Source organism: Enoplosus armatus, chromosome 6 (assembly GCF_043641665.1).
Source record: "Enoplosus armatus isolate fEnoArm2 chromosome 6, fEnoArm2.hap1, whole genome shotgun sequence".
NCBI lineage: Eukaryota > Metazoa > Chordata > Actinopteri > Centrarchiformes > Enoplosidae > Enoplosus > Enoplosus armatus.
Genome location: NC_092185.1, coordinates 26,561,695 through 26,850,052, shown reverse-complemented (window position 1 = coordinate 26,850,052; position 288,358 = coordinate 26,561,695). Strand labels below are relative to the sequence as shown.

At 40.8% G+C, this 288,358-nt stretch overlaps 1 protein-coding gene and 1 pseudogene across 1 annotated transcript; both read right to left on the bottom strand.

The window, feature by feature from the left end:
* Positions 1–33,327: 33,327 nt before the first annotated feature.
* LOC139286361 (E3 ubiquitin-protein ligase RNF115-like) lies at positions 33,328–36,994 on the bottom strand (annotated as a pseudogene).
* A 19,771-nt stretch (positions 36,995–56,765) lies between these two features.
* Positions 56,766–276,243, bottom strand: LOC139286188 (NT-3 growth factor receptor-like). Its single transcript, XM_070906923.1, has 18 exons — positions 275,957–276,243; positions 231,310–231,384; positions 223,716–223,787; positions 191,230–191,301; positions 160,436–160,590; positions 159,242–159,384; positions 156,735–156,879; positions 148,829–148,941; positions 148,268–148,451; positions 144,982–145,005; positions 143,649–143,695; positions 141,597–141,699; positions 88,655–88,843; positions 80,917–81,047; positions 77,336–77,508; positions 70,336–70,579; positions 60,012–60,170; positions 56,766–56,951 (listed from the first exon to the last, which is right to left on the bottom strand). Exons 1-18 carry the CDS (start codon positions 276,241–276,243, stop codon positions 56,766–56,768), a joined length of 2,502 nt encoding a protein of 833 aa, XP_070763024.1.
* Positions 276,244–288,358: the final 12,115 nt, after the last annotated feature.

Below are 288,358 nucleotides of genomic sequence, written 5' to 3'. Positions count from 1 at the left end.
TGAGTGCTCCTGAAACAGGCTAATCACTAATTCCAAGATCAAATACACCAGTAGAAACAATTTTATTACTCGTATTGGGTAGGATTAAATCAATTAGCGTTGAGTTCTGAGCTGATACATCTCCAGGCATTGTTCCCTCTGTTGGTGTCAAAATAGTAAGTTCAGCCGCTCTTCCATCTTCAGTTTGGCTGACCTTTCAACCGGATGTTGTGACAGAGCTGATTGGTTAATTCTTGTCACATGACCTGATGCTGGAGCAAACTTTATATTTAAATGTATAAACCCCAAACCTTTATTGGATTTGAGTATGTGCGGTGCATTTAGACTAAGCAATGCATGGTATCATAGCATTTTCTTTTTCTGGAAAAAGGGGGATCAAGTTTGTTTGACTATTGCAAGTCATCCACCAACCTCTACTGAGGATTGGTGGTATAGTGGTTAGTATAGCTGCCTTCTAAGCAGTTGACGTCATGAAGAGCAGTAGTTTTCAACAGCACACTGTTTTCCTACTTGCACAGTCGAAGAGTTAACATCAGAAGAAGCAACTAACCTTTTAAAGCTTGTCTGGGATTCGAAATCAGGACCTTATGCACCAAAAGCAGGACTCATACACCTAGCAGTATGGCCAGATTGGGCAGTTTTGAGTTGCGTTGTGTGGGGTAAAATGGGCTTGGGTGGGTGGAAAGGATTTTGTCTGTTTTACCATGGGTTGGGCTGGTTTTTAAGTACATTAAAAATATATTCATAAATTGTATTTTTGTTTGGCTTTTTGATAGCATGAGTACTTCTCTCTCTATCTACATGCTTGTGTGTGTATAACATTGGTCATGAAGTGGTTGTGTCCTGACGTGATGGTGATGTGGTTTACATGTCCAGTAATGGTCTCGTAAAAAACAGAAAATACTAAAATAATATAAAAATATTATTGCCATGAAATACTTAAATACATGTGTCTTTGTATTTTGTTACATACAACATTTGATTTGATTTATTTGGTTGTGAAGTGTCTAGTTTGATTCTATATCTTGAATGATACATTAACAGAATGGAAATGAATGACTACCTCAGGTTTTGTAGCTCTTAGCTACAAAATATTTGACTGTGCATTGTAGACATCGATGCGCCACGCTGTATAGATGAAACCTGAAAACATGTAACACAGTATTAACCACTGCCCTTGTGTCTTATTGCCTAACCACATTCTGTATTTTTATTAAGAGCCAGGCAACTTTAATAATAACTGGAATAATAACGGAAATATGACTAATAATATCAATAACAGTTTTAATAATAACAGAACTATGACTAATAATAATAGCGATGAGAGTCAAGGAGGCCCATGGCGGCAGCAGCCAGGTGTACCAGGACCCGATCCACAGGAACCTGTGAGACGAGAAAGCACAAAAAAACTCTGGGGAAGATATAAAGTTAGTGTGCATGAATGTGTAAAGATGGAGAGGGAGAGGAGGAAAGCTCAGTGCATCATGGGAAATCCCCAGCAGTCTAGGCCTATAGCTGTTACAGACACTGGAGGGACCCAAGTGCAGAACATGGACAGAGTTGTATTTGTTATTGCTGTCCCAATAAGTCCCTGAGGACTCTCCAGCTGATCCAGAATGCTGCGGCACGTGTACTGACAGGAACCAGGAAAAGAGATCATATTTCTCCTGTGTTAGCTTCGCTGCACTGACTCCCTGTAAAATCTAGAATAGAGTTTAAAATCCTTCTCCTGACTTACAAAGCTCTTACTGGTCAGGCACCATCATATCTTAAAGAGCTCCTTAAAGAGTACCTTATTACCCCACTAGAGCACTCCGCTCCCAGAATGCAGGGTTGCTTGTGGTTCCTAGAGTCTCCAAAAGCAGAACAGGAGCCAGAGCCTTCAGCTATCAAGCTCCTCTCCTGTGGAATTGGCTCCCAGTTTGGGTCCAGGAGGCAGACACACTCTCTACTTTTAAGAGTAGGCTTAAAACTTTGCTTTTTGATAACGCTGTCATAAACAGATGACCGCCCACCTAGAGTCTGGTTCTGCTTGAGGTTTCTGCCTCTTAAAAGGAAGTTTTTCCTCGCCAAAGTGCTTGCTCATGGTGGGAACTGTTGGGTCTCTGTAATAACATTATAAAGAGTCGGTCTAGACCTGCTCTATTTTGTAAAGTGTCATGAGATGACTTTTGTTTTGATTTGGCGCTATATAAATAAAATTGAATTGAATTGAATTGAATTGAATTATTTGGGTAAGGTGAGGTTTTATTATTAAAGGGAATCTGGATGCAGAGCTGACGGCAGGGGAATGAAATCCAAAGGCAACAGGGAAGAGTGAAGGTAATGTGGGACGAGGCTGGTGTGAGCGTGGAGTGAAGGGAAGCGTGGCAGATGAGGATAGCTGGGAGGCAGGGTGGTGGCAGGCAGGCAGGGAAACAATCCGGAAGATGGGCAGGCTGAAGATTGTTGTTAATTTCTTCTTCATTCCCCAGATGTAGGCGATGATTCGATGATGGAAGGAGACGCCGCTGACACTGACTTTTCACATAATATTCTTTATTTGCATCAAAGATCAGGATCAACAGGCACGCGCATCTTGACCTGTACAGCACCCGTAGCCGAATCAGTACTGCTGCCTCGAACACTGTTCAAACTCATCTTTTATACATTTAGGCATACATGGGATCCTACTATAACACATGAGTCTGTAAACTTATGTCTCCCCAGGGTCCCTCAGTACCCCAAAACCGATGATAGACAAGTTATTTGCACAGCAGCCTAGGGGTTAGGAAAAGAGACCTCCATAACTCCTACATACCAAGGAGACCTCATCCAAACAATAATGAATCTTATAAGTATGGGGCCCAAACATCTGCTTAGTTGTTCACCTGGAACATTTGCATACGTGGCAACTTTGTACTGTATATCATTTTATGAGAAGACTACTTTTATGAGTAGTGTCAAATAATACACATCAAGATGATCCTGGACACAGAGAGACAGGTATTAGTAACAACTAGTACAGAGATACTGAATAGCTGGTAGAACATCTGCGTCTGCCTTGAAAAGAAGTAAGGTTACACAACAATCAGGCGATGAGTGGCTGAAGAACTGGGGTAGATATACTGCAGAGCTGATGAGTTGATGGATGGCAGATGTGATGGCTGGGAGAGGTGACAAGCTGATGGGAGACAGGTGCGCCGGTGACCAGGGAGCCAGGAGCGTGAGGAAGGGAGCCATGCCCACGCCAACACACACACACACACACACACACACAAAACAAACAGGGGAGCAGGGAAGGGAAAAAACACAAAAGGTTGCTGGGAATGGCCGCCGTAACATAACTAGGGGCAAGTCCAGGCAGGCCTGAGTCTGCCCTAACTATAAGCGTTATCAAAAAGCAAAATTCTAAGTAGAGAGTGTGTCTGCCTCCCGGACCCAAACTGGGAGCTGGTTCCACAGGAGAGGAGCTTGATAGCTGAAGGCTCTGGCTCCTATTCTACTTTTGGAGACTCTAGGAACCACAAGCAACCCTGCATTCTGGGAGCACAGTGCTCTAGTGGGGTAATAGGGTACTATGAGCTCTTTAAGATATGATGGTGCCTGACCAGTAAGAGCTTTGTAAGTGAGGAGAAGGATTTTAAACTCTATTCTGGATTTTACAGGGAGCCAGTGCAGAGAAGCTAATACAGGAGAAATATGATCTCTTTTCCTGGTTCCTGTCAGTACACATGCCGCAGCATTCTGGATCAACTGGAGAGTCCTAAGGGACCTATTGGGACAGCCTGATAATAAGGAATTGCAATAATCCAGCCCAGAAGTAACAACAAATGCATGGACTAGTTTCTCTGCATCTGTTTGAGACAGGATCTTCCTGATGTTTCAATGTTACGTCCTTGAAGTTTGTTTTACGTAAGAGTGTCCTGATCAAAGATAACTCCTGATATTCCTCACGGTGGCGCTGGAGGCCACAGCAATGCCATCTAGTATCTATATCTTTAGATAATGTGTTTTGGAGGTGTTCAGGGCCAAGTACAATAACTTCAGTCTTGTCTGAGTTTAATTTCAGATAATTGCAGGTAATCCAGGTTTTTATGTCCTTAAGGCATGTTTGAATGCCATTATGTCAGAGCCAGGTCGACAGTAAACACCAACACTTCCCTGGCGCTCCGAGCTAACTGAGCTAACGGCAGCTACACTTAGCGGTTACTTTAAAGCTATCTGTCCATCATGAAACTCAGTAACTCAACTGCTGCTGCCAGTTTGGAAGAAACCTGCTCCAGTCTACTGCAACGTCTGTGTAAAGAACTTTGAACTAAAGCAACACCTGAAAAACGCTGTCCTCGCGTTCCCACTCACACCCAACTAAGTGGTTGTGAGAGAAGATCTCACCATCTTGCTACCTGCAGAGAGAGAGAGAGAGATAAAGGCCAAGCCCAGCTGCCCCGTGGGTCTGATCACATCCAAGAAAACCCGAGAGCTCAACAAGGATCATCACTGATCCTTCACTTCTCCTCCTCCCTCCCTTGGCCATCTGAACCACTAGGTGAAACTTTTCCTGTGCTTTGGGGTTGATGCGCCAGTGTTAGGGCAATTGGGAAATGTCAGGTTAGAAGTAAAGTCCCACAGACATTTAAAAATGGCGCCGCACTAGTGGCAGCCTGTTACAGCAGCTCTCGTTCACCATTGAGTTTTTCTCCTCTTTATTTTGTTATTTTCTCTTACTTTGTTATTTTCTTTAGTTTGTTAACTTTTTTAACTTGTCTGTACACTATGTCTCTGCTATTGCACTATCCTGTATGCTGCTGTAACAATGCAAATTTCCCCACTGAGGGATTAATAGAAGGATTATCTTATTTTATCAATATAGAAACGATTTAAATGGTTTCAAATTTCCATTTTACTTCCAAACTCCAAACCATGTTGTGGTCTCCTTTGTTCACACAACTTAAGCCATCTTGCCAAGGTATCATTCATCCCTTTGGTTTTGGTATTCATTGTTTCATTTTGTAATTGTCTGTCACTGTGTTCATTGCATTTATTCATCCACTTGTATGTTTAGAAGTCAGTTGTCTGCTATTTAGTATAAAAGATTATTTCTGATTGCCGAAGTTGAGAGTTATCCCTTTACTCGACCTATGGTACATAGTTTTGGTGCCTCCTTTATTAAGTGGTATTAACGCTACATGAGCATTATTAGTCAAGGCTGCAACTGAATCCTATCTGTCATAAATAATAATGGAAGAAAACAAGGCACATTGTATAGGCTTTATATTATATTATAGAGTGGGGAGCAGGGGCTGCTACATTTTACTCACTTTTTAATGTTGAATTGCCAAAATACATGGAGTCAGCCACAAGAACAACACATCTCTGTTTTAACTCTTTCCCTTCCTGATGTGTGAGGGAACACCATTGCACTCAAGTGCTGATATGCATGATCATATAGAGCTTGCGTGATTATATAGATCTCTTATGGACTAAGGAGATTGTTTCCTTCACACTTTCACTCATCACCACATGGATGAATTCATGCTAAAATGACACTGCTATCTGTGTTTATCCGTTCAGATCGCAAACTGCACCAGAGACCCACCCTTTCAGGCAGTCTGGGTTCAAATGAAAGCTTGAAAAACCAAAACAAAATGGAAAAACACACCATTTTGGTGTGAAAGTACCCTCTATCATTATGTGTCTGTGTCTGCCGCTGTGTCGGGGCTGTCAGAGATGATCCGCTGCCTTTCCACACAATGTGCCAATGTCCACTCGGGTCTACTATTTTGCTGCAGTAACCCAGTTTTCCCAGCAGAACCATTAAAGCTCCATCCTACCTCGTCTTGGTCGTCTTATCATGAAATGCCCAACAGGCCCCAGACCTTTCTGGCCTCCATCCCACAGCATGACAAACACTATCTTAATCTGCCAGGACAGAGAGTGTTGCTGATGACCAGTGTCTGTTCTGTGTTAAAAACCTAGATAACGACTTACCCAGTATTGTCCCAAGAAGATTACAATTCCCCAAGAATTGGCTGACCCCATGTTCTCATTACAGTGATTTATTAGTGTAATAGCCCTTTAAATCCAGCCAATACCAGGGTGCCTCTCTAACCCTCTTAAGGGCTCAGCATAGCAATATGGTAATGACCCAGTGCACACAGATTAAAATACCAGGCATGGGGGGGGGGGGGGTACACAAATGTTCAACTAAATGAGCATATCTCTCTCTCTATGTGCATGTTTGCTACTTACTGTCATTTATTGATGAGCTTGACACCTTGCATAGGACTCCATTACTCAAGATGCTTGACAAACTATGATTTGTGTGTTTTTGTTGAATTAAAGATTTTAAGGAGCACCGACAGCTATATGTTGTATGATTATCATTATTCTGCTGGTAGTAGTGCATGTATAGATTAGCTTTACGTAAAAATAATCAGTGGAACAAATCTTTTTGTATGCTTTGGCTACATTGAACCCGTATCATATGCAGAGAGGATGTGCCGCGGAATGCATCTTTTTACTGGCTGCACCTGCAGAGCACATACGGCGTAGGGTTGTGAGTCACAGGCAAAACAAGACGTGAGCTTTCGTTTTGGGATTGTGTCTACAGTGTTTGGACCCAGCACAGCGCTGTGAAACTTCAACTTTTTTCACCGAGTTTGTGTAATATGGGTAAGTTAATATCTACAGATTACAGTAGGCTATGTAAAGGATACAGTGGCTAAGCAACCACCACAAGTTTGTGCAAAACCTGATGACCCATGTCATCCCAGCATGATTTCAGAATGCTTGGCTTTCTGAGTCTTCAAGTGCCCCCATAAATAGTTGTCAGGTGACTGTGGAGGAAAGTCCATGACAGTCAGGACTCCTTGTCTTCTTTGGTCTTCAAGTAGTTCTTGCAAATCTTTGAGGTGTCTTTGGGGTCATTATCCTGCTGTAATTTGAATCCCTCTCCACAAAGATGCAAACCAGAGGATATAGCAAGTCTATGAAGAATGGAGTGGTACTTCTCCTGGGTCAGGGTGTAGTTCAGTGCAGGTGTCCAACTCCAGTGTAGGCAAAACCCCCCCAGACTTGAATATTCCCACCACCATGTTTCACTGTTGGTTTGATACACTGGGGTATCTTTCTCTCTCCTGTTCGTCTCCTTACATCCACCCTTCTGTTACTGCCATAGATCTCAAACTTGGATTCATCAGTAAATAGGTCTGCCTGATCGTGCTTTGGATACAACTGATCCTGTTTCTGCAAAGTGTTTTAGAGTTCCATGCACTGCCCCCTTAGAAACCTATAGTCTAGCCATGATTTGACTCTGAGAAAGCCCCTCTTAGCTCAGAATAACAATTTGACTTCTGTCACTTTCACTAAGTTTGGGTGCCATGTTTCCCACTATCACAATGCTACTTATTAAGCAATGATCTGCTGGAAACTTGAGGTGCAGCCAACACTGGCTGCAAGCTGAGTCTCCGAGCCTCCGATGAGTAGATCAAATCCACCTTCAGTGTCATCGAAACGCATTTGATGGAAGGGATACAACTCAAAGACATCTGACCTTTTATATAAAGGAGTTAAGTTAAATTTGCTTAAATTTGATTGTTGACCTAAAAATAGTGTAGAATCAAAATATTTCTTCTTCATTTACATGTCATAACTTCTTGTGTTTTTAAATGTTTCTGAATCCTCAAACTTTGGGATTATTTCCAGGTTTACGTGAAAATATTTTCAATGTGGTCTCAGGCTTTTGGACCCCACTGTATTTTTTTTTCTCCATGCAATATGAGCCTGCATGTGTTTGCATGAAAAATGAACATTTTGTATGTGAGTGTGTAAATGTCTTCATATGAGTATACAAAAGCATGTGTGACCATTTATTTAATTGTGTATCCACAGTATATGAGCATGTATGTGTATACATGACTTGAGAGTGTACAGTATGTTTGTTTAAACAGCATAAGTGTGTGTGTGTGTGTGTGTGTGTGTGTGTGTGTGGTATAGATATGGGTGGTGGAGTGTTCATTCCAATTCCTTTATCAGCTAAATAAGCTAGATGAAATTGCTGCAGCCTAATCATTAAGCCATATAATTACAAGGCTGGGTCCCGGTGTTTTTAATGACAGCAGCCCAGCTTGAGCTTTATCAGGAAAACAGAAAGGCTCGGGGGAGAAAAAAAGACCGGCTTGTTTTTCTGGGAATTGACTTTTAATTTGAAAGCATCTCTCTTTGTCTCTTTTTCTCTTGTTGTGTCTCTATCTGACTTCATGTGTGCTGTGCTGCATGTCTATCTGCCTGTCTGTAACTTTCTGTTATCCTCACTTACTTTACTGATACATTTGTGACAATATGTCCAAAGCATAAAACCTTTTTTTCTAAAATAATGCTAATACACTGTGTACATATTGGTTTAGTGTAGAACCTCACTTCTATACCACCTATACCACCTACACACCTAATGGTTAGTTGTTCTGATATATATTGGTATAATACCAATATATATCAGAACAACTAACCATTAGGTGTCAAAATATATATTTTACAGTAGTATATAACCACCAATAATATGTTTTACATGAGTATATAACCATCAATATCTGTAGCAGTGTAATGTGTGCGTCTTCTACACTAAACACATATTCACAAATGCTCTCTGTCGTTGTCTGCCATTGCATTTGCTTTTCATGCATTTCCCTGAAGAAAAGGCCTCCTCCACTGCTTCAGAGAAAAACAAATGTGTTAATGTGTGACTTGTGTTTGACCATAGAATACACTGGTTCATTCAGTTATAAAGCAGGAAATTCACTTTGTGAACATAAGCATGAAGGAAGCATTTTATATGGCAGTGCAAACACATTTTTGAATTTCTGTCTATTTCTGACCTATGCCAGCAAAGCTGGAGGGACATGTTTTAAAAGAGATCCTTCTGTTTATTAGAAGTTGATTAGCTTTTGCTTGTGATCCAGGTCTGGGAGTTTTGCCATGAGACCATTTTTGAATTTGAGCTGTTGCTTTTTGTGCAGATGTCATTTAGTGGTAACGATGTCCAACATTTGGGACTTCCAAGTCAGCAGCAAATCCACATTGCACTGCTTTCTTTATTATTTGTTTAGATTCCTATTAGAAAGAAGAAGAAGGCATTCTGTATTAATCCCTCTCGGGTAAATTCAATTTTTAAGCAAAATTATTGTATATGAAAAGGTAAAACCCCTTTGCATCAATATGAACAATCTGATCAGGCCAGGACAAGAAATATTCTAATAATTTGGACACATCAATAGACAAACAGAGCTGAGTGGCTTTAGAAAGAACATTCCTTCTACCTTATATCTATCAATATTAAGTTCTTCATTTTCACCTATTTAGAAATAGTTTGCAGTTCAACATGTACAGTACATTCTGTCGCAATACATACATATATATAAATGTGTATATATCTTTTATTTTTTATATCTTATATTTGTACATACTTCTCATTTCTAAATGTATGCTACTTTCTACTCTTGAATGGGAACACCTGTAACTGTGTAATTTCTGATTCTGATTCTGAAAAACTTCTGCATAGTGAAGCTGTGTCCACCCAAATGTCCATATGCATTGCTGTCAAAGGGAAAACGTTCATATTTAACATCTATTTCAGACTAGTAATGCAGCAATACTGTCGACTGCATGAGTTTATCATGAGATGAAGTTCAACAACATTATAACCCTTTCAACATGATTGACGCAATTTGCTGAGTCATAACTCTAAAAGCACACAGACATCATATGATTGACACACTACTGGAATCAGCGCAACTCACTCTTTCCAGTAAAAGATATATTATCTGATGGCCATTGTGGATAAACTATCAAAATGACGGACTTGCATTGAAGCCAACACTGGTCTGCACCTCGCTGTGTGTGCATTCTTAAAGTAAGAACCTCGTTGTGGATGAACTAGATTGGCTCTTGCCTCACAATCATCATGTTTAGTTTTCCTATGTATCAAAAGGAATCCAGTGGAATGTTGTCTGTAAATGCATGGTTACATCGCCCAAACCATGAGCGGAAAATCTCAAAATATTCACTCCATAAGGAAAATAGACTAGAAGGAGTGACAAAATCCATGAACATAAACTTTTTTTTGACATTGTTTGAGATTAATAAGGTTCAGAATATCTCGTCATCATTGTTCTTATATGCCCGGGATGTTGACACTGAAAACCTGCGGACATACTGGAGTAAACCCCAATTTAAAATAGTGTAAAACAACGTTTTTAAGCAATCGTAGAACACGTATTGTACAACTGGCACTGTACTTTGCCACTGATTGCGTTTTCTGAGTAGCCTAACTTGGAAAAATCAATATATGGCACAGCAGCAAAGACATGTAGGAACTGAAAGGGGCTAAAAACCAACCAAAAAAGGGTTTAGAAAGTTAATGGAAATAAATCACAGACTCTTTATAGTAGCTTGATTAAAAATTCTGATATAAAAAAGTTTGATATTTGAATTACTCTCTAGGAGGAAAAACTGGATCTTGTTTAGTCAATTTCATTTATTTCAAATACAGGACGGATTACTTAGATAATTTAAAGTAAAGTATAGCAGCAATTTAGAGATGGCAGACACACTGCCAAAGATTCTATAATTTTGTCTCATCTCCTGAGTCAGATCAAGTTTCTTCAGCTCCTTTATCATCTGAAAACACATCCTTCACACCCGTCAGGCCGTGGTTGTGGATGTGGATTAATTGGCGTGAGAGGACAGAATGGCAACGCCACAGCAAACTGTGTTAATCTCAGGCCCCAAGTGGATGACTGAGGACCAGACACCGTGCTAAAGATCACAAACATCTGCCCACAAAGGCCATCAGGCTTCCAGTCCTCCACAGAAGAGCAGCAAATACAAGAGGAGCTCTTCATCTGTGACAGCTGTCTCAAGACCATCTATCAGAACAAGCAGGCAGCAATGGACAATGCAAGCAGACAACACAAACTAAAAAGACATTGAAGATGACATTGATGAAAAGGAACTGGCTCTTGAAATCAGCAGCTTGCCAAGCCTACCTTCAGATAACATGACTTCACTGGAACTTCTATCCTTCATCCACAAAAAGCAGTGGAAGGAACTGTACCCCAATCTGTGGATTGCCCTGCGAATTGCCTACACTCTCCCTGTGACCATAGCCTCAGATATTTTAAAGATATTTTGGGGGTATTTTTTGCCTTTATTAGATAGTGACAGCTTGGAGACAGAGAGAGAGAGAGAGAGAAAGGGAATGACATGCAGCAAAGGTTCCAGATCGGCATCAAATCCGGGACGCTGTGGGAAGGCCTCAGCCTATTTGGTACGCACTCTACCCGGTGAGCTACCAGGGCTCCTGAGAGGAGCTTTTCAAAGCCGAAGCTCATTAAGACCTACCTGAGGTCATCTTTGGAACAGGATTGCTTCATTGGACTTGCTATAATCAGCATCAATCAGGAGATTGGCAAGCAGTTATCTTACGACAACATCAACGACTTTGCTTCTAAAAAACCAGGAGGCAGAGGTTTTGAAGACAATGCTCCATCGGGAGCAAGTTAGGGTTCAGTGTCTTGCTCAAGGACACTTCGACATGACGTGGGACCCAGGATCAAACCCCCTACCAGCTCTACCTCCCGTGCGACAGTGCTAACCACTGTGCCACCATGCCGCCCACATTTAATGCAAAATATATGTTATTGGTGTGTTATGTGTGTTTATAATTTGCTCTTTTGTATGGATGCTAGTGTCATTAGTTATGTTTATTCTGTGAAATGGCCTAAAAACATTGCACAGAATAATTTATGGGAGATGTTATAAAGCAGATTCGGTAAATCCTGTATGTTTTCAGGAGCTTCTTGATGTAGGGGATCCCCACCATAGTTTAGCAAAATAGGAACCCCCAAACAACATTTTGCATAGGGCCCTGCTCACAACCCTATACAACCAAAGGTTGTGGTTACCACAGAGACCCCATTTACAATGAATTCTTTCACGTGTCTTGGGCAGATCAGATTGCCAACTGATCTAAAAAAAAGCTCAGTATAAAAGCATCCAAGAAGCATTGTAGCCAGATGTTGAAATGGTGTGCATACATCTGTCTTTCTAAGATGGACGGCATGGTGGTGCAGTGGTTAACGCTGTCACACGGGGGGTAGGGCTGGTTAGAGAGTCATGTCGAAGTGTCCTTGAGCAAAACACTAAACTCTAAGTTGCTCCCGATGGAGACCGGCACCTTGCATGGCAGCTCAGTCGCCATTGGTGTGTGAATGTGTGAGTGAATGGGTGAATGAGACTAAAGCGCTTTGGGAACCATGAAGGTTGAAAAGTGCTAAGTGAGATCATTTACCATTTACACATACATAATCTTTACTCCTCCCATAGTGTAACTATGTCAGTGAGCACTGTCTAAATTTCTCAATATATTCATGGTCTGTTTCCTCTGTCCTTGTGATAACAGAAGCTAAAGTTACACTAAAATGACACTGCAATTAGCCATTGTTCTATGTCTCATTAAAGCAACAAGGAAAAATGGCTCCAGCCATTTCTACACATACAATCAAATACAAGGCGCACTGAGCTACTGTAGCATTCAACCACTGAAATAAATAAATGCGACTTATTCATGTGTTTGTGTTAGCTTATGGATAGTTGTTAGCTAAACTGTCATTGTAACTAAACTGCTCAAGTGCAGAGTTATTCTTCTTACTTTTGTCTCTTAACAGCTTCACGTGCATTATCACATTCTTCTAGACTGGAGGAGGGTCGACCCTGATTTACATGTAGCCGAGAAAATAAAGACGGATCTGAACAATGGAATATGTGTGGCTAAGTGTAAATGAAAGTGTTTTAAATCACATCTGGATTTTATCCAGATACGAGACACTTGAAATGACAAGTGGAAATGGGGTCAAGAAGACACTGATAAATGGGGAATGTATTTATATTCCCCAGCTCAATATCCTCTTAATATGACACATTAACAAGACCTTTCAATGGGTGATATGTTCTCAGCGATGTCTAGGTGTATGTTGTGATGTATATAGATGCATATTTTCCTGGCTCAATATGTTGAAATCACCCAACTTATAGCCTACTGACGTTATACTCCTCGAAACCTACGCCCTCAAATTTTGCAGGTAATACAATTTTCTTGACTTTAAACATTGATATCTCCACAGTTGCTGAACGGGTTGTTACCATTCTAACAGCATGTGAAATGTCTATCTCACTTCAGTCTTTTGCAATCTGAACTGCAAAGGTAGCCCTTAACTCAATCTCTTACCCTTGAGACCATAGGACCCTGGAAACATAGGGATGAGCCCGATAACTGTAGCAATACAATACAACAAATGAGGTTGAAGGTGAATAGAAAAATGTAAATTGATTACCTATCATGAACAAGAAATATAAAACACAGAAAACAAAAAGTTTAAATTACAGTGTTTGCTGTAAACTCTTGATTGTACACAGAGACAGTTTTCCATGTTTCCAGAGTTTAATTTTTATGCTCCTCAGTAGCTCCATAGTATCTGTTCTCCATCTTATCTACCTCCATGGTAACAATGTAATTTCAAGCTCTGTCTGTTAGGTCTGATTATGTGTCCACATGACATGACTCTGAAGATCACTATTACACATGACATATTACTTAGAACTAAGTTGGACAGATGGAATTGGCCAGTGGACCAACAACTCTGTGGAAGAGACTGACAAAGAGAGAAGACAGCAGCGGCTTTTTTTAGTCTTCTCTCTCCTCTTCACTCTCTCCATCCTCTATCTTTTCTCACCAGTCCCTCTTCCTCCAATTTTCTCCTTCCCTCCATCCCCTCCCATCCCTCTCACTCTCTCCCATCCTGAATCCCTCTCAGCTCCGTTGACTTTGTAACTTATAGAGAAGATAATTCAATTTCATGTTCCATTGGCTCAGCCGACAGACAGTCGGAAATAAGCTGTGGCATCCAACTGCCTTAGGAGTGATTTTCTTCCTCTGCTCTCTCTTTTCGAAGACTGCTCTTTTCGAAGACCATGTTTCTTTCTCTCATTTCTTAACGTGTTCCTTCTCTCTCTCTCTCTCTCTCTCTCTCCCAGCTTCTAGCTAGTGATCACAGTTTCTCCTCTCCATGCCTCCCTCTCCTTTTCACACCTCCACTTTCAATTTTCTTCTGTGGTCTTCACTGTCACCATCTGTCTTGCATAAACCTTTATGTCTCCAAAAAGGTTGATTTTCGGGAATTTGTTTACTCCTATGAAACATTTTACATTAATTCATCATCTATTTAATGTTTGGTTAAAAAGGTTATGAATCATTTCCCACTGTGTATGTGAAACACCAAAAGTAAGATTGTATTTACTCTCTGTGCAGTCAAAAACTATTTACATTCTGCAAGTGTCTATTGTGTTTACAGCAGTCCAGGTAGTTACTGAGGTCATATTTATGATACATTTTTCACTGGTGCCTTCACAGCGCTGTATAAACAAAATATTTTCAATATTGCTGTTAAAGCCAAGTTTACTATACTGCAAAAATACAAGAAATTGAATAAAAGAATACATGAATGATTCACTATTCCAGCTGATAGTGTTGTATTCTGGGCATCAGGGGTGTGCTACGTACATTTTGTCTTGGTATATGTAATATTGGGGGAATATTAACATATATTGTGCTACAACCAGGAATGGAAAGAGTACTAGAATGTTTTACTCAGGTAAAAGTATCATTTCTTGAGTAAAAATGTGCTCAGATAATAGTAAAAATTTTAACTGGCCTATTTTAAAAGTAGGTAAGTAGTAAGTAAGTTTCATGTTTTAAAAAGAGGGGTAAGGAAAAAAAATGATTATTATCATTATCATATAAAATATCATATATGATAGATAAAATATTTTAACGGTTAACTTTTCTATAACTTAAGTTATAGGTGCTATAAATATTCAAATATTAACTAAATTAACTAAATATTATTTTTACAATTTTTGGATTCTTAACTCCACATACTTGGTCTTTTTTGTCTCGTGGGTGCGGGAGAGTGGCAACAGTGGAAGGACCCAAGTGCAGACAGAGGCAGCAGAATTACTTTGGTTATAAGTTTGGTTATGACCAAAAATAGCTTACAGGCAGGTACAGGCAGGCAGACTGGCAGGCAAGAAGGCAGGTTCAGGTCACAGAATCGGAAGCAAAAACATGGCAACAAGGCAAGACAGGAACATAGCAACTATGCCTCAGGGGTCAATTCTTGGACCCATTTTATTTTCATTATATATGCTCCGTCAATTTGGTTGTGTTTTATCATTGCTATGCTGAAGTACTGAAGTATTGTTTTCACCCCTGATCAGGCCTCAACTACTATCCAACATCTTGGTTCATTGGCTACTAATAGAAGAGCTTTTTCCATAAACCTATGCGTCATTTTTGACTACCAGCTGCAATTCAATGAACATGTCAAGTCAATTATTCAGTCCTGCTACTTTCACCTGAGGAATATTGCTAAGATTTGCCCACTGTTATCTTTCCAACAGGTGGAAATGTTATCCATGCTTTTGCGTCCTCCTGCTTAGACTACTTTAATGCTCTTTATTCATGTGGAAGTCAAGACGCTGTTACCCGGTTACAGTCCAAAACTCTGCAGCAAGATTACTCACTAAGACCTCATATCGCTCTCACATCACCCCGGTTCTGATGTCACTACACTGGCTTCCGAAATGTAGGATTTAGAATTCAAGCTCCTCCTCATCTATAAGGCTTTGAATAATCTTGCTCCACTGCCCTATAATTCTGCCTAAAATGTGCATTCTCAGTCCTGGGTCCCAGGCTGTGAAGAACAGCCTGCCCGTGCGAGTCAGGTCAGCAAACTCTCTTGGGTGTTTTAAGTCACAGCTACCTATCTTTGTTCTGTTTTTATGCTTGAGTCATTTATACTGTTTTTGTATTTATTGTGCTATGTCTCCTGTTTTAATGTTTTTATCATTTTGTAAAGCACTTTGTAACCTAGGATTTGAAAGGTGCTGCATTTTACTTACTTACTTACTTAAACATTAAACTTTAAGATCATTTGTGATATGGAATGGAGTGAGTCATAATTCGGGGCATGTGTTGTTTAAGGATCGAGCCTGTGAACAGGATCAATCTCTATGTGTTCCAAAATGAAAGCTAGGTTCTTATTTATGAGGATAGCTGTACCTCTTATTCTGTGAATGGGAAGAGAAGTGAACTCGGCCTACCCAGTCTCTCATTATCAAATGTTCTATATAAGATATAGTCATCATAACATAGGGTTATAAGAATGAAAAAGCACTGTGTTGAAATGTGGAATCAATTTGAATACATAACAACACTCTGACCACAACACTGCTTTCCAATCACCAATTAGAGTAAACCAAATTATAACACAATGTATAGAAACCTTTGAAACATTGGAAAGAAGAAACTAAAAGCCAAAGTAGATCTGAATGTTATCTGGCCCTAGAAGGAGATTATGAAATGGCAGAATATCTCTCTACTGTCAGAGATGGAAAGCAGAGACAGATCCTAACCAAGCACAGACTCAGTGACCACAAACTGGCAATCTGCCCTAATTTGAAGTCGATCTGATTAAATCTCTAGGAGGTGTTTGTTATGGGACAGAGCCTGTAAATGGCACAGAAAATTCAAAATGGCTGACTTTCTGTTGGGTTTAGGGTATAGCTCTAACAGGCTCAGCATGATACACGTGCCTACCAAATTTTGTACATCTAGGTGAAACATACCTCGAGGGCTGCTTTGCTAAAATTTTGTAGGGGGCACTTTGCCACACCCATGCACAAGACCCATAAAACATAACATTTTTCACCACTTCTGACATGTGTGCAAGTTTTCTGTCTGTATGTTTAGTCCCTCAAAAATGCGATTAAAGTGGGGAAAAAATAATAATGCTAGCAATTCCAATTGGGTGCTTGCAGAACTTGGGCCCTAAAAAGACTAATAATAGTAATTGTAGCAGTAGGTGTTGAACAGGAAGGCAATAGGTGACTTCCATTCATAGATCCAGACTTTACAACTCCGGAGGCAGAAACACCTGCAGAAAGCAACAGAAGGAGAGAGGAGAGACGACTTATGACATTCCCATCAGCCTCAGATGTACTTTGTGTTTAGTGCATGCTAAACTGATAAAGATCTGTATGTTATCATACTGTTAACCTGTTCTCAAGGTAAAAAGTGTCTCTACACAACAGAATATCAAGCAGCAAGAGTCCTTTAGTGTTCTTCTTCAGTTGGTCTGCCCACCGTGTTGTTTCGTATAGTTTACACAGACTGTCTGAGATTAACATTGCTGCACCTGAGGCATCAAGTGGGGACCATATGGTCATGGGTCTAGTGAATATATGCTGGTGATGTGTTTGTGGGTGTGCAATGACTGTCTCAAACTTATTATATGCAACTTTATGTCACTAAATGTCACTCAAATTGAAGTGGTCCAGACTGGTTGTTCAAATAGTTCAATGTTTGCTACAAACTGTATTCCTGTCTGGGTGGAAGGGAACCTATAACAGCAGCTATAGCACCAGGAAAAAACAAAGCCATAACATTAGCAGTTCCTTAAAACAGGGCGATGCAGGTTTCATCTAGACTGTTGATTAAAATCCTCCCACAACACACTGAAATGAAGACTCTGGTCAGACAGCTAATAAAACAAAAATGGTATATGATTAAAGATCCTCCCTCACAACAGCTAAATATATTGACTAGCTGTGGTCGGGGAGGAGACTATCTCATCAGATGTGGATCACTCTGATGGGAGGTTATCCATTCAAAGATACATCAACTTAGATTTTACTGCCTCATAGCACAAAATGGCTGATAATATATCAGCGGGGGATAATGGGATTGTTGATTATTAACAAGGACTCAACGCCCACTTAATGCCGAGAAAATGTAAACTTTAATGTCAAAGACATATTTAGAACTTGTGTTGCGAGCAAGTAAATCATCCCCAGAGAGTGTTAATAGCCAAAATCAACTATAAAACGATCACAACTGGAAAAGTTTGAAACATGCAACATGGAACATACGCTTGTCACCTTTTACATTCTTCTTTTGTTAAATATTTATTCATATCATCACAATTGAACTGATGTGCATTTGATGGTGCATCCATTCAAACAAGTAGAAGAAGAAGTAGAAGAAGAAGTACTAATAGAAATCCCATGTGTGAGCTAAACAACCCTGCATGCTTGTATGGGTACTATATTAATATATTCTTTCTGTAGGGTGTCCCTCTGTGAGGGACATTGAACATTTTCCTCCCATCACTGCTGTGATTTGTGCCGTTTACTCGACAAACAAGACATTCATTATTGATCAAACCAATGATCTGAGGTTCTATAAATCTTAGTGTCAAACTGAATCATGCCACTTGGAACATAAAATGTTCTGTGATCAACGGATCATAGATTATCGCTAAACCTAATCTAATGCTTGTTGGTGCAACGCAATTGAATCTAAATTTAGTCCACATTCTTCCAAGCCAATAAGAACTGAGTATTAGTGAGACAACAACACAGTACCAGCAGTCGTTTTTGTTTTTTGAGTTCTATACTGTGTCCTTCGGTGCTGCAAAGATTCAGCTTTCCCCTCTGGATCATTAAAGTTTCATCTGATCTGATTCATGGTATTGCAGTTGTGTGTAAACCTGCTTCAGCACTTCCCACCTCCATCAGGGTACGCTGCACTGATCATGTTGATGTGAAGTGGCGTTCTCTAAAAACACAAACCCAGTAGTGTGTGTGTGGTTGGGGTTAGGGTAAGTCATTTAACTTGTGTGTGAACAGTGAGACAGTCACTCACATACATGCACTAGAAACACACATCCACAGACAACCAGACAGGCACACAAATGAACACTCATACACACACAGACACATAATGTACTGTGGTATGGGAGTGTATTCAGGGAGCCAGCTTGCCAGCCATAGACATCAATAACTTTGGACAAGCATTTTAATTATTAATGCTTGGGTTATAGATTACTTTATATTATTTATTGTGAGTGTGTGTAAGTATGCATGCACATCAGTGCGTATGTGTGCAGTGGAGTACTGGAACATATGCAGTCTCTATGTGCATGTGCATGAGTGATAGCATAGCTGTAAGCTGCATGGAGAACAATCAGCTTTAGTGGTTTCTGTGTGTGTTTGTGCGGCACTGTATCTCACTGCAGAAAACAACACATTTACCAAATGATTTTAGCTTGCATTCACACTTGTGTATCTTATGTCTTTCATTAAATATGTGAATATCTAAATAAGTGAAAAAAAGGAAGTGAATTGGCAAATAAATGAGAGGTTTACATGAAAATTTCATTTCAAAAGAAGAAAAGATTGCTTGACATGGAAAACCAGAAAAAAATGTCATTCATGTTTCCTTAAACAGTGCTTGTTTGTGCTTATACCTTGTTAGATGCACCAAATATATCTATGTATTTCCATCAAATTCCTGATTGATTACTGCATTGATGTATCCTCATTTTTTGTGATATGTTGTATTTAAAACTTGCGTTTGAATTAAGTATGCAGAGCCTTCTTTTCTAAAAGAAAAGTATTAATTTAAATACATTTATTCTGTTCTATTAATCTGTCCACTTGCTCCTGTTTTTTACCCCTCAGGGTAGTTGTATTGACTGTCCAATGTGTGTGGTTTATGCAATAGTAATCTTCCGAATATAGAATTGCATTACATTTACCAAATAAGTGAATGTGTGGAAAATATGTCTTGTCTTTGACAGCAATCATATCACATCCAAACATTATGTACTGGAAATTTTGCTTTGTGTGTTTTTTTAGTGACACCATGGTTAAACTTCCTGGACCTTCTGTATGTTGTATATACAGTGAACTGAGCTTTACAGCCAAATAGCAACTTTGCCTCCAATACTTTCAAGGTGCCCTGGCTATAATAAGGGGAGTCTTCATTCAACTTGTGGCATTAGATTAGGTTAAACATTGTGCCACAGGTGTTCCTTTAAAACCTGATTTAAATTCCCATGCCCATGTTTAATAAGTGCTCCAGAGCTGGGGGTGGGGGTATTTTCATCTTTATGCCATCCATGGGAAGCACTATCCTCTTTCTGTTTTGGTTGCAATGGTTGATGCACTTCCTTTGTGCCGTAAATCAAGCCTTCATTTTCCCGGGAGATTGTACCCGGTGGCAGACGGACCTGCACAGTGAAAGCGAGGCTTATAGGGAACCTGTAACATTTGCTGGTACTGGCAACCCAAAAGCACGACAATGAGACACACAGAGTGCAAGGAAAGTTCAGTTTACTGGTCAGATCCAGGCAGGGTGAAAACCTGGAGATCACTCAATCAGGCAAACAAATCTGAAGAGGGGCACGCAGGTTATCCAAGGTCCGAAAAACAGGCAAGCAAGGTCAGGACAGGTAGATCAGGCTAAAACAGAATGAGTAATGCTGGAGATCTTGGCGAGCACACACAAGACAATGTGGCAAGGAACAAGTGGAAGTCGACCGTTATATATGCTGAGGGACTGATGAGATAGGTGGGGAAAACCAGGAGAGGGGAATGAATAGATGCATGGCATGAGGGAATGGCAGGATCTGAAACGCCAGGAGAGTTAATGATATGGCGTGAAAACAAAACCAGATGAAAACAAACAAAAGAGTTGGTGGAATTTGTGACAGGAACCAATCTAAACGCCGCTGGTGTCATTATTCTATAGCCACTACATTGTGCAATCAACATTTACTTCATAATGATAAGTTAAAGCCAAAAAAATCGATTCTAAAAGTCTCATAAGTGTATTGCCACTTATATATGACATGGCTGTCTACACAAGGAGTGAATCACAGTGCATAATGTTGATGAGGTTATGTTGTATGATTTTTATTTAATTGTGCTATTAAAAATCAGGGGCTTACCAAAACATTAGGAATCATTCTCTAGGGACACATCACATTTCACAGATATCTGGCTAGGATTCTTACTCTGGATCATAGTGCTAGAGAAACAGACAAATGGACCAGCAGCCAACTGAGCCAGTATATCCCTGATAAATCCCTGTATGACCAGAGGTAGCAGCGGTCCAGCATTGTTTCTGCAGACGGCAGCATATGCAGTAGTGGACGAAGGCTGCGGTTGTGAACCCTGCAATCATGAAGCCAATAGAGAGAGGATACTGAACATTAGATGCTGTGTGTCTGTTTGATGAAAGACTAAAGCCTTTGACAGAGGTCATCATGCCACCATAATCGCCACACAGAGAGTGTGGAGGGTGTGGGATGAGAAAGGGTGCTGAGAAAGGCCGATGAGAGCCAAACAAATTTCATAGTGAAGCTGGAAAATGGAGACAAGATAAATGACAGAGTGTGAAAAGCGGAGATGCAACAATAGAGAGAGAAAACCTGAAAGACAGACAGGCAGATGGCAGAAAAAGCCATCATCTGATACCGCCGCAGACCCTTTGACCCTGCCAATCTGTTCTCTGATTGGTTCAATCAATTGTACAGAGACCAATCAGCTCCAGCACTGACCTTGGTATATTTCCTGCTTCCAGTGGCAAAGATGGAGGGAGAGATGTGGGAAATCATGATGGCAGCAGATGTGGCCGATAGTACAAAGGGGAAAACTTCTGTGTCGGCTCTCTCCCAAAGCTACTTTCCCATTTGTTAATGTTGTATTGGGGAAATTGTTCTGTCCCAGTTGTCTTGTGTGTATTTTTTAGCCCACTTGTGACAGCACATTTGCTTGCAGAACACCTATGTGTATTGGTTTATTTGGCAGGTCTTGTCCATGTATATATTTACACCATCAAGCAGTAGGAAATCTGCCGTAACGGGCCCATAGTTGGTCCTACTTTTATACATGGTATTGGACCTTTGAGGTGCAAAAAAATGTGTCACAATTTTGACTATTTACAGTTTTGCAGGTATATAGTCATAAACCAAAGCATTGGACAAATTAAAATTTTGACCTCATAATGGTAAATGGACTTGCCTTGTATAGCGGTCTTCAACCGTAACGGTTCCCAATGCGCTTTACAGATCTGGTCTCATTCACCCATTCACACACACGGAGACCAAGCTGCCATGCAAGGTGCTGGCCTCCATTGGGAGCAACTTCAGTGTCTTGCTCAACGACACTTCGACATGTGGAATGGGGGGAGCCGGGGATCGAACCCCCAACCTGCTCTACGCTGCTCTAGCTATGCCGCCTGGTGTGAGATGAAAAGTCAGAGGATTGAGATTCAAATTCCTTATGATTTATCCTTTGGGAATTGTGAATGTCTGTACCATTTTTTTTTGTTGCCAATCCACATAGTAGATTTAGAGATATTTCACCAAATAAGTGAAGAATTTGACCTGCTAGTGGCACTAGAGGAAATGTTAGGGAGTCAACAAAGTAATTCAGATTTGCCCTCTGGTCAATATATGTACTATAATATATCAGTACCAAATTTCATGGCAATCCAGGTTGAGGACAGACCGACATTACCATCCATAGAGCCACACAGTAAGCATGGCTAATGATATCTACATACTAACAAAAAATGATGATCAACTGTTGTCAATTACATTTCACAAAAGACATCAAAATATATCTGTATTTAATTGTTATTTCTTAGATTTCTGGGGTGTCCACAAAGCTCTTTTACTACCATAACCATCACCATCACTACCACAATTAGTTTTCTTCAGGTGTGGGAAGCTCCTCCAGCATTGCATTGTGGGAGAATAGCGTCCATCAACAGTGCACTAAAACTCAGACAGTTAGCAAACAGTTAGTTACAGTTTAAGTTCAAGTTCAGTCAGTTTCTCTGCAGAAGCTTGTTGCTTGACAAATATCGGCCCAGATGTAGTACAGTACAGGCCAGCTGGGCCAGAGAAAGCCTTCCTGTATTCCATTGTACACCCCTGAAGATGTCTCCCAAAATACACACAATCCAACTGATCCTCAGATAAGTGGTTATGAAAATCATTTAAGTTGTATTGTTAAGAATCCACTGAGCGCAACAGCACAGCACCTTTAAATATCAAGGTTATTTTTTGTTGTTGATTTTTTCATCTTCATACAGTGTTTTAACCCTTGTATCTTCTCTTAAAACACATCCCAGAGTTCCCTGCTGTCCACTTAACTGCACAGTAAACACGCCCAGAGCTGTAACATCTCTCGTTACAGTAGCAGTTAATTAAGTTGGTCAGGAGGGAGCTCTATTGATCGGCTCAGTTAATTGGTCGTTTAACTGTCCAATCCCACAGGCCCGGTCGCCAACACAGCTACTGTTTCAGTTTGTGTGTGTGTGTGAGAGAGTAAAGGTATGCACAAAAACCGCAGCAAGCCACAATGCACTTGGTGCACTGACAGCCTGATACCTTCAAGCTATAAATATACCGCTTGGCTACTGTGGGAGATATTGGAAAATCACACATTTTTCCACTGTTTACAACATCATTAAAACTAGTTTGAGAAGCCAGGAAAGGTCATTGGGTTAAAAAAGAAAACGAGGATTCTTCCTCTTCTCAGGACCATGAATATACACAGCAATCAGGGCAATCAGGCCATAAAATTCCTATTGTTGTCAAACCAAGGGATCACCTTCACCATCCTCAGGCCCTGCTGCTAAATCTCTTTAAATTCCTACGGGACTTATAACTGATCAGCAATGGTCAGAAGCTATCTACAAGCGTTGTTCTGGGATATCTATTCCTGTATTCTTTAAATTTAAAGTAACGGAAGAACTGGGAAGTATTGAATAGCTGAAATTGACTTCTTATCTGTGTTGCATTTGCCAGGCAGAGCTACTGTTAGAGTAGAATTTAACAGAAATGACTGATTGGTTAGAGAACAAGGAGTTAGAGAATTCTGATGTTGAGGCTGTTGAGGGCTCATTACTGTGGGAGAGTCCTCACGGGAAGAACAACAGCATTAGTCGTTTGTTCAAATACCCAATACCACCTTTTTTATGTTCACCTGACACCTCTCGTGGTCGTATTGATATAGAGCTTCATACTGCACATATATTGTCAATGTACAATATTTTTAGCCCTCACATGACTGATTCTTAGTTCTTAAGTCGTCTGATTAAGTACACAGAATGATTTTGAAGCTGTTATTTTAAGGTTATTTAAAGGCCTTAATGTTGCTTTAAGGCCTTTCTCATTTCAGGTGATGTGGTGTTTTAGTGTATGTCCTCGAATCTTTCACATAAATTAGCACCAACCAGTTGACACACAGTTAAGCCTGGACCTTTATGGATCAGTTGTAATCAGATCAGTTGGTTAATTCAGACTTGGCAAAGGCAATTTTGTCAATCAGTTTGGAGGACCTGTTGGACTGTGGCCAGCTTCACTCATCTCACGAGCTTATCAACAGTCTGTAAACTGGTCACTGTAAAAGACTCTGCTTGCTCAGCACTAAAGAAAATAAATTGACATGCACTTTTTGATCAGGTAAGTGAAATCAATTATATTTTGTGTTTGACTAACCAACTGCCTCACCAAAAATTAAATCATGGACGCAAACCAACTTCCTCAAACTAAACTGTGACAAAGCACATTTGATACATTTTGGTGTGATTGTACCTTGTATGATTGCATGTGACAAATAAAAAGATGATTGATTGATCATCATTGGTCCCAAAGCCCTCACCAAAAGGCACACAACTTCTCCCTCACCATCACCAAAACTGCCCTTTTCCACTTTAAAAACATAGCTTGTCTCCGCCTGTCCCTCTTCTTCTCTGCTCCTGAAACTCTGATGCATGCTTCCATTACATCCAGACTCCGGACTACTGCAATAGCGTTCTTTATGGTACATCCAAAGTCCTCATTAAACAGTTAATCCAGACCTCCCACTCACAAAGCCCTCCATAACCAGACCCCCTCCAACGTCATCCACCTTCTCCACCAACACACAATATCATTGTTTCTAAGAGTAATACATTTTTCAAATTTCACTCAGATTTACTGCTAAAATGCTCAGTCGTTAGCAAGCCAGTAAGCAGAAAACCAATTGATGACAGTTTTGATTAACTAATTTATCAAGTAAAAACACTTGAAATCATTTGCTGGCTAATGTGAGAATCGACTCCTTTGTGATTTATCGCTTCTCTGTAAACTGATTTTCAGATGTCAAAACTAGCAATTTAATTCCTTTGAGATAATTTTATAATCTAAAACATTCAAAAAAGAATCAATAGATACACTGACATTTGAAAATTATTATTATTAATAATAATCATACGGCTCTACGTTAGATATGGTGTTTGACAGTTTTGCAATGACTCAGAACTTAGACATTAAAAGTCTCTTAATTGCGGCATCATCAAAATAAACTGAACATTTGACAGTGAGTTGGAGAAAGCTCTTATTATGCAGTAAAAGTGTCCAAAGGCCAGAGAAGTATCTCACAGCATATGAAAAGATGTGTCAGGGTGGATCATTGAGTGTGGCTGGGGGGAAACAGACACAAAATCCGTAGAACAACATGCTGCACTACTTAAGGCATCACATTACCATGGCCAAAGAGTCTGCAGGGAAAGAGAGTGAGGAGGAAAGGCAGGACAAGAGAAAGACAGATAGCAGAGAGAGGGACACGGGGGCAGACATGGGGTAGGAGGCAGCTCCTCAGAGGCCCAATATCACCTATATCGGGTTTTTAACAAAACAAAATATGAAACTGGAGCATGTGGTATGAAATCTGTACTATGATTTGTGATTAGTGAATTATTTAGTAGTCTGAAAGCCCGTCTACGTACGGTAAGGCCTATTGCCAAGGGGCATAGTGAGTCATGTAAATGTAATACGGCCTAACCCCAGTGACAGAGACACTGATATGAAGGGGGTTATGAAGTCATACTTAGAATGGTTATCAAGTCCAGTCTCACTGCTTAGAAAGACACCAACATGTTCTGAATTTTATTTGATCCTTTCATCAAACGTGTCAACTATTTGTTTTAATGTGGGCAAACCAGACATTTTAAAATTCATGTGTGCCTCAGTTATGGTCAGATCCATGTATTTCAGTTGTGAACGATAAAAGTGGATCTAAAATAAGCTCTGTGCTGATTCCTATTCTTATTAATACTATAATAATAGTGAGCAGCAACTGTGGCTGATCTGCTGTCATATTGATTGGCTGAACATGCTACAACAGCAGCATGTACTGTGAACTGAAGTGAAGCAGCACTTCTCATTATAATAATAATAATAATGAGAAACAGTCTAGCTGTTTCCAGTCTTCATGCTAAGCTAAGCCATCTCCCAGCTTTATATCTAACATACAGGTGTGAGAGTGGCATCCATGTGATTAGTCATATAGTCCCTCACAAAACCCTTCAAATTATACTTTAAATTTGTCTAATTGTATGATTTTTGTGGAAAAGTGTCCTCTGCTGTAACGTAAGCAGTGTCAGTAATTATATTAGATGTTAAACTATCAGTTAAACCTGCTTGAGTCAAGAGATTAAACAATATTTCCCACAGTTCCAGTAGGAGGAGACATGCTGAAACAAATGACAGGCTCATGATTGAAACTGACTCTCAACCAACTGTCATCTCTGTAAGAGACCAGTATGTAAATAGATAGGTCTCACCTTTAGAACCACTTGTTGGTGGACTATGAATGAATGAATCAATAAGGCACATATGATTTCTTTAAAGTTTAGTTTCAGGAGGTTTAAAGCTGCAGCCAGACTGATGCACACAATAGATTACCAAACCTTTTTTCATTCATATGCTATTTTAGAGATATAGATGATAGAAGCATAATTCTGCCCGAATAACATTTTCTTTTCCCACATATCAGAATTTTCACAAAAAGAACCTTAACTTTTAAATATAAAAACATGTTTGCTATACACGTTTTTCACTTTCAAACTTTCACTTTCGTATTCAAACACAAGGAAATTAAACATTTCCTATAAACTTCAATGTGGACACGTCTGAATTCTGATTCTGATTCTGATTCTGATCTGAAATTGCACAGCCCCAGTGATCACTGGTCAATGCTGGTCAATGTCCGCAACTGTTTTTGCGCATAAATTTGACTTTATTAAGTCATCATGAGCCTGGATTTACACCTCATTAGTGACAATGTCAAAAATATTGATAAAATCAGTTCAAGAAGTATACAATAGAATACCATTACATTTACTATATTAGCTTATAATAGCTCAAAATCAGAAGACTTTCCATGACAATTTTCAGTCTTGATTAAAAATGATTAAAGTTAATTTGGTGACATCTAGCCCCACCATCAGGTCAAATGTTCAGTATGTCCTATACTTTGGTTTACGGACAAATTACTTTTCCATCAGCCTCAGCTATACTTTGTGTTTAATGATAATTAACTAATATTAGCATGCTAACACACTAAACTAAGATGATGCACATAGTAAACATTATATCTGCTAACCTTCAGCATGTTAACATTGTCATTGTGATGACATACGTACGTAAGCACAGCCTCACAAAGCTGCTAGCATGTCTGTACAATCTTATTAAACAATAACTACAAAGTCATCAGATATTCTTTGGTGTCTTTGGCTTTATTAACATTATTCTGTTCAGTAATCCCTCTGAAACTAAACTACATCAAAGAAATATCATTACTTTTGAATACTCAATTGAACACTCAATACATGTGTCAACAGAGATTTTTCTATCACCAACTTCTTGAAGGAAGCCACCTGAGAAGGTTCTGAAAATAAATGTGCATCGCTCAGTCAGGTTGAGCTAGTTACAGCTAACATAAATTACAACTTAAGTCAAGAAACAATTAAAGGGTTAATGGCAGAATTCTACATCTGATTATTTCTTTGTGCTTCTTTCATTATTATATTTATTATTATCATCAATACTTAAAACATATCCCAAATGCAAAGTTTAAACTGATACACAAAATAAAGAAATGATGAAATTCTTGCTTGCCAACATGGAGTGGGTGTTACTCAAATGATTTGGAGGTTCTCTTTAAAAACACAAACTATAAATTCTTAGCCTTTAAACATGTTGCCATGAATACATGTTTTGCTTTGCTGTTTTTCCCTCACTGTTTTACTCCATTGTTACTTGTTTCTGTCTATTTCCATTGCCATTGTGAAAAGTACACAGAAAATGCTATATGATAGAGAACATTCTGGCATCAGTTGAAAGCCTTTCTCAGGCTAACGGGGATTTGGGATTTGGCTAATAACGTAGAAAATATATCTTCCAATGCAAAACATTTACATGTCACAGCTTTGGTCTGCATGATTCACTTCAATTAGTGAGTTTGGACCTCCAAAGTAAGTTGTGTTTTCAATTGGAGAAGGAAACTGTATGTTGACAATTCAGATATTTATGTTTGTATGTGTGAAAACCAAGATTTCAAGTTGTGCAATTGTATTTAGTGCTAAAATAATATATTCAATATTCTTTTCTTTTCTATGTTGGAGCATGATAACAATACCTTTAGCTTCTCTAGTGTCTTATTTGGTCTGATTTGCAGTCTGTAGTCAGTATATGATACAAGGAAAAAGTATAGGGCCAGCTGTGTGTGTGTGTGTGTGTGGTCCAATTCATGACAGATTGTGTGTCACTGATGCAAAGAGACTCCCATGAGATGATGTGATGAAAGAGAGAGAAACTTCGAGGTTAAAAACACTGACAAGGCCGGCAGAAGCACACACACACACACACACACACACACACACACACACATCATTGTACCAGCTCATAGATTTTGAGTAGAAAGAGACCGCGAGTGGGAGATGAGAAGATTAATGTGGTAAATGGATTTAACAATCACAAAATGAGGGTGTGCGAGATAGAGTGCGAGATAAACAAAGACAAATAATTGATTAAGAGAGAGTGAAAAAATGACAGATAAATGAGAAACAATGAGAGAAAATTGAGCAGAGAAAATGTGTTATTCCTGAGCTGAGCTAGTCTGTTTCCACTCTAAACTGTTTGATAATTGGCTTAAAAAGTCTGGTCAATTAAAAACAGATCCCATCTAACAATAAGTTAAAGGAAAATTATGGAATATTTCCTGGTGTATTTCTCGTATTTGTGGCCATTGTGACTCTATTGGTTGTGTTAAAAATGCAGTCACCACTTTGTTGAAGAGATTCTGGTAAACAGGACTCGAACGAAACAACGTATGTAACATCAACACAGCAGTGTGGCTACCCAACAACCTAACCATGAAAGCACATCACAACAAAAAACCCCAGTGAAAAACCAAATCAATACATCTACATTGACAAAAGTTGAGCAGTTAAGCTCAGCTGTGCAGTCCTTGCACCAGTGTTCTGATGGTGCAGGTCGAGGGGGAAACCGGTCGCTCCATCCTTTGTTCTCCTTACAGAGTTAGCAGCTCGGCGCTAACTGCCTTAACTATGACTTCTTCCTTGTCCACTGTGACAGCTAGGACAGAAGAGGATGTGTCTGAAAAGAAGTTAAGGTGAGGGGAGGAAGTATCCACCTTTCTTGGGCGTCTATTCTCTTTTGAGTGTATTTTGGTAATGCGGTTTCAAAGTAGCCAGATCAGCTGTGGCATCCAACCGATTTCAAGTAAAGGGGTGGGTTGGTCCCATTAAAGACTTGCTCTAATTTGGGAAGCCTCCTTGCTCCTCTGAGCAGAAATAAGCATCAAAATAAGGGAGAGTAATAGATATTTTTATGTCAGTAAAATCAGTTATGTTTACCACAATAAGTGTCCACTCTGGGTGAACTGAAACTGAAACTTAAATGCACTGGGCAGACTATAGAGAGCGAGTAGAGGTGAGCAGGTAAGCCACAGACAGATGGCTGATGGATGACAGAGGTGGATTTCCATTTGATCAATAATATTGGCATTCATTCAGAATCCATTCCAATGTGCTGGAAATAAACAGAGAAGGTATATGAATATTAAGGCAATATCCTAAAGTAAAGGAAAGTGTAAAGAGATAAATCACATCTTTTGTCCTCAGATCATTATGTTTAACAAAGTTCACAAATTAGGTTAACTGTAATTCAAATAAACATTCCAAATAAGACTATAATTAAATTAATCTACTCTGAGGCATATTTGTCTATTTATTGTCCACACCAAATCTTCCACCTTCCATAAGTAAACAAAAGCATGTGGCTAATTATGCACGATGATGTCATCCAACTTTCCAGGTGCAACTGAGGAAGCTAGGCTGTCTGGACTGGTGGTCAGATATTTAATCTAATCCTTCTCCCTGTTGGAAGCCGAGTTCCATGTGGCGGTGATATTATGACGATAGTGACACTTAGTCCCCTAGCATGAACAAGCTACTCACGTTTCTTCATGGACGCACCCAGTTCCTGGTCCCCAGTCGGCCGGGCCGCTGACTGGGGACCAGGAACAGGTGTCAGCCGGGTCGCCCACTGGGGACCAGGTGAGGACAGTGCAGGTTCACAAACCTGAGCCTAATCGACTGAAGTACAGGGTGGTTGCTAGCATGATTAGCAAACTAGAGGCTAGCAGGCCGGGGTGAAGCTTGGAGGCTAGCATTCTCGAAGCTAGCTGGCTGGAAAGCAGGCTGGAGTGAAGAAGGGTCAAGGCCAGCAGACTGGGGGCTAGCAGACTGAAACCGAGCAGGCTGCAGACTGGAGGCTACCTGGTTGGAGGCCAGCTGGCTGAAAGCTAGCAGACTAGAGGCCAGCATTCTGGAAGCTAGCTGGTTGGAAAGCAGGCTGGAGTGAAGAAGGCTCAAAAATGCTAAACGAGAATCTTAGAAAAAAAATGTCACTCCTTTATTCTACCATTTAGCCCTGTTCAGCCACTTGTAGCAGTAATATCTATGACTATGTGCTGTGTGTGTACTAAAGGGAGTATACTTTGTGTCTGTTTACCAGAAAAAGTGACTGTTACAGTGAAAATGATACAGTTGAACTCAATGAAACATTAGAAACTTCCAAGCGACTGTGAGTGTTGAAAGTGATCTGGAACCTGGAGACACAGCTGAGGTCCTCGCAGCAAGAGTTAGTGGTGGTTTCCTATTGTGGAAAAATGATATCTACACAGAGGAATCTCCCCTTTTCACAGAGGCTGAGGCAGAATAAGAGCCATGTGTAACTACAGTAGCACCAGCAGTAAATTTTAATACGTTTCTATAGCTGCTTCTGTAGAAATATATATATTCGGTGAGCACAGTAGATATGTCTTTGATATTATCCTCCAAACTAGGCTCCCTTCTGTATTTTGTGGTCAGTCAATTGTCTGCTGTCTCCCTTTAAATATTAATGAAACTAAACCTGAGGACTCGTCCCTTATTGCTGCTGATCAATTCACTCCAAGACCAAGTGTCCCACCGATAGACAGGCATTTACCCTGCAACTCTATACTAAAGGGTTACAGAGAGCAGTATCTGTGTGTGTGTGTGTGTGTGTGTGTGTGTGTGTTTGTCTGTGAATGACAAACTCCTAACTCAACACAGTTAGGATCATAGGTTCAGTTAACACCCAGTGTGGATTTGTTGAGTGTGTCTTTGCGTGCGTGCGTGTGTGTGTGTGTGTGTGTGTGTGTGTGTGTGAAATTTCAGTTTCATGCTTGACAGTGTGGCAAGATTAGTTATTGAAAAATTAAGTAAAGACATGACGATTAATAAACACATATCTTTACTTGGAATCAAACCAAAGATATAAAGTTCTTTCCACATTCAGTCAGCCAATCAGAGAGGCTCACTTGCAGCGAATTATACACAGCGCCACAACATGTTCACCAGAAAGAGAGGGAGAGAAAATCCATAGGCACACAGAGTAGCTCATAAATTCATGAATTTACTATGAAATTGTGAAATAGTTACTATGAATTTAATTATGTTGTATGAAATGGTGCAAATCACAGACCTGTATGTGGAAGAAATAAAAGGGAGATTATGTATATTATAAAGAAGTTAGGGAAACATTACAAGCCAAATTACTATTGTGGTAAATTATATTCAAGCCTCCATTGAGGATGATTTTGATGTTTTTGTCAACACCGACACAAAAACACACTTTTTCACATGACATGCATGTTTTCCCTCTGTTTCTAGCTGCCTTTGGCCTCTTAAAATGTATACTTAAAATGCATAAATGTATGTCATAATTTAAGATAATTATTTCTATACAAAAGAGGTAGTGTTGACATGTCATGGTTGTGAACTTAAAAAAAGGGAAGCCATGTACATGATACGCTTTCCCACAGACATATTATAAAATAACGAATGACAGGTATATTATTTTGAACATTGCCCCATTCATAAAAAAATGGAACTGACTTTGTCTGCTTGTTCATCTAGTTTAGGTGAGTAGCGATGCTACAAGTGGCAACAACATTTCCCATTGCCGTTTGGGTAGCATTGCTATTTTCAAAATCATGTAACATTTCCAGTAGCGAGCTTTCAATTTCCACTAAGTAGCAGGGTAGCACAACAAAAAGGCTACTTTACCTAACCACTTCCAAGGAGGAGTAACTTGTAGCTTGCCCAACACTGGGTGAATGACAGCAGAATGGCAAGGTGAGGCCAGTTTATTTATATGGCACCTTTCAACAACAAGGCAATTCAAAGGGCTTTACGTTAGACATAAAAGGCCTTAACACAAGATATATAAGACACAAGGCAATATATAACAGACATATAAATAGGATTTTAAAAGATAAAAATAGAACATACTAATAAGCAGAGTAATTAAAGAGTTTTGCTGTCCTCTATTGTGTAACCTTTACATCATCTTATTACCTCCTCTCTTCTTTCCCTCTTTTGACCTCATACTCTTGAGAAAACCACAATCATAGACGTTGCTTTTCCCGGGCAACAACACAGCCACTTGCAGCTATATTTCTTTGTTACAGTGTGATGAGCACTCCCGCTGGCGTCACGTCACAGCTCTAATTCCCATGGGAGGAGGGATATCAAGATAAAACCCCTCCCTCTGGTCTGTCTCTTTCTTCTTAATTACTGACCGGGCAGATAGTGGTAGAGATCTGAATACTGATTAGGTGGATCTTTTACAGTGTTTGTGTGTGCATTTGAGAGTGTGTGTGTGTGTGTGTGTGTGTGTGTGTGTGTGTGTGTGCTCTTATGTTTGAAAATGTAGTAGAAAAAGTAAGCACCACCTGTGCATCCTTCCTCCTTGTGAAGGGGCATGACGGCTGACAAATCAACTTTAAGTTATCAACGTATTGATAACTTGTGCTTTCAAAATATGAAGTTGTAGACTGTATAAAGAAGATAACATGAAATCAAGAGGTGTTTTACTTTAGTTACTGTGATAATTGTGTTTATGCTATGCTATGTGTATTATTATCATAGTAAATAATAAACAAAAATGAATGTACTTGTATGTATGTCAGAAATCAGAAATGTAAAACAATTAACTATCAACCAAACTGCAGCAGTGAGTCATGACCAACTTTACAGGCAGCATGGAATAATATCCACTTGGATAGAGAAGAGATTTTCTCCTTCTCCACTAAAGGAGGTCCTGTGTTCTCCAACTGACCTAGTAACTGTGTTATCACAGCAGAGGTGAGCCAGCGACTCCAGAGTTGGTAAAGAGGTCGGCAAGAAACTGTGGTCTGGTCTACTGCTAGATCGGTATATCCTGTGGCTATGCAGGCGAGGGGGATGTCCTGTTTCCCCAGTGATCCCCAGCTCCTAGTAGACCCCCCATAGACCCCCGTAGGCCTGCTGGAGCTGGCCCCCCAATTAGTGCCCCTCCCAACCCCCCCAGGTCACTGAGCCCCCCCAAGCGCCCTCCTGGGAGTCGAGGTTCTGAGTCAGGTGTGTCACCGTCTGTTGTAAATGGCCGCTCAAGTAACAACAGGTGCCATAGCTCTGCAAACTGTGTGGCTGGGTCATCTAACCCGTTAGCACCTCCCTCTAGGAGACTGGAGTCTTCTGCTACTTCCTCTATGAACCCTGAATCACACCTTGGACAGATGTGTTCTGGGAGTTTGGGATTCACTTCTCCCTTACAACAGCCACAGCCTCCGCCATCTTCCCCAGACCAGCACAAATTGAACTCACTGAAGTATCAGTAGAAAATAATTGCTCATTCATTTTTGGACAGCACTAGACATGTCTTCCTGTGGATACCCTGAGACTTTCTTGATGCTGCTGGTTGCTGTGTTGTCTTCAGGCCGTCGCTTGACTGAAGCACAACACCCGTCTAGAAATACTTCATCCACACAGTAACAATTTAAGTAAGTCATTTATTAAAGATAACAACATACTGTTACGTGTGAAGTCAGCAGTCAGTAGTGAGGGGTGAGTGTTGGATGTTACGGAACTGTGAGTGCTATCCCAAAACTACCTGTAACATTAACAAAGGATAAACTAAACACAATCAAACTAAACCAAACAAAACCAAGTTGAGTGCTTGAAAGGCACTGGCCTTCCAGGTGGGAGAGAGAGGGAGGTATCTTGGAACCACCCAGTTTATATAGGCTCCAAGCAGGTGAGGCCAATCCCTCAATGAGATGGGATGGGCCAGGCAATCCAAGAGAACCTGAAAGAGAGAAGCAGAGGCAGACCAAATCAGATACGGTCCAGTATACTGTTACCTCTACAGTATACTCTCATGTAGTTATCACAGTGCTAATATCAAGGTGATTACAATATGACAAGAAGAAACCTAAATGACAGAACCTAAATTTGTAATCCCATAAAGTGACCAGTGAAGCGACCCACCCTAGGCGGTCTTGGTGATTTCTTTAATGTGCTGATCAAATGAGAGGGTAGGCTCAAACATAACACCAAGATTCTTGCCTGTTGAAATCACACAGTTGTCAAGAGTTACTGTCATTTGATTATACTGGTGTCTATGTCGAGCAGATAACCAGCCAATGACCAGCATCTCAGTTTTATCAAATTTAGGAGCAATTACGTGACATCCAGTTTTTCACAGCAGACAAGCAGGCCTCTAATTTTAATTTGGGAATGATCATCTGCCTTTACACACATACAGCTGAGTATGATCAGTGTAGCAATGGTAATTCATCCCATGACTGCGTATAATTTGGCCAAGAGGTGAAATACAAAGAGAAAAGAGGGCCAAGAACCTGAGGTATTCCATATTTCACATCAGTAAAGTTTTATGTAGTATTATTATAGAAAACATATTGTGATCTTTAAGATAGGTAAGACTTTAACTACGAGAGAGCCAGGCCAATTCATTCTCCAGTCGGTCTAGGACTATACAATGATCTATGGTATCAAAAGCTGCACTGAGCTCCGTACTTACTAGAAAAGAAGGGAAGGTTAGAGACTCCACAATAATTATTTAGAGACCCTGGATCAGATGTGGTGGTAGAGGTTGAACCACAGCAGTCTTAAAGCTAGTGGAGTTCATGCAGGTCATAAGTGATAAATTAACAATCTTCAGCATTGTAGGTCCCAGAGATCTTTAAAAAGTTTAGCAGGTAGGGGTTGAGGAGTCCAGTTGTTGGTTTAGAAGTTAACACCAGCTTAGACAAAGTTAGTTTTGGGAGAGATAGTCTCAAAATTTAAGAAACTGAGACTAACTGGGGATCAGCATAAGGATATTGTATGAGCAGTTCTGCAGAGATGGAGGTGAGGAAATCATTTTGTGTCGAATCTTATCTATTTTCCTACTGAAAAAGAAATAATGAGCCGCTAAAGGGTTAGGGTCAGCTAACAGACAGAGGCTTTTGAGTAAGTTTAGCTACAGTGTCAAGAAATCTTGGATTGTGTTCATTGTTACTGATTAAGCAAGAGACACAGGCTGTTTTGGCAGTGGACAGAGCATACTTGTAATCAATAAACTCTCATGCCATGCAAGGTAGAAAACAAACTTTTGATTTACGCTATTTGTGTTCCAGTCTCCTACAGGCCTGCTTAAGAGCAAGTGTTTCATCTGTAAACCAGGGTGTTTTGGTAGAAAGAGGAGGTGTAACTGAATCCAGAATATATATATATATATATTCAATTTTTTCAGAATATATATATATATATTCTTGATAATGATGGCCTTATTACTGCGTTTATCTCATCATTAGATTCGATTGGCTTCTGTCGGAGTGCACATAAACCCACTCACTGTTTTAATCACACCCTCGACCTTGTTCTGGCATATGACATTGAAATTCAACATCTAATAGTCTTTCCACAGAATCCTTTTTTATCGGACCATTACTTAATAACCTTTGAATTCTTATTACTGGACTACACGCCATTAGGCAAAAATGCAAAAAAGTGATTCCATCTGCATGTAATTCAAAGCCATGTCTCAATACTCCCTTTGCTATGCTACTATGCTAACTTTAGTCGCTCCCATATTGATCATCTTGTTGATAGTGCTGCAGACACTCAACTCTATTGTCCCTCTAAAAAAGAAGATAATAAAACAAAGAAAGTTAGCTCCATGGTAAAACTTTCCTTTTTGATAACGCTTATAGTTAGGGCTGGCTCAGGCCTGCCTTGCCCTAGTTATGTTGCTATAGGCCTAGACTGCCAGGGGACTTTCCTCCTCTCCCTCTCCATCTGTACCCATCTATACCAGACTATACTATGCCCACATGGGCATTGGTATAGTCTGGATAGGAGAAGCTTAATTTAATGGTTGGAAAGCATTTGGTTTCAGCTGCGTTTCACATAAGCCAATCAAATCCAGCCTAAGCCCTAGAATCAAATTATTTTTCAGTAAGGCTTTGGTAGACAGTAATCTGATATTTATAAAAATCAAATTTGAGGGTCTTGCTGGGATTGCAGTTTTCATTAGTAAACTGTTTAACTGTAGATTAATCAGAATCAGAATCAGAAATACTTTATTGATCCTCGGGGGGAAATTGTACAGTACTGATTAGACAGTATAAATAGCCAACAGAACATAGTTTGTTAGGAATGTGTAGATGCTTGTCAAACTGTTAATTTTAACGTAGAAACATGCAGCAACTAATATGTCATGTTCTATTTTGCCAAGTTGGAAGGAAAAAAAAAACATTGCTGTGCTGGCAGGAGTACTGTACTGTGTGCCCCAGGCTCAGATGTAGGGGGGGGTGCTGTACCAAAGTTCAGCACCGACATTGGTCCATCATTTCTGCTTCTATTACACATTAAAATGTATAAAAATACAATCTTTACTCTGATGAAAGTGTAACCACTGTTTCAGCTTATTATAAAATAATTGTTCGGACCATATCACTGTAACAACTAATGTGAATTTATTCCAGTTATTTTATGAATTGCTGGACTGGAGCATATATATCCTTATTATACTTATATACACAGTGTACCCTTATTCAAGATAGTCTTAGAACTTATAGGAAGGCCCTCTGTAAAGCCAGAGCAGCCTATTACTCATCACTAATAGAAGAGAACAAGAACAACCCCAGGTTTCTCTTCAGCACTGTAGCCAGGCTGACAGAGAGTCACAGCTCTATTGAGCCATGTATTCCTAAAACCCTCAGCAGTAATGACTTCATGAGCTTCTTTAATGATAAAATTCTAACTATTAGAGACAGAATTGATCACCTCCTGTCTTCAGGTGGTATCCTACCTTCAAACACAGGAATCTCAGAAATAGCTGTAAAACCTGATGTATATTTGGATTGCTTTTCTCCCATTGACCTTCACCAAATTACTAAAACTATCTCTTCATCTAAGCCATCAACTTGTCTCTTAGACCCCATCCCAACCTGGCTGCTCAAAGAGGTTTTACCTTTAGTCAGCACTTCTTTACTAGACATGATCAATCTGTCTTTATTAACAGGCTACGTACCACAGTCCTTTAAAGTTGCTGTAATTAAACCTCTTCTTAAAAAGACCACACTTGATCCAGAGGTTTTAGCCAACTATAGACCTATATCTAACCTCCCCTTTCTCTCCAAGATCCTTGAGAAAGCAGTCGCCAACCAGCTGTGTGACTTTCTACATGACAATAGGTTGCTTGAGGACTTTCAGTCAGGTTTCAGAGCTCATCATAGCACAGAGACAGCACTGGTGAAAGTTACAAATGACCTTCTCACTGCATCAGACAAAGGACTTGTCTCTATACTTGTTTTGTTAGATCTTAGTGCTGCTTTCGACACCATTGACCATCATATCCTATTACAGAGACTGGAACATTTAATTGGCATCAAAGGAACCGCACTAAGCTGGTTTAAGTCGTATTTATCAGATCGATCTCAGTTTGTACATGTTAACGATGAATCCTCCATGTACGCCAAAGTCAGTCATGGAGTTCCACAAGGTTCTGTGCTTGGACCAATACTATTCACCTTATATATGCTTCCTTTAGGGGATATTATTAGAAAACACTCCATACATTTTCATTGCTATGCAGATGATACCCAGCTATATTTATCGATCAAGCCAGAAGAACCTCATCAGTTAGCCAACCTCCAAGCATGCCTTAAGGACATAAAGACCTGGATGACCTGTAATTATCTGATGTTGAACTCAGACAAGACAGAAGTTATTGTTCTTGGCCCTGAACACCTCAGAAATACAATATCTAAGGATATTGTTACCCTAGATGGCATTGCCCTGGCCTCCAGCGCCACCGTGAGGAATCTCGGAGTTGTCTTTGATCAGGACATGTCCTTTAACTCCCACGTAAAACAAACTTCACGGACTGCCTTTTTTCACCTCCGTAATATTGCAAAAATCAGGAAGATCCTGTCTCAAACAGATGCAGAAAAATTAGTCCATGCATTTGTCACGTCTAGGCTGGATTATTGCAATTCCTTATTATCAGGCTGTCCCAATAAGTCCCTGAGGACTCTCCAGCTGATCCAGAATGCTGCAGCACGTGTACTGACAGGAACCAGGAAAAGAGATCATATTTCTCCTGTATTAGCTTCTCTGCACTGGCTCCCTGTAAAATCTAGAATAGAGTTTAAAATCCTTCTCCTCACCTACAAAGCTCTTACTGGTCAGGCACCATCATATCTTAAAGAGCTCATAGTACCTTATTACCCCACTAGAGCACTCCGCTCCCAGAATACAGGGCTGCTTGTGGTTCCTAGAGTCTCCAAAAACAGAACAGGAGCCAGAGCCTTCAGCTATCAAGCTCCTCTCCTGTGGAATCGGCTCCCAGTTTGGGTCCGGGAGGCAGACACACTCTCTACTTTTAAGAGTAGGCTTAAAACTTTGCTTTTTGATAACGCTTATAGTTAAGGGCTGGCTCAGGCCTGCCTGGACCAGCCCCCTAGTTATGCTGCTATAGGCCTAGACTGCCGGGGGACTTCCCATGATGCACTGAGCTTTCCTCCTCTCCCTCCTCATCTTTGCACATTCATCACAGTCCAATGCATGTTACTAACTTTATTTCTTCCCCGGAGTTTCTTTGTGCTTTGTCGACTCGTAGGTCGCTGTGGATCGTGGTCCTGGTACGCCTGGGTGCTGCTGCTGCCATGGGCCTGCCTGACTCCCATCACTACCGTTATTATGTTTAGTCGTAGTTCTGTCACTATTAAAGCTCCTATTATTAATCTCAGCTAATATTACAGCTATTTCTACTGTTAGTGCTGCCATACATCTTTGCCTACCTATCTGTCTGTCTGTCTGTCTGTCTATCTGTGTCTCTATGTCTATCTCTCTGTCTCTGTCTGTCTCTCTCTCTCTCTCTCTCTCTCTCTCCCTAAAACCCAACTGGTCAAAGCAGATGACCGCCCACCTAGAGTCTGGTTCTGCTCAAGGTTTCTGCCTCTTAAAAGGAAGTTTTTCCTTGCCACTGTCGCCAAAGTGCTTGCTCATGGTGGGAACTGTTGGGTCTCTGTAATAACATTATAAAGAGTCGGTCTAGACCTGCTCTATTTTGTAAAGTGTCATGAGATGACTTTGTTGTGATTTGGCGCTATATAAATAAAATTGAATTGAATTGAATTGAAATTCTACTTGCTTACTTACCCTATGGACATGAAATTAAGGGACATACACGTCTATTAGAATAAATTATTGAAATGGATAGATCAGTATTTCCTTTACATAAAAGAAACTAAATTTAAAGGAAGAAAATATAACTTAATATAATATAATATAATAATTGGCTTAATGTTATATCAGTTCATATACGGGTTGAAACGTACTTTAGCTGTGAGCTCCGCTCCAGTTGCCACAGGGCAAAAGCAGCGGCCCCCCCTCTTTAGTAGTCCACTTTAAAGCCAGCAGGAGAATATGCACATGGGAGAAGTTTGCTAGATCTTTTTCTTCCAGAAAGCCTAACCAAGTAGTTTTGGTGCCGGAACCTAACCAAACAGCAACCATTTCACAACTTTAACCACATGTTAAAAAGCCTTTAGGTTTAGGAAAAGGTCATGGTTCAGGTAAAAATAATAAGCAAACATTGACTTTTACTCCATTTTTTAACCCATATATCCACCCCAACTTGCTCCCTATGCAGACTTTGTCACTCTTTATACTATGTCACCTGACTTCCCTAAAGCCTCTCTGCCGGAGATGCACAAAGGCAAACTTCTCCCATGTGATTCGAGGTTAGCGAGTCATTTTTGTCTTTTCAAGTTTATTATTACAGGGAGTTTTCAGTTTTTGAATCTCATGATATTTGCAGTGGTGGCATCACTATACGCATGGAAGAGTATCCATACACTGAACACAACCTCCCTAATTGTTCAAGTAAATGACAACAAAATGTGCAAACAAAAAGTAAGTTAATGTGTCAGTTGCCTTATTGGACAGATTAACCCAATCATTGCACAGACAAAATTTCAGTGTTTTGTAAATCAGAAATTCAACTAATAAACCCTTCATTGTTTGCCATTGACAGCCTATTTGAGGTGTTGTATTATTGTGTTTTGGGACTTTGGTACTTATTGGAAGTGAACTTCCCCATGACAGAGACCTTGGCTAATCTCCTCATGGCCCATTTAAAGGGTCAGTTCTGACAGCCTATTGACCATAACACGCTAAACCTGGTGTCATTGTCGTTGTCTGAACAGTACGTCACACTATCTGCGATAAACTCCAAGCTGTGAAAGCCGACTGACAACTGATCCAGCTGTGATCCAGTTGTGCCATCGTCGTCAAAGACTGACTGACTGACAATTTAGGGAACTGACATGTACCCATTGACCGTTGACAGGAAACAAACAGTGGTCTCCCATTGTCTGTAGGTACAATCACATTACATTTCGATTCAACAAACGCACTCAGTCCCCCAAAAAAAGGATGTTTCTGATGTGGGATCTGCTTGGTCACAATTGTCCAATGGTGAACTCTGACCTGCGAATGCGCTGGAGCCATCGTACAGGCTTCAATAGAAGGGAATGGGAAATATAGCGAATATTTGTAGGACGGACATACGTGTAGTAGGACCATACCTTAAGTTGACCCATCCCACCCAGCCCTACTCCCTTTGTGGCACTAATAATTACATCATGCTACCTCTGCCTTTTTTTTCTGACAGACAAGAATTATAATTCACACAACCACAAGAGGTCACTCTTCAAGAGCTAATTTTTCTTGTAAGTACACTCTCAGATTTAAACTTGATGAAGCGTTGAAGTATTGATTCAGCCTAGATATCCTGCCACACACTCACTGCCGATGTGCAATAACTGGCTGCATTTTTTAGGAGGGGGTGAATGTTTTAAGGAATAAAAGATAGACACTCCCCTCCTCCTCCTCTTCGCCATTCTCGTCATCTTTTTTTCTCATCTCGCCTAAGCCCAGCTCAGAATGCTGACACCTCCTCTCCTCTTTTCTCCTCTCAGAGCCTGGGTCAGACTGACAGCTTCCTCTCTTCTTTTCTCCTCTCTTTCATTTCCTCTATCCTATTCTCTTTCCTCATCCCTTCCACTGCGTTCTTTTACTGTTCATCCCTTTTTCTCCCTCATACACAGACACACACGCACAGTTCTTTCCTGAGCAAATTGGCCAACCTGCCCTGACAGAGGCTCATTTCCCAGAGGTCACCTCTTCTCTCTCTGTTGTCTAGCTAACAGCACACACGCACACACACGCACACACATACAGAGAAAGCTGGCATCGCCCTACAAATCTCATTTTCTGAGGCTGAATCCTCCTATGCACTTGTCCAAACAACTACAGCCTGTTCTGCAGGTAGGAAGAGAGACAGAGAGAAGAGAAGGGGAAGTGGAGAGGAGAGGATAGGAGAAAAGAAGAGAAGAGACAAAGACAGAAATAAATGAACAGAAGAGAATGACAGGGAGAGAGGAAAATGGCAGTCAGTGAGTGAAAGTGCTCCACGTGAGCTCAAAGCAACTGCAGGAAACAGGAAAATGCTGCAAAGTCAAAAACATGTAATCCACCAAAACAACTACAATGCAATAGTGCTGCATATTCAGTGAATAAAGGTCACTTCCTGTTACTGTCAAAAAGTAACAGAGGGGAAAGAAATTTGGTGTCGTTTTCAATCATTTTCATTCACAATGAGGCCAGTTGTCTCCTAAAAAATCATTTCATTTAGGTCTTATTTTTGTAATTTTGACATCCTCTCTCTCTGTGATAACATTGTCCTTGAGATCTGGGAGACATTGCTATGATGATGAAGTCCAACAGGTCAAAAAAAAAAAGAAGAAAACAGATTCTATGTAAACCCCTTTATTTGGATGTCACACTGAAAGTGGCGCACACCTGAAATGTAAATTTCACTAGGAGACGTGGGTGAAGAAAGAGCACAGGGACAGCTTCTTCTGTGTAACTTTGTCTACTTTAATGGTCGCTCCCACCATAGGACAACCGAACATGATACATCATTTCAGTTTTGAAAGAACAGCATACAAGATATGTGGTTATTATTATATGATGCCAATATCTCATTAAACCTGAGAATCATTAAACCAAAATAAAATCTTCACACAAAACTAAATCTCATCTTCCCTCTCTTCAGATGAAATGTCTTCATTTCAAAGGTTTTGAAAACTAAATCTTATCTCAAAACTGAAATACAGAAGAGGAATTAATTAGTACTCTATAACTGTGGATAAATAGAGAAATAGGAGAACATCATAATAGGCACGAGTGAAAATAACTATTGAGCTTATTATGCCTGAAAAACTGTACCATATTTAATAAAATCCTCCAACACTACAACTGTAAACCAGTGAAATACCTGAATAGTGAAGCTACAAAACACATGTAACATATAATGTCATTCATGAAAACTCAATAACATACAGTTCACTAACAAAGCCCTCGCCATTACTGAAGTATAAAAGGTCATTTATTCGGATAGATTCTGGTAGTAGTCAGGAAGTATAGGATGAGGGTTGAGTACGGTAGGATGATTAGGGGTCGAGGAGAGGGATGAAGGGGGTCGAGGAGAGGGATGAAGGGGGTCGAGGGGAGGGATGAAGGGGGTCGAGGAGAATCGTGATGTGGCTGGAGGAGCTAGGAACCCGGGGGTCGAGACTGAGGGTGGGGGCACATCCCAAACACACATGTCTTGATGACGGGAGGAAACCAGAGCACCCGGTGGAAACCCACACGAACACGGGGAGTACATGCAAACTCCACACAGAAAGGACCTGGGACGGTTCAACCCAGGACCTTCTTTCTGTGAGGCCACAGTGCCGACCACTGAGAAGGGAGAGAGAAGAAGAATGGGGTTGGGAGGGGGGAGGTCGTGAGAACTGAGACAAACGGGAGAGAAAGGCGTTAAACACACTTATATATGTATGCACGGTTGATTGGATTAGAGAGGTACAGGGGGGTGAATTTACGCGGTACAGGTGATTGGATTGGTGACCGTGAAAGGCGTGGTCTTGTTCCCTAACCTTAGTTATAATAACTTCATTATTAGTACCTGAAAATGTTAAATGCGAAACCTGAATAAATCTTCACACAAAACTAAATCTCATTTTACAATAGTATTTCATTATTCGCATTTTAACATTTAAAAGGTGCTGTAATGTGTTTTCCATTTAAACATTTCGCACATTTCACAACTGATTAAACATCCTCAAAACTATTAATTTCATACTTGTTACGAATTTACAGTTTTTGTGCCTCGTTTGGATGTTTTTTTTTTTAGAAATACTAATGCAAGTTTTGAGAATTGGTGAAACGAACAGCAAAACAGTTGGCAAAATATTAATATAATATCATCAGGACATAGATTGTTCCATCCACATCACACCTACAGCAAATTGTCTGGCTAACTAGACACCTTGGATGGAAAAGGGTTGTTAAAATCTAACCTCGGCATAAATGAAGTGAGGTCATCACAGGTGATGTCCATGACCTTGAGTGAGAGTGAACATGAAATTTGTAAAGCTTCCGTTGGCCTCGCTGGAAAAGAAATCTGCACTTCCCTTCAGGAATAATGAGTACAGTGGAGGACAATCAATTGATATTTTTGTGAGAGCTTTGTGCCTCTCAATCTAACAGAACTTTGTCCAACATGATACTGTAACAAGGCTAAATAGATTTGACCTCACAGTCACTACACCCCTAGGTCTCATAGCTGCATTACTCTCTCTGCAGTAATACAGTAGCTGACCAGCCTGGCGTGTCTCTCTGTCTGTGGCTTCTTACTGCTTGGCCATTTAAAAGCTTAGTCCCTCTTTAGTTGTAGAGACTGTGCATGGGCCACCACAGATTTTAATTAGGGAAAAAAATCTACATCCAGTTTAATGCCCTCATGTCAAATGCTCAGCAAACTTATGTTTTAACGTCATAACGGGATGAAAAGTAGTAGAACCACAAGAACAGAACAATAAACCATGAAGAGTCACATTAGCAAGAATATTTGAGACATGGATGTGGGCTTCTAATGTTAACGTAGCCTAATGTATCTGCCAACATGTCCATGTCCTCATTTGTCATTTCTAGTGTCTCACCACCCCCCTGTTATCACATGACTCAAGTTTACATTTAGGCAATGTGATAACACTTGAACCAGCTTCATTCGCTGAAAGGCCACGGGAAGCAAGGTAGATGACGCATAACAATTTTATTGTGATGAATAATGTATGGTAGAGATGCTATCAAGTAATGCCTATGACTCTCGCAAGTATATTGTGATGAAACTAATTCCAATGAGATGTTAATGTTCAATAATCTTTTATTTTTTTAGTTTGATTTTTGTTTTTTAGTTATTATAAATGCATTGTATGAAAATGGAGAGAGCGGTATGTGTTGTATCTCAGGCCAAGTATTTACAATAAATTAATTTACTTCCCTTAAAGAACTCCTTGACATTGCAAGCCAAACTTCTGTTCCAGTTCTCTTGTATTTCAGTTATTTTACTGTATACTTAGAAACAAACTATCAAAGAGGTTACAACTACAAGGACTATGTAAGTACTATCTGCATAAATATGTGCAAAAGCAATGAGTTGAAACGGTAATCCAGCTTCTCCAGCAATACCTTGCTGGTGGACCAGCATCATTTATACATATATATATATATATATATTTGTTTATTTGTTTATTATGTACATAGCTCCACCACCAGTTAGGATTTCCTTTTGTGTTTTATTGTTTATAGTCATGTAGTACTGGCTGTATGTTCATTACTGCTTGAAGATAATCAGTCTTGTTCTATTGTAACAAGCCATGCTCCTGGTTGTTTTTGCCTAATGCTGCATTCACATGGATTCCAACAGACAGTAGACAGCAAACCAGATTAGGTGAGGCCAGCAAAAAATACCGGTGACGATAACGGTAGACGGCATTGGCGTCCAAAGTTAGAATATTTTAACTTTTATTTAATTTTATTAAATAATTTTAGATATTTTATTCCGTTATTTCAAAACAATACTACATCACCATCGCAACACATCATCATGTGTTTCATTTTGCCGTCCTGCCAATCCGTTAGACTGTTTGTTTTTCCCGTGCTGTCCAGAAGGTGTTGTCCATCTTCTGTCTGCCATCTGCCTGAATCCATGTGAATGCAACATTAATGTTGTGTTGAAGCCAGCCTCTGCCGCCTCAAGAACTCCCAAATTACCTTCATACAGTTGTTTTATTGGTGTTATAAGCGAAACTGTAATCAGATTACTATTGGATTTATACAAAAATAATTAAAAGAACTTTCCCATTTTATTTTGATTACTGTAATTAATGATTAAAATACCATTTTAAACTATTAATAAGACAAGATCAGTTCATTTGCTATCGTTTTCTCTTTGGTAAAAGGGTGGTGTCCCAAGGAATTTTATTAATTAAAGTTACTCCAAAAATGGTCATTTGTCCGTGGGAATCTAAGTGGACACTTTGTAATCTGCTGATATAATTCATCCTGTCACTTTAGATTATATATATATGTCAAAAACCAGGGAACATTGTTTATTTACTGGGATGCTTTACCTTCTTAAAGAGGTCACGCTACTATTTTTGTCTTGGAGCGGGCCAGTTTCCAGCATCAGAGGGACAGACACCAAAGGCAGCAAATCTCTTAAGGCGAGACATCCTTTCATCGTCCCCCATGGCTTTGTGACTTTTGGAAGTCAACTTCCACTACAAGCACAAGCATGGGTATACAAATTCAAATAACATTACAGTCACCCCAACCTGAAGGAAACACAGTTCCTACTGTAGAAAGATCCAAATAAGTCAACCTCATTTTCACAATTTAATAGCGATTCAAAGTTTTAAACAATCGACTATTACCACCTACAAATAACGGTCATATTTTTTACAGTATTGATACTAAACATTATGTTTGTAAACAGCTAAGTTACAAAATCCAGTGCTATCTATTAACATTAATGTTACACTAAAGTTAGCTAACGAATGGTAATGGTAAATCACTTATACAGCGCTTTTCATCCGTCATGGCTCCCAAAGCGCTTTACAGATCAGGTCTTATTCACCCATTCACACACACCGATGGCGAGCGAGCTGCCATGCAAGGTGCTGGCCTCCATCAGGAGCAACTTAAGCCATGTTTATGCTTGCGTGAGCAGGCCGCCGTAGATGTCGCGTGAGTTTTGAGATTGCACAGGGGCCGTAAAGTAAAAAACGAGTGGAATATTGTCATAAACAAACATGCACTCTGCACTAGAGCTTGTTATTGCTCAGGAAGAATGTATCTGGCGCGATGATGCCATTTTGGGCACACGGACCCTTGCGCCAGAGACACTACAGCGGCCATAAATCCAGCTTTAGGGTTCAGTGTATTGCTCAAGGAAACTTCAACATGACCCCAACCTGCTCCACCTCCCATGCAATGGTGCTAATCACTGTGCCATGTTGCTGCCCTGTTGCCCGCCTGAGCTGAGGTGGTGACCGGTAAACTTACAGTTACATTAAAGTCTTCACACAGAAGAAGATGACTTCTGTAGATAGCATAATAAGTATATAATATAAGATATATATAATGAACTGTTTTTTAAAAACCAAGTTAGCTTAGACAGCGTGCAAACCCATTCAGTGGCTTCACGGCTAATCTTAACCTGACATATTTGTGAACAAAAAACAAACGTCAGCATATTTCGTTTGTTCATAAACTTTTATTCCATATTGGCTAAACCAACAAAGGGAATTGGTGTATGACAAGCTGCTGTGGTACCACTGGTTGACAAACTCCCCCACCTCCATCAGTGGTTGCTGTGATTTGCTAATGTCCATTTTCTGTCCATTTTACTTGCGACTGTAAAAATGGATGACGTGAAATGGAAAGCCGCCATTTGATTTCTTGCAATGGAATCCTGGATGCTAATTGGTCAGCAAAACTACACTCGTGTTCCAATGGCCCCATTTCCACTTGTCATGTAAATCAGGGTCAACCCTCCTCCAGTCCAGAAGGTGATAATGCACCTGAAGCTGTTTGGGAAGAGACAAAAAGGAAGGAAAAATAACTTCTGCACTTCAGCAGTTTAGTTACAACAATAACAGTTTTGCTAGCGTTAGCTAACAACTATCCACAAGCAAACACAAACACGTGAATAAATTGCATTTATGAACCACGACCAGGACAAGGGTTTTATTGTCTTCACAGCTCGAACTCAAGCTGCTCCCCCTCACACACAGATCAATGCTCTCTCAACCACACAGATCATTCAGTGGTTGAACTGATCAGGGATCAGACAAATGCTACAGCAGCTCAATGTGCCTTGTATTTGATTGTATGTGTAGAAATGGCTGGAGCCGTTTTTTCCTTGTTACTTTAATGAAACAGAACAACGGCTAATTTCAGTGTCATTTTAGTGTAACTTTAACTTCTGTTATCACAAGGACAGAGGAGACAGGCCATGGATGTATTAAGAAATTCAATTCAAGAAGTACTGCTTACTGACATAGTTACACTATGGGAGGAGTAAAAGGAATAAACGCATTGGAGAACCAGGACGAATGTATCTACAATTAGTTTCTGTTACAGACAGAAACTATTTTTTGTTGTGATCAACAACTCACATGTGTGTTCTATTAATACCAGGTGCTTTTTTGTACCAAAGTGGAATGACTTTGGTATAATTTGACTTTGAATGGAAATTGTGCATTGTTACTTTTGACCCCGTCAATGGGGACGAAAGTAACACATGGATGGGTCAAAAGTAACACAATGATATAAACTTGAATTGTTAATATTATTTTTGTTTCTATTAAAAATGTTCTTGTAAATATAATAATAACTCATTTTTTTATAGAGAGCTTTTCATGGTACTTAAAGACACTTTACATAAGTTCAAATAACTAAAAGTAATAAAAAAGTAACATACAATGTAATATGCAAACATAGTATGCCCTTTACTGTATCTTTATAAAAACATTATTCAATTTCATTTTCAATGTCATCAAATGTTTTACAAGAGTATGAACAGCATAGCTGTTTTCATAGTGTAACAGCGTAAAAATAATCTCAAACCTCCTCCAGAGGTGGTTTGAACCATCAGATTTCAATCTGTCCTGTATGATTCTTGGATGCATTTGCACTTAGTTTTTTTGAGATCAGATAGCTGTCTGATCCACCCAAGACAACTGAACTGACAAAGTTTAATGACAATCCATCTAAGAGTTGTTGAGATATTTCATTCTGCGCTTGGCTGTAAAGATAGCTCTATGAACTAATTTCAAATGTGAAAAGAAACAATACTCGGAACTCATTTTTTTTTTTTACGTTGACATAGCAAATGAATGGTTTCACATTTTAACAGACACATGAACCCTTTCAGCTTTCACACATTCTCTGCAGGACAGCAGTATGATAGAATGTGTACATTGTGTTCTGATAGAATTGTAGTTATTTGAAGTGGAATTGACAAACTGACACAATTGTGACTTAAAACTACTATTAAATAGCACTGTGATCAAGTGCTAATTACTGACAAATATGATTAAGGAGTAATTAAGCTTGTTAGATGCTAGAATCTACTAGTGTAAAAGTGAGAAATTGAATGCATGTTTGTGTAAGCATGCATCAATAATCGTTAGATCAAATTAAAAGTTGAAGCGGGGCGTCTGTATTCAGTAAGGAATACATTCTCTATATAACTCCTTCAACTTTTGGTTGAACAAAACACAGAGAACAAGAAAAAGGACACAACTATTCAAAGATGAAGCAACTTTTAATGAGTCAGAATCATACACAGAGCCACCTTAAAAGTTCACCACATCTCAGCTTTTTAAAAAGACATTATATAATTTGTCAAATTATTCTAATACATAGGTATAAATTATAGTATGGAGACAGATATACAACACGTTACCCAGAAAGAGTGAGAGAGAGACAGAGAGGGACAGCCAGAGAGAGCAGAAGAGAAAGACACTGACTTATTATTGAGTAATGATGGTTTTAACAGCTTAAATACGTTGTATAGGAAACATGATGCAGGAAAACGTTTGAAGGGGAGGGGGGTGATGAAAGAGTACATGGGCAAGTCAGATTGAATAAATAGCATGGAAAAAGAGAGAGAGAGAACAATGATGCTAAAAGAAATAAAAGGAAATAAATATGTCATGAGCCAACAGAGACAAAAAACAACCATTTCCTCTAATGCCATTAGAAGTACTAAAGACTCACTCAGTGGAAGCTTAAGGCTGTGATCATACAGGACACATTTAGCAGCGTGACGAGTCTGTTTTGAATATTTGAGCGTTTGAGGTGTTTTGTGCGCTGATTTTGTCCTCCAGGAAGCTTGCATGTACTAGCGCAGCATGCTTATAGTGCTTTTAGAAAGAATGTGTCCTGCACACGTTAGAAAGTGTCCTGAGCAGCCAAAAAAAAAAGTGTCAGGTCTGAAGGTCTCAATCAGAAAACTGGTTTTTGGTGGTTGTTTCTGGCCTGGCTGCCTCATTTAAAGTCCTTCAGAGTCCTGAAGGCTAGTTGGCTAAACCTCCCCAGACAATATGGTCTACAGAGGATTCACCTTAGGGTCAACATCAGTTCCCACCTCTGGTCTCACAGAGATCAAACCATAACAACTTACTGGTGCATTATAGATTTTGGTACTCTATCCGCCATATTTGGCCAAAAGAAAGTCCAATTCATCAGCAGACTTTTAACCCTACCTACTTTCAATACCAACATTTTGCAACTTTCAGTGCCAATATATTTTTTTTATTACATGGCAACTTTGATGTGGTTAAGGTTAGGGAAAAGTTCATGGTTATAGTTGAGGTTAGGCAATCAATACACCTGCTTTGGTTAACATTAGCAAAATATCTTGGATACGGTTAAAACAAACAAACATTAATAACAGGTGACGGGATACAAATTCTGCATGCTACACATCGATCTACCACCCGTCTCTCCACACCATGACTTTCCGCCTCACTACAAGGATGGACGCACTAAGGGCACCCTACTTCTTGCACTGGCCCTGAATGTTGGCACTGGATGTAAATCTTGACCTGGAGAATCAACCAGTATGATGCTGTGCATTTTAGGGGGACTTCAGACTGGGACACCACTGTCGACCCACTGATGACCCACTGATATGTACTCAGCCTCCTAATCATCAGCTATGCTAGCTAACTGACTGACTAAAAAGATGCTTCCAGCACTTTGGTATGTTATGGCTTCTCAAAATGAAAGCAGAGCAGTGTGACGGGCCTTTCTAAGTCTGTCCTGTGAGAGTAGGCCCACACTTCTTAAGCATTGTGAAAAGCTGCACAGGGCCACTTTAGCACTCAGAAATTCTGTCAGGTGAGGTCACTGACCAGCATCTAGCAAGTCTTGTTTACCAACCCTGAGGCTCAATAGGTTTTTACAATACCAAAGGATATCACAGGAATGACAGACCCTGATATTGGTGATTTTGAAGAGTGGAGTTTCTCAGATTAGATTTTGCTCTTAACTTCTAATTTGTCACTTCTTGTCTACAGAGAAGATATTCTGCCCCAAACAGTATTGACAGTAAACGTGAATTTGACAAAGGAAAGGGTTCTAACTGATTGAGGACGAGACACTCCTCTCTGTTGCAGCCTCACTTTGTGACTGATAACACAGCTGGGATTTTACATTGCAGTCTTGCTTAATGCAGCTTTAATGTGAAACACTTGGAGTCTTGGAGAACTAAAATGAGAATTTCCATGGTAACCACTCTAGGATATTCTGCAAATGTATCTCTGCTACGTTATTGCATTGACACAGGAAAGATCACCATGGGGTACTGTGTCAAAGTTTTGTCTTTTTGGCATTGGACATAAGTCCAGTGATATATTGAAGTGAGAGTCCCATGGAGAATATTTTAAGTACATATCAAGGCTGTCGCAAAAGAAACGTGAAAAGGTTTCAGACTTCAGAAAATCCTTGTTACATACTCCCTCCAGCAGCCATATGTGTACATTAGGATGAATTCACATTGTGATGCTAATCACAAGGTATTCTGCAAATATACAGCAGATGACACAATACAATGAACACCTGTGTTCAATAGTTATACATTTAACTCACAATAAATTGTAATTCTTGTGATGCTCATGGATCAGCGCTTCACACACAGTTTCAACAGAAAATAAGACTGAATGGCTACTGCCTTGAATTTGGCCTTATAGGCATTAATGTTAATGTGTCCACTGTTTGTTGGTGCTCAATTCTTTGTTGTATGGAGTGAGAACACGATGCAGCAGGGTTAACTTAGCAACAAGGTGGATTATACAGATGGTATGAGCGTCAGTGGATAAAACTGTTATTAATACTAAGACATTTGCGCTATAGGTTATTAAGTGCTCAGGTGAATATTAGTGCATTGTAGAACACACTGTTGGCAGATTGAAGCATACGCCATTGGACTGGTTGCACTGATCTAACAAATAGTCTAACTTCAGAAAGAAGTCTTAGTTCATCAGGGGCATTAAGCTGGCCAGTTATTGACAATAAGATGTACGACTATGTAATATGTATAAGTACAGTAACTATATATTCTGACTAAATTGGGACTTTTTTGTGAAACTACAATGTTTCAAACCCACCAAATTCAGAAAAAATCAAAAATTCAATCATAACCCAAGGCTAGCTAGCCTACAGTTAATGTCTGTACAGTCAGTACTGTTTGGGGTAAATAAATATGAACTGCAAAAACACTCCAGCAGTCAAATTACATATGTCAACATACAATATGTCTGACAAATCTTTGTGCAGCCAACCCCAAGGGTGTGAGCACACACTGAACTACCATTATGCAAGGTCCTTAGAGCTCTGTAACACAAACAGTGCATCCACTTAGCCATGTCCATGGAGAGTACTGCACGCATAAACACGCAGAGCAAGGTTCTAATAAAGTTGGCCCCCCCGAGCACAGAGTAGACCTTATTGGTAAAACATGACTTCCTGGAGGACATTCAGAAAAAAACATTCACAGTGAGAGAAAGATGCAATAGTCTGTATATGCCACAAAGTACTGATCCACCAGATGTGTTTTTACATTCTCGTCGACTTTATCAGCAGTGTGACATGACATGAAGCCGTGAGTTGCACATAAAAGAGCTACTGTAGCTTACAGGAGTTTCCTGTGCCTGCTAAAACTCCATCCTCATAAATATTCATACTTGTGGAATATAACAGTTTAATGTGTTTACAGTTAAATCAGAAGACAGCCAATTATGATTACACTAGTAATGGTATCATACAGTAGTTCTGGAAAGGGCTTAGAAAGAAAGAGGCTGGAAAAGTTCACACTGGGCCAAGTTTCACACAAGCACCTCTGTAAGACAACTTTGGCCGCATTTATCCTGGCATTGTGGTCGTAATTTATACATGGCCATATAATTTAGTAAAAACCCAGGGCCACACACAGGTGTTAGCAGAATTTAGAAAAGCACTGGAATCAGATTTATCCATACTTCCTCCCCAGGCAGCACAGGTGTTTGCATCTGTTTAATCTTGATTCATTTCCATTACAACCTTAATGCCAGGTTAAAGTTTCATTATTTTAGCGCAAAGGTGCTTTTGAGAAACTAGTTCTTAGACAACAACATCAGATACATGACAATAAAATATCAGTACACTGAATAGTATGACAGTGGCTTACATGTAGATATCTCACAGCTATCGGACCATGCTAAACCTTTCTTAGTCTTTTCACCCTGAGGGACAGAAAAACTGTGGCCCTGTCTTTACCTGTAGACAGATGACACATCAGTACAGTTATGGCTATCATTTAGGACACAAATTGAGCAAAGGTTTGTCATTTCGTTGTTAGGTTGACTCATCAACAGTTTAACATGGGTTTTGTGTGTCAAGCAAATGGACAGAGTGCTGCCTTTTGATTGTTGGTTTGCGCTGCCGAGTAAAAACAGACACAATTTTTATTGATTGTTTCATGATGCTAGCGGAAAAATCTGAGCTATGGGCTCACTGACCCAATGTTTTGCCTTTGACAGAATATCAAACCTTTAGAGCATGCCCTGATTTGTCATTCCTGGTGAGATTGGAGATTGGATTATTCTCTATCACCTGCATGAGCAAATCTAATAGTTATGCAAGGATGGAGACCGATATCTGGATGCTCAGATGGCAAACCAGGTGGCAAAACTGTGTTCAAATAAAAGATACAGAACATGTATTAATTTTGGAACAGTTCAACATATTAGGAAATTTTGTTAGCTTGTTGTAAAATCCATGCTCATTTGAGATGACAATTTCAAAAAAGTACTCGCATAGTAGTAGTCGCATTTTGAACGTTGCTTGTTGTTACAGAATTTGTTGTCAGTCTGTTTGAGCATCAAAAGTACTTTGGATTCCCTGGTCTTTCATAAAATATAAAGTATCTATTTGAAGATAAGCAATGCTACTTTTATAGAACTGGCTTATTTTAATTAATGTAATGTGGAAAATGAATGCCTACATTAAACAAATGTTCAAGAACTGCATCAGACTGCACCGAATCGTTCTGTATTAAAATGTATTGTTCCTGAATTGTATTGTAGCCCATGCATCTAGACATGAATCTGATCGTTTTTTAAGGGAGAGATGCACACCCCTAGTGGACACGCATAGATGAAACTGATATCAATTGTTTTATCTGGCAAATGACAAACAAAAGTAAATCCAAAAAATGCTGAACTGTTCCTTTAAGATTGATTAAGAAGATATGATGCTAGTAGAGTACAGTACACTGACCAGGTTACTAAAAAACTGGGCCAATAACATCTTTCCTCTACTGTCCTGACTCATACATTACCATCAAATGATCAACTAAAAGTACAATGAATAGAAATAATTTAAATGTAGATTATCTTATCAAAATGTTGAAAAGACATTATATGACTAAATAATAACAGTAACTACAACTGGAAAGAAAGTATATCAAAAGATCTATTGGCTTTCACTGAACCATATACATAAACACATCAAGAAGCTAAAAATAATCAAACTCGAGAAAAGGAAATAAGTTAACATATCTCAAGACGTAGAGATTTACAGTATATACATTATTTCTAAAAGTAACACAATTTTGTTCATTGACTGGTAGCTCCACCGTTCAGTTCCAACTTTCTGTTGACGTAAAGCTGTTGTTGCTCGATCATGTCCGGGATCTGACGTCAGAATGGATCCAGGTATATCACACTACACAAAAAGCCTTCTTTTTATGTAATCCTTAAAGGCTACCTCCCAGCCTATTGTTTGTCTTTTAATGGTGATCAGTTTTCCCTAGCCAGTGGCAGAGTATTCCAATGGCTTTGGAGCATGGCAGAGGTCCACTATTTCATTCAAAAGAAAAATAAATAAAAAATATATAGAATATGTATTTTTTTTTTAAAAAACAGAAAATGTAACTTCACCTTGGGTAGTTTGATGTTCTTGTCAAGCTGCAAAGGGTACAAAAAAAGCTCTTTTTTTGTTAATTTTTCCCCCCCAAGGGTAAATGTTTTTTTATGTATAATTTTCATCATTTTATTCCTGTTTTTGATAGGGTTTTTTTGCAATACATAGAGTGCTGAGTAGGTTTGTTTGTAAGAAAAACAAGGAAAGTTTACAGCTAGTGTACATTTTTAAGCAGGTAAACAAAATGTAAAAGTGCTCTTATTTTGAAAGACTATTTTTTGAGTTCCCAGTGTTTAGAAAGATGTAGGAGGCACTTAGATCCATCTCTATGGTGACAGACAGTCACTCAGGCGACGCTTCGAGGCTTAGGATTGGAAGGTCTGGTCAGGTTCTTGCTGAAGTGAACATCTCTGTGGGCTAACATGAGACCAGGACTAAAAGGTGTATCTATGAAAGCTTTGCAGATGAAAACAGTGAAGCGTGCTGGCTTTGAACTAGCACTCAAGAACACAGTGGCTGCTGTACATGACATGTTTGATTCATGCAAGCTGTCCTTTCTTGATGACCCACTTCCTGAATGTTTTAATGAACAGTGTCAAAAAATGAAATCTGTCCTACAGATGGTCACTTGAACAGTGCATTCCCTTAACGTTATGCCAGCCTGCCTGGTTATTTTTTTATTGATTGTTGTCTAGAATCAGGTGGTTTACTTTGTCAGCATTTTGGCCTCTGTCTCTGATCAGGAGAATTCTGGCGGCAGCCACAAGAATGCTGCTAGTTTCAGAAGTCATGTCACCAGACGTTCCACAATGAAATCATGCAGCGGTTCAGTTCCTCTTTTCATGGTTTTACTAAGATCCACCAATCAAAGATTATGATCATCACTTTGGAATGAAGAACTCTATCAGAAGCAGACAACTGTTTCACACCCAAAAAGGAGGCTATTATGAATTTTAACCCTAACAGATTTAATCAACAGACATAGTATTCAAAACTGTAGGGAGTCATAAGGATGATATTACGACGATTGTCCAGAACTTTTACCATAAACACTTATAATGGCAAGTCCAAAACATGTAAAATATAATCTAGGACAGGATATCGGAAATTTAGCCAAGCTGAGTGAGACTCCACCAAGCTAGGTCAGGCTTCATCGAGACTTGGATAGAACCAAAGCTGCACTGATTTAAGCAGGGTAAAATGAGGATGCATAGGCTAGGAAATGATGGTACCTAAATTATTAGGATAAGAAAACTAAACCATACCAGACCAGTACAATCAGGTTCATCCAGTTCAGTCCAGTTTGACACAATTCATAGTTTATACTAAAGTAATTTTAGTCATGAGTTCAATCGAAAAGGAGCAAGACTGGACCACACAAGCCCAAGCCCAACCATTTAGGTAAGGTCCAAGACATTTCCCTTGATTATAATGTGATACAATGTCATGTAATCCAGTTTATTCCAATCCAGTTAAACACGCATCACTCCACTTTAGTTCGTTCATTTCAATCCTGTTATGTCAGGCAGTTGGATGCAAGGTACTGCCATTCATAATTCCAATTCACATGGTTCCATCACAGGCATGCTGTGAGTCCAGGCCAGTCTTCTGCTCCAAGGCAATCCATTTCCTTCTGATGTAGTGAACTCATTTCTACTCCAGTGATGATCTAGTCCAACCTAAAATACATCCCATTCCTTTCCATCTGTATCCATTTCTATCCCAGTATGTCCAGATAAACCGGTGTGGCTTTCATCAGAGTAAACAGCATCTTCTGAATGTCCTTAATGTTGAGGCGCTGTTGCGGCTCCCTCTGCCAGCAGCCCAGCATCATATCGTAGACTTCCTTGGGACAGAGCCTTGGGCGCTCCAGTACCCTGCCCTGAGTAATGCACTCTATCACCTGGGAAGACAGAGAGACACACCAGTTATATGTCAGATTAGCAAAAATTGGCACATATCTCCAGATGACCAAAAATTAGTACATATCTACAAATGCCAAACAGCATGGTTGGATCACTCAGTTAATAAAAATCAAGTTAAATCACATCAAAGTAAAAAAAAATCAATGCAATGGACTTTTGAGTTGCTCCACAGAGAACATTGCATTTTTTGCTTTTGCTGAATATTTGGAAGAGCATGTTCAAGCAGCACGTCTATACCCCTTTCCTTAAGCCAGTGGCAAGGGCATGCTGAAACTTCAGCTACGAGATCTGTCCAGTGCATACATAAATATGTTTAGAAATTGATTCTCAAAGCCACTATGAGTAAATGTCATTACCTCATCTTCAAAATGGTCTGAAGGCATACATTTTTGTTTGTAAAAACAATCCTAGCTGAAATTGATGTTTTTATGTTTTCCTGTCAGTAGTATGACATGATGATTGATGATTAGTAGTATGACATTTCCAATTACTGGCCAATAAACCTCAGAATTTGATGTTAATACAAAACTCTCTTTTCTGAAAAAGGAAAGGCCTTTAAAATTATGCAAATAAAATACACACCTAATGAGGTGCAGCCTTCAGGTATACTTAATGAGCACCCACGGCCCACCTGAGGAAATTAGGCTAGCAAAATCAGTTTCGTCTTTTAAATCCTTTCTGAAAACACACTTTTATAAACAAGATTTTAGGTGAATCACTCCCATATGCACTGCCGCTCGAGAGCTTCACTGAAGGCCCTTTGTATCTCCTGCGTCTCTCCTGTATTACCCATTACTCCTACTTTTTTTGAAATAATTTTTTCGGCAACACCTGTATATATAGTTTTAAGTCAGGGGGTCCTACTACTACTCTCACCTGGAAAAATCGACATTAAAAGCTTACAACTCGACGCATGTTCTTACTATTTTTTCCTTCTGTGCTGCATTTTCTACTGTTAACATGTCTGTGCCTTTTATAGTCCACTGTTTTGAATCTCACACTACACCCTCATTCTACCGAGTCTTTGGTGGCAGGCATTGCTAGTCTTCCTCTCCCTTTACCTTTAATGACTAAACTGGTTTGTAGGGTTCGTATGGGGGGGCTCTCACTCACTATTAGAAGCCGTCTTCCTCTCCACTTTCTATCATCCACCTTAAAAGCACTGGGACGTTAGTCCTCAGCAGCTTATGAATGACATATTTGGTGACATTGGTGACATAATCTCTCCTCAAAAAAAAGGAAGAGCTCTCGCCTGCAAAGTAATCAAGCTTAATCAAACAAATAAATACACTGTTAACTGTAGCTTTGTGCTATTCATCCACTTTATTATGTTTCTATTATTTGAGTTTGGACAGCTTCTGGTAGGTGAGGGGTATATATATTTTATATATATATAGTCATGTCATACTCCGCACTTTCGAGGTTCAAGGTTCATTTATTTATCATGATACAACACAGGGTTGTGCAACAAAATGCGAGCTGTAGACCCTTTGTGCTACATACAAAGAAATTCTATGTTCAATGGAAAATATTGTATTCATTCACAAATTATTATTTCATTCACTGTGAAGCTTCTGTCAATGAAGCTCAACACTTCTGTCCTGGATGTTTCATGTTTATAGCCTTCCAGCCGCTCCAAGGGCACGATCCCTCCCTTACCCGAAACATCTGCAGGAAGTGCTCATTTTCATTGACAGTAGCTTGAGTGAATGAAAATAGTATTTCTGTCAAAAAGAGAGACAGTGGACAGAGTGGTGAGTGTCCTGACTCACCTACTTTTTACTTTCTTCTAAGTACATTTTTACATAAGTAATTTTACTTTTACTTTACTCTTTCTGTCCCTGGCCAATATCTTTACTTGTGACTGGCCTTGTCATCATTATCATTATCTAAATACTGGCTTTTATTTGAGAATTTATGGAAAGAGAAGAATCACGCTGTCTACTTTTGAAAAAATAGATCATGCGTGTCCTGTCTCATAAAAGCATTTCTTCACTCTCTGGGGTTAAAATAGGGATGAAAGCTGCTGCAATATCACACCTTTTCAGAGGGCAGTCTACAAGACATAGAAATGTACTCTTTGCTGAAATCACTGAGGTGAATCCAGGTAAAAGCTTTTATCTTCACTGATTTCCCTCATGAAATCTATACAGCTGACAAAAAGGTGGATTTAGACACATAGAGGCAGACCAATAAGAAGGGGATTCATTCTTGGGCCCACAACACAACATCAAGATGTCGGCGTTATTTTGTTGCTTTGTGCTGTTCAGTTTTTCTGTACAGGTGAGAAATGAGCATTTCTGTTTCTGTTTTTCTGCATACACACAAGCCAACCCAATTCTCAAGGTCTCTGATGCACTAGTACATCAAGATGCAAAAACAGAATCCACCGAGATCTCATTCACATTTCCAAATAATACAGCAGAAGCCAAGGTGTGCATGAATCAGAACAGAACCTATGATGTTTGCAAAGGATAGAAACCTCATAAAAATCTGATTCTACAGGAGTGTATGCCTCATGCTCTAAAGAATAAATGTTTGTCAGGCTGATCTCCGTGAGATTTCTCCATGACTCCAATTCTAAAGTTCACTTTAGCTTGAAATGACAACCTAAAATTGTTGTTTTATTTCCCTAGAGCACAGCCAGACTGTAATGAATTTGCAGAAATTTCGGCTTGTTGATCAGTACCTACTGACTCAACTATTATTACCAGGTGCTGAGTTTGTTGCTTTTCCATCCTCTGTTTTGTTAATTAAAAGGAGCTCTGAGCCAAGAAATTGTTGACTAGCCACCAACATCACCAAACTGTCAAATTTTCAGATTTACCTCTGGTTTAATCTAATTTATTTAGTTTTTTTGAATGAAAAGCAGTCACATTTGGTCTAAAAGCAACAGAATCAGCCTAAAAAAAAGGGTCAAGACCATCAAACAGGTAACTGGTATGAATGATGGCCAACCCTACAAAAAAGACCCAAGTTTTAATAAACTGGAATTTTCCTTTAATCTAGTTCCTATTGGTTGTTGTGATAAAACAAACCTCATTATTGGCAAGCTGGAACCATGGCTGTTTGCCGTAAGTGAAGATCTCCCACAGAATGACTCCGAAGCTCCACACGTCACTCTCCGTGGTGAACTTCCTGTACATGATGCTCTCTGGGGGCATCCAGCGGATAGGCAGCATGGTGTGACCTCCCACCTGAACGCACACGTACACATTGGAGAAAGACGTTTTAAAGATGAACATGAAACTGTGTATGATGAATATCTTTCAAAGGATTGCTTTTTGGAGATGATATAACCAGCGCTGAAAGTCAAAGTTACACTCGCTCATACAATGCCACTTTGCAAGTGACAACCAAATATTAAATCTTGACAATCCCAGCTTTGATTCGACTCTACGGTACACTTATTTGTATTGGCCCAAATATGACCTTGAATATAATGGTGACCTTTTGAAGATAAAAAATAATGATGAAATAATATTTTTTCTGGGTGATTTGAATCAAATACAGTAGTATTTAATCAAATTAGATTTAACCATGTAATCAAACAACTCCTGTCTTAAAGGGAAAACTGTCTTAAATGAAATCAGCATTAGATCTCTGTGCCTCAGTTAGTGTTTGTGAATGTGAACAACTCTACTCTGCAGCTAGAAAAGCAAATAAGTACGGTTCTTGTCTATCACCTTATACTTTGGAACATTAGGAGACTGTCCTCACCGGAAATCACAGCATTGTTCATTTGCTCAAACTTGTGTTTAAATTTTCCTGAAAAAGACCTCTTGTAGTCATCAAAGTAATTCCTGACCTGTCTAAGTACCAAAGGTAAAAGCAGTACAATGTTATACTGTTATACTGTCCCCAAATCTGTTTAGGAGGATGTCCAACCCTGAAGACATCCCATAGGTAGGTGATTGGGGTGCATGGTGTGTACGCAAAGTGCAGGAGTTCTACATGTGATTAGGACTCAGGACTCACTTTGGTTAGGAAAAGAAAATAATGTTGGTTAAATACGGAAAAAGTTGTGTCACATGCACCAAGTCACTGTTGACTTCTCCAACATTAAACCAGACCACCATCAACTACTATATCTAGTTCCCTTTGGAGATACGACAAATTCCTCTGACAGACGCCATATGATGTATTGGAGATCATCTGCTGCTTCTGATTATAGCACATGATGTATATCACCCACAGTGTTCATCATATCTGCTCTGACTCATTCAGGCCACGTCCAGTCAGTTATGAATGACAGTGAATATAGGTTTATGAATGGGTGGTATATGGTGTATATGAAGTGGCTACAGGTTTCATCCAATCTTGCGTAACACGACAGTAATAGCATTAACGTTTCTAACCAATGGTTTTGCTGCAGTGTCTGTTTCCTTCACCACATCAATAATTTGAAAAGTACATTCATCGAACAAGTTTTAACAATCCATCAACATCAGCAGCATCAAATCCAAGTGCACAAAGCATGTTTTTCTACATTGAGATTTATAATACAGAACCATGCATATGCACAGCTTTATTAATCTGATAAGAAGGAGTCTTAGTGAACCTCCACATTTGGCCCCTGGTTTACTCTTTAAAAATGTAAGCAAGAGCATGATCTTTCCTGATCTCAACCAAGTGCTTTGAGTTGTCTAAACATAACAATAAAATCCTTAACCATGTTTTTGCTGGAAGGAGTGGATATTGTAGTGAACACACATAAAAAATGTTGTCACTTAACATTTAGATTTGTAAAATAGAAAAATTATTTTGTTAATTTCAAAAAGTTAATCATCTACACGACTCTGTGTTTACTACTAAACATATTAGCCAATGTAAATCAGTTGTCATTTGTAAAAGGAAATCACTGTCAGGAGATCAGGAGCTTTTTGAAAGTGTCATTAGCCAACGACTGTCATGGTCAAGCTATATCATGATCAACAAAATGCCAAGTCTGTGCACTAATTACCTCACTCCACCAAGCTAACAGCTAACGTTAAAATTAACATTATCTTAAAGTGCATATAATGAAAGAATTAGCAGTTAAGCTTGAAAATCGCTGTCCCCTGGCTAGTAGCCACAAATCACATAGCACATGCATGCATTCATTATGAGTTTGTAAATATGAAACTCCATATAATAATAATGATCCAACAAAAATCTAATACTGACTTCTAACATATAGCAGGCCCAGTCACTTTCTGGGATTCTGTCATTGGGTGGAATTTATCCTTTAATCACACTGACTAATGGTGAGGATGTGAGAAGACGTACAACCCAGAATGTCTTCTCTATTATACGACAGCATGTAGATCAGACAGCGAGTGAATCATTATTCATTTACTCTCGCCTGCTCTCTGACTTCTGTGAAATCATAAAGCAGCTTGACTAATTTAGTCAAATACGTGCCTCCTAATCAAGACTCGCATAATGAATGACCTCCAGTGTGCCGCTGACAAATCATCCTCCCTGCACTCCTCCCCTCCCATCCTTCCTCTACCTCTCCTGTCTGCTTTACCCATCACCTCTTCTTCCTCCTCCTCTCTTGGAGTCACGGACTTACTCATTAGCTTGGACTCATGGTGACAATAATGGATTTCAATAGTGAGAGGTTTTCTTCTCTGACAGCATAAATTACTTCTTGCTGATGATCCATACTCTCACCATGTTCCAAACCCCATATTCTAACTATAATATAGCTCAATACACAGTTTCTCTCTCTGTTCAGGAGGGGCTCTTCCATAGACCTTTTTCATGGCACAACATAACAAGGCACGAATGGCACAGGTGAAATTGTTATCAATGATGGCTGCAACCTATTGAGGTGAGCCAGTTCTAGGGCTCTGGTATTGTGCATGCTGACTCCCTGTCATGGCTTACTGCGACACCTAACACGACTAGCTGGTTCTGGAAGTGTTTTTCACCGTTCTGTATTCCCGTTTCAAACATTCTCCTCAATGTTACTTAAAGCTGGAGTGCAGGACTTTCACATATAAATGAACGTCTGTATTTCGCAAGTTTTTAAATCTAGTGTCTGGTGACATTCCTGCGCTGGTGCCCCAGCAATGATTGCTTTGCCAGAGCTGAATGGGGGAGCAACCGCGGCCACGGAGTGGGCTACCGCCAAGGCTACAGCAGAGCCATGGAGAGACAGAGTCGCATCAAGGAAGTTCAAAATGCTTGATCATCATGTAATTCATGTAGACTTCAGATAGTTCCAGGAAGTACTTGGCGGGCAGCTAGAATGCGTAAATATAATACATCCATGGTAAACACACAGAAACAGAACTGCGATTTTTGGTAATTAGTTAGAGAACGGAGTTGACGCAACTCTCTCTCTACATGCTCTGGGCTACGGAAAAACCTGTAGGCATACAGAAAAAAGTTCTGCAGTCCAGCTTTAACATACAAAAACACAGATCTCTCCCAGTTAAATGATCCTATAGGTTTATGTTATGACCACCAGTTTGAATTATTTCAACTTTGTGTCACAGATATCCGGATTTGTCTGTCAGTTTGGAACAGCGGACCTGTCTACATACTACATTACCCATGACCTTCAGCTGCCGTTGCTATGGAGAAGAAGCCAGTCAGAGGTGTGAATCAGAGTTGTAGTAAATTTAAAACGCCTCATTTGTGAACAAAACATGTTGCCATGATAAGTAAGTTAATTTAAGGTGCAGATTGTAAAATCAGTCTCTAAACAGCGTAATCTTTAGCCCTCAGCAGCGCTGCAAGTAACAGTAACATGTTTCTTGCCAAATTGCACCTTGGGAGTCGTAGTTAACTTATCACCTTACGTTTTTATGTTTAAGACTTCTTGGACTCAGATATTTTCTAACACAGTTGTTCATCTTTCGTTCAGATGATTCAACCAGGAAAGTGAATTGATCAGAACCAGTGGTGGCCCAGCATGGCTCTTCCCACTTCGCAACTCCATAGAACTGAGGAATGCTTAATATGTTAGTTCTATGTATTACATCATAAAAGTTTGGAAATTTAAAGCTACACCAACATCCAGAAGGCTATCATAAAACATGTTTTTTATTGCTTTGCTGTTGAGAATCTGAAACCTACATAAGGGATTGCTACAAATAGTTTGGTATTGCTACAGGCCAGTCTATCTATATCAGCAGCAGGGGCCCAACCAAAACTACAAATTGCTTAATAAAAAAGCTAAATTTTCAATCAGTTTCCTCAACTTTTTTACAGGTTGTCCAGCATCAGGCTAGCCAATGAGTAAGCCAAAACAGAGGAGCTCTTCGGACCAATGGACAATAAGGAGGAGGGCGCCCGAAGGTTATTTAGATAGAAGGAAATTAAGCCATATATTGGGGGGGGGGTGGGTTAAACATACTAAACATACAGATGGACACCAGAGAAGTGGATTATGCTGCAAGACCAGTTTGAGAAGTTTCTGTGAATGTTTCTGTACTTTACACTATTGAAAATCCATTATATCTGCTGTGAATCACTGTCTACAGAAATAAGATTCAAATTCTAATGTGGCTCCCAACTTGTCCAAAGATACCAAATATGTCAAGCATTTTGGGAATGTGTATAAACTGATGCACAAGACATATCCAAGAAAAGTTCCATTTGATGGGACGGTGCAGCCATAAACAGTCCTGGGTTTCACTCAGTGTGAACATCATATGCTGTAGCTTCAATGAAGAGCTGGTACAGATTGCATGACGCTGTCAGACAGAGGGGGAGTAAGATCATTTTAGATTATTTGAACAACCTTAAACCTACCCTTGTATTGCATCATGTATGGCTTTTGGACTTTAACAGTTCATCTTACTCTGTGTTCTGTGTTAATGACTAGCTGCTTGGATCTATGCACATCAGCTAATTTCCATTTCCACAGTCATAATATGCAACCCAAAGACATGTACATTTTAATGTGACTCTGACCACCTTACTTTGGATAATTAGATATTTGACCTATGATGAGCACATTTACTCTTGATTTGTTTTGGTTTAATGTAGTTACAGTCTGATCGGTCAGGAAGCATGTTAGTGTAAATACAGCTTTCTGTAGCCTAAAGGAAACGTTCCCAGAGAATATTAGCTATTTGTGAGCCGCTTTTAATGCCAGAACTCTACCTGTCTTCCTAGAAGATGATTCCGAGACAGCACTCTTTTATAGATTTCAAAAGCTCTGCATGTTTTACAATTATTCTCAGGCTTCACATTTGAAGCCCAGGGTTACCATTTGCCTTGGGCTAAGAGCTGGCCTGAGGCTAATCAAGACCACCTTCCATAATGCAGCAGTTAGGGCTTAGCTGTGGGACAAGAACAGCTCAGCAGATGCTTGGTGAATGTATCAACACATGGTCCCGGTTTCTGCTATGCAATTGTGAGAAAACTGTTGTGGTTCTTCTGATTCAAGTCAACTTTATATTCCCAGACAGAGGCTTGAAGAAGATTTCAGCCAGTTATACACAAAAATGCCTGTTGAGTAGTCATGGGAAGAACTACTCAGCCAGTGAAATCAGTCGTATAATGTCTCTGAGGCTCTGGAGAAGCTCTGTCAAGTCAGAAAAATAACCCTGATGTTGTCATGGTGATGTCTTCAGGGTTATCTCAACAACTACACATTTTTAAAAGAAAACATTTCCCAGGCAGGGAGGGTCTAATGGGAGACACCATTATTTGACCAAAGGCATTTCTCAATCTGTGTTCTTGTCTGTAAAAGTCAGCAATCACAGCCCAAATACTGTCCCAATTCAAAGTCCATATGTGGCCAAGTACGGTCCAAGTGACCAGAGGGTTTCTAGCTCCAGCCATTTTATCAAGGATGTTTTCAGGAGCTGACTTGTCCAAAGTTGGGGTGGACGAGTATCCCAGCAGCATGCATTTTACAGCAACCAGCAGAATTTGAAATGGACTCACAACTGTTATGACTTTCATCCGGATATCATGTCACCAAACAACCAACCAAATAGATTGTTGTTGTTGAGCCATCTAAATAATTTCTACTTGTAAATTTGTGTATCTGAGCCCAGTTGAGCTGGTGACGTCAGCAAGAACTCTGTTGTCCCAAATGCAAATGGATCGTGCTGTGTCATCCCATCCTCTGGGGTTTAGACTCTCGAGTCCAACTTGCCAAGTTAAAAGTGCAGTGTGGTATTAAATCACTAGAATACCCCTTTAAATTATTAGGCGCTCAACAAATTTTGACAGCTGCCTCTTGACGTAGTCAGCAGAGACTTGGAAAATATCAAAATTCAGTTAAATGTTCAATACTAGTGCTAGAGACATAGAGTTTGCAAACTTTTAAGTCTTGAGGGTTGTAGATGCACACAGCTTTAGTTTTCTTACATGATAAAGTCTGAGAACCCTGATGGGGAACAGCTACGAGCACGCAAGACAGAGGTGGGCACCCTGTCTGACCCTGAAGTCCTGGATGACTTGGATAATTTTAAGACATACAGTTGAAGTGCAATCTGCTCAGTCTGAGCTGCAGACAGAGTTCTGTTTGACTGCAGGCGAAAGGGAGGAGAATCACTGTGGTGATATCCTCTGTCGGTTTGCTTGTCTGAGTGATGCATGTTAATTAGCCAGTCAGTCTGTCCTCTCAGACGAACTACAGCTGGGAGGATATGTGTGCCTGTGCAATGTCTGGAAAAGAAGCTTTTGGCACACCTGCCAAGAGATTAACTATGTAAAAAAAAAACATAAAAAACAGGAAAATAAGTAATGTAACCTACATTCAAGTCAACAATAGATGGGTCAAAATAACGACTTGACACGGGAGACCACTGTTTATTTCCTGCTTCCAAGTGACAGTCATTGTTTTCTTTTCATCATGACCATGGCCATTTCATAACCTCAACCAAGTGTTAAGTGTAACCATGGCAACGGAGGTCCCTCAACCCTAACAAAGTAGTTATCTTAACCCAAACCAAGATGTTTCCTTAACTTTAAAGCAGTTATAATGTATATTTTTATAATAACAATGTATCTCTGTTAGTGCTGAACCACCAGCTTAATCTGCAGCTCCCCTTGGCCTTACGGAGGCCTTTTTTCCGCTGCACACAAGTAGCAAAAAAAAAATCTCTTATTGCAGCTTTAAATAAGCACTTAATGTAACCAAAACCATGATCTTTCCCTAAACCTATCCAAGTCATTGTTTTGGGCCTAAAGCTAGCACCATAGCAGTGTTAGAAGTTCAGAAAATGGTTATATTTTTGAAACAATACTGTATGATCCTCACACTACCCCCTGCACTCAAATACTGCCTTTCACATAAATCACTAATAGAGAACATTTGCATATACACTAACCTCACATACCTAACAATCCTAGGTTTTACACTAGCCCTTTTACTTTAACAGAGTCTCTGCTCAGGCCCACATTGTGGTCATATTGTGTTTTGGAGATGTACATAATGCTCTTTCTTTGCTATCCGTGCAGTTCCTATGACACTGAGGTGATGATAGGTAAGATAAGTAAATATTTAATCCGCCAAGTCTGGCTGGATGCATTCTGTGTGTGTATGTGTGTGTGTTCGTCTTTCTTCCCCTGCCAACTTTACTTTGTGTACATTTTATCTTTCAGACTCCAAGCTGACACTGACACAGTAAATATACAACAATTTCAATCTAAACAACTCAACATCGTGCTGCATTAAGGTAGGGGTGAGTGCACATGAGCAATATAAACAAGGGAGAAATAATGTATATAGTGTATAAGTCTGAAGTGAACCACGGAACCAGTTCACTGCTGATGAGGGTTAAAATTTTTCTAAATACCAGTCAGCCTTTTCTGTTGCAGTACCAGTGGCCCTGCTGAGACGTTGGAACAGCCATTAAAAAGAAAACAGTCCGCAGAAGCTACTTAGGAGGATGGGACTCAGTGGAGTCATTGACATTTACTGCCAAATACAAATGATTTCCCACCATGCCAATTACTGTGCTGAGAGAGTCTCCTGAAAATCCCTCTGCGCCGCTGTTCACCACCATCTAACAGACAAACCTCTTCTACATAGGCAGGAAACATACAGCCGAGCTTCTTCATTTTGTCCATCTGGGACCCATATGAGAAATTCAACACCTCGTCGGGGGTCCAGGGCTCATTAAGATATTACAAATCCTTAAATAAAAACAGCTGCAGGCTAAATAACTTAGAGAAACCATACAGTGAATCATAATGTGACGGTCAATCAAGGTAGCAGTCTCCTCTCCTGCAGCTATTGTACACTAGTTGAATGCAGTTGAAGTTATCCATCCTCTGTCTGTCCACTTTTTTTGATGTATAACCAGAACCTAGCAGCTGGCTGTGTTTAATTACTACGCAGCACTTTCACACCCAGACTGTGGAGGTCAAAAGCCATACATTAATGTTACTTTTGTCATAACCAACTGTAGTGTTTTGAGACTGAACAACTTTCAGTCAGGCATGGCAGTAATGGTGACGTCGCCAGAGACATAACCCAGCTGGCGGATTAGCTTATGCTTACAGATGCATACGTAAATCCAATTAAAAGAAAGAACATACTCTCTATATTGAAGCACATGAAGATTGTTTCAGGGATGTTGCACATTTACAGTTAAAGTACATGAGTTCCTGTTCATCAGTGGTAACCACGTCCTGCAGTTTACCTGTTGATTCGTACCTTCCCCCGAGAGTGTGACTTTATATGGCGTGACACATATGGCTAGTAGGTATTGGTTTGGAAAAGCTCTTAAGTCCCGCTAGCAGCCCTTAGAGGCTGCAGTGTTTATTACCACCCACAATACTAAAGTGCTGGATGGAATGAAAAGGTAATTTCTTAACACTTTAACAGCTTTATCAGTAGTGGGGTTTGGCCTGAAGATTTGTCCCAGGGTCAGTAAAATCAAAAGGGTGTATTGTTTTGGGAGCGTACTGTCATGGTCCCGGCTGTGCCAGAGTCCCCTGTTTGTTTTCTCTTTGGCTGTATTTGAAACCGCCCACTACACTAGCAGTACGTACTGATTTGACGAAAATGTAGTATGCAGTATGCAAACAAAAGCAAAATATGCAGTATGTCAAAAACACCGTTGTGTGTCGTACTGATTCGGAAAAAAATCTTCCAGTATGCATCGGACCAGTCTACCTTGCATACTGTGTCCCACAATGCAAAGCGCTGGTAGTGGATTGCCATTAACGTTTCGTAAACTTTCACTTATTTCACCTTTGCAGTCCACCAAAATCTGTTTATGAACAAATTTGAGGTGAGAAATAAGCAACCCAATTACTGAATCTTCATTCATATTAGATCTACAAGGCCTCATTTAAAATTTGGTTCGACTTTCATAAGGCAGGGGGGCAGAATACCTGCATGATTATACTTCTGCCTTACAAAACAGAAATCTGCCTAATCCTGTGTTTCATTGTGCTCAGGTTCAACACTCTGGTGTGCCACACCAGACCATTCACCTACTCATGGATCTGTTCACACTGCCTGCCTTGTTCTGCCACTCTGCTCAGTTCACCTTGCTCATCTCCAATCATCTGGGCCCAGTTGTTCAAAAGCAAACCGATTACGGCTATCGGATCAGATCAAATCTTGAAAATGGGTTGTTCGAAAGGAAATCTGGATTCTGAAAATTGGATCGGATCACGTAATCCAATCCTGTTTTTAATCTGTATAAAACTCTCTGTTTGCGTTGTTCAAAACTTTTCAGTAGGATTGGGATCACTTTGATCCAAAAAAACAGGATTATTCGGATCCCAGCTGAGGGGTGGATTCAGGGTGGATTTCAGGAGCAAAATGTCATAAAAACTTCAAAATTGATCAAAAATACACTAGAATCATGTAGTTTAAATACATTGATCTACATTTTGCACTTGATTTGTTTAACTATTACTGTGATAAAGTAAAAATGTATTACTTTTAATTATGATTTACCACTGTAAATTATTTACAATGAATCAATTACAATGAAACAATCGTAGTTTTTAATAATCTCTCTGTCTCTTTCTGTCTGTCTGTCTGTCAGATTCGTCAAGTTGTGTTAAAAATTTGTATTTGTGGTGAATTCGTATGTTTGTTCTAATTTACTTTTTGTGGGTCAGCTGAAATGTCTGACAATTTAAAAAGGTATTAAAAATGGAAGAGCATGTTGGTACTGTAGTCAGTCTCTTCAATTTAAAACACTTGAAGTGGTCGCCTGCTGGCTGTTACCTGTTGTTACCATTCAGACCACTGGTAATCCAGATTTGGTGATCCTAAAAAAATTGAATTTTCTTTGAATGACACGTTGTGTTCCATGAAAACTGAAAATTGAACAAATGTCAATACATCTAGATCTTGTGTATATGAGACATGCATACTGTGTAATGAAAATTCATTTTTAATTTTAGTAAATAAATGGAGACATGCAGACATGTTCTTACCCTGTAATAATCTGTGCTGTAAATGTCTCTGGACATGCCAAAGTCTCCTATTTTCACCAGAAGGCCATTCCCCACCAGGCAGTTCCTGGTTGCCAGATCACGGTGCACAAAGTGTTGAGATGCCAAGTAGATCATCCCAGCTGCGATCTGACTGGCTATGTGAAGCATCTGGGACAAACCCAACTCCCCATTGGTCTGCAAAGGCTGTCCATCCACCAGGATCATGGCATCTGGCCCGTGGGCTCTGAGGAGGAAGTTACAGAGTTGGTTAGAAGCTCAGGAAATCAAAAGATATCTCATCTGAGACAGCCCTGACATCAGTCAGTGTAATGTAGCTGAGTTAAAGGGCAATATAGCTGGTTGTGCATGTTGTAGCCCATTAACTCCAAATTGTGTATATTGCACATGACTGCTGACCATTTTCAAAAGCCAGTTTTATGATGGATTTCCTTCCTTTAGGCAGCCATTGATTTCAGTTCATTTCAGTACAATGTGAAAATCTACTTGTAGACCCTTGAAACATGTAAAAACTTTATTTTTATTTTCATGTGCTAATGCACTTATGCACTTATGCATTTGCACAACTAAACTTGCTTGATTAATTCAAACCATATGTGAATTGAGAGGTGGCTGCACAGGGATTTCTCTAATGCAAAAAACACACAATCTTTTCATAATCCATATTTGTGGATCCATATCAGCTGACCGATCAGTCCTTGAATGCGTCACGAAGAGTTTAGAAAATGGTCCCTGCTTGTAACTGCGCTTGCACAGGAGCCCCATGATGCATAACTGGGTTAAAATATACAGGTGGCTTTATGTTGACTGTGATTGATTGCCCATCTCAAGTCAAGTCTCTGTAGGTTGAATTTTATTGTGCGCTGAATTTAAAGCAAAAGTTGACTTCAAAGTGGGAAATCAAGGTAAAAACTGGTGGCAAGTTTTTGACAAAAAAAAAGGTGTTTCAATCTGTTGACATAAATAAGGGCTGGAAAATTGTTTCCTCTAGGTTGCCTCACATAAAAAGAAACAAAAGCGGTACTCATAACTGAAGGATGAATTAATACCTGAAGATGGGTTAGTCGTTGGTAAAGGAGGTGTCATTTAATGTTCCTGGCTTGGCCACACCACACAGTACTTCATTTAATGTTTGTTAAAGTTACAAAAACAGCTCACAAGTGAACCTTTTAGATTAGAATATTTTCCAAAGGAACACGTGGCACAATGAATCTCTCCACGGTAAAATATTGTGTTGCTTTTGTGTTTTTTCCCCCTAATTTGTTATTGATGTTAATTTCATAAAGGCTTCCTGATTAAATGTTTTTGGTACATTTGCTGTTATGTTTTCCACTAAAAAGTCCTGCTCAGCACATATCTTGGCCTAATGGCTTGGTCAATGTGCTTACACACATTGGGCTGAAGGGCAATGGGGTCCATCAACAGTGTGCCCTTTGTTATAGGATAGCCAGACTACCTTCAGGATATTCAGTATGTTGAAGTGCTTCAGGTTGTTGATATATCAACTGCAGATATACTTCTCAATTTTGTTGCACGACAAATTGTCACTGGTCCACTGGGTCAGCATACATTCACACAATATCCACTATATGATGATTTATCAAAAAAAGTAACCCTCAGCACAATTCAGCTGTGACTCAGCGTCAATTATGTAGCAGAATGGTGACCATTATGTTCAAATAGTGTGTCAGTGTGGTTTTGGAGGAAGTGATAGGATCGAGAGACAGAGAGAAAGAAAGAGAGGAGGAAATAGTGTGAGTTGAGCTGTGATGACCTGTGTAGTTAAACACAAAGTGAACCCAGTAGTCAACCTGTGTGTGTGTGTGTGTGTGTGTGTGTGTGTGTGTGTGTGTGTGTGTGTGTGCGTGTGTGTGTCTCTTTTTTCAGCTTCACTGACTTTTAAGTCTCTAATGGAGGAAGTGATGCCAGTGAAGTGGCAGCCCGGTGTGTGTCTGTTAATGTGCGTGTGTGTGAGTGGGTGTGTGAGCATGGTGGTTTCGAGGGCAATGGGTGCTGGCTAAATTAGCAGTATGTCCTGGAAGAATTGATGCCAGCACTTTAATGGAAACACAATTACTGAGCTGGAATTAGCATCCGAGGCACAGAGAGACTCACTGAAACACTGTCCCATACAAACATGCGCACACACATACACACTCAGAGTCATACATAAGCGCTGGCAGACTTCACTTCCTGGCGGCGGACTAAGTACCAATGTTCTATTCTGCAGGGCAAAGCATCCTGGGAGCAAATAACATCTAATCACAGCAGACATAATGCAGCTCATTAGCTTACCAACCGCAATTTACAATTTAGGCATTTAGCTTGTGCTCTCATCCGGAGCAACTCGCAGTGAGCGAGCAGGTAGGGCTGCAGAGTCTGACTCAGCTTAGGACCTTCTTGTCAAGAGATAAGTAAGGTAAGGACCTCAGGTAAAAAAAGTCTCATGTAATGGCTCCCAAATTCACAGCTCATTTCTTTGTGAAGTGGTTGTATGTTCATTCATGTATTTTTTAGATTTGGGAATCACTCGTCAAGCATTGTCTCAGACCATACATTAACTAGCGGGACACTAGTAATCCATCATATATTAGATTGCAATTAAAGTCATGAAAAAAAAGAAGGCAAAGACACACACCCCTGTCTACATCAGTGGAGCTGAGGTGGAGCAAGTGAACAGTTTTAGGTTCCAAATCAGCATCTTAGAGAACCAGTCATGGACATCCCACAAAATTACTGTGCCATGTTCTGGTTAACTTTTACGGAGAAGAAATAGAAAGCATCCTGACTGTAAACATTACAAACTGGCATGTGCACGGCCCATGACAGGAGGGCTCTGCAGCTGGTGATTAAAACCGTCCAGAGCATCAGTGGTACCCATCTACCGGGCATCAGTGATATTGGATTGGTTAGGTGCCTGCACAGATCTCAAAGGGCACTAAAAGGCAGAACATTTTCTCAGTGTCGCACAACTTCAAAAATTACTCATTTGAACTGTCACAATTCCGACCATGAGAACAATTATACAGTATATAGTAAAAGCTTAGGGCCGTTCCAAGATATTTTAATGCCATTTATGTGTGTAGCAGAGGAGGTGGACCCACAGCGGGACCATGGTGGCATGCAGCGGCCTGATGTGCTGCTGCACTCTGCTTACACAGGGCTGGATCCAGGTGTTGTACCATATTGTGTGACACAAATGGGAAGTTAAGCTATACTGCCACCTCTTTTATGGCTTTCTGGCAGAAAGCCTTTAAACTCCTTGGTTAGGTACAGGCACCAAAACTACTTGGTTAGGCTTTCTGGCAGAAAATATGTGATATAGACACAGAATCCAATGGGTCTGATAGTTTGGTATAACACCAGTATGGGTGAGAGTATATGAGTTACAAGAGTATATGGCATACAATACTTTCTAGTTCCTTTTATTGTGATTTATTAAGTTAATTATTCGTTAATTAAGATTTTGGGATAGTTTTGCGAGATAAAGTTAAATTACACACGTTTTCAAAATGTAATCAGAATCAGAATCAGAATCAGAAATACTTTATTGATCCCCGGGGGGAAATTGTACAGTACCGGTGCTCCCATTCAAGAGTAGAAAGTAGCATAATTTCTTTAGTGATGTATTTAAAAGTAGTTTGCTATTTGCTCGTCATAATTTGAATTCTAATATGCTACTGTGTGGAATTTTGAATCCATCTATCGCTTTACCGCCAGTTTGTCACACTGTGTTGGTTTTCCTACTGCCCTCCCCAATTTTTTGAGCAGCACCAATAATGGGACATTTTCAGCATATGTCCTGTGTGAGCAGTTTCCACTGGATTAAATGCACTGCCATGTTGGAATTCCTCGTGTATTCTTTAAGTACATCCATAGAATCTAGCCATATAACTTTTGTACAAAGTCGCCATTGTCAGCTTGAGGGGGGTGCTAGACGAAAGTTGTGTCCAGAGAGTCCAATAGTTCATCCTCTGGTGAGCATGAATGTGCTCAATAAATGGAATGCCAATCTACTCATTAGATTGTGATATTTCTTATGCATACCTTTGATCTAACAGTGGTTCCAGAAAAAGGGTCAGGGTGTTAAATTCATATCTCTGAATATCCACAACAGATCTAAAGGAAATTTGACATCCATTAGCTTTAGGAAACTTTGTCATAAATCAAACTGTTGGTGGGAGTGACTTTTAACCCAATGGTGCCTATAGTTCTCTGAACACACACTGATTTACCCCAAGAAGGTACATCTGCATCTGTCTATTTTCTTTGTCCATCAATCACCATGTAACAGCTAAAGCAGCTCTACATTGTAAGACCCAGCACAGGTACTATTTTTACTTGAGGCTGACTACATTTTACATAATGTTCTGTGTGGAACAGTTCCTAGTGTCCATCTGTCACTCTATTAGACAGGCTCATTCATCAATCACTGTGAAACACACTTGTATGGCACATGATGCGGCTCTAACAAGTCTCTCACAGTAAGGCATATTGACTATGGTGACAATATTTGACACTGGAGAAGAGTCCATTTATATATATAACTTTCTGACAGGCAGCTCACTAAAAGCATTTTTCATAAACAGCCTGGCCGGATTCTGCAGGAGTTTCACCTTTACAGAATGAAAGTGAGGACGTAAAGGAAGACGGAACGGTGCTTAACAAGTAGGTGGTCGTAGTCTGGTGACAAGGTTAAAATTAAGGCATCCACCTGCAGTAGTTCACTGAGACAAGCCCATCCATCACTCAGTGTCTACAAGCTAACACACTGCTCTCTGTGCCACATAGAGGCCTGGCAGCTCAGGTCAACCTCTACAGACTGTCTGCTTCATGGACTAATGAGGGAAAGTTTTTGCAGTGTTTTGATCACTGGTCAGGACCAATGTAGGTCTCAGTAAAGTCAGCGAAAGTCAATGGAAGTCAAGTCAAAAAGTCAAGACAGGTGACAGATGAGTAGGACACACTAAGGAACACACTCCCACACACTAACATTCATAGCATTAGGATTCAAAATATCTAAGTATTTAGACAGTGGTGGAAAGGGTTAGGGTTAGGGTTAAAAGTGCATATGTTCAAGCACTTTGTTTAAATTAAAATGTACTTTACTTGAGTATTTCCATTTGAAGCCACATTGTACTTTCAAAGGAACATATTCTACTTTTTACAAGGATTTTGTAGCTAATACTTTTGTATTTGTACTGAAAATGTAGACATTTAAATGCAGAATTTTTACTTAAAATGACTCAAATGGCTATATTTGACTTGAGGTTTTGCTACATTGACTACATTGACAATGAGTAAAATATCGGAATACTTTTTTCCACCATAACATTCTACCAGCAGAATTTGTATTTTTACTTTTAATACTTACATACATTTTGCTGTTAATACTTATGTACTTTTAGTAAAAATGCGGCATGCAGGTCTTTTATTTCCAATGGATATTTTGATTTACAGGATAATTCCAGATTATTCAAAATTGGGTAATTTTTCATAGTTTTTTCAATTGGAAACAAACAGTTTATTCAGATTATCTAAACCACTTTATTTGGAGGTAAAACTGAAAGTGTCACTAATAATCCCTCATTGAACAGTGGGCACAACCACAGTGAGTACAGTAGGTCACTGGATGTTTACAACAGACGGCGTAGGTCATAATTTTACTGCTTGCTCTTCCAAATAAGTTTGACTAAGCTGGAGGTTTGTTTCCAACCTGTCTGATTGTCTGACTGCTCGCGTTTGTCGGATCACTTGACCAATTCTCTCAATTTCTCTTCTGCTTCAGAAAATGTTTTTACTTGGAACACCCAGGACACCCATACAGCCTTTGCATTGTTCATAAGCAGAAAATGCAGGCAGCAGTATACAGGCAGCTTCCAGAGGTTCAGCAGTGGCCGTGTGGCTTCCTCACACTGGCAAGTAGACATAAACCCATTGTTCTGGCAAAGTCCCAACATCTACAAATGACTTACAGAATAGAATATTATTTGGTCAATAAGCTATGAGCTAAGAGGGAAGATTCTGGATGTTTCTCTGACTCTGTGACTTTATTTTAAGGATATTGTAAATGAATTCTTGGCAAGCACATGGAAACTTTGTAAACACACATCGCCATCCAGTGAAAACTGCTCGTTCCAAACAATAAAATAAAATAAAAGTGTTCAAGGCAATTTGTGTCACTGCAAAACAAATGAAATGCTGAATTTCACATTGTGTAACAGCCTAATTATGTAGTCTGTGGCTGATAACTCATATGGTAACATAATGTTCTACACTGGGTCTGGGTGTAATGTAATGTGTATTTACAAAGGCATTCCATGTTTTACACCAGCAACAGCCATGTGCCACTATGTTTACAAGATTTGAACAGTGTTGTGATAAATCCAATGGGGCGATGGCACAGAGGAATGGCAGTTGTTACCTGAGCTGCTATTAACATGCAATCTGTATCTGGACACCTCTGTATCCCTGGCTCAGACTGATACAACAGTTGTTCTATAGAGAGTGCAATCGTCTTCTTGTCTGAGCTCCTCTTCATGATATTCTCTGTCTGACATTTTCTTGTGTAAGCATTACTACTTTTGTAGAGTTACATCTTTGCGTCTTATGCAGGTCTTCCGGCCCTGATCACCCGGCGAGAGCTCACATCTGAGTTTGACTGTAGCAGCTTAATGAAGCTGTCGTCAGACCTTCACTTCAGCATGTGACTTCACTTCAGCCTGGGTAAGTTGAATGAAAAGGTACGTGTGCGACTTGCATGAATTGGTTGTCAGGACAACTGGTACGGTCCTTTAAAGCTTTTTCCTTATAATATCATGAAGTATTGTAAAGTAAATACTCATAAAATACATGTGAAAATTGGCATGTGAAGGTATGTAATATCTTGACAAATACCATATATCATCCCATACTACTCCCAAAGTCCAAAGCCTGACACCGCACCTCCTCCAACACCTTGTTTTTTGTCTTCTGAACTCACCTGAGAAACTTATTGAGATCTCCGTGCTTCATGTACTCAAAGACCATGATGAGCGGGTCTCCGTCCACACACACACCGTAGAACTTCACTATGTGCTCGTGCTGGAGGTTGGTCAGCAACTCAGCCTCGCGCTGAAAATCCTTCCTGGCTGCAAGAGTGGGGTCCTTCAGCGTCTGGAGAGAGAGAGAGAGCATGTTGTAGTGGATTACATGAACAAATCAGGACCAGATCAAGGGTTACACTATGGTAGCCATGGAAACATCACTCTCTCCTTTATCTGCCCTATTGTTACATTCCAGTTCTCTCACTTGGAGCACCACTGTAGTTTGCTTTAGCAAACAACATCTGCAGGAAAAAGAAGATTCAGGTTCATTTTTGTAGCAGTAATAGCTGAAATTTAGAGTGGGCCAAAGAAAAAAGACAGAGAGTGAAGAGAAGAAAAAACAGCCTGAAGAACAGCCATTAACTGTTGATAATGATATATTATGGCACAAAAAATGTTTTGATGTTTCTATGCTCATATATGCTTTGGTAACCTTTTATCAATTGGAACAGATGTCACTTACAAAACTAAACACAACAGATCAACGTATGTAACACTTGAAACTCTTTGACATAAAGTAGATCACGGCTTTACTTCAGGGCTCCTCAAATCTGGACCAAACTGCAGATCAAACCGCCTACTATACTAGCAGTATGTACTGATTTGGCCAAAATGTAGCATGTAGTATGCAGTATGCAAACAAAAGCAAAATATGCCGTATGGCAAAAACACCCGGATGTTGTGCTGATTCAGAAAAAAATCTCCAGTATGCATCGGACCATACTGTGTCCCACAATGCAAAGCGCTGGCGGTGGATTGCCATCAACGTTACGTAAACGTTAACTTATTTCACCTCAGCAGTCCACCAAAATCTGTTTCTGAACAAATTTGAGGCAAGAAATATGCAACCCACTTACTGGATCTTCACTCATATTAGATCTACAAGGCCTCATTTAAAAGTTTGTTCTGACTTTCATAAGGCAGGGGGGCAAAATACTTGCATGATTATTACTTCTGCTTTCCAAAATGGAAACCGGCTAAGCCTGGCCAGGCATACTGCAAAATAAATCGATTTGACAGTTTCATACTGCATACTGATATGAAAAGCAGTAAGCTGTATGTACTGCATACTGCATATGTTGGTAGTATGTAGTAGGCGGTTTCCAATACATCCTCTGAGGGGTTTAAGCCTGGTGTTCACAGACAGCTGATGTTGCCTGTTTCTGGTGTTCCAGCCACAAGGAGTCAGCACTTACCACAAACCATTCAACACCTTCAGGACCAAAGACACCCAAATAAGCTAGTAAGGTGACCCTTAAGTTGAGTCACACATACTGTTCCCAAGGACAAAAATAAACTAGCATGCCTAAGTGATACTTTACATGTTTTATAAGTTTAAGTTGAGTGTTTAAATTGGAAAAACCTGCACTTTAATGGCAGTATGCAGAATATAAGTATATAGGTTTAGAATATTAGAATATAGGTTTTAAGTATTAAATTGATAGACAGTACAGGACTGACACCAGTAGAGGGAAAATTGCAGCTCTATGAAATAGTATTTGCGTATAGATCCACAAACATGTTTGCTGCTGCTGTTTTCCTTCATTTCCCCCTCTCCCTCCACTTGTGTTCTTATCTATTTGTTTTTTTCTCCTTCATTATCCTTCTCATTTCTTCTCCTTACCACTACAGTATGCTCTGCTTTCTTTCAAAACACAAAAAAAGGTTCTCAGGGGGTCAGAGCAGAGTGAGACAAATGCAATGCAGAAAAACAACATCCATTCATGACACAGACAAGGACGAACAATCTAATATGAGGACAGCGGACAACGTATTCTTCTTCTGTGAATGACAATAATGGGTTGAAACGCTCCGATTACTGTTAATAGCTTAAATAGCAGTACTGCTGCCATGGTTACCTTCCTGTTATCTCCCTCACCTATCTTCTCTTTGCCTCTCAGAGCTCTTGTTTTCCTTCATCTCAGCCCTTGTTAGAGGTCTTCTGTTGATATAGTACGATATGCATACACTTTATATTTATCTCCTTACTAACTCCTGCCTTTACAGTCTCATGGCGTAGTCACAATTCTTAGGTAAGCTTTTTGGCATCAGCTTTTTATGCATGCTTCACCATCACTAGTTTTTTCATCAGCTATTTGGCTGTGGCTACCAGCTGACTGGTAACATCCAATCATATTCTCACAGGTGTATGGCCGTTACAACCTGTCAACCAGTCTTATATAGATACAGATATGTTAACACATAAGGATATCTGAATTTCATTTAGCAGCTTCAGTTTCAGGGTCCTGGTCCGGTGCATTTCCTACTGTGACAAGCCAAAATGTCGGCTGGGATAAAAGGATTATTCTCATCAACGATTCTGTTGATACACACATACCAACTCTTAACACCCCCTGCTAGCATCACAGCACTGCATTTGTTTGTTGTTATATATTAGACAGGTTCATTCAACTTTTACTGGACTTTTCCAAACGCATGTAGAACTGAGCTACTGCTGCCGACTGCACATCCTCTAGTATTCCTTCTACATCAACAGAGAAATGATTTGAGAACAACGTACTGTCCTTCTCAATGGCAGCCACATCATGCTGGTTAAATTCTGGTTAATGTTATAGTCAGTGGGCAAAATATAATTATAATTTCCAAATAACTCACAAGCCGTACATAAATTAAAAAATTATGGTGTTGGGTCTCACGTGGCCTGTAGACCCTAGTTTGGACACCCATATGTTACAATATTCGAGCTGTAACATTGGAGTTTATTGTGCTCCGTATTTCTTTTGAATGACGGCATAGAACAAAGATGAGATGAGGTCTAACCCTGTGACATTTGATGACTGACTGCTTGTAGAATTGAAAGCTCCTCAAAAGCACCTTGGGAAGGAGGCTTTAATCTGAAATACTCACAAAAGCATCTGTACATTTCCACTAATGCCCAGCTCTAATAGAGAGTGGGCAGGCTAAAGAGCAGTTTCAAGGTGATTGACTCTGGTGTTTAAGTGCTTTTTTTATTTGTACTTTCAGGTTAGCCTGAAACTGATTTTGTGTCAGTGGGTGAGTGGAAATATTAGTTGATTTAGTAGCTAGTTTGTGCTGTAGGGAATGTTCTTTGAATGAATTTCCTTTGCTGTATATAAAAGCTAAAGTAAAGGCCGAACTGAATGACGAATCATCAAGTCAACACTTAAAACCATCACAAGGCTGATTCACTTCACAGTGTTTATGAAATAAAAAATTAAGGCATCACTACAGAATCAGTCTTTAATTGTGGAGACAAAAACATACAGCAGCTGTGTGTTTACGTGTGTGAGAGCGATCAAACAGCTTGTCAGCATCTCTCTCTCTGAGATGCAGCTGACTGTTGCTGCCGGCTGGAGCTGACTTGTTCCATCAGCTGGATGCATTTCCACACACTGCTTTTCTCTCTGCTCCTCAGAAAGGCAGCTGCTGGTGTTTTTATACACACACACACACACACACACACACACACACACACACACACACACTCCTACCTTACCTTTACAGCTACCAGCATCTTGTCCTTGGTGGGGCTCAGGTTGTAACATTCAGCGAGGAAGACCTTGCCGAAGGCTCCCTCCCCGAGCTCCCTCTTCAAAATAATGTCCCTCCGTTTTATGTGCTGAACATCTGAGAAAGACAGAGACAGAGGGACTGACTTAACACCCTTTACAGTCAGTTTTTCCAAAATGCTGCCAAATTAAATACCATGAACTGAGCACCCTAACCCTCAACACATCCCTCTGTTATCTGAAATACATAGAGACAAAAATATAGAATAACATCAAATATTGTTTCTGTGTTTCTGGGCGCAAATGAACACTACAAAAATATATTTCTGTGTTTAACCATTTCTGGCTTAAAGTGGAAGAGTTATGTGACATGTTTACTTATAATGGACTCAAATGGACTCAAACTGATCCTTTAAAGGCCCATGTTATGCTCATTTCCAGCTCTATATTTTTATTCCGGGACTCCACTAGAGTAGCTTTGCATGATTCACAGTTCAAAAAAGTTATTTATCTAACACTGGCCCTTTATGCAGCCCCCCAGTTCCCCCTCTGTGTGAAACAAACCGTTTTAGACAAACTGAACAACCTCCAAAACAAAGAGTAGTCCTGAGCAGAGTGCTCCAATAACTTAGACTGAGCGGATGGATGAACGTCCCTCTACTTGGTGGGCGTGCTGTGCCTGGAGCAGATGACCTGCTGGGAGCGGACTGAGCAAAGTGACTGTATAGTTGTGACATCACAACCTTACAGAAGTCCTGCAACTCGTTTAAAGGCACAATTTCTGAATACGGGCTGTGTGCGTTTCTCCGTGGACTGAGCGTTTTGATCCTTTCACAGTATTTATACAGCACCTAGAGCTGCTTTATAATCAAACAAGACATGGAAAACTCACTTTCTACAATGTGGGACCATTAATCGTGTTAGTTTTGCCATTTAGAAGAATCTGGGCTTAAATCATACATATTTCCAGAAGCTAGAAGAAGTCATATATTTAATTTGTGTCTATCTATCTGTGTGTGTGTGTGTACGATTATCACTGAGTGATTGTGTGTGAGCGTATCTGTGATCTGAATAATCACGGTTGCATGAATACTGTTCTGTATGTTCATGGCAGTGTGTGTGTGTGTGTGTGTGTGTGTGTGTGAGAGAGAGTGTGTGTGTGAGATTGGAGGGGAGTCCTCTGAGTATACCTGAGCCACTCTGTGTGTGTGTGTGTGTGTGTGTGTACCATGCAGGCTAATTAGTGCAGTTACAAATAGCCAAGGTTAATGTTGTCATTAACACAGAGGAAGAGGTCACCTGTCAGCACCTGTGTAACACACACAAAAATCACCACACATTGTGTACTGGTGTGCCTAATGTGTGTGTGTGTGTGTGTGTGTGTGTGTGTGTGTGTGTGTGTGTGCTAATGCTACACTGTTAGAATATGCTTAAACGCACACCATCTTGTTTATGAGAGAATTATCTTAAGTGTGTGTGCATGTGTTATGTTTCCATGCCAACCAGTCTCTCATTGGTCTATCTTATGGTTTTCTGTTTAGATTCAGCAAATAATCGACTGTGGATTTGATTTCCTCTGATCAAAAATTCTGCTGCAACATGACTTATCAACAGAGACGTTTACGAGAATGAAGAAAGAGCAAGACATCTTCCGATCATCCAGCCTGATCAGCCGGACCAAACGTCACCGCAAATGGTGCTCCAGGAAGAGAGGGAAGAGAGCCGGGATAAGAGCTAAGCTAACCCAGCTTGGACCTAAGGCTATTCCACTTTCCTGCCTACTCCTGGCTAATTTCTGGTAGCAGTGAAATAGATTACGGGAAATGAGAGACTATTGTGCCCACATCTTTACAGAGACCTGGCTTTATCACAATATCCCGGATCAAGCTATTGCACTCGATGGGCAGACCACGTTCCGCGCTGACAGAATACAAGACTCCAATAAGAAGAGGGGATGCGGGCTCTGAGTTTACATCAATGATGCTTCGTGCTTAAACGTAATCAAAGCCGATCTCAGAACTGATTTACCTAAATCTTATCAGCATGTCCACACCCCCACCAGGGGAAGCAATTCCCTAGATCATGTTTATATGAACATTTGTGGCAGCTACAAAGCCCTCGCCCGCCCCCATTTTGGTCAGACCATATTCCCTACTTCTACTGATGATTCATAACAAAAAAATATGCCTAATACCATTGGAAAGTTGTCAGACCTACTGCTGAGCGAAAGCAGAAAACAAGCCTCCAGTTGTCCAGAGAGGCCCAAACTAATCCCAAGCACTTTATATTCCATAATGAGGTTAGACTTTGCTTTGGTTGACACATATTTCTGCTACGCTCCCATATGATTAAATCACTAAAATGTATGGTGGTCTGGGTCTCAAGATGAGCAAACAACCTGTATTCAGCATGTTTCATGATCATTTGGGGCATTTGTCGCTTTTTGTAAAACAAATTCAAAAAGAAATGAACCAGTTAGCCCTTGTTGCATTTGGAGTAAGACGTCTGAGCATGTAAACATTTAAAATGATCCTGCAGAATGGAAAAGGAGGACATGGGAAAGGACAGGAGAGAGGGTTAATAACTGTACTTACCAATGCAGCTTATGCAACGGAATAATTGCCCTGGGGGGTGCTGTCACACCTGGCATTCAGGCTTCACAGCCCTCAGAACTTTATGTGAATAATTGCCGATGAAAAGGTGAATGCATAATGTTTTAATATTTATCCTCAGTGCTACTTAAACTTTAATGCTTGGTCACTGACGGGTGATGACTATTGGTCTTCTATTGGTCTAGCGAGTCTATGTTAGTGGTTAAGGCCCTGATATAACAGCACTGCCTTTTATTGTTAAGGCCTACACTTGAAAAAAAAGAGCAGCTTGCTGTGTTTTTTTTGTTGTTATTGTTGCTAGGCAACCACCAAATCACCTGTCCTTAGCTTCTCAATTCATCTGATTCGACAATGGAAAAAAAACACAAATGACATCGGGCACTTTTCTGAGCACTCTTGCAAAAACGTGAGGCACTGTCTGATCAGGGCCTTCCTGTTCCTTAACCCCCAGGGAGAAAGTGAACATGCTGGGTGCATCCCAGGTCTCTTAAATTGCATCCAGGTTTCCCTCACTTGCGTCTTTTCCTTGCGTCTTAGTCCCTCCCACCGGGGATGCACGGAGAGACGCAAGGAAACCAAGCGAAGAGAGGGGAAGTGAGGAATGTTTTTTTTAAGAGCAATGAGACATCGTTTCCTCTGAAGCGTCATGTGAAGTGACGTCTGTTTCTCATGACGCCCAGACCGGCTCTGCTGGATCTGCCAGCATCTGTCATTACTGTCATGCGGCAGCCAGGTGAATGCTCGTAATGTTATTGCAATAATAAGGGTTCCATGTCCAGCCACTGCGCCATGTGTAATAGCGCATTTAACCCCATATGCGCCCCAGTGGCACCGCACAGTAGAATACCTGACATTCTCCGTGAGGGGATGAAGGCTGGGAACCAAAAATACAGCCTACTGCTGTGAGGAAGAGGAGTGAGAAGGTTACACACTGTACGACAACAGTCCAGCGAGGAGCAAAGGAGGGAGAAAAGGCAGCTCTCCATGCGCCGACAGGCAGGAGGGAGAGCGCATAAACCAATCAACTGATATCAAAACACTCAAACAGAAGCTCTGCTGTTCAAGTTCTTACATTACCTCATTACCTCATCATCTATCGCCTCAACAAGATGGCGCTGCGGATGGCTGCCTCGGTCTGTTGGAGCACATTGTTTTGCCTTGTTTTGTTTGTAAACAGTGTTTTTTGTTTTGGTTTACAGAGCTCTTTCACCAGAGAAGAGCTGATTTGGTTCTTGTTAGATTGCGATAGGTTAGATTATGATATTGTATGTACAAAATGAGCATTTTGTCTTGGGATGGCACTAGAGGAAAGCTCATGCAGTGTCCAGAATTGAGGATTCATCCTTTTTGGAGAGCACGAACATACTCAGTACATTTAATGGCAATCTCCTGGTTAGATTCTGATATTTCTTAAGTACAACTATCAAGGCGGCACTAAGATAAAAAAAAGATTGTGAAGAGAAAAAGAAAATTCAGGAGAACTGTTGGGGGGAGTCTCACTCACTGGATGTGGGAATGTGCTCAGGCCTATCACAGCGTGCATGAAACCGAGCCTGAAACTGCTGGCAGCTCGTGCTTAAAGATTTTGTGCTGTGACCTCTAACTTTGAACACTGTGTCAAAGTCTTCCCAGCTTTAGCTTGTACTACTTGTACTGTATTCTAGCTGGCAGTGCTGTGTGCATGGCTGGATGGCTTTAGCACAGTGGGGGGCTGGACACACACACACACACACACACGCACACACAGCAAAATACACACAAAACTGCATACAAGCAGGTATATACATGGACAGCAGCAAAGACACCCACACCCACGCGAAAGGTTAGCTGAATGAGTTGACCGTTCCGCCACTGGGTTGCAATTAGCAAAGCTGTAATGAGCTCTGGGACTCCCATCATCCTGCAGCATACATATAGCTGCTATAGAGACCCTGAGGAAGGAGACGACAGCCGAGCAAACGGCAGAGAAAGGACTTTTCAATCATTTCAATGACACTTAACTTGAAGTGGTGATTTTAATGTATTATAAGCACACAATGGCAAATTGAGATTATTTTAATGAAATGGTAATAGAAGAAACATTGTACAAAAAACCTCAGATAGGAATGCTTAATAGCACAGCTATATAAATTAATGGATCAGAATCAGAACGGCTCAAAGTTGTAACAAAGATGTTGCAGGACTTTTTTTTTTAAGAACAGAATTATACCACTGCAGGATCACACTCTGCAGTAGCACCATTGTTTCACTTTCAAAATTGTTGAAAGAGAAGCATTTATTCTGGTGCAGTGCTATTGGACAGTATACAAAACATGTTGGTTCATGTTCATTGGAATTTATAGGACCATCATAACTAGGAATTGTTGTGAGACTTGTCATTTCCGCACAAGATATTTCAGTACATTAAAGCTGCAAGTAGGGAATATTATTGAATTATAATTTAGGTTAAAATAACGAATTTGGATCATTGTATTTTTATAATTCATTAATATTGTCTACTGCAGCTTTAACTTCTGCTAACATATCTTGCTAATTAGTACACTGAAACTGTGCCAATATGCACATTTGTGCACATATGTATAGCTTTGTATTCATTACTAGAATTACTTTAGTTTCATTCCGTGCACTTGGATTGCATTACTCTCTGCAAAAATGGCAAAAAATAATAATTGAAGCATATTGCAGCATTTCTGATTCATTTTTGCTGCAATGGGATCTTAGTTTATGCTAAATAAATAAACAAATAAAAGATGCTTATACAAAGACAATAGTGATGCTCATTGTAATGCTGCCTGTGTGACAAAGTGATTAACTGTTGGCAGACAAATGTTGTCAATGTTTCAGGTACATGAGTTGATCCTCAGATGCATTAGTGCATTTTGGTTGTGAGACTTGACTAAGATCCACATTGGAGATAACATTAAATTATGGAAAAAATGTTTTGACAATAATGTAATAGAATAAAAGCATAAAATGTTATTTCCAAATGTCCATGTGAGAAATACTAAACTAACCAGCAGAATCAAATCTCTGTAAAAATAAAATAAAATGGTGAATTAGAATTCTATTCTTTGTGTGTGTGTGTGTGTGTGTACTAGTGAGTTATACGTACACTCATATGATGAAGATGATGATGATGGGTTTATTATCACATGAGAGGTAGAAATGCAGTTGACACACACAAATATATAGCTGGTGATAATCACACAAGGTGACTCTTGTGATGGATCAGCATCGCCATTGGCAACGGCATCAGTAGTGTGTGTGTGTGTGTGTGTGTGTGTGTGTGTGTGTATTGTCTCCCAGGGGATTTGTTGAGATTTATGTGGCTGTAAAGGCAAGAAGCGATTTGCTCTGCTGCTGTAGCAGAATGCTATCTGTGTTCAATAGAGACACAAAGAGGGTGAAGAGACTACTGGAATAACAGAGAGAGAGAGAAACGAATGAAACAGAAGGAGCTGTAAGAGCAGGTCGCTAACCTCAGCTCTTATAGCTCCCATGAGGGTTTTACAGAACTACTATGGCTAACGCTTTGGCTACAATGAACACGTAAGGTGTGCAGAGCGGATACTGGCTGCACCTGCACACAGGCAAAACAAGACGTAAGGCACTTTGCCTTTTTCAGAGTTTGTGTAATATGGGTAAGTTAACATCTACAGACAACAGTATGTTATGCAAGGGATACAGTTACTAAGCAACCAGCAGCCAGCTGGTACCGGCAAAATAAATGCCCACGAGACCCCAAAGTGGAAGCCCTGTATGATACAAACTAAAAAATCGAAATACAAGATTAGTCTATTTTTACGTTTGTAGAGCGGATCTCCGCGGTGCATAGGCACCACTTACACGCTGCTCTCACGCCTGGTGTAGCCACTCATTGGTTATAGTGCAAGCATGGTGTTGCAGCAGCTGCTCCGCGAGTGCTATGCATACATTACGTATTCAACTCATGTGAAATGAACTTGCTGGATGGTAACAAATGAATCATTGTTATCTTTGTTACAATGACAATGTGATCTCACTTTACTGTGGACCCGTTTTGCAGATGAAAGAAAGCTTATATGAGAAAATACCTTGTCAGACAGATGCTAACATGGGAAGGGGACAGGACTATGGCTTTCTTTAGGAAAAAAGTGTGTGTACACAGGTGGGAAGGGGAATTTAACCGGTCTAAACATATCCAGAAATCCATATCAGAGTCATAGCAGAGTCGTGCTCCAGCCAATCAGTGCTCCAACTGTAAGTCACCTACAATGTAATGCAGTATGAATGCAGAAGATAAACAGTTTAGTTTTACTTAACCCCAAATAACTCCTCCCACATATCTTCAAATGGATTTACTTTGGGCTCAAATTGTGGTGCATGATGCTAGGCCTTTTAAGCTGTTACTCTGAACGAATCCACTCACTGTGACCACTCGATTCTAAACTGAATTCAGTGCAATATGTCACTGTCTTAGATGGTATGCCGAGCAGCTAAAACCAAACCACTGTACCATATAGCCACTTTGTATCTTGGTCTTCGTGACAGAGTATGAGCTATGAAATGCAGATCATGTGCCGGAGTTCTGAATAAAAAGAGGATTACCCTACTCTACAGCAAATAGACTTAGAGGACTGTAGGATCTTCATATCAAAACCTTGACTAAAGGTTTCAGGTAACATAATTAGGTTAGGCTCAACATTATTTCATTGTCATATTGTTTGAAATAACTCATTTTGACTATTGCATGTCACTAACAATATTTAACTGAATCAAACAACCAATCAGTTAGCTAGCATGTAACTAGCCAATCACAGCGACTGTACTGAAGTGGAAGGAAAGGGACACTACTGAGTGGACAAATCCAACTCAAAACCCTTTTTTTTTTTTTTGGATGACACAGATGCTGACCTATGTCCCCTTATCCTATGGAGGATGTCCTCAGTGATGCCTTGCAGCAGGAAACAACCTTTTGACCGATAGTGACATAAAATATGAGTAGAAATCTGTTGTAAAAATCTACTCCTTTCAAAAATTCTGGGAATTTTTTTAATACAAAATCCATAAAAACTGAAAATGATCCACAAATATAATGTATATTAGAACTACTGCACAGTGTGTGGGTACTTACAGGTGGTAGGTTTGTTACAGTTGTGTCCATGTCTGAAGTACTGTGGGTTCTCTATGACGGGGATCCTGGTCATTCCGATCACCACAGCGTCCGGCCCGGCATCCAGCGTACAGGGGCTGATAATGCCATGGTTCACATGATGAAGGGGGCTGGCAGAGTCTTCCTCACCACTTATCACTGCGACTGGTCCTAGAAAGACATAAAGAGAGAGAGAATATTTATTCATAATTCTTACAAATGTGTTTTCGGATGGAAGTGAGGAGGAGGAATGGGGGGGGGGGGGGGGGGGCAGAGGGAAACTGATAAGAAGAAGAGGTTGATCTTAGTTTAGACCTGACAGTCAATCAGTTGCAATATTATCAGTCAGCAAACCAGCATCCAAGCAGCTAGTTAATCAGCTGGTCAGCCAATCATATCCACAGCCAGTCACCCAGTCAGTAAATCATGCTTTCGCTAATGCAGTCAATTATTCAGTCAGTGAGTTAGCAGGGCTGCTGGGTAGTTAGTCATCCATCCCATCAATCAGCCAGTCAGCTAATCATTGTTGTTGTATTGTGTTATTAAAAAGAAGATTTTAATCTGAATCCAACACAAGATGGGAAATCCCATTATGTCAGACTAATTCATCTATAGGGTTCAAAATGATCTGTTTCACTCTTTAAACATATTAAGAGTGTAGAATAAGACACTCCATGGTAGTAAGTAGATTAATCAACACATGCAGAAGATGATGTGAAGACCTAAAGACCTACAACTGGCCCTAGATTACATTACAAGTGTGAACAGCTCTCTTGTTACTCACTTCCTCAGCACTGTAGACACATCTCCAAACTCCCAGCATCCCAGAGAAAGGAGTGTCTGTACTTAGTTCAGGAGTGTTGATTTGATGGAGATTTGTTGGTGGGCCAGAGCAGGGGTTACATAAATTTTGAAGAAGCTGAAAACAAGCTTAAAACGAAAGTATGGGGTACAGGCAGAAACAGACTTACGATCAATTTTGATCTTAAGTATGACTTAATCGGAAAACCACATATAAGTAGTTATTCATAAAACCTTACTTTGATGTGGAAATGATCTTATCTCTAAGCAAACTCTAGACTTGATGTAAGTGATTCTGTAGAGGTATTGCAGTTTGGGACACGTGCGCCCAACCCTGTGGTGAAGTTTGCATAAATTTATGAACAATGTGATGAGAATGATCAATTAAAGGTGTGATGAATTAATTGCATATGCAGATGCATATACTACTATAAATACTGAGTTGAATTAGAAAGAAGTGTGTTATTGGAAGACATTGAAAACCGTGCTTTTAGAAAGGACAGAGTTTTCAGAGACCGGACTGACTTCATTACACATGATGATCCATGGCTTATAAGTCGCTATCGTCTCCCAAGAAATGTTCTGTTAGATTTGTGCGCGGAGTTAGCCCCTCATCTGGAAAGGCAGACATGTTGTAATCATGCAATACCCGCATCTGTCCAAGTTCTGTCCATTTCGGGACATAAAGGGGAAATCGCCGAAAGGCCGATGCCGTCAATTTAATTTGAGACTTATAGATCACAGGTGTGTAAGTTGCAAATGGGCTTCTTAGAACCCACGTAAGCAAGATTTTTTTATGTTCTTTCATGAACATAAGCATACCATCGGAAATTATCTTAAATTCAAGTATAAATCTAAGAACATTTTTATAAACGAGGCCCAAGGACTAGATATACAGGAGGCCTAGAAGTTTTTGTACAATCTGGGTTTTATTTTCGGCCATCATTCAGTTAGTGTGCTGCATCCCCAGATCTCAGCAACAAAGTTATGTGAGTCAGGTGTTATCGTTTTCATAGGAGGGGATGGCTAAAACTATGAAAATCAGAAATTGCTTTTAAAAGGAGTGGAGGAAGTTTAGAGGTGGGGAGTTAGGTGTTGTGAAAGAGCTTGGATAAACTTTTGAGGTCGATTCAGAGCTTTAGTGGAGCATCAGTGGTTTGAGATGCAGAGATGGAGGTTCAGAGATAGAGGAGGTGCTTTAAAGGTAGAGGAGGTTTAAAAGCAAAGATGAGCTTCAGAAGCAGAGTCATAGTTGAGAGGACCGGGAGAGAGGAGGGAACAGATCTCTGCTGGGCTTGGTGGTTTCAAACACTTGCCACCAAATATACACACACACACACTAAATCAATGTGTGTAAAATACCACATGCCTTTGACAAAACATAGCACATTAACAAACACAAAACCACCAAATACAACAAGCTAATCTGTAACAGCACATTAACTGGCACATTGAAAGACTGGAGACAAAGTTCTATCTGCCCAGAAATACTCAGACATTTTATTCTTTGTGTGGCTTTTCTGGATTTTTATTTACACTTACAGCTGATCCTTTTTTTACATGGATGTTACAGCTATGTTAGCCTCTCATTCCGAGCAAAATTAAATGAACTGTAGTAGACGGCCTATTTGCTTTTACACTACTCTTCAAGGTCTGGGGTTCCCAGATGTAAGATCCACACTTAGACCCTCTTGGATCTTTCTAAACAGTAAAGACGAAAAATACAATGCAAAATATTGAGGCTATATTAGGTAAAATGTAACTTGATGAATGAAAATTGGAACAATGTCCAATGCAGAGAAGAGTCGATAAAACTGTTGATGAATTCATGTGTGACACCTTTTAATTATGAACGTACAGCAAAAAGCTTTGCAAGCAGCAGCGAGTCTTTTCTGAATGTTCAAAAAATGTAATCATCAGAATGATGATGATTTAGAAATCCCCTTTTTTTTCCTTCTAACCACGATCAGGTAATACGCCTTACTTTTGTACCGGTTTTTCAAAGAAAATTGGATTGGGATCACCCTGATCAAAAATCGAACTTTTTAGGATCACCAAATCCGGATTACCAGTGCTTTGAATGGTAACAACAAGGGGCCACTTCAAGTGTTTTTAATTGAAGAGACTGGCTACAATACCAACACGCTTTTCCATTTTTAAAACCTTTTTAAATTGTCAGACATTTCAGCTGACCCACAAAAAGTAAATTAGAACAAACATATGAATTCACCACAAATACACATTTTTAACACAAATGTCCATTGACCAGATGTAGAATGAGGGATCCAATTATTCAAAACTACTTTTGACTGTTTCATCTCTGACGATAATAAAATAAATAATTTACAATGGTAAAATGACAATTAAATGTAATACATTTTTACTTTACAGTAATAGTTAAACAAATCAAGTGCAAAATATAAATAAATGTATTTAAACTACATGATTCAAGTGTATTTTTGATTAATTTCGTCAAGGATATTTTGATCCTTGAATCCACCCTTCAACTGGGATCAGAATAATAAATAATTTTTGGATCAAAGTGATCCCAATCCTACTAAAAAGTTTCGAACAACACCTCCAGCAGGTCAGGAGCAGCAACTATGGAGTAGAGTCCTATAAAGCATAGCAGGGAGTCTGATTTGTAGTCCACATGGTGCAGTCTATTGGGAGCTGAACTCTCAGGAGGCCCACAGAGGCAGGTAAACAGCATGGACAGGCTGCCAGTCCATCACAGAGCACACAAACACACTCGCTTTCACACCTACAGGGAAATCAAATCCACATGAGGGGCATGTCTTTGCCCCGTAAGCCCCACGTCAAGTACTGTGGGAACATATGAATTCAATAGAAAGGAGGGGGGTGGAGACCCAACCGTAGAATTGCAAATGGATTTTTTTATGCCTTGGTTTTTGTGTGAATTAAACAAATAATGGACGGAACATATTAATTAGTGAGCTGTAGAGATGTATGTTACCTTTAGGACAGAGCCGGGCAAATTGTTTCCAGTCTGTATATCCCAAAATGTCAAACTTTTACTTAAAGGTTCAAACTTCTTGCCTTGTTTTCTGTTTCATAAAGAACCGACCCTCCCTCACCTCCTTTCTATTTAATACAATATACATAGTTAATGTCACAGTTAGGCAACAAAGGTAACATATTGTTAGACCCTTATAAAGCCAAAGCCTCGACCAGGTGGATATTATCAGTTTAGCTCATCATGGACCCCAGTATCAGCTTACTTATACGTCGGTTGATAAGTAACAAGAAATTGCAGAACTGAATGTTGGTTAGTTATTGGTGGCTGTCTACTATCAACAATTCATTATTTTATTTGAATTTATTTGATAGGCATGATAAAATTTAACATAGTTCCAATACAGAGAGTTTTTAACTATTGCTAATTTTCAACCTTTGTCCCTAGGGCTTTACAGTGTAATTAAGAATTAAAAACAGCTTTCGGCATTGTATGGAAATACAATAAAATACCACATACCACAAATTTAATGATCAGTATAGATTATTAGATTTATATAAACAGCATTTTATATTTATTTGATTGATTCTCATGTCATTTTTCCTCATATCAACTTTAACATATTAAAGTTACTTTTTAGTTGATTCCAAGACTAAATATATTACTTTGTAAATCATTATCAAAGATAATGGTAATGTTTTCTATACTAAAAGCACATAAATGAATGGATGATGCACAAAGAAACCAGACAGACAACCCTGATGAAGGCGATGGGAATAAAGCGTGCTACTGAAAAGCAGTGCGATGTGTTTTCACTTTGAATGTGTTTGACAAGTTTGTAAAAATGTCCCACTCAGTACATATCTCAGTCACTTCAATTCTTTAATAACCAACTTTAAGGGATTCCTTTACAAATGTTTGTTTATGTTATGTTATGTTAAAAATGAATGTTGTAATGAGACTTTTGGAATTCTCATATATTGGTATCAGCGTGTGCCACAGTGGTCAGGCTCTACACCCTCATAAAGCTGTAATCGAAAGACCAACAGATACATCATATATCATATATTCATTCCCGCTACTGAATTTTAATCTCCCTTGTATTCCTTGACCACAGCGGTTTTACTTTTGATTGATTTTACACGTTACACTACTCACACATGCAGTGCATCTCTGACTTTAATGCAAAAATAATCACTACAGTGACCTTTCTTTGTGTTTTCTGTTCACCTGTCCTGCTCGGCATGTGTTGGAACGTTCAGCACTGTTTTATGTAATCCTCATTATCCTCTTCTTGTTGATATATATATATATATCTTTCTATCCCCTATCCAGTTTTCTCCCTGGCTGTAATCTGTCATGGTGTTCTGCTGCAGTAATTGAATTCTCCCCATGAGAATCATTACAGTTTTATCATTGTTGGACTCTATAGACTGTGCTGTATATGTACAGGCCTCCTCCCAGGGGACCACAGAGTCTGATGTTGTGTGTCGACACACCAGCTGAGAACTACTGATGTGGAGTCGACAGTATTCTCTAGTGGAACCGAACACATCAGCCTGCTGTTAATACCACTGACACAGTCAACCTTCACAGCTGACAGAAAACAAGGAGGCATTTGGGCTGCGAGGAGGTGGCGGGGGAGGGAGGGATTTTGATGGAAACGGGGACAGGAGGACATGATGAGAGAGGAAGAAAGGAAATAAAAGACATCAACCTATGAGACCATGAATAAAAGGATAAAATTGGGAATGAGATGTGGAGGAAGGGAGGCGGCAGGATGACTAATTTTAAGGTTGGATCTCAGCAGGAATGAAACGCCTGAAAAGAGAACACCTATCAATTTATGGGCACTAATTTCAATTACAGACTTAATACCTGTGACGATATGCAGAGATATTTCCTCTCTTAACTTGGAAAATAACAGCTATAGACCATCTTAGTGCAGATGTCATGATTACGTCAAGGTGTTAGCTGGAAGCAAAACAAAGGCAAAACACTGGAGGCAAACACAAATCACCTAGTAGTAGTAGTAGTAGGCAACATAATGTCCTGAAAATATCTTCCTGCTGTGTTGTTAGGTGCCAGAATTGAATGAGTAATGGCCCCAAATTTTCATTTTATCACATACGAGCTGCCACTGCCAGTCAAACTATGGTTAAACGTGATAAGACTGAGGCAATCATCAAAAATGCTCGTTTGTAGCTCACACTTCATGTCGCGTAAGGTTAAATAAAGTGTTGTCTGTTGTAGGTATGGATAACGTTATGTGTCTAAAGGTTTGTCTTGCCCACCTCATCAGAAATTGGGGAACTCTGAGGAATAGGTGACTTCTCTCGTTACGCTAACTCTTTTAGCGCATTAGCTAACTTTGTTAGCAAGTTGTGTGGCCAGAGACAAAACTCATCTGTTAAATCTTTGCAAGTCTTGTAGGCCTACATGACCATTCAGGACATAGCTATAGGCATCTACCAGGTAGGTGTAACGCTAAATGTCTGGCCATTCCACTGGCGTTAATCCTGTCAGATCGTCCATCCACTGAGTGAGCGTGCTTGAGTTGACCAATCTGTCCCCATTAGTTAATATTAACTTTAGCCGAATGAGTGACCGAGAAACTCATATTTTCTTCAGCCGTTGTTAAAAAACAAGCCAACAAGCGTTAGCTAATGTGTTCAGGGAATTATTCTGCCTCCACCTAAACTCCTCCCACAAAAAACCCCTGTCATAATATTTACTAACAGGGGTCTACAGAAGCATCCATAACAGCAACATTTCAGACCAAAAACAACTCATGTCAGTGATTTTCTGAGCTTTTGCTTACAGTCCTTTAGCAATGAAAAGTGCATAACTTTGGGGACCCTTGGTACATGAATTGTTGACCAACTACAAACTGTCTTGACAGTGCGGACCTTTGGGGGAACAGAGAGACCCGCAGAGTCCAACATGAAGGAAGTTCTCATATTATTTTGCAGTCAATCATGATGCAGGAGTGAAAGGGTACAAATAAGTTCCCCAGTCTTATCATGTTTAGTAAGTAGTTAGCGACCAAAAGTGCAAGTTGTGACTACATTGCCATGGTCACAGAGAAATAGCTCCATCATGTTACTCCTCGTAAAATTCCATTTCTGTTTGTGTACAAATTAATCAAATAAGATACCACGTTAGTGAGCTTTAAAGGTTTGGGTAGGTGTATTTCTGAAAAGAGCCTGCTTTCAGTCTTTATGCTAAGCTAGGCTAACCACGTCCTGACTCCAATTTCTCAGACAGAAAGCAAATAAGCATATTTCCCAAAAATGTTGAACTATTCATTTCAGAATCAGAATCAGAATCAGAAACTGTTTATTGCCAAGTAACATACATTACAAGGAATTTGCTGTGGTCTGAAGGTGCTAATGTTTTGATAACAAATAAGTAGAATATAAAAGCTAAAATAAGAATAAGAATAAAAATAAAAATAAGATAAGATAAATAACAACAGTGCAGTGACCAGAATAAAGTAAAGTGTCCAGATAAAGTGTCCAGTAGGGGGTGAGTGCGTTAATGTAACGCAGTGGGGACAGGGGTGATGTACGTTAATATAACGTATAGCTTGTGTTTGTGTTCTGGGGGGGGGGGGGGGTCAGTGAGAGTTTGTCAGGTTGACTGCAGAGGGGTCATTTAAAATGTAAATGGGTTTATCCACCTAGGGAACATGCAACCAACATGCTGGCCTCAATACAACAGGTCAGCTCTGAAAATGTATTTGGTTCAAGAAGTCACTGATAACTGTGGGGAGTGACGATACGTTGGGGGAAGGTAGACTCAGAGCCTACAGGTGGATGCTGGGGTGGAGGTGGGTCTTATGAAATGTTATGTGTCCAACAGCATCATTACTTCCAGGTGAGCGGAGCCATGGCAGCTAAATGTTGCAGTGAGAGGAGTACATCATACAAAACTGACTGGTTACTGTGGGATAGAGACATCTTACCCTCCCTGCAGAGTATCACAGAGAGTTATTACAGATGCCTGGATTTGTGGCAGCTGTTTTGAAAAACAACTGGGTTAAAAATGCAAAAAGATTAAAAGTGCAATATTGTGCTATAAGTTTAATAACTGCAAAATGACTGTACAAATGCAATTGTTTCAAGAAATGACTGACTGATAAGATCCATTGGGAGTAAAGGTGTAACTGGTGTTGTTAACCACTAAAATATACAAAATCATCAAAATAAATAAGAAATAACAGCAGATTTATTTCTGCAGTCAGCACCAACATTTTGAAACATCCCTCCTGAACAAATGGTCTTACAGCTTTTACTTTACCACATTAAAATGATAATTTCTCTCTTATATTCTTATATTTCTTGTATTGGAGGTAAACTACAACTCATGCTCATTTGAAGAGGGAGGGAGAAGGGTTTTATTTGATTTTATGGTAAAAAGACCAAAGGTTTATGTCAACATAATTGGATCCAAACAGAATATGATCTAATTGGCTGGCTGGTCAGAATGTCAAGTGAAACTTCCTATAACCAGTAACACAAACAAAAAGAAGCTACCTCACACCGGATTTGGGTTTTTGCTGAAGGGCACTTGAAAAGAACTTGAGTATTGACGGACATGTCGGCTGCTGCGGGGGATCAGACCTGTGACCTTCGTCAGTTACCGGACAACCTATGCTAATATATAGGCCATGTGTCAGACAAGCTGACACAAGGCTGAACGGTCAGCTGGTAATGGATAAGCAAGGACACGGAGACAGAGTGACTGACAGAGAGACATGGGGGAATAAAGGAAAAGGCGAACAGGAGGGAAAGAGTGAAGGATAGAAAGACAAAGGAGTGTCAGAAATTGTGAGGTAGACAGTTTTCATGGAGCACAAAGGTCAGAGACAGGCTGAGGAACTGGGAATGAAGCTTACTTTGCTGTGACAGCCAGCAGACAAGTGGCTGCTGTCTTTCCAGTTTACAGTCGGAGCTGGACGTCTCACGACCTTTTAGACAGGAGAACCTGCTGTGAAGCTGACTAAATGTGGTCAGAAATATTCAATAACTAATGATTTATACATATTTTTTGTTACTTACTTACATACATTTCACCGGGGTAAATACCGTATATGTTTGTATTTGTGTAAAAAAAACGTATCTGAAAAGCTGAGCTGCTGGTGATAGAAGTCATTGTAGCATGTTGACATTGTTTAGCCTACAATGCTCTAATATGCAATTAGCCTACTTAGAGAAGTCTTCTGGGTTTAAAGTAATAATCTGAAGATTTCCATTGAAATAAATATCACCGAATGAAGTAAATGCTGTATTAACTTACTGCTAATACAAAACGAACATTTCCTACTGCTGCGGCTTCACATTAAAAGCATTTAGCACTGGCAAAACACATGTTGACTTCTATTTTGAAGGAAATGGAATGTGTTTGACCTCTATCGTTCATCTAAAATGCTACAAAACAAGACAACAGTTTTTCATTTTCATTTTTCCTTTTCTTTTTGACAGCGGATCAGTTTAAAATATTGCAGGAAGTGATGGAACAAGAAGGAGCGGCCACAGTGAGCTGTTAGATGAAGAGTGGTCTCACATAGCCAAACCAGATCTCCACACTTTGTTACAGCAATGAAGAGCTGCAGGCGACGGGCTGCACACCTGCAACTTCTCAGCGAGGTAACCAGCTCCCGTCACTGTGCCCTGCCATCCGCAGACTCATGCCATGTGCAGCATAACATCAGATCACGGTTGCTCATAGGAATGCTAATTTTGATTTTTTTTTTCTGACCGATAGCTGACCCTCTTAACCGATCATTAACCGTTAACCGTCAAAATTAAAATGTACTATTTAGAATGTATGTGACCCATTCATTTTTCACAAGGTTTATTTTTACATGTGCAACAGCAACACACATCCTAGACTGACACAAATTGAATCCTCCAGCGCTGAGACCGCTGTATAGAACATTTAGTAGGCATAACAGCCTAGATTTCCTGTGTAGAAAAAATGTTTTATAACTTAATGAAATCAAGAGGCGAGCAAACAGGAGCCAGACTTTGTAACACGCTAATTAATGATCAGAATCAGCCGACAGGTTAAGTAGTAGTGACTTGTAATCACATTTTTCAGACCTCAGATAAAATAAACAGACCAGGCCTACCTCAATCCTCACTCGCAGACAGCTTGTATACTTGTTTTTATTCAGAAATAGAAACATGTCGACATGCTGTGGAGTTAGTCTGGTGCGCGACTGTGATGGTACCGATGACTGGGGAATGCCTCGGGAAGAATGTCTGAATACTTTTCCACTAGTCAAGAGGATCCAATAAGGGGGGACTGTCTCACATCTAGGTGTCCCCCTCTGCCTCTGGGTCATTGGCTTGATGAAGGGGTGCTGTAGTCGTCTTATTGCCTGACTTCTTTATTAAAACAATAATAGCTTTAATTCTCAGTCACCTGTAGTATTAACCTGCAGTTTCAGTATCAGTTTAATAGAAAGAGGAGCGTCTGTATTTTTGACGGTATTGAAAATCATAAAACTCTAAGCCATCAGAGTTCAAACAGAGCATAAAATACACACATACACACTGCTGGTTTAATGTGCTAGAAAAATACTTTAACGCAATACATAATGATATTGAGTGCAAGCTGAATAATTTAAACCCAAAATTCATCCACAGTTACGTTCTTTCCTTAGTCATTATAATACAAACACAGGGGAGGCTTCGATGAATATGTACACCAAACCGCAATATTTATATAAAAAAAGAAACTTTTTATAATAGTGTATGATTACTGAACAATAATTGAATCCAAATACTGTAGAAACACAAACCCCCATGATCCTGCATCATTTAAAATGATACAATTGCTTGTGGATGAAAATGACACGATCTTGTCAGAGAGTGGAACCGCGCTGCAGTGATGCAGTAAGCATTAAAAATGGAACTCTTCAAGGGCATCTGTACCCAATTACTCTGCTATTTTACTGGAACACAGAGACCCTAATGGGTTATTGGAACTACCAGCGAATCCACTTGTAGAATAAAAAAATGTTCTTAGGTCATTGTGATTTATGCTGTAGTGTACAACACGACCACCCCCTCCGTTTTCCTTAGTGCCCAATTGGCGCCACAGTCTTTCAATCACACTTTATTACTAACATTAATCTAATAGGCCTCCAGTATCGATACCTGCTTCTCACTGGCTAACAGAGCAGTCAGGCACACTTTATTACCTCAATACATCACCTGATCAGCTGTTAGCATCGCTCCGCCAGCTCTGAGCACTGGAGCATGCCAGATGTTTCTCTGTAAGTCTCCTTAAACCGAACTAAATGTCCTCACATCAGCGTGCTTCACAAAGCAGGGGCTGTCCTGCTTTTTGTTAATTCTGTACAGCTTGGGTGCGTGTGCTTTACACTGTACAGTCTGACTGACAGTGCGGTCAAAGAGCAGCTGAGACAAAGCAGTGAAGAATGCCACAAAAAAAAGAGGCAGGAAACGGGGGGTGATGAACAACATTGTCAAATTGTTGCGTGAAATAACTGAAACTGAACATATTACTGTGAATGCAGAATTCACAAGAACACAAACAATTAACAATTAGTTGTTGACAGTGTTGCATATGTGACAGTTAAAAGATAATGCACACTTTTATTTGTTGTATAAACATATTAAGTTCATGGTCTGTAATGTTAAAATCTGTAATGAGGTTGAAAATGTCATACATTCATGAGTAACTGTTCATAAGGATTGACTAAAACCAAAATTGGGCAATGTAGTTAAAATCTGTCACGTTTAAAATGGTTAAAATGCTAAAAAATGTTGCTTACATTACATTGTTTGCTTTATTCTGATTATTTAATTTATGATTTGTGATCTACATGGTAGTCTTAATCTAAGATCCTGAGATCGATTGCTTCCGTCTCCACCCACATACCTGGGGAAGTCGCGGTATTTTCCTCATTAGAGTGAAGTTCTCGCTGAGGAAACAGCACTACCAGTCTCGTGATTATTTCTCCCAATTTTTCAGGTACGATCTCGGTGTTAAACAGGTGTTAAATCTCGGTGTTTACTCTCGTAAACAAGAGTTTACGAGAGTGTTTGTATGACATTCTGAGCAAATTAGTGTTGGGTTTTGCCGAGTGTAGTAAAGTGTGTGAGCGAAGTCCCCGCTTTCTAGCTAAGAGCAACTTGTAGCCGTGCCGAATGCCGCCGCCATTTGGTGTCAACTGTGGAATTCACATGTACACATATTGTTGTATATTTAGCACTGTTATCGACATAATTATGTTTCATGCACTTTAGTGACTTGTGCGAGAGTTTACCGAACTTAAGCTATTTTGTGAGAAAAGGTAATAATTTTGTCTCAGGGAATTACTGGATAGGCATGAAGGGGTATGCACTCTGTACAAAAAGAAGCATTTCCTGTGTTGTTGTTGTACTAAATTGTTATATTTTTGGAAAAGTTCTCACTGAGGAAACAACTCTCGTGATTATTTCTCCCCACTTTTCAAGGGTGTAACACACAAAGTAATAGATTGTCCTTAAAACAGCCAGACTTTTGCAAGGAGTTTCGTGCAAGGGTGTAACAGTTTACTAGAGTTGGAAACAGTTATGAGTTGTACTGTATATAGAAGGTCTAACTGATGCCTGTTTGCTGTCTTTTACGAATTTTGAACTTAAATCAATTACAAATAAATGTTTGCATCAGACATGAACCTTGTGCTTCAGTGTAGCGGACCGCGCATCATTACCTTAGGCCAGGAAAAAGGACATTTTCATCAGCACTGTTTAGTTGGAGGCCCACACAGGTTTACAGGATCAGTGCTTGTTTTGAATTTGAATATATGCATTTGTAAGATGGCAGTTGCCGGTGCTGCATTGACTCGTGCTCAACCAATCAAAGTACACTTACGTCACTCAAGATTCTTGCGGTGCGAACACAATAAAAAAGGGGCAGGGTCTGTTCTTAGAAGTACGGGAGTAAGTCCCTCTGGTCCAAGAACGCCTATTGAATTTCATACAGTATGTTTGTCTATATGTGTGAGGGAAAACCACAATATGAAAGGCAGTGATAGTAGCGCCAACACAGGCAATATGAATGATGCTTTGGTTTCAGTGCTCCGTGATTACTGTGGGATCTATCCTCCATCTCTCTCCTGTCATCCTCTCAGCCCTTCGTCATTGACTGCCCAGAACCTGTAAATCATTCTGCTGACAGACAGACACTTTGCGAGTGCGCCTTCGCACCCAGGGTGTGTGTGTGCCAAAATCACACACACATACAGCTGCAAACACACACACACACACACACACACACACACACAGAAACAATGCCACAACACCTGTGAATGTGACAGCTTATCTGCTCTCACTCTCTCCCTCCTGTTGTCTCTCTGTTTGTCTCTAATAAGCCCTGTCTTTCACTGTCTCACATGCTCTCAAAGGGTGTAAATCAGGCAGAGGACTGACAACAAACATCCATCACAGAGCAACATTATTCACCTCATTCTACCAATGTGTGTGTGTTGTCTACCCTGGTGTGAGGCATCTGGGCCATTAGCATCTATGATAAAGCATCATGTCACGCACAAACACTCATCTCTGTATTAGTATGCTTGTGATAAGCCTCCATAGTCTACATTCTCTAACCATTAGCACCATGCACCTGATCTCCACTTGACCTTAGACCAAGACCGAGCTCTGACCTTAAAGGAACAGCTGAGCTTCTTGTTAATTTATGCTTGTTGCCAATGTGAATTGAGATCAATTTCATCTCTGTACATCCAGTTCAGAGATAGAGTAGTTTGTGGATGTGTACAGCATTAGAAGACATCATTCATCATAATGTGGTCATCAGTTAAATACATTTGTGGAATTTAGTCAGTATGCAGATAATCAGTGTTGCCAACTCTCATGCATCTGGCATGTGACACGTTTCCACCTTCAGTCTCACACGCTGCCCAAACAATTCTCATGCCAAAACACAGCAACAGAGAGGAACAGGCGAACGTATCATGGTCAAGTGTTTCTGGTATAATAATGGTTAAACTGGTTAAACCAAGCTAACGTTGGTTACTTACTGTAACCCCAGAATCTATATGCTCTTAAATTATTCTCCGAATGGTGTGCGATGCTTATCTCCGTATTGATTGGACAGCTGTTCTGGCAGGAAGCCTTTGTGGCAGAAAGCCCGGTGTTTTCGGTTTAACGAGTGACCAGTCAACAGGGTCACTCGTTAAACCGAAACACCTTTGCCGGGAGCCCAGGGAAGGCGGTCAAGCAAGCCAGCCACACTCCAACTAACCCGGCATTAACCAAGGTAAGTGACAAGGACAGCTATCCAATTTAGATTCATTAATTAACAAACCCAGAGTGTAACAAACTGTATAAATGATCTGTGGTAAGTTTAAGATAGCAAACAGCTAGCTAGCTTAATATTGTGAAATTATGACTATTTCCCTGGGTGGAAGTCCTGGGGTGGCTATATCCTAGAATCTTAGAATATAAGCTGCTGCCATATTTGTAAGCTGCATACTTTTTTAAACCCCGATGGTGAATTGAATCCAAATATGTGCATGTGATGAAGTGTGCGTGATTAAGCCCATGGCATCAAAATCTCACTCCAGCCAAAAAAACATTTTTTTAACCAGGCTACACAATAAATATAGAGGGAGCAAATGGGCAACCTGTTCATTGATTTCTTCTGATTATGTTACATGTTATTTACACCCACCGAAGCTCCATGTGAATCTCGGAGTCTTGACTGATCATTGTAGGCATCAAGGTATCAAGGCTCATGTATTTGTCATTTTAAAACACAGCCGGTCACCGAGTACACTTGATCTACACTCTGCAGCAGTTGGTGGCGGTACTACGCCATAACCTTGTTTGCAACCGCCATAACCCAAGAAAAAAGTACACTTGCGTCATCAACTACGCACATTTGTTCATGTTGTCGCTCCAGTGTAGAAAAGAGTACTATGAGCACTCTGCCTACTACTATTGCTACTGTGGAGACAATGTCAGGAACGACCCGCTCGCCTTCCTTCGTAATTTATCAGCCATCAGCCAGTTCAGAGGATGAGATCGGCGCAACCTGAACGGTACAGTCGAATAGTTATGGCGTCACATTCTGAATACCAGTCTACTTCTGTGTTTTGGTAAAGTAGTTTTCACACATGATGGGAACCGTACCCAAGTGCACATGAACCGTACTCGAGACCACCTTTTCAAATGGTACACAGTGTTCACACTAATCAAACGAACTGGACTTTGGGGTCAAGTGTACCCTGATCTGGGCCAGGGTCCCTGATGTGAAAGCCCCGTAAAACAAGCTGCTGGTGTGAATAACCCTTCACCCTTACCTTCATGTTATTCAAATTTTAATCCTATCATGCCGAGCTGTTTGTTGTTGATCTTGGTTTGCTTGGTTTGTCAAATATGACTAACTATTGTGCAAGAGGACCATCTATGGGCCAACATTACCACCCGGAAACATACCCCTGTACATTGTACCAGGCCAAATGTGGTGCGTATCTCATCATCAGTCTGGCAAAACTCCGGTAACTATGACGATAGACTTCATTAGGCCATTTGGGTCTTCTGGGGCTAAGGCTCAGTGACACTGGAAGCAAAGTAAATTTGTGAGATCTCCCAATGAGATGCAAAGCCAATAGAATTGCTAAGAGGGAGCAGCTATTTCAGGAAATTCTGTGACATGCGCCACTAACAGCGGTTCAAAGATAAATATTATGCTAATGAGAAAACTAATTACAATCTGCAGCCTAAACTCTTTTTTTTTTATTCTGGGCCAATTTTGGAAGAATTCAATGATGGTGCAGTTTTTGTTGACAAATTCAATGACAAGTCATTTTGGAATTTGCTATGGCTCTGATTCACACCTGTGGCTGGTGGCTTATTGGAAGTGTAGTAGTTAGACCTGCCAACATTTCCCGAACAAGTGACTCTTCCCACTTTGTACACTATTGAGCCTTTGTCTTCGTTTCTATTTTGACCCACACAAAACAAGCCGCAACAAACAGTAGCCACAGTACGACCCGCAAGTCATCGAGCTTCCGGTAAGACCTATTGTGCAAGAAAGCGCAAAAGACAATTTCACCACTTCGTGGTGTAACTGGGCACTGAAACATCTCCAAATTAACTAGAATTACTTAACTTTAAAAAACATGTCCTCTCTGATGGTCTAAAACTTAAATTGGCTCCCTCTAAGATAGCAGCACAGGAATACACACACATACACAGGGGACAGGGGTGAGTGTGTAAATTGATAGCACGTCATTTATCCAGTGTGAAGCTCTGTACAGTGTTGCTAAATGATGGCTTATAATTAGTTTGCCTTTAACACCTCCCAGTGTCCCTGGAGCTGAGGGGCCTGAACTCCCAGCAGACTCACAGCCTCTCTTACCCTTTTTGCATCAATGCCCACTCTCTCTCTAATCCCCCTTCACTGACGCTACCTCACTCGCTCCTCTCTCCCTGTCCCTGTCTGCACTCATGCTATTTCCTTTCTTTCTCCCTTATGCTTCCCGTCTTCTCTGTGTGTCGCGCTATCTCTGTGATGCTAAACGATAGAGGCAGGCAGAGCATTCTCATCTGAGAGCCTTGAGCGCCAACCTACCCCACACCCAACCCTCCTCTCTCTCTCTCTCTCTCTCTCTCCCTTTTGTAATTGGTTTGCTGCTCTGGGCTTTTGGGGTGGGGGAGGAGGAAGGACGGAGAAGGCAGTGCAACGTTGACAGACAAGAGAAAACAACAAACAAGAAACAATTACACTGCTTGGGTGGTGCTGGTGACACAGCAGCTTGATGACTGCCTCCCTCACTGACATGCAAGGGGCTATGTTGGTGTGAGCGTGAACCTTCAGCTAAGTGTGTTCCCATCCACCTGTTTTTCTGCACAAATTCAATCGAGTGGAAATGCGGAAATTAAAAAAAAAAAAGTATTACAAAAAAGTTTTTACACTTTTCTAAGGTGGACAATAAAATGCGACAAAGTGCAATACAAACAGACTTAGTGAATAGATGCTGACGTACACAAAGCATGTGACTTAAAGTTGGAGTTAAACATCAGATCAGGAGAATGGAGCCCTTTTCATGACATCATCTCATTGTGTCCTCTTCAGCGATGGTTTCATGGCAGCGACTGGAGAATTAGCTCCAGCGGCTGTTTATCTCCATCAACCAACAAACTCATATTCACACAGCAGCAGCAGATGGAAAGAAGCATTCATTCACATTTTCTTTTGACCATTTTCTGGAAATTCTGTTAAAATTTGCACTATATTTAGATGAAAATTTAACCAAAGAGACGCCAAAACACAACACACTTGGGCGCAGATCCCGACATTCTGAAAAACATGAAGTTGACCCCCCCGCCCAATAAATTATTTCTAAATAAATTATGTAATTAAAAATATATATTGAATAGAAACCACCTCCACTTTGAAATTATTCACTCATAAACTCTTTTTGAAGGTTTTGTTTGTGTCCCCCTTATGTATCCTGCTCAGTGGTCTCAACTGGTATGCTGTGCACTAAAAACAAATGGAATAGTAAAAGTTGTCATATTGACATTTAAGGTGTGTTGATTCACGATGTCAACTTATGCATCGACTAACATGCAAGAAAACATACCACCTTAAAAGTAGCTGCCGGTGTCGCCTTTGAGTGGCACAGTGAATTAAAAACATTTCTCCTGTCTACAGCTACCTAACATTAACTAGTGACACATCAATGGTCTAGGCCTGCTCTATATGTAATGAGTCATGCAATAACATTTGTTGTGATTTGGCCCTATATAAATAAAATTTTATTGAAAATTGAATTGAATTCACTCCTCTGATGGTTTCTGTACTTGCGATGCAAAGAAACATTACAAAGCTGACCTGTTAACCCTAAAATGACCTTACCTTTAAATAGCAGTCAGTCATCCAATGCCATACATCATTTGATTCAGGTGAACCATAGGTTTCCGTCTGGTTCATTTAAAGTCCCAATTTTACATTTGCTTTGTCTGGTATGGATGAATTTACCAGAATAAAAAAAACAACAAACGCCAGTAAAATTTGTTGTTGTTTTTATTGCTAACTCAGACAGAACCACTAGAAGTTTTTTTTTTTTTTTTTGTTTTGTTTAGAAAGTTGTACTTCGATGTTTTAGACTTCCAGAATCAGAATCAGAATCAGAATCAGAAACTGTTTATTGCCAAGTAACATACATTACAAGGAATTTGCTGTGGTCTGAAGGTGCTATTGTTTTGATAACAAATAAGTAGAATATAAAAGCTAAAATAACAATAAGAATAAAAAATAAAAATAAGATAAGATAAATAACAAACAGTGCAGTGACCAGAATAAAGTAAAGTAAAGTGTCCAGATAAAGTGTCCAGTAGGGTGTGAGTGCGTTAATGTAACGCAGTGGGGACAGGGGTGATGTACGTTAATATAACGTATAGCTTGCGGTAGTGTTCGGGGGGGTGTCAGTGAGAGTTTGTCAGGTTGACTGCAGAGGGGAAGAAACTGTTTTTGTGGCGGGAGGTTTTGGTCCTGATGGACCGCAGCCTCCTGCCAGAGGGGAGGGGGTCGAACAGATGGTGTCCGGGGTGGGAGGGGTCGGCAGCGATCTTCCCTGCTCTCCTCAGGGTCCTGGAGGAGTACAGGTCCTGAAGAGATGGGAGGTTGCAGCCGATCACCCTCTCTGCAGAGCGGATGATACGCTGCAGTCTGCGTCTGTCCTTGGTGGAGGCAGCAGCGTACCAGACGGTGATGGAGGAGGTGAGGATGGACTCAATGATGGCGGTGTAGAAGTGAACCAGCATTGTTTGTGGCAGGTTAAACTTCCTCAGCTGCCTCAGGAAGTACATCCTCTGTTGGGCTTTCTTGATGAGGGAGCTGATGTTCAGCTCCCACCGGAGGTCCTGGCTGATGATGGAGCCCAGGAAACGGAAGGACTCCACAGTGTCCACTGGAGAGTCACACAGGGTGATGGGGGCGGGTGGGGCTGCGCTCTTCCTAAAGTCAACAACCATCTCCACTGTCTTTGAAGCGTTAAGCTCCAGGTTGTTGCTGTTGCACCAGGTCACCAGGTGGTCAATCTCCCACCTGTAGGCAGACTCATCCTCTCCAGAGATGAGTCCGATGAGGGTGGTGTCGTCCGCGAACTTCAGGAGTTTGACGGACTGGTGACTGGAGGTGCAGCTGTTGGTGTACAGGGAGAAGAGTAGAGGTGAAAGAACGCAGCCTTGAGGGGAGCCGGTGCTGATCGTCCGCGAGTCTGAGACGTGTTTCCCCAGCTTCACGTGCTGCTTCCTGTCAGACAGGAAATCTGTGATCCACCTGCAGGTGGGGTCAGGCACGTTGAGCTGGGAGAGCTTGTCCTGAAGAAGAGCCGGGACGATGGTGTTGAAGGCAGAGCTGAAGTCCACAAACAGGATCCTGGCATAGGATCCTGCGGAGTCCAGGTGCTGGAGGATGAAGTGTAGAGCCAGGTTGACGGCGTCGTCTACAGACCTGTTGGCTCTGTAGGCGAACTGCAGGGGGTCCAGCAGAGAGTCTGTGATGGATTTGAGGTGGGACAGGACCAGGCGTTCAAATGATTTCATGACCACAGAGGTCAGGGCGACGGGTCTGTAGTCATTTAATCCTGTGGGCCCTGGTTTTTTGGGGACGGGGATGATGGTGGAGGCCTTGAAGCAGGCTGGCACGTGGCATGTCTCCAGTGAGGTGTTGAAGATGTCCGTGAACACCGGAGACAGCTGATCGGCGCAGCGCTTCAGGCAGGATGGGGAGATGGAGTCTGGTCCAGCAGCTTTACGCGGGTTTTGTCTCTTGAAGAGCCTGTTCACATCTCTTTCAAGGACAGACAGAGGTGTCGATGCTGGAGGAGTGGGGGGCGCTGTGGGGGGCAGCTGTGGTGGTAGGAGGTGTGAGAGTTCAGCCCCAGGTGTGATGAGGGGGTTGGGGCTGTTGGGCTGGAGCTGGTGGGTGATGGTGTGGGGGATGGTGTCAGGACTGTCCCATTGTCTTTCAAAGCGACAGTAGAAGTCGTTGAGGCTGTTGGCGAGGCGTCGGTCGTTAGCAGAGTTGGGGGCTCTTGGCTTGTAGTTGGTGATCTGCCTGAGCCCCCTCCACACAGAAGCAGAGTCGTTGGAGGAGAACTGGTTTTGTAGTCTCTCTGAGTACAGTCGTTTAGCTTCCCTCACCGCCTTGCTAAACTTGTACTTGGCTTCCTTAAACTCCGCTCTGTTGCCACTCTTAAACGCCTCTTCCTTTTCCAACCTCAGCTGTCGCAGTCTTGCTGTGAACCAGGGTTTGTCGTTGTTGTAACTCACCCTGGTCCGAGTTGGTACGCAGCAGTCCTCACAGAAGCTGATATATGAAGTCACAGCCTCTGTGTACTCATCCAGACTGTTGGTAGCAGTCCTGAAAACATCCCAGTCAGTACAGTCCAAACACGCCTTCAGGTCCTCTGCAGCTTCACTGGTCCACTTCTTCGAAGTTCTCACAACAGGCTTAGAAAGTTTTAATTTCTGCCTGTATGCAGGAATCAGGTGGACCATGTCGTGGTCAGAGTGTCCCAGTGCAGCGCGGGTGACGGCGTGAAAAGCGTTACTGACTGTGGTGTAACAGTGATCCAGAGTGTTCCCCTCCCTGGTGGGGCATTTAATAAACTGTTTGTATTTGGGGAGTTCATGTCTGAGATTACCTTTGTTAAAGTCACCGAGGACAATAACTAAGGAGTCCGGGTTGGTCCGCTCCGTTTCCAGTATCTGGTCGGCGAGTGCGCGCTGTGCGTCCTGCACGTTGGCCTCCGGTGGAATGTAAACACCGACCAGAATGAATGAAGCGAACTCACGAGGGGAGTAGTAAGGTTTACAGTTTATGAAAAAAGTTTCCAGGGAAGGAGAGCAATGCCGTCGGATCACTGTCACGTCGTTACACCAGCTGCTGTTGATGTAGAAACAGATACCTCCACCCTTTGTTTTGCCGGAGAGGTGCGCGTCGCGGTCCGCTCGGAGAAGCTGGAATCCGTCCAGCTGCAGCGCCGCGTCGGGAGTTCTTTCCCCCAGCCATGTCTCCGTGAAGCACAAAACAGCAGATGAATAAAAGTCCTTGTTTCTCCTCATCAGCAGCTGGAGTTCGTCCATCTTATTCCCCAGTGAGCGCACGTTAGAGAGAAATATTCCGGGTAGCGGTGTGCGTTGTCCTCGCCGGCGAAGACGCACGAGCGCACCGGCACGTTTCCCTCTACGTCGACGTAGAGCTGCAAAGGTGAGAGCACCTTTGACCAGAATGTCCCATAAAACAGTTAAAGGTGCGAGAAATTCGGGAAACAAATCCACTGGAGATGTTCCCCTGATGTTCATGAGCTCTTCTCTGGTGAAAGAGCTCCGTGAACCAAAACAAAAAACACTGTTTACAAACAAAACAAGGCAAAACAATGCGCTCCAACAGACCGAGGCAGCCATCCGCGGCGCCATCTTGGAACAACTTCCAAATGAATTTATGTCTAAATCTAACCTTTCCTAAGCAAGTTACAGCCATTTATTATAATGTTATCCTAGGCATTTTCAGAGAACAGAGGGTTATTATATCATAACAGAGGACATTGAAGGAAAAGTGACTTTTCTTCAGAGAAATATGTTATCAATTGAACATGAACAACAGGAAAAAAACTGTCAGTGTCTGCAGAAAGCATGCTGAATGGGACAGTGGCCAGTGCATCCCCTCTCTCATCCTCTGGACTAATATACAGATATAAATGTGTCCACATTTGTTTTCATTCCCTTATTGCTTTTATTTCTCCAGTGGGTTTGTCATCCCTAATTCATATTCACACACACAACAACGGATCTGAAATGTCCAGATGAGACACTGAAAAGCTGAGTTTTTGAAGCACGTGGCTAGGATGAGCGATTCAAAAGTTATTCAACATCTTAGAACATTAACTATTTTTAGCTGCTTTAAACTTGGCCAGTTTGTGCTGCATCCACAATGACTGCAGGAAATGAAAGGTTGCTTAGCTTAGCTACGTTTTCATGGCCTAGCTTTTTGGATGAGATTGGCCACTGCATGCACTGCAGCTTTTCCAAGTCTCCTGAAACTTCTTCAATCACAAGTTAACCAGCTCCCTGATTTCCATCACAGCAGGCAAGTTGTCACCTTTGATCTTAACCGACTTTAGAAACTGTGCCTTTACTTCTGGTTGAATGGGTAAGAATTACTGCCTCAGAAGGCAGCCGCGAACAGACTACAATGGCTGCAGCGTTATCCTGCACCCGTGAAAAGTAGTCCACTAAAAGGGCTTGTTTTTTTGCCAGTGACAGGCTCAGATTGTTATTCCTGGGGGCACTCCAACACCACCTCATACCAGTCTGGGCCCAGTAACGACCAGCTTTTACAAAAATCTGCCAGCAGCCCAGCCACCCCTGGAGAACGTTGCAGCACACTCTCCAACAGCACTTCAGCACAAGTTGGATCACACTCCCCTGCTGCACACAGTCTCTCATAGAACTAAACAGCCCGCTCCCTCATTTTATTTACATTTTACTTACTTAAATTCTTCCTTCCTCTCTCTCCACACAAAACTAGTGGAAAAATGGGACAACTGTGTCCTAACCACTCTGTTGCTATGTCAACTGGAAATATAGATCCCATCCAAACGTGCTGCACCTCTCTTGCCTGGATGTTTGACCCCCCTCATATGTCCGCTGAATCATTATCTGTTACAATCCCTCCTCAGTAATCAATCCTCCTGCTGAGCCCACAGTGACGATCAAGCACAATTTGTAAAATTAAAGTCCCATCCCAGCACCAAGATATCATCCTGCATCCTCATCATTCCTGCCTCAGCACTGCGCTTTCCCTGCCTGTATTACACATTCACTGAATCCTGTCTCTCACCACCGACAATCTACCTTTACAGACTTCTTTCTGTGCAATCACACTAAACTGCAAGTTCTGATAAAAATTAAACTGCAACCCCTGCACTCCTATTGGTACCATGACATAGGATGTGGGTTCCCTCTCCAGTCCACCTCATTCGCAACATCACTGCTTGTTTTTTTGCAAATAACATTAAAATTTCTCTCTTTTACATAATCTAGTAACACTCCCCTTTTCCCCCGGGTATCAGGCGCCATTTATATGAAGTGACCCAATTCTTAAACCCTCCACCAGACAACAAGAAAACCGAGAAAACCACAAACCCAACAGGCCATAATTTATTTAAACTATCCAAACTATTAAACTTTCAGGAATCCAGAAAATAATCGGCTGACACCTCAGCCTCTCCTACATCCCCCTCAGCCAGCCGACTGGCTTCCTGTGGAACACCAGCCTGAAGCCCTCTCTGAAGCCCATCTTTTTTCTCCCGTGAAAGTAAGGCACCCCAGGCACCCCTATGCTCCTTCTTCCCCTTCACCTCAGTCCCATCCTTCACTTGAGTCTCTACCTGCTCCTCCTGATCATCCCCACACAGATTGTCCTCCATTACCAACTGCTCACTCACCTCCCTGCCTCCCATCACAGGCCCCTGACTCTCCTGATCTCCATTAGAAAACTGGCCTGCAGCATTAGTGTCTCCTCTCACCCAGACGTCTTTCTCCCTCACGCTTATTTCTCCACACTCAACACATTGCAAGCTCTCTGACGTTGCATTGCATGGCGTAAAGCACTTCCTCTATGTTTCACAAAGAAAGTGACATTAAGTGTCTGCTGTCTGGAGTTTTAAGATACATCAACACTTGTCTCCTTAGTGACAAAACAAAAATGTTTCAGATCCGGGCTCCTACACCTCAGAGAGATCTGCTAGCAAACTTCTCAAAACAAGATAGCTCCCTTACTAAAAACCTCATTCTTAATTAACGGAGGAACATTCGAATTTTCCACGTAGCCGGCCCTGCTAGGGGAGAGACAGCCAGCGGTTTCCTTAAAGACCACAATCACCGCCTTATTCATCATTGAAGCATAACTTAAGTTTTGAGAGCCTACCTGTTCACAGCAAGCAGCAACATCCACAACCGAGGCATCCGGCACACACCTTACACCGTTTCAAAGCGTTATCTCCTCACCTTCACCTTCCATCCGCCTGGCACTTGCACTAACAGTTAAACGCTTTTAGACAATACATTACAAAAAAAAAACCACTAATCACTCAAGCCCCAAGTATAGAAGGTGAGAAACAAACACGCCACGTGTTCCTCTCAGCAGAGATGGAGAGAGAATCTGAATTTGCTCATAGCATCCACACAAGCAATACAACCTCATTTTCCCACCAAAAGTTATGAAATAAAACAGAAAAATTAAATGAAATAATAAAGACCAAGACACTTTTGTTAACTCAACACAAGTCCAAAGACCAGTTTGTCTTGTTCAGCACACATTCATCGCTCTGTGATAACTGTAATCCCAATGAAAATACTTCCTGCATCAAAATCCAAAGAATGCTCCATTTTATTGCTTCTAATAACATAAATTTCCATATCCATTTTTGCTCGTGCCGAGGTAAAGTTAAACAACTGACGTTTCACTCTCCATTTTTGACATAAACATCTCCAAACATCCTGAAGGTCTTTCCTAACAGATGAAACAGGGAATGAAGTCCACAACAGTCCGGAAAACAGTGAAAAACAGTTCTCTCTGAGTGCAGAAAGAACATTTATCATATACATTTGGAACAGAAACAAAAGCACTGACAGCAACAATGCCATGTAAAACTCTTCACTATACGTCTCCAACGCTTTTAGTTAACGGTGGTTTGTAATGTGGTGGAGAGCACTGGCTTCACCCTGTATTTAAAATGGACGACATGACAGCTCCTTGAAAGAGAAGCCAAAGCATCTATCTCGATCAATGGCTGCAGTATAGGTCATAAGCCCCGCCCCCTCCATGTTAGCGGATGGGACATGGGCCAAACAAGCTAAAACCAAAAGCTTCCAACGGTTGGCAAAAATATTGATGTTCAACTTGGCCACTCTCCAGACTCCGCAGCGCAGCATGCAGCTCGTCAAGAGATCTGTGCATTAGCTTCCACGGTAACCTTGGGTAGTTACCACCACCTCAAGCCTCTCTTGTAATTTTTTTTTTTAAAAAGCTTCTCATGGAAAGCACCTGCACTCTGACGAATCTCAGCAGACTCTCGCAGCAGTTGGGGAATGGATTGGATGGATGAGCCTTCTCCGCCCATTCTTGCGTTCCATACCGAAGAAAAAAGATGAAAATGAGAACGAACCAGAGCACCCTAAGTGGAAACACCTAGCAGGTCAGATGAAGCAGACTTTTTGCTCTTGAGGACTTTAAAATGTCCTCTTTCTCCTGTGGAATCTGCTAAATTCTGCAGTTCCATCACTCCTCTCTCCAGAGCTCTCATAGACCTGGCCATGTCCCTTGTAACATTGCGAGTGTACTGTAGACACAGATGTTTTATTTGACCTTTTCCTACGTCCCACCACTGTTGCAAAGAAATGTACTCTGATTTTGTTTTCCTTTAGTTATTCCAAAAGAACTTCAAAGCATTTGGGAACCGTAAATGGCGAGTGTTATCAGACAGAAGAGTTACATTAAAATGCCATTAAGCACCGTTACAGTGCACATTCCCAAGAGAATGATGTATCCAACAACCTTTAAATACATTGACATAGAGATTGAAACAGTAAAACCTGTCCGGCCTGTCTGGCCAATGAATAAAGAATGATCTTTGTTGTGAACCCACATGCATTGTCGTTGATTTTATATATAATAAATATTTCCAAATGTTCTACAACTCATACGTATCACCAACTAACTTTATAAGACGGACTCCTAGTTCCTGATGGTTTCTGTCTAAAACATTTTCAATTAAAGTCACCACCTAAAAACAGACTCCTGTCGCAGTTATTAACAACACTACTCAACATTTGGAAGGTATACACTTTTAAATAACATTTTTTCTTTTATTTTCAATAACCAACCTCGAATAATTTCCTCAGAAACACAGGAAGCAAGCAAGAATCTCTGGAAAATAAAATTCCATATCCAACACTATTACTGCTCTAATGACTTAAGAACCCCTGACAGAGCAGGAAGACGAGTTTGTATATATTGTATATATGTATATACACACTTTGTGTGTATATATCTATATGTGTGTGTGTGTATATATATACAGTGCATCCGGAAAGTATTCACGGCGCTTCACTTTTTCCACATTTTGTTATGTTACACCCTTATTCCAAAATGGATTAAATTAATTTTTTTCCTCAAAATTCTACACACAACACCCCATAATGACAATGTGAAAAAAGTTTTTTTGAAATTTTTGCAAATTTATTAAAAATAAAAAACTAAGAAATCACATGTACATAAGTATTCACAGCCTTTGCCATGAAGCTCAAAATTGAGCTCAGGTGCATCCTGTTTCCACTGATCATCCTTGAGATGTTTCTGCAGCTTAATTGGAGTCCACCTGTGGTAAATTCAGTTGATTGGACATGATTTGGAAAGGCACACACCTGTCTATATAAGGTCCCACAGTTGACAGTGCATGTCAGAGCACAAACCAAGCATGAAGTCAAAGGAATTGTCTGTAGACCTCCGAGACAGGATTGTCTCGAGGCACAAATCTGGGGAAGGTTACAGAAAAATTTCTGCTGCTTTGAAGGTCCCAATGAGCACAGTGGCCTCCATCATCCGTAAGTGGAAGAAGTTCGGAACCACCAGGACTCTTCCTAGAGCTGGCCGGCCATCTAAACTGAGTAATCGGGGGAGAAGGGCCTTAGTCAGGGAGGTGACCAAGAACCCGATGGTCACTCTGTCAGAGCTCCAGAGTTCCTCTGTGGAGAGAGGAGAATCTTCCAGAAGGACAACCATCTCTGCAGCAATCCACCAATCAGGCCTGTATGGTAGAGTGGCCAGACGGAAGCCACTCCTTAGTAAAAGGCACATAGCAGCCCGCCTGGAGTTTGCCAAAAGGCACCTGAAGGACTCTCAGACCATGAGAAACAAAATTCTCTGGTCTGATGAGACAAAGATTGAACTCTTTGGTGTGAATGCCAAGCGTCACGTTTGGAGGAAACCAGGCACCGCTCATCACCAGGCCAATACCATCCCTACAGTGAAGCATGGTGGTGGCAGCATCATGCTGTGGGGATGTTTTTCAGCGGCAGGAACTGGGAGACTAGTCAGGATAGAGGGAAAGATGAATGCAGCAAAGTACAGAGACATCCTGGATGAAAACCTGTTCCAGAGCGCTCTTGACCTCAGACTGGGGCGACGGTTTATCTTTCAGCAGGACAACGACCCTAAGCACACAGCCAAGATATCAAAGGAGTGGCTTCAGGACAACTCTGTGAATGTCCTTGAGTGGCCCAGCCAGAGCCCAGACTTGAATCCGATTGAACATCTCTGGAGAGATCTGAAAATGGCTGTGCACCGACGCTTCCCATCCAACCTGATGGAGCTTGAGAGGTGCTGCAAAGAGGAATGGGTGAAACTGCCCAAAGATAGGTGTGCCAAGCTTGTGGCATCATATTCAAAAAGACTTGAGGCTGTAATTGCTGCCAAAGGTGCATCAACAAAGTATTGAGCAAAGGCTGTGAATACTTATGTACATGTGATTTCTCAGGTTTTTTATTTTTAATAAATTTGCAAAAATCTCAAAAAAACTTTTTTCACGTTGTCATTATGGGGTGTTGTGTGTAGAATTTTGAGGAAAAAAATGAATTTAATCCATTTTGGTATAAGGCTGCAACATAACAAAATGTGGAAAAAGTGAAGCGCTGTGAATACTTTCCGGATGCACTGTATATATATGTATTTCTAACAGCAAATTCACAATTCTTCAGTTTATGTACATTTCTTCGTTGTTTCATTTCACACTTGCTTTGACAATGTAAATCTGTTTCCCCTGCCAATAAAGCCCCTTGAATTGACTTGAATTGCAAGTGAGAGAGGGGGCTGGAGACAGACAGACAGAGAGACACACAGAGAAACAGAGAGAGACAGACAGACAGACAGACAGACAGAGAGACAGACAGATACGGACAGAGATGGAGCGAGTATGCGTTTCCATCCAAGTCTTTTTTATGAGTCATGGTGAATTGAATTGGAAAGGCAGAATGAAAATGCCAGATTTTGATTTAATCTCCTTTATATCGCCAAAAAAGTGTTTTTTCGCTTGTATGGGACGGGAACATTTTTTGTAGAATTAAAAAAAAAAACTGGATAAATAGTGACAGAAATGCATTAGTGGAATGAATAGTGGCATGATGTTTCCATCATGTATAATAATGTCTGCGTCATAGTTTCACAAACGCTTGCTCATACATTGGAACACAATGTGTTTTGTTTCTAACCAGTATTTGAAGACAATAGAATGCAGTCAGTCTTCTCAAATGGTGTGTGATCTCTGGAGGCGTGACAGATTAAAGGAGAGTGAGTGGAGGAACATACTCCAAAGGGACACTTTGAAACTTTGATGGGAATGGCCATTTGCCACCATCTTTGTCAATTGTTGGGGCCAGAAAATTGTTGAAGAGGTGGGGAGGTGAGTGAAGTTGAAGAGAAACAAGCCTGGGTGGAGGTAAGCAAGAACAAGCAAAGAAAGCCACCAGGGGTCTGATACCTGTTAATGATGCAAACGTGCCTCAATATATTCTTCCCTTAAGCCTTAACATCTCAAAGCCTTAACTCAGCCTCAAGCATTGTCAAAATAACCACCAACAGACATATAAACCCTGACATAATTTTCAAGTAAATGTCCAGAAATCAAGAGCGCAGCAAGAAACATTCACCATGAGAAATAAGCATTAACAACACAACATTCTTGAAGAAGGAAGTGAATTCAATTCAATGCATTTCAAGCAGTATCAAAACAAATAAATCCTGTAGTAATCGAATTGCAAATTGCATTTCAGTTTCTCACAGGAATATTAATTGCCATACAGGTCAAGTCTTAGTTTTTAAGGAGATTCTAATAAATAAAGCAGTATTCTCAGGTGTCAAAAGTTACAAAGTAGGTTTGTGTTTGAGTCAACTGCCATGAGGAGTTGATCCATTTAACAGTATGAAAACTCCACTGAGTCAAAACCAAACCTCCGTGTGAGAGGTTGATGACATACAGTAGGTGTGAGGAGAGTCTTGACCTCCAAAGTCTTGACCATGCCAGTTTGGTCAGCGTTTCTTAAACGTTTCTATAAAACCTTTCATTTTAGTGAATATGAGTGTTCAGGATTATACTCTCCCTCCTAATAATAAACTAGATCTAGACCAACTGCTTCGTTTCCACACACACAGTGACAACCAGCCTTGGTACAGCTAAGGAGGGACAGGCTGAGACGCCTGTCAATCAAGTAAACATGCCCCCAAACGTGCCCTTTTCAAGTTTTAATATCTTTTTAGTGACTCTATATACAGTATATATATATTTTTTTTTTTTTGGTTTGTCATCAAGACACAAATTGGGCAAACGTAAGTAGTAGTAGTTTTTCTAAGTAGGGGGTTTCCCAATCACTTCAATACAGCATATTGCAATACAGCATCGTAGTGCCCATTAGCTTGGCTTCAGACCAAAGCAAACTCAAAGCAATCAAAACTATTATCTATCTATTCTATGTCTATTGACACTTAATAGCTGCTGATGTCTTATTGTATATATGCATTATATGTATTATATATTATTTGTCTTACAGCCAATGATGACTGGTTACAAATCAAAGGTTTGTGTCTGGCAGTAGAATAAAGTTGATAAAGAGGGCTTAGTGTACATCGAAGCTCGGCATCCTCTGCCATCGTCTGTGCATTCACTCCCCATTTAGCCACTCCAGGTTCTCATAGAGTTTTTTATGATTAGAATGGCCTTTCCAAAGAAATTGTTTGACTTTTTGTTTACTTGTCATTTTTTTAGCCAGAGGCATTATGTTTTCGGGTTGTCCATCCGTCACTAAATAGGTGACAAAATGACCTTGACAAACACATTTTGTGTAGCTATGCTCTATAAGAATCCAACTTTACATAGTAATCAAGTACATGTGAACCTGTTTAGCCAAACATCTATGACAATCCTATATTAATCAGTTCAACGATGTATATTCACTGGAATCATACATATGTATCATTAATATCTCACTTATATAGCGCTTTTCAACCATTTACAGTTCCCAAAGCGTTTTACAGCTAAGTCTCATTCACCCATTCACTCACCAATGGCGACCAAGCTGCCATGCAAGGTGCTGGTCTCCATCGGGAGCAACTCAGGGTTCAGTGTCTTGCTCAAGGACACTTCAACATGACGGAAGGAGCCGGGGATCGAACCCCCAACTCGCTCTAACCAGCTCTACCTCCCATGTGACAGTGTTAACCACTGCGCCACCATGCCTAATATAGTTTTAACTTCCATTTAGCTAAGAAATACGCTTTACACCTTTTCTTCTAGTCCTTCCAGGTATTCACTACATATGAGTCTGGACAGACATGGATGTAAACTGCAACTTGACTGGTGCGCAGAGGCGGGGCGATAACTCTAGTTTGTAATATCTTGCAAATACTACTTGAGAATCACAATATAATCCAGTGTGAGAGCCAATGGTCATGGGCGTTTTTGTCAATAGCCACTAGTTTGTGCAGTTTGCTAGCTTCCTTTTTTTCTCCCTGAACTGAGTGTCAAAGGTATCCTTAGGGCTTCCCACCATGTGTGTAATTACATTTCACTTGTGGAGGTTGAGCGGTGATTGATAAAAGTTTATTTTTTTTCAAATGGAAGAATTGAAGAGTGTGTCAGTTTCCATCAATCTTGGCAGTGTTTGCAGATTCATGGAGGTTTTTTTCTCAATTAAAGCATTTCCATCAACACTTTTACCGGAGTTTAATCTGTTTTATTAATCATTTTGTTCATTTTCTCATTTTGATTTTTGCTCTCTTTGCTTCGCTAGTTAGCACTGCTTACACGTTTATCTTGACTTGTAAAACACTTTCCACATTAAATAAAGACAGTATTTACTATCCCTCCATTTCTCCCTCCCTCCCCTTCAGAGAATGTATCTGAATCTTTAGAGGAGACACTCTCAGGGAGTGCCTCAGGGCCTTTGATGTGTTGCTCAAGGACACTTGGACAGCAAACCTTGCTTCTCCTAAAATCTGCCCTGACATCCACCTGACGGCCTTGCATTTCTCATTCAATCCACACTCTCTTCTTTCCTCTCTCCGCATTGTTTCTCCCCTCCTTCATCCCCTCTCTCTCTCTCTCTCTCTCTCTCTCCATCCCGGGTCAGGCCAGTAATGGGAGAGAGGAAGTGCGGTGAATGTTTGATGAGTCAGGAGTTTTAATTTTTCAGCACAGCACGGGTAATAGTTGTGTAATCACAAGACGACAATTTGAAATATTGATCTGAAGGTCTGGAGGAGAGAGATAAGAGGAAACGGGCAGGGAAAAAAAAAGAGTCGGATACATATTCTGCTTTAAGTGGTCCTGATTTCATTAAGCCATAGAGCATAGAAAAGAGAATTGCATTGCATTATTACTTATCTGTGAATGAGGTGACACTCCAATATAGGGGCCCTGGCAACAGCTGAAGGTGGCTATTTGCATTTCTGAAAGTTCCCGGAAATGTTGCCAGTGATATGAAGGTAGTTATGAGGTTGTGCTGCCATTGGTGGGCTTTTGGTTTTGGTGGGTTATGGTTAAGCAACTAAAACATTTCAGGTAATGTCATTACTTCAGGTAATACATGACCCTACATGCCGATCCACCACCATGACCTCTACACCCTTACTTCTGCCGTTTGTTCAAAAATGATCCATGTTTACATTTAACTGACAACGACCACTAGCGGCCTTGTGAATTATAACTCTTGTCTGTCAGGAACAAAGGAGGCGTGGCCTTGCAGAGAGCAGGTTGGGTTGGTTGGAAGGATCAACAAAGCTTTAGAGTTTTTTGTTGTCCTTTCTTCCAAAAAGAAAGAGCCTAAACACACTACCCTCATTCAAAATGAATGGGAGGACTGGCCGCAATGCCGGATTTGGTCTGACTGCCACCTTATGTGTCATTTTGAGTACTAAGTAATGACTGACAACACATACATTTTAAGGACTTGATGCAATGGAAAGTGTGCATTTCTTGAACATTACAGAACATTGTGGATTGAACTCCGATAGAAATGTTGCAAAGCAGGATGGATATACACAAGAGAAACGTTTCACTATGTGTGTTTAATGGGCTAAAATGTGTTGATTCTGGGGAAAACGTGGTGGTAGTGAGTGATCCTGACTTGGACAAAAAGGGTTGATCCTGAGATGGATGCATCTTTAACTGAAGCCTTGTCTCATGCAGCTTTACTTCTAAGTATGATGGTGGTAGTTTCTAAAAGGCAGGAAGCCAATTCATGGTGTCATGCACAACATAAAACATGAAACATGAAAACATGAAACTATTAATTCTTGTCCTTGGTATCCTCATTTCTCACTTCTCTCTCTTTGATGTATGGGATTATTTTGGTTTATCTTCTGACTTAATGAATACTGTTTTCAGGTCTCCCTTGAGCATCTTGAGCATCTGGCATTTGGAATATTGAGGATTTAGACCGCAATATTCATCCACTTTAAGAAGGCAATGTGTGTACGTGCAGATGTTGGTGTTGCATTATGGATTAAAGTTATGTAGTTTCCCCTGAATACTTTCTGAAAAAAGATAAGCGGGATGTAAGAAAATCAGACATTTTTAATCATGCTTGTGTTTTTATTTCTTCCTGCTTTCTAGTCTTTCTCTCTTCTGTCTCTCACTGTAAATCCATTTTGTTTTCTTGCTTTATTGCCTTTAGGAAAGCGAAAGACACTGTAATTGACATGTCATACTTTGTGATGGTGATGGTGACGGAAACTGAATGAACAGAGAATGTTTTTGGCACCTGTCATCTCATGCTTAGAAAATTGTCCTTTTTAAGCTTTTTTAATTTCACTACCAGTTGCAAATGCTTTGATAGAGTTCTTTATTTTGAATTTGACTTACAACTAAATAGTAAAAGAGCATCTTGTAAGGCTGGTCACACTTTCCGGTCCTTGATATGACATTGTTTCAGTAAAGATACAGCAATGGTTGGGTCTCCAACATAACACAATGTGTATCAATCATGGTATGGACAAGACTAGTGATCGACCAGTCAGTGACTGCTCAAGCTCCTTGTTCCTGAGCAGGGATTTAGGGGGGTGAGAGGGCAGGAAAATAGGGCCGGCCAATTCATCTTAAAGTTACCGAAACTGACACTGTGAATCTCTAACCAGCCTATATTCAGTCACATTTCAGAAGTGGAGTCAGCATTGTTCCACCTGACAGTTTTAAGTGATGCAATTATGCTTGTCCAGTGTAACCCAGATAGACAAAACATCTCAAATGATAAAGAACTTCAGCAGGCCCAGTTTAACTCAGATAAACAAAACATCTCAAATGATAAAGAACCACAGCAGGGGGTGGGTGCAGGGGCACAGGTCAGATCGTAATGCTTATGGGACCAGTCACAGCTCCAAAGGAAGGTGTCCACGAGAAATCTCAGTTAGTCATCGAAACCATAAACGTCTATGTTTGACATGAGGGAGCAACTCCTTCTCATCAATGAAGGAATTCATGTTACTACTGGTATCCAGATACTTTGCTGGACTCTGTCAGAAGCTAATGAAAGTCCAGGTTAACAGTACATCGACAGTGCACAGTGGTCCAGTACCATTGTCCACCCACAACCCAAAAGCAGAAGAAGAAAAAGAAAGAGTCTTCGTGAATCTTAGGCCTCGTTCAGACCTGGTATTAACATGCGTTCCGGGGTGATCCAATCACAAGTGGACGGCTCCAAGCACGTCTGTGCACACTTGGCATTAACATGCGTCTCCACATGCATCTCCAGTGACCACTTGTGATCAGATCACTTCCCCGCTCTATATGCAAATAAACACGTACATCATTTCCGTTTGCAAAGAGCAAATACGTTGTCTTTAACCAGAATTTGATGAAGTTTCTGTTTATAAGACCACAAATGAGACAAGAATTAAGTTGGAAAAACTGTACTATATTGTATAACTGTATTACTGTACAAAAACACAACTGTATAACTTTATTCACTGATTTTGATGAAACCTAATTGTGTTTAATGGAGAAAATATGTTCTGGTTTCCCCTCTGATGTCCTGTGGCTACTCTGCCTCAACTCTGTGTGATTTACGGAGTTTCCCGATGGACAGATTTAAGTAACCGCTAACTGTAGCTGCCGTGAGCTAATTAGCTCAGTTAGTCATACAGCTAGCAGTCTATTAGCTGTAAAGCTTAAATAAAGCTTTATTAAACCTCCAAAGCTCCAGTGCTAGCAGCGTAAACACCCACACTCCGCTGATGCTCGGGCAGTGGAGCGCTATCTGCATGGCTAACTAACTAACTAACAGCAGCTACAGTTAGTGGTTACTTTAACAAGTAAAGCTGTCTGTCGATCAGTAAACCCCGTAATGTGAACATGACAGTGTGTTCCATGTGTTCTCCATCCACAAGAATCCACTTGCCTTGTTGTTGTGGCGTCTTCTTGTTGTTGTTTCACACTTAAAAGAGCGAGTGAGTGCATACGTCCCAATACACAGAGGATGTCAGCTGAGTGGGCGGTCCTTCAGTGTGGCCCAGGACACAGTCGCGTACACACTGCTGAAAGAATGTGGCCACATGCAGCCCAGACCATTTCTGAATCGGATTTCAATGCGTCCTCAATGCGTCTTGGGTGCATTCACACCTGGGACTGGAGCTGTCCACTTATGATTGGATCACCCAGGACAGATGTTAATACCGGGTCTGAACAGGGCCATACATATTTACTCTCTCGATGTCCTGTCAGTTCTTTCTAACACAGCCGACTAAAATTAACATTTAACATCTGAGAAATTTAATCATAGCTTGGGGGGGGGTGTAGGACCTCATGGTCCAATCCAACAGTACTTTTTTATTTGGTTTTTATTTTGTCGGAAACAGAGAGAGCAAGAGAGAGTGGGCGAGTGACAGGCAGTAAGGTTTCTTATGAGTCAGCCTCCATTCACTGTAGAGCCAAGCAAAGCAAAGCAAACCTCTTATCTCCTCTGTGTACCTCTAACAGCACAACCTGCTGACAGAGCCAGACCCTCCACCCAATTCAACGAAACACACAGCTCAGTGTCTGTGAGCCAGTTTCCATGACAATAATCTGCCATTTTAGACCTGAGCGATAAAGATGTGCGTGTTTGCATGTCAGCTGTAGACTCTGTAATCTGAATAGTGTGGAAAGATGACCTAAATTAGCCCAAAAATAACAAAAAGGCTTATGAGATCATTCTGTATAATGTGTCATATTTTGTAGTCCAGTTTTGACAGCGTTGCAACCAGTTGGGTTTCACGATGTTACTGTTGTGATCCAATTTAAAATTCTATTAACAAAAGTATGGAATATGAAATGTACTGCATTTCTACATCAAGTTGGTGGTTGATCTACAATTGACATCAAATTTATATATCTTGTCCAAAATAGAGACACACTGTAATCACATCAAAATATGTGATAAGTAAATGTGATCGTCCACTGACAGTTCTGATTTACAAAGAGTTCACACATGGTGAGAACAAATCCCTTTACATCAAAACATTTTCAGTTCTTACACCTATTGTTCACCCATTTAAGTTCTAAAAGAACAAAACCGAGTCATGCTACGACAAGCAAAGGAGGAACAGATCTATACCCCCCCTCCTCCATAAAGCACTTCTGTTTGCTTCCAGCCAACCCGCCACTGCTTCCATTTCTCTGTCAGTCTAAAAGTATGCCATCATAGAAAAATCTCAAAGCCCTCATAATTTTTCCAACAGCTTTATATTTATAATGGAGCATCTACAGCACTTGCATGTGGGCTGTGTAGAATGGATTAACTGCTGTCTCAGTTCACAAATCAAATAGATCAAACCACGACGGTTCATTTCATATAATATTAATGTCGTTAAAAGCCCTTACATGAATTTATGACTGTGATGTGTGATTATAGCTTCTTTCACGTTATTCTGAGGGCATAAGCTTTTGTATGGAGAGAAAATAATTAGAGGTGCAGTTGCTTTTAGCTAAATAAAAAAAAAACAGCTGACTTGTGGGTGATCAGGTGTCTTTCATTAAGATTTTATCTACTTTCATGGTACTGGTATTTTAGTTTGTATCCATCCATCTTTTTTTGTTTAGTTTAGTTATGTATGTCTTTCCTTTTTATGCTGCATGTCTATATTCACAAAAGGTAAAGAAAGTACTGAAGAGACACTGGCACACATTGAAAAGTGACCCTCATATTGCTTGATCCTTGACTCTGCCTAGATATTTTTATAAGAGGTCTTCCACATTATGTGACTACCCAGTGAAGTCAGATTTGCCTAACAGGCCCACTGAGTTTCTGTTTCAGACTCCTAGTGGGAATTTTCTTTGTCATAACTGTATATCCTGTTATTCTATGATTAAGGGTAATCAATTCACACATTCCAAGTCTGGTGTGGATATTAAGGTGAGGTGCAGAATTACATGGAACACCAAATATATGATTTATATGTTAAAATGTCCATGGAATTTGTATTACGTTGGGAAAACAAAATGAGAGTTAAAAACCAGGATCTGTGAACATAAAGTGTTATATTCGTAATCATGATGACAAATCATTGGTGTGTTGGCTACACTCCCTTGATACCCTGATTGCCAAGGCCATGAATGAGGAGATTTCTTTTGCTTGTTTTTTATGAAGTGAATATAATTTGCCTCTTTTTTTGGTTTGTTATTTGTTTTCCGTATTTTTATGTTTTAGTATCTTACATCATGAGACTTTGGGTCTGAAAGGTTATGGCTCCACCTATTGGGATGTACCTGTTGTGCTGGTTGCGGTCACCTATAATTAACCTCAGCTGTGTAGATATACACGCTGAAGTAGGGCGTCTCGCCCAAAACGTTTGTGTGGCAAAAATGAAAAGTCAAATCGGAGTGTTGTCCGAGTTCCACTTTTTCTATATTTACAAAAGCCCATCTATGGACGAGAGTTGCAAAGTAGGGTATACGTGGTACTGAATGCGGCACTTTAAAATTAAATATTATTTTATCTATTCTATTGAAAATATACTATTTATTGAAATTACAAAAAATTGGTCAATTTGCCAGCTTACTGGCTGGTCTGTTCATCTAGGACTTTGGTCAACTTGAAGTTGCACAGGGGCCAATTTGCTAAATTAATTCGTATTGGTATTCTTGATCCACAGAGGATCAATACCTTTTCCTTTAGCACCACCATCACCCCAAAGTTTCCATTTCGACACAAGAAAAGGTGCAAAGAGCCTCCAAATATAACAAAATTGTTCCTATCTGGAGCCATGGTTAAAAAACTAAGAGAGAAACACCATATTCCCATATTATCTGAGGATGATATTAACTGAGTACAATTACCAAAAGGAAGGTAGCCCTTCAACTATGTAAACTTTTAAGCCTTGTTAAATGGCATACATGCATACATGCGGTCTCACAGCCCATATTTCACAGAACAAAACTGTGTAATTTGTTTTGAAGCAGGCATCATTCCCAGAGGTTTCCACTGTAGATCCAAGCCAAGAAATTCTGTTTGCTGCCTTTCATTTACGCAAGTTATTAGCGAGAGGCCTATATGAAAAAGACAAATTCTCTGAGGGCTTTCTATAAGGCTCTGGCATGTGCCAGAAAGAACACAAAATGATTCCATATTTTCTCTCTCTGAACTCTGCTAATGTTCTCATGAGCCAGTCATGAGGAAAGATGATAACTCTTTATTCTAACTGTAATGAGCCAGTTCCTTTCCCCCATAGGCTTTCACAACCAAGAGCATTAACCAATGAGCACTCTGTCTGGGGAGATACTGAATGTGTGTGTGTGTGTGTGTGTGTGGTGAATAAAGGGAGCTACATTGTAACAAAGCAATATTTAAATCTACATTAGGGAAGGAAAGAAGCTAAGAGTGTAATTATGTATATGTTTGATGGTCCCATTTAAATGGTAATGAATGAGGAGCATGGAGAGTCTTCCTTAAGGGAACGAGTACAGGATAAATACCTTCATTCATCTGCTGTGACTCATGCCACAGTTCCTTGTCCTCTCCTCACTTCTACTTGATCTCTTATTGGGTTTTGATTTCACTTCCTTATTTACAATTCATATTTAACAGAAGCAGAAAGCAGCATGTACGTCCGCCAAATAGTAAAGTTAGAACAATATCTTACCTTTCCCAAAGCAGTTCTGTCTCTTCCTGCCCCTCACTTTACTTATTTCATTCTCTACAGTGAACTCTTGTTTTACTCTGTAAAGTCATTGCAAATACTTAGACAAATGTCTTATGAGCCTAATTTGTCCAAAAAAAATAAATCCTAAAAACTGTATATACTACTAATCTGCAACAGCAAATATGTTCTCAAAGAAAGGTAATGCCACCTGAATTGTGTTTTTATCACTATCAACACTTTGATGAATGAAATGACATACCATAAGATAATCCTTATCCTAAAATTCAGGCATTACAGCAGCATAAATAGGGAAGCATAAAATGAAATAGTTAAATTGTAAGTATATAAAATAAAGAATAAGAATGAAATAAAATAAAAACTACACGAGAGCAATTAAACTCAAAAACTCCAACTTACAGCCAATGGCAGTACACATACGGCACCCACAACTAGTGTTGTACATGAACTGATGAGCAGAATAAGGTCTCAAGCAAGGTGACATAGTTGTGTGATTAGTACTTGATTGATTTTGGATCAATTATAAAAGACCTATTTTGTAGTTTAGGTATGAGCGCAAGTAGTCACAAAATGATTTAGTACTGTGGGACTAAAAAGACTAAATGAAAATAAAAAATGGTCAAAATGTGTAGCAGTAGAGGCCGAGGTTTTCTGACTTTTAGTCCATAGTGTGGGTCAAGTGCCACCAACACTGGATCCTTCATTCCCCAAAGTGCAACTCATGTTCAACCCTCCCTGCCTGGTGAATGCCCACGTCTTTCAGTCTTGTTAGTAAGTTTGTAACACAGGCTGATACTCTCCATGACAAGCAAACTGAACTTGACTCTGTGCAGTGCCCCTTTCACACTACTGCTGTTAACGTCTGAAACAAGTGATTGTGACACAGATACTTGTCTTTAGTGTTTATTTACTTGTGTGTCGCTGCATTGTTCATTATCTGAAGCAATAAGCACTTAAACACCCGAACACATGCATATTTGGCTTCGGGTGTGTCTCGAAGTGCTCCCCATTTCAGTGGGTTGGAACCTACTCAGGTTACAGTTCTCAGTGCCACACAGCTCCCTAGGAAATTCCCAGAAATCCCACTATAAAAAGCAGTTTGACTTATTATTCTCATTCACTGGAGGTGATATCACTGTAGTTCTGCCTCTTTATACTTGAATCAGATGCCATTCACAGTGTCACAGCTGAGGAAACTTAAGAGGTTTCCCTATTTTTTTGTGATTAATAGATGTCTAACAGACTCTCTTACCAGGGTTGCGTTGTTAGAAGTTGAATTAAAACACAGGTTTTTAAAAGTGACTAAAGCTAAGGAAAACTGAACCATTGTGCAAATCATGAAAGGCGGACAAATAACGCAGCTGCTTATTCCCAGCTGCATGTCAAATGGAGTTCAGAACCAAGGGATCCCACATTGGCCGGGAATCCACACAGTCAAACTGTGCAGCAGCTCCCTAAAAGCAAGAGAAACTGAAGCAAACACTATGTGATGTCAAATGATATTACATAATTCTCTTATAATGAGGCGACCGTGCACTGAATGCAAATCTCTACTGAGTGGAGGCATTCGCATGATGCATAGCTTGTGGATGTGACCAGGGCTACAACTAATGATTATTTTCATTATTCTTTTCATATTTATTTTTCGATTCATTAATTAATCATCTAGTCTGGAAAACAGTTTCACAATTTCAGAGAGCCCAAGTTAATGTTTTCAAATTGCTTGTTTTGTCCAAAATCCTTACATTTGAGAAGCCGGAGCAAGTGAATACTCAAAAATCTCATTGATGCAGCTTTTAATGTGACTTTGGAAATGTTTCATTAATTACACACAACCTGTGTCTTAACTACAACTATACACTATCACATAGCATGCATTTCCAAATCCTGCATGATGTTTATCTATAACTTAACCTAGACCATACAGTAAACAGTGATGCAGAGCAGACTGCTGTCAATCATGTATCTGTGTATCTGTGTGTGTGTGTGTGTGAGAGTGTGTGTGTGTGTGTGTGTGTGTGTATGTGTGTGTGTGTGTGTGTGTGTGTGTGTGTGTGTGTATGTGTGTGTGTGTGTGTGTGTGTGTGTGTGTGTGTGTGTGTGTGCTCGTGCATTGCAAGCAACTTGCCTACAGTAGGCAATATTATTGAATTATAATTTTGGCTGAAATAACTAATCTTGACCATTGCATGTCACTAATGATAATTAATTGACGAGCTCCTTTAAAACAAAACAGTGCGTCTGTGAGCACCTACCCCTTTGTATTTAGTCTTTTAAAAAACTGGACCAGGTCTGAATCAAACAACCAATCAGGGTAATCAGGGGTTCTGTGTTTTGATTCCTCTCTTCCAACCATTCTGATTCACACCCCAATGCAGAAGGCGGAACCTTCTGTAGAAGCCCTTGTTTGTACATGTCATTGGCCAGTTACCTGCTAGCTAACCCTGATTGGTTGTTTGATTCAGACCTGGTCCAGTTTTTAAATATTAGTCTTAAATATTGCCTACTGTAACTTTAACAGTCATTGCTCAAACAAATTAAAGCGTGGCAAAATCTGAAAAAAAGACACATACCTGACTACTGAGAAGCAGTCAGGCCTACTATTTCTGGCCTGAACTTAAAGGAAATTAAACCTCCAGTTCATATATACTAAATGTGGTTATGGCTGGTGGAAGAGCCCACAGACTATCAAGGTCAAACTACACACAGAACATGAGAGGAACGAGCTTTAGAGCAATTTATGTTGTTATCAACTTCTAACAACACTATTTATGTGGTTTATTGCAATATACCATGCTATGACACCTCCTGTGAAAGAGCTACTTTTAATTGTACCGTTACAGCCACATTTGACAATTAGTATCATGTGCTGCTTTTGGAATTGTGTCACAGGTCATCAACTCATCAGTGTCTCAATGTTCACTGAATCAGAATCAGAACCATTGAATCGCCTATTACAGTCATTCACTACCAACTGAAACAGATAGCAGACACATTCTTTGTTACCAAGAAAACTAACTATCTATGTATGTGATTAATGTTAATGTTACCACCTGGCTTGTAGTCGCAACATGTTAGCTGGTCATATGAATGCACAGTGATAGCTGACTATATATTATGGTTGTCCAATAAGCTGCCATTATCTGAGCACATGATCAGTCAGATGAGTAAATGTTGAGATGCTCAGTTCACAACTAAAACCACACAAATGAACCGTGTAATTAAGTCTGTTGACATTCAGTGAGTGATGAAGAGCTGATGAGCCGATGTGCTCATCAGTGGACGAAGGCCTGTTGCATTCATTTTCTTGTCATCAGACATAGGCCAAAGCCAGTTTAAGTATTACCATTAAAGGCTGGTGTTGGTTTTATCTTTTTATTATGCTCAATAAGTCCCCATGCAGAGACTAAAACCCACAATGAATTCTATTCATCATGAATCCCGTCCCATACAAGTATCGTCTTTGCAGCCACAGCCTGATGAAAACACCCAGGCTGTACCACTGGACGATATGTCCCTTCATTCCAATCAACAAAAATCGGTTTATATATTATTAATTTACTTAGCCAAATACATTTTGAAAGATATATGATAGCTGTCTGAATTGTGTTCAGTGGCAATGGTTTTTAAATCCAGGAGGTGTGACATCCTTATACTGCACAGAAGTTGTGGGGAGGTGGTCGTACAAAGTTCAGGACTTTGATACTGGAGACCAGGATTCATACCCGGCATCCCATGAGTTGTTTGGTTTATGTTAATGAAGCACTTCGCGTGTCCTGCCTCTTGCTTCAAGCCAGCATTGACTTATTCAGTGTTTAGCCAGACCATATTTTACCAACCGCCATCTTTCCCTAACCTTTACCAAGTGAGGAGCATTAAGGGAACATCATCATGGTTACAATAAACACTTGGTTGAGGTTAAGGAATGAAACCATACTCTCCTGTGCTAAAGTCTGATTCACCCACCCGACTTCCTCTCTCCGCAGACTTTGTGGCTCTATGATAACATCACCTGACTTCCTCCTCTGCTCCTGTCATAATTCCTTCGACCACTAGAGGGTGCTGTCATTAGGACGTAAACAGATGTTATTTTGAGGCACTTGCTGAAGCGACTGACGCTGTCGTTTATCTTGGGAGGACAGTCTCTGAAGATACATTAAGTGTGAACACTTTGCATAGGCAGAAAATCAATGTGACCAATCAAACTGGTGGGAACTGTTGGGTCTCTGTAATAACATTATAAAGAGCCGGTCTAGATGTGCTCTATGTCTAAAGTATCATGAGATGACTTGTGTTGTGATTTGGCACTATATAAATAAAATTGAACTGAATAGATAAGTGATAAATAATACATACAACATACACTGTAAATGTTTCCTTGATATGTTGATGAAAATGTAATCTCGGTGGCATGTGTCCTAAAAAAGGCAGTTGACTTACATGACTGTAACATTTAAAAAGATCTGGAACCATGAATCCTACCTATAATTAACGGGAGTCAGTAGCCACAGTCGCACATAGCTTGTGCCTCCATGCTTTAGAACTCAGAAATGCAATGGGTGACATGTTCCTTCATTACAATTAACTCACTGGGTGGCGTTTCGGATGTCTGAAAGTAGCTCCGTACAACAAAGACATCATGCCTGGGAAAATTCATCTGTGTTTACACTGCTTTGCTAGTTCAATGAGTCGGAAGGAATAAGTCTCTTCATAATGAAAACTTTAAAGAACACCAGTCGGATGCTTTGAATTGTTAAAAACCATCTAGGACATGTTATGGTAAGAGTGAAATGATGTGTTATTAACTTGCCATAGAGAAATATTTTGATATTTATATACTTCAAGCAATAATATGTTGCATTACACACATCCCAGGTTCATATCTGGTAGAATGAAGCAGACGGTATGTATAAGATATGTTAAAGACACTTTGATTTTGTATTATAATATTCAATGCTTGTCATCAAGTATGTGAATCTAAAAATGAACTTACATACAGCAGAGTTACAGCTTGAGCCAGTGTTAGTGAATGTTTGTGTGTGAATAAGTAAAGCCGGCCCTGAGGAGGCTGTTTGGTTTTTAATAAAACACCAGAGCAGATGGTAGTATGATCTGGGCCAGAGAGAGAGAGAGAGAGAGAGAGAGAGAGAGAGAGAGAGAGAGAGAGAGTGTGTGTGTCAGAAATAACAAATAAGTGAAGAGTGAGGAGAGAAATACAAGAGAGACAGCCACAAGAGCATTCACCTTCTTTCAAGCTGCTTTCTCGTCTACTTTCTCTTTTCTCTTTCACCACTTATGTTGAGAAGAGTCCCCTCCTAAACTTTATACAAGTACTGGGTAGTAATGTGTTAATAACGCAATACAACATGCCTTTTACGTCATACATCAAATCCCGGCCTAACTTTTGAGCTGACGTGCATCTACGCACGGAGCCACTGTAGATACCTTAATCTCTATAAACAGATATCTGCATGTGAATGCAGAATCTGTAGGCAAGGGACAAGATTTTGGAATTGGAAGTTCTGGTTTCCGTTTGTAGTCCGAGTAGTATTGACCAATCACGTTTGAGAGGGCTTTGGTTGCATGCAGGTAAACAGAGAGCAAAAGAGGCGGGGCACATTAGCCGTTGCCCCCCAGAGGCTAAACTGTCGTCAGACGATAGCTGATGGGTTTCGAGACTGCTAATCTGACTGTAACAAATTACCAGCGTATACAAGAGGTAGTCTTGGCCCGGGCCGGAAGCCCCAAAACATTGCCCGTTGCCCCCAAAGGCTAAATTGTCGTCAGACGATAGCCGATGGGTTCCAAGATTGTAGCTACCGTAACCCCTTAACTCACAACCGTAAATTAACCTTTACTCAGGCCTGTGCATTACAAGCTTGAAACACATTTTATGTCTGAGTAGCTGCTTGTCCAAGTCTTCTTTGTGTTCCCTTTGCCTCTTATTGCATGCTTTTGTTCATAAATTGAGCATATTTAAAAAATGTCTTCGCACTGAACGACTCCGATAGGAAGTCGTTTCTTCCACTGTTGCAGCCCGGTTTCCTTGTTCAGTTGAAGTTCATTACTGCCCTGCACTAAGCAAAGAATCATTGTTGGGAAGAACTGACGTCTGCTCCTTTTAATACTTTACAGAAGCTGTTTAATCACTCTGAAGTCTTCTGACCTGGTGTTAATTAGAGACAGAGCTAATTAGAGGCTCTGGTAAAAGAATCAAGGTCTGTAAGGCTGTATGTTCCATGATTGTAGAGCTCCAGAGGGTTTTTAATGATGGACTCCTTAGTTCTACTGGTGTATTCTGAATTTTCTTCCAGTGGTATTTCACAGTTCAGCTTGCCTTTGGCTATATCCTTAGCAAGTCGGTTTGCCTCAGGCCAGCTGCTCACACAGTTGCCACAGGAAAGAAAATAGTAGTAACATTTCAACCTATCACAGCTTGGCAGTAAGAATCTAAACCTCTCCAACTCTGAAAGAAAATACCTAAATATGTAACCCAAATGTTTTTACAATTAGATAAAGATGTGATGAAAAGGACAGAGCGTATGTAATTCCAATCAAGCCATAAGAAGAAGTAAAGTCTGAAGTCATGTCCTGCAACCCTGAGGAACCCCACATTTCATTTTGTGAATTCTCCTCCTCTTTACCTTCTTCTCACTGCCTCACCTTTCCCTGCACTTCCCTCTAATGTCTCTTCTCTTTCTACCACTTCAATTCACTTCTGTCCACTCATCGCTACTCAGTTCAGTGGGTGTTTAAACAGCATAGCACTATGACTCAACTGCTGACAGAAAGGTATTGAAATGAATTACAATCAGAACAGGACAACCTCTCTTTGTCTTTTTACCTGTCTCTCTGTCTTTATTGATACGAACAAAAAACACATCATAATCATCCCATGGATGTCAAGATATTGTGACTAAGACGCCATCTATCACCTATTAAGACGCAGTTAGTCCACTAGATCCATTTCTGAAAACCTAACTGAGCGCACTGCAGCATCACAGGAATTACATCAGGGTCCAAAACACATGCTTCATGCATGGATTATACCAAAAACAACACTATATTATCAACCTGGCAAAGCAGACCCCAAAGCCCCATGTTCACTGTGTGGCAGTTGGTTTGGTAATGATTAAAGGAATAGTTCAAAACAATATGCTTATTTTCTGTCATTCTTGGAGTGAGAAGAGAAGACAGATGTCAATCTCTTGTCGGTGTGTGTTGAGTACAGAGCTGGAGTCAGGACAGTAGTTTAGCTTGTAAGGATACTAGCTTAGTTTAGCTTAGTATGAAGGCTGGCAGCAGGGGGAAACAGTTAGCCCTGGCTCTGTCCAAAGTTCAAAACTACACCTACCAGCACCTCTAAAGCTCCAGGTAAGACTGATATTGGTAAGAACATCTCACTGTTACTTAATTGAGGGAAGTTGCTGTGTCAAAATCTCGTTTTTAGACCTTCAGTATTTCAGCTGATACTGTGCTTACATGGTGCATATTCCTGAATTAATATGTGTTTCATCAAATTAGCAAACAGGAAACCTGGTGCCATTGAATATTCCAGCATGGGAATACTGTATACATTTTTCATATACTGTATATATGCTTTTCTTCAATATCTTTAACAATGACCATTTCACATTTTCACACCATTCTCCAATTTGTATGAGACCATCACTCCAAGTGCAAACTGCTAAACATGGGATGTGAGTTTGGCTGTGAGCAGCCCTCGCAACCTTTCCATTGAGATTAAAATTGATATAGATATTTCCTTTTCCAGAAAGAATCGAAATGGTCAATAAAAATCATAATTGGTGGCAGAGAAATGACCACGCAGTCATTGATTAAATCTGAAAAAAGATGGCTCAAATCCTCAGAGCCTTTTCACTGGGCTGGGCCAGATGAGTCAGAGAAGAGACTCTCAGTTGTCACAGCAACAAGCTGAATTTAATGCAGGAGTTTGATTGTTTGTGTTTTTGAATGTTCTGCAATCCAATCCATCTGCATGCAGTCAAAAACAGGAAGAGCAATTGTTACATTGCCGGCTGGGAACAAATGCTGATTATTTAAGTCAGGACATTTGTTCTGAATCCACATGGACTGAACAAATCACCTATCATGTGAAAACACGCAACACATGTAATACATTCACATATAGGTACAGGTTCTTGATGATAAATGTGTTTTTTGTGGGACAAAACTAAGATCGAGATCAAAACATCATCATAATCAGACAAAAACGGTGCAGCAATAAGTTAAACCTAAATCCCTAAAACCCTCTTGAAGCCCTCTTGATTTTAAGGGTGTAAGAATTTTATATATATACTGTATATATACACTATATTGCCAAAAGTATTGGCTCACCTGCCTTTACTCGCATATGAACTTAAGTGACATCCCATTCTTAATCCATAGGGTTTAACATGACGCTGGTCCACCCTTTGCAGCTATAACAGCTTCAACTCTTCTGGGAAGGCTTTCCACAAGGTTTAGGAGTGTGTTTATGGGAATTTTTGACCATTCTTCCAGAAGCACATTTGTGAGGTCACACACTGATGTTGGACGAGAAGGCCTGGCTCTCAGTCTCCGCTCTAATTCATCCCAAAGGTGTTCTATCGGGTTGAGGTCAGGACTCTGTGCAGGCCAGTCAACTTCATCCACACCAAACTCTCTCATCCATGTCTTTATGGACCTTGCTTTGTGCACTGGTGCACAGTCATGTTGGAACAGGAAGGGGCCATCCCCAAACTGTTCCCACAAAGTTGGGAGCATGGAATTGTCCAAAATCTCTTGGTATGCTGAAGCATTCAGAGTTACTTTCACTGGAACTAAGGGGCCAAGCCCAGCTCCTGAAAAACAACCCCACACCATAATCCCCCCTCCACCAAACTTTACACTTGGCACAATGCAGTCAGACAAGTTGCAATTGCACTTGGTGATGTATGGCTTGGATGCAGCTGCTCGGCCATGGAAACCCATTCCATGAAGTTCTCTACGCACTGTTATTGAGCTAATCTGAAGGCCACATGAAGTTTGGAGGTCTATAGCGATTGACTCTGCAGAAAGTTGGCGACCTCTGCGCACTATGCACAGCATCCGTCATTTTACGTGGCCAACACTTCGTGGCTGAGTTGCTGTCGTTCCCAATCACTTCCACTTTGTTATAATACCACTGACAATTGACTGTGGAATATTTAGGAGCGAGGAAATTTCACGACTGGACTTGTTGCACAGGTGGCATCCTATCACAGTACCACGTTGGAATTCACTGAGCTCCTGAGAGCGACCCATTCTTTCACAAATGTTTGTAGAAACAGTCTGCATGCCTTGGTGCATGATTTTATACACTTGTGGCCATGGAAGTGATTGGAACACCTGATTTCAATTATTTGGATGGGTGAGTGAATACTTTTGGCAATATAGTGTACATATATGTATATATATATATACATGCATTTAATTAATTAAGACAATTGCCATTAATTAATTAAGACAATTGCAATCACCATTTTGGTCAATTGTACAGTTAATTGTTCTGAGTTATGTCTTTTTCTGTAATGAATATATGAATGAAATATATATTGTAAATATATATTTCAAAAGAAGTAAGCTACTTTCCCCCCTTTTTTGTAATTGTATGAGGGTGGAGGCGGTGGGGGTCGTCAGTGTATATACAATGGTAAAACAGGGTCCCTCAAGAAAAAGGTTGGGAACCACTGTCCTACACCATATATCATCAAAAGAGCTGAAATAAGTACATGGTATATTGTAATATATTGTATAAATGCAAAGCATACAATATACAAGTGGCCTCGTATTTAGCATACAAGTGTTTGCTCATTCACTCTTTTGACTGTAGATATAGTGTTAGAGCCTCATGCGTTATGTACTTCCACTTCCAGCTCCAGAAGACAGATACTATCATGTAAATAAAGGCTCAAAGAGACAGAGAGACGGAGAGAGAGAGAGAGACAGACACTGGCAGACAGACAGATAGATATCTCTCAGTCCTCTCTGGACTAAAAGCAGATCATAGCGTGATAAAGACGACAATATTCCTTTTGAGGAGAAAACAGAGATGTAATTTCCTCCTTCAAGCAGAGGAAGAGAGTGTATAAAGAGGAGGGTTTATGGAGACTTAATGGAATCATCATTTTTTTGCTTGGCTCCGTCCTCTTTAAAAAGCATCCATTTTGAGTGGCTGAGACTCCATATCAACACACTTCATCTCCGTGTGTGCCGCAAGTCAAATGTCAAATGTGCTGTGTGTTGTGTGTGTGTTTGTGTGTGTCTGGGAGTGCGCACTCACCCTACAGGCAGTAATGTGGATTGGCTGCAAGGCGGCACTAAATGAACAGATGGATTTAATCAACAGATGGTTGATATGGTGTTTCTGTGTGTGCGCCCTTAAGACATGGGGTCAGTGTGTGTGTGTGTGTGTGTGTGTGTGTCCAAGTCAACATGAGCTTCCAACAGACACTTGATGTGAAAAGCTTTTAAAACAGAGGACTGCTAACAATGCTGTAAACTATAAGAGTGTGAACAAGGGCCAATATTTATTTCTTTTTCTTTTTACTTTTTTGACTTATTATAATATATATATATATATGTATATAACGTAATTCTCAAATAAAAGCTGGTATGCAAATAAATGCCAGGCTGGCACAAACAAGTAAGGCCAGTCTCACATTTATAATGCCTGTATTATAATGACAGAGCACCAAGTCAGCACCAGTAGCTTTCTAATAGGCTTGGGCAGTATCCAATTTTTCATACCTTCCTGACATTTCACCGGTATATGACGGTATTCATCATGCAATGTGTTTGACCACTTCATCTGAAATGCATCTACAAAACAAGACAACTGTCACTTTCAACATTTTTTGACAGCGGATCAGTTTGAAATATTGCAGGGAGTGATGGAACAAGAAGGAGCCGATCTCCACACCTCGTTTTAGCGATGAAGAGCTGCAGGCGACGGGCTGCACACCTCCAACTTCTCAGCGAGGTAACCAGCTCCTGTCACTGTGCCCTGCTGTCCGCTGACTCATGCCGCGTGCAGCATAACATTAGATCATGGTTGCTCACAGAATGAAATGAAAAAAGCCAATTATTGCCTGGCTTCTTTATTAAAAATGACAAATAGTTTTAATTCTGTGACCTGTAGTATTAAACAGCAGTTTTAGTATCAGTTTAATAGAAAGAGGAGCATCTGTATTTTTGATGGTCTTAAAAAATTCATACCTTGGGGATTTGGAGAAAAAACAGCAAAGTAGAACAGTGGTGAGTATTGTCATGGAGACAGTCAGTTTTATTTTTATTTTCTGCACTTGATTCAAGAGTCAGAGTCTCGGGTCCAGGCAGAGGTGGATGGATTGGGGTGATGGTGGTGGCAGATACGTACTTGGGGCTGGATATTTCAGGTTATTCAGTTTGCTACACCCATTGTAACATAAATAGCCTCAGCATATATCCTCCTGAGGTACAGATGTGCTGATGAGAGACAGGCTGCTGACCTAAATACAATGTCATCCCTAATGTCAGTCAAACTTGTCTGTGTGTATTGCACAGGACTGCTGTCGAGGGTAGGTGTCTATTCTTACATCTGCAGTCCATTGGCCATTAACGATCACGCAAACAACATCACCACACCCTTAAAATATGATGGCGACACGGTGGGATCTAATCGCCAAAGACTTTCACATTTCTATCTTTATTAAGCACATGCCAATAAATAATTGTTCTCACATTTAAGTCTCCTGATTGATTTGAACACAAGTCAAAAACCTCTTATAGTGTAGTTTGTAATGAAGCTAGCTGCTTCTGTTTAAGTGTCTCTCATCTAAAATTTATTAAAAAGTTGAGTTATTCTTCCGGATAAATGCAGCTTAAAATATTAGTCCATTTTTTTTTTTTTTTAGATTTGTGAGCAGGTATTTCTAGTTGAGATAAAGGACAATTGGCCACTTCAGCCTCTCTAAGTGCACATCCTCTGTAAAAGGGAATTAAAGTCATTTGTGCTTTTTCAAGCTAGTTAAAGCGTGGTTTCTTTCTTGGGCGCCATTTCAGTAAAAAAAAAAAAAATCACTCCTATTAAAAGGTCCTGCAACAGAAGAGAGCATCCTCGCCTCTCTAAATGAGATGCTTTGGAAATTTGGTCCATTTGTCCAAATGACATTCAGCTGTCAATCTGAACTGTAGCAGGAAATCTTTTCCACCCCAACAAACAAACAAAGTGACAAAGTGAAAACCAGGAGCTAAAAACTCCTTCCAAAGGAAAAAACTTGAGTCATCAGCACTGGATCTTTTCCCCTCTCCATCCATTTTGGATCTGCCGATGTGAGTCATCACAGAGGAGTTGGGTTGGTAAACATGAGCGTGCTGTGGGCAGTTTACCTTCACTATCTCTGGGTTTTAAAGTCTGCAAACAGTCTAGCTGCCAGCTGAGGGGAGGGGGGGGTGGGGGGTGGGGGTGGTCTAGTGCGAGCGGCTGGGTGATGCAGCTTTAATCCGCCGCTGGAGCTGCTCCTGTCAGCTGTGAATGTGTACTGGTGCACTGCTGCAGCTGCAGGTCCAGGTGCTCGGTCTACTTTATGGTTAGTGTTTTCATTGTTGTGGGCAGGGCCAGATGAGTCAGTTCATTGTGTTGTCATTTTATATTATTATTATTATTACTATTATGTCCATGGAGTAATAATTGCACTACTTATGTATACACAACATATCCTTTCAGAAAAAATCTAACATAGATGTTCATGTCACGTTTCTGTGATATCACCTCCACCTGTTTGTTTGGTAGGTTGTAAAGATAAAAACATGGATTACAGTTTCTAATCATTTGTTGCTAATCATTTCCATTACATCGACATCTTGAGAAACGTAAAACACCTGCGCAACTGCTTCAATAGACCTCAATAAACCCAGGTCCCACCAACACCAACCCCTCAAAAAGACCACCACCTTATTACTGGTCAGTAGATAATAAATTCAACTCTGATCCAAGCTGCATTGACTTCAGGTCAGCTGAAATCCTTAAAACAGCTTTTCCTCTCTTTCATATTGACAGTTTAGACAGATGTGAGGACACCTCGATGTAGAAATCACTGCTGAAAAGTCTACAGCGAAGAGAGGGAGACACGTCTAGAGAGGAAGAGGAAGGGAAAGACAGACGGTATGGAGGGAGCAAGAGGAAAGGAGGGGAAAAAAACAGACAGAAGTGAGATCCGGGGCCCGCTCAGCAGATTGGAGCATGACTCATGGGACAAACTCCCAAATGAGGCCCTCCACACATGAATCCTGTCAAAAAAAACTCGAAAAGGAAAACACTAAATAACGCCTGCCGAGCAGAACAGGGACATTTCCCCATTACTGTTAAACACAGAGAAACGGGCAACAACGTTTTGGACAAGTCCAAAAGACACGCTTTCATTCAAAGCACGAAAACACCCAAGAGTTGAACCCTGAAAACAGCTGATGCTGAAGCTAACCAACCAGGCTCCCATCAGCACTGATTCAAAACACAACACAATAAAGCTAATTATGAATCAGTCAAAATATCTATATTTACAAATGAATAGACTAAATTGTTGTTTGACTCTAAACACAGAATACAACGTATCTCTGTCAGAGACCAGATCCAGGCTCAGAGGCCACCAACTGGCAGTCCAGAGAGGAGCGTGGACCTCCTCCTGCACTGTGAGAACTTTCTCCTCACTAATTTCCACTACGGGGAAACAACAAACTTCCTGATGTTAACCCCAGACGAGAAACTGGCAGCTCTCCCAGGTCAAGGGACGGCAGCTCCTCTGGCAGCTAAACCTGTAGCTACCTGCCAGAGGCTGGGGAACTCACAACCAACACAAGATCCCAAAAATGTATATAGTATTAAGTAATTGTATAAAGTTGTAGCGTACCGTACCGTATTGTATTGTGAAGATTCAAAGAAAGGACTGTATCAGTATAATATAGAACCTGCATGCGACATCTGTGTATTTAATGTAATGTAATATAAGTGAATCTTCTGTAAACTGCTTTGGCAACAACATATTATTTTGTTCAAGCAGTCAAAACAACTCTGTGTTAGGGCCGCACAATTAATTGAATACTTATCTCCATCACGATATTGGCTTCCCACAATTGAATGAAGATGATCGACTGCGATATTGACGTTAAAAATGCACGCCACCGTAAAAAGTTTTGGTACAATTTTATTTCTAATTGGCTTCCAGGAGACGCGCTGTGAATAAGGACCAGTCTTATTTCGATGCAAAGATTTGTACATCAGCAGCACAACATGGAAGTGAAAGAGGTGCTCTGTTTATTTGAATGTGAAAGTGCAATAAAGATATCTTGTCCCTAAAATCAATAAATAATCATGGTAAATATTCTCAATATGGATCAAAATATTTGGATGGATTATCATTTTGGCCATAAACATGCAGCCCTACACTGTGTCCTCTATCTGTCCTTCCATTCTTTTTTTCCTACATTTCTTCCAACCACTGATTTTGATTCCTCTTCTCTGTTAAGCTTTCCGCGATTCTATCATCGTCCCACGTCTCTACCAACATCTTTTCCTCCCTGCACCCTTTTCTATCCTCACTCACTTGCTTCCTCCCTTCATGCTTTTCAAGCTTCTGTCTTTCCATCTCAACATTATTCCCACACTCATTCATTCTTCCATTCAGCCCACCAAACTACATACAGATGTATGAATACTACAAAGATATTGCCAAAGACGTTTGACTACGCCTTGAGTACTGATGCTGTACCTTCACAGCCCTATAGCAGTCACATCTTTTGAGATTCATTCGAGACCAACGTCACACTGTGAGCCTGATTTTAAAGACATGACAAATCTTCAGAAAGACAGAGCAAATGGGCCAGAGAGATGAACTGCCGTCTTACCTTTCATGCCAAACTTGGAGCGTCGTCCATACTTGTTGATGAGGAGAAAGAGAACCACCAGCATCACACAGGCAAACCCTGCCAGGCCCACCGCTATGGAGACCTACAGACCAAGAAAGGGAAGGAGGACGAAAGGAAAAATAATGTTAGGCAAATCATCGCAGATAGAAAGGATATTGATTTTTCTACAATAAATTTGGTGATGTTGGTTGGTCTGGACCCCCGTGGTCCAGAGTAAGATACCTCTACAACTATGCACCTGATTTCCAGGAAATTTGCTGTGAATATTCAGAAGAAACATCACTTGTACATAATATTAAAATGTATGGGCAGAACGGTATTAAAGTTGCCGAGGGGATGACTATTTTTGACTGAATTACTCCATGACCATGCATTCTTCTAGTACAACCAAACATATTTCCACATTTTCACATTTTCATCCCCCATTCCATATGACAATATCTGTACCTGTCATACTCACATACACTTCGATTTAAAGATGCATGAATGCAGGCATTTATATTACACAGAAGCTAACCTTGTACACAGAAATAACACACCAACATACACACACCTACACTAACCCACTATGCTCCTTCAAAACCTCAGCCTCGACGGTTATCTTTTTCCCAGTCAATTACAGGAAAAAGATGAACTCAATTACATTTCCAACCGACTCTCAGGCTCAGCAGCCACCAGGGGATTTCAGCAGATACAAGCAAATGGCAGAGAGTGAATGGAGCAAGAAGAAGAAAAGGCAGGATTAAAATAACACCCTCTGCTCTCAACACTTCTTGAGCAAAATATTCAGATTTCTTTCTTCTCCTTTGTTAAACCTATTTTTCTTTCTTCCTTTCACTGGTGCTCCAACATAATGGTCGGTGTCTCCCAGAGTTGACATACAGGCAGACAAACCAGTGGCTGCTGTCAACTCAATTCCCAAAATTAACGGATGTGTCACCGAGTGTCTCTTTTTACTGGCTACGCCTATGTAACCGCATGCGTTACGCGTTCAGTGTAGCCAAAGCTTGAGGCTAAAAGAAGCTCTTAACTGGTGGAATTGGGAGACACAAAATAAGGAGTGTGTCAGTCCTTGAATTGAAACATTTTAGTCCTTAAAGTCGCTCCTCAGTCTGAGAGAAATTAGACGTCCAGGGGACTCCTGAGTCACTGAAAGCTGCTCTATCTATCGAGACCAGAGACTAGAATAGACCAGTCCAACACAAGACAAGTCTGACTCGATAAAAATAAGCTGAGACTTTCTTGCAACTTTTTTCTCTTACTTCTTTGGCTGATGTGAAAACACAACAGTGGCAGGACCTCAACAACAAGCAACCTCACCACTTTATCTGATTATTTTCATGTAGAAGATACATTTGTAAATATGCTCGGCTCAAACGTAAAACAATCGAGATCACCAATGCAGTGCCACAGGGATGACGTATTTTTGTTGGCAAACCCGGAAGTTAGCATCACCCTGGTTCCCTCAACAAAAAGCCAATAGGATTTTTCCATGGGATTTTGGATTACTGCAGAAAATAAGCTCTGTGGCAAACAAAAGTTTCTGATACTTACACGTTTTGTTCAACAAGATAATCTTCATCACTAATTAACACCACTTTTATGATTTTTGAAGTGCCAATGGAATCGCCAGCAGTAAAAAAAAAAGTCATTTTAGACACGTAAAAGCTTCAAAATTCACTAATGTATTTCATTTTTCGTAGAACAAAACATGAAAACCATTCAACAAACCCATTGACTTCGAGATGAGGGAACCGGAAGTGTAAAAATGCTAACTCATTTCCGGGTTTTAGGACTCATTCCTGCAGCACTCTATACAGGCCTGGAGTTAATTTACAGAAATTAATAGCAATTTAAATCACAATCACAATGGTGGTAAGAAATATTGTATTTAGACATTTTCCCCAGCCCTAAGCAGTGATTATGAGTTTTTCAATATAGGTTTTGTTTCTCTACCCGGGTGATCCGGGCCAATGAAAGAAACACAAGCCTAAATCTCAGCCAAACATGTTTAATATTTCAGTCACTTACCCCAAAAGTATCCTCCTCCGGTTTGTGAGTCTCGGCAGTCGGGGTTACTGGTAGAAAAACACGAGAAGATACAGACAGTTTACTGCCCTGCTGCTTCCACAGGGACACAGCGGGTGGAAAGACCGTCTCCACTCACCACACATAAAACAATAAAGAAAAAAATAATAAACACAGAGCTACTCAAATCAATAATGACAACACAGTTTGAAAAAAGAGCAGCATGCACAAGAAGGTCAAAGACATATTACTTAGACTTTGTCATTTAATAGCCAGAGAGTGGACACAATATCGTCTATACAATCAAGTACAATTATTGCGACAGTCTTGCAATAACTCCTTATCTTTATAAAGATCATTAAAAACCATCTGTTGTTGAGACTAGAGCTTAACAGATATATTAGAAAACCAGTATTATCAATAAGTTTCAGGCAGATACCTGCATGTCAGCATCAATATATGTGCAAAATGAAATTGCAGATCAGCACACTGCAGCAGTAAATGCTTTACTGGTGGCATTTTATTTGGCACCTTCTCCAAATTCAAGTTTAATGTAGTTTTGATGAATGCATTACACATACTGCCTCATTGTTATTTATTCTTTAAATGTTTCAGTGCAATACATATAGTCATACACAACAGTGCAATACATACATATATATATATATATACACATACATATACATTGTTATGTATATATTTTTTTACTTTTATTTTTCACTTAAATATTGTAAATGTGTGTATTTTTATTTTCTATTTCTTATTTTTATATTTTGTACATACTTTTATTTCTAAATTTATGCTACTTTCTACTCTTGAATGGGAGCACCGGTACTGTACAATTTCCCTCCGGGGATCCATAAAGTATTTCTGATTGTTATTTATTGGTATTTTTTAGTTTACCCTTTTATCTAGGCAAGCCAGCAATTAATTGAAAGTAATTAATTGGAGGTGTCTAAACCTTGTTTCTAATTTCCAAAACAGTTCATTCAGACACATTTTCATTTTTAAATATTTATTTTATGTTTTATGTTCATTTCAAATAGAACAGCGATTATACATGCTAGACTCTGAATCATGTGTTAAAGAACAATCTCAAAGGCTGTGTGTGTTTCAGGTCAGTAACCTTCAGCACTAGTCATACTCTATGATGAATATATATTAATATAGTTATTCTATGACAATGTGCACACAAGCTGATCATAGAAAATCTAAGTCAGCGTGGACGTTTGGGGCCTTTTACATATGTAGAGGATGTCATGATGAAGAGCTAACTTGACAACCCTCAGAATCAAAAGCATAGTACTATAATGAGATTCTTGTAAAAAGCACTTACCATAATCATAATCTGTTTCTGGACCTGTGAAAGAAGAAGTGGGGAAGGTAGAAATGATACTGTAAGACATACTGTACAGACAAGTCAAAGTACATACATGTTTGGGTGTACATGAGAAAGGGATAACAAGACATGAAAACAAAAAATGGCAAGAAGCTAGAACATAGTTAAAGACGAGATTAGAAACAGAGCATGGGGGTAAGGTGTGAAAAGAGCAAAACACCAGAAATAACACTGTTAACAAGATCATCACCTCTCGTCTAAATATAGCTCTTCATTCTCCACATCTCATTTACACTTAGACCAAATATAAGCTTTATTTCACCACATCATCCAATACAAACAGTCTGAGTGCTGCTGATAAGAGGCTGACATCTGATCCCCGTGGGAACAGAGTGCTGCGAGACACCTGAGGGCTAAACCTGAGACCTGAGGGCTAAACCTGGACTGGAGGAATCCAATCGTCAGGCAGAATGTTAATACTGGTCTCCAGCACTCCAGATTACATCCAATGACACTGTTTTTTTAAACAATTTATTTCTACAATATATGTGCATGGCAGCTATGGTTAAGGTATGGTTGGGGTTAGCAACTAAAACACTTAGTTAAGGTTAGGGTTATGTAAAGACATTACACAAGGCATTGCACATCCATCTCCCACTCTAACCTTGCTACTTAAAGAGCACACTACTTCCTGTACTGGTACTGAACGTTTGCATTGAAGGCTCCAAGCAAGTTCGAGAACTCAAATGCACGACTCCGGTGAACATACTCAACGTGCGCCCTAATCTAATAATGGAGGCAACAAACCTCAGTCCTCAAATGGGCGATATAGAGTTATCAGATTGTTTCCATAAACCCAGTACAGGGCGGCATCACTAACCAATGTCGAACACAGCAGGAAACACGTGCAGTCAGATGATTAGTAATACCCAAGTTGTAATAAACTGAAATTATGCAAACAAGGGTGAAATTGTGTTATTTAAATTCCCAATGTATAACCTTCATGGGTTTAATAAAATCAAAGCAAATACATTACTTGCATAATCTCTGTGTGTTTAGTTAAATCATAAGGAAATATGAAGCACTGATGATAAGAAAGCAAGTATAGTCAAGCACACGAAGATGAAAAGAACATGCTAGAAGACTAACATAGCCTGTGTTGTTTTTGTAAGAAAAGCCAGAAAGTAGGGGATGGTTTCGGTAGACAGGTGTTCTGCTTAGCAACAGCGTAATGACACACCATCCATGCCAATAAGAAAGTTCTGTGTTTGAGTGATTGAATTATTAACCAGGAGCGTCACATCGCGTCAGGAGGAGCTTAGTATGAAAGGTTTAAAAATTGATTGCCAGGAGAATGCCGTTGTTATGCATTCTGAATCTAGACCCTTCGTATTACAGATTTTTGTTGTACATTCTGCAATCCGAGGAAGAAATGACTTTGTACTCAGGCAGCTGAGAGTTTCCTTCGTCTGTATCTCAGTGTTTGGTTCCTACGAACCTCAATGGTGGTTATTCATTTAAAGTTATTGAAGGTTGACCAAAAAGAAGAAAATCAAAGGTCGCTCTTATTGGTTGATTGATTGGTCTGTCCGTCCATCCCAATGATTTTAGTGACCCTGTGCCTTTTCGTCCAGTAACACTGTCACACTTAAATATTGCAGTTCTTGTGAATATTGCTGACTGCAGGACCAACTAGCAGAGATTTTAACTTGATACCAGAATAAATTAAGTACTGATTATAACTAATTACACAAGTATTCACCACAACATCTGAAGGAGCCACCTCTGGCATGAATGACAGCTATTCATCTCTGTAGGTTCTGCTCAATCTCCATCAAGCTGAATGTAAAGTATTTGTGAAAATCAAATGAACTAAGTCATGGCACAGAAGCTGAATTGGAGTGAGGTCTGGAACATTATACATTATTTTTTTTTAACATCTCTAAAATGTTTAGGGTAAGGTGCTTTTGCAGTATGTTCTGTGTCAATGTCCTGTTAAAAAATGAGTAGTCTCCCGAACTCTTGCAGACTGCAGCAGATTTTCCTCAAGGGTTTCTCTGCTCCATCCATTTTTCTTTTTTTGTCAGGTCCTGCAGCAGAGGAGCCTCCCCGGGAAGCCAGGAACACACTACAAAACTTAAAGCCCCATTTTAACTGTTTTCTGCCATGACAAGCGTTTTCAATCGGGTACTGGGATACTGTACTGGTTTCGGGTTTTACATTCAAAATCATCATTGTTTCCAGACTGAGCCTCAGAAAAGTCAGAGCGGTTATGTTCATATCGAACATGTTTAGCATATGTAATTGGAATCCGCTTTAAACTATCACCTCCAAAAATTATGGATCTGGATTAGTTTTAGGGTTTTCAACTGTTCACAGCTAATCATGATGATTCCACTGCCATATTTTTTTTTACCAACCAAGGAGTTGATCGTTGATTTTGGGAAAAACTAAGAATTACCCCCCCGTGGTTGTATGCCTCAGCCAACACGTCAAGCTGCAGTTTACATCCAGTGTCCGGACTCACATAATATATGTAGTGAATACTTGGAAGGACTTGTATAAAAAGTATAAAGCATATTTTTTTGGCTAAATGGAAGTTATCACCGTATGATATCATATGATTCCAGTGAGAAAACACTGTTGAACTGATTAAAAAACAGTTTTTTGCTTTAACTTTACATTATTACCTTTACATTATGAGATACATATTGATTTCACAATATAATGGCTAAGAATAATGACATCATCTGGTGTTTATATTGGTTTTCACTGTGCAGGTCTGTCTGCCACCGGGTATGATCTCCCGGGAAAATGAAGGCTCAAGTTATGGCACAAACTGCATCCACCATGGCAACCAAAACAGAAAGAGTAAAGCGCTTTTACCGTACATCTTATACATCTGTGGCTTTTACATAAGCTGTAAACTTGTTGTATAATTGTTTCAATAAAGTTCTTAAAAAAAACATGAGGGTTCCAAACCGACACAGTTGGCATTCTTTCTACTAGATAAGTAAGTAACAAAACCTGCCTACTTATTAATACTACTGTGTGTTGGGTAGCAGTAGTTACTTTTTTGCATGATGCAATATTAAAACTATGTTACTATATTACTCAACCATGACAATTTCACTGTACCTCTTCAGTGAACATGCTTCTTTCTTATCTCTTATTTCCAAAGAGGTGTTGATCGTTTCTTCACAGAAATGTGGAAACAAATGCCGTGGTAGTAGATATGACATAAACTCAACATCTCTACAATGTTAACAATGTCCCAACTTACCATCGAAGGGCTTGTCGAGGAAGTGCCCGTACACAGTAGTGGTGGCTACACCCAGGTAGTTGGTGGCCTCTAAAGTGTAGTTGCCGTTGTTGTGGTGTGTTGGGTTTTTAAAGGTTAGGCAGCCCTCTACGTAGTCCTGATAAATATCCATATCAGGACGCACATACTCAGTGTGGGTAATTTCCTGAATGGGGAGCAACAAATGAACAGTAACCTTCAAACCTGTTGAGAGTAATCACACTTCAAGATATTAATTCGTCATCAAAATATCATCAGACCAGTGGTTCCCAAACTTTTCAGTCAGTCCTCTGAAAGCCAAAGAAAATTCCAGGCCACCCCACCCCCTCCCTGATACAAAATCCAGTGACCTGTGGTGAGATGTAACTAAGTATGTTTACTCCATTAGAGTATTTCTACAGTTCCGAGATACTTGTACTTTCCTTGAGTATTTATATTTTCTGCCACTACATTTCAGAGACAAATATTACAATGGCTACTCCACTACATTTATCTGATGTGACTGGTCATTTTCTCACCCACTGCCAGATGAATCAGACACACCTTATCTTTGTAGAACCAGCGTAAGACCGGGTGGGGCGAACCTCGAACAGTGAACTCTATGCATGTGTCATGGCGGCGCTCTGGCTCGTTCAGCTTCACGATGGAGGGCGGAACTGAAGAGACAAAAGAGAACAGAAGGATGAGCACTGTTCACTTTGTAATTGAAAGAGAGGAAGACATACAAGTATTTTTTGTGTTACACTGTCACATATACCTCCACTACAGCCTCTAATTACACTTGATGTACTGTTGCAGTACATGAAAGGGCAAGAAGCAAAGAGAGAAAACAAAGATATAATGGCGACATATCTAGATTACCATTTTAATATGATGATCTCATCACAATCTGTTCCAATCGATTTGTATGAGTGTATGAGCGTGTTTTTTCGTGTGTCCATTCTCATGTTTCTCTCTGTTGACTGACAAAACTGTATCTAAATGCAAACACAATTTGCTGCTGCAACAGTGTCATTGTGTTACCACAGCAGACCGTAAGAAATTCAAACCAGCACCAGCAAGACGATCGCTGTAATTGGTTGTTCCACCACAAATGGAATATATCCTTTCAAGTGTACACACACATCCTACAGGATATATGATTAGGGTTGCTTGCATGAGTTTCAGAGGCTCCCGATGCTCAAAAATTATTTATAGTATGTGTATGTCTGACATATACAGTATCTTCGTCAGATAGTCAGATAGATGAAAACACCCTTGGATACTAGTAATTATCAAGTCTATTTAAATAGGTAACTTTTTACTCACACATTCACCATATCATTGTTGTAAGCTTCTTTCTGCTGCCCCCAAGAGGCCAAAAATCTGCTATTGCAGGTTAAAGGTGAGTTCTGATAGGACATTAAGGATAGTTTTTCCACAGATTATTTGTTTGTATTTGTCCACGTGTGTTTTTGCAGTCCACATTTAGTCTCCAACATAACTGTGCAGATGTTAGCTGTAGCTAGCACACACTCGGCGCACACCCACCATGTGTCCTCTGACTGGTCTCAAAACATACTTTCTGTTAGACCCCTCTCGTGTTCTTATTTGTGCATTCGTGAATAAGCATGATTTTATGACATGATTTTTTTTTTTTGAGTCAAAAAATCGTTTGCACCACCAAGAGTGAATGGTAGTTCTGTTTGCATCCTTTGCAAAGAAGTCACATGCATTAGCCTCTAAAATTTGAGCGCACAATATCACAAGTGGGGCAGAAATGTATTTTGTGCTAAGTGTTGCATTTGAGGAGAGGTCATGAGTTGTTATAGACTCCTTCTCTGTTAGTGAATATTACGATGTGTTTTTTGTAGGCAGAGCTTAGGTGGGGGCAGAATAATTCCCAGAACGTGTTAACTAACGCTAGCTTGCAAGTTTCGTTGGCTTGTTTTTTAAAGATGGCTGAAGAAAATACGAGTTTCTCAGAATATGTACGGCCACTCACTCGGTTAAAGTTAACATGAACCAATGGGTCCAGACCAACCTGTACATGCTCACTCAGTGGATGGACCATCTGACAGGATTACCTCCAGTGGAATGGCCAGACATTTAGCGCTACACCTACCTGATAGGGAAACCAAGCGTGTATAGTAATAAGAAACTGAGGTTGTATAAATCTTTACATGCCTTTAACTATGTCCTGAAAGGTCATGTAGGCCTACAAGACTTGAAATGCAAAAATTTAACAGATGAGTTTTGTCTCTGGCCATACAACTAGCTAAAAAAGTTAGCTAATGCGCTAAAGAGTTAGCATAACAAGAGAAATCACCTATTCCTCAAAGTTAGCCAATTTCTGATTAGGTGGGCATGACAAACCTACAATAGACAATACTTTGTTTAACCTTAAGTGATATGAATTGTGAGTTGCAAACAGAAGCAGTTTTGAGGTGATTCGCACGTGTTTTGCCTTTGTTTTGCCTCCAGCAAACACCATGACGTAATCATAACGTCTGCACTAAAAAGGTCTATATATTGAAATCAGTCAACTGTGGATACTGTTTCATGATACTTGGACAATTAGATTTTGGTCATTCTTAAGTGTGAGTGAAAATTCTGTCCCAATAGTGTTTAGGTACCTCACAGCTTCTCAATGGGGTGTAACATTTTATCAACACTGTTATCTGCGCAGAAAGACAAGCACTCCTCTTATGCACACACAGGCAACCTCTGGTCTGGCCTGTAGGTGAGACTGCAGCCCTCACATGTAGAACTTTTATATGATTGTGCATCAAAGAATAAGAACTGGCGCAGTCTATGTGGTGCTTTCAGCCCATTGTCGCAGATGGATAGCAGCATGCAGTGCTGTTTTTACATTTGCACACATGGGAGCTTTGTATTGATAATGAAAGCAACTGCTCTCACTATTTGTGAGTTAAGGCTTTTTGTGGTTGATTAAATTAAAAATTACTGTATAAACCTGCTGGCTGAGCAAGCATTTTTATGGCCATGTCATTTTGACTGCGTTGTATGTTGTTTCCAAGTTTGGTGCATTTGGTTGTGCCAAAAAACAATCACTCTGTCACTCAACTCTGTTTGCAGCATGTAATCACGTTTTAAGAAACCCTGAAAGCCTGCACTGTATTTGTCATGTTTTGAACATGAAATCAAGTCATTGCAAAGATGTCAGTAATTTGTCACAGTTTGTTTTGAACTGCATGCAGTGAGGCCTTTCCGTAAAGTAAACACGTAATTATATCCTCGAGGAAGCATTATTATGATTATTTTCCATTACTTCCAGTCAGAAAAAGTCTCTGCTGAAAGAGAACGGCTGGCTGTTCTCTGGTGAATCGATAAGCAGTACAACATTGGCTGCAAGCCCAAGACATGGATCAATGGGATGTAACGACAGCAGCTAGCCGTCTTGCTTGATGTCTGGAAAACTACAATGGCACGGCTAATGTTTGAGTAGGTTGATATAGGGCACTTTATATAGAGGTAGCGAGGATGTAGCACAGGAGCATCAAACCCCTACTGCTGTGAGGCCCATCGTGCTGTAAATACTATGAACAGCAAAGACAAGACAAAGACAACAGCAATGACAAACACAACAACAAAGAGAAAGATAAAGGCAATACCAGTGAGTGATGATCTCAAAGCAGACAGGTAACAAGAGAGGAAACTCCACAAGAACACACCAAGACAGCGTCCGTTCAACAGCAGGTACAAAGATACAACATCACCAAATCAAATGCATCAACAGCTGTGTGTTAGCTTAAAATGACAGTAGACAGTACTGACATTTTCTTTGGCTCAAATGAAATATGTAACCCCTCCTTAACCAACAGCTGACCGCACACAACACACAAATTCAGATACACAATAAGCTGGGAAATGTAGCCCACTGCATTCATTAACAGGCATTAACAGATGGTAGACAGGAAGACAAAATGAAACAAAAAAAATAAACACAGAGGATGTAATTATATAGAAAAAGACCTTGCCAATTCAATACACAAATCACACTTTTGGCACAAGCAGACCCTCACAGGGCAGCAGGAAAGAGCAGTCACTACTATACTGGCGTAAATATCACCTGCTGTGGATAGTCTATGTTTCTGAGTGTCCAACCTACTAGACACACTCAACCAGGTTGGGTTCCAGGAGGGGCTATAGATATTATTTACATTATTCAATAATCCACTGATTATTTACTCAATCACCTGATTAATCTTTGGTTTATAAAATGTCATAAAATGGCTTGTTTGTCCAACCAACAGTCAAAAATCCAAAGACAGTTGGTTAACTATTATAGAAATGAAGAAAACAAGCAAATATTCCCATTTGACAAGCTGGAAGTGTAAGTAGTAAAGTAAACAATTGTTTGCTATATTTTATCCACCTCTGTCCAGACCTCTGAGCAGGACTTGGGCCCTATAGAACCTGAAAGAATGATAGCATGGCTTCAGCATGTTAGAGAATGTGCTTGTCATGTAAAAGAGTACACCATTGGTATAACACGGAACATTATACTAACTCAGCACCCCCAGATCGTTTTCATTTTCCATTGTAGTCTTCAACCGATGCTGACTCAAGTGACATCACTTGAGGACATTTATCAGACTTCACACAGCTCTCTTCAGAGACACTAAAGGCTTTATACCACTTGTTTCACATATGCATTAGTAATCCCCAACACCTGGAAACACACAATGATGTGGAAAATTGGCATGCTTCCCCTTTAATAGTTGCTTCCTGTGTTATTTTTCTGCCTTTATCACTGAAGAACAGTACCTACGACAGAAAAACACAATCAACATCATAAAAAGGAAGCGAAGGGATTGGATTAAGTGCAGCGGATCTTGAGACGATCACTGGCCACAACATCTTCCAACAACCCAGCCAGAAACCGCCGGACTTACATTTAATTGAATAGAATTAGAATAGAATTCTTAGTTTAGCGAGTGAGAACCAGTTAATTTTTAATCAGAGGTTTACAATCTAGAGTCAGTATATTAGCCAACACCAAAACCACCAAAAAGTTCTGGGTCTTATCCTGATTTTGATCATATTTGGAAATATTGTTTACTTGGAACAAACCAGGCTATTCGTTCATATACATGATTCTAGCAGATTCTGCGTCAGTGAAGGCATGTCTTTGACTCCCCCTCTCTATCCTTTCTGTATTGACTGAACTACCTAAGCAGTTAGGAATGAACTTCGTTTGGCTGCCTGGACACTGCTATTTGCTAGTTAACTATGTAACTCAAGTTAAAGGAACAGTTCAACATTTTGGGAAATTAGATGTTCAGAGTGATACCACTCTCATGCCTGTACAACAAATATTAAGCTACATCCAGCAGCTGGTTAGCTTAACTTAGCATAAAGACCAGAAACAGGAGGAAACAGCTAGCATGGCTCTGTCCATAAATAGATAAGATAGTCCTTTTCAAGTTAGGTACAAATCTACTTCACGTTTATGATTCAGATCCATTTTATTTGCTGAAGCATCTGTTCACATATTAGTCCAGACACAGCATACTTTTCTTTGATGACTGACTATAAATACTGTAGAATGGCCCTGCGGGATCTTTACAGCCTTAAAACAAAAGGGAATGGTTGGAACTAATTTAATGGGCAATTTTTCAACCAAAGATATCAACATTGTGCTTTTCTGGCATACAGACAGTATTTAGGCTTTATTGCCCACTTCTTATTCATATGGACTGCATCTTTGTTGCATCTTTTTGTATTTCTCTTGCAGGCAATATTGCTCATGTCCATAAGCAAAATATATTGATTATGTATCCTTATCATAACAACAAACCACAGAAATACCTACTGCACCTCTCAGAATCAATAAACAATCCGACTGTGTCCACATGCATGGAGGTGTATGGGTGAAAGGTGATGAATGTATATTGTGGTCTGAGTCATCTATCCTGCCAGTCCTGCCATTAAAACCCATCCCAGCTTCAAATAGTTGTCTGTGCTTCATGACGGAGCTTACAAATGCAGTTGAAGGTAGTGACCACCATTTTGGCTCATGTTGCTAACTTGCAAAAATTAAGTTCCAGTACAGAGCCACTTAAAATAGTTTCCTCAGTGGCCCAGTGTTTTTAAATTCAAGCCTCTGGGTGCAGAGCGAGATATATGCATGACGCGCGGGTGGAGCTCGCACTGAAAGCAGATTGTGCATTCATGAGTGTCTTACATTGTCATGCACAGGTTTGCAGGGGAGTATGACAGGGATGCCATACTCTTCCAACACATTTGTGCATATTAGATTACATTGATAAATTGAATAGATTTTTGCTGTAAACAAATAAACATGTCCTCTGCTCGTGAACACTTTGCACTTATAACATCCTGCATATAGTATGACATTTGAATATTATTATATATTCCTTTGGCGTCATCTCAGTTGGCTCAGGCCATATGATGCCTAATAATCATATGGCCTGAGCCAATGAGATGTACTGCCACACAAATTACTGTCTATTTAGAATGCCTCTGCGAGTGTATTGTGAAATAATCATAGCATAATTTGTGATGAATTGATAATTCCACTGCAGCTGAGATGTATTATAGTCTATTTGAATTCATCAGCAATTTGTTACATTAGGCGGCATTCAGACCAAATCCAGCATTGCGGCAAAAACGGCACTCCTCCCATTCCCATGAATGAGGATAGTGCGTTTAGGCAGATCATAAGATGCCCACAAAAGATTGTTTACCTTTTTACTTTTCTTCTTCTCTTTTGTTGTTGCTTTTAAGTGTATTACCGCCACCTTCTGGATTGGGGGATTAAAGTTCACAAAGTAACGTCACATACATGGGCCACGTAGTGTCACTCCCACACTGCCGCAACCACCAGATTCAGTCTGAATGCAGCCTTATGGAGAAAGCTCATCTGTACGATTTGGGCATATTTTTTCTACGAGAATAAAATCCAACACAGGGCGCATGAACATTTGGCTGATGTGGAAGTGAATACTGTTGCTGCAGTAACCAAGGAGGCTGGTTCTCAGCTTGTGATCAGTTCAAAAAAGATGTGTCAATACTGTATGTTTAGAAAGCTATGAAGACATGAAATACTACAAAGTGAACAAAAGATCCCCTTACATCTAAACATTCAAGCTCTGGTGCTTAATATTCGTGTTGTTTGGACTGAATATGAAAGTAAATGGTAACTTTATTTCATCATGTTCAGGATAATACGGAGCATATTAATTACATTACTACATTAAAGGATGAGGCTGGCGATATTCTATATTTTTCTAATTCTCAACAGATCTCATGTGCAGACCCAAACCAGCAATGAATGTATCTACTAACAAGTATTACGTGTGTATCACAGCCTGATATATCTTCTTCCTCTGTGCCATAGAGCTCCATTGTTGTCCAAAAACTATAAAAACACATCAATGAGCCACACTGTTGCAGTGGGTGACATGTTCCTTCATTACCATGAAAACAGACACTGCAGTTTATTTTGACTGAATCCCACATACACCGTCCTGCAGCCCCAAAATACTCATGAGAGCACCAGATGTGGATTCATCCACAGCTGAAAATAGTCCCCAACAAATGCACTATTTCCTCCTGTTTGAGTAATGTTTGTCAAAACTACCAGTTGTGTCCAGCTGTTTAAGGAAATTACTGAGCCTTTTTAAAAATGAAACTATATATTTGTGAGCTGTTTTTTTTTTATGTCCTCAGTAGGAACCAATGGGCTCAGAGCTGAGGAAGTATTGCAAGATACACTGACGCATTGTTGGTTTGGGTCTATTCATGATATTTTTGCCAATAAGAAAAATATACAACAATGGCAATTGCTTTTCACGGAAATGCAATTAGCATGTATGATTTTAAGAAACCCTAACCCATATGAAGTTGGCAGAAAAGGGCTCTTGTATAGCCAAAATAACATCCAGTAACAACTGGCCTGATGAATTAAATTATCCATAATTGTCACATTAGAGAACTCAATTAAATTGAATTGGTCAGTTAAGAATAAATACAATGACTTAGATAATATAATAAAAAAAAAATTCATAAAGTTGAATGAATTAGCAGGTTGTCATTTTGCTTTAATGAGACTTAACGTCTCATGCGTTCAACTGCATGCATTTTCTTTCATGATGTACTATAGGTGTGATGCTGTTGTGGCCTTGTGACAGGATAATTTATGAGCCTTTTGCATATGAAAACGTTCATGCAAACAGCTCCTTTTGTAGGTCACTTGAATATAAACACACCAAACTCTAGCACACACACACACTCTGTAAGTAGATGTGTATGGGCTGTAATGATGATGGATGGGCCTGTTTAACACATTGAAAACACTAATAAGTACTTTCCTAGAGTGACCATTAATTGGAAAATGGAACAGCTGGCCAATAGGAGGAGCACTCTGCGTGTGGATGTATTTACTGTATGTGGATATGTGTGTGTGTGTGTTTGCACTTACAGTGAACAGTTAGCTGGACGGAAGCGTTGGTCATGCCCACTATGTTGGTGGCGGTGCAGGTCAGCAAGAAGTTGTTGTCGTCTCTGCTCACATTGACCAAAGTTATGTTGATAGAATGGATGGTGTTGTTGTCGTAGACTCTGGCCTGGAGGAAGAGCAGGAAAAAATAATGGCTTAAATAACGTCAGTTCTGATAGGTTGCTTGTAATTACGGTCCCACTTGTGACCTTGGCACTCTGTTCGTCAATCTGTGATTTGGTTAAATAATACTGTAACAATTAGACCCCTCCCCCACCAAGGTTTGCTAGAGGCTATGTGACCAAAGCGTGGAATGAGGTACGGAATTCTGAGGTCCTAAATGCCAGCGTGATACAACTGTTAACACGTTGACAGAATCTAAACCAGAAGCTTTACATATGTATCAATGTATAACAGTAATATAAAATATAAAATGTTCAATAGTTTGGTCATTTATAAGCACCTAGCTAGCAAGTGAACACAACATATAAAATGAATAGGAAAGATATTGAGGCTCAGTGTAACTGCTGTAACTGCAACCATGAATATTTATTATTCTATTTTTAAAGGTCCCAGGTATTATGCTCATTTCAGCTCTATATTTTTATTCAGGGACTCCACTAGAGTAGCTCTGCACGATTCACAGTTCATAAAAGTCCTTATGTATCTTCTCCTGGCCCTTTCTGCAGCCCCTCAGTCCCCCCCCCTGTCTGAAACAAGCCGTTTTAGATAAACTGAACAACCTCCAAAAACTTGAAGAGCAGTCCTGAGCAGAGCGCTCCAATAACTTAGACAGACTAAGCGGGTGGATGAACGTCCCTGTACTTGGTGGGCGTGCTGTGATTGGAGCAGAGGACCTGCTGGGGGCGTGGCTGAGGGCGGTGACGATATAGTTGTGACATCACAACCCTACTGAAGTCCTGACTGCTCGTTTAAAGGTACAGTTTCTGAATACGGGCTGTGTGAATTTCTCCGTGGACTGAGTGTTTTGATACTTCCACACCGAGACCTGCTTTATAATCAAACAAGACATGGAAATCTCACTTTCTACAATATGGGACCTTAATGTTGTTGTTTTTTTAAATATACAGATATGCTATTTAAAAGTAGTAGTGCATGAGTAGTAGTTGCACGTTACTCAGTGACTTTTTACAGCAGAGTTGCAGGGTGTGTGAAGACTTGGCTTCATTGTAAAAACGGGGCTCCAGGGCTGAGGGGGCTAAGCTAAATGTTGTTGTCTTCTATTTACACACATATTACATTTAAGAAATGTGTGTTTGATAGCTTTGGATTTGCTGAAAGACATCTATGACGAAAGGTGGGCTGAGTAAAATGTTGTAATGAGTAATGTGAGAGTCCCTCTACTGTTGAGTAATTAGTAATATAATTAATGAATGATAAGTAATCAGTTTGACATTACATTTACATTGTCCAAGTAACTTGCCTAACACTGTTCATGCCATAGACAGTATATAAAGATGGACGACGTGTCTCCACTTCCTCCCACTGTACAAAAGCGAAACTCTTCTGGATACGGCCGCTGCCATCTTGCGCTGGTGACGTCATTTGGAGCCAGAGTCTGACCCAATCACGAGCACACCACAGTCAATTTCAGCTGCCAATCATGATGTTTCAACCCGTTTTTATAGAACCAAATAATAATTAAACTAATTAAAACCAAACGTATCAGAAAAATGAACAAACCTCAGCGTGAAAAGAACTTCCCAAAATGACAGACACCATCTTTGGGAAAAATGTATTTGACGTGTAATTTGATTTTTTTAGTTTGGCCCATATCCCATCTGCTAACATGGAGTGGGCGGGGCTTATGACCTATACTGCCAGGGGGCGATTGGGATATTTTGGCTTCACTTTTGGGGAGCTGTCATGCCGTCCATCTTCATATACAATCTATGATTTATGACAGTTGCATTTGACCGGTTTATATTTAGTATGGACGCAGTCTTTGTAGCAATTAGCATATATAAAGATGTGTTTCTAATAGTTAATTGTCTATTTCTTCTGTGAGGCTTGCATTAAACTGTGAGGCACCCTCTACTTGGCAGTGGTAGCACTGTCTAGAAGTCAAGATAGTTTCATTACCAAGTGGAATTCATGACTGTAATCCGTGTATTTGTGCTTTATGAATGTCAAGCAGCCAGCTTCAATTCACATGATCCATTTGCAAAACATACTTTCAGAGATCGTGCCAGGGAAGACAAAACTAACTAATCTAATCTAACTAGCTGCAGCTAATTACTGTAATAAAACAAGACTTCAACACCTCTACTCTGGGAAAAACTCCACTGCTGTACGGCAGTTTGTTTCTGCTGGAAATCATGTCAATGATTGATGCCAACAGACACACATCAATTATTTATGAGGTAACTGCCAGCAGCTTGCTGGTATCACGTGTAAAACGCAACATTTGCAAGTCTAGCTTGTCGTGTGTTGTCCTCGATTTGTGTTAACGCATGTCCTCTCCCTACCTCCTGCGCGTTGATGGAGTGCAAGCCGTTGACAGGCCAGTCCACCTCAGGTAATGGGGATCCAGAGCCGTTACATATTGCCGTTACTCGGTCGCCCTCGATAACCGTGAGGTTGCTGTGGCTGACACTGATATCTGGCAGGTCTGGGAAAGAGAAAGAAAGAGAGAATGTAAGAGAAAATATGAGTCCTAATTTCATACTACAAAATGATTAAATACACTGCACGGTAATGTATGCTGAGCTTCACAGTATCCTTTTTTTTGCTGAAATCAACATACAGGAAATGATGCAATACATGCACCTTCCATGGTTTTAGCTATTTTGCCACCGTATGCAATTTATTTAGATGTTTTCGTAGCTTTTTAATTAGCTTCTCCATTTCCTTTGCGCGTTTCAGTGTGAGACAATTGTGTCGATCAGTAGCACACTCTTTTTTTAACAAATTTTTTAATATATATACTAAGTGTGAGTGAACTATGTACTTAAAAACGTGCTTAGAATTCACATGTACAATGGAATTGGAACCTGGCAAAAAAACTACCCAAATGGCACATGGATCTGTTTAAGAATCTTACCTGTTACTGAATATTTTAGCTTTTATGGAGATATTAGATTTAAAAAACCATCATGTTTGAAGATGCTGAAGAGTGGTTTAATATATTATCTCTGAAGTATAAGGCTGGAGATTTTCTAATAGACCAAAGCCAATGAATTTATCCTGTGCCAAACCGACAATGAAAGCACCCTACTAGTGCTGTGCATATCCAAAGCCTGATACATCATATTCCCCTGTGCCATAGAGCTCCATTGTTGTCCAAAAGCTATTAAAAACACATTAACAATTGTGTTTTGATCTGTGGCAGAAAACAATCCCTAACAAATGCAGTATTTCCTCCCGATAGAGTGACTGATCTGTTAAAAACTACAGTGACCAGCTGTTTCAGGAAATTATTGAAAAAAAAAATATATAAAATTATATATTTGGTTAGATATATAGTTTCAGTAGAAACCAATGGGCTCGGAGCTGAGAGCCACAGACAGGAAGTCAGACAGTACTGAGAGACGGACAGCTCTCTGATTTTAACAGATTTCATACAAAATTAATATCAGCAGTCAGAATTCCCAATCATTAAGGTCAAACTGTGCACGTCAGGTGTGTATGTTTGTGTGCTTATTTTCGCACTCTGAACTTACCGCAACTGCTAATGTTCATGTCCTGCAGCAGTATCTTCCTGTAGCTGTCGGCACAGTATAACTGTTGACTGCTGAGACCCGCCTCTCCTCTCTGTTGCCATAGCTGCAGCCAGCGGATCTCACAACCGCAGGAAAACGCCACGTCCTCTAAATGCCTGGAGAGAAAAAGGAAAGAGTATTGACAATATTAGCAATGTACTTAAATCTCATCAGTGATGTATTCACCTTCAAACTGCATGCCTGAGGAACAAAGCACATTTTTCTCATCAGAACTCCTAAAGAAGGTTCCAACATATAAACGCTTTTCATGACACTGAAAGGCAATTTACATAAATCAAAATGGTGATAAAAGCAACATACTAAAAACAGACACACATTAAACGTAGTTCCAAAAAGGTGAATTTTGATTAGTGTCTTGAACATGTGCCGATCGGTGCAGCCTCGGATGTGTTTGGGGAGAGTGTTCCAGAGGGAGGAGGGAAGCTATAGAGAAGGCTCTGTCGCCCCCAGGTCCGGTGCTTGGTCCTGAGAGGTGGAGACAGGAGGTTGGCCGTCAGAGGAGCGAAGGCTGCGGGATGGAGTGTGGTGGAGGAGCAAGTCGGTGAGGCAGGGTTAGGGGGCCTGGTTATGGAGGGCTTTTTGAGTGAGGAGAAGGACTTTGAATCTGATCCGTTGTTGGACAGGGAGCCAGTGGAGGTTCTGGAGGACAGGGATGATGTGGTCACGGGAGCAGGAGTGGGCGAGCAAGAGCTTATTAAGACTTTGGATGATGTGCCATAAACAATGCTATTGCAGTAGTCAATTCTGGATGTGATGAATGCATGGATCAATGTTTCGGCAATAAGGTGGGACACCTTCAGCAGGTCCAGAGGGATCACCACACTGAGTCAGCTTAGTGTTCAGTAGGTGCTGATTTGGCCTCGACTATTCCAGCCCAAAATACACACTGTAAAATTGGGTAGGTTGAGAGAATAACAGAAAAATGATATACACACATAAAAAAAGTATGGATGGAGGTAAGCTTCTTCTTCTGACGTACTGACTGCGGTAAGCGTATTGCTTCACTTACGGTTTCTGTGTCACTGGTAGTGTGCATGTTTGGCTGCTCCAAGCTCAAACAAGTTAAATTTGTTTGTGATATATTTCATTACAGCGGCTAAGCATCCGCTAACCACTTAAACGTACACTAGTTCTGCTTGACACTGATAGTTCTCTCCTACTTTTAGTGACTTTTTTGCTAATCTCACAGTTGTTTACACACTATTCTATCTGTTACATTAGCTAAGCAGCTAGCGATGGCTTCTCTCTCTCCTGGTCTGTCCTGCTCTGTCCAGCAGATGTTTAGTTATTCCCCCGCCTCCTTTAGCGATAATGGTAAAAGTAATAAATGGAGTTTATTTAGCATGCTGGAGGCAAGGCTCAGCAAGTTGGAGGCGCCAGCGACACACCCGCTGAGAATCAGATTCTGGTAATTGGCAGCTCCATAGTCAGAAACGTGAAGTTAGCGACACCAGCGACCATAGTGAAATGTATTCCTGGGGCCAGAGCGGGCAACATTGAATCAAATTTAAAACTGCTGGCTGAGGACAAGCGTAAATACAGTAAGATTGTTATTCACGTTGGCGGTAATGACTCCCGATTACGCCAATCGGAGGTCACAAAAATCTGACCGACTTAGTGAACCAAAACCGTGACAACCCAGAGTCCAGACCAGGAGGCAGAGTCGCAGTTCTACACGCTTCTCTGCGCCCCCATTAGAGCAGTTACCCACCCAAAACCCCATAACAACTGTGTCTGCCCCCGACCACTTAAATTAATAATTAAATCAATAAAAATTAAGACCACCACTGCTATAGGCCAAAACAATAGGAAAATGAAGTGTGGACTGTTAAACATCAGATCTAACTATGATTGTGATTCTGATTCTGATCTCTGTCATCTAAAGCTGTATTAGTAAACGAGCTAATATCAGATAATCATATTGATCTACTGTGTGTGACAGAAACCTGGCTGTGTCGTGAAGAATATGTCAGCCTGAATGAATCCATCTGCCCAGTCATACTAATACTGACATCCCTCGAGGCACCGGCTGAGGAGGTGGAGTTGCAGCCATCTTTGACTCAAGCCTGTTGATGAACTCTAGACCTAAACTGGATTATAACTCATTCGAAAGCCTTGTTCTTAGTCTCTCACTCAAAACACTGAAGCCAGTCTTATTCATTATAGTCTATTGCGCTCCAGGTCCGTACTCTGAATTTTTATCTGAATTCTCAGAGTTTTTCTCAGGTTTAGTCCTTAAAACAGACAAAGAAATTATTGTAGGTGATGTTAATATTCATGTGGACGTTGATAACGATAGCCTTGGTACTGCATTTTTCTCATTATTGGATTCAATCGAATTCTGTCAGAGGGTACAGAAACCCACCCACTGTTTTAATCACACCCTCGACCTGGTTCTGACATATAGACTTGAAATTGAACATCTAATTGTCTTTCCACAGAATCCTTTGTTATCGGACCATTATTTAATAACTTTTGAATTCCTATTACGGGACTACACGCCATTAGGCAAAAAAGCCTAAACCAGATATCTATCTGATAGTGCTGTAGCTAAATTTAAGGAAGTGATTCCATCGGCATTAAATTCAACGCCATGTCTCAATACAACTGAGGACTCCTATGCTAACCTTCGTCCCTCTCAAATGGATGGTCTTGTTGACAGTGACTCAATGCGATTGACACTTGACTCTATTTCCCCTATAAAAAAGAAGATAATAAAACAAAGAAAGTCAGCTCCCAAACCCGCAAATTAAAGCAAAGAGCGCAGAAACTTGAAAGGAAATGGCGCTCCACCAAACTGGAGGAATCACGTTTAATTTGGCAAGATAGTCTTAGAACTTAGAAGGAAGGCCCTCCGTAAAGCCAGAGCAGCCTATTACTCATCATTAATAGAGGAGGACAAGAACAACCCCAGGTTTCTTTTCAGCACTGTAGCCAGGCTGACAGAGAGTCACAGGTCTATTGAGCCATGTATTCCTGAACCCTCAGCAGTAATGACTTCATGAGCTTCTTTAATGATAAAATTCTAACTATTAGAGACAAAATTGATCACCTGCTGTCTTCAGGTTACCTTCAAACACAGGAATCTCAGAAACAGCTGTAAAACCTGATGTATATTTAGATTGCTTTTCTTCCATCGACCTTCACCAAATAACTAAAACCATTTCTTCATCTAAGCCATCAACTTGTCTCTTAGACCCCATCCCAACTAGGCTGCTTAAAGAGGTTTTACCTTTAGTCAGCCCTTCTTTACTATATATGATCAATCTGTCTTTATTAACAGGCTATGTACCACAGTCCTTTAAAGTAGCTGTAATTAAACCTTTTCTAAAAAAGCCCACTCTTGATCCAGAGGTTTTAGCCAACTATAGACCTATATCTAACCCTCCCTTCCTCTCCAAGATTTTTGAGAAAGCAGTCGCCAACCAGCTGTGTGATTTTCTACATGACAATAAGTTGCTTGAGGACTTTCAGTCTGGTTCCAGAGCTCATCATAGCACAGAGACAGCACTGGCGAAAGTCACAAATGACCTTCTAACTGCATCAGACAAAGGACTAGTCTCTGTACTTGTTTTGTTAGACCTTAGTGCTGCATTCCACACCACTGATCATCATATCCTATTACAGAGACTGGAACATTTAATTGGCATTACAGGAACCGCACTAAACTGGATTAAGTCGTATTTATCAGATCGATCTCAGTTTATACACATTAACGATGAATCCTCCATGTACGCCAAAGTCAGTCACGGGGTTCCACAAGGTTCTGTCCTTGGACCAATATTATTCACCTTATATATGCTTCCTTTAGGAGATATTATCAGAAAACACTCCATAAACTTTCGTTGCTATGCAGACGATACCCAGTTATACCTATCGATCAAGCCAGAAGAACCTCACCAGTTAGCTAAGCTCCAAGCATGCCTTAAGGACATAAAGACCTGGATGACCTGCAATTATCTGACGTTGAACTCGGACAAGACAGAAGTTAAATTACTCTAAATGCCATTGTCCTGGCCTCCAGCGCCACCTTGAGGAATCTCGAAGTTGTCTTTGATCAGGACATGTCCTTTAACTGTCACGTAAAACAAACTTCAAGGACTGCCTTTTTTCACCTCCGTAACATTGCCAAAATCAGGAAGATCCTGTCTCAAACAGATGCAGAAAAATTAGTCCATGCATTTGTCACATCTAGGCTGGATTATTGCAATTCCTTATCATCAGGCTGTCCTAATAAGTCCCTGAGGACTCTCCAGCTGATCCAGAATGCTGCGGCACATGTACTGACAGAAACCAGGAAAAGAGATCATATTTCTCCTGTATTAGCTTCTCTGCTCTGGCTCCCTGTAAAATCCAGAATAGAGTTTAAAATCCTTCTCCTCACACTGGTCTCACTGGTCAGGCACCATCATATTTTAAAGAGCTCATAGTACCCTGTCACCCCATTAGAGCACTGCACTCCCGGAATGCAGGGTTGCTTGTGGTTCCTAGAGTCTCCAAAAGTAGAACAGGAGCCAGAGCCGTCAGCTGTCAAGCTCCTCTCCTGTGGAACCAGCTCCCAGTTTGGTTCCGGGAGGCAGACACACTCTCTACTTTTAAGAGTAGGCTTAAAGCTTTGCTTTTTGATAACACTTATAGTTAGGGCTGGCTCAGGCCTGCCTGGACCAGCCCCTAGTTAAACTGCTATAGGCCTAGACTGCTGGGGGACTTCCCATGATGCACTGAGCTTTCCTGCTCTCCCTCTCCATCTTTATACATTCATGTCCCTCCAGTGCATGTTACTAACTTTATATCTAATCTTAAACTAATCTTTCTTTGTGCTTTCTCGTCTCGCAGGTTCCTGTGATTCATGGTCCTGGAACACCTGGCTGCTGCTGCCATGGGCCCGCTTGACTCTCGTCATTACAGTTATTATTTTTAGTCATAGTTCTGTTACCATTAAAGCTGGTACTGCTATTATTAATCATATTTTAGTTATTATTACAGCTGTAACTACTATTATCAGTCTATTTCCATTATTATTATAATTATAGCTGCTATGGCTACTGCTGGTGCTGCCATACATCTCTGCCTGTCTGTCTGTCTGTCTGTCTCTCTATGTCTCTCTCTGTCTCTCTCTGTCTCTCTCTCTCTCTCTTTGTCTGTCTCTGTCCCTCTCTATGTCTCTCTCTCTTTCTCTCTCTCTCACTCCAACCAAGCCGGTCAAAGCAGATGACCGCCCACCTAGAGTCTGGTTCTGCTCGAGGTTTCTGCCTTTTAAAAGGAAGTTTTCCCTTGCCACTGTTGCCAAAGGTCTTGCTCATGATGGGAACTGTTGGGTCTCTGTAATAACATCATAAAGAGTCGGTCTAGACCTGCTCTATTTGTGAAGTGTCATGAGATGACTTTTGTTGTGATTTGGCGCTATATAAATAAAATTGAATTGAATTGAATATATTACAGCACTTCATCACACACACACAAGTCCTGGCATCCACGGACGCTCACCGATTGACGATTATGTAACGCTGCAACTAAATGGGGATGTTTTTGTGTGAGGTGTATTTTATTCTTTGTGGTGAAAAGAGTCATTCCAGTAATCATTATAAAATACAACATTTCCATCAGTCAGCTGGCATTTCAGACAGCAGAAGGTTTCCAAAACTTCAGACGGTTATATAACAGCTGAAAGACAAAGCCCCTTGGAATTAAGCAACTATAACACGTTACTTGAATGTACAAGAGTTTAATTTGTGAGATACACATTGGTGCACAAAAGACTGGCATAAGCACACGTTTACTGTGGAATTATTAAAGAGCGAGCAATCAGTACCTACCATATGACGGACCTTAGTGCAGAAACACTGGCTAATGCTATCTGTGAGGAGCTTATGAGTCAAGGCATAGACATGCAGCTATGTGTGGGACAGTGCTATGATGGTGCTAGTGTTATGTGGGGAAGGGTGAATGGTGTACAGGCAAGAATAAAGGAGCAAGTGCCACATGCAGTTTGGTGAACTTTGACCTGCAAATTTGCTTTACTTTTGAGTGGAGGGAGAGCTGGAGAGTCCCAAATTGGGGAAGCTATTGTAGATTTTTAGCTGTGTTGCACCACTCACTTGTATTCAAACTTCTCTGTCGGAGTATAAACTGCTCCACAGCAGATAGTTAGGACACAGGAGTCGATGGTATTTATTGTTCTGTTAGCGAATGAGCTAATAGGCTAACAAGTTTGCTAACTGATCTCTGACAGCATACCTTTTCATTGAACACAAAGATGTACAAAATGCAAGGGAGTTAACAGAACTGTAGAAAGAAAATAGAGGAGAATCTCCAGGAGCTATAGAGAGCTGCAGGGATGACGTATTGTAGGACAACCCAGAAGCTAGCATCGCCCTGGTTCCCTCGACAAAAAGCCAGTTGTTCATCAAGATAAGCTTCACTAATGAACACCACTTTTATGATTTTTGAAGTGTAAATGGAATTGCCAAAAGTAAAAAGCTAACGTTAGGCTATAAACGAACTACACCGCAGTCGCATTACTTCAACGTCACCACCACTAAGCTTAACTTTTAAGAGAATATAGATCGATATAGAGTATAAACACAACAAGGCTGTAAAGGCGGACTAGTGAGTAGATGCCTTTCCGTGTTCGGCATAAAGACGTTAATGTCTGTGACGACCTCTGTAGTCTCATTTAGCCACTCGTTAGCAACCGCCTTTTTTAAGACACATAAAAGCTTCAAACTTCTTCATTGACTTTGAGACGAGGAAACCGGAAGTGTGAAAATGCGAGCTAATTTCCGGGTTTTAAGACTCATTCCTGCAACACTCTGTTATGCTAGTGCTCACCCAGCCAGCTAGTGATCACTAGCTAGTGATTCTAGGGCAAAGACATGCAGAATAATTTCCCAAGTCAAGACAGTATTGAGTAAAATGTTAACCATGACCAATAGTCATAATGGACCAAAATGTGAAAATATCACCCAGGTTGACAAATACCAGAATTTCCCTTCAACAGGATTTTATTCTTCTTATGCTGAGTTTTTGGATAGAAACATTATTGGGGAAAACATATTATGGTGTCATACTCACCTACATTTAGAAATACATCTAACTTATCAGTCTTTTCACTTTTACTTATAGCCCTTGTATTTTACTGAATTGATTTACATGCACTCCAAAGCATTCCTCTTCAGACGTCTCTGGTCTGCGGTGTCACATACATCATTTGTGGACAGCTATTTCTCCCAGAGCTCCGTGATGTCACTATTTGTGGCTGATGGGAGATTTGTGATGCAGTTGTATCTGTAAGATTCATGGAGGTGTGAAGGACAGAGGAACGAGAGAGCATCTTTCTTTTTTTTCCTGCAGTGAAGGGATTGAACCCCCAATCCGCACAAACGCTGCTCAACCTGCTCTACCATGCCGTCCAAAGTTCAGCTTCAGCTAAGTAGCTGTTAAAAGGCTAGTGCTCTCTGCACTCATGGATGCACAGCTACCAGTGTTATCGATTAGGCTAACTACACACACTGTCCTCTCAATTGCACGTTTAGCTGGCTTAGGAACATGGGAATGGCTGTTTGTGAAAAATAGGGAATGGATAAATTATAAAATGTGTGTCAAGACCCAACAAAGGAAAACTAAAGAGTTCAGTAAAAGATTAAAAAAAAATGAAATATATTAAGATTTCATTAATTTGATCAACTGAAAACTTTTCTCTTTTTACTGACTGAATGGAGGTGGGTGAAGTATGATGCTTCATATTTCCTTTTGCATTGCATTTTAATATTCCAACAGTATTATTTGTTGATGCATTCAGTTATATTTTTGACTTGTCTGGCAACCTTTTACAACATTTTGTCGGTTTCAGGGCTCCATACGTATGCGCTATACCCCCAAACACACACACAGCAGAGATGGAGTAGTTCTTTTCCACCCTGCAGGTTGCTGTGATGAATTCTAGCTATCTAGTGTGTGTGTGTGTGTGTGTGTGTGTGTTGGTGTGTTTACCAAGGGGAAGGGGCAAGAGTAATGAACATTTGTTGATCTGAACCCCGAGCTGATTGCACACACACACACACACACACACACACACAGTCCCCTGCTTATGCCCAGCCTTGAGATCAATAGGTGCATTATTACAGCCACAGCCACAGCCACAGGTCTGATAAATAGAGCAAACTGGATTTGTCTGCAGAAAAGAACTGAAATACAGCCTGAATAACACTTAATAAAAAAAACAACTGAGATAGAGCCAAATAACAAGGAAAAGGGTATCCTCAAAAACTTTAATTTCCCAATGAAGCAAGAAAATTGTTTTGCCCATATAACTTTTTGCAGAAAATATGTTTTGCAGATGAGAAGATTGAGAAAAAACTGTGTGATTGCAATCAATATCGAGATATGCCTTCTCCTCTGATAGCACCTGAGCTAGCACCATCCAGGAACTCACAAACACACACACACACACTCTTTACACTTCACAGTACAACCCTGTGGGTTGTGTGTGCTGTGAGGTGTCTCTGCCGATGAAAAAATTGAATCTCTGCCAAGACAAAAACTACAACAAAGTCTTTCCAGGATCACAGTGTTCGTGTCTGATTACTCTCAGTCTATGGGCCTGTATTCAGTAGCTCTCATAAGCATGTCTGAGGCACGGCATGGTGTGACAATACTTGATTTTACAATTCCATGCCAGCCAAAGAACTGCAGGATGATTATATGACAAAAGAAGCAAATGTTTCAGTTAGAGAGGAATCAGTGTTATCTGTGGAAGGGGGGATCAGCTCTGATGAAGCTGTCTTCATCTTTATCTTTACTTTGATAACAAATATGTTACGCATCTCTTTACCAATTATGAACAGCTAATCTATTGGCATCATCTGAATAAGACGTTGTTATCTCTGAATTCCAGTGTGTCCTGGTAGAAGAGGGGCCAGCCAATGTCCACCGCCATGGTGCAGCCAGAGCGGTGAAATGCCGAGGGAAAAAGCAGAAGTCTCATCAAACACTTTAGTCATCACCCTCTATCATTGTTACATGTTGTCATTGCACTCGCTGCAGCCAGTCACCATCCCTGATTCTTTGCTGCTTATAGATATAAATAAATAAATAATCAATACTAATTATACTCCATGAACAAGAGGGCAATCCCACCCACCTCTTACGAACTTTTGGAGAGTCAGTGGAGAAATTGGAGAGCCTTGCAAACTTGGCACAGAAGGTGTGGTCACTTTGCAAATGGAAGCCAATACCTTGGAAGCTGTCACCCCTTCTTCACTGAAATGAATGGGGAGCGAAATCCAGTCTGCCTACATCACCACAACCTCTCATCTGTGTGATTAGGGCAAGTGACTGAGGGCAGGACGGTTCCAGACACTGTATGGGACAGCACTTTGTGACATCACGTTACCTGGACAGCATGGTGGACAGTACAATGAAGGATCATTTCTGTTAGTGATTTGCTTTTTATCTGCAAAATAATTCTGTTGGACCAATCAACATATTTGAAAGTCACCATCATGCCATCATAAATCAGACAAGAATATTGCAATGAAAAACCATGCCAACCCCTTCCATATCTTGTTTCTGTTTCATCGTAGCAGACAGAAAGTGTGCATAAAGAGCTCAAACGGTCAATCAGGGAGCCCTCGAGCTGTTCATGAGTGCAATTTTACAGTAGGACAGCCATGAATCCTCAGACTTAAAGCCTTAACACACTGGGGACGTGGCGAATAAACAACACGAAAATGCAGAATACTTTCCTGCGAATATTTCGCATCAAAACTACTCATACCGGCAGCGGTGCAAATTTGAGCCCCGACACATGTTACATATAATGTGTATTCATAGGTATGCCAGCCTATTCTGGTGAACTCAGCATTGTGAATGAAGCAAGCTGTCTTACTTAGGCTACCTTTTTGTCCTTTTTCAGTGACAAGAAACAAACGTTGTGACCTGATGTCTGTTCCAGAATTAGAAATGTTTCTGATTTTTATTGATCCTCGGGGGGGAAATTAGACAAATAATTGGGTGGGGACAACCAAGGGCTGACAACTCCACTTCCCAAGTCAATAGACTGAGGTACCAGTCAATACCGAAACCCCGGATTGAACCATAGACTTTTAGATCTTCAGTCTAACGCTCTCCCAACTGAGCCAATTTGACACAAAGTGGTCAATTGATGCCTTTTAATCGTGGTGAGTGAGCTTGTAAAAATTGATCTTGCTCCGAAAAAGAATCATGTCACTTTTTCGCCGCGTAATATTCATGTTCTGTGTGAAAGTACTCATGACAAAAACAACAGTCCAAAAAAACATATTGACATGCGAATTTAACCGCACAAAAAGCATGTTGAAAACAAAACTATTTCATTGCTGTTTTTTCCCCAGGAGCTGGCATAGATTAAAAAGCTTCTGTTTGGGGGCCAGTTTTGGTCTGGCACAGTGCACTTCAGTCTGGTTTGGCCTCTTGCTGAACACTGTGGAGATTCTGGGAGCAAGCCAAGAAGGGCCACAGTGTGACTCTGCACAGGCATGTGTCCCAAAATCTATGAATGTGAATGGGCTGAATGTCATGTTTTTGTTTGATCTTCACTTTTTTGTACATTTGAGCTGAATTTCAAGGTGCAGCACAGCCTGCTGCACAGCATGTCAGTGTATGTCTGGATTGTGCCCAGCTAGTCAACAACTTGGCAGACTTTCAGATAAAATGACAACATTCACTATTGCTCATGTTAAAAGTAACCTAATACGTTATTAGCAGTACTAGTTACACTACTAATTGCTCCACTCACCCTAAAGTGTTTTATTGTCAAAATTTAATTTAACTATTAACTCGGGTAGAAACGTTACAATGAATCAACAATTAACTCTGATCTGATCTGGGGGGGTCCATAAGGAAGTACGTTTAAAGGTGTTCTCCCGAAATTTGGTAATGCACTTCTGCAAAGATGGGGGACTCACAAGAGACAGAAAAAAAAAAAACAGGACGAACAGTTTACAGTCATTGCAGATCTGTGAGGTAGTAGGCTACTTAGGCACAGCGAAGCTTTGAGTAAAATGCTATTTCAGCATGCTAACCGCATCCATGATCCATCCTAACATGCTCACAATGACATGCTAAAATGCTGATGCTAAGCAGGTGTCATAAACCAAGGTATTGAATAAATTGAAATTCTGAGAAGATGGTGCTAGATGAAAGGTCATGGGATCACCAAAGTTATATGATACATCTTCTGGAAACCATTAAAGCCTGTACCACATTTTGTGTCAATCCATTCAGTAGATTGACAAAATAAGTGAAAATATTGACCTGCTAGTGACGCTGGGGGGAAAAAACAGGGTATCACCAAAGTCGGTAGGATTCATCCTCTGGGAACCACGAATTTCTGTCCAAAATGTCATGGCAATCCATCCAATAGTTGTTGAGATATTTCAGTCTGGACCAAAGTGGTGGACAGACTGACATTGCCATCCATAGAGCCATGCAGCATGGCCAAGATATCCTGAGTCAAGCTCTGTGTCAAAATCACTGGATCCGACATTTCCCATAATGAAATTTGTGACACAGTCTTTCTGGTATAAATCTGTAGTCTCCTGATGATGTCATCAAGGTTATTTTCTCAGACACAGAGGACATTGTATTGTTTTCACAGGCTGAGCAGTGACCAATAAACTGATGTTAATGGGCAAAATTGGCGGTGTTTCCCTTTAATGGATTATTTTATAACTTTCTGTAAGTTTCAAGAGCAAGTCCACCGTCAAATTCTTCTAGGACCCTCCCTGTGAATTTAAGAAATGCTATAGAGGAGTGTGGGTATCTTTCTGTGTGAGGCAGAACATACTGTGTATAAAGCTGAATAATGCACAGTTATCCGTGGGCCCATGTGTTGTGTTTTACTGCCAGAGAAGAGAAACGAATCTCTTGTTTATGTCTCTCTCTCCTTTGGCGTCTGCGAAAACTACTTTACCTGAGGCTAAATTAGCGTAGGACCAGAGGTCTCCAAACCTAGTTCAGAGACACAGTTCTGGCAAAGAGACACCACCCAAAACTGACACAAATTAGTAGAAAACAACTATTAAAACTGTAGGCTTAGATTAACTCCCCTGATTATTGATTGGCCCCTGCCTTCACAAGTCTACTTTTATATTAGTGTACTGTTTGTTTTTTTTACTGATGACGTGTTTTAGGACAATCGCTCTCATCCTGAAACCAGCATTTCTAAATGAAATGGCTTTTTAAAATGTAAATACATCTACCAGCACATACTGTATGCGATTAAGTGTTGGCAAACCGAATAGTGTTGTTTATTTTACATGACACAAGTAATAAATACGGGTTTACTGCTTTGGTCTCCTTGCTCTTTAATTACTGTTGTGCGTCATTTATTTGGATTTTGTATGGTATTAATATCTGTTTAAGATGTGTTTATAATGTTGAGTTTGTTAGGTCTGGGGATTATAATGCATCCAATTGCTTAATGATATGAAAAAAATGAACGAAATGTTTAAATTGCCTTTTTTTTTTTTAACCATTTCTCATGTAAACTAGCACAGTGTAATTGAGCGATTACAAATTGTGCAGAAAATGAGTCATCGTATGGGGGTGGGAAACAGTTGCTGGGTAATTAAACATGACGACTCAGATCCCCACCAACATATTAATATAACTAAAATGCTGTTCTCAACACTGTCAACTGTTGATTCATCCAGCAGTACACTTGTCTTTATGTGGCACCCTGTAAGCACGACTTAATTAAAGTTTTTTCATTAGTAGCTTCTTTAAGGCCTTAAAATTATATTGTTACCCCCCAGGTTGATTCGAGTTTATCTGACGACATGCAGCAAATGCAATCTTTGCTCCTCTGACACCAACCTAATTAACTCCCTCATCTACCTGGCCAGGGGAGTGTGATGTAAATGAGTTGTTCCACTTTGTAGTGGAGATAACCCCACTCTCATTAATATAGCACAGATAACCTCTCACTTTCATTAAAAGTGTGGGGGCAGATAGGCAGAGAGACAAGGTAGATGTGGTAGGAGAGAGTGAGGACAGAGAGAGAGTAGGAAAAAAAGTGATGTTTACCTTCACAACAAATTCATGATGGGTCTGCAAATTATGTTTTTATGCCACTTTTAACCGTTCAGTATAGAAAAAGTGGGAGGAGAGATGGTATATGTAATCAGCAGGTCAAGTGACTTGTCTTGTATACATCTTTAAAACATTCTAATCATTGGATTTACTGATACATACTGGAGCTCATCTACAACATCACTGAAAGAAAACTGATGGGTCTTAAAGCTGGAGTGCGGAACTTTTGTCTACCCCTTCTGGCATATGCCTACAGATTTTTCTGCAGCCCAGAGCCATGTAGAGAGACAGTTGCGTCATCTCCGTTCTCTAATAAAAATCACAGTTCTGTCTCTCTGTATTTACCATGAATGTATTATGTTTACGCATTCTTATTGCCCGCCAAGAACTTCTTGGAACTATCTGAAGTCCATGTGAATCACTACTGGTGCACCAGCGCGGGAATGTGGCCACAGACACCAGATTTAAAAACTCAGAACACTGCGAAATACAGAGAGATTTACCTAGCGGTGAGAGGCTTGATCAGCATTGTGTGAAGTTGTTTGGCAACGGCTCGAATGTAACAGATGTTCATTTTTCTGAAAAAGTCCTGCACTCCAGCTTTAAGAGTATACAGTATATGTATTGTTTGAGATCCACAAAAAACCCGTTTTATACAATCTTAATCTGAAAACAACAATGTTTTTTTTAATTTAATTAGGATCCATCCTCAGAGGACCACGAAAATCTACAGCAGATTTGTTTGAATCCAGCCAATGGTTATTGGAATACTTTGCCGTAAAGACAGTTTGGTGAAGCAGCATTTTTTTATCCAGGTGATGATGGTAAAGGTGAGAGGTCATCAAAGTCTTTAGCAATCATCCTCTGGGGACCAGGAATATCCATACCAATACAAGAAATGCCACTATTAGGCCCCAAAACTAGCATGGCTGAAAAAAATGCTGTAACGTCCTCTCCTCTCCGTTAGTCTGTTCACGTTTCATGTTTCATGTTGCACATTTCCTGTTTTACTTACCTCTCCTCTCGTTTCAGACACTTCACTTCCTGCCCTTGTGTGTTTCCCACCTTTGTGATTACCTGCCCCGCCCTGATTAGTTTCACCGGTCCCTCATTAGTCTCTCACCTGTGTGTATTTAACCTGTGTTCTCCCATCCATCTGTGCCAGTTCGTCTTTGTCCTTTGTGCTAAGCATTCCAGCGATTCTCCTAGTGTTCCTTGTATTTTGACTACCTGGTTTTGATCTCTTTTGGTTTTTTGACTACATCTCTGCCTACTCCCTCCTGGATTATCTTCCTTGTCTGACTGCTCCACCGTGTATCGAACCCTGCTCGCTCCAAGTAAAGACTGTGTTTTTGCTTTCAACCTGTCTGAGTTGTGCTTTTGAGTCCTCTCCTCTGTGAAACGTCATTACAAATGCAGGAAAATAAAATTGCAATAATCATGACAATGATAGTAATGATTGCAAATCTGAGTAAATAAACTATGCCAAAAAGCTACAAGCTAGTAAGTGGACCTTGAGTATTTAATTCATAATTCTTGAGTTGTGGCCAAAAACTTGTTTTATGGGGTCACAGTGACCTTAACCTTTGACCACCAAATTTGAGCCAGTTCATCCTTGAGTCCCAGTGGATGTTTGGGCCAGTTTGAAGAAATTCCTTCTAGGCGTTGCAGAGGTATTGCGTTTACGAGAATGGGGCGGACAGACGGATGGACGGACAGACAACATAATGTCTCAGGCCACGACCATCGCTGACGTGAAGGCATTAAAAAGTGCTCTTCAATGTTCATATCTCCTGAGAAGTGATTCCAAGACAAAGATTTTAGCCAATTAGAGAGATTTAGATTGGAGATTAAGAGATCATATGTCAATATGTCAAGTTTCTCTGGACTGGCTCCCTGTAAAATCCTTCTCCTCACCTACAAAGCTCTTACTGGTCAGGCACCAGAGTCTCCAAAAACAGAATGGGAGCCAGAGCCTTCAGCTGTCAAGCTCCTCTCCTGTAAAACCAGCTCCCAGTTTGGTTCCGGGAGGCAGACACACTCTCTACTTTTAAGAGTAGGCTTCAAACTTTGCTTTTTGATAATGCTTATAGTTAGGGCTGGCTCAGGCCTGCCTGGACCAGCCCCTAGTTATTCTGCTATAGGCCTAGACTGCTGGGGGGCTTCCTATGATGCACTGAGCTTTCCTCCTCTCCCTCTCCATCTTTACACATCCATGTCCCTCCAATGCATGTTGCTAACTTTATATCTTCCCCCGGAGTTTCTCTGTGCTTTCTCGTCTCGCAGGTTCCTGTGGATCGTGGTTCTGGTATGCCTGGCTGCTGCCGTCATGGGCCTGTTTGACTCTTATCGCTATTATTATTAGTCATAGTTCTGTTATTATTAAAACTGTTATTGCTATTATTAGTCATATTTCAGTTATTATTACAGCTGTAACTACTATTATTTGTAATATCCCATTATCATAATGGTTGCTATGGCTATTACTGGTGCTGCTATACATCTGTACTTGTCTGTCTGTCTCTGTCTGTCTCTGTCTCCCCCTCTGTCTCCCACCCAACCAGTCAAAGCAGATGACCGCCCACCTAGTTCTGCTCAAGGTTTCTGCATCTTAAAAGGAAGTTTTTCCTTGCCACTGTCGCCAAAGTGCTTGCCCATGATGGGAACTGTGAGTCTCTGTGATAATATCATAAAGAGTATGGTCTAGACCTGGTCGATTTGTAAAGTGTCATGAGGTGATTTTTGTTGTGATTAGGTGCTATATAAATAAAATTGAATTGAATTGAATTGGATATAACTTGGCAGCAAGATGCTTTGGGCAAAGCACACTTCCATCCAGTAGCTGCATTCTGGTATCTTTGATACCAAATGAAGCAGCTAAAGACACCGTCTCTCAACTCACATTCAGTGCTAGATTGAGGCAACATGTCACAGATGTCAGACAGTGATATCTCTCCTACGACAAAAAGCCTGTTAGCATGTTATTAACAGACTGACACTAACTGTGGAATCGAATATGAAAGGGAGCATCTGACTCACTGAGGTCATGTTCAATTCCTGAGAAATCTTTGGAGCATACAATGCAATCCAATTCACTTCAAGAAGACCCCACCCCCACCAGTACATTCTTTCACCTGCAGTCATACTGTGAAGTGCAGACCTATTATGAGGCTGAATACATCCTCATCCTGGAATGACAGGTCATTTACAAAGAGAGGCTGTAGGCTGCAGCATGCGTGCATCACATAAAGTAATCACTATCTGACCTTTTTTTGTGGATTCTTTGTCATGAGGCTTTATCCTGCACAACTCACCCGGCCGGCTTGTGGACCACATCAGCACCAGGACACATTGATGCACAACATGAATCAAGCACAGTCTGACCTTAAGGATTGATGTGCCCGGCAAACATTTTGACATTTCATTGATTTGGACATGATAGCGTGCCCCGATGAAAAGCTGTGTAAATATAGAAGCAACATGAAAGCAGAGACTGACTCTGGTGGTCATCATAGCTACTGCTCGGAGGATCTTGTCTAATCTTTTCTTTACCAAACTGACACATTTCTCCAGTCCGTGGATCATTTGGTCATTCATTTATTCCACTCGAACAAATAACAAATGAATGGGTAATCTAATAAACAAGAAAAACAAAATCAAAAAACAAGTCCTATGTCAATTTTTTTGTTGTTTTTGTATTGTACTGTTTCTCTGCCGTGAGTATGTGCAGTGGTCCATGAATCCTACCTTCCAAAGCTGCGTTCAACTTGTTTGATAACAGGATGAACAAATATGCAATGCATTATTCAGTCAGGACCCGTCAGCTCTGAACTGCGTGCATGAAGATCTGAGGCTGCAGAATCAGTGAAATCTTTCAAATCACTTCAAAACACATCTTTTTAGAAAAGCGTTTTATTAATGATAGCACACTGTTTTCTTATGTCTTATCTGTTTTATTATTATTATTATTGTATTGATTTTATTCCATTTTATTTCTGTATTATTTCTAATTGTTTGATTTGCCTCATTGCCTCCTGAAATCCTGGTTCAACCATGGAAAGCACTTTGTTACTTTGTTTTGAAAAGTGCTGCATAAATAAAGTTCATTATACTATTAATATGGTATAAACAAGCATGATAGCGACATGTATGGTCAGGGTGCTGGTAGTCAGAGCTAACCAGCCCTGTCGAGCAAACTGTTTATTTTTTATCAAGTCACTGACACAAATTTTCGTGGTGGAAGCCAAATATTCAGTCAAGTATACTACTACATATACTGTAAAGCCTAATTAATCTGAGACAATGCTTGGAGACATCCCACTGTGTCATAATATCACCTTTAATGCCAATGATGACGAATTCTGCATTTTGTACAGCATGTAATGTACACTGCATTGCAGTGTCACTAGACAGTTTCCACATAACACTGGGTTTTGAACTTGCGTGTATTCAAGCCCATAAAGTGTAAGTATCATTACTTCTTTAATTTTCTTGTGCGGCAGTGTTTGTATGGGTTCACTTTGTGAATTATATGGGACACAGGTAACCAGCGAGGAAGTGTGCACAGTTTGTATGTGGGTGGTCTTTGTTCTCCAGAGGGCCCAGCATGGTGTTGAGTCAGTCATTCACAATGTGGCTGCAGGCATGTGTGAGAGCCCTGAATGGATATCCATTATCAGGAGTCGTAGCAGGACCAACAGGGGCCAATGTGGGCTGAATGGAGCAGAATACCTGCTTTACTCACAAAGAGCAGCTGAATGGCTTACAGTGATGGGCAAAAACGGAGCAATGGGAGCATTTGTCAGTTACCGGTAGAACTCCCACAGCCTCATATTTAACATTCACAGGTGGAACTGGATTTAGCTAGCTTGGCATCGCCAGACCAATTCTCAAATGCAAATTATTCTGGAACCTCTCAATTCATTTTCGATTTCCAAGGGGCGTTATCAACAGCGCAGAACAAAATGCCTCTGGATGCTACAACCAATCAGAGCAACGAAACGTGTGACCTAACGTTAGGCTGCTTGGCTCGGTAGCTAGTCCCAACATCCAGTTCATATGGCTTCTAGTTCAAGAAAATACACAGATGTTTGGCATGACATGATTTATAAGCCAACACTTACCATTTCTACGTAACATGGACTACCGTCCAGTTGGTTCAATACTGATGCGATAGTCGATTCAGAACGTTCCACATCAGCTGCAGCCATCTTGGTTGCCTCAACGGCGCTTAAGCCTGCCCCATATTAGAGAAAGGGTTGTGATTGGCCCGTCCTGAATCAGGCCAGATAGAAATTTCTCTGAACGGGCCAGATGCCTCCACCAGAGCAAATAAAACATGAGCTAGCAGATTTATCTGGTTCCCAGGCAAGAATTTACCCAAACTGGGTAAATTAAGTCTCAATTTATTAAGTGAGCTCATTCAAAAACCAACAATTGATTTCAATATTAAAGTTACTCTATACAATATTCAAAACCACAAGGTGTAGCACTAGAGCACCAGCATCTCAGACCAAATCCACCCCCCCCAGCCAGAAACAGCCATTATATCGCTCTCCTCAAAGCCACCAGACTCCATTGACAAAAATACTAATTATACCTCCTGGAGGAATAAACACCTGGAGTCACACCGGATTCTGCTCTGATCAGGAGCCGTTTACCAGCAGGAGGAGAGCTCAGAGTTCATTTTTTTTAACTTTAACTTTTGCGATTAAAAAGTGGAATTTTCCTCAGTCGCAGAGGTGCTGACCTCCATTGTCAGGTGTTTGTAATTAGTCTCTCTTCTAACGCTAGCTACCTAAAACATCAAGTAAAAGATGGTTTCAATTGAACGTGAATGCCTTCAGCTGAACGCTTTGAACTGCACTCTGCCATCTGACTTTTACAGTGCTGTGTGGGAGGTCACTTTCTTTGTCTCTAACTCACTGACATGCACTCTCTTCATTTTCTGTTCAGGATGCCATTACTCCACTATATCTTTACATAGCAAATGGCTGTTAGCTGCTATATTACTGTTCAAAATCTCATATATAGAATCTTTAAGTCTGTGCTGAGCAACGCTTTGATGTTGACCTCTTCGGGGGCGTTCGGGCGCCGCACCTCCTGCAATTCCAATTGTGAAATACATATTTTAATGAAAAATCTTTGATGACTGAAAAGTTTTTTTGTTATTGTGTGTGTGTGTATACATTTAAGTTGTTACTCTCACATAAATCATACATTATAACAGAAACATGATGACTGTCTGGACGGACAAAGTCTTATCTTATTTTTTTCAATATTGATATTATTTTCTGGCTAATAATTACGTTTTTGAACCAACCTGGCAACACTGCCCAAGCAGCAAAGAGAAGTAGTGAAACAGAGCGGAGATCGACAGACAGACAGACAGACGGAACAAGTCATTTAGTTCGGTTTCTTAGCCTGCTTCGTGGTTGTAAATAGTGTGAGTGTGTGTGTGTGTGTGTGTGTGTGTGTGTGTGTCAAACTCCGACACAGACAACAGTGGACAGAAGCAGCGCACCCGTAAATTACACCAAAACCTGGTAGAGACTCTCAGCATAGTTTTTTATTATGTGACAGTATGGCGGATAGCCTTCCAAGATTTAGTAGCCTCACTTAGTGGAAAAGTCACGCCACGCCACTGGTATTATGTGATCTGTATCTAGATACGTTATCTGGGTAATGACATCCGGTCCATGGATCTTTGCATTCACACCTGGTATTGAAATGTTTTCTTACGTTTATTGCTCGCACTGTGATCGGATCCCAAAACGCAAATGAGTTACGTCGGGCTGGCAAACAGGTCAAAGGGAAACAATGTCATAGCTACTACCTGTAGCTGTTGCCGATCTTGTTTGAATTAGCAGGAAAAGGCTTTATATATTTCTATAAGAATGTGATCACACTGTATGGATTGCATTTACACTGGCTGAGATCAGCCTGACCACCACCAAATGTGGTCTGGCTGATCCAATCGCATTCTGATCACAATTCGTTCTGCATGCATTAACGTATCCTCTTTCCATATCCAGATAACATACCCTGATGCAGATCGCGTGTTAATGCGTGTGCATGGGGTAATTAACACGTGATCGGGAAAAACATGTTTATGCAGGTGTAAATGCATACAGAATACATTGCACCCCTAAAACCTAAAATAAGTCTAAAACCCTTTGAAGGTTCAGTCCATAGTGAGGCCCATCCCTAGGTCTAAGGCCCGAAACATGGTCACAGTGTGAACGCAGACACTTCGAACTAAGACTGATTTCACACATTTGAACGCATGTAGGGGCGTATGGCATGAAACAAAAAGAGAGCGCTGAGACCTTCTGTTTGGACTCTCTTTCACTCAAAACAGCCGTGGCTGATCAGCTTGACCAAGCTCGAGATACATGCGTTGGCATATTCATGACTATGTCACCTCTTCATTCAGACAGGAATGGAACTGAAAATGTATTCCTCCACAGACGCCATGTTTGTTTATTGCTGTGGTCATGGAAATGCTCTGATTAGTTCTATATTGCCCCCTTGAGGACTGACCTCCGCCGTTGAGTATGTTCATCGGGGTTGCGCGTTCGTGCTGGCTGGGTCAGGCTAGTCATTTGGGTGGACCATGTTTGTGCCCTAAAATTCCAATTTGCCCTAAAATAGACGCACACACACATTTGAATAAAATGCATGTTTGTGCTGTGTGTGTGTGCACATTACTGTCAGAACTGCATCTTTCTATTTTGTGTATAGTAAGTATCTCTTCTCCATAGAGGATAGCATATATTCTTCGCTAAGGAGCTGCCCTGCTTCCAAAAGACTAAAATACAACCTCTGGTACGCTCCCTCTCTCTCTCTCCTATCTTGGGCCAGCTCTATAGCCTGGCTATAGAACCGCTCCTCTGCAGACTAAGTTCCAGATTTAGTGGGTTCTCCCTGGGTTGACGCAGAGCCAGCCCATTGTGGTGTCTTGTCTATGTCAACGTGTTTATCCAGGGACAGGGGGATGTCCAGGGTTTAGTTGATTGTCTGGGTATGTATGAGCCTGGTCTGCTATGGTAAACTTGCTGTACAGTTGTGGAACGTGCTGGCTGGACACAGCTCGGCGGAGCCTGAGGTGAGCCGGCTGTCTGGACTGGATAAACACTGTTCCTGCTGTGCTCACAGGTGGCAGACCTGACTGGACTCGCCCCTTTCTATTAGTCTGTTATTCAGGCCTGGCAGACCAAACTCAACTGTAAGATTTTGAATGTTAAAAGACGAATGGAGCATATGACATTTAATTTGACATTAAAATGGGAATTTGTCATTTGAACACTAACCCTGACTAGGCTTACTTTTTAAATAATGCAGAGTTCACTTAAAGCTGCTTTTTAAGAGATGGGGTTGAGGTCTCATTTTCACTGAAAAGTCTCTTGCACGTCCATGGGGGAGGAACCTAACCAATCATGCACCCGACATCACTTGTAGTCTAACAACATTCACTGATAATATCTAATGTAGAAACAGTGTGGAGCACAATGTAGAACAAAATAACACCCATAACAACGAAGGACCACCCATAACATGAGACCTATGTCCACTAAACTATTGCCCCAGAACATGCTGGGAGGGTTCACAACACACTGACCTTATGTAACTGCAATTACATGGTCAGCACTCCTATTATATGAATGCTGATCATGGCTTCAATTCTCAACTCACTATGCCTTCATTAAGAAATAAGAGTAACTGTTACTCATGATAAATTAATCCAGGATTAACAAATTCACTTCAATTCAATTTTTATTTATATAGCGCCAAATCACAACAAAAGTCATCTCATGACTCTTTACAAATAGAGCAGGTCTAGAGGGACTCTAGGTGGGTGGTCATCTGCCTTGACTGGTTGGGTTGAAATCAATCCCCAAACTGCGTTCAAAGAACGAAATTAGCCGAATGAGAATAAACAGGATTATGTTAGCCTGTTAACAACATGAAAGTCTGGATTAGTTAAACCATGTTTGAAGAACAGGGCCCAGGTCTTACGAGTCCCTGCCTGCACCACTCAGAATCGTACTTTGGCTGACCTATGAGATGATGACTGTGAGTCCCACCGGGAGTTACAGGAATAGGAGGGGCGTCCACTTTCTTCCAGGACACCTGAGCTGGGCCACTTCAGCTCTGCAGGAAAGAAACAGCTGTACTACAGTTGTATGAAAGTGTCACAGCTATACTCTCTGGCAGGGTTGAAAGAGTCATGGTGGACTGGAAGTTTTTGGTCCACACCTTTCTCCTAAAGGATGCTGGCGGTTCTTAGCGGTTCTCAAGAATTGTAGCAAATGCTACAAACAGAGACAGAGCACATCTGGACCCAAGCAGAGGGGTGGGCTGTCCGTTCTGTTTACAAGCTGAGGCCCTGGTTCATTTATGTTCACTGTCCCAGGTTAGAGGGGAGGTTTATAGTATTACAGGGCTGGTGCCAGGGTTTGGGAGAAGTTCATCTGTTCATTTTTGGTTCAATGCAGCCAGAAAGAGATCTGCTCAGGTTTTCATCAAGTTTCTTCTAGGAGCTGCTAAACTAACTATTTGGAAAACCTGCAAACAATCTTATGTTGGTGCAGCCATGGACAGATGTGGTCCTGAGCATGATGGGGATTTTGACTGCTCAGCTCAGGGTAGAACATGCATACTAGAAACTCACTGATAACCTGGAGAGGTTGACTGCTGGGGATAGGAGAGAGCTGTGCTCACTGTAGAGAGAGGGTCTGCTGGCTCTCAATTTCTTTTTGACAGCGTGCTTGTTTGTGTGTGGTTAGATGGATTTATAGGACGTGTTGCTCTGTTCGCAAGTGGTTTTTGTTTTGTACTTTTATGAAAATGGAAGACGTCAGTTTTGTTTTCCCTGTGTTTGACAACTGACTCATTAATAAAGAAATTTTTTAATTCAAATTCTCTCACTCTCTCTCTCTCATACACACACAAACGAACACACAGAGATGGTTCCCATCCAATATTTTAATGTCAATTATACAAAATGTGCCTCAATGTGAAAAATAAGAATGTCTGACTGTGGTCTAAAAGTGAAATTAAATGGTTATGAAATATTGACTGTTGGAAAATAATCTGTTGAATAAGTAATAATAATAAAATACAATGAATCCGGCCATGACCATTAACTGGCAGCCTGATAATCAGACTGAATTGCTGTTTTGTTTCACTTCATTGATGTCTGACTTTGTGTTAGACATCAATGTCGATGTTAGTAGATTTCTGTTTGGGAGGGGTGACTATTTAGCTATGTTAGGGTTAGGAAACCAATCAGGAGCAAGTTATTTCTTTGTCATGCCGACATTGTTTGCATCATTTATTTATTTTTACAAAAGCTGTGGGAGCAGTTGGTAGAACCAGGCTAATAAACTAGTACACTGTGTGGTGTTGTTTGCTTTATTTTTAAGTCTCCATCTTAATGTAATCTTCAGAGTTTGTATCACCAGTCATCAAGTATGTCTATAGTTCACTATAAATACGATCCACCAGATGAAATGAGCATGGATAATCTGTAGTCATTTCACTATGTGATGAAATAATGTTTAATTCTGGTGTATTATCTCTATCGTGAATCAGGCGTAATTAAATTCTTTGTAATTATCTCCATCCTGCGTGAAGATCCGGTGAGGTCAAAACAAGCCTGATGGAATCAAACTTTCAATATAACTTTTGCCTAATGACCAAGCCTGTCCTGTTAGTGAGCAGTTTTTCGTCTTCAAGAGCACTTTAGAGTTAGTCCCGCACAGCCAGAAGCACTAGCGTCAGAGAAAGGTCTGGCTCAACCCATTATTACTACTGCAGCTAACGTTATGTGGCAAATTCAGTCATGGGGTAGCCCAGCACTGTTATCTGTGGTCAAAACAACCATACTAAAAATAACTTTATGAGCATGTTGAACACCAATAATGTTAGCTACAGTAGCTGTGTCCACTCATCTAATGGTAAGTTAGCAAGTTAACATTACATTAGCGAATGTTACTTGTGGCTATTTCATTAGAATAAGATGACATAACATGAATAAACGTGAATAAGACTTGTAACTTCAATACATTTCCTTGTCCATGAACATGATTTCTGCCTGAGTCACGTCAGATAGATTTTCATCGGCAATGGTGGTTGTTTAACAATGAAGACAACAACTCCCATGATCCCATGCTACGTCACGACGTCATCAAACTACGGCTTTTGCTACTGTTTTGCTTGAGAGAACCCTAGTGGAAGAAACTACATACTGTGAACTTACGAAGTAGGAGAATTTTCACAGCCAACAAAGGAACACAAAAATCCTTTAGTTTATCTGAAAAAATCCAAATCACCATAAGTGATGGTTAACACACCGACAAATTGTAATGGCTTCTCAAAAAACCTGCATGTTGTATCAAAATCAATATTATACTACTGTACCATCATCATCATATCTCTAAGGAGTCACTTATATCTGAAAATGACTTCACATTTATACATTTAGCCAACACCTCCACAAAGTCTGGAAACACTGAAATCCTCTACATGCAAAATATTCTCAGAGAAAAAACAAACTATCAGAAATAGCAATCAAAGAATGAAAGAAAAACAAATTGCACATAAAGTAGAAAAGTAAAAACTTGTTGATGCCTAATAACATCTGCCTGACAATTCAGCATCATCATCCACAAATGGATAAGTCTCCTAAAGTCCTCCAGACTGAACATTTTTCTTTATCAGTTCTTGACCTAAAAATTCACAGCAACACAGCCTTACCTCAAATAATTCAATCCCAATCTTATAGGTAGAAGGTACAGGTGTTGTATGCGATATAAATGTTTGTTTAAATGTTATCTTACATTGTTAAAATACATATATTACAATACACTGTACTTCCATGATGTAATACCTATCTGTCTGTCTGTCTCTGTCTGTCTGTCTATCTGTGTCTCTATGTCTATCTCTCTGTCTCTGTCTCTCTCTCTCTCTCTCTCTCTCCCTAAAACCCAACCGGTCAAAGCAGATGACCGCCCACCTAGAGTCCGGTTCTGCTCAAGGTTTCTGCCTCTTAAAAGGAAGTTTTTCCTTGCCACTGTCGCCAAAGTGCTTGCTCATGGTGGGAACTGTTGGGTCTCTGTAATAACATTATAAAGAGTCGGTCTAGACCTGCTCTATTTTGTAAAGTGTCATGAGATGACTTTGTTGTGATTTGGCGCTATATAAATAAAATTGAATTGAATTGAATTGAATTAATTAAGTGTGTGTGTCTGTGGGGTAGCAGCAGCTTTACCACCCCAGCTACTGTGTGCAACCACTCAGGCTGCTCATTAATATTAACACATCATGCGCATACGTCCTTAAACTACACATCTATAAGTTCATAGAAAGTGTCTGGGGACTCATCTGTACTTAAAAGACTCAAACTTCCACAGAATGTTTTTCTTTTCATGACATTTGCTTCACTTATTTCCATCAGAAAGGATTGAAGCATTTTATTTTTTATGACATTTAAAAAGAATTTGACTGAATTGAGTTTGGCAGCTGGATTAAAAACATGCACTGAGACACGGAATGAGGAAATGGAGGCACAGAGCGGGGGAGGGGGGGGGGGGCGCGGTTAAATATAATATGCTGTAATTTAAATCACATATGGCTATAATAACTGTAGCTTTAGAAACATTAACTGCACATGGCCTAATGTCTATAATAGCTCTTAATCACTCGGTGTGAAAACACGAATCATGTAATTCCTGATACCTGAAATAGCTCAAACAGATTCAGAACTGAAAAACATTCACAGGAGCCAGTAAGCGAGTGTTGATCTCTAGTAACCTGTGTTTCAGTGTATGTGTGTGTGTGTGTCTCTCCCACACTGTACACTCAGCACGGCAAATAGCCCCAGCAGCCTGAACCAGCTCATAGCTTGAAATATCCCACTATTAGCATCCCAACAGCTCTGCTTTAAATATCCCAGCTAGAATAGCTAGCAGCACCTTCACAGGCTCATGTTGGCAGCACATTGTTGTAACACACATATATATATCTACGCTACCTCACAGGCAGCGAGGCTCCTGTCACATTATCCACATTTGGAGTCACAGCAAAAGCTGACAGTCCTGAAATACCACTGTTAAATTCAGTGGAACCACGGAAAACCTGAACCCAAAATTTAAACAGCATTAGACAGTTAACCCTAACCCAAAAACAATGTTACATAATTAAAGTAACTCATAAAGCAGTAGCCTGTCTTGTTGTTCAACTTAGTTATTAAATTATGAACCCAGTAGCATTCTCATCACTGGCCGTGGTGCTGGATGAGCACATGATACACTATGTTAAAGCTACAGTAGGCAATATTATTGAATTATAATTGTGGTTTAAATAACTCATTTAGACCATTGCATGCCACTAACAACATTTAATTGAAAGGCTCCTTAAACAAAATGTGTGTCTGTGAGCACCTGCCCCTTTTTGTATTTAGTCTTTTAAAAAACTGGACCAGGTCTGAATCAAACAATCCATCAGAGTTAGATAGCAGGTAACTGGCCAATCACATGGACTGTGTACAAACAAGGGCATTCTATAGAAGGTTCCACATTCTGGATTGGAGTGTGAATCAGAATGGTTGGAAGAGAGGAATCAAAACACAGAACCCCGGATTACCCTGATTGGTTGTTTGATTCAGACCTGGTCCAGCTTTTTAAAAGACTAAATACAAAGGGATGGGTGCTCACAGACACCCATTGAAGGAGCCCTTCAATTAGATATTGTTAGTGACACGCAATGGTCAAAATTAGTCATTTCAACCGAAATTATAATTCAATATCAATATTGCCTACTGTAGCTTAAAGAGATAGTGTGCCACTGTATTATGCAAACCAAGAACTTTATAAAAACAAATATACAACCATGGTTGCTAATATCTTTTCACTTTTTTCATGTTGTTTTTATAAAACTTTATGAAATGGAAAAGAGGGCTCCTGTACCTCATTGTGTTCTTTGTTAGTGTAAATTAAGTTATATATATGTATGTAACCAGTCAAGACAAGTTGTTGCAAAGTACAGACACACGTTTACGGTACGGTGCTGGCCAACTCTGGGCACATTTTATTAATTCCACATCCACTATATATAACGTACTTGGGTATCGCCACGTACTAGTAAATTAAATAGCAGATGGCTAAATACATTTTTGGCACACATAGATTAGCCACCAGGTCATCATGCATCAGTCTGTATAAAGTGTGAGCGTGCCATCTGTTTATTTCAGCATCATTATTCAGTTGATAGCAGCTCTCGTCACCGCCGCTGTAGACTGTAGACTGTTGTATTTATTTATTTTGCTGGTACTTCAAGAGCTGGGGAAAGTGACAAAAAGTCTTTGTGACCCTTATATATACTACTCGAAGTGACATATAGAGCTGCCAAAGTCATCAAGCTTCCAATTTTACTGGTAGCTGCTCTGATCAAAGTTGTTTTAGTTGCTTGACCTTATTACAGTGACACATAACATTTCATTTGTAGAGGGAGATGGTAAACGTGTAAGAGCTGCAGTTCATCGTGGCGCAGTGGTTAGCATTGTCGCGTGGGAGGTAAAGCTGGTTAGAGGGGGTTGGGAATTCGATCCCCGGCTCACCCGCTTTGGGAACTGTGAAGGTTGAAAAGTGCTATATAAGTGAGACCATTTACCATTTATTTCAGAGCTTGTTTCCACATCATTTTGTGGTGGAGAAATGCAGGTAAACTTCCCATAAGACAGACAGACAGACAGACAGACAGACACACACACACACACACACACACACAAACACAAACACAAACACACAGCTAGGGGGTGCTGGTATGCCCATTGGGAGCAGGACACTTTCACAAGTGGACACGAGAAGCTGGGGACACGCTACCTCCTGACCTCCATATGACATGAAATCGCATGACAGAATATGGCATAACATGACATGACATCATATCATACCATATAACATGACATGACACAACATATTATATCAAATGACATTGATGATATTTCCTTCTTCACCTCAAAGTTGGCTGCTGACATTGAAATAAAAAGCCATTTTGATCTATTAAAGTCCTCCAATTTAGTTGTGTCCTGATTCCAACCACAGCCTCTAATCTGTCCAGTGAAGGTGAAGCTTCCACACACTTTCTGCCTCTAATGCCCCTGATTTTTCTCTGGCATGTGGCCAGGTGACAAGGCATAAAAAAAAAACTGTCTGACTGTCTGAAGGAGCAGTAATTTAGGTCATGAATCACGCAGGGCACATAAAAAAGTCTTAATAAGCCACTGTGGTAATATTCACAGAATAAAGCATTTATGTTGTTTTAGTTTAGTCCAGATAGAACTGACACCATTTTAGATGCTGGTTTGTGAGATGGAATGTTGAAAAAGCAAAAGAGGCAGATGTGTTACTCCAGAGCTGCTTTTCTGAGCAGTTGGGACATTCTATGGAGGTAAATTGTGGTAAAACACCAGAACAGAGGATTCAGCACCTTGGACAGCTGCCATGTGTTACTGTTCAATGAAAACAGAATGAATGTGAGAGTTAGAAAAGCACATAACACCTTCATGACACCAAAAGTTTCAAACAGCAACGGCAGCATTATGTCAAAGACTCCGAAACAAGGACAGAATAATCACAAGAGGAAAAGAAAAACAAAGCATTTCCCTCCCTGGAAGCTTTGAAATGGAAATGAAGTGTAGCATGTTACCTAACTGAACATCTACTGCCACTAGAGACAAGGAAGGAAATCCTCCTTCTTTATATTTCAATCTTTGATATTAAGACTTGTAATGTAACCCTGAAGATGAGATACACAAACATGCATACACACTCGACACGGTATGTAAATGCTCAACAGGAAATATTTCTTATTTGGGAGGTCTCTAGGTTAACACAGGAATGTCGATGTTAATGTTTGGAATGGATGGATTACTTAACAGGCTCACCTGTTTGAAGGGACTGTCATTAACGCTTCTTGCTAGAAAGTCACAGAGCTCAGTTAAAAGTAAGGATGTCCTGATCCTGTTTTTGTTTGCTCCTGAAGCATTGAGTGTCTGCCAAGCAGGCCTTTTACATATCTGTACTCAGGGGCCCATTGTCTCATAATCCGTCCATGGAAATACCAACTCTGACTGTTATGTTCCCATTACAATTTTGGGTAAGTTGGGGAACAACATTCTGAAATTTCAATGAAATCAAATGTTAATGAAATATATTTTACCAATGTCTATGACAGGAATAACATCTGAAGCTCAACACTAATCTCTTTTCCAATGGTGTAGCTTCAGAACCTAAGCACAGGGCCACCGTAGCCACCTTGATAAATGAATAGCTACACTGTAGGTATCTGCTGTGGGAGTGCTGTTGTGTCAAGTATTAACCCAGCATGAGCCTCCAAAGTGAAAATAAAACATAAATATTGAGTTGATAGTTTTCATCCACGTTCACTCAAAGCGTTTCATCTTATTTTGCAGATCTGCAGTAATTGTTTTTCTATAATCACGTACGTAACGTTATGTAACTTAAAACATTAAATAACTCAACGTTGACATTTGCTTTCACTCGGCCTCCTGGGTGAAAGTCCTCTAAAGCTGAATTTATGGTCGCCGTAGTGTCCCTGGCACAAAGGTCCATGCTCCCAAAATGACATCATCGTGCCATGCCAAAGGCTCCGCAAGTTGTTGCGCCGCATGCTTGTGCACCGCTGAATTTTTGTAACAAGGGGATGTGAGATTTCAACATGGACGCCTGTGAAACTAGACTGGCTGAGCAGGTACGTTATTTCAAGCACCTCCACGACCCCTTCCATGAGAGACCACAGCCACATGATTCTGAACTCATGGAGAGAGACTGCCACCACATTTAATAAATAAAAACAGATACATTCCCCCTCAGCAACAACAAACTCTAGTGCAGAGTGCAGCCATTTATGACTATCTTCCACTTTTTATTTTACGCCCCCTGGCGTTTCGGAGACTACTACAACGGATCTCCCATTAAGCATAATCACCTCCGTACAATCTCGAAGCTCACGCAACATCTACAGAGGCCTTCTCGCAAGAGCATAAACAAGGCTTAACTGTATGTATACTGGTATATTACAGCAATATTAAGACAGATTCAGACTAAAACCTCTAATGCACCTCATGAAATTCTCTTCAAACACTGTGCTAATATGAGACGCCATAAGCTTTTCATATGCTATTCATAATGGTAATTACAAGTGGGGTTGCTGCAACCAATGAGTGTATAGTGAAGAAAAAACAAGCTGTTTCTTGAACCACCCACATTACAGGTCAACATATCCAGTAAACATGCCTGGTGTGATTTCCTGCAGCACTGCTCACTTACTCGGCACGCAGGTTTTTAAAGAAACAGGGAAGTTTTGATTGAACAAAGGCATGTTTAAATAACACCTGTTACCTTTTAAGCATGTTCAGGGCTCTTTTACAAAAAGCAGACATCATACAGACATTTGGGTTTCTGCCAGAGAGTGAACCAGCCACCGCCGGTTACTGGACTGACCCAGGCCTAGTGGAAGTATCATTTTCTTGTAGCTATATGCAGGACTTTTTACTTTGATTGCTCAAGCAACAATGACGGGAACAGAATGGGCATGGTGTGTCAGCCGTAACTAAGAGACAAGGGTCAACTTACAGTTCGTAGAGTTGCAGATGTTCAAAGATCTGCCAGGTCAATATGGTCAACATGGGATTCTTGGACAGGTTTCTGAGGGAGAGAATGAGAAAGAGACAGACAGGTGAGACACATGAAAATTCAAACTTCAGACTTCAAAACGACAACCAGAGCCCAGAGTTACGTCAGTGTTAGTCTTCAAAGATAGAGTGCTGAAGTCCTGATGTCTTTTCCTATATACCCTCCGTTTCTCTAGCTTCTGTAACTCATTCAGGGTTTCTTTAATCAGTCTTTATCGAATACCGAAACATGGTCTTTGCGTTTACTTCTTACTTCACCATTTCATGCCATTACTCAACACGGCATACTAACGAGTTAGGTCATATTGTAGGGTTTCATTTTTAGTCCAAATGCTTGTGTACTTTCTCACTTCAGGAAACAAAAGTTCTGGTTTTAATTGAGCTCTATATTGAGCACAGAATGTTAGCTTTTGGCAGCTTGAGCCCCAAAACAACCTCTAAAAATGCCTTTAAAACCCATGTAAATTTGAAAAATACACATTGAAGCTGCTCCATCTGTTAAAACTGCCACTGCCATTTAAGTGCGAATGTCCATCGAATAATCAACTACCCACAGACGGCCTCTGATATCACTGGACATCTGGGGATGTTTCATTTGCCGCCATTTAATCCGTCTTTTACACATAATTACAGTTTATGTAAAAGGTTTGTCATCCTGAGCTTCCAAATGTTGGATTGTAAGTGTGACGTTTCCATTCCAGTAATGATGTCACCATCAGGAAGATTCATAGAGACGAGATATTGAGGAGTTTTGATTACATACACATGTGCACATGCCTGTACACACACACACAGTTTGTCTAGAGAGATTTTTTACGCCGACATTGACACACACAAACCCAAGCAGCTACGGAAACACACACACACACGTTTGTTTGAACTTTACACAGTCACGACTCATTTCCCAGCGTCGACCTCTTCGGGGTCGCAATGACACACAATACAAATGCAAGTGTCAGTCTCCATGGCAACATAAAGCCAACCATGAAGAGGTGCTTGGCTGGTGTGAGTGGATGGACAAGACATCCACTGGAATCCAAATCACCTCATTATTATCAATAATGAGATTATTAAAGCCTCCTGTGTAGGGATGTCACACTGTGTGTGTGTGTGTGTGTGTGTGTGTGTGTGTGTGTGTGTGTGTGTCTCATCCCTTAGATGTGGTGTCAGTAAACACCGCTGATAAACATTATATTTCACACTAGACTTGATATTTTGATTACATTACACAGACTCCAGTTGCTATGCAGTGACCCCACATCCTCCACTGTCACACCACTGCAGAGCTCCTCATGTCACATGTGATTCTGTTGATTCAATTATCACTTTGTTTATTTTGACTCAATACACTTACCTGTCCTGCTGCCCCAGCCCCCGCTTAAATAAAAATAACAAGGTGCTGTGTGGCTGACTGGCCCACTGTGGTTGGTTATTACTTAGTTATCTGTCAGTCTCTCTCTCTCTCCCAGCCAATTACTTTCGGTCCAGTTCATTCTAACTTTATCTGGGCCCGCCCCTTTTCCATCTCTGTTAAGAGCATCGCCCTGGTTCCCTCAACAAAGAGCCAACAGGATTTTTGGATTATTGCAGAAAATAAGCTCTGTGGCAAACAAAAGTTTATGATTCTTAAACATTTTGTTCAGCAAGATAATCTTCACTAATGAACACCACTTCTATTATTTTTGAAACGTAAATGGAATCGCCAGAAATAAAAAGCTAATGTTATAATATAAAGGAACTACACCACGGTCACATTACTTCAACGTCACCACCACTAAGCTTAACTTTTAAGACAATATAGATAGATATAGATATATAGACCGAAAGGAAGGGAGGGAACCGGAAGTGTAAAAATGCTGACTCATTTCCGGGTTTTAGGACTCATTCCTGCAGCACTCTATTGCGGAGCAGAGCAAGATGGACAAACAAAAAGAAAAAAATAGGTTGGAGTCCCCTGAGGCTGATGCAGCTGAATGTTTTAAAATAACAAATGTTTCATTTGGCGCTGTTACCAGTCAATCATCACTGGCAGCAGAGAGGAGAGAGAGCAGCCAAGTGAGCCCAGTTCAACTGTCAGTCAAGGTTCTGCAGCTGAAGCGGTCCGACAGAAGAGTTTAAGATAACTCAGTGTTAATGTTTTATTAAATTGAATCCCTTAAACTAGTGGTTTGAAGGTCCATTATCTTGTTGACACAAGGTAATTTTATCATTTGTGACTTGATGTCCTGAAACAATAATATAATTAAGTCCTGATTTTGGGTCAACAGACTAGAGAATTAGCAATCATAGACACTATAATAGGCTTTTGTAAGTTTGCAATATGTTTTCCTTCTACAAGCATCGACAGTCACTAGTGTTGTCAACCTACTAGAAAAGAGAAAAAGTCCCATAGAGTAAATGCTTCACTTTACAGGTGGTGATCAATAACAACTACCTGACTGGAAAATGAAATGAAAATGATGAAATGATTTCTCATTTTACTGGTGAATAGAACTGTTGTAAAGAGTTGCCACACGACATCTGTTCATGAAAACGCGCTCGCAAGAAAACACACAAACACACACATATTCAATCAGAGCAGAAGCTGGTATATTTTCTCCTTTTAATCAGGGCTTTTGTGCGGTAACACACTTTCAGAGCAGGATACTGATTGCTGTCCTTTTCAGCTGAGAGGTTAGAGAGTGGAGCTGGACTAGAGGAAGACATGGAGGGACAGAAATAGAAAAATAGCGAGTGAAAGACCAAAAGCAGGGGGAGGAGAGGAAGACAAATGAAGAGAATGAGAAAGAGACTCGTGGGAGGATAACAAGAGAGACGTGTGGTTTCTTTCTGGGGTCACCTTCAAACTTGGTCAACAGGAGATGAGCAGATAATAAACACACACTTTGTGAGAAATTGTCTCAAACCATTAGGACATGATTGGGACGAGAGGATGAATGTCCTCTCCAAGTCTGGGGAATGATGCAGCTCTCCAAAATAATGCCTTTAATTGCATCTGACTCAAATGTTCTGCAACAGACCTAAAACACGTCTGTGTCCCAATTCCATATTATACGCACACTATAAGTAGTGCTGTAAAGTACTAAGTATATTTACTCAAGAATTTTCATTGTGTGCTACTTTATACTTCTGCTCCACGACATTTCACAGGAAATACAGTAAATTTATTTGAAAGCTATAGCTACTAGCTATTAGTTACAGATTAACATTTTACATCCCACAAACATCTGATGAGCATATGAAATACAACACATCACTCCTAATCTTTTGGCTTGTGACCCCTTACAAAAAGCAGTGTTTAGTTGGGGCCCCTTGTCACATTTCATAGGTCTATGAATTGTTCGCAGTTCCACCAAAGAGACATTTCCCCTCCTCACATGGTTTCATTGAGATAACTGTTGAAGGCCCAAAGAGGTTAAATATTCCACAAAAAAGTCAAAAGAAATTAATATAAATGTGTGTATCAGAACTTTATTGCCTCCTCCAATAATCATCTCACGACCCCTCAATTTAGTGCGCATGCGCCGACGTGCATGCAGCCTGTTACAGTCGCTCCTGTTTGTTTTCGTCTTTTTCTTACTTTTTCTCCTCTATTTCTTTATTTAACTCAGAACTTTTTTAAGTACTGACTTTTGAAGTTGTGCCCTCTCCAAACATGCTGGTGGAGAGAGTTCTGGTACTTTTTTTCACTCTGGAATTACTTTCATTCAAACAACGGACAGTCGCGCAGCAACTTCTGGGCCGCTTTGTTTACTCCGGAGATCAGCTGATCGCTCTGAAGCCGGCCGGCTTGGAGACCAGATAATCGGAGATCCCCGCTGAAATCTGGAGAAAAACACGCAGAGGATGCAGAGGGGGAACGAAGCGACGAGGGAAGAGAGGTGGGTCGAGACAGCAGAGGTTTATGGAGAAAAGGAGATATAAACCGTGTCTCCCCTCTCTCGTCATGGGCAACGTGAGATCGCTGGCAAACAAGATGGACGAGCTGACGGCGCTGGCCAGGAGTCAGAGGGAGTACCGGGAGTGTAGTTTAATGTGCTTTACGGAGACATGGCTGCACCAGGACATTCCCGACGACAACGTTTCCATCGACGGCTTTCAGACCGTCCGGGCCGACAGGGATTGCACCGGGAGCGGTAAGCGTAAAGGAGGGGGACTTGCCGTTCTCGTTAACAACCGGTGGTGCAATCCTTCCCACATCACCATCAAGGATAGTGTATGTTGCCCGGACATTGAACTGTTGGCTGTTGGACTCAGGCCGTATTATTTGCCCAGGGAATTCTCACATGCCATTGTTGTGACTGTTTACATCCCCCCCTCTGCCAACCCGAAGTCGGCGTGTGACGTCATTCACTCCGCCATAGCCCGTTTACAGACTCAACACCCGAATGCACTCATTGCTATTTCGGGTGACTTCAACCACGTCACCATGGCTAGGACACTTCCCACCTTCACACAGTATGTGAGCTGTCCCACTAGAGAGGAGAGGACCCTGGACTTGCTGTATGCTAACGTTAAGGATGCATACAGCTCCTCTCCCCTCCCCCCTCTGGGTAGGTCAGACCACAACCTAGTGCACCTCAACCCCTGTTATGTGCCTCTAGTCAAGAGCCAGCCTGCAACCACGAGGACAGTGAGGAGATGGTCAGAGGAGGCTTATGAGACACTTCAGGGATGTTTTGAGGTGACTGACTGGCAGGCACTCTGTGAGCCGCATGGAGAGGACATTGAGTGCATCACAGACTACATCAACTTCTGTGTGGACTCCACTGTACCAGCAAGGACTGTCCATTGTTATTCTAACAACAAGCCATGGGTGACAAAGGACATCAAGGCCATACTGAACAAAAAGAAGAGGGCCTTCAGAGCTGGCAACAGAGACGAGGTGAGAACGATCCAGGGGGAACTGAAGGTAAAGATCAGGGAGGCCAAGGAGAAGTACAGGAGGAAGCTGGAGTGGAAACTCCAGCAGAACAACACCAGAGAGGTCTGGAGTGGAATGAGGACCATCACGGGTTACAGGCCGAGCAACAACAGAGGAGCTGAAGGCAGTGTGGACCGGGCCAACGAACTTAATCTGTTTTTCAACAGATTTGACTCTGTGGGCCCTGCTCAACCCCCCCATGACTCTTCCGCTGTCTGCCTCCAACCTTCACCTATTCCACTCCCCCCTCCCCCTCCTGCTCCTCACAGCCCCCCACCCCCCTGTGAGAGCTTTCCTCACACCTCGTCCCCCAGTCCCCAGGCTGACGGCACTCTTCAACCTGATGACTCCACCCCTCCCCCACCGGTCACCTCTACAATGTGCTTCACTGCCGACCATGTTAGAAGACAGCTGAGGAGACTCCACTCCAGCAAGGCTGCAGGCCCCGATGGTGTCAGCCCCAGGGTGCTTAAAGCCTGTGCCCCCCAGCTATGTGGAGTACTTCACCACGTCTTCAACATGAGCCTTAGTCTTCAGAGGGTCCCCGTGCTGTGGAAGACATCCTGCCTCGTTCCTGTTCCAAAGACGCCGCGACCCAGTGGCTCCAAGGACTACAGACCCGTGGCACTGACCTCCCACATCATGAAGACCCTGGAGAGACTTGTCCTAGAGCAGCTCCGGCCCTTGGTCAAGACACACTTGGACCCCCTTCAGTTCGCCTATCAGCCCCGACTTGGAGTGGAGGATGCCATCATCTACCTGCTCAACCGCGTCTACGCCCACCTGGACAAGCCGGCGAGCACTGTGAGAGTCATGTTCTTTGACTTCTCCAGTGCGTTCAACACCATCCGTCCGGCTCTACTGGGTGAGAAGCTGACGGAGATGCAGGTGGATGCCCCCCTCGTGTCCTGGATTGTCAACTACCTGACTGGCAGACCACAGTATGTGCGCTTACAACACTGTGTGTCAGACAGAGTGGTCAGCAACACCGGGGCCCCGCAGGGGACTGTCCTCTCTCCCTTCCTCTTCACCGTCTACACCACGGACTTCAGCTACTGCACTGAGACCTGCCATCTTCAGAAGTTTTCTGACGACTCAGCAATAGTTGGATGTATCAGTAAGGGTGATGAAGAGGAGTACAGGGCTGCTGTGGACAACTTTGTCACATGGTGCGAGCAGAACCATCTACAGCTCAACGTGACAAAGACAAAGGAACTGACTGTGGATCTAAGGAGGACCAAGGCGCCGATGACCCCTGTTTCCATCCAGGGGGCCAGTGTGGACATTGTAGAGGATTACAAGTATCTGGGAGTTCACATAGACAATAAACTGGACTGGGTAAAGAACACTAATGCCCTCTACAGGAAGGGCCAGAGCCGTCTCTACTTTCTGAGGCGGCTGAGGTCCTTCAACATCTGCCGGACTATGCTGAGGATGTTTTATGAGTCTGTGGTGGTGCTATCCTCTATGCTGTTGCATGCTGGGGCAGCAGGCTGAGGGTGGCGGACTCCAACAGACTAAACGAACTGATCCGCAAGGCCAGTGACGTTGTGGGGGTGCAGCTGGACTCTCTGACGGTGGTGTCAGAGAGGAGGATGCTGTCTAAGCTGCGGGGCATCTTGGACAATGTTTCACATCCTCTCCATGACGTACTGGTCGGACACAAGAGCACCTTCAGTGGGAGACTCATTGCTCCCAAATGCACAACTGAGCGACACAGGAAATCATTCCTGCCTGTGGCCATCAGACTGTTTAACTCCTCTCTCTGAATGTCAGAAACTCAGGAAGAGACTGGAATCCGTATCTGTATCTACCTCACCTGTTCATACACCACCTCACTATTTATTCAAAATGTTTAAGTGCAATACATATATAGTCACACACTTTAGTGCAACACATACATACATATACATTGTTATTGTATACATTTTTACCTCATTTCACTTAAATACTGTAAATGTGTATATTTTGTATTTTCATTTCATCTCATTTCACTTAAATACTGTAAATGTGTATATTTTGTATTTTGTATTTCTTATTTTTATATTTTGTACAAACTTTTAGTTCTAAATTATGCTACTTTCTACTCTTGAATGGGAGCACCGGTACTGTACAATTTCCCCCCGGGGATCAATAAAGTATTTCTGATTCTGATTCTGATATTTGGTGACCCTTTGGTGGCCCCTGACCCCTGGGTTGGGCACCACTGGACTAAACTAGCTAGCTATATATGAAGTAGTTCAAACTAGCTAACTGTATATAAAGTAGTTCAAACGAGCTAACTGTATACAATGTATTTCAAACTAGCTAACTGTATATAAAGTATTTCAAACTAGCTAACTGTTTATAAAGTAGTTAAAATCTGTATAAAAATCAATACAAATCGGAATCCGGCTTTAACTTTAAAGATGCAACTACATCGATGCGCGGACCCCTGGTTCGATCTAAATGTACCATGAACCAGTCGATGGCTCTCGTAAAAGGTCAAAGATGAACGCGAGACTCTTTTGTCACGAGAGTAATGTTGCCGTAGTGTTGCTTTTGTAACCCTCTCTTCATTGATAACCTTGTTATGTGTGAGGAACTATGTGCTGATTCGACTCTGAATATCTAGGTTATCAATATCTAAATATTAGCACCTTAAGTCCAAATCCACAGTTCTGATCTTAAAGGAGTAGAAAATGTATTTATAGAAGGTTATTCATTTGCACTTCCAAAATGTACCTTAAACATAATTGTTTTTCTTTTGACAAAACATGTACAAGAACCTCAGTTCTCAATAAACCACCTTATAGTCTGTTAGTCTTTAGTCTGTTTCAGTGTCCCTTCAATAAAACTGATGGTTGGGCCCAACAAAAAACAAAAATAGATAACCTCTGAGATCTCAGGAAAAAAGATGGAAAAAATGTGATCCTTCTGAACAAGATTGCCTTGACTAGGCTGCTACCATCCCTCAGGGTGGCGCGGCTTCCAAGCGTCTCCCAAGCAGCAATGATGGTCCAACCAGCAATAAGGACAACTCCAATGGTCGACAGAAAATAGTCCCTCAAAAAAAACCAGCCTGCACACAAGTGTGCAGAACAGTCAATATATAGTCAATTTTCACAGTTTCAGAACCTATACTATTTCTTACTTTGACATAGAGCATTAACAATAACAAACATTTCAGTAACAACTCTCTTTTTCCTCCTTTGAAATAACACATTTTGGCCCATTACATCTTCCAACACACACGTTAACTTTAAACACTTTTCAAATACACACATATTGCCTACACGTTGCACTTAGTTTAGCCGCCAGGCCGCCATTAGTCAAGTGCAAGCGGCATCAACATATTTCAATTTCATCCTGACTGGTTTTGGTTTAGCTTAATTCTTTGAGTAAAATGTCACTAGCAAACTAAAATAAAATTCAAACACACCATACAGAACCAAAAATGCTAATTCATTAGCTTGTGTAGCTAACTCACCAGGATAATGAGTAATGACGACGGAGTTTTTTTCCACACCGACAACCGCTCTTCCATACAGCCATGCCGCAGCACAACAAGGGTCACCCCTGATAAACACTGCCAGCTTCACCTGTCCAGTCCCACGCCAAGTGTCTCGCTTCGCAATCTTTCTCCCCGTCTGCGAGTCTTCCTGACCCTAGCCGAGCTTTCTACACCTGCCTGAGCAACGTGCTCGGCTCCCGGTGACTGTGTGTATGCGTATGCGTGGTAAAACCGAATTTACACGCTGCGCTATTTTACGAACGGTGCCTTCAGGGGGTGCGCGTAAATCTGGCAAGTAAAAATAACCTGGGTTACACTAGCGAGGTAAAAACAAAACATGTCTGACATGGTTTACAGTGCACCATCAAATCTAAAGTTTGGAAGACATTTGTATTTTGTAAGAAGTAAGAAAAATTGGACAAAAGTCTGGCTATTTGTATGGTCTGTAGAACAGCGATTAGTAGGACGACATATCTCAACAGACGGCATGGTGAAACCTATGTAGGTGTTGCGGTTTGACGAGTGACCCTGTTAACTGGTGACTTTCAGGCTAATGTGCCTGCCTATTAAGTACTAATGAATGCCTACATTAAGCAAATGTTTGAACTGTATCAGACTGCATCGTATCGCACTGAATCGTTCTGTATTAAAATGTATTGTTCCTGAATCGTATCATAGCTCATTTATCTAGATATGTATTGGATCGTCTTGTAAGAGAGAGATGCACATCCCTAGGAGTATCCCTAAAGTGTGCATGCATTTGAAGACTAAAAGGCGACTAAAAATCTCACTGGTGTCACAGTGCTGGTCAGTTGTGAATAGGGTTTTGGATACAGCTCTCTTTATTGAAAAGCTGGTCAGCAGGCAGAGTGATGTAATTCCCTCTGCCCTCCACTGCTATAAATGTACACACTCATGGCACTGGAAGGCACTTTGGATGAAAGCCTCCACTAAATGGCACACATACTGTAGGCTGTGTATAGGAGCCAACAGTCCCAGAGCAGAGCTCACTGCCTTCCCCCTCACACTCAGTCCTCTCTACATGCAGAGGGTGTCCTTTGGAAAGGTCAACCTGACTACAATAAGGCAGAAAAGGACAGCCTCATATTTAAAACACTCCACACACACACACACACACACACACACACACACACACCAAATGTGATAAATGTGTGTGTGTTATTACAATTTAGAATGAGTAATGAGGGAAATGAGTCATGACCATGGGAAGGTCAGGGGCTGTGTATTTGTGAGCACTGTGTGTGTGTGTTTATCTTGTTTACAGAGGTGTGTATATTTGTACATGTGTAGGTGTGTGAGTGTGTACATGTGAGCACGGTGTGCATGCATGTAAATGTGTGTGTTAGAATCCTACAGCATGTGAAGGTCAATGTGGTAACACTCAATGCCAAAAAACTCTCTCTCTCTCTCTCTCTCTCTGTCACACACTCACATTACAGAATATTAATAGTATATGTAATTTAGTAAAGCTAGCCATACGTTACAAACTATTCTTTACTGTCAAGTGTGTACTGAATGGACTACTGGATGAAAGAAGTGTCAGAGAGGAGTCTCAGCAGAGGCTGAGATAAGCTGACTTTTAGTTTCTGGATCCCACATTAACCCATAAAGCAACTAAGTCGCCTCTTTCATTGCCCGGTAAAAGGCTTATCTTGTCATACATTTTTCAAATTCCATCCCTAAGTTCATAGCACAGATCTTCGGTTACAATTTGAAGACCAATCACGGTCAAGTTAGTTAGACTTTTGCGTACGCCATAGGCTCAGCCGTGGCCTACTCTGTCGCTACTGTTGTGGCTGTAAAACGGTGGATAAAATAGTTTTGAGCGTCATAACCCCCCACGGCATGACTCGTTTCACTATCTGAATTTGATCAATTCGGTCCGATAACATTCGGAAAGTCTAGAAGTTGATAGTTGAATTATGTTATCCCCATTCAAGTTAGAATAGGGCTACACCGGATGTAAATTTTTATAAAATATAATAAAAGAGGTAACAGTAACTATTTCTGGAGAGTTATTTACCTGAAATTGGCATTGCTTTTTGTGTAGGTTAGGGTTGCAATAAATGACACAGGGAGATAGGACGTGTATCCTGCTGCCTTGATGCTTGCAAGACGTGTGATCCATAGTTACACTCTTTTAATTTGACATTTTCCTTCTGCTTCTTTAGGGATAGGGGTTACCTTGGAAACAGTAGTTTGACAAAAACAAAATCATAATTCGAGGTCCCCTTACTAGCTTTTTCTGGAGTTTTCAATAACATCTCACAGTCACCCCAAAGATGTTTGCATGCTCACTCAACTGAGCAAACTCCATTTGCTGAACAAGACTGTGAGATGTGATTAAAAATGTGGCAAGTGGGCCTTGAGTTTTCTCGGGGACATTTCTTTGTTACAGATTGTAGCTTGTATTTTGTGCAAAAGTTGTTTTCAAAAGTGTATAATGAATGAAAAATGAATGAATATCTAACATGTTATTGGTCAGTTTAGACTAGTTTTTCCAGTCTTGCTGGTGGAAAATGGCCTTGTATTTATTCTTATTATTATATTGTCATACAGTCATTATCGTACATGTCTGATATGCTGATGATATGCTGTTTTTTGCATAGATTCATGGAAAGTTAATAAAATCACCTGAATTAATTTTATCGTCATAAATCATCGTACTGTCTCTAATTTAACCTAATTTAATTTTAATTTAATATTAATCCTTTATATCTACAATATCGTCTTGTCATATATGCATATGCATACTCATTCTGTATCATATTGCTCAGCACAAATATTATCTGAATTAAAAGATTTTAACAGATTTCTTGTTGATCGCTACATATGACCTACTTTCTTGAATTTCCTTTCTTTATTGCTCATGATTCAATGGATTAATTGCTGTCAACTATTTTAAAAACTTTTGTAAAAAGGATCTGATGACGAAAAATGGGGTGTGACACTGCGTGGCCCATTTGTGTGATGTCATGTTGTGAACTTTAATCCCCCAATCCAGAAGATGGCGGTAATAACAGCAAAGAAACAACAAAAGAGAAGAGGAAAAAGAAGAACTTTAACCCCTGACCCATGCCTTTTCCTCCATTTCCTCGCTGCAAGCTCAAACAAATGGACACAAACAAAACGAAGCTTCTTGCGATCGTTGTTTTGCAGCATAGACTACAAACCAGACGCAGACGTTAAAAGGTTAAGAAGGTTCTTCTCGTGGCCGTCTTCTGTTCTGATCAACAGCCTACATTATTGGCCACCTCAGTCAGGTTGCGTTTCTCCAAAAGTTGAATCCGTCTCGACTTTTTATATTATATATTTACATGTATGACATTTCATATACCTACTGTATACTGACCAATAGGCAAACGTGAATACACATTATTTGTTGCTAGAATTCTGGTTGACTGTTGACAACCCTGTTTCTTAGAAATTACGTTTATATACAACTAAGCTGCAAAAGCAAATACGTTTTTGTAGGACATGGTTTCTGATTTTTAACATTTATGCCAACAACAAACCAACCGACTGACTGACTAAGCCGGCATTCAAACCAAAAATACACTGTGGTAGTTTCTCCTCTGTCCTCCCCTGCCAGCATCACAGCTGGTCAAGTCAAAGTTGAAAAAGTTTTTAAAGCACTTTAAATGACAATTTGAAATGTCTTAAAAGGAAAACAACAACACGAAAAATGTATCATCGCCACTTTCTGTCCGCCTCAGTCTGCCCGCCTCAGTCTGCCTGCACTTCTTTCTGAATCTGACTCTCCACAGGAGGTTCCTACCACTGCTACTTAATACAGCACACACACACACACACACACACACACACACACACAAACCACTCTTCATGAAAACCCTGACTGACTGACAGAACGAGTAAAGAGAAGAGTGCATTAAAATTCATGACTTTTTGTTTCAAAAGGATTCTGTACAGTTCCTCCCCCAACACACGTTTGTTCACACACAGAGAATTTAATAGGCTTGGTGCATCTGTGGAGACTGAATTAGCCATGAAAACACACACAAACACATTCAGATGCAAGGTTTTAACAGTCCAGGGCATGTACACCCCTTGATATGGATACACATTCAAAGGCATTATGTGAGGCATATTAAAGCTTACATCTCAATAACAAATATGATCACTACAGGAGAAAGAAGTAGACAGATATACAAACACACACACACACACAATAAAAAACTCACACATACAAACATACATGTCTTATGGGTGAAAAGCAGGAACTTAATTGATTTATGGAATCATAATACATTTCTTTAAGTCCTCCAAGTGCAAATAATGCTGAGGCTTTGTGAGTTTCTGAAAACTGCAGATGATGGACACACAAACACAAAAGCTAAACATGGGCCCCGGGGCATCTTTGACCATCTTCAAAGTACCTGCAGTGGTTTAACGTCTCACCTTGCAGCATATGATGTAGAAGCACACCAGGGTTATTAGTACACTGTGACATCGCTGTTAATGGCAGTTGCAGGCACAATAAAGGCTGCACTCCATTTCGTCTGGCCTGTGGCTTGCCCAATCAAACGGAGTGCAGGCAGTATATGAGGTTGCCGGGTACGACGCCGAATCTCTGTCAGCAGCAAGTAGCGGAGATAGGGTTTGACCGATTAATCGATTTAATTAATTAGTCAATTGTCAAAGCAAAATGATCATGATCTGTCAATACATACAGTATTTATAAATGCTAACTGACTGACATATAAGACAGAGACAGCACGCTTCACTCAGTTTATCGCTCCATTTGTCGCACTTGTCAACCTGTCCCAGAGTTACCATGGTGACAGTCAGGCTATTAGTGCAAGGCCAAAGAGATGACTTTCATTGTAACCTAATGAGAGCTGCTCAAGAGACCATAACTCACACACACACACACACACACACACACACTGGAGCCACTGTTAAGCAGTGCGTGCAGCTCCATGACAGTACTTTATGGTGCTCTCAGACTGCAAGAGTTACACCAATAACGCCACTAATACTGTGCTTTGATTAGCAGTCAGATGTGTTCCACTGTGGTCCACCATCATATGCATGTGACAGACATGATTGACGCTTGACGCACCACACATTTACCACAGCATATCATTATTCGTTGTATTGCTTTCAGCTGAGAATTGTTGTGTCCCAGTATTGCAGTCCAAATACTTTAAATACTGAAAGCTAAGTGAAGCTGAAGCATCAGTTGAACTTCAAGCACTTGAAAACAGTTTCAGTGTCAGTGTACATGTAAGTGATAGATTGAGATAGAGGCGTCAGCTGAAGTGACATGAATATTTACAGTAAACTGAAAGAAGTCAGATAAGGTGTCGGCTCCAAGTGTAAGCACGGAAGGCAACTGGAATAAATGTACTACAAAGCAAGTTCAGCATACCCAGGGTATGTTTTCGTTATCTGCCTTCACTAAGCCTGACAACCGCGATCCCGCTAAGCGGTCACACGGCGGTGGTTATCGACTCAGTAAATCAACTTGGTAAAGTTTTTCCCAATCTAGCCATGAGCCCGTTCACATAAAAGAGGCAACATTTACAGCATCTGACCCAATTGCAAATATGGACGAGTCTACTGGCATCAGAGCGGCATATTTTACAACTGAAGAGAAAACTGTAATATTAGACAAACATGCAGACGTTAAACACATCATCCAGGCTGAAAGCAACACAGCTGCAGCTGCCAAATGCAGGACGGACGGCTGGCAAAAAAATCATCACTGTGTGAATGCATAAGGCTTATAATATCACTGCCCCATCATTAGGGCACGAGGAGATCTGACTATAATTACATTTGTGTGTTCCATTAAATTAATGTGTTGCTTAGATGTATTCTTATGGCATGTTTGACAGTTTTAGTCTAGTGTTTCAAACAGAATTGGGATAAAAGATAAACATAAAAACATGATTCAAAGCAGTGAGTAGGCTTACTTTCATATCTTATAAGAACAAGTACAAGGCTTTAGTGCTTCAATCACTCTCTGCTGGAGGATGATGTCGGTATACAAAAGCACATTGAAGTCATTCCCTCCGACCAGAATCTATATCTCCCATATGAAACACCTTCAGAGAAAGCCAAAGGGGCTTTGCTGGTCTCTGAACACTCTGACCCCCCCCCCCCCTCCCCCCCAAGAGAGCTCCACGGGGTCTTCTATGATTGGTGATGCCGTGAGAGAATTGATTGGTCAGCAGGGGGTGCTTTTATACGAGTTGATCGGTTACCTCGAACATAAGCTGCTCCACAGGTGTGCCGCATGAGTTACCATGGTGATGTACCCCGGTAAGAAGTGAACCACTGTCGTAACACTGAAAACCCAGGGTTTAACCCTGAAATTACCTCACTAACCTCGCCCTTTGGAACTCTGAACATGTTTGAAGTGCACTGACATGAGTTGTCAGTTGAAGTGTAATGATGATCTCGGTTCCCCTTTGAGAACAATACAATCTGTCTATCAGTTAAAGAATACGGGATGAAAGCAGAGAAACCACTGAAAGCAGTTTAATTGTCATATAAAGCGTGAGCAATGAACGCACTGTCTGCAGTGTCCCTTGAAGTGTAACACAGTGACATTTAGTTTTCTTCAGTGAAGTGATAATTGATCACTCTTATTTAAATAAGATACAACTTTTATGAACTAGCTTTATGTTAAATAGTGTGATTTTTACTGTAATATGATGAACATAATTTATAATTTAACAAAAGTAAAATGAACTTTTCAAATGCTAATGTTTAATAGTTCAAACAGCAAACTGTTCTGATTCACTGGATTAAATACAGCAGGAAGAGCAATGAAATGACGTCAGGTTGAGACACAATAACATCAGATATAAATAAAAGTGGCTCCTTGTTACTAATTGCCATTTGTGCTGTTGGTCTTCTACTGTACTATGAAATCTCATCAAGTGTTTATAGTAGTACAAAGGCTGTCTGGTTTGTCAGCAGTTTGAGTGAGACAGATTTAAAATTCTGCGCTGTATTCTGCTCTGCACTATTGGTGTTGGTTGGGTGTGTGTGTGTGTGTGTGTGTGTGTGTGTGTTTGTGCACGTGCAAGTGTGTACATTTGTTCACTCAAGCTTGAAACTATTTCGAGAGGAAGGACATGAATGGGAAGGCCGCAATAAAAGAGAAAGCGAGAGAGATGCCTATGTGAAAATCTGATTTTACGAAACTGACAACCTTGCTGTTTACCTACAGTGCATCCCTGTTGTATTGTGCGTGAAACTGACCTCTGGCATTGACTGTGAATGTGTGTGTGCACACATGAGTGGGTGTGTACCTTGGTTGGTTGTGAATTGCTCTAAAGCTTCTTCTTTCTATTCTATACTGTTCTTAGAGCCTTACCAGAAGTGAGGCTAAATCTGTAGTGTTTGTCCTGAGCAGTTTTTTAGCAGTCACCAAATAGCTTCAGGCAAATACCAAAACCCTCTAGATCCTAGTAGGGCCCATCCTTGAATTGTATCTAGCATGGGCTAGATTATGTAATCAGTTTGTTGATCTGGCGAAGACAGAGAAATTGCAAGAATTCATCTTGTGAGAAGCATAAAAATCCACAGCCATTTTCGTGGAAATCTGCCCATTAGCTTTCTGAGAGGCCATGTCATGGGGCCAACACTTCCACCAAGGCTGACCTGATTGTGTTGCTGGAAGAAAGGTCAGGGATCAACAAACTTTCTTTATCTGGCCAGTAGTTATCAAGATATCTTGCTGTAGACCAAAACGCAAGACAGACAGACTTGATTAATTAACATCGCCATCCTTATACTTTTCCTGACAGGTCGTGCGTGGATTCCACTTTAAATACGCCCATTGGTTCAATTGCGAGAGTCAGTCATCATGAGACGACGCTTCCATCACAAAAACACAGGCCATAGTTTGGACAGTATGTTTCCAGACTTACAGTAGTTGCTGGAATGTCAGTAATGTTTGCTGTCCATCTAGTTGTCAGTAGTTATTATTCACATATTTTAATAAACCCTGTAGAGGCAAATCTGTTCTGCGAGACAGATGAGCGACGAACATGCAACAAGCTCCAGAAACTCCCCCAAATTGCTGTCGCTGTGGACTGCCTTTTAGTGACCTCAGCACTAATGGGTTAAAAAGCTCAAGTCTATCACTTGTACATCTGTAGCTGTAAGTCTGCACAACATATACTGCAGCCTCACTCTAATTCTGATGATGTTCCGCTGACTGTTTCACATATTGAGAAGTCATTTAGTATTTTTCTGACAGCAAAAAGTGAAATGTGCAAATGTGCAGTAATGGTTCTCAGTTATAGGGAAGGAAAGGGGGAACAAACAAGATTGTAAAGCACAACCTTGTATTTTGGTTTTATTTTTTCCCTACAAGCGTCAATAAATATTTAAATAATAATAATTAAATAAATTGTGTCCACTTTTAGCAATCTAAAAGGAACTACTGTGTGTATGTAAATACGCTTTACGTCTTAACAGTTTACACTCATTACAAAATCAAACATGAAGGTATTAAATTCCTTAAGTAGTGAACTACAAATGAAACTAAAACATTAATTTCCCCACATTATTATGCACACCGAAATGGACAATACAGATATGCAATACTGTATAATTCCTTTTTTTTCGTTCTGTGAATTTGTAAATTTAAATAAGATACAACTTTTATGAACTAGCTTTATGTTAAATAGTGTGATTTTTACTGTAATATGATGAACATAATTTATAATTTAACAAAAGTAAAATCAAAGACATGAACTTTTCAAATGCTAATGTTTAATAGTTCAAACAGCAAACTGTTCTGATTCAGTGAATTTGTAAATTATAGTTGTTTTTTAGTTTTAGTAGTTTTAGTCTTTATTGTTTTTATTTATTATATCTTGATTTTTCTTACTTATGTCTCTTGCTATTGCACTATTCTGTATGTTGCTATAACAATGCAAATTTCCCTGCTGAGGGATTAATAAAGGATTATGTTATCTTATCTTATTACATATTAGCGTCATATAAATAAGGGGGGTTAAGGGAAGGTTATGTTCTAAAAAAAGAGAGAAACAAACGAGACAAAATAAGAGACACAACAAGAGATGCGACAAGAGCGTGTGATGGGAACAGGAGGGAAGAAATAAGAGGGAAAAAGTTACATGATGGGAGAGATGAGCAAAACCAAATAAAGAGGGAGAGGAGAGGACAAGAAGAAGCAGCAAAGTAGAAAAAGGAAAAGAAAAATGGATAAAGAGGAGGAGGAACCAGGAGGGGCGAGGATCAGAGTAGAGAGCGCAGGAGAAGCTATGAGTAAAGCAGAGGAGGAAACAGGAGTTGAATGTAAATCCCACCAAATCCTCCATGCACCTCTGGAGACCTCTAGCAGAGCTCCCGTTTCTTTCATCTTCTCTTTCCATCTTATTTCTCCTTTAATCTCATCATTTCATTACCTCTGTACATGCCCCAGATTCACCGTTTTATGTTTTGTTTCTCGACACAAATGCTCAATGGGAATAGCAGTAATGGTGTGTGAATTTAGTATTATACAATAAGAACATCGTTGGAACACTGGGACGTTTTAATTGTCATTAGAAATAATGCCAATGGCATCAATGGGGGGCAGTGGGCAATGTGGTTTGCAATGGGGGCCATTTTACAGCAGAGCCTCCAGAAAAACCTATGGATTCCTTTTGTAAGCTGATCATTATATGTTGACTATACTCTGTAAGCTGTTTTTTTCTTATTGTGAACTCCTATGAAAAGACCCAAATCCATAGTCTGCCTCTCAAAACTGTCTGACTATCCCTACCCTGTCTGTGGCTCTCAGCTCTGAGCCCATTGGCTCCTACTGAAGACGTAAATCTTTAAAAATAAAAGACACCACAAATATATAGTTTAATTTTTAAAAAGGCTCAGTCATTTTTAGATTTAAAAAGCAATTTGGTCACAATACATTTTACTCACAGGAGGAAATAGTGCATTTGTTGGGGACTATTTTCAGCGGCGGATTAATCCACGTTTGATGCTCTAGTGAGTATTTGGGGCAGCAGGACAGTGTATGTGGGATTGAGTCCAAATAAATGACAGTTTGTGGAGGAACATGTCACCCAGTGCAACAGCGCGGCTCGATGATGTGTTTTTCACAACAATGGAGCTCTATGGCACAGAGGCAGAAGATATATCAGGCTGTGATACACACACAATACTATACATTCAGTGTTTGTTTAGCTCCTTTCATTTAGTGGACAGCCAGAAAATAATAGACTATCACCGGACGTATCCTTGAGATCGGTGGTTGCCAATCTTTTAGGCCGCTGACCCCTTTAAAACGAAGCAGTGTCTGCTTGTCACCCTTCGTCACAGGTCGAATATGGTTCAGAATAGCCAATAGCCAGTCAGTTCAATCAAAGAGTGATTTTCTCCAGTAAAACCTCTCAGATTGTGTCGTTTTAATAACGGTCGCAGGCTCGAAAAGGTAAAACTGTAGCGATGAAAATAAAGTTTTGTCTGAGGGGTCCATGAAAAAGAAAAATGGAGAACATCATTAAGCTATCGTAGCAGTGACAGTAGCAGTAGTAAAGAGTCTTCCTGTAGTCACCCAACATCAGTGAACCTGAGTCTGTGTTTGTCTCTCTGCTGTGGACACACAACTCTCTTTTGATTCCAGCTCCATCTGTGTCCCTCCTGTCCTTTCAGCTGGTGATGTAACAATGTTTATTATTCATAGCTGCTGAGATTATGGCCCTCATCAGTATTCCTCTCAGGAAAGGGGGAAAGAGAGAGAGGGAGGGAGAGAGAGAGAGAGAGAGAGACCAAGAAAGACACATTTCATTTATATTTCCATTTCTTTCTCTTTTTTTGTATGATTACTCTTCAATGTTGCTGAAACGCACTTGGCCACTGAGCTCAGACTGCGTATGCCTTACATGTGCGTTATATATTACAGCTTCATGTTGTGGAAGCATCCACAACTCCAAATAGTACAGAGTGATTCTCAAAATTCAGGTCTCATTTCGTATGAACTCTTCCTGCTTCCTGTTCCCCTTCCAGCTGCCATGTTGGAACGGATTTCTGCCATCTGCCAATTTTGCTACACAAACTTGTGTCGTAACCAAAGATCTGGATGGCAGCCTGTTTTTTTTTTTGTTGTAAATTACTCTGAAGATGACTTCAATTAGCACAAATTAGATGACAACCAATGCGCAAGAACAAAGTACAACGTTTCACATGCAAAGTAGTGCAATCTTTTTTGTGGTGTAGAAAATAGTAAATTAGTTTCCCAATTTTCCTATTAACAGATTTCTCAGTCACATGCAAGTACATTAACCTTTTGCCTGATAAATGAAGACTGATAATGTGTCATTGCATTACATTGCCATTGTGAGCATGTTGCTCATGCTGCATGCTGATGTAGGTAGGTAGTATACGGTGACTAGACGTCCCAGTTTGTCCGGGATTGTCCCGGTTTGAAGCTGGGTGTCCCATTTTAGTAAAACACTAAAACGTCCCTACCAAATTGTCCTGGTTTTCACCACAACTAAAATAATAATTACAACTTTATACATGTTTCCAGCACTTTTGTCATGTCACGTTTATCATGTTCTATCCCACTCGTTATTACCTAAAAACATGAATATATACTTCAGGGTCCCGGTTTTGGGGGTTTGAAAATATGATCACCCTAAGGTAGTAGGTAATGTTGATCACATTCACCATTGTTAGCATGCTATCATTTGCTAACCAGCCCTAAACAGTACAAGTACAGCTGAGGCTGATGGGATTGTCATTAGTTCTGCAGGTATTTGGACACATTCAAATGTTGACCTGACGATGGCGCTGGACAAAAGGTCAGAGGATCACCAAAAGTTATTACAATTCATTTTGAGGGGAACGTGAGTGCGAGGACCAAATTCCTGTGGCGATCCGTTCAATCTCAGTTACCGAAAGTAAGCACATTTTCTGAAACACGGTTGCATTTATAGCAATAATAACACCATTTCATACTGCGCTGCACAACAGTACATTTGTCCTGCAAAAAGCTGTGACTGAAAACATTTGACTTGTGTCAAAAGGGGGGAAAAGCCAGTTCAGTGCCACAAATATGGCATGTCCTTTCCCCCTTGCTTTGGAAAAGACAAATTTAGGCATCTTGGGATGTCAGTTTGTTTAAGTTCCTTGTCTGACAACCTCTGAGCTCCTCCCTAAACGGCCGGTAGCCAGTCACTGAAGTTGGACTAAAGCAGCTTTCTGGCAAAGTGAAGACACAGCTGAGTGCGTCTCTCTGCTAAAGTACACAGCCCGGGACTGCAGAGAGCCTCTGGCCAAGTATGATTTTACAAGCCTGTTTCAGCGTACTTTCCAGCCTTTCAGTCTGGTCTATGGTCAAGGAACTGTGCCAGACAGGGACTGCATACTCCAGCACCGGACACACATAGCCTGTGTAGATGGAAACCAGTTCATGGAATTGTGTCAATATGACAGAAAACAATTAAATGTTTTTTCTTTGTGTACTTTCTCACTGACAGTACAGTAACCCAATAATGACACAGCACCCCACTTGTTCTGTATGTACAGTAGGTACAACTCAGCATCAACCCCCTGTGGTGTAAATGCATTTGAGGAATGGCAGAACATCAATGACAGAGCACCTGTAAACTACATTTGACAACATGTGATAAGTTGCAAACATTTGAGGATGAGCATGTTATGCTACATCATGGTGGCACTACAGAAAAAATAAAGTCAGCGGAACCCCCAAAGTCATCAGGATTCATCTTGTGGGGACCATGAACGTATGTACAATGTTTTATGGCAAATGCACCAAAGAGGTTCTGAGATATCTGAGTCTCGACCAAAGTGGTGGACTGACCAACCAGCCGTATCACGACTTAACAATGTTAAAGTCACATAATGTTACATAATGACCCCTGACCTGCATATGTGACTAAAATATGGACAGATAGAGATAGATCATCTTCACTTCTACCACCATCATCACCATCACCTTCACCACCCTCATCATCACTACCACCGTGACTTTTCATGACAGCTCCCTTTTATTTTTATCTCTCCATTTACTCTTGTTACTGCATAAATTATAGGACTGTCTATGCTTATTATCTATAATGACTGTCACAGATGAAACTCTTCACTGAGGACAATACCACACACACACACACACACACACACACACATACACAAACACACACACACACACACACACACAGACTTGATTAGCATGGGCTATTTTCAGAACAACTGACTGGGCTGTGAAATGACAGGTGTTGCCACGGTAATTAAAACAGTCAGTCATTCTGCCATTCTGTGTCGGTTCGGATGTGACGCAGTGTAGTCTACGGATGTTTCACTTGTCAATCACATGAACACTTGTCGTGTGTTGTCCACACCATCAAGCTAATTGTGTTTTGGGTTCTAACAGAGCTCTCTCTCTGTAAACAGTTGCGACTTTGAGAAACTAAAATTTACACATATACACTTTTTGTTTCCATATTTACACTCAGTTGTCCACCTCGCTAAAATCTATGTAGTCTAATACGGCAGCCCAAAGGTTCAGTTTGTGTTAGAATCTGTTTAACACAGGTGTTGATTTAACTGGATGGTCATTTTGGAGGCTGTAGTCTGTGAAGCTGTTGACCTCCATTGAGTTGTTGTTCCTAATATATAGTCCACCCTCATTGGCATGCATTGACAGTGAGTGTAGATTAGGGGTTTCACCAGTTGCTCAACTAGTTGATTACTTGGCTACTAGGACCATTGGTTGGCACTGTGGTAAAGTCCACAGTGCCAACCAATGTGTCAGTGTGTCCGCTACATTCATTCTGTGGCAACATAGTGACCCACTGTTCATAATAGGGCCTTATCTATCACAATTTACCAGTGCGTTGTCAAAGCACTGCACCACACCTTTAGGCTGCATTCAGACCCAATTCTAGGAGTGACACTACGTGGCCCATTTGTGTGACGTCACATTGTGAACTTTAACCCCCCCCCAATCCAGAAGGCAGCGGTAATGCACTTAAAAGCAAAGGAACAACAAAAGAGAACTTTAACCCCTGACCTGGGCCTTCATTCACCTCCTCCATTTCCTTTCCCGCAAACTCAAACAAAAAGAAGCTTCTTGTGACCGCTGTTTTGCAGCATAGACTGCAAGCAACAAGATTCTTCTTCTCGTGGGCGTCTTCCGATCAGGCTAAGAACGCTTACACACTGGCACAATCCTGATCACATTCCTGAGAATATGGAATGAACCATATTTACCCAATGATGACACCACACTGGCACTATTTTGTGAGACAGAGAGTCATTGGCTGTATTGGAAACCACCTCCTTCATACTACTGACAAACGCAGTATGCAGTACACATGCAACAGTGCTAACCACTGTACCACCATGCCGCCCAGATGTCTTTATATGTTTGTCACTAGAGGCACAGTGGTCACCTCATTAACATACACACACACGCACACACACGGTTTGTCCATTCAGCATATTTGGTTTCCAGATTCCCAGACTTCCATTCAATATTCTTAGTGTTCCGTTCAATTTTCTAATTTCACAAACAGCATGCGATTAATAGTCTTGATAATTCAACGACAAAAAGTCCATGTTCTTTAAAAAATAACCACAAATGCATGAACCTAATCCATTTTTAATGAAGTCGTGATTAAATAAATCAAACTGTGGATCAGGTGAAGGCACCAGATTTTTTTTTTGTTGTTGTTGTTTTTTCCATGATTAAGATCGTTATCATCATTTCAATTAAATTTAATATGCAGGGGGCTGTTTGAAGAGGAGTGTAGAGGACTGAGAACGTCCAAGTTTCCTAGCAACACACAGACACGCACAAATCCACATACCCATGCACAGAGAGAAACAAACACCATCTGCCCACTTCCTGCTGTTCAGGAAGTCTCAGCAGCACTAAGATGGCCGCCCCCATGTAGAGCTGGTTGAAACCCGGATTGGCCACTGTTTAATCCTTGGAGACAGTTGCTATGCCAAAAGATACAAGACTTCAAGATGTAGAGGAGCAAATTAATGCTATTTTGTCACATCAGTTTCCAAACAAAACAAATATAGCGTGTAAAAACTGCTCAAAATTAGCTGGTAGAGCTGGAGAGGTGCCAGTTCACCTCCTGAACACTGCAGAGGTGCCAACCCCTCTCTGCAGTGTCAGTGAACACAACACATGGGCCACTGATAACTATGCTGCATTCAGAGCTTAACAAGATATTTAGGGCTGACACACAGCAACGTTAAGTGCAATAGAGTGCTGCAGGAATGAGTCCAAAAACCCAAAAATTATTTCGCAGTTACCCTTTAATGAAGGAATGCAAATGATTTGCTTCACAGTCTGTAGTCATTCTAAAGGCATTATTATTATTCCATTGGTCGCATACATACAGCTATTTTATAATCATCTCTATACGGGAGACACATACACATGCAAAGCACAGCATATTATATACTTATTGTATGTAGTGGAGGTTATTAAATGATTAATAATGTCTGCTGTGTCTGTGGTATGACAGCAGCACTAATGAAAAGCAGCAAATCATTACTGTTCTCGCTTGCACTTTGATATTTCTACCACACAGCAATGTTTTAAATATTAATGGATGTAGACTCTTCAATGGTAGTCCCTCAAGTTGACAGAAATGTCTGTTTGTCGTCACATTTATTATTATATTTGATAGGACAGTAGAGAGAGAGAGAGAGAGAGAGAGAGCAACATGTAGCAATTTGTCCCAGGCTGGATTCGAACCAATGACCATAATGACTATGTGCTGTGGTAAAGCAGCATGTTGTGGAGTTATGTGTAGTTTTCCTCAACTTGTGACCAGGAGCATAGCATAATCAGTCATGCGAGCTTGTCTTATAATTTCAAACAAATTTCCGTAAAACATGACAGGGAATCACTGTGGGAATTGAATTGAATTGAATCTCACATCCAACGTGTCCACCAACACACTCACATATGAATGGGTTATTAGAAGTCATTGCGTGTGTGTGAGTGTTGGTCCTTGCTGGCTGCAGTGCTGCATTAAAGCTACCTACACACCACTGAAACAGAAGATTAAGTCCTGGCTTATGGGCCACCTCACCTTGAACAAGGCTTACTTATCCACAAGGGCAGCCCTGACAAATGTTACCTCTACCTGCAGTATAGGTTAGTGGAGGGGAACATAAATCTGTGCAGCGTAGAAACACAAAGGGAATGTAATTCCAAGCATATACAGTAGTAGCACTAACAAGTGTCCCATCCTACCCGCGAAAACGGCCCACCTTTGCCGCGGTTAAAGTGCATTTGTGCCACAGCATGGCATGTGTTACAGTATAATATCGGTCGGAGGTGCTCAGCTCACACTCACACGTTTTTAAGGGGAAACCCACCACAGCACTGTGACTTGGGGCATGACTATGTCACGCTGCACGGAGATTGTACAGTACACCATGTGGGCACCATCAAGGAGCCTATATGTGTTTAAAGAAATGTGAAGCACGGCCCTGTGATCGTGTTCTAACATGGTCATATGCCTTTGCATCACCAAACTATGGAAAATACACTGTACTGCATTCAATACTCTCCAAAAGTAGAATGGGAGCCGGAGCTCCCAGTATGGGTCCGGGAGGCAGTCACACTCTCTACTTTTAAGAGTAGGCTTAAAACTTTGCCTTTTGATAACGCTTATAGTTAGGGCTGGCTCAGGCCTGCCTGGACCAGCCCCTAGTTATGCTGCTAAAGGCCTAGACAGCCGGGGGACTTCCCATGATGCACTGAGCTCCTCTCTCCTCCCCTACCTCTACATCTGTGCACATTCTTGTCCCACCAATGCATGTTACTAACTTTGTATCTTCCCCAGAGTTTCCTTTGTGCTTTTGTTTGTACAGCGTCCATGTGATTGGCCAGTTACATGCTAGCTAACCCTGATTGGTTGTTTGATTCAGACCTGGTCCAGTTTTTAAAAAAGACTAAATACAAAGGGGCAGGTGCTCACAGACACACATTTTTTTAAAGGAGCCCTTCAATTAAATATTGTCAGTGGCATGCAATAGTCAAAATGTATTATTTCAACTGAAATTATAATTCAGTAATATTTCCTACTGTAGCTTTAATCTCATTTTGTGTAAAACATTCCAACCCACTGCGATAGCCTACATTAGAGGTGAAGCAAAAAAAAAATCTCCATAAAAATGAAAACTAGAATCTAGAATCAGTCCTACATTCGTTACTTACAGCTCACTGCTGCGCAGCTGCAAATCATTATTTTATAATCCGCATAAATACAGGTTAATGACGACAGCTGTGTGATGCATCGACATTTAAAACGAGCGATCACAGATAAAGTTAGAGAGGACAGAAGGTTTGTCGTCTTAACTCCGGACAGAAGCACCCTCGATGTTTTTCGGTGGATAGTGTTCAGCTGTGTTTCCTCCTGCTCAGACCAGCTCGTTGGCAGAGGTTCACAGACCTCAGACCTCTCCAAACTCCAGTGCTCTTTACACACAGCTGGCAGCGTGGACACCATCATTCATTATTTTAATCTTTCCACAGACACCAGGATTTAGTGGTCCCTGACCTTGGGTGATTCTTCAAACCCCATTTTCTATTTGTTTAATGATAAAAAAAGGACTGTTGAAGGTACTTAATGAGGACTGACATTTTGCACTTGTTTTATTGATTGGACTTTGGAGGCTTGTTAAAAAATGCACAGGAGGAGCAGAACCACAGATTTTCAACATGGGCTCCTACCCAATCTGACCAGTGATGACTTGTTTAGCTGCATGTCATCATTTAACCACTGGCTGTCGAGGTGGTGTCCAGCAAACAATGTGGGCTTCGTAGACAATTGGCAGACTTTCCGGAGGAGACCTGGTCTGATGAGGAGAGATGGCATTCATCCCACTTTGGATGGAGCGGCTCTCATATCCAGAAATCTGACCGCAATCCAGTCAGATTTCTGGATATGATGTTACAGTGTAGTTACAGTCCTACACGTTTCTCTGCGCTTCCATTAGAGCAGTTACCCACCCAAAACCCCATAAAGACGGTGTCTGCCCTGAGACACTTATTAATTCAATCAAAAGTAATAGCAGAGATAAAGCCATGAATAAAAATTAACACCGCCACTGCTGTAGTACAACAGAATAGGAAAAGTAAACGTGGACTATTAAACATCTAGGTCCGTATTCATAAAGCTCCCCAGCACAAAGAGTTGCTCCTCGTGACAAAATTCTAAGAAAATTCGAAGAATTTCCCCTTACATTCAAGAAGAATGTGTTATACCTAGCAACAGGGTCAACCACACCTCCTCACTGAGGTAAAATTTCTTGAATTTCTTGAACTCCTAATCTCTAGACATTATAGGCAAAGTTAGGAGCTCTCTGTGAGGCCGCAGATCTCCGTCATCTAAAGCTTTATCAAACAAGTTAATATCAGATAATCATATTGATTTATTCTGTCTGACAGAAACCTGGCCGTGTCATGAAGAATATGTTAGCCTAAATGACTCACGCCGCCCCCCAGTCATATTAATAGTCACATTCCTCGAAGGCCCCGGCCGAGGAGGTGGAGTTGCAGCCATCTTTGACTCAAGCCTATTAATCAACTCTAAACCTCAACTAAATCATAACTCATTCGAAAGCCTTGTTCTTAGTCTTTCACACCCAACCTGGAAAACACTGAAGCCAGTTTTATTCCTTCAATGTGTATTATATCATAGGGCGACTTAACATGACATTTTACATTTGAATGTAGTGCTGCTTTCTATTAAGATGCAAGATGAAGGTGGGCGTGAATAATGATGCGCTCTGTGGGAGACAACTTTCAAACATTGATGATCTCTAAAGACCCATATCTATTCTGTTTCTCAGAAGTGACACCAAATCAATCCTTTAGATTACACCTTTTTTTTTTTTACATTAAACCTCACAAAGGAAATAACAATATAAATCCAGGATGAGAAAATATTTAAAGGCCCTCCCTGGCTATCAAAAAAAGTGAAGTCTGAAGAAGACTACAGAGACAGTCCAGTACTCCAATGAGCATCAGGCCGTTAAACCTCTGTTAACTCCCCTCCTGCCTCCTGCTCTCTGTGATCACCTATATTGTGTTTTAATGCAGACTAATTCACAATACAGTTGTTATTTACATATTTTTTATGTTCCTGTGTTCTGTAGAGACAGACAGGAACACAGACTACAGAGTTTTATTTATACTGGGTGACCAATGAGATCAACTCTTATGTAGGCAGTCTGTGAACACAGGACCATATAGTAAATGAATAAAAGCAAAATAAGATTGACATTAACACAGAGCTACAAATCTAAAATGAAAATTAATTCAAGTTATTCATTTTTGTATTATTTAACCTTTATTTGACCAACCAAGTCCCATTAAGATTACTAATCTTTTTTTTTTCTTTCAAGTTAGACAGGAAGCACAAAAGGAGACAAAATACAATAAAAGCATAGGGAACTTTCAAAAGGGATATGTCTAGGAGTCAGTAGTGTAACCAGGTAAATTAACAACATTGACATCCCAAGGATCATGAGATCACCAGGTGATTACATTACAGATTATTCTGCAATTCATTCTAACAGGAGCAAAACATTTAGGCCAGTGTAACTGCCACTGCCTCCTGGCAAGATCTACCAGAGCGAACATTAATAACGGGTTATCATTTGATTTCAAGGTAATAATTTTCCCTGCACTCTTTCAGATTTGCCAGCTACCACCATTTACATTTTGGCAGACAGATTGAACCTGCAACAAGGAGAATCGTGCATGTTGGTCATCAACTTCCAGCACAACAGCAGCTTCTGACAAGGCCGCTGATCCACCTCGTCGATTGGTAGGCATAGTTCATACTACGTCGTTTTGTTTTTAAAAACAGCTGGCTGATAAACAAAAACACTAAATAAGAAAAAGACTATCTAATTCAATCTAGTTAAAAACACATACATTTATTATGACCAGGCAATGATAATCGTCATTGCCACTAAGACTTATCCCCACCACCACCAGAGCCGATGCCTTCCAATGATTGAAGAACTGTCCCTGTTCTTGGTGTACCTGTCCCTGGGTCTGAAGTAGAAAGATCTGGGTGATCGTTTCAACATTCATCAGTCCACCGTCAGCAGGATAATTAAAAATTGGGTACATTTTTTGTACACCTTATTGGGCACCGTTGGGATATGGATGTCTCCTGAGACAATTAGAGCTGCAATGCTGAGTGTGTTCTGACACCCAAGTACTCATTGACTGTACAGAGATGAGATGTCAGGTGCCTTCATCTTCTCTCTTACAGAGTAAGATGTTTTCACAGTATAAATCCCACACTACCCTAAAAGGAATGATAGGTATGTCACCGCACGGTGCTGTTATTCTTGTTTCCTCATTGTATTCTGGCTCTGTCAGTGACAAAGAATTGTTCAGGCAATCTGGCATTGCCCATCTTTTGACACTATTATCCCTCTGACCATTGCTGGCAGTATCAACCAGCTTTTTGCAGTAGCCTGCCTCCTAACAAACTATCAAAACAAGCCACTGGTCAAGGCCTGGGCCAAAGAACTGACTATGTGTTAACTTCACTGAGCCAGCATCTCTGGATACACTGAATGGCCTGTCAATATGCTTGTCTCAGATCTGCTCGCCAAACTGATAATGGGCCTCCCTCAGTTCTGTTTCTTATGTCTCTCTTTGTGATAAACAATAACACCACACAAACATTTCAACAAGAACTGGATTCTCTGATGGTGCAGATTTGATCCATATTTTATGATACATTTTTATGTAATAATACAAGTTATGTTTTGACTTTGACTGGTTTAACTGGTGTTAACTGTTTTATTAACTGTCCTCTATCTCTTGTATATTTAGTAAAATGTATGTAACAATTACTGTGTAACCTTTCGATGAACATATCGCTTCTTTAGCTATCTGAATTACAGAGTTGGGCTGAACAACCATTTTGTTTATTGGCCCAGGTTTCACTCCCTGACAAAAAAAGACAAACAACATACAATCTCAACAACAAGAGACAAGAAAATTATAAGGAAAAAAACACAAAAAACAAACTAGTCAGGCAAAGTATGTGACATTACCTACGACTGCGTATGTCAAAACAATGACAGCAAAACAAAATTGCATTCAGTAATACATGCTCTCTTCTATGGTTCCTGACCCTTTACAAGTTGGACAGATCATGCTTCCAATATAGTTGTCCCATTGTTTATAATTAAATATCACTAATACTAGGAATATTAGGCCTATGAATTGCTGAAAAACTGCTGTTCTGGGCTTGTGCCATTGCTGCTCTCTCTCAGTGCCGCTGTGGACAGGGGGCACAACTTACATTCAGCTCCAAATAGTGTGCAGTTTGAAACAGCAAAGCAACTGTGACTCAACTCATTGATATAAGGATGACAGGGTCTGAATCCCGAAGCACTATCTGTACAAAAGCATATGGAGAAAAGGTTTTACAAACCTGATTGACACTGATTGAAAATTTCCACACTTGAAAAATGGTCCAAACAGATGCCACTGATTTGAGTATTTAGGTTGCTGGGGTAAGTTTGGCAATGACATTAATACGATAAAAACAATGATTTTATTTTGGGAGGCCTGATTATGAATGAAATGATGGGAGGTACTCAAGAATCAAGGATCAACTATACCCCAGAATATGACAGCTCTTGCCTATCTGACCATGGTGATTATACAGTCAAAGGGACCTGGTCATAATCACCGATTAGTACTACTCTTACTCCTACCCTGGGAGGCTTGATAAATACTGTCCCTGAACTAGAACAGATTGAGAACTCTAACAGAACATCCAACTCATCCCTAATGTTACTCTCGGGCTGTGTGGTTTCTCGCTTTTCCTCATAGACCTGTGGCAGGCTGCCCTGATGCTGACAGCACCAGTCAGCCCGTCTTTGTTTGATACTGGTGAAAAATGAGTGACAACGTGATTATGTAGGTCTAACATTATAAGTTAGCTAGCAATCAGAAATCAGACATTTGCGTTTTTCCATCAGCTAAGACTAGCTAGTTAATGTTAGCGTTAGCTAGCTAGTCACGTACTGGGACTACTACCGTTAGCAGATACATACCCTTGTAGTCGCATATGTATGACGAAGCGTATAGCTTAAACCCCTTATCCATTTTGGTGGCAGGAGTTTTAGATGTCAACCTGCATAGGGGATGGCCATTGGTTATGCTCATCTTTGGTAGTTCCTGAAGGCATCTTGAGTAAAATAGCGCCTCGTACAGAGGACCCGAACCGGAAGCGATGCGACCTGTTTTACAGAATATGGAAATATGTTGCGCATAATCTCTATTCGGACTTAAGTTCCCCAAGACTCCAAAGTTGGCTGTTAGAGATGCAAGCCTCACTTCAGTTCAGTTTTCACACAGCGCAACATAAGATTGAGAAGATGCTGTTAGCTGATGATGAGCCTGCACTCAAATACATTAAATACAATACGCATGCACAGCTTCATCACTTTAGATAAGTGAAGAGAGATGGAGCAATGGTAAAAGGGAGGATAAAGATAAACAGGAGAGAACGAAAGAAAGTAGAAAGACTATCTCAGATACTAAAATCAGCAGTAGCAGATTTTTCTTTTAAATGGCTTTCACCGAGAAGCTTACTCCATGTAAACAATGCTCACAAATGTTTCAAATACAGAACACAAAAATCAGCTTAGGTTGGCGACCCTGTTCACATGGAAGCCATATTTGATTCATGTTACACAGAAAACAGATCAGAAATGTTTGATGAAAAATTGAGATTGAGAAAAGATACACTGAAAAGTCACAACATTATTTTTTATCTCTAGCACAACTAACTTTAACCTTTTAAGATGTAGTCATAGGCATAAAATAGCATCATACATTTAGTACAATACATTTTATTGTTATGGCTTTAGCTGGAATCTAGTGTAGTAATCTAGCAACATTAAAGCTACAAACAACCCATAATGCAACACTCCCTGTAGGTGCTCTCTCCACTCAAAAAGAATATCAGATAGTGTGAATACATAGTCACCCAGTCATCGGATATTTTCGAACATGATTTTCAGAAAAGAAATATAATCTTATATTGAGAATTGTAACTTTTGGTTGAAAAAGTCGAAAGAAAGAATAAAAATGATAATTTGATTGGTCATTTCTAAATTAGTACTGTTTGGTAGAAACCCAGTGGGCAGGTATGACTTCTATCTTACGTCTCAAGTCATCATGGGGCGTCCTACCCAGCCTGAGAAGACAGTTGTATAATGGAGGAGATTTGTCAGAGCTTGAGGAAACAACCCTGATGATGTCATCGTCATGTCTTGAGCTTGGAGAATGTGGCAAGGAGGGTCTAATGAAAGACGTTATTGAGTTACATCATGGGAAATGTAGGATCCAGTGTTTTTGGAGGTTGAGCCATACCAGGGAAAGCCAGGATATCTAACCCTGGAATAACCCATTTACATATCTTTAAGACTGTGATTGTTGGTTTGTATATGACTGAACTACATGACTTACAGTAGAACCAAATGTTTTACCAGGAGTCACAATTTTATCATAATAAATATTACCATACTCAAGAATATTCAACATTTCATGACCAAATGACCATATTGTCATACTGACTATTCTTCAATAACTCACTAGAATTACTAGAATTCTAATGTTATTTTTGCCTTTTTGGAAATGCTCTCAAGTGTCCATTTATTTCCAGCATTAGTAAGAAATGAAAGCCCCAGTGCTGACAGCATCATTGCTTTATTCTCAACCCACTAAAGTATGTTTTTAAATTGATGAAATTATTGCCTTGCCTCAGACCACTGTGTGTGAGTGTGTGTGTTCATGCGCTTTTTCCAGGACATAAGCAGGTCTTTGTTCAGGGGCATTAGTGACAGCATGTATTTTTGTATTTATGTATGCAGGCATATTGTTAGTGTTTGTCTGTGTGTGTGTGTGTGTGTGTGTGTGTGTGTGTGTACTCACATGTAGTGCAGTTGGGGGTTCTTGGAGAAAACACGAGCCTGGATCGTATGCAGGTTGCTCCTCGTAATAGTTCTATAACAGACACACACACACACACACACACACACACAAACAAACAAGAGAGAGAAGAGAATAAGGTCTCTAAATCTATAACTTCAGCTCCTTCACTCTGAATTATAGTCAGCTAGAGGAGGGGAAGAAACGGATAGCAACAATTTCCAAAGAAGACAATTCAAGCAAAGAAAGAAAGTATACTAATACGTCCATGCACTGGAGGAGTTTATTTTAATTCTGAGAATATAATCACACACGAGACTACACGTTAAGCCTTGGTTACAAGCTGGTGCCTCAGACTTAGCACAGGTTAGCACTGTCGCAAGGGAGGAAAAGCTGGTTAGAGCGGGGGGTTGGATCCCTGGCTGCCCCCGTCATGTCGAAGTGTCCTCGAGCAAGACACTGAACCCTAAGTTGCTCCCGATGGTGACCAGCACCTTGCATGGCAGCCCGGTTGCCATTGGTGTGTGAGTGCTTTGGGAACCGTGAAGGTTGAAAAGCGCTATATAAGTGAGATCATTCATTTACCACCGTGGGAAATGCAGGATCCAGCGTTTTCGGAGCTCGACCCATACCAGGGACTAAAAGTCTAAAGGGATATCTCTGCCTCTGCTGCTTCAGTCCTGACAATTTTTTAAAAACATCTTTGAGTCCCCAAACTTAATGAAAATTCAATACTACATTACGGGAATATCCCTTTCAAAATCCAACAGTAAGTCACACTCGAGAAGATGTGACATTAGCTATCAAAACGCTGACAACGCATTTCGTTTGTACGTATCTCAGGAGCTTTTCTTGGAGCTACCATCTAGCTGCTATTATTATAAGTGCGTCTTAAAGGCACTTCAGCCATGGTTGCTGCTTGGCTGAAGCTCATACCCCCCCCCCCCCCCCCCACTCTCACTCTCTCTTTGCCTCCAACTCTGCAGTTTCAAATCTTAACCCTATCAAATCAAATTCAATTCAAATCTACTGCCTCTGTATCTCATTGCAGCTGGATGTAGCTGAAGGGCACGTGGATATGTTCTCTTGCGGGGCTGTGTGCAATAGAAATCAGCTGGTGAGGACAAAAGGGAGGGATGGATAGAGGATGGATGGAGAGTGACGAAGTGGTCCACGTTTTGACGTTAAGAATCTGGACTTACAGTCACACTTACTAGCTTTTTCCGTGGTCCATCTGCCAGCCTTACCCATATCTGCCAGTTAACAATCTACAACCAATGCAGCATTGGTCGTTTTTAAACTTGTCTTGTTGGTTATTTACCAGATCTCCACTTCAATTGCTTGCAGTAAAACCAAAACCAAATCACTGGGATAAAATTTGAGACTGAAACGAGTCTGACAGCCAGCCAACTGTTGTCAATTAGTGTTCTCTGTATCTCCCACAATAGCTCCTTTGGATATGAAAGTGAATATGAAGCTGCAGCTCAGCTTTAATCAGCTAGCTGTAAGTGGGAGAGGAGCCAGTGCAACTCACGTCCCTCTACCTTCTTCAATAATTTCTCAGATGACAGTGCTACTTGTCAATCAGTAGCTGTGCTTCGAGCGAAGCATACATAGAACAATTGAGTAATGATCGTAGATGAACAAGTGCCTCCTTCCCACTCGTAGAACTGCCCCATGTTGGCCGAGAAGAGATCCCTTTCCTAATGTGATTCTAATGCATTCTAACGTTCACCCCAAGCTAAAATGAGGCTTTGGCAATCTGGGTTAAAATCTGGGTTTTAAAACTTTATAGCACAAACTTCCCTTCTGTTCCCCTGTGTTGCTATTCCTTCACCTCAGTGTAGAAAACACTGTCTGGGGGAAACAAGTGTTTTCTAATGCCGTTAGAAAAACCCTTAACTTTAGAGTAATAGTAATGGGGAGACAGGGCCCAGGTTTTAGCAAGGTAAATCTGTCAAGTAGGGGATTTTCCTGTTTAATTGTCTTGATTGGAGGCTAAGTGGACAGTAATTGCAAAAATGAGAGGCGCTAATCAGGGCTAAGTCCAGCTGGGTGCAAGTTTAAGAATCAAGGAAAAACTAGATTCAGTTAAACCTCCTGAACAAAGTCATTTTTCACAATGCGTCCATTGATTATATACAAACAGACCGTCAAAATGCATTTCATATGAGACGTGTGTGTGATGTGAGGTGACACGCTCTAATGTGTTCCTGAGAGGGGAGGAGCTTGTAATTTCGAATGGGTTCGAGTATCTTGGGGTCACATTGGACTCTACACTTCACCTTTAAAAGTCACGTGAAAAAGGTGTCAAACACCGTAAAATTTTATTTACAAAATGACAAGCAAATCAGGCCATTTCTGACAGTTAAATGCCACCAGGATGACTTTTTTCACACATCGAGTATTGTTTTACTAACTGGTCACTTACAGATGTAACGTCACTTAAATCAATACAATTACTCTTCAACAAAGCCATAAAAAAAATTGGATAAAAAAAAGACGGCACCTCCTTTTAAATGAATTCATCAAGCAGAGGGGTTTACAGTGGCATTGGAATGGCCTACCACGTGCAATATAATATACTACACAGTCCACTTTTACGACCCATCTCAAACAATGGGCCTAAGATAAACCAGAACTGTGATCACTTTTAACTTGACATGTTGCACAATGTACTTTGTCTTTTTCTACATGTGTCTTGTATATTTGTATATTGTCATTGTCAAGGTTTCTGTTTCTGTTACCTGCCTAGGGACTATGGATGTAATTAGCATTCTTGCTAACTCCTGCATGTTTACATCTTGTATTGAGTGTCCCAGTGTAGGAGCCATCTCTTTTAAAGGACTACGACCCGTCAGAGGCATATATATAAAGATGGACGACATGACAGCTCCCCCAAAAGTGAAGCCAAAGTGTCTCGATCGCCCCCTGGTGGCTGGCTGCAGTACAGGTCATAAACCCCGCCCCCTTCATGTTAGAAGATGGGACATGGGCCAAACTAAAACATCAAAGTGACAAAGTGACCAGTGATGACATGTTGACCAGTGATGACATGTTTAGCCGCATGTCATCATTCAACCGCTGGCTGTCGAGGTGGTGTCCAGCAAACGATGTGGGCTTCGTAGATAATTGGCGGACTTTCTGGAGGAGACCTGGTCTGATGAGGAGAGACAGCATTCATCCCACTTTGGATGGAGCGGCTCTCATATCTAGAAATCTGACCGACTTTATTAGTGAACCAAAACCGTGACAACCCAGAGTCCAGACCAGGAGGCAGAGTCGCAGTCCTACACGCTTCTCTGCGATTCCATTAGAGCAGTTACCCACCCAAAACCCCATAATGACTGTGTCTGCCCCCCGACCACTTAAATTAATTCAACCAAAGTTAAACAGGAGAGGAGTCATTAATAAAAACTTAATAAAAATTAAGACCACTACTGCTATAGGCCAAAACAATAGGAAAATTAAGTGCAGACTGTTAAATATCAGATCTCTGTCATCTAAAGCTGTATTAGTAAACAAGCTAATATCAGTGAATCATATTGATCTACTGTGTCTGACAGAAACCTGGCTGTGTCATGAAGAGTATGTCAGCCTGAATGAATCCACTCCGCCCAGTCATACTAATACTCACATCCCTCGAGGCACCGGCCGAGGAGGTGGAGTTGCAGCCATCTTTGACTTAAGCCTGTTGATGAACTCTAGACCTAAACTGGATTATAACTCATTTGAAAGCCTCGTTATGAGTCTCTCACTCCCAACCTGGAAAACACTGAAGCCAGTCTTATTCGTTATAGTCTATCGCGCTCCAGGTCCATACTCTGAATTCTTATCTGAATTCTCAGAGTTTTTATCAGGTTTAGTCCTTAAAACAGACAAAGTCATTATCGTAGGGGATTTTAATATTCATGTGGACGTTGATAAGGATAGCCTTGGTACTGCATTTACCTCTTTATTGGATTCGATTGGCTTCTGTCAGAGGGTACAGAAACCCACTCACTGTTTTAATCACACCCTCGACCTGGTTCTGACATATGGACTTGAAATTGAACATCTAACTGTCTTTCCACAGAATCCTTTGTTATCGGACCAATATTTAATAACTTTTGAATTCCTATTACTGGACTACATCGCCATTAGGCAAAAAAGTCTACACCAGATATCTATCTGATAGTGCTGTAGCTAAATTTAAGGAAGTGATTCCATCGGCATTAAATTCAATGCCATGTCTCAATACAACTGAGGACTCCTATGCTAACCTTCGTCCCTCTCAAATAGACAATGTTGTTGACAGTGCTGCAGGCTCAATGCGATTGACACTTGACTCTATTGCCCCTCTTAAAAAGAAGATAATAAAACAAAGAAAGTCAGCTCCATGGTATAACACCCAAACCCGCAAATTAAAGCAAACAGTGCAGAAACTTGAAAGGAAATGGCGCTCCACCAAACTAGAGGAATCACGTTTAATTTGGCAAGATAGTCTTAGAACTTATAGGAAGGCCTTCTGTAAAGCCAGAGCAGCCTATTACTCAACATTAATAGAAGAAAACAAGAACAACCCCAGGTTTCTCTTCAGCACTGTAGCCAGGCTGACAGAGAGTCACAGCTCTATTGAGCCATGTATTCCTATAAGCCTCAGCAGTAATGACTTCATGAGCTTCTTTAATGATAAAATTCTAACTATTAGAGACAGAATTGATCACCTCCTGTCTTCAGGTGGTACCTTACCTTCAAACACAGGAATCTCAGAAATAGCTGTAAAACCTGATATAGGTTATTTAGATTGCTTTTCTCCCATTGACCTTCACCAAATTACTAAAACCATCTCTTCATCTAAGCCATCAACTTGTCTCTTAGACCCCATCCCAACCTGGCTGCTCAAAGAGGTTTTACCTTTAGTCAGCACTTCTTTACTAGACATGATCAATCTGTCTTTATTAACAGGCTACGTACCACAGTACTTTAAAGTTGCTGTAATTAAACCTCTTCTTAAAAAGACCACACTTGATCCAGAGGTTTTAGCCAACTATAGACCTATATCTAACCTCCCCTTTCTCTCCAAGATCCTTGAGAAAGCAGTCGCCAACCAGCGGTGTGACTTTCTACATGACAATAGGTTGCTTGAGGACTTTCAGTCAGGTTTCAGAGCTCATCATAGCACAGAGACGGCACTGGTGAAAGTTACAAATGACCTTCTCACTGCAACAGACAAAGGACTTGTCTCTATACTTGTTTTGTTAGATCTTTGTGCTGCATTCGACACCATTGACCATCATATCCTATTACAGAGACTGGAACATTTAATTGGCATCAAAGGAACCGCACTAAGCTGGTTTAAGTCGTATTTATCAGATCGATCTCAGTTTGTACATGTTAACGATGAATCCTCCATGTACGCCAAAGTCAGTCATGGAGTTCCACAAGGTTCTGTGCTTGGACCAATACTATTCACCTTATATATGCTTCCTTTAAGGGATATTATTAGAAAACACTCCATACATTTTCATTGCTATGCAGATGATACCCAGCTATATTTATCGATCAAGCCAGAAGAACCTCATCAGTTAGCCAAGCTCCAAGCATGCCTTAAGGACATAAAGACCTGGATGACCTGTAATTATCTGATGTTGAACTCAGACAAGACAGAAGTTATTGTTCTTGGCCCTGAACACCTCAGAAATACAGTATCTAAGGATATTGTTACCCTAGATGGCATTGCCCTGGCCTCCAGCGCCACCGTGAGGAATCTCGGAGTTGTCTTTGATCAGGACATGTCCTTTAACTCCCACGTAAAACAAACTTCACGGACTGCCTTTTTTCACCTCCGTAATATTGCAAAAATCAGGAAGATCCTGTCTCAAACAGATGCAGAAAAATGAGTCCATGCATTTGTCACGTCTAGGCTGGATTATTGCAATTCCTTATTATCAGGCTGTCCCAATAAGTCCCTGAGGACTCTCCAGCTGATCCAGAATGCTGCAGCACGTGTACTGACAGGAACCAGGAAAAGAGATCATATTTCTCCTGTATTAGCTTCTCTGCACTGGCTCCCTGTAAAATCTAGAATAGAGTTTAAAATCCTTCTCCTCACCTACAAAGCTCTTACTGGTCAGGCACCATCATATCTTAAAGAGCTCATAGTACCCTATTACCCCACTAGAGCACTCCGCTCCCAGAATGCAGGGCTGCTTGTGGTTCCTAGAGTCTCCAAAAACAGAACAGGAGCCAGAGCCTTCAGCTATCAAGCTCCTCTCCTGTGGAATCGGCTCCCAGTTTGGGTCCGGGAGGCAGACACACTCTCTACTTTTAAGAGTAGGCTTAAAACTTTGCTTTTTGATAACGCTTATAGTTAAGGGCTGGCTCAGGCCTGCCTGGACCAGCCCCCTAGTTATGCTGCTATAGGCCTACACTGCTGGGGGACTTCCCATGATGCACTGAGCTTTCCTCCTCTCCCTCTTCATCTTTGCACATTCATCACAGTCCAATGCATGTTACTAACTTTATTTCTTCCCCGGAGTTTCTTTGTGCTTTGTCGACTCGTAGGTCGCTGTGGATCGTGGTCCTGGTACGCCTGGGTGCTGCTGCCGCCATGGGCCTGCCTGACTCTCATCACTACAGTTATTATGTTTAGTCGTAGTTCTGTCACTATTAAAGCTCCTATTATTAATCTCAGCTAATATTACAGCTATTTCTACTGTTAGTGCTGCCATACATCTTTGCCTACCTATCTGTCTGTCTGTCTGTCTGTCTATCTGTGTCTCTCTCTCTCTCTCTCTCTCTCTCTCTCTCTCTCTCTCTCCCTAAAACCCAACCGGTCAAAGCAGATGACCGCCCACCTAGAGTCTGGTTCTGCTCGAGGTTTCTGCCTCTTAAAAGGAAGTTTTTCCTTGCCACTGTCGCCAAAGTGCTTGCTCATGGTGGGAACTGTTGGGTCTCTGTAATAACATTATAAAGAGTCGGTCTAGACCTGCTCTATTTTGTAAAGTGTCATGAGATGACTTTGTTGTGATTTGGCGCTATATAAATAAAATTGAATTGAATTGAATTGAAAGTACATGTCAAGTAAGATGGTTTCTGTCAATCTAGGTAGTTCTTATCACGCTGGTGTTTGTTCAAGTGTTCATCTTGTATTATTGTACTGATGTTCATTAACTTGCTCTGTCCCTATCAAATAAATAAAATAAATAAATTAATGTTTAAATTTGCACTAGAAGCAGTTTGCTCACCAATGTGGCGTACCAGTATGAATTGTTCATAAATGGACCAGAAAAAGGGTGGTAAAAACATTGTAAAATGAAAAATGATGATTTTTTTGTATTCTTTGTGTTGTAAAAATAAATTACAGAAAACCAGATCATTAATACAGGCTGCTAGGCACAGCTTGGAACTGGGAATCACCCGGTTATGTATAGTGTATTTATTTTATTCTGTATATTGCAGATTGCTCATCATTTTTACTGTATTTTACATTAGTCTGATAAACAGGAATGGAGGGAAATATTCCATGCAAGGAGTTTTAGTGGTGATTATGCTGTGGAAACATTACAACACTGCATGAACGAACAGACCAGTGGAGGAATGTGTTAGTACTTACAGCCTCTGTAAGCCGGTGTAGAGTTCCATATCCACATCCCTCAAGGTCTGCAGACCAGTCCAGTTCTCGATGTGTCTGCAAAGAAGGACAAGACAAGACATATTAGTAGGGCTGCAACTAATGATTGTTTTCATTATATATAAGTCAGCCAATTATTTTCTCGATAAATCGTTTGGTCTATAAAATGTCAGAAAATAACTTAGGGTAAGGATTAAGAGAAGTGAAATATTGTGCAGTTATTGTTTTTTACGCAATGAATATAATGAAATATACATTAAGATATTTCAAAAGAAGTAGGCCACTTTTTCCCCTTTTTATGTGGGTGGGGGTCGTCAGTGTATATACAATAATAAAATAGGGGTCCCTTCAGAAAAAGGTTGGGAACCACTGATATAGAAAACTGGTATTTGCATCATCATATTGACAATAGCCTGTATCCCTCAGGAGGTAACTAGTGAGGCAGTGGCAGCGTGCGCGGTGCGATTCGGGAATATACATACTTCTTCGGCGACACAACACCGCAGGGTTTACTGCAAACAATGTAAACTGTTAAACTTAATGTGGTTCTTCACAGTTTTTTTTCAGTGCTGGTGTAGACATGGTCTGAATTCACTGGCTGCTGTGGGTTTGTTGGCCATGAAAGTTTGTAGCTTGGCCTGGTGGGAGCCCAGCAGCAGAAACAGGATAGTGGCCCATTTTGGATCCAGCAGCGGATGGCAACAAATCAAAACAGGCAAATCACATCACACTGAACATCTGTTTACCCCAGAGACCTCCTCCTGGCCCTGACTGTGTGTGAGAGTGTGTGTGTGTGTGTGTGTGTGCGTGGGTGTTTTGTTACAAAGGTATGCATGGAAAGATCAGTTAGAGGTGCTGTTTGTCCACGTCTTCTGGGAATTGATTCATCACCAAAACGCCTTTGCATATTTACTCTCTGACAGTCATGTGTGTCTAATCCCCGTGCCATCCCTGAACACATGACAACCGCACACATGGACATGCAAACCACGTACTTTTAAGCACGTACCGTCAACATCCTTCAAACACACAGCACACTACCATTAATCGTTCAGTATTCTGACTAAGACTGCACACGCACCTCATACCCACAATCTCTTTTAAAGCACTACGACCCGTCAGAGGCATAGACTGTATATAAAGATGGATGACATGACAGCTCCCCAAAGTGAAGCCAAAACGCCTCGATCGTTGCCTGGTGGCTGGCTGCAGTATAGGTCATAAACCTCGCCCCCTCCATGTTAGTGGATGGGACATGGGCCAAACTAAAAAATAGTACACATCAAATACATTTTTCCCAAAGATGGTTTCTGTCATTTTGGTTGTTCTTATCACACTGATGTTTGTTCAAGTGTTCATTTTTCTGATGCGTTTGGTTTTCACTAGTTATTTGATGCTATAAAAAAGGGGGTGTGGCATCATGATTGACAGCTGTGATTGACTGCGGTGTGCTCGCGATTGGGTTGGGGCGGTTGTATGGGCGGGGTCTCGATACCGCGGCTCCACCCCTCGATCACCACTGCAGACTCTGGCTCCAAATGACGTCACCAGCGCGAGATGGCAGCGGCCGTATGCGGGAGAGTTTGGCTTCATTTCTGTACAGTGGGAGGAAGTGGAGATGTGTCGGCCATCTTTATATACAGTCTACGATCAAAACTGCACCTTCTGCCCAAATGAGACATCTAAAGTGGATTCACCATGGCATCAAAATGGCGCATTCAGGTGGTAACTGTCAACCTGTTAAGTCGGAAACTTCCACGCTTACAGTCAAGAAGAACCCTTTCAGTGCATTTGGTTTCCTTTACAGAAAATGCAACCCTCATCAACACAGCAGGCAGCTGTTTTCAGTGAAAAGGCTCTGACAAAGCCACTGCTACACTCCCTGCTCCGCAGCAAACGGCAGACAGGCACAGTTAGAGACTAGCCTGATGAACACAGTGGAGCATTTAGCAGCTAAAGAGACAGATATTCCTCTCAGGAGTTGGTGGAGACCAAACACAGAGCTAAAAGAGAGTGAATACTGGACTTACGTTCATTGCACTACACTGCAGTGGGTGACGATGTTGTAACTAGCACTAGTTGACCCATAGAATTCCACAATTTTACATCTTTCACTTCTGCACATAATGGATAATAGATTCATACCGAACAGATTTTTTTCGTGTGTAAGAAAAACAAACAGACTTCCATTTTTTACCTCCCACAGGTCCAGTTATCATTGGTCCACTTTTATCAGCGGTAATGAGCCAAGTCATTCCATAGTTGTATGCTTTAACAAAGATTGCCCTAAACCACCAGACTGGTGCATTATGGGACGGCCTTTTCAGTCTGTCATGACACTACAGACTTGGATGGCAGCAGCCTTGGGGACATAACTACTATCACACCCAGTGGGAGTTGCACATTGATTGGCTGAGCTCATTTTTACCTGACAGCAGCACCCACCCCCCTCCCCCTGAGGGGCTGCTGATTGACTAATTGAATGACAGATCGATTATCCAATTCAAAGGCTAAATAGCCAGAAACACACCAGTTACTGGCCCCACTGGAAGCAAGCACACACACACACACACACACACACACACACACACACACACAGAAGTAGAATTCTTTTAGATATAATTATATAGCACACACATGTTTTCCAAATTCAACTTCCAAAAAGTATTTCTATTGAGTTCTCTCTGGCATGGCAGCTTGCTGAAGCGGCTTTTCATCTCTGAATATATAATCACTTGTAGAATGGCCGGTGTCAAAGAAGAAGCTTTTGCTTGGTAATAAATTAAATCTTTTTTTTTTTTGGCTTGCAGCAACAAAGTTGCCTTTTTTTCCCTTTTTGCATAGATTACAGCATGGAATGAACACACTGCAGCCTTCTTGAAATACAGCTCACACTACAAAGCAGCCTTGGCTGGAGCGAATCAAACTCCTAAAAAATAAAACACTTCCTTATGAATGAAAACCCTCCTGCTACTTGTTTAAAAAACAGTGTGAAGTAAATGAGGGTGACCGAGACTCCAAAGTGGAAGCCCTGTTTGATACAAAGCACTTATATATATATAGACACTTTATGAACCATTTCTGTGTACACCTCATGTAAAAATATTCCTACCACCATTGGACACCGCTACACCTACCTCCAGGCCCCATCCAAATTCCCCCGTTTCAATAAAATCTCTTATCTCCAACTCCACTCCGTGTCCATGTCCTGCGTTTGGGTCCCTCCCTGATTTCGTAACATGACATACAAGCATGGCATTCAAAGCCTCTTGAACTTGAAGCCAACATGAACGGGAGGCTTGTGTGGCAATACAAAGTGCCCGACATGGCTAAATACCAGTCCTGAAACTACCAACTGTGACAAGGCACCTCATCTCAAGCACAACCAGTGCCTATTGTTGATGCATGTTGGGGAAATGCTGACAGAAGTGTGTCAGCATTTCCCAAACATGCATACCACAAGAAGCAAATAAAACTATAATTTTTCTGCTTTATTGTGGTGGAGACAGGATGCTCAGACACATTCCTACTGCCCCATTCTCCTGTTTTGACGATTGTCTATATTGGAGGTGTTTAAGGGAGCACTTGTGCTTCTAAACGAGTCAAAAAATGATATATACATCACATAAAAGCTTGTTAAAGTGGGGAATAAAGGGTGGAATGAAAGAAAGGATGAAAAAAATATATAGATATATAATGTTCGGAAGGTATTGAGCTTTCTCACCCCAGGCAATGATCCCATTTGGACTGTGCCAGATGTAAAGGGTATAAAGTGTGAGCAGCATGAGCTGAAAGCCCATTCTCCAACTTTCGGTGAAGGTGAGGTTTTGAAATGAAATTATGTGGAATTATGAGGAAAGAAAGTCCTTAAAGAGCAAAAACATTCCTCACATCAGAGAAATAAAATGATCACTAACTAAAAAACGATGCCTTTTAAAGAGCCAGTTCAATGAAATAACCAAAACCTCCAGTGTCTATCCAAGCAGATAGTTTATGTTTTGTGTGTCCAGGTTTTTATGTATCTGTCTCTGAGATTTCTGCCTTCACCCCAATACAATGGGGGTGAGTGAAATTCAATTTGTGATGCTCAAAGCACAGCAATGTCTTCTGGATAATTCACAAACCCTCAATGCAGGAGACTGTTTTGTTTTTTTTGTGATTTGGTTCAACTGACCCTTTACAATGAACCCTGACAATCATTTATCTTATTCTTTATGTCGCTATCCATCCTTTTCTCTATCAAGTCATTCTCTTAAAAAAAAACAAAAAAAAAAACACTTGCCAGCTATTCCGCCCAGCATTTGTGAAACAAAACAGAATAATCCCTGCAGCGAAGCAAAAAACAGCCTCTCTGGCAATTAACAAATGCTTGAACAAAAGTAGAAAGAATATTTAAAAAAAAAAGAGAAAATAATAGAAACACTCTTGATGCTTGAAACTGGAATAAAAGTAACGATTAAAAATGAAAGCTCTTGATGTTTAAAAACAACCCAAGCGGAAAAAAAAAAAAAAACATCTGTCAGTACAGTTTAAACCTTGTATCGAACCCATTTTGCTTGAAAACATCCCAGAAACGGGTTATGCCTGGAAATTACAACTCTCCTCCATAGAATGAACCTTAAATAATAATTCATAACAAACTCCATTTATACAACACTATTCAAAACAAAGTTACAAAGTGTTCACATGGTTTTAACCAGGATTAAACCATTTTCAGGAGGCAATGTGGCAAATAGAATCAGATAATACAAAAATAAAGTGGAATCAAATACCCAACTATGATATAAGATAGAAATAATAATAAAACAGATCAGACATGGTGTGCTAGCCTCAATAAAAAAGTTTTTTGTTTTGAAGTGATTCAAAAGTTTTCACTGATTCTGCAGCTTCAGAGCTGACGGGTCCTGCCCGGACCTTTAAGCCGTGAACCAGGACTTTAGGAACAGCCAGCAGGAGGTCAAGCAGGGAGCTCAAGACAGCAATATGAGTGGGAGCTGAACCTTGAAGTGCTTCATAAGTAATCAGTAAAATGTGATGTGATCTTCTACTATTTGTTAAAAGCTGAGCAGCTGTGTTTGGTACCAGCTGAGGGTGTGGGACGGTTTTTGGCTTAACCCTGAATACAATAATGAAATGGAGATGATGTAAAAGCATGGATGACCTTCTCGAGATCAGGTTGAGAGAGAAAAGACCTGGATTTTGAGACGCTCCTCTGTCAACTTTTGTGACTGTTTTTTTTTTGTTTTGTTGCAAATGAAAGGTTACTGTTGAACATAACACCCAGGCTTTTCTGGCTGCAGGTTTGACATTTGAAGACGGGGAGCCAAGATGTCTTTTGTAAAAAATTGGGATGAAGCAGCTGAGGCAGACCTCTGTCCTAACAGGCAGCCTGCGCATCTGAATATGGAGATATTTCAGATTAGATTCTGCTGCTGCATAAAGAGATTTTGGATATGCAGAGAGAACGAGAGAACAAGGGAGAGTGACACATAAGGATGGAAAGGAGGATGAAATATAACAGCGAACAATAACAGCACATAGCCTCATAGTCCTATAGTTTAGTATCAGTGCAAAGGCTTTGGTGCACAAGGCAATTTAGTGGGAATATGACGACAATAAGACTGGCTGATGATGCTAAGGGTTTTGCATTATTTTCTTTTATTATTACCAATAAATCACATGGAAAGATTAAAACCAACAATTAATATGCCACTACGACCAAATATTGTATCCACAGTCTGACGTTCAGACATGATTAAAACACAAAGTAGAGCCATAATGTTGCATTACATACAATGAACATGGCCAGTGTGAGTTGTTTCTCTAAGCAACAACCCAGTCACACAATGTATTAATATAATGGCCAGCTGAATTATGTTTTTTTAGTCCAGAAAGTGAGATATTGGTTCAGGGTGAAAGGCTCTGTGGAGAATTTTTCAGCTGATTGTTTTGGTTTTACAGCCGGCAATTTTACTCAACACTACCTGCTCAGCAGCAGACAGCTGAAAGACACAGTTAGAATAGCTGGTGAACACAGTGGAGCATTTAGCAGCTAAAAAGACAGATATTTCCCTCAGGAGTCGGTAGAAACCAAAAACAGAGCTAAAAGAGAGAGAATATTGGACTGACATTCACTAGATGGACCCAAACAGGGCTCCATGTGTTTCTGTGTCTGCTGGATGCGTAAATGTGTTTGCTAATTTCTCAGCTACAACAATTTTGTGAAGAAAAGATGATATGTAGCCAAAACAATCTGTTGTTGCTACTCTAAGCTTATAGGGAAATGTGATGGTTTTGATACTAATACTGCATTTGGGGCACCCCGATAGCTCACCTGGTAAAATGCGTACCATTATGGCTGAGTCCGTACCGCAGCGGCCAGGGTTCCATTCCAACCTGGGCCATTGCTGCATGTCATCCCCTCTATGTCTCTCTGAAGCTGTCTTGACGGACTTTTTGTCCAATGATTACATTTCACTGTAGGACTACTTGTTTTTGTGAGCCATCATTTTGAGCACTAGCGTCACCCTATTGTAAACACTATACACTTGCACATGTGTAACAGATGATGTAGATCAAAGTGCTGTATGTTTCTCAATTAATCCCCAGTTCTGTATGGAAGAAGTTCAAATCCTGAACAGATTTTTGATGCCCAACACTACAACTGCCCCTGTCCCTACTTCCCCTCCTCCTTTCTCTTCCTCCCTGTCTCACCCTCCTCCTCTCCTCCCTTTCCTTCCTGATCTTGGCAGTGTGTGAAGAGTCAGACCTCTCACCCACACAAACCATCAATGTTTGCCTGCCAGGACAGAGAAGGAACTGCAACATTACAGCAACCTCCTACGCACCCTGCCTCCAAAGTGTAAGAGCCAGAGAGATGGAGGTGAAGAGAGGAAAAGCAATGACGCTGGCTGAGAGAAAAATAGAACAAAGAACCAAGACTGAAGCTTACAGGCACTCTTTTGAATTGCATACCAGCATTATTACAGAGTACCAACACCTAAAACGCCTTCCTGAAGCATTTCTGTCACACTTCAGACAGTTAGGGAGTTAGAGGATATTACTACTGGGATAGATCTCATCACAACGGTCATATAAATTCTCTAAATTAGATCTGACACTGTGGCCTTGGCTCAGTCATTGGAAACATTTCTTAGGATCTTAGAAAACTACAATCAAATATAATTAAAATGATGTCTGAGGATGGATCTGATCGGAATGCCTCCTGAACACCTCCGTGAGGAAGAATTCCATTCATGTTCAACTGGGAGGAGACCCCCGGGAAGCGCACTGGAGCGCTCTAGGTCTTATCCCTATACCCTCGTAAATCACCATACTGGTGCAATACAAAATTATTATTATTCAAAATTCTGTGACCCATCAGTCTGTATCATATACTCTCTGCTAGAAAGCCTATCAAAGTACTTTGAAGGCTTTCTGCCAGAAAGCCCTGAAGGCTAAAAAGAGCTGGCAGTACAGCTTAACTTCCCATTTGGAACACAGAATCTGATGGGTCACAGAACAACACTTGCACCCAATCCTGTGTGAGCAGCAGCACATCAGGCTGCCACATGCCAACGTAGTCCTGCTGTAGGTCCAGCCCAGACAGCTGAGGCAGCGAGACCCAAGGCTGCACCAGCAGAGAAGATCTCCTCCTCCCAGTGGCAGACCAGGGTGGTGGTTCTCACACAAAAAAAGGGACCGGAGGGTGTGCTCCAATTATCGGGTTATCACACTGCTCAGCCTCCCAGGGAAAGTTTATTCAAGGATGCTGGAAAGGAGGCTCTGACCGATTGTCAAACCTCAGACTCAGGAGGAGCAACGTAGAATCCATGGACCAGGGACGGTGGACCAGATCTTTACCCTGGCAGGGTTGTTGGACAGTCTGTACATCCAGTCTACATGTGTTTTTTGGACTTGAAGAAGGCTTATGACCGTGTCTGGAGCCCTGTGGGGGATACTGCAGGAGTATGGGGTACTAGGGTCATTGCTATAAGCCATACAGTCTTTATATAACCAAAGTGAGAGCTGTGTCCATATTCTATAAAGTCAAACACGTTTTCAGTGAATATTAGCTTCCACCAGGATTGTCCCTTGTCACTGGTTCTGCTTGGCAGAGGAGGGTGTCTGGTTTCAGGCCCTCAGAATTGCGTCTCTGCTCTTTGCAGATGATGTGTCTCTCTTGGAAAATGGTGGATTGCTCCCTCCAGGTGGGAATGAGTTACTGCCCCAAGCAACTTTGCTATCTCGGGTTCACAAGTGAGGGTAAAATGGAGCGGGAAATGGATAGATGGATCAGTGGCAACAGCAGTAATGCAGACGTTGTACTGGATTGTTGTGGTGAAGAGGGAGCTGAGCCAGAAGGCAAAGCTTTCGTGGTCACAAGCTGTCAAAATGAGTTTCTTCCACAGGGTGGCTGGGCTCACCCAGAGGATAAGGAGCTCAGACATCCAGAGGGAGCTAAGAGTAGAGCCAGTGCTCCTATGAATTAAAAGGAGGTGGTTCAGCCATCTGATCAAGATGCCTCCTGGGTGCCTTCCTTTGGACGTTTTCCGGGCGTGTCAAGCTGCAGACTCCAAGGTAGACCCTGAACATGCTGGAGGGATCATATATCTCATCTGGCTTGGGAACGACTCGGGATCCCCCAGGAGGAGCTGAAAAAAGGTTGCTGGGGAGAGGGACGTCTGGACTACCTTGCTTAGCCTGTTTCCACCACAACCCGGCCTCAGACAAGCAGCAGAAAATGTATGGACGGACTGATTATATCACTCATCCTGAGGACTGCAGATGATTTTACTGTTAAACTTGGAACACACAGAACATGTGTTTTTCTTTACTGTCAGATCCTGATACTGTGTCAGGAAATATCATTATTAATGTAGAGCGAGTAGTCCACACAGCGATGGTGCCATGTGAAGGGGTGAATGAGCGGCGCTTTGCTGCTCACGTAGAAAAACCATGAAAATTGCATCCACATTTGCGATAAGAGGTGGTCCCAGCAGGTTTTTAACGCAAACGCAATTTTGTGCAAAATGAGCACCAAAATTGTACTACAACACAGAGATTCCAAGAAACACAGCCTCAGCTGCGCCTATCCATGCACCTCGGTGCAAACACACTCATTTGGTGCCAGGAAATTACCGAACAGGTGCAGACACAAAAAAAATAGACTTGAAACCCAAGAAAATTGCATGAAAACCATGTTTACCCTTGCACGGAAAATAGAGCCCCCATGTGTCTAATTCCTGGGTCTCTGTATAATTCTGTATACAATACAAGGAAAAGCTGTTAGTTACTGCTATGCTACATTTCTCCATGGTCATTGTAATTCGATGTAAATTTGATTGTGACATTTGTATCCACTGCAGATACCTTTTCTAGATTTGTGTGTATGTTCTGTATGTGTCCTTCAGAAATCCTTTACCAATTTTGTCTCTTACCCTCTCTCTGTCTCTCTAATGCCTCCCCCTCTTGCTGTCTCTCTCTCCACTAATGTATTCACGCTTTCTAAAAGCCAACCTGTCATTAAAAGAAAGAAAGGCCTCCTGGGGCCAACTAGCTGCTTCCACCATCTTCAGCTATCACACGCTATTTACATTCAGCCAGACGTACAGCAGGAACAGAGAGAGAGAGAAGCAGGAAAAAAAGAGTGAAAAAGAGATAGAAAGGATCAAATATGGAAGAAAGTGGGTAGAAGAAACAGGAAGGTGTAGAGAGTGACAGCTGAGAAATAATGGGTTGTGATTACGCCTGTGTTTTCCTGGGGTGTGTAAGGTGTGAGGGTTGAATTGATTGCCGTGTTTGGTTTCAAACACATTAAACATTCATGAAGCTCCATTTACTAAGGAGACCAACAAATGTGTGTGTGTGTGTGTGTGTGTGTGTGTTAGTGTGTGTGGGAGGGAAAGTGGGGGTGGTAGGATGGGACTGCTTTAGATTAACATTGTGGAGGACATGCTGACATGGAAACATGGTGTGTTTAAGTATTAAATTGTCTTTGATGTGTGTGTGTGTGTGTGAGAGACACTAGTGCGTTGAGAGTTGAAAGGAATAAGTGATTTCCCATCGCTCCATGTACAGACGGAGACATCGTAAGAGCCTGCTTTTACCGCATGGCCCTAACACAGATCTGTTGGTCTGATGCAAGTCTCAATTTGCTGTTGTTTACATAGCTGCTAGCCTCGGGTGAAACGTGTGAGCTTAAAACCGTAGTTAGAGCAATGTTTCAATTGGCTGATGATTGTTCAGTTTGGGAACATATTCATTGAGTAACTGAAAAATGTAAAAAAAAAAAAAAAAAAAGTACTGGTTGCTGAGCCCTGACTATGCTTTGGAAAAAAACATACAAGTCTGAAATGCCCCTAGCACCCACTAGAGGCTGCAACCTGCATTACAGAATCAACAACATGCTGATCATGTTGTTATTTTTTCTAATGATGTCAGTCGGTCCACCACTTTGGTCCAATACATATTTCGTAGACATCTTATGTCATCAGATTTGTGTCAATATAATCAAACTAAACTTCTTAAACATCAATCAAAAATAAGAGTGTCATGTCAAAAGTAAATCAAATGGTTTGTGTAAACTGTTTTGTCATTTACTTTTTTGATAACAAAATAATTTTTGTTGACAATTCCCTCCCCCTGTCAGCTTTTCGTTTGTGAGGCCTGACTTTTTGTATCCAGTTCTGATACAAATCTCTCACAATGGCAGGGTTTTTTTTTTTCAGGAGTGCGTCCCCATTGGCTAATTCGTTGTTGAGTGACAGCTCCAGTGTGGTGCAGTAAGGGCGAGTTCCGGTTTTGGTGGACACGCACCCCCCCACACACACACAACAGTACACATGACATCTATTTCCTGTCTGTCCGTCCTGAACAAGGGATCCCTCCTCCATTGCTGTTTTTTGTCATTTAAAGGGTTTTGTTGGGGAGTTTTTTTCTCGTCGTGTGCTGGACAAGATTGTAAAGCCCCCTGAGGCAAATTTGTGATTTGTGATATTGGGCTGTATAAATAAAATTGACTTGACTTGACTTGTTGTACAGCCTTTTTTTGCCAGTTGCACCTCTCCACTGAAGTTCAGCAGACGGTCAGCCTCCAACAACTGGCGGGCCCCTGGGACTCATTGTCAACACCAGCCTTCAGGGTCTCCCATCACTTCTCAAACTCAATACAGAAAACACAGGAAAACGTCCTAAAAAGTCTGTGAACGCTCACTCATGCACTGCTGTTTGGCGCTGGTAAGGCCAAGTCTAAACCCAGTCGGCGGTTGCCTAAATTTGCATTTCCCGGCTTTAGTGCCGTACATGCCGAGACGAGAAGTGGGCAATGACGCAAATCCAAGCTTCAAGGTGTCTCTTCAGACACCTACGAGCGATGCCACAGACACTACAACCATGGTTTTCTGCAACCTATGAATATTGATTTTAATCACATATCAAACATCAGAACAAAGCAGAAGCAGAGCCTAACTGTTCTCAGTAGGTACATGTAATGTACTTGGCTCTCAAGTTCCAGACATAGATCATTCAATTAGCTGCAGGATTTGGGCCAGTGAAGAAACAACGAGCAAAAGAAAGAAGTGGTATGGGAAAGACTGAGAAGGGGAGAAATACCAAGAGACAGAAGCAGCGTGGAGGGAGATAGAGAGGAGAGAAAACCAGCCAAGAGGAGTTTGTGATGGCTTGCTACAGCCTGTTAGATGTAGTTGGTGTGAAATTGACTGTAGTCTCTGCTTTAATCTGCCATCATTGTACAGCACAGAGAGAGAGAGACAGAGACAAAGAGGAAGCACAGCCATTTAGATGGGTATCTGGATGGTAGCCCTCCCCCTAATCACTCCCTCTGATTCTTAATTTTATATTAATTCCGTGAGTGGATCTTTCAGGGTTTTTTTGTGTTCTATGATGGTCTGAATGCTGTTTTTTTTTTTGTGCAACAGTGAGTGCAGGCAGCGCTGGGACAGGTATTTTTCTTGACTTTGAAATTGCCCCACATGGTATGTTGGTGTCCAGGAACAAACGTTCAGATGAGGCAGCGCAAAAGCGAGTTGTTGGTATTTGCGGTAGAAAATGTGTCTGAGATGTTGCTCTGAGAAACAGACGTCTCTGGGGCTGTCAATTTTTGTTAAAAAAAATTAACCTGTAATGACCCGTTTGAATTCCAAATTTTCAGTCTATAAGCGTTTCAAATCGTTTCATTCAAACTTGACCCGAACGTTTAAAGTGATTAAAGCAGGAAAGTCAGTGAATCAGTCTGCATTTATCAATAAATGAATGTGAGCAACTCTGACAGGATCTGTTGTCCACAGCTGCTTTTATTCTGTGTGAAAAAGCTTCTCCTTCACGTCATCAAATCCCCGCAAACATCCGAAGGCAGCAGGACATGTACAGTATGTTGCAGCCTGTGATTTAAGTGGTGCTGCTCAGAGCTCAGTGCCATTACACACAGGCCGTCTAATGTGATTAAATCACATGCAGATGCTATAAAATAACCACACACACACACACCTCTACACACATCAAACTGGTCGTGTAGCACTCGGTATTCTGCCTGTTTATGTGGGAGACGATGGGACTGCAGAGTACGTCATTACCTCCTTTCCAACTTTTTATTTTAGCAAAAATGCTCTGCACCATCCAGGAAAAAAAAAAAGATTTCCTGGGCAAGCCGATTTTTCATTTGTTGAGCTGTTGTTGTCATGCTCCACTGTGATTAGCTCATAACAAAAGAATGGAGGAAGCGAGAAGGGAGAAATGTTGATGTGATATAGACCAAAAAAAAAGAAAGAAAAGAAGCCAAATGTGGTCCCTTCCTACAAAAGAAATGTTGTTATATGGCTAATTTCAGAACAGGTCACGCGACCAATCTGGTTTATAAAACCATCTCGGACCAGACTTCTTTTTAGTGATGCCACTGTCCTCCTGGATCGCAGCAAATAAGTACAACATTATCGTAACTGATAGAAATGATGGCCAAAACGATGAAAATAAGTTGTAAAAAACATGAAATGATGCTTTAATTACTGCTCTGGTGTGAGTCAAACTAACTTGCTTTATTAGAAGATGTATATATATATATATATATTTGAGCACTTCACGCTTACAGTTTTGGAATTCATTTGCATCGATTTTATCTGATGTATATTTGAGGGCTTTGGTTCTTTAGATGGGGCTACATCATTTAACAGCATTCATTTGGGTTCAGGGTTTCTTAGAGTTAGAGATCACTCAATAAGAAAGCAATCAAACTGTCATATTCGTTGTATCACAGGTAGATGACACTGAGGGAACCAGCTGTGGTTTTTAACAAAAGCAACTAACCTTAGAATGGATGCTCATGCTTTATTACTGAGGATGATATGTAGTATCTAAAAAGGCTTTGGGTCATCTCAGAGGGAACACAACAGTGTCTCTCTGTTATAAAACAAAATATATAGAATGTGTGCTAATCTGCTTTCAACAACAAAATAAAACATTAAAATAAAAGCATAAAAAAGTTGTTGCCTCAAAAGTTAAGTAAGTTGTTTAGCTTTAGTAGAAAATACCTGACACCTGAAGCTGCTGCGGTTTATTTCCATGCTGGATATTGCATGTTTTTCTCACATATAACATCCACTGGTACAATAATAAAGCCTGTACAATCTCGTCCAAAAAACGAGCCGTCAGGACTTCCGTAAGGTTGTGATGTCACGCCTATACAGCCACGCCCCCCAGCAGGTCATCTGCTCCAATCACAGCACGGTTGTTCAGTTTGTCTAAAACGGCTTGTTTCAGACAGTGGGTGAACTGAGGGGCTGCATAAAGGGACACGAAAAGATACGTCAATCATGCAAAGCTTCTCTAGTGGAGTCCTAGAATAAAAATATAGAACTGAAATTAGCATAATATTGGACCTTTAAGAGCTACCATCACTGTAATATACTTCCTAGATATGGTCTCCTTCGGAGAAACTATTTCACAATGCTTGTTTGATATACAAAATTCATAATGAATTAGCCCCTCCCCCATTTACCATAAAAAATGTTGTTGATAGGTGAACCAGATCAACAATAAGAGGGGAACATCTTTCAGACAGACAGCCTTTACAGTAAGAGCTTCAGTATGGTAACATCCTTCCATTAAATATACGAGCCACTCGTCCCGTTCCACTGCACATAATCTTAAAACTTGAGACCTGCCATCACAGAGACAGAGACATCACAGAGTCACTGCATGTCTGCCCTGTCTGTCTGTCCTCATTTGGCTTTTTATTTTTGTCTGTTTGTCAGATTGTGTCCCTTCTGGTTTCACCCATGTCTTCTGTAATGTAATGGGATTTTATGCAGTCATGTTTTTAACCGCACTCCACTGATTGTCTGCTTAACATTGTTTTGTATGAATACATGTCCTACTACTGTGCATGATGTGGCCTTCCTCCTCTAAGCTCTTTCTCCTCTTCAGCTGCCTCCTCTGTTGTGTTTTATTGTTGTTTTAATGACTAACTTGACGTCTGGCTGAGGGACAACCATTGAAAAATTGGCTTTTGGATAACACTGGCGCATTTACAATGTCCACTTGAGAAATGTTGAACTAATGAGCAGAATCACATCTCCACATCTGGAAATGGTAAATTCTACTGTGCGTGTGTGTGTGTGTGTGTGTGTGTGTGTACGAGTAAATGATCTCACTTATATAGCGCTTTTCAACCTTCACGGTTCCCAAAGCGCTTTACAGCTAAGTCTCATTCACCCATTCACTCACACATTCACACACCAATGGCGACCAAGCTGCCATCGGTCTCCATTGGGAGCAACTTAGGGTTCAGTGTCTTGCTCAAGGACACTTCGACATGATGCGGGGGGGGCTGGGGATCGAAACCCCAACCCGCTCTAACCAGCTCTACCTCCCGTGCGACAGAGTGAGTTGTGCTCACATGATGAAGATGACGACAGGTTTATGATCACAGACAAATTAGATGAAATTCAGTTGAGACCATAGACTGTAAAAAAGTGAAGCCAAAACATCTCGAGCGCCCCCTGGTGGCTGGCTGCAGCCCCCTCCATGTTAGCAGATGGGACATGGGCCAAACTAAAAACTCAAAGTACACGTCAAATACATTTTCTGATAAGTTTGGTTTTAATTAGTTATTTGATGCTATAAAAACGGGGTGAAACGTCATGATTGATAGCAGAGACTGACTGTGGTGTGCACGCAATTAGGTCGGACGGTTGTATGGGAGGGACCTCGATACCGTGGCTCCAAATGACGTCACCAGTGCAAGATGGCAGCAGATGTATCCGGGAAAGTTTGGCTTCATTTTTGTACAATGGGAGGAAGTGGAGATGCGTCAGCCATCTTTATATACGGCCTATGGTGGAGAAACACACACACACTGGTTCATCATTGGTGTAATTTGTAACAGTTTGTAGAATGTGTATTCATCTGAGTGGCACCCTGGTACAGCTTTTGATCTGACACGTGTTGTGACATCAGTTTTATCTGTAAAATAACAGGAGCGTGGTTGCTTGAAGCAATCATCTCAATTAGTAATGAAAAGCTTTAAATTATAAAACGTTGGCGAGGTGGGGGAAAAACCCTGCCTCTTTTTATATTCTCTCAAAGAACAACTGCACTCCTCTCATGCAGTCTCACACAATCATACACACACAGGATCTGAGTGTAACAGCATGGAGGTCGGATGATTCTGCAGGGCGTTCCAACAGGAGGGTTAGCTTGGGGAGATGTGTGTGTGTGTGTGTGTGTGTGTGTGTGTGTGTGTGTGTGTGTGTGTAAGACAGAGAGAGAATAGAATGAGGACAGTAGCATCTCTGCAGTGCAGCGGTGTGATTTCATCTCCTCTCTCACTGATCCACACTAACTCTCTTGTCTCTAAGTGGAGGTAAACTGGTTTCTGTCCAAAAGACAACACTGAACACTGGCACACACTTTGTTGACTGCTGGCTCTTTCAAACCAGCACGATCAGTTACCAGTAAGAAGTCAAATCCTTTTCAGTTTTTCCAGTTTATTATCAGTTATATGACTTCCTAAATCGAATCGACCACTAATCGAGTACACTCCGTGGTAATGTTGTTTCCCAACCGCCATAACACATCAAGAAGAAGAAGAGTACACTTGCGTCATCAGCTACGCACATTTGTTCATGTTGTCGCTCCAGCGTAGAAAAGAGTACTATGAGCACTCTGCCTACTATTATTGCTACTGTGGAGACAATGTCAAGAACAACCTGCTCACTTTCCTTCCTAATTTATCAGCCATCAGCCAGTTCAGAGGATGAGACCCGAACGGTACAGTTGAATAGTTATAGCGCCACATTCTGAATAGCAATCTACTTCTAATGTAAAGTAGTTTTCACACCAAGTACACATGAACGGTACTCGAGACCCCCTTCTGAAGTGGATGGTTCGCTGATCTGTGCCCGGGTACTATACATAGTGTGCGTACTAATCAAATGAAGAGGACTTTTGGGGTCAAGTGTACTCTGATCTGGGCCCGGGTCCCTGATGTGAAAGTCCCCAAAGACAGTGTTACTCTTCTTCAGTCAGCAATTTTTCTCCCTTCTCTTTAAATGTTATTTTGATCTCTATCTCTACCGTCGTGCCAATCCAAAATGCATTACGTTACGTTTTTCGCCTATTGCATCTCGTCTCACGAAATAAATACTTTGTGTTTTGTTTTTTTTTATTCAAAAGTAGGTGGTCATCATCATCAGGGCAACACGGACTGTAAACAACTCTTTTGCACTGACCAAGTTATTAGCTGAGATCTGGGAAACACCACTGAAAAGAAGAAACGACAGGTCAACAGACATGAGCAGTCAGATAATCAGGCCGTTGTGACCGACTTAGTCAAACTTACTTGGACGAGAAAAGAAAGACAGAAGGTATAATGATTATCCAACTCTAAAGACTTTCCTCTCAATACCAACCACACAAACATTCCAATGAAAAAGAATCATTTTCAAAGAAACAGACAAAATGCCCAAACTGGGGAGGAATCTATACTTCTCACTGAGAGGCAACCAACAGTGAGAGTAAAGGATGAATAGCCCTACACACGCCAACGACTGTTGCATGAAGCAGAATGGCGTTCTGGTTTAAAATTCAACGTAAAGGGCAAGCAGGTATGAAAGCCCAGCTGAATACCTATTCCTGTTAAAAACCAGAATAACAATTAGGCCTTATTCAGTGTATAGCAGAGCTGAACAAATGCAAGGGCTAAAGCCAAGGTAACCATGGCAACCACTACGCACCCACGTAAGCATTCCATCAGCTGTCCTCCACAGTTACTTTGTATTCAGCAGCAGGAGACATTCTCGGGGGAACTGTCCAGTGCTGAACCTCTGTGCTTTGGCATTAACAAGCCTCCACCGATTTCTGCTGGACAGGAAATTAGGGAATTCCTGAATATGAATATCATCATCATATGATTAAAAAAAAAGTAGCAGTAACCAAACCACTGCATAGCAACAGTCAAATACAGGTATAGACTGGGGTCAACTGACACACAATATAGGCACCCAAGGGCATTATGATGTGACCAAATACCCAAAACACTGTGAACTGTTCGTCGTTACCATTATTCAGACCTCCTTCACCGGTATAGCAGTGAAAATATGGCTGCAAACAAGAGGGACCAATTGGCATTGCTTTAATGCCACAATGAAACTGATTATTCAGTATTTCATTACTCAGTAGTTACTGGCTCCATTCAAAACTCTTCCAGGCAGAGTTTCTGGCATCCAGACAGCTACTTTATAGAGGAACTCGTTCCAGTTCTTTAACTTTCTGTTAAACAGCTTTTTAATGGGATTAGCAGAATGTGAGAGAGGAAGACCTCTTTTGGTCAAGAGGCCTTTCAATTCAATTCTATTCAATTTTATTTACATAGCACCAAATCACAACAAAAGTCCTCTTTATAGTATTATTACAGAGACCCAACAGTTCCCACCATGAGCAAGCACTTGGCGACAGTAGGAGGGAAAACTTCCTTTCCTCTCCTGATAGCCCTATGACACACAACCAAACCTACTGTGATTAGAACGAGACGTTGACAGTGTGACTGGTGTTGTTCTTGGTTTCATTTCATTACAAGACCCAAACCAACAATGTGCATCTCTCAATACTTCCCGTCTGTGGCTCTCAGCTTTACGCTCATTGGTTACTACTGAAGAAAAATAGCTCACAAATATCTATCTATATATTTTTTAAATAAAGGCTCACAAAGTAATTTCCTAAAACAGCTGGACACTGTAGTTTTTATCAAACGTTACTCAAAGAGGTCTTTTCTGGGGACTATTTTCAGTGGCGGATGAATCCACATTTGGTGCTCTAATGAGTACTTGGGGCAGCAGGACGATGTAAATGTGTGTGCGTACATGGTAATGAAGGAACATGTCACCCAGTGCAACAGTGTTGCTCACTGATGTGTCTTTAGCGACAATGGAGCTCTATGGCACAGAGGAAGAAGATACATATATATATATATCTTGTGGCATCAGATTATAGCTTAACTTTCTTCCTTAGTATAGATGTTTGTAATTACGGCCAAAATCACCTCATTTTTTTTTTTTAGAAATGCTCTGTACAGCCACGAGAACAGTGAAGACCCAACAAGTATTACGTTATCCTCAAAATTCAGGAAGGTCACACAGAAGAATGGTTGCACATAATAGTATGCCATTCATATTATAGTATAACGTACAGTATAACGAACAACATTGTCGCCTCTCACGGATGGCTAAAGGGATTTGGTGATTAGTCTCTTTTTTTTTTCTCACTGCATTTCATAAACATGGAAAGTTGATTTTAATGAATTCCACTTTTGTCAGTGGTTCTCAGGTACTTTCACTTTCATTTATTAAATTCCTTGCATATTAGAAATGTCGGTCGTATTCTAAGGTTTAGAAGTGTATATGTATATTTCAAAGTGTCAAAACAAGAGAGCATAACATTATTGACGGACAAAACTGGTATGAATTAGTATGTGGAACACACGCAAACTGAGAAACTGACTGAGATATAGGCATATAAATATTCCTGCACTCTCACACAATAACACTTCCATCTTTATTGGCCGACAGAGTTTGTGATACTCTTGTGAATTTAATTACGCTCATTGGCCATCTGGAGCTTAGTCTTTGTGAGAAACCTGTTCATTTATTATGAGTCTAATAATTCCTAACAAAGCTCTAGCTCTGCATACACAGAATCAACTCAAGTGGAACAAACAACATGCCGATGATTTAGTTATCCTCTGCCAGAGGTCGGGCTTCAAATGTCAAATTTGTCCAGAGGGTTCAATGTGTTCAGCCTGATCTGAGGGTGTCCACCAAGGAAAGAGTTCATCTTCTGGTAGTAAGAAGATAGTAGTCGTCTGGAGTATAATGTTTAGTAAATGTCACGACAAATACCCGTTAAGATTTTCTGTTTCAGATGTAGAAACTTGACTTGACAATGGCGCTAAAAGGGAAGGTCAGGTGGTCAACACGATTATTAGCAATAATCCTCTTTGGACTGTGAATATCCCAGTCCACTATCGTAGGAATTGTCTTAAGATGGGACGATTCTGCAGCATTGCGATTTAGTGAAGCTGAAAGTAAATGTGTGGAGGTTGCGGTTGTGGATGGGTGTGAAACACTTTTTCTAACTATAACTTCTATCTTTTCCTATCCCTGAGCAAGTGTTTCATTGCCTTACCGTAACCATACCTTAACCATACGTTTATTTGCTTTAACCAAGATCCTCTCCTCACCACAACAATATTGTAGTTTGCATGCACAGATAATGTAGTGCTGGAATGAATTGTCCAATATCATATAGTTGTATCTGGAAACAGTGTGGAAATATTCAATCAGTCGAGCCACTGCTGTTGAGATATCTTTCTACTTTACACTGTACCCGAGATCTCGACCTCATGACCAAAGTGTTGGACAGACAGACAGACAGAACACTTACAACAAGCATTTTCCACTCTGCCAGGGCTACATTATAAGTTATTGTAAATTAATTGTTTATTAAAAGAAAGAAATGCAGTACATCTTACAGTCATCCTACAGTTTTAGAGGTAACCCCAATTTAAAGAGCTGCTAAATATGAAAATAGTTTCATCAGTCCCCAGTGTCTAAACCCTGTTTCATAGGTTTAAAATAACAGTTGAAACATTGACTTCTATTGAGACATAGGCTCTAAATACACTGATTTAAAAGTTAGACAGCATTGGAACCAAACACTGACCTTGGCAGCTTCTAAAATAATAGTTATGACAATCTGTAAATATTGTGTGCACAAATCCTCCATGTATGCCACACCTTCTTCTTTCCCCATTCCTCTCCGCTGTGTTCCACCTTACACCGGCGCAAAGTCACTTTTCGTCTCTGTGGTGTGCCATAGTTGGCATCCTGCCTTGTGAAACACCTGCTGTTAAACCTGCACTTTTTAATATTCTGATGTCAACTAAAAAAAGCTATTGTTTTGGAAAAAAAAAAACTCAAGTTCCTCTTGTTGTGTGTGACAGTTTCAAAATCCATTTACTCTAATATGAACATGGTGCTCAATACTTCTAATCTGAGTTTATGCAGTGATTGTATTATAATTACCGTTAAAGCATAATTACCACAGCAGTCAGAATAAAAGGAGCACACATTCCTCTTTCTACTCACTACGTTTTGTTACTGGCCCAAATCATGAAGAAAGAAGCTGGCCCCCTCCTGTAAATCTTTTATAGATGACCTACTAGTGTGAGGGTCCCAGTAGGTTACATTAAAACAGTTGTCCATTCATTCAATCCCTTTGAACCCTTGGCTTGGCCACTTTTTTCACCTCCATTTACAAGTTTATGACACAGTCGCTTATTATTTATCCGTACCTCAATATGAATAGATAGAGGAGAGTGTCGGTATTAGCCTTACGTCTGTCAAAAAGTTAGTTCCTCTTTCAACTGTAACTATAAAAGTGGGGTTTTGTTCTGCGTTCACAAACACAGCGATGCATTCTGATTATCCTGCGTTACAATTCAAACTTCCAACGTTGGCTGCGCCCAATCTTCCGAACTCTACGTACGGTACGGTCGTAATAGCATGGAGTCTTTTGGTTTAAATGTTTTACTCACTATAATCATCATATCACTGATGATTGACGGCGTGCTGAATAAAGTATATACACGTGTGACATTGTCATTCACTGTATAAAAAGGATTGAGTGAAAAGCAGGGTTCAAGAGGTTGGCTAGGATGATACTAATGACATGATAATTTTCTAACAGGTTCATATGCTGACTTGGATAATGGCATAGCATATATTTTGACAAACACCAGGGATCACCAAACCTCAGTTTCATCTATAGTAAAAACGCCTCCCTGTCTCTGTTCTATAGCCGGCTGAGTCTGTAGCGCTGCTCAGGTCTGTGATTGCACTATAATCACTGTGGCTCTAAAAACATAATTACCACAGTCTTCAGTGTAATGGAAGCATATTTCAACTCCATTTGGGGGGCTTTTGAAACATTTAAAATCAGTAATTTAAAGTTACAATCCAATTTAAGGGCTCACTTACCTCCCTCTCCCTCTCTGTCGCCTCCTCTTCTGCCTTGCCTTAACTCACATCTCCCTCTATCCACCCCCCCCTCCCCTCCCCCCCTCAGTTTCTCTTCTTCTTCCTCCCTCAGTTTCTTTCCCTCTATCTATTCTCTTACAGCCAGTTTGTACATTTTCTTGTGTTTCTTTTCCTTAAGCTTCAGCATAATTATAAATTGAATTGAATTTGACTTGAGCCACATGAGTAAAGGCTCCCACAGCTTTTATCAGTGGCACAGAAAAGTGCGACTGATTTATCTTGTAGAAGCTGGTGGAGGGAGCTGGGGGATAAACTGAAACAAAAATGACAGTAACTCTAGGGATTCAGCTCTGAAATAACAAAAAATAACAAATCAAGAAAAAAAAAAGAAGTAGAGTTCAACCTTGGGAGGGCCAGACAGTGGTTGAAGGACTGATGTTGAGAATTTTAGAAATAAACATTGCAGCTTTAAAAAAGGTTTGGCTTTTGCTTGTCCTCTAAGCAAACAAATAAATCCTCATTGTAATAGTTTAATAATACTGTATTGTCAAGGCAAGAGACATGCCTATTGTTTGTCCCCAAAATGTGACACTGACGCATGTCAATGCCATGTTACAATATTCAAGTTACAATGAGTACATATTGGGAGGCATCCAGCATGTCATGATGTCCATTTAAAATGCCAAATGAGCAAAATGAGCAACATTTGTAAGATGCACCTACCATCCACAACACAGTGGATTCCCTCTTGTGGTTTGCAACCTCATATTGAACCTGCAGTTTGGGCCCAGATGATTTAATCTCTTTGAGTTCTGTTACCTGTCCTTTGTTTCCCAGAGAACTCCCAGATCTCTTGTGTAGCTAACAAATACAGATATGAATTTAACCTAATATGACTTACCTGTGAAGCAGTGTTAACTTAGTCCATCCACTGTCTCTACTGCCTTACTGTCAGACCAGGAGCAGTATGGCAGTAAGAGTCAGTTTCAGGCTGAAAATACTGAATTGGTGTATGTGGGCAGACCAGGGCCAGCACTCCACTACAGTTTTACATCATCAGTCACTCTCACTGGTTGATAAATGTTCAAAGGAGTCCATAAAAGACACCAGAAATGATGTTCACTTAATGATGGAGGAAATGCATGCTGTTTAATTCTTAATGTGGGCTCTGTGTGTAATGTCTCTTGCCAGAGACCCACAGCAGCTGGAGCTCTGAGGCAGTTTGTCTTGTCCCAAGACATGAATCCTCGCAGGAAATGCAGAGATATGTGTTCATATCTAACCTGCTTACAGCCATGTATGAGATTCGTTGAAACCTCATGTTACAGTTTCTCACTTACGCAGGGAAATGACTTGTCATGCTGGGAATTGTCATAAATATATTAAGAACAGTGGGAGACCAGCTACAATGACAAGAATGCTTGTGGGGAAATCCACATTATGATATTTCTTGTATATTTTTTTTAGAGATAGAAGAATGATTTGGTTTGTTGGGCGATCAGTCTTTTAGTCCAACATTTGGGTCTACAGCAAGATATCTCAACATTTAATGGCCATGAATATTGCTAATCCAGGTCCAAGATGAGGATTCCTATTGAATTAGGTGATCTCCTGACATTGCCTTTAATGTCACATTCAGGGAAAAATGTCACTTTGTCCAAGACCAGTTTTTACAGTTCTACCTTCACTATAAAACCATATTCACACGGCAGCCATTTTCCTCTGACATCACGCTCAGGGTGGGAGGCTGCTGTGTTCCAGGTTGCAAGTCATATAAACGTAAGTAATCAGACAAATCCTTATTTCACCAAATCCTTATCTTTTCACCTTCACATTTCTCAATTGATCAGCAGAGACAATAGAGAGTGAAAATCTGGAGGGACATCGGGCCATATTTCAAGGTAAAACAACATATTTGATAACCCATTGACTACCATTTGACAACAGCTAATGTTAGCATTCAACCACTTCCTAGCTATCAACGCACATCTTGGACACATTTATTTAAGCCAGGAAGTAAAACGCACTGGATGCAATCAAGCTTGCAATGTAACGTCAACTGTCTTGCTGTCTTGTCACCCGATCTCAGAAATGTTTTGGTTAAGTCAGTAACATTATGTGACATTATGCTCACTGTAACACATATTTCAGATTACATCGACAGTTAACGTTACATTGCAAGCTTGATTACATCCAGCACATTATCCAGTAAATTCAGCACACGATCAAACGGTTATGTTAACGTGGTTGAATACTAACGTTAGCTGTTGTCAAAAGGTAGCCAAGGGGTTTTCAAATATGTTATTTTACCTTGAAATATGGCCCGACGTCCCTCTGGATTTTCACTACTGTCTCTTCAGTTGCTGATCAATTGAGAAGTGGTGAAATGATAGCTATTTGTCAGATTCCTTATGTTCATACAACTTGCAACCTGGAACACAGCAGTACGACATGATAACAGCATTTGAGCTTCCCACCCTGAGTGTGACGTCAGAGGGAGATGGTCGCCGTGTGAAGATCTAAAAGTGTTTTTACTATGAAAAATTATGGTTTAGAGGCAGCACAATTGCACACAAAGTCAAGGTGAAGATGCACTAGGATGCACAAATTGAGGTGAGGTGATTTCAACAACGTGATTTCCTAGCAACAAGCAACTTCCTTTATCTGCTGATGTAACCTTAGTACTGCAATCACGCAACAAAGGCAAAATTGACATCCCTTGTACCATGGGGGTCTATGGGAAGGAGTTGGTCAATGTCCCTAATCCATCAGACTGTGGATTGTATCAATAGCTGCATTGTTTAATTGGGGGTAAAATGTACAATGAAAGTGCCCGAACCAGGGGTAGATGGACTGCATACCTGGACAAGGTCCTTATTGTAAAAATCTTGTATGGCTCTTTAGCTGACGTAAACAGTATCTACGGTGCTTTAAGGTTGACAGTTGTAGGAGGCAAGTACACCAAACGATTTCTCAAACGATTTCAAATTTCCAGTGTCGGAATAAAATCATGAGAGTTTTGCTGGATAGTTTGATGTAAGGTTTTTCTTTTTCTTAAAAAAAGGAAAGAGTGGAAAGTACCAACATTTTTAAAGATGCTGTGCTGTGCCTTTTTATTTCGCTCGGAAATGTTTTGTGGAGTTTAGCCTTTCTCTGTGTGTGTGTGTGTGTGTGTGTGTGTGTGTGTGTGTGTTGGCGTAGATAATCTGAAGGTTAAGTTAGCGTGGAATGCTAAAAGAGCGGTGTCTATTAAAGTGTCTCGGAATTTGCCAAGCGTTGGCCCAGACGAGAAACTCCAGCATGAACCGACAACTCAGAGTGCTTCAAGCCAAAACAGAACAAAATGAGTTTAATTGGACCACAGTAGCGCTCCGACCAAAGTGAAGACATCCCTTAATGAGACCAAATTAAAAAGCACATTTGAATAAAAGTGAAAGAAAAAGCAAAACCATTTTACAAAGGCAAAAGCAAAGATGGATGCCGAAAATGTTGAGTCAGTGCCTGTAGCAGAAATGTTTAACATTCCTGTCAGAGCAGGCCAAAGACATATCTTCATTTGAGGAGACCAGCACAGAATTTCATCTGCTGACAAATGGCTTACAGCTGGAAGTCAAACACTGATGGTGAAAACATCACCAGAGAATATGTCTGATTCTCAGTGTGGCTGTGGCATTGATCGAACAATCAGTACATAAACTGCAGAAGACGGTCACCTCTCTCAAGACCAAAAACGTACGGAGAATTGCCTGTATCTTTCATTATACCTCCAAAACCTTCATTTATACTGTATAATCAAAAGTTTCATTGATATATGACACCATCATTACTTATTATTATTTGGTAAATACGGTATGTCACTATGAAATGTCATAGGGTTACCAAACTGACAGCTTAAAGGGAAAGCGGCTCCGAAATGCTCGCCTGGTTTTCATACAGGACTTCCAAAAGTTCAAGAAGGTGTAAAGTGTGACAACACTTAAATCGTTAAAGTTGTGGTTGAATTCAAAGTGCTGAAAGGAGTTGAAACTCTGCTGAAAGGAATCAAAAGTCAGTTCAACCTGAGAGAGAAAGCTATATTGAAGCACTTAAAGGACGATGAAAGTTAAGTGGGATATTAAATTTAGCCAGTTAAAGGTGTGAAACCACTCAAAAGGTTTGGCCACTGAAAAGGAGGGTAATGAACACGTTGAAATGGTTTGAACAGCCAGTTGGTGTCTGTTGGAGTGAAAGAGCTGAGAGTAGCTGAAGTTGCTGCTGAAAGAAGCAAAGTAGCAGTTTGAAACAGAAGCACTATTTAAATGCTGAAAAGAACTGAACAGCTGCTTGGAGAGCAAGTGCCGAAAGAAGTCAAAGTGAAAGACAAAACGGCAAAACTCCTCAACAGAGTGGATGGAATCCTCTATAGCTTTATGTGGATTTAGCATTTAAAAAGGTCCCGTATTGTAGAAAGTGAGATGTCCATGTCTTATATATATATATATATATAAAACAGCTCTAGGTGCTGTATAAATACTGTGAAAGTATCAAAATATAGGAATATATTCAGAAACTGTGCCTTTTAAACGAGCCGCCAGGATTTCAGTAAGGTTGTGATGTCACAACTATACAGTCACCGCCCTCAGCCACGCCCCCAGCAGGTCCTCTGCTCCAATCACAGCACGGCCACCAAGTACAGGGACGCTCATCCACCCACTCAGTCTGTCTAAGTTATTGGAGCACTCTGCTCAGGACTACTCTTCAAGTTTTTGGAAGTTGTTCAGTTTGTCTGAGGGGCTGCAGAAAGGGCCAGGAGAAGATACATAAGGACTGTACTGAACTGTGAATCATGTAAAGCTTCTCTAGTGGAGACCCAGAATACAAACATAGAGCCGAAATGAGCAGAATATTGGACCTTTAAAATGAAGTTGGAATAACATTGAATACCAAGAGCATTTCATCACAAGGTTTCATTGTTTAATGGTATTACTGGTCTTTGAAAATGAAACAGGTAAAACCCAAAGTCATGCTTCAATGCCATTCAAACTAATGCTGTGCAGATATAGGCAAAATGGATTCTCTGCAGAACCACTGAGCATTAATGCTGGATGTATTTGGAAGCCTGAGGCCTGCTTCAGGCTGGTTGTGAACCAAGGCTGGCTCAGCTGTTTTGCAGCCAGGTTCAGCCTGGATCTAAACACACTGGAAGCTAAGGTGGGCTGGAAGCCAGACAGAAAAAGAGAGAGAGATGCAGAAACAGAGAGAGAGAGAGAGAGAGAGAGAGAGAGAGAGAGAGAGAGAGCTGGTGGCAGACAGTGGTTTGTGTGACCAGCTTATCAACACAACAGGGGCTCTGGCTGAACAAATTGCCTTCACTGTTCACTGTGATTAAACTGCAACCAGCGAGCACACGCACACACAGACACACACACACACACACACACACACGAGTCACTCTTAAGATAATATGTTAGCAATCAGAGACTAGCAATTGTAACAAGATTTCCAGCCTCATTTCTTCTGTCGAGAAGGGTCCTTCAAGGACACTGTGTGTGTGAGTGTGTGTGCATGTGTACACACACATGCAAGGATGTATGCTTGAAGTTGCATGGAAAATCAGCTGATCAGTTAAGTGCCCTATGAAAGCATTCTCATAGTGGTGGTATAAGGCACCAGCAGTAATCCCATCGTCACTAATAATTTAGGATTGAAGGTGCTCAGGGTGTTCTGTTATTATCTCATATGACAACTTTCCGGCCAAGATTTTATTTGGGAAATTTGCATACAATTCAATTCACGTTCTATCCTCTAAACATATTCCGATTGTGAAATTGCAACCCTGCCAGATTAAAGGCACTAAAACTAAAATGAATTTGTGTGATCAATTTCCATAAAACAATCTGATTGATATAATTCATCTGACTCAAAATGACCTAAAATGAATAGATCACGTGAATGCTTTCAAGTTAGTTATGTTGTGAGTACAGTTAATATGTTTTAGTTCTTAAATATTAAATAAATAAATCACAAGTACACACCTTGTATTCTGGGTCTGTTGGTATGATAGCAGTCAGGGACTATAACTCCAATGTATCCATTTTTTTCTCATTTCCCCTGACTAAACTTTAAATGCTTCTTTAAAGCTGCATTAGCTGATTTTGTTGGCCACTTTGGGGGGAAATGGAACAAGCTAAAAAAACCAAAAAAAAAACCCAACATCTGACATATGATCACCTTTTAAAAGTTATTAGAATGTGTTAGCAATCACTTGCTTAATTTACATCCTGACAAATGTCTCCCTTTTAGCTCTGGTTCAGTCTCCACCAACTCCTGACAAAAGCTGCTAATTGCTCCGTTATGTTCACCAGCTAGTCTCTAACTGTGTCTGTCAGGTGTTTGCTGCTGAGCTGGTAGTGTACTGTGTATTTGAAAAGAGCTTTCTCACTTAAAAAAAAATGGCGTTGCAGGAAACGATGATGAGAGCGTTGAAACTGAACCAACACATCAAGTAGAAATTAGCTCTTTTCTGGGCTGAGGGGAACTGCAGTGTTGGTGATCGTACTCTCTGGGTTCATCGCAAAGAGCAACACCTATCACCTTGCAGTCATGTGATCCGTTGTCAAAATCAAAATATTTATTATTGCAGCAGTGTTCAGATTCTTTCCCAATGCCATTGTCAGTGCCATTTTTGCGTAGAGTGATTCCAAATGCACAAAAATGAAACTAAAGTAATTCCAGTAAGGCAATACAAACTAAACATGCAGAAATACAACAGTGCGTTCAACCCTGTCTTCTGCATTTGGCCACAAGTTCTCGTCCACATCACACCTTCTGTCATCCTGTAATCCACCTGGGAAAGCATCGTTTTGATGCCTGATCCATCCTGGCACTCTTCTTCTGTTGGTGGTCATAAATGGCAACTTACCATCATGGATCACTTCCTTATTAAATTGGTCCTATAAATCATTATGACTCGTTCAAGTGATTGGTTAATGCTCCAAGTCCCGCGAGCAAACACAAAACTTGGGGAAAAGTTTTTGTCCTGCTCACACTTGGAACATTTTACAAGCATTAAAACCTAACACAATTGCACCTACAGGTCAATTTAAAAATCATGATTACAAACTACTCCGCTCTTGTATGCAACTGTTCTGATGTCTGTTTTCTTATATTTTATTATTCATTCTGTTTTAAGTGTACTCTCAACATCACTGAAAATGATTCTTCCAGACTTAAATAAAGTTTGAATGAACGAATAAACTTTCCACCTCCATGAACATTTTTTCCTCTGTGGGGTTGAGGAAAGGAGAGTAAGGTGGAAGGAAAAGTGACCCCCATCCTGGGATGGGCTGTAAACCAGTCTGTGACTGAAAGAGATGATGAAATGCCACATCGTCCCGTACAGTTACAAGACGTTCTGGACTCTGCCTCACCTGCACAAGTCTTTCATAGAGGTCATCAAGGAATGAAAATAGAGGCTCAGTGTCCCAATTAGAAGTTTATGCATTTTTCTTTTTAGTTCACAGTTTTGATAATAGTATGTAAACTTGCAAATGGAGTGTAAATACACAGAGGTTTGGTGGTGGTTGAGTGAGAAACAATTTGAAAGTTGTGGCCATTGAATGCATTTTGTGTGAAAGCAATGAAAAGAGATCCAGTCACATTGACTTCTGTGGTGCTGACTGAAGAGTTTTGAGTGAACTGGTATATAGAAATGTGACTTAGAAATTGTGGGGGGGGAGGAAATAGTAATGCTTTTAAGGAAAGGATTCATTCGTACCTGTAAATGACTTCAAGTGTCTGCTGTGATCCAGCCAACTCTGGGCTCGTTGCTTTGACAACAGTGCGAGACTTAGACAATCCATTTCTCTGGGATTTGGCAGCAGATGGCGACGTATGACATGGTGGGCCGCAAGAAACATGATGTGGGCTGTGAGTGCACTCAAATCAGCTCTTATTTCCAACTCTGAATTGCCACGAGGAGTCCTTTTCATTGAGGTTTTTTTACAGCCAAGCACAAAGCGTGACGGATTCTCATGTATCCGTCAAGACACGCATGTTGCAGATTTTACAAAAGGTGGGCTTTATGGGAGTTATTTTCTCATGACTGCCAGGGTTGAAGGTTTCCCTGTGATTTTAAAAATACTTTGCATTTCTCTTTTCTCTGGAAAAACTGGGATTTCTTGCCATAAATTAATTTCAATGTCAACCCGGATGCAACGGGTGTAGTGAGAACCCAAATGCAGCACACAGAACGACAGTAAGGAATGACCGTCACTCTTATTCCTCTTGAGAGCAGCAGACAGAGCGGAGAGCAGGGAAGCAGCAGCACAGTTCAGAACTACCATCAGGTAGAGAGTCTCTGGGCTTAAGGGACATGAGGGATAAGGCAGGAGATGAGGTCGGCGAGGCAGCGGGTCCGGAAAGAGATGAGCAGGCAGCGAGGCAGGCGAACCAGGAGGGAGCAGGCAGAAAGCGAGTCGGCCAGGAGCAGGCAGAACCCAGGAGGGACAGAAGCAGAACTCGCAGTCAGGGACAGAAGGCAGAGGTGATTACCAGGATTACGATGAGGCGGGTTGATCAGAGACAGGCAGGTTCGGCAACAGAAGATCAGTCTGGGAATGAGTGAGTGAACCGGGGAGGCTTATATGCTGGCTTGATTGGTGAGCTGGAGCAGGTGAGTCAAACAGGTGAGCAAAGTTGGCTTGATGAGGTGGGTGAGTGAGAGTGGAGGGTGAGTGGAAAACTACTGAGAAGCAGGTAAAGGAAAGGGCAGACTGTGACACCAGGACTGGATAATTATTCAAATTTTTATGTTATTGTTTAATATACATTTGATTATATGATAATAGTTTTAGTTGAACAACAATACCTTACCAGTTTTAATACCACTGAGTGGTTATGGGGGAGTGTATCACCATCTTCATAGTGCTGACATGTTGTGAGCTAAATGCTGTCAGCATGCTATCATGCTTACAATGACTTATGTTGACATAGTTAGGCAGGTATAATGTTTGCCATGTTTACAGTCTTAGTTTATTGTGTTAGCATTTGCTAATCAGCACCTAAATGTTGGAAAATACTGGAAATATTGTGACCTGATGATGGTGCTAGTCAAGTCAGAGGATCACCAATGTTATTACAATTTATCCTGAGTCATTCGTCATGAATGTCGCCACGTTAGTCCATCCGACAGTTGCTAAGATTTTTCACTTCAAGCCAAAAACATTCACCGTTTGGTGGCACTAGAGGAAAAGTCAGAGGATCTCCGTAGGAATCATCCTATGGGGACCATGCATGTCTGTACAAAACATCATGGCCATCCATCCAAACAGTTGGACCCAAGTGGCTGACCAACATTGCCATCCCTAAATATTTCGTTACATAGCTGAAGTATAAGCTACCATTTTAGCATGAGCAGTAGAAAGAAATGGCTGCAGCAGAAAAGTGAATCCACCTACATTACCATTCTTGGGTCAAACTATAAGTACGCGACAGCTGCGTAGAAGGTTTAATGAGGTTCGGAGGAGTCTTTGCTTCAGTCCATACCAAAACTCAGTAGAGTTTACACAGGTCAGTACTACTGAGTATCTAGATGGGTGGGGCTGCAGGCGCTAAGGACCTCTATCTGCATACACAAATACAATGTTGCCTCTTATGACTTGAGTCCAAACACTCACATTACAGTGAACTGAAAACTTTGCTTCGAATTATTTAAATCTGTTACATTACAAATGCAAAAAAAAAAAAATACACTCCCTCTGTTCAAACTGGGAAATAATCTCGTTCACAGTAAATTGCAGCTCCCACACAGTTCAGTAACAGTTCAGCACAGCTACAATTAACTGCCGAGAGAGCAGACTTACATTAAAGACAGACCTTTATTTCTATTTCTTTCCTGTTTCTATAAGTATATTTTATCAGCGCCCTGTTTTCTGATCTGCTCCCACTGTAATTTGCTGTTTATTTGTGCCATTTATTTATTAATTTTATTTTTTATTTTGTATATATTGTCAATTAAATGCAACACTTCCTGCACAGACGTTTCAAATTAAAAGCCTTACATTTAATTGTGCAATGTACACTTTATACAACTGCCAAAGCTGGTAGGTAGAATCCCAGATGGAATGAACCAAGTACCCTGTCCAGAGAAGGGGGGGTTACATTTTCCAGAAGGTACGAACAAAACACAGACAGGGTATTTGTGCCTCTGAAATAAAAAGCACTTCATGCATTTCATTCTACTCTCAAATCACAAACATTTGAGGGGGCTTTATGCTTGAATAGGCGTTATGCCCTTAGGGTTAGGGTTAGGCTTAGATTGTGACAGACTGTGTGTCATGGAGTTCCAGCTGTTTATTGAAGCTGTGCTGTTAAATCATCAAACCCCTCTGCATTATTATATACACATTTCTCCTAAACTCAGCATGACATATTTGGTATCTTTGGATATTAAAATTGAAAATGACGTTCTGTTTGGTTAATTCACACACAGTCTGTAGGACCTCCGCGTCCCACATCAGTGTAAGATAATAACAATGAGGGGTCTTCATAATGAGACAAAACTGTCCATGTTCAAGCTGTAAAAGTGTGGTCCATCAAAAGATTTAGATGCATGAAGCCCCTGCAACTTCTTTGTGATACTGTCAGACATCATTACGGGGGCAAACAAAAGGAGAAAAGGTAGTAGCAGTATAAACCCATGCACTGAAGATGGCGCTGTTGAACATCGGCTTAATTTCTCATTTTATTTGAGTGTTTCATTTGCGAGTAGCACAAACTCGGTGAGAGAGAAGAGACACAGCCTGCCCTCAAAGCTCTGACCGCATCCAGTATGAGGAAGATGAGATGAGCTTTATTTACCCTGTGGAACAAAACACACAGCACTGACCTGACTGATAATGTAAGCTTCATGGTTCGCTTTACATCACATCCCTGTCACTATCCTCCATTATTAACACTGAACTGATAGCACAGACTGGAAGACTGTAATCAATGTCTCTGTGCTGACAAAGAAGTACTGTGCATGTGTGTGTGTGACCTTATTATGTGTTGAGTTGCAGCGGGAAGTGATTCATTGCCATGAACCGCAAGGATTCATACATCAGTGTAACCTACACACACACACACACAGGCTCATGCAGCATACTGACACACTATAAACCACACATCATCGCCTTCTGCACACACACTCAGTGTGTGTAACTGGCAATCACTGAGATAGAACACTGGACCTACTTCGCTCTTGCTCCATTTTACACACACACACACACACACACACACAGACACAGACACACATGCTGTGCTCACACCTTGCAATCAAGGACGTGTCCAAATGCACACTTACAGATTACAGAATGTACCAACAACAATCCAAACACTGTACATCTGTCCAGTGCAGGAAAATTCCAGTTTATTGCAACATCGTATTTTCATAGTTATGTCCATTGAGATCCTATGAGATCTGCTACAAGCAAAAACCCAAGGAGTCAGACAATTAGACAGGTTGTGAACAAGCTCTGTTTGCTCTCTTTCAAGGCTTGTTGAAACCAAAACTGCTCATCTGATAAAAATAGGTAATCACAGTAAAATCCCACCTTGTGTTGCAGCCCGTGCAGTTGGCCTTGTAAATATTGACACATCAGACATCCCTCTGACCTGCTTGTGATCCATAATTCCGGAAATTATTGACATTGTCAGACAGCATTAGTGCATTACTGAAGGAAAATATTGACTCTCTTTTCATTTTCATAATTGACAGCATTTTGATATTGACATCGGCACAGCATTGATCCTCAGGCATCGACGCTGTGTCATAATGCGTTTCATAAACAGCTCTGTTAGATACATTAAGATGAAAAGGAGGACACAGCCATTTTTTCTTCACCATCACTAAGCTTAACTTTTAAGAGAATATACATAAATATAGGTAGATATATAGACAGATAGATATAGAGTATAAACACAACGAGGCTGTAAAGGCGGTAGATGACTTTCCATGTTCGGCATGAAGACGTTAATGTCTGCGACAACCTATGTAGTCTCATTTAGCTGTTAGCAACTGGCATTTTTTAAGACACGTAAAAGCTTCAAAATTCTCGAGTGGGGTATCTACTGACATATTTTATGTCGTAGAAGAAAACGTGAAAATCTCTTAAGCTTGTGTTAAGACATTATTTCAGGCATCTAACCAAAAACCCATTCAAAAAACCCATTGACTTCCAGACGAGTGAACCGGAAGTGTAAAAATGCTAATAATAAAGATAATAATAATAATAAGTGATGAGATCAGAGCTCAGACACCAAATATCAAAGCTGTACATATTCTACTTTCGCATAATAATCCATTCCACATGAGTTGGCTGACTGAACAATATAAAGTCTTTGTATGAATTCTCACATTATTTCTTGTACTTGAATAGGCCTTATCTCAGTCTAAACATTCACTAGCACTGGCTTGACACTGAGTCCAATACACCTCTGAAACTAATCCTACATCTGCATTCCATTCAGCCACTGGTGGCCCTTCTCAGTCACTCCATGTTCCTTCCTCACGCTCCACTGGCTGCATGTTGCTCATCAGCATTTATGCACTTACTCAAGTGACACAGCAGCAGCAACACCTGGCATCATTTGGTATCTGATAGGGGGGAAGATGGGAAAACTGAGATTCCATCCATCCATCCATTTCTAAAATATCCTGTTCGGGATCATGAGGGGGCTAGAGCCTATCCCAGCATGCATCGGTTGAGACGGGTCTCATATACATAAAGACAAGACAAGCACGTTTGAATTGTGACTACCATACACTGTTGATGCTCTTATAAGGTCCTGGATGTTTTGTATCTATGGCTTCCTAGGGGTATTTTCTCGATCCTTATTTCTTATTTAAATGAAGATTAAATAACAACGACACACATGGTTCAGATGATTCTAAAATGTCTTTTTAATTATTTCACTTTGCTCCCCACTAAGTGCTGATGAGCCCAGAGGAAGAAAATAGCCAACTAAAACTCAGAGTCACATTACCGCCTCAACAGCATCTCAACCCAGACCATCTAATCCTTTACACATCCTCTCACACACACACACACACACACACACAGCACTGTAGCTGACATGATGTGGGCTGTCACATTGACGTGGTACATAATGGCTGCTAATGTTATTGAATATTTTAACATAGGGTAAAGCACATTGTGGCTAATTCATTCTGCTTAGGCATCAGAGAGGGGGGGAGGGGCACACACCGCTTTTTTAAAATCTTTCCACAGATCCAAGGTGACTGGCTAGATCACAACTTTGAACGCTCACCTCGTTTTAATACCATAAAGTCATTCTGCTGATAATAATCATTTAAGATTACATGTGTCACAGTAACAGTTTATAAAGCTTTCGTTCTTTGCCAGGCTAACATTATCACTAACTCTGACCAGCACTGAATGGTAGGGTTGTGAGGATCTACAGTAAGGCAGCCTTTTTTTTTTGCGCTTATAAATTATTTTTTCATAATAGCAATAATGTCGCAACACAAGGTGAAAAGTGTCTTTGAACATCCTTTTTGAACCCACTTTTATTATCACAAAATATGTCAATCATCTTGAACTTCATTGTGTGCAAAAAACACACAAGGTGAAAGTGAATATTCTATTTTCCGAGGCTTTTGAGATCTCCGTGCTTAGACTTCAGCTGCCATCCCCAACGCTTGGGAGGTGAATGGAAACATAGTTCCAATGAAACTCAACCTCACCTTGCAACAAGGTCAAATGTATTTTGCTGTGATTTAAGCCTCACTAACCAAATTCCATTCATCCCCATTTCATTTAGAGACAGATACCTGACCTAAGAGACAGATACCTGACAAATCATTATCATTTCACCTCTTCCCGATTGATCATCAATTGAAAAGACAATACATAGGGAAAATCTAGAGGGACATCAGGCCATATTTCAAGGTAAAACATATTTGATAACCTATTAGCTACCGTTTGACAACAGCTAATGTTAGCATTCAATCACTTCTGACACTGTTCTACTTTTTACTTTTTTTTAAGTAATGTGTAAAAATGAACTTGGGCTCCACAGGGTTCAGGGTTCAATCCTGGGCCCCAACCTCTTCTCCCTCCACACTCACATACACTTCATGTATCACTGCTATGCTGATGACACCCAGCTATTCTTGCCATTCTTCCCATCTGACTTTCAGGTGGAGGCATCACTGATCTAGATACCTCAGAGTGGATGTAAAGGCATGACATAAAGCTCCACCTGGACAAGACTGAATTTACATTCCTTCAGGAAATAAGACCCCGACACCAAGACCTGTCCATCATTCTGCCAACTCAGCAGGAAAACCCCATCCACTGGGAGGACGTGGTGGTCGCTCATCTGGGTCAAGGCTCTTCTCTGTACTTGTCCCACAGCGGTTTAATGAGTCACTGCACATCTTCCATTTCCATTGAAAACCATCTTTTCAAACTACACATAGAAAGGCGAGACTGTCTTCCCAAAAGAAAAGACAGCATCAGTCTTTTCAGAAGTGCCCCAGAACAACTTTCAAGTGACAAGGGCCTCTAATGGCATCTAATAGTAATTATGACGGAAGCAAAGGAGGAAGTCATGTGATGCTATTATAAAGCCACATAGTCCACAGAGGGAGGAGGTTTGGGTGGATGGATGGGTCAACAAAACATAGGACAACATTGTTTTTTGACAATGAAGGTTACCCTTTAAAGTGAAATGACTAACAAAAGCAAGTACACAATTTAAAATCAGGCTTATTCACTAGTATGTTTTTTTAAAATAACCGATGAGTACGACAGAGAAAAGAAGAGGAAAATAATTATAGTTTACTGTGAATAAATGTTTTACCTAAATAATTTAAAACGTAACAAAACAAACAGAATACCAAAATAAGACAAATTATATCCCTTTGAAATAAAAATAGACTCCTAAAAACCAAAATATTAGTACACTTCACCAATCAGTAAAACAAGCAAAATATTAATGAACGCTGTCAAAATAAATAAATTGCCAAAGTCCCTAATTTCTTAACAAACATTTGCATGTGTAACTACCCTTTACCAAACATAACGTGGTTAACAAGTAGTTCTGTTTTGGTCCTTATTATCGGACAAAAAGCGAGTAGCAGGTGGCAGAAGACCCTGTCCTCTGCTGATGGGGGCATCAGATCAGAAAACACTGATACTGTCTGTGTTGCTCCAGAGAGTTACAACCTGACAACCTATTTTGTCATTCCATTTGGAGGACTTGTTGAGAAAGGCCAATGCTAGGACTGACTTAACGTCTAACATTTAGCTTCATTAAGACTTACAGTCTTTAACGGCATCTAGCTCTAGCAAGTTAAATACTTAACTTAATGTAAGTTGCTTTTAAAGGGGACCTATTATGCTCATTTCCAGCTCTATATTTTCATTTTGCGATTCCACTAGAGCAGCTTTGCATGATTCACAATTCAAAAAAGTCCTGATTAATCTTATTCTGGCTTTTCATTCACCCTCTGTCTGAAACAAACTGTTTGAGCTCCTGTATCTTTAACGCCCCCCTCCCTAAAAGCCCACTTACGTCCGATTGGCCGGCCAAGTTCTGGAAGCCTTTGGAACGTTGACATAAACACAAAACATAACAACAAACATAACAACTGTGCCTGGAGCAGAGATACCCTATAAGGACATCCGTGTCTATCTGACATCAGTCACAGGGATTACTTTTACATACATTTACTTCATTATTTGGCAACTTTGGCAACATTTACTATGAATATCCAACATTGTAACATTATATAGAAAATAAGGAAAAGCAAAATAGGTCCTCTTTAAGTAGAGGTCATCTTCTAAATGAGGACTGCAACTAAGAATTATCATTATCATTGTCGGTTCTTCTGATTATTTGTTCTATTAACTAATCTTTTTTCCGATTGAATGAATCATTTAGTCTATGAAATATCAAATTGTAGTGATAAAAATGCCCATTACAACGAGTCCAAGGCGATGTCTTCAAATGTCTTGTTTTCAGTGAGGAAAATAATGAAAAGCAGCAAAAGGTTGGCTTTTTTAGCTTGAAAAAAATGACACAAATGATGAACTGATTATCAAAATAGCTACAGTTACATTTTCTGTTGAGCGACTAATCGATTAATGGACCATCATTGTTAGCAATATGCTAATACTGGCCGGTAATATCGGCCGTACTGATGTATCAGTCGTGGCTGAGGCTGAATTGTTAAAATGAACTGAACAATCTCTCAGAAGCTGTCCAGGTTCACTTTTCAAAAGCTATGCGAAAGAATTCTGGGAAGCCTACGAATTGTGTCCCCCCCCACTGCAGCTTAAACAAACAAACTGAACTTGTTCCTTCTATTAAGCGGTGAGGGTTCGAGAGAGGTTACACTAAACAAAAGGACTGCTAAATGTTAATGGGGGCCACAAAATAAAGCCAGTCTTTTTGTTTCAGTTTGTGGAATGAAAAGGAAGTGATGAAGAAGGCTGTGTGTGTGTGTGTGTGTGTGTGTGTGTGTGTGTGTGTGTGTGGCAGGGAGCTGTCCATGTATGTGGTGCTGATTTCAAACAGCTCCATACTTTCCCGCTTGCAGTCCATTTCTCCCTTTGTCTTTCATCTCTCTTTCACCCACCACTGTTTTTCAACTCTCCAATAGTCCCTCCCTCCCTCCCTCCCTCTGTTCACGCCGCTCTCCCGCTTTTCCTTCCCAGAGACATTAAATAAAAACAAAGCTTCCTTATCACGGAGTGCCTCTCATTTTCTGGGGGGGGTTTCCGCTCATTTCACTGAAATTCTCTGTGACTAGCGTGAAAAAAAACAAGCACTCGGTGTGGAAGCGGCCCCTGCGCTGCACTCTCCTACACACAGTGGTGGGTGGAAAACAAGAGTCAGGAACCACTGTGGCAGCAGCAGTGTCTTTTCTCTTCCGAAAATTCTCGCAGCAAAAAACGGATCAATAATGAACTGAGGGTTTTGTTCTGTAATCAGCATCTATCACACCAAAGATCCCTTTAAGTTCTCTGTTTATTTTCCTCTTGTTTTTTATCTCACCGCCGCTGTTGTGAAGACTTATTGATAATGTAACTGATGCAGCAAATTTGAAGTTACAGCTCTTCTTCTTTTTTTTTATTTGCCATTTCCAATCGCTGGCCGCGCTACGTGATCCTAACGCACTGTGACGCGTTGACTGCTGCCAGCTGAAAGGCTTCGCGCTGCATCAGAGGGAGGGACGCTGAGGAGGACGGGAGGAGTGGATCCCTTGCTCATGATCGAGCAACAAATCCTTGCAGTGAGAAAGAAAGAAAGAAAGAAAGAAAGAAACGCTCTATTTTTACAGTCCAAAAAAAAACTTGGAAGCGCGTTTGGAAAAACTGCCAGCTCAGTGAACTTCACACGGCGGGGTGCACCGTCTGTATATAGACTACAAGACCCGCAAGGATCTCAATACGCGCTCTTAATAAACGCCGACTGTATAGCACCAGAAAAATGTACCACACCATGTTTTCATTCATTTTCAAACAAATCACTTTACAATACAAACTCTTGTGTTGAGACAGGTTGAATCCATCACAGTTACCATCATGTCTGCCTTCACTGTTCACTGTCAGGTACATCATGGTTAATATGATTACGACATTAACACAGCCCAGCCTGACACTAGATCTTTGGGGCCGATACTGATAACGATATTTGGGAATTGGCTTGTTTGAACGGAATTTGAACGCGAGGCTCACAATCAGAAGCGACGCATCCACACGCAGCTCTTTTGCTGTGATGTACATGTTTTAGGCTGTGCCTTTTCTATGCACTCCTGGGTTTCCCTCTCTTGTGAGTCACTACGTGGAAGTATGAAGATCGGGGTGCATTTCACTGTAAGCAGCAACAAGGCTGCTGAATTTACGCAGGCAGAAGGAAAAACGATCTGAACAAGGCTTGGGGCTCAGATGCAGAGGGGGATTTCTTTTTTTTAAAGGAAGCAGCGACAGCTCACAGCTAAAGCACTCACACTCCGACCGCTGGTGCTGTTGACATGCAGAATGCAGCGAGAGATGGAAAACTGACAAGCAGAGACAGCCTGTGTGTGTGTGTGTGTGTGTGTGTGTGTGTATTTTACAGGCTAAATAAGAGAGTACGGAGCAGAGAGCATGGGGATACAGTGGCAGCCAGTTCCACTTCTTTCCACAACAAGGACCTGATGGACTACAGCCGCTGAGTGCTGGGTGAAATGTTGTTGGAAAATCCCTTGGAGCAGAAAGACACACACACACACACGCACACGCTCATGCACGCACAGTACTACAAGGTGGCGAAAGGAAAGTCATGTAAAAAAAAATGTTGATCTTTTATCTTGACAACTTGTCAACATTGTTTTCTACTTTCACGCCACCAAAGCAGAGTGAAGTGAGGGGAGCTGAGCCCGAGCCGTACAGTACAGTACAGACAGCACACTGATTTTACGATGATGCATGAAGCCATGATTTCTCACTCGCTCATGCCAGTGGAAACTAACGTATACTACAACTAACGTATACTGCTGTCAGACTACTAATTTCCATCAGTCCCCAATTTGGGTCTGGGACGCAGACACATTATCTACTTAGAGAGTAGGCTTAAAACTTTTTGTTTGTTTTTTTTGCTTTTTGATAACGCGTATAGTTGGGGCTGGCTTAGGCCTGCCTGGACCTTCTAATTATGCTGCTATAGGCCTACAGACTGCTGGGGGACTTCCCATGATGCACTGAGCTTTCCTCCCCTCCCTCTCCATCTTTACACATTTGTGTCCCACCAATGCATGTTACTAACTTTATATCTTCCCCGGAGTTTCTTCGTGCTTTCTTGTCTCGCAGGTTCCTGTGGATCGTGGTCCTGGTACGCCTGGCTGCTGCCGTCATGGGCCTGCTCTTAATCTCATCGCTACAATTATCATTATTAGTCATATTTCTGTTAATATTAACCCTCTAGACCCCATAGTCCTGAGCTTTGTATTGAGATACTTCAAGTTGTCATCAATAACTGGAAATACACATCGTAACATTGAGATCTGGCTTTTGTTTGCGGATTTCCACTCGGGTTCCACTTGTAAATGTAAAAAAACCTAAGCATCCCCATCTTTATAATGTAATGTATGCCGTAAGATTGTGTTGTGAGAGAGACCCTGCCCACCATACATCGTGGAAAGCACCAAAGACATCGCAAGTTCAAGTTTTTTGCTCAAAATCACCTTTGGGACAGCGGAGATGGACGCTCTTTTCCTGGGGGCGGTGCGACAAGGTAGGGAGGACTGACTGGGTTTGTATAAAATTCAGTGATTTTTTTTCTCATATAAGTCACCAGACACTACCTGCTTCCACATGACTGTTGTTTGTTCTACTAACATTGCTGTGTGGGTTGAAGTGTGGGACATTTCTCTTTTATTTTGAAAGCCTAGCGTTATCCAGTGGAGGATCTGTTTTGTTGTCAGACTCTGAATGTTGACTCAGGAAGCAAACGGAGAGAAATGTTGCAGATCGCAAGTTCCTTTCAAAAAATAAAAAGGTGTTTTGTGTGTGTGAGGAAGATATGGTAAATTATGAAGTTATAGGAAATAGATATTTACAAGAGTTTCAGTGCACTTTGTTGTTTTGTCTTTTTAACTCTTTTTAAATGTGTTGAATCAAACTCGGTCTAAAAAGCTACACTTGCCACATATTTGATATCAAATTGAAGAGTAAGTTGTGTTTTTTGAAATGAAAGCAACTTGTGATTGTCAATTTCTTTTGTTTTTGAGATAAAGCTGTTTGTTTGGATTAAGGAGGAAAATGCTCATTTAAATGAGGGTTCTCTCTCAAGTTTCTCCTTGCCACTGTCGCCAAAGTGCTTGCTCACGGTGGGTCTCTGTAATAACATTATAAAGATATATATAAATAAAATTGAATTTAAATTGTTAGACGGGATAGGTACCAAGGTTCCTGATTGGTCAAAACCAGAATATTGATAAGCCCCTGGATGGTCAGTTGGTATTTGAACATCGATCATTCATTTGTTTAACAGTTACATGTTGAATGACACGTTCATCATAGGCATTGCAGGACCATGTGGTGGTCCTAAGTCTTGAATACAATACTCACAAGCCATATGTGTGTTGACAGAGCAAAGGGTCGCTGTAATCATTCGCTGTAAAGAAGAATGTGTGAGAATGAAGTGAATCCTTGCTGAGGTGTGGCGGACTTCAGAGTCAACAAAACAGCTGTAATAATCCTAGACACAACAACCACACGAAGAAACCCACTTGATTTGTCTAAGACTGCTTGAACCTATTTTTAGCTTCAGCTGAAATTTAGAGTGTATTCTCGCACGGGCCGAGGACCAATGGGAGCCGATGCTTTAAGCAGGCTAAAAGGTTTAAATGCTTGAAAGAGTAAGCGAGTTTAAATACAGCTACTGTTTATTGTCCCTGATGGCCAGAATAATGTGATGAGTCGACCTCAGCAACAGTTTAGTTTACAACTTCAGCAAGCACATCAGCTGACGCTGGCGTGGCTGCACATCTTACAGAAGCCCGAGATGATAAAATCACAGGCAATTTCCAAATTTATTGCCAACTATTTGGACATCCTCGTGGTGATGTTAGAGTCAATATGTCTGCATTGAACAACTTGACAGACTTGACAATTCAACAGGCTGAAGTTCTTGACACCTGAACATCACCCTTCAAGCTGCTTTTCCACCGTTTTTGTTAAGCACTTTGTCAAAGTAGGGATGCGTCGTGTTGTTTTTATTGTCGTATATGTCACTGGATATCATATTTTCAAAAGTATGGAAAAGCATGATGCTTATATCAACCGCGAGAGTATTATTCAACTGTTTCGCCAACTGATTGTGAATGCCGAGCACTTTCTGAGCAGGTGACACCGTGAGGAATATCCTACACACACACACACAAAGAGACTTGACAAGCGAGGTGGACTTAATTGCCCTTTGGTTTGGTCGCAGAACTGTTTCCACACCCTCACTGCCTAGTCAAAGAATCCCATCAAACCCTATGATGCGTTGGTATTTTGGGTTCTTTTTTGTGCCATCCTCTTCCAGGGGAAGGAAGGGAGAGACATTCAGCCTTCCAAAGAAAATAGGATATCTAAAGCGATTTGGGTCTGCAGCGGTTTGTGTTCAGTGCCCACCCAGGGAATATCAGGCTTTCACGGGTATATTTGGATGAGTGGTTGGCGGTTCATCCCAAGGAACCCAAAATTTAGACTTTAGATTTGTGCTTATGAGCAACTGAGTCATGACTGCTTTTATCACCCAATGCAAAAGCTATTTGAAAATATCTGGGTTTTATTACCTCTCAGGCTGTGCTGTTCTCCGTCATCAAAGGATAAAAAAGAAAAGATGTTATTTAGGGAGATACCGCAGCAAGTGACGGGGGGGGGGGGGGGGGGGGGTGTAATGATATTTAAAGCGACAAAATCAGGAAATGATTTTTTTTTTGCTGCACTTAATTTAAGATGTGGGCCTATTCCAGTTAATCAGAGTAAAAAAAAGGACCAAAGAGCATATTTTAGGCTTTCCCGACATCCACTGTACTATGGATTGATTCACATGACGCACAGCTGGAGCGTTCCAAATCATTTTGGCCAGGGTCAACCTTACAAAGCAGGAATGTAGTCACAGGTAAGCCCTCCCCAGGTTATGTTTAACCACCTTTGTTACAGTTTGTTTAAAGTTACAGTATTTTCTAAAGAATGTGCCACCTTTCTGAGGTACCTACTTTCACAGCACATGGTGTGGTTTACTCTGCTGTTAGTGTGGTCCGCTGAATGTATTCTCCCCCCCTTCCGCTAACTGCTCGTTACTGTTTTCAAAGTCCGAGGTTTTAAGGGGTCCCGTGAGCTCCTCCGGAACTAAAGTATAGGTAGGCTTCACCTCTAGGACACCAATGATCTGGTTGTCTTTTTTAACAGTAAAAGTTGTAAAATCACATAGTCTACACACGTCGTTTACTATTTTATGTGGCGTTTTTCTTCAGTGGAGATTCAACCATTTTAATGCCAGGGCTCACCTCCACCAAATGTTCCACCAAAACAAGTCCCCCCCCACCCCCACCCTCTCCACACTTTGGAGACAGGTCTGGGGTTAGGGTTAACCCTAACGCTGCCTCTTACTGACCAACTCCGCTCTGATGTCTGAACTAGCTATTGCCAGAAGTTTAAAAGTTAAAGTATATCTCATTAAATGTTCGACCAGAATCCCTTTACCTTTAAAACCTCCTTAATCATTTCAGATCTACGCGGGATGAGCGGGTGTATGGATTGAAACAACCAAATATGATCATCAATGGACCAAAGACCTGACTTGACCCACTGGGCTCGGGGGTTTAAAGAAACCTCAGTCCACGCTGAAGTTTGCGTGTATAGATTAAGATATGGTTCAAACAAGACGAGGGCATTTGAAAGCTTTTCTTAAGGGAGCGTGGTCAGTGTTATGTGGTACATAACTGGTTGACCAGGGCATACAGTATATAGGCGAGTGTACACAGATATAGAGTAGTTGGTGTATGAATATATAGACAATTACAGAAGAAGGGTCAACAAACTTCAGTTGGTGAATTATTCTTGTGAACTCTCAGGACGTAAGTCTGAACAAAAACAAACACATAATGGTCCAATTTTATCTGATTTAAATTGTATATATTATTTTGGGTTTTCATGTACATGGTTACACTTAATTTCATGTCTTAAATAAGGGCCCGGTCGTGACCACCTCAGTACAGTTTTTTTTGTACATACTGTGATGATTTAAAGTTTAATTTCCACGCAAGACAAATAAAAATAAAAAAAAGCATATTTTAAAAGCATGAATCTCAACCGAGGAACGTTTTCTCACTGACATGAGTGAGATGTCATTCCTCTAACGCTGCAGCCTAAGTCATGAAGATGATCTGATCTGTTCGGCAGATAAACGGGCTTTTTGCGCCTAAAAAAACCCCCTACATTCTTCAAACAAAACCACCTCTGCTGAAGTGTGTTCCCACAAGCCACTCCAACCACCAGACGCACAGCTAGAGGACGTCTCCCAGGGCTTTGATCTAAAGCAGCAGCAGCACTTACATGGAGGTGATGTTCTGGAAGAGGTCCTCGATGCTCCCGGTGCTGTTCCCGGCGCTCCCGGTGCCCTGGAAGGACAGCAGCGGGAAGAATTTGCTGTTGTCGGACTTATTGCAGTAGATCTCCGTGGGCGAGCAGGTGCAGGTGGGCGGACAGTCCAGCAGGGAGCTCAGGTGGTTGCGAAAAAAGACGCTGAGCAGAAAGAAAACCCTCCAGCAGCAGCACCACCACCGTATCCTGGGGGGGCGACGGACGCCGAATGCGCCAAACAACGCACCAAATCCATCCATGCTGTCACGATTCCCCAGGCACCCCCGGGTTTCTTCTCCTTCAACTTTGCGGCGATCAGCTGAGAAAACGAGTCCAATCCGATCCTCTTTAAAGTCCGCTGCTCGCGGTGCGTGGGTGGATGAATGAGTGCACCGGCGTTCTCCTCTTATTTCTCACAATGGAGCCCAAATGTTAAAATCCCCCCAAAAAACCACAAAAACATCTCCCTTCATGTCTGTGCGTATCCATGGATGTGTGCGTGGGTATGTCAGAGATTTTGATGATGCCAGTCACGGCTCTCCTTGCTTGCTTGAAAAAAAAAACACGCACACACCGCCGGGAAGGGGAAAAAAGGGGAGGGGGGGGGCAAAATCCCGAAAAAATTCCAGGTAGATGACATGAAGGGGTCTGAGCGCGTGCAGTCCGGTCCTCTTTCTCTTCTCTTCTTCTCTCTGCATCGTTTTATGTCATCCCTCCATTTCTCTGCCTCTCTCTCTCTCTCTCTCTCTCTCTCTCGCGCTGTTGCTGGTACCAGGCGGTGGGAATGGAATGGTGGAGAGACATAGAAAGGGGACGGGGGAAGCGGAGAGAGAGAAAGACTCCGTCCTCCGAGCTTCAAGTCCCACCTACTGGGCAGAGTGGAAACTGACGCGGATGCGCGCGCGCGCAGGGGTGCAACGCGAGCACCAGCGGCTTTTGTGTTTTGGATGGTAGTGACCTCACATAAAATAGAAGGATCAAAACACAATGGGTGGTTAGACCCAAATACACACACACACACACACACACACACACACACGTCATGATGCACCCTGGAACATTGTTTCTAGGGCTGCATCTACCAATTATTGTCACGATTAACAGACGTTCAGTCGATGAAATGTCAAAGGACTGTGAAAAATCATCACTAATTTCCCAAAGAAATCATCAAATTGCTTCTTTTTGTCCAAAACCCAATAAAAAGCTGGGCTGGAACGGGCAAACCTTGCACATTTTTGCTTGAAAAACAACGATTGATTTCTCGATTATCAAATTAGTTTTCTTAATTTTCTTTCGATGGAATAGTCAAGTGACCGTTGCAGTAATGTAGTTATTCCTGCATGTTTATAAGGTAAATGGCCAAACCAGGAAAAGTGGGCAACTGCCCCTGAGCCAAGAGCCAAATGTTTACTCTACATCTGTGTCTCATACGCACCGTGAGCTGCAGCGTGAACTGGATCTTGTGTGGAACATGATGTGGGACTTAGTGTCACACTTTGGTCCAGAGCAAGAGATCTCCATTGAAACTGAGCTGAACATTTGTATTGCTTATTCTTGGTCCCCAAAGGACACATGTTTAAGCAGTGTTAATGGATTTTTTTTTTTGGGCCACTTGGGGGCAGCAGAATGAAGTGTAAACAAAACATTTGCATATTATTACCTTCTAATGTTGTTATGGTGAACATATTGGCAAACAGTTGTCTTTGGACACATCCTGCAGACACAGAAGAGCATGATCATTCAATTGGAGCTGTGTTACTGTTCACCTGATGAATTTAAGTCTAATTACGTAAAGACGTATTTTTGTAGGCTAACCCAGAAGTTAGCATCGCCCTGGTTCCCTCAACAAAAAGCCAATGGGATTTTTCCATGGGATTTTGGATTATTGCAGAAAATAAGCTCTGTGGCAAAAAGTTTCTGATACTTACACGTTTTGTTCAGCAAGATAATCTTCACTAGTGAACACCACTTCTATGATTTTTGAAGGGTAAATGGAATCAGCAGAAGTAAAAAGCTAACGTTAGGCTATAAAGGAACTACACCACGGTCGCATTACTTCAACGTCACCACCGCTAAGCTTCACATTTAAGAGAATATAGATAGATATAGATATATAGACAGATAAATATAGAGTATATTTAAATTCTTTTGCACATGCCCTATCAGACTTCTTTTTAGTGATGTCATTGTATCATCACTGATAGGAATGATGGGTGGATCCAGGAAAATAAGACCCCAGTTGAAATAAACTGGAATTATCTTTTAACGTTTTAATGTTGAACGAAAAAATATTAGTAACCTAAATGTCTAAATACATTTGCCGAGTACATTCATGTGCTAAAGGGTTATTAAAGTCACAGAGCCTGTGACTTCTAGCACAGCTCCCCAGACTGTCTTTGTATTTTTAGCAAATACACCAGTATGTCGTTTGTTCTACTCAACACGTTCCCACGGTGGGGGGTAATAAACAGTGTAGCCTCTAGGAGCCACTAACATGGTGTTAGACTTTGAGCCAGACAGAGCAGCAAATTAGGACTCTCCAGGATCCCAAATGAAGTTTTTGAACGTTCGATGCCAGTGCTGTTAATGAAATGAATTATTCCTACAATATCTGCACAACTGATAGACTCATCCAGAGTGAACATACTTTCTGGGGCCGTGATGAAAGACCAATACTATAATTTACACGAAACAGCCCGAAAGAGCCGAAGTCCTTGAGAAAGTAATCCATCAAAAAGGAAAAGAGACCTGAGTCATTGCGTCATCGTGTGTACCCTCCTCCTCCATCCCTCCCTCTGACTTTGTCGGCCTTTCTCTTTGTGTGTTTCTCCTCGGGATGCGGCTGCCTTTTCAAAGCTCTGCTTAAACAAAGAATAAAGGTGAAATCTTCCCCCACTACAAAGCACCAAGGAATCAGTGCTGCTTCAAGAACACCTGTAGGCTCAGCAAACAGTTTGATGCCACAGTAGGTAAGTACACACACACGCACACACACACACACACACACACACACACACACACACTCAAACACACAAACATTCAAACAATAATCAAAGCTCTATGATTCTATCCTGATGATTCATGTACATGTAAGCAGATGTCTTTTTTTTTTTTTTTAAGATTGTGCCAGTTTCACTGAAACTTTTACGTGTTTTATTCCTTTGATAAAAAAAATTACACATGCACCTTAACTTATTTAAAACCCCTTTTCTAAGCATTTGTTTTAACTTTTAACAGCCATTTGTTTCCATTCATTTCTATTCGGTAAGAAAATCAACATGCAGAGAGTTGGTTAATATTGTGTGGGAATGCAGTGCAGAGATTACATACCAGTCCGCATTTAGTTAGTTAGCTTGTTTGTTTGTTGGCATGAGAAAAATGTGAAACATTAAGTTTAAACAGTTGGGGGGAAATTCTAGCAGGTTAAAACACAAGGAAAGAATCTTACAGTAACAACTGAAGAGGCCCCTTGAGAGGAACACGTCACATTTCAGTAGCAAAAGAATTGTAGACAACAGTCATGCAATCATGAAAACCGGATTTAGATTTCCTAACAAAAGTTTTACAAAAGTTTGCAAAATTAATCGCAATTGAATTCCAGATTGTATCAGAGTAAGAGTGAATTAAAGCTACAGCAGGCAATATTGCTGAATTATAATTTTGGTTGAAATAACTAATTTTGACCATTGCATGTCACTAACAATATCTAATTGAAGCACCCGCCCCTTTGTATTTAGTCTTTAAAGGTCTTAATCAAACAACCAATCAGGGTTAGCTAGCACGTAACTGGCCAATCACATGGACTCTGTACAAACAAGGGCTTCTATAGAAGGTTCCACCTTCTGGATTGGAGTGTGAATCAGAACAGCAAACAGCAAACAAAAGGAAAAGTTTCCTGTTTCTTAAGGTCTCATTTTTTCCCCTTTGCTCATAAATAGCAAAATACAATGAAAATACAGTCATGTACAGCTTTATTTAATATGTTCCCATTCAAAGTTAAATTCAAATCGAATTCCCTAAATACTATGTTGTGTTATATTAATAAGAGAAAATGTTTAGAAGGTTTTACAGCATTATTTGGATCACAGTAGACATCGCGCTCAGGGGCTAATGGCAGTCATTGTTTCATACTGTAACTAAGTACATTTACTCAAGTGCTATGCTTAAGTACAAATTTGAGTTACTTGTACTTTACTTTTCATGACAGTTTTAGCAAATTAAGATTTTCGCATATAAAACATACAAAGAAATGATAAAATATGATCCTTGGATATAAATTAAATTTGCCAGTTTATCCAATAGTTAGCTAAGTACAGTTGAAACAATGATTCGATTAATTCATTAGTCAAATAACAGACTCGCTTTCACATAAATGCACGAGTGATAATAATCATAATGGTAATAAAGGGACCACAAATCTACATTTCGTTATGCAACCTTGTGTTGTAAAATGACCATTAAACAAACCCTTGAACCCCTTGAACCTTTGTGCAATTCTGTAAAATCCCCTCTTACATTCAGTGAGAACAACAGCTTTTAAAATCATGTATTGCTTCAGTATCTGCACATGGCAACTAGAGTATGGTTAAGGTTAGTCAGAGTTAGTCAGTATTGGTTGAGATTAGTGAAAGATCATGGTTGTTGCAATTAAACTAAGGTTCAACATGAAAAAAGAATCTATATTTTTGATAATGACACTGAATCAAACACCTTTGATTTCGGTGGCAGTACCAAAATCACAGAAACGTCTCACCCTGTTCTGCAGCTCATTGCTTGGTTTTATTGTGTTATGAGTCTGAGCTCATCAGACGCTTGAATTACCAATCCAGCAGAGTGGGCAACTGTTCACTGTATGTCAACTGCTTTGTGGTTATCTACTTGATTGTGAAGGATATGCACTATTAAAGCACAGTATTAACTATACTTTAAGGCAGCATTCAGACCAAATCTGGCGTTGCGGTGAAAACGCCAGTCCTCCCATTCATTTTGATGAGGGTAGTGAGTTTAGGCTGAAACGGATTCAACTTTTGGAGAAACGCATCCCGACCGCCCTAATGCCCGATTTGGTTCCGATTTGAATTGGAAATACATCAACATCCACATCCAGTTATGAAATGTGAAACTCTTCCTGAAAAGGTAAACAAATATCGACACCTCACGCCAGCCGAAGTTCTTTGGTCAGGGTCATCAAACCTAAATTCAGTGGCTATACAGCTATGTTGTCGAAGTCCAAATTCTGAACCCTTTCATGAGCAACTCTGTGATCATGCAACCATCTTGAGTTGTCTGCTAATGTGACCATGCGTCATAAACATGGGGATCTTCCCCATCTGTACTATCAATCCCATAAGGCTTAATGAAAATATGATATTGAGTTGGATAATGGGAAATGTAGGATCCAGTGTTTTGGGGGCTTGGCCCATACTAGGGACTAAAAGTCAAGACATCTCGGCCTCCACTGCTGTAATTTTGACCATTTTTTAAATTTCTCTTTTGAGTCCCCCAACTCTATGGAATTGCAATACTCAATAACTGGAGCATCGCTCAAGTAAGGTGCGAGGTGCTCGCTTGACTTGACAGCATGTCGGACAATGCACAAATGTGTGCACCAAGGCAAGCTTTCAGAGGCAAGCTGCAAAGTTTAGATAGATTTAGATGGTTTATCTGTAAATTAATGTTCTAAAAACAGACGGGTAAAAGATCTTATCAGTTATTGTTTGGCAAATTACAGAACAAATATTCTCTGAAAGCAATCGATATCAATTTGAAGGCCCAGCTGTCTAGCAGCAAACATGCGTGCTTTAGTACCAGGCACAGTGTAATAAAGGAAATAAACTCTACAAAATTGAATTAATTGACTGGTTTTATCTGTTTTTTGGTTGTTGTTGTGTTTTTTTTACAACAGATTGTTCTGTTGTATGCCATCATAAAAATAAACCCCCTCTTTTTGCACTTCTTCTTTTCAAGTATCTAGGTTGCAACTAAATCCTATTTGATGCCTTCTGCATCATATGGCTTGGTAAATTAAAAGAACACCCTGACATTTTGGGAAATCCTCTTGTTTATTTTCTTACCCAGAGGCAGATGATCTGATATTTATTATAAGCTCTTAGTGTTCAGCCTTGACTTTTAAACAAACAACACATCCTCTTCTGAGGACCACAGGTGGTACACTGGCTCATATAGGACTAAAAGGTAAACTATTGTTCATATTTGTACATTCAAGTGCTTGCTCATGGTGGGAACTGTTGGGTCTCTGTAATAACATTATAAAGAGTCGGTCTAGACCTGCTCTATTTGTAAAGTGTCATGAGATGACGTTTGTTGTGATTTGGCGCTATATAAATAAAATTGAATTGAATTGAATTGAAAGTGTCCAGCTGTTGCATGTTAACAGTAGTCCACTGTTACCTGCCATTGTGGTGGTACCAATGCTGGTGAGGAGTTCAGAAATCTGAGACTTGAGAGCCAAGTACCAAACAGCAATACAATCCTCATCTATGGCACAGGAGCCAAAACAAAAAGTAATGACGTGTGTTTGTCCTTATGAAAGCTGATCCAGCCATCGATCAGATGGTGATGGTAAATCAGAGAGCTTAGCCCATCATGTCTTTCAAAATACTATAATACTAATACTATTAAGAATCATAGCCTGCATATAAAGATGGACGACGCATCTCCACTACTACTACTACTACTACAAAAATTAGGTCAAAATATCCCGGATACGGCCGCCACTATCTTGCACTGGTGATGAGTGGAGCCGCGGTATCGAGGTCCCGTCCATACACCCGCCCGACCCAATCGCGAGCACACCACAGTCAATCACAGCTGTCAATCATAACCTCTCACCCCATTTTTATAGCATCAAATAACTAATTAAAACCATACGTATCAGAAAAATTCATACTTAAACAAATGTCGTCAATTTCTTCTTCATTCCCCAGATGTAGGCGATGATTTGATGATGGAAGGAGACTCCGCTGATACTGACTTTTCACATAATATTCTTTATTTGCATCAAAGATCAGGATCAACAGGCATGCGCATCTTAACCTGGACAGCACCCGTAGCCGAATCAGTACTGCTGCCTCGAACACTGTTCAACCTCGTCCTTTATACATTTAGGCATACATAGGGTCCTATTATAACTCATAAATCTATAAACTTCCTCAGTACCCCAAAACCTATGATATACAAGTTATTTGGACAGCAGTCTAGGGGTCAAGGAAAAGAGAGCTCTATCGCATAACTCCCACATTCCAAGGGAGACTCCCAAACTATAATGAGTCTTATCAGTATGGGGCCCCAACATCTTATAGTTATCCACCTGGAACACTGCATACGTGACAACTTTGTACTGTATATCATTTTATGAAAAGATTCCTTTTATGTTTAGTATCAAATAATACACATCACAAACATTAGTGTGCTGACCTAAAATGACAAAAACCACCTTTTTATTTAACGTGTACTTTGATTTTTTTTTTTGAGTTTGGCCCGTGTCCCATCCGCTAACATGGAGGGGGGTGGGGTTTATGACCTATACTGTAGCCAGCCACCAGGGGGGCCATCGAGACATTTTGGCTTCACTTGTCATGTCGTCCCTCTATATATACAGTCTATAAGAATGATGGCCAAAACTATGAAAACAAGAACTCGATTGGATTTTCCTTTAAGTAATGGACGTTAGAGCTGCACGCACGCACACACACACACACAGTATGTGCCAGTTGTTATGCTGGCGCTGTTTTGGATGCCTTTGAAGAAAAGAAAAAGACAGGAAGAAAACTGCTGTCTTGCATGTATGTGCTTCTAATGTCATACCGTATTTGACAGTGGTGGCCCTCTTTTTTCTCATTTTTTGTCCTTACTGTAAAGCACTGCATTTCTGCTGCAGCTATATTTATTCTGCTGTGCTTTTTGGCTAAAAGGGTTTGGTCCCACCCATTCAGATGACATCAATCAGATGTTAATGTCATGACTTCTTAATGTACCTATGACCATAATGCATTATGGATGAACCATTGATTCCTAATGGCTAGTTAATGTACTGCATGTGACCAGGCTGTGGTTTCATGACAGATGGAAAGAAACAAACCTCTCTTTGTTTCTCTCTCTCTCTCTCACACACACACACACAGACACACACACACAAACAAATATTGATTCTAATCCAGTTTTATACATACCTAAAAGGTTAATATCCTGTCAAATTGTTGTTTGCTGCTGTATTGACTCCTGTAGCTGATTATTGTTTCATCTTTCACCTGGTTAATATACAGCCCCACGGTAGCAGCATGGATCCAAAGATAGCAATGTTGATTGGCCTGTTGATCCAATACTATGGTCCAGTGAAATATCTCAACAACTATTGGATGGATTGCCATCAAATTATCAAATCCAGTACTGTAGAGGTTCCAAATTGAAGAAAAAACGGTGGTTGTGACGAGCATTCTTTGAGATGACCAAAGGGCTAATTGAATCCTGGACGTTTCTGGATAAGATAACTTACACTTCAGTGTTACTTGAGTCCCATGATGCCCATCTTAAGATGAATTGTTATTGTAATGACAAAAGTATGAAAAACTTCCATTTGGAGATACTTGCAAGGTACGATAAAGTTCTTTTCCCATGGGTAGTGCAAAGGGTTTTCACCCACATGGAAATGGTCTGGTCAATCAGAGGCCCCCCCATACAGTCTGCACTACATGACGCAATCTGGAGCACGTTCCGGGACCCCACTGTCGACGTCACAGGTGACATCAATGGATTCACTGAGTCTGTGGTGGATTTAATTTATAAAACAACAGAAGCAGCTGTACCCCAACTCTACAGTTAAATCATTCCACAGCCAGAAACCATGGATTACCAGATCCCATCTGAGCCACAAACACACGCACTACAGCCTAAAGTTAGGGCTGCAGTCTGGCAACATGGACAATTACAAAGCAGCAATCTACAATGTAAGAAGAGCAGGGAAGGAGGCTAAAACGGACAACAAGAAGAAAGTGGAAGTACCCTCTGCGCTCTAAGATGTTGTTTTAATGTTGGATTACTATTTATTATTTCATGGCCTATTTGGGATTTAATGAATAATAATAAAAAAACAAAACAGCAGCATTCGAATATTAATTTGGACGTCGCCTACCATGGCAACAGTAGAAGCTTTCAGGTCAGCCCTATACTGTGTTGCATGTTGTTGTTTCCCCTGAACCCAGTGGTCTTGGATGATGTCAGAGACTTAAATATTGCTAGCTGTCAGTCAACAGGAAGATGTGCTCAAACTAGCCCCATGTGCGACGGGGGGGGGGGGGGGGGGGGGGTATGTTTGATCCTTGGGAACACTGCAAATAAATGCTGGCCTATGAATACACACATTATACTGCAGCCAGTAAACTATGTCTGTCTCTAAATTTAGCTCAATTCATTTCACCATTTTTTCTTTACGTAAACAGTATGTGGGTCACAGGTGTTCAGCATCAGAATCAGAATCAGAATCAGAAACTGTTTATTGCCAAGTAACATACATTACAAGGAATTTGCTGTGGTCTGAAGGTGCTATTGTTTTGATAACAAATAAGTAGAATATAAAAGCAAAAATAAGAATAAGAATAAAAATAAAAATAAGATAAGATAAATAACAACAGTGCAGTGACCAGAATAAAGTAAAGTGTCCAGGTAAAGTGTCCAGTAGGGGGTGGGTGCGTTAATGTAACGCAGGGGGGACAGGGGTGATGTACGTTAATATAACGTATAAGTAGTGTTTGTGTTCGGGGGGGGGGGGTCAATGTAAGTTTGTCAGGTTGACTGCAGAGGGGAAGAAACTGTTTTTGTGGCGGGAGGTTTTGGTCCTGATGGACCGCAGCCTCCTGCCAGAGGGGAGGGGGTCGAACAGATGGTGTCCGGGGTGGGAGGGGTCGGCAGCGATCTTCCCTGCTCTCCTCAGGGTCCTGGAGGAGTACAGGTCCTGAAGAGATGGGAGGTTGCAGCCGATCACCCTCTCTGCAGAGCGGATGATACGCTGCAGTATGCGTCTGTCCTTGGTGGAGGCAGCAGCGTACCAGACGGTGATGGAGGAGGTGAGGATGGACTCTATGATGGCAGTGTAGAAGTGAACCAGCATTGTTTGTGGCAGGTTAAACTTCCTCAGCTGCCTCAGGAAGTACATCCTCTGTTGGGCTTTCTTGATGAGGGAGCTGATGTTCAGCTTCCATCGGAGGTCCTGGCTGATGATGGAGCCCAGGAAACGGAAGGACTCTACAGTGTCCACTGGAGAGTCACACAGGGTGATGGGGGCGGGTGGGGCTGCGCTCTTCCTGAAGTCTACAACCATCTCCACTGCCATTATATGAGGAAAACCAGAAAACCAGAGCGCCCTCAGTCTCCTGAAAGTGCAATCCAAACTTTGGAGCCAAGCTACAACCAAACATCATGGCTGAATATAGAAGCCTAAGCAGAGCATTTTATACCTCATAGACATTTTACAGCATGACACAAGTGTCAGCCTAACAAACTTTCGCAAAACAAGACTGAATCATGAACAGGGCTAGTGGGGTTTATGTTATGCTTACGTGATGTATATTCTTTAAAAAAAATGTATGTTTAATCAAATTATTACAAACTAACTGAAACAGAGCAAAGCTTAAATAACCATTGCCCAAATTAGGATTTCCTGACTCTAATAACAAGTGGCAAACCCATGTAGACATCAAAACAATCAATGACTTAACAGACTCTTCATCCATGCTTTATTACTTCACAGTCACAATTACTATCCACGTATTATTGAAAGAGGTGTAAAAACAAAGTATGGAAAAATTGTGTGTTGTAACACTCCCAGTGGATGTGTTTGTGTGTTTGAGGTGTGTGTGTGTGTGTGTGTGTGTGTGTGTGTGTGTGTGTGTGAATCTGACAGCATGATAGTGACAGAAAGAGAAAAGACTGGTCATTAGAGACACAGAGTGTGATCGATGTCAGTTGTGAACAAGGATGCAGGCTGTCGACAAAAATCAGCTCTAGGACGGCTTCATGCCGGTTAGGTTACCATGCCAACGGAGGAGAGAGAGAGAGAGAGAGAGAGAGAGAGAGAGAGAGAGAGAGAGATACAGAAAGCGGAGGAAATGTGGGACAGAGATTGAGTCTATCCCGCTTAAGTTGAACACACACAAGCATACAGAATGAGCAGAATGAGAGACCGATGGAGATTTTTTTTGTGTGTGTGTGTGTGTGTGTGTGTGTTCTCCAACCTGTGGAGGCTGAACTACATGGATGCTGCTCACTGTGTCCTCAGTGGAGCTGACAGCTCATCAAGATGATTGACAAGTGCTGGGGTGGGGAACAAGACTGTCTGCGAGGGAGGAGGGGGCGGAGCTGACATCACAATTTCTGTCACCAGAAGAAAAGTTGACTATAATAGCTTTAAAGCAGCCATAAAAGAATACAGTGTTCCATTATTTAACAGAAAGACAAAATGGTAACTGAAGGCTTCTGTCAGACTGAGGCAGTATTGTTCACAACACTATGGACTACTGTGGGAAAAAACACTACTATTTAAGACTGAGGAAACATTGTGATCAGTGAATTTACTGTTTTCTTTTTTCAAAAAAACAGCAATTCTACTTTGTACTTTTATATATGTAGGTACATTTTTACACAAGTCAATTTCCTTTTTTTCTTGAGTGAAACGTCTTTAAAGTAACAGTACTTTTACTGAGTGTAAAATATTGTATGTTTCTGTTTCGGTCAGAGAAACCAAACAAGTCCCTGATCTGGGGTTAGGACTTTCTGAGGGCCCTGGAACTTTTGGGGGGTTTTCGACTGACCAAGGAGCAGTCACGGCCAATAGCAAGGAGGCAGAGGCACGAGATGATGCAAACCCACAGGTGGATATTTACTTTAACTATTTCGATTATTTAAAAAGGGAACAGAGCATAAAAATGTCAACAGCTTTGATCTGGACCTGGACCTGGACCACCACCACCACCATTTTTGACCATATAGCTCATATAGCATTGGCAGCAGAGGCAGAGGAAACCTAAAGTGCCGTCCAGTGGAGGTTGGCCACAGGGGTTTTGTTGGAAAATCAGTTTTGTTCCCTGTTAACTGTACTGAGTATAAGAGGGTGGCACCTACTGTAAAGCAGGCAGTGAAAAGCATGGCAGACAGATCAAATGAACTGCTCTGGGTTAGAAGACAGGTAAGTATAGACTATAGGTTGGTGCTGAATCTTACACTTATAATGTTAACTGGTGTTGTTATAGACAGAAGTGTCTGGTGTGTTCGCTCGCTAGGATGAGGTAGCTCAGGAGTTCTTGGTTGGTTTGGCGGATCGTGCAGCATACTAGATAGCGTGAGGGTGAAAACTGCTGAAAT

Bases quoted from the DNA above. Each gene is read 5' to 3' on its own strand.
- LOC139286188 (XM_070906923.1), bottom strand. From the start codon at position 276,243: ATGGATGGATTTGGTGCGTTGTTTGGCGCATTCGGCGTCCGTCGCCCC. The intron at 88,844-141,596 runs GTAAGACGGCAG...ATGTCTTTCTAG, and splicing joins CTCCAAGTTTGGCATGAAAG to GACCAGTCGCAGTGATAAGT. The intron at 56,952-60,011 runs GTTTGTTTTATC...CTGTCTTCCCAG, and splicing joins TCCAGCTTGCCAATAATGAG to GTGATAGAGTGCATTACTCA.